Source organism: Gobio gobio (genome assembly GCF_949357685.1).
Source record: "Gobio gobio genome assembly, chromosome: 20".
Taxonomy (NCBI): Eukaryota; Metazoa; Chordata; class Actinopteri; order Cypriniformes; family Gobionidae; genus Gobio; species Gobio gobio.
In genome coordinates, this window is record NC_137113.1 from 32722632 (window position 1) to 32982587 (window position 259956).

General features: G+C 40.0%; 5 protein-coding genes across 16 annotated transcripts; 2 read left to right on the forward strand and 3 right to left on the reverse strand.

Moving 5' to 3' along the window:
• Nucleotides 1-26838: 26838 nt before the first annotated feature.
• Nucleotides 26839-90538, reverse strand: LOC307144178 (alanine aminotransferase 2-like). Of its 7 annotated transcripts, none has more exons than XM_079846265.1 (13): nt 90383-90538; nt 75607-75786; nt 65066-65155; nt 47404-47493; nt 47210-47318; nt 42202-42335; nt 38025-38268; nt 36578-36657; nt 34615-34751; nt 33770-33944; nt 33519-33674; nt 32432-32544; nt 26839-27678 (listed from the first exon to the last, which is right to left on the reverse strand). In XM_079846265.1, the coding sequence occupies exons 2-13, from the start codon at nt 75742-75744 to the stop codon at nt 27588-27590; spliced, it is 1557 nt and encodes a 518-aa protein (XP_079702391.1). In that variant the 5' UTR covers nt 75745-75786; nt 90383-90538; the 3' UTR covers nt 26839-27587. The 7 variants fall into 7 exon arrangements, with proteins under 7 accessions (XP_079702391.1, XP_079702392.1, XP_079702394.1 ...); XM_079846263.1 differs by lacking the exon at nt 26839-27678 and adding an exon at nt 29390-31201; XM_079846266.1 differs by lacking the exon at nt 65066-65155.
• A 9875-nt stretch (nt 90539-100413) lies between these two features.
• Nucleotides 100414-190631, forward strand: aclyb (ATP citrate lyase b). 6 transcript variants are annotated; one of them, XM_079845672.1, is made up of 29 exons: nt 100414-100523; nt 105751-105927; nt 106005-106127; nt 106689-106751; nt 117233-117423; nt 120153-120232; nt 123610-123740; nt 123835-123953; nt 127280-127416; nt 128012-128073; nt 128170-128287; nt 132205-132359; nt 136460-136553; nt 156992-157048; nt 158870-159011; nt 159169-159337; nt 164669-164773; nt 174086-174282; nt 174907-174988; nt 175617-175727; nt 176205-176332; nt 178846-178939; nt 180980-181134; nt 181261-181411; nt 182580-182723; nt 185486-185599; nt 187084-187166; nt 189130-189206; nt 189832-190631. In XM_079845672.1, exons 2-29 carry the CDS (start codon nt 105769-105771, stop codon nt 189924-189926), a joined length of 3336 nt encoding a protein of 1111 aa, XP_079701798.1. In that variant the 5' UTR covers nt 100414-100523; nt 105751-105768; the 3' UTR covers nt 189927-190631. The 6 variants fall into 6 exon arrangements, with proteins under 6 accessions (XP_079701798.1, XP_079701800.1, XP_079701797.1 ...); XM_079845674.1 differs by lacking the exon at nt 156992-157048; XM_079845671.1 differs by lacking the exon at nt 189832-190631 and having other exon boundaries at nt 189130-189557.
• LOC307144014 (uncharacterized protein) lies at nt 166152-167966 on the reverse strand. The gene is made up of 2 exons (XM_079845935.1): nt 166822-167966; nt 166152-166271 (listed from the first exon to the last, which is right to left on the reverse strand). The coding sequence occupies exon 1, from the start codon at nt 167889-167891 to the stop codon at nt 167088-167090; it is 804 nt and encodes a 267-aa protein (XP_079702061.1). The 5' UTR covers nt 167892-167966; the 3' UTR covers nt 166152-166271; nt 166822-167087.
• Nucleotides 190632-194245: 3614 nt separating the features above from the next.
• On the forward strand, nt 194246-205045 carry klhl11 (kelch-like family member 11). The gene is made up of 2 exons (XM_079801069.1): nt 194246-194822; nt 201697-205045. Exons 1-2 carry the CDS (start codon nt 194290-194292, stop codon nt 203282-203284), a joined length of 2121 nt encoding a protein of 706 aa, XP_079657195.1. The 5' UTR covers nt 194246-194289; the 3' UTR covers nt 203285-205045.
• A 1539-nt stretch (nt 205046-206584) lies between these two features.
• Nucleotides 206585-237135, reverse strand: fkbp10b (FKBP prolyl isomerase 10b). The gene is made up of 10 exons (XM_079845684.1): nt 236808-237135; nt 236022-236167; nt 234643-234832; nt 233838-233983; nt 230342-230531; nt 230100-230245; nt 227216-227405; nt 226841-226983; nt 223875-224038; nt 206585-208776 (listed from the first exon to the last, which is right to left on the reverse strand). Exons 1-10 carry the CDS (start codon nt 236999-237001, stop codon nt 208588-208590), a joined length of 1698 nt encoding a protein of 565 aa, XP_079701810.1. The 5' UTR covers nt 237002-237135; the 3' UTR covers nt 206585-208587.
• Between the last annotated feature and the right edge of the window lie 22821 nt (nt 237136-259956).

Genomic DNA, 259956 nt, shown 5'->3' on the forward strand with positions numbered 1-259956 from the left:
GTTATCATGTATTGTGTAAGATATAAAGAGGATAGAGAAAAAATATTTGAAGAGAATATGTGGAAAGAGGAGATTGATATAACATTGAGAAACATAAAAACCAGAACAGGGAAATTATAATAGAGAAGCTTTATTTAAATATTTGGAAGACGCAGGTTTAATTAATAGGATTTGAAAGATTTTTATTTTATTTTTAAGCCAGAGGAGCCGAACACGCAGCGCTGGCTGTAGTATAAGGTTTTAATATAGTGGGTAAGGATGGGGGTAGTGGTTAGAGTCTCTGGATCAGTAGGTAGTGGCGGTAATGTTCGAAATCAATACATTTTCTAATCAGAAGATTGAAAAAAACATTGCCAATTAAAAGTTTAAATTAAAATTTATATTTCAGATAAATGCTGTTTTTAACATTGATAATAATAATAAATGTTTCTTAAGCATCAAGTTGGCATTTCAGAATGATTTCTGAAGGATCATGTGACTCTAAAGACTGGAGTAATGATGCTGAAAATTCAGCTTTGAAGCACAGAAATAAATTGCATTTTAAAATATATTAAGATAGAAAAAAGTTCATTGTAAAAAAACAAAAAAAAACAATAATAGGTTTTTGCTGTATTTTTGCTCAAATAAATGCAGCCTTGGTAAGCAGAAGAGACTTCTATCAAAACCATTAAAAATCTTAATGATTCAAAACTTTTTACTGGTAGTTTATATTAAAACATCGAAAACACCTGGATATTTATGTGTATATATTAAGCATTTATAATATAATATAGGGCCTATGTAATATATTTGCCTCATCTCACTATTCTGAAAGATTTTGTTCCTTAAAAAACATGTTTAATTTTGTAAAACATACATTTTCAACATCATATTTTATTGCTGGGACTGAATGGGAATGGGAAGTCAAAACGGTTCTTTTTTCCTGTTTTGCCTCATGTCTTTTCTCGTGCAGCTTGGCGTCTTGCGGGCTGCAATGGGAGACGCTTCCATCCCTCCTCTCGCCTTTGCGCCTTGGCTTGAGGGAGCAGTATTTGTGTGCGGCGTTACTGATCCCGGAGGGAATTGTACATACCTCTTTTGGTTGTCCCTTTTTGTTTTTCTCATCATGGCCCCTCCATTCCTGAGGTTCCTGCCACAGCTGTCCAAATGCCAGAGTTGTCTGTCTCCACATCCACAATGTCAGAGCTCCCTTCTCAACCACCTTGATGCTACAGCTGGAGGTTTCTGCTATGGCTGTTCCAGTCCAGTCTGTCTCTTCCTCCGCAATGCCAGTGCTCCCAGTAAATCCGGCCACAGGCACCACAATGGTGTCGTTTCCTCCACAGATGTTCCTGCAAAGAGCAAGCACCAAAGGCCATCTCAGCCTCTCTGGTTTCCAAGTTCCCAGTCATCTCTGACCAGGCCCAGAGGTTTCTTTCCTGTCTCAGAGGTTCCTGTAATTGTCTCAGTGGTCAGCTATCGAAGCTGTCTTAGCTCAAAATCTCCAAGCTCCCAGTCATCGGTCATGGCCTCCTGGGTCAGTTAGTGCCACCTCAGAGGTTCTGTGGCCATTCGAAAGCCAGAACCAGTCTGTTACGGCTGCCACAGAAGGTGCCTTCATGGGCACCCCCATCTCCAAGCTCTGCAATGTCTTGGTTCCAGAGCTCCCTGCTATGTCTGTCCAACCTCAGAGATCCCTGATATGGCTACTCAAAAGGTTTCTGCGATGACCACCTCATGTCTGCTCAGTCCAGTCACTCTGAAGTTACTGCCACTGCCAGCCCAGGTTCCTTGTCATGGCTGCTTCAGAGCCGATGCCAATACTGCAAGTTTTGGCTGCCCCAGTTATTCCTGCCACTGGCACTCCAAAGGATCCCGTTTGTGGCGAACAGCGAGGCAGAGGGACCGTGAGGGCGGGACGAGGCGGCGCTCATCAGGGAATTGAATGTCCGCCGGTTCCCGCCTCTTTCTTCCCGTACAAACAACCTTTACTACAGTGGTGCCGAAGCCCGGGAGGAAGGAGGGACACGCTGTCGAAGAGCCCTCGCAGCTGAGGGGGATCGCGGTGCCGCGGAGTTCGGGCAGCGCGGAGGAGAGAAGTCTGCGAGCGGCTGCCCGAAGCGTGGTGCTGGAGCGGATGAAGGTCGGTGGGACGGAGAGCTCGCTGCCGTGCCCCTGGGTCGAGGTGGGGTGGCTGCCGTCCGCGAGGGGGCGAAGGAGTCCCCAGCGCTTGCCCGGAGCCGAAGCCTGCTGCCGTCCGCCATATTGGGGAGGAGCCGGAGCGCTGCCGTCCGCCTGGTTGGGGAGGAGCAGGGAGCGCGGGACGGGGACTCGCTTCCGGCCGCCCTCAGAAGGAGGAGCCACCGCCGGCCGCCAGGGGGCGGAGGAGTGTCGAGCCGTCCACCGGCCGTCCAGTACCACCGCATGGCACCGCGAGGAAGAGCCTCTCGGCTGGCTGAGGACCGAGCGGCAGTGTGTCTGGGAACCGGATCAGAATTTTTTTTTTTTTTTTTTTCTCCTCTCTCCACTCTCTCGTCTCTGTCGCTCCTCATGTTCCTCGCTCCGTTCTCTCACCTCGCTGTTCTTACCCCCAGGTCCCGCGGCCGCCTGCGAAGGGCGTTGGGGGTATGTGGCGAACAGCGAGGCCGAGGGACCGTGAGGGCGGGACGAGGCGGCGCTCATCAGGGAGGATGAGCGCCAGCTGCGCGCCGCAGCGATCTCGGCCCTCGCGGAGGAGTGAGGGACTATAAAGGAGGAGCGACGACAGTGAGGGACGAGAGAGGACCAGGCCTGGATTTTATGTTGTATTTTATTTATGTTTTGTTATGTGTTGCTGCAGTCGACCGTGAGGGGCTGCAGCTTATTATTTTCATTTTGTGTTTATTTGTATGTAGGCGACAGTCGTCAGCGAGGGGCTGTCGCCGCCATTTTAGTTTGTGTTTGTTTAATTAAAAGTTATTTTGAATGTCCGCCGGTTCCCGCCTCCTTCCCGTACAAACAACGTTTACTACACAGTTGTTGTCTCAATCCCAGATATCTTCATTTCAGCCACCCTGGTCTCCAAACTTCCCGTTATGGTTACTGTGATGACTGCCTGGTCATCGTCTGCCCCAGTGCCCTAGATGTTCCTGCTACAGCTTCCGGGTATCAGAGCTCCCCATTTCATCCACCCTGCCTCAAAGAACCAGAGGTTTTCTGTAAAATAACACCGGGATATTGCATTTATACCACTGTATATTGGTATGGGGGGGGGGGGGGGGGGATCCTCCATTCAGATTCATTTACATGCATACAGTACATGCATACTGTACATGATCCAGACAAAAATCTTTTTTCCAGTATTTTCTGGAATCTAGTGGAAACAGACAAAACTGTCTTCATGGTGCTAGAGCACACAGGGCCTGAGTTACACACTTTCAAAAATGAATTTATAACCAAAAAAGAAGGGTGGGGGGTTACAGCTCAGACAACATATACTTACATGTTTATCACTTTTAGTAGTGTTTTATGTAACTTTAAAGGGTTTCCTTTAAAATGATACCAACATTTTGTATTTAGACCACTGTATGTGGGTACAGGAAGATTTTCAATTTAGGTAGGCCGAATCCAAGCGGAAATTGTTCGGATCTTTTTAAATTCTCAGCCATCCGAATGGGCTAGTGACAGGAAACACACGTGGCACGACTCGTGTTTGTCATTAGTCTTGTATTTTTGTTTTATTTATACGTACTGACCACAGGTCATAAACCTGAAATAAGAAATAAACCGTTACAAATATATCCATTGAATATATAATGCAAAATAAACAAACATGAAGTTGTTACAATAAAATAACTAATCTATTTGTGTTGTAAATAAGAATACACTATCATATAATCCCCTATACAGTCTTACACAGCTGCGTTAGAACACCACAGAAACTACATTTCCCATCATGCATAGCAGCGCTCCTGCGCAGAGTATAACTGTCACACAAGTCGGCAGGTAAGGTGCATTAATCATTATAACACTACAGTTCAATGTTTTACTAAATGAATGCAACTCCGTCGCCTACCACACAACCGTCTGCTACATTAGTTTACTTGGTAATTTGTTAATTATCCAGTGTTCGAACATATCGCAAACCGAAAGAACTGAACAGTACACGCGCTAACTAAACTACAAATTAAGTCTCTCAGCACGGACTAAACACAGCCAATGTCAACAATTACACAAGTATGAAGCTTTAAACATTCCTAAATTAAAGTACAGCAGACCATAGCTTTGATAAACTTTTCAAAAGGTTCTAAATTCGCTACATACCAACGGGCTGTGTGCTCCTGATGATGGGTTGTGAATAGGGTTGGGTACCGAAACCCGGTGCCAATATGGCACCGGTACCTTTATGACCGGTATGTACCAGACCGAATCAGAACGCAGATTTCGGTGCCTCATTTCGGTGCCACTTAAAATCAAACGTGCTTTCGCGCTTTGGCCGGCGCTGAGCCAGAGACGCTCAGCGCTCGTCACATATCACAACTATTCAGTGTTTTCATCCACATCATGTTTATTTTAGGTTTCAGACATTTAAATGCTCATAAGTACTAGCAAAAAATACACAATGATGTCTTTGGAAGTGGCAAAAACAATCCTTTCAGACAGTTAAGATAACTTGACTAAGTGTTTTATTCACATCAGATACACATTATATAGTGACTATACAGTTTACTCTATTCTTCTCCCAGTTCAGCACGTCACTTACTTTCATGTATTTCGTGAGATGAAGATACATGTATGTGATGTAAATCCGACAGATCCGATTCTCTGAGGCGCAAACTAACGTGGCGCCGCCCATCGCGCAGTATAGATCAACTAACACACATTTACTCACACACATATTTGAAAATCAGAATATCAGATAGTTCATGACATAGTTAGAAAGTTTGTGAATATTTTGATTAAAAAAGAAAAAGCGAAATAAACCCGATACAGCTGAGTGAGCTGTCATACAGCGCTATTGTAGCAGCTGTGTGTCATGTGAGAAGCATGACGCGTCTCCATGGAAACAATAAGGTGATGCGCTCTAAAATATTTAGCCAGAGAATATGGTCATATTTCTGCAAAATAAAGCTAAAGCTTGAAGCTGGTTTGTAGCATACCAAGAATACAGACTACTGCTGTTATTACTGTATTTAGAGTTAAATTAGGCCTATTGTAGTTGGGTTAGGTGGCTTTAGTTTTACTGTGAATTTGTTATGTAAATTATGTTTTGTATTTATTTATATTTACATATTTAAGTATACTTTAAACTTGTAATAAATTGTTCAATTTAAATAATAATTAAAAAAAATCAATAAAAAGCCATTCTTTAATCTCATCCACCTCGTTTTGTGGCTCTTTTTTTAAAGTATCGGTTCAGGCACCGATTAGGCACCGGTACCGTTTTAAAAGTATCGGTTTGGCACCGGTATCGGAAAAAACCCAAACGATACCCAACCCTAGTTGTGAATAACAATAAACACAACTCTGTGTTTTTTATGAAGCTTCCAACACAACTGCGCATGCTGATACCCAAATGACCATCACGCAACGAAATAATCATCATGACGTAAATCTAATTTGCTTAAATAAATCCTACTGTTCTCAATATTTTAAGCAGACTTTTTTCATAACCATTTTACCAATATATTTTTCTAGTGACCCAAAGAACCGAACACCTCCCACTTGGCCGACTGATGCTAATTCAAGGAGACCACTACAAAGTAACTTGAGTCTTTCAGTAGAAACAACAACTTAAAGTCAAGTTTTGCAACATACACAGAATTAACAAAATGCTTTTCAATGTTATCATTTGCTCAAAAGACTCTCTAAGGAGGTAGGCACCACCACCTTACCTCCTACTGAGTGTAGGTTTGCCCTTGAACCACTCAGCCGCCTCCCAGGGTTACCCACTAACTAAAAAAAATAAACGTCTCTTGGGTACCCAATGGTAAGGACTTTATACTTTGTGCTGGTCTTCAACAGGAATCAATACGACCAATCTCCGCACATCCCTGCGAAGAACGATAGTAGAAAGTAAGGTTGAATCTTTTGCCTGGGTCCTGGCAACAAGGGAGGCAGGAAGGCCTATACAGGTCGACACATCAGCATCTCAGACCACTCCAGACTTGTCCGGATAGGTGACAACGATTCAATCAAGCCGGAACTGTCCTCTCAGGGCATTCTGGTCTGGGATCCAAACCAGATCTCCAACCAGGACACTTCTTTCCACTCTGTGCCACTTATGCCGGATAAACAAGTTCGGTCCTGCTAGTTCACTCCACTTTGACCAGAATTTGTCAACTCCCGCTTGAACAGCCCTCAGCCTACGCCTACGCCAAGAGTGAGTTTCCGAGTCAACACTGTGCATATCTGCTCTTTGTCCGGTGCATCCCAGGATGAGGGAGTTAGGAGTCAAGTACTCTACTGTATCTTCTTGCTCTTGCGCCTTGGCGTCGATGGGTCGCTCGTTAGTTAGGTTGGCTCCTGAGTAGAGAAGAGTTTGGAACTCCCCAGGTGTAGCTACCGGTTGTTCCGCCGAGACTATTGAGAGCTCTTTTGATAAGTTTGACAGCTGCCTCGGCCGCTCCATTTCTGTGGGGCGAGTCCGCAGGATGGAAATCCCACTGCCATTCAGTTCCATTTTTTGCTGCTATGTCCTCGACAGCCACCTTCTGTAAGCATGCTAAGTGCTTGTGTAGATCTCTCAGAGCAGACTTGGCACCCATGAAATTTGTGCCTCTGTCAGACCAAAACTTCCGACGGTGCCCCCTCAGGGCAGTGAATCTGGAGTAGGCTTGAAGAAAGCTCTTGGCAGACAAGTCATCAACGAGGTCCGCGTGGATGGCTCTGGAAGCCATACAACAATATACAACTCCCCAAACCTTTTTCTTGGTCCGTTTCTTTACTGCTTCTCTGACCTCATAGGGACCGAAAAGGTCCAATGTGGTATACTCAAAAGGGTTTGCTCTGCTAGTACGCTCATGCGGAAGGTCGCTCATTACTTGTTGGCATAGCTTTGCTCTTTGCTTCTTGCAAGTAACGCACTCGTTCATAACCTTCTTGACTATCCTTCGGCCTTCTATGACCCAAGCTTTTCTTCTCGTATGTAGCAGTGTAGCAGCAACACCCTCATGATTGGCCTTGTGAGCTTCTCTAGCCAGCAAAGTCCCCAACCATGACTGGAAAGGAATCAACGGTATTGCTCTACCATCTTCACTCCAAGATTGTACTCTAACGCCACAAAGCAAGAGTCCTGTGTTTTCATCTTTAGTTACAACTAGGTGGTTCAAAGCTTTAGTCTTAAAGTTCAAGCCGTCCTGGGCAGAAAGGGCTAAGTCTTGAAAAGCAACTGTTCTCTCTTCTACAGAGGGCTTATAACTATTTGCCTCCCACTTTGCTGAATTCAAGGCTCGGTTCTTCACACTTAGCCAAGATTCTGCAGCTCGTCGAACCCAAGCGACAGTTCCACATAGTTTTGATAAACTACTGAACCATTTGGGCTCCACCAGGCGCACAAGAGCCACGCCCCAAAGTTTCCTCCTCTGCCGTTCTACTGCTTGAGTTGGACCTTGGTCTTTTGGCAGTGGTTGTAGTATATTAACTCTCACGTTAGCGCCATTATCAGTGCTGCAGGGTAGGGGTGTAACGATTCGTTTTAACAACGATTCGATTCGTATCACGATTTGAGGTTGTCGATACGATTCAAGGACGATATTGGTTCATTTAGAACGATACGATCCGAAACGATTCAGTGACTTGAAATCGATTCAGTAACTTTTTAGCCAAAAATTGTGTGACTGAAATAAATATCTGGATACTGGTCAGTGCAGGTGAAGTTTCCTAGATTCCTGTTGTTTCTTGTAAGGGAATCAGGTATCAATTAATTATGGATATAAACAAACAAGTAAACAACAATTAATGGCAAATGCATTACAATTTTATTTGAATAAAGTGCAACCAACAGTTTAGGTTGAATTAACAGGAAGTTAACCTTTTCTGCTCTCATTTTCAATATTCAATACATTTTCAATAAAAGCACAGTAAGTGCAACCAACATTTCAACAGTAGGTCAACCTGCTACTTCTGCTTTTGTTATCCAACATAATAATATTACAATATTAATATCAAAAATAAAGTGCAACTAACTTCTCTTCAGGTTTAATTAATAGTAGGTGTACCTGTTACTTTTGCTGTTGTTTTTCAACATTAAAATAATACAAATACAATATTAATATCAAAAATAAAGTGCAACCAACATTTCTTCAGTTTGAATAAACTGGCTGAACCTGCTACTACTCTCAGTTTAATAAACAAACAATATTTAACAAAAGATAAAATGTAACCAACTACTCTTCAATGACTCTACAGATTTCTTTTTCCAAAATATCAACATGATCTGAGCGCAGAACACTTCTCTGTGCGTTCACTATGTCGCCAGCAGTACTAAAACTCGCTCTGCTGGCACACTGGTCCCAGGAATGCACAGGTAACATTTAGCAAGGGTTGAAAGTACAGGTAACACGTTACTAACTTAGCTCTTTCTCCTGGTGACTTGATAATTTCTCGCTGGTTGGCTTCTCCTCTGTCATCCGCCATGCTATGTTTTGTTTTTTTAGCGCTGCTGCTGGTGCGTGCGTTGCGATGATGTCACAGATAGGCAGACTGAATCGAGTAACGTTTAACGGCTTTATCATTAAAAGTGCTAAGAAAAAACATCCATTTAAAGTCTGACGTGCTTAAATCCAATGCGTTATTTCCTATGATCGATACAATCGATTGATTACCTTTTAAAACGATGTTAGATCGATATATGTCGTCCGGAAGGCCAACTTGCCGAGCACAGATCGATGTAGTTAGATCGTAGGAAAATAAATCGATACATCGATGTAGTAGATGAATCGTTACACCCCTACTGCAGGGTTTTGCAATCTTTTGCGATTGAGCTCTGGTGGTTACAGCTGAGAATGCTTTTCTTTGTAACCTTTTTACCATATCAGCAACTTTGGTGACAATTTCGCTGGCATCTTCACAGGCCATTCAGCTTCAGGTCTTTTTAGGAATTCGGGGCCTTGTTGCCATTCTGACTCTTCATCGAGCACTTCAGGAATTGCTCCTCTAGTGACGATGTCAGAAATGTTGAGATTGCCGTCAACCCACCTCCAGTCATCCACTGGCCCAGCCATCTGTATTTCACCAATTTGGTTGGAGAAGAATGTTTGGTAGCCATAACTATCCTTCTGGATAGCCCCTAAGATAGTTAGGCTATCTATACGAGCGTATGGGACGCTCAAAGGGTTTGGTTAAGTACTAGTAGAAACGGTGATGGGAGTTTCCTATTAGAGAAACTGGAGCGAGAGACAGTGTACCAGCTGAAGGGTTTTATTCAGATTATTTCTGCATGTATGAGGTATGCGCGTGGTCTACAATGAACAGAGAAAACAAAATACACTGTAAGTTTTCTAATATGAACAGTATTACAGATAACATAAAACAAATAGACTATACAAAATAGGAGTAACAGTAAATCAGGTAATTAAAGTGTTAAATATGTATTATCTGTAAACCATAGGTATGCATTACTTTGGTAAAGGGTATTCAAGTATTCAAACATAAATATATAGCAATGCAAATCTACCCTACATGTCTAAAGCATACTGCAGAATATATACAACTAAACAGTATTAAACTAGCTTCAACATTTTACTTGACATGGACTATAATAGCATAATGTAAAGCAGATAACTTACTTTTTAAATCAATCACTCACGGAATCACAAAACATGCAGCAGTCCATTTTGTGCAAGCAAAAACAAGTCAGTCTCTTCACCTCTGTATAGATACTGCTAGGGAGAGATTTTGTGATAGCAGTGATTTTGTGATATAAGTGAAATTTATAGTACGCTTTGGTTAGTTAGGCTATATTTAGGCTATATTTAAATGAGATATATTGACTGATAGGTACAGACAGTGACAGATAGGATAGATATAGTGACACATTCATATAGGCTAAGTTATATAGTGACAGATAGCACAGCATAAGTGAGAGATATAGAATTATATAGATTCATAGGTGATATATAGATAGATATATTAATAGAATAGATAAAAATGGAGGTTCCACATAAGAGATGCCATACATTTTTTTATTGCTGAACAAATAATCATTTACAAACAGCATGGCAATAACAGAACATTTTTGTATTACAGAATACAGATCAGGTGCTTGAAAGTACAGTAGAAAAATATATCAGGCAAATCATAATAAAAGCAACAAAAAACATTGAAGGGGCTAGGGTTTTGTTTGAAGATCATTTTCTTCTATAATGGAAAAAAGACTGATTGCATTTTCATAACTTTGAGGGCTTTTGTATAAGAGTTAAACTCAATATGAAATTAATAAAATCGTGGTTTCACCTTTAAGAACTTAAGCATTTGTGTCTGTAAAAATTTCCCAGCATGAGGATGTTGATAATCAGGAAGTTATCTTTGTTATTGTCCATTACAAGAGATGCCGTACATCTGTGGTGGGACCATTTCCATTTGGAAACACCAAATAAAGTGAGATGTGTGTATTTTGATAGGCAGCTAGCCTTGATGCACCATTTGAAGAGCACTCATCCTGGCATTTAGGAGGGTGCAGAGGACAACAAGTGTCCCATGTGAGAGGATTTTTTTAAAGGCTGGAGAAATTATATGTAAAAAAAGAAGTCAGCTAACTCCTTATTATATATTAACAGCAGAGCAAATAATATTTTTGAATAAAAATGTTATGTAACAAATGTGACACATTGTGGCTTTATTTATTTTATTAATGTTCATTCTTCATGACCACAAAAGGTCATGAGGAGGCTACAGGTTACAAATCCAAGATCAAGTAGTTGTCAGACAGATGTTAATATTTTTTATTTTACATGGATTATTGTCAATGTTAATTCAGATCAACACATGCAAGTGACCACTAGATGTCGCCGTAGAGATGGGTGTCGGCGAAGCTTCGAAACAATATGGCACATTTGCTTCAATTGTTTGAGTGCTTCACGGAGCCTCGGTCTGCCCATCACTAGTTTGCAGTTGTGCATAAATAGGCTGACTGAACTAACACCAAACAGCTTTTCTGGAACCAACAGCCTTTCTAATCAAGTCAGCTGGACTGCCTAATGAGCTCCTGCTTCATCCTAATCATTCTAATTAATAGGTCTAATTATTTGGGTGTGGTTTACTCTTGGTTCACAACACACTATTGATTTAAACTTGTGGAAAACTGAGAATTAACTTATATTGTAATTATTTCTGGTCTGAGAAAACTTCAGTGTAGAAAACTTCAAGGTAAGCCCAATGAAAAATATAAATAAAGCTGCATACTTTGGTTAACTAGAACTTTAATAGTTTAAACAAACCATTCAGTTGCTATCAAACATTTGATCACTGTTTGTCATAAAATGCTAGAAAAGCCTCCATACATATAAAAAAAAGTCATAAAGTGTGGATGGATAAGTAAAAGCTAAAAAAATGGTAACATTTTACAATGGCGTTTCATTAGTTAACATCAGTTCTACAGCATTAATATAGTCTTTGTTAATGTAATTTCAACATGTATTAATACATTGCTAAAATCACAAGTTGTATTTGTTAACATTAGTTAATTTGCTGTGAACTAACATGAACAGCTGGATTTATATTAACTACATTAACAAATACAGGAACAAATGCTCATAGTTAGTTCATGTCAGTTCATACATTAACTAATGTTACCAAATGAAACCTTATTGTAAAGTGTTACCAACATTTTTATATATATAGCTTTCTTATAGCTCAAACAGTAGAGCATGGCGCTAGCAACGCCAAGGTCATGGGTTCAATTCCCAGGGAAAGCAAGAATTGACAAAATGTAAAATGTGTACCTTGAATGCAATGTAAGTCGCTTTGGATAAAAGCGTCTGCCAAATGCATAAATGTGTATATATATATATATATATATATATATATATATATATATATATATATATATATATATATATATATATATATATATATATATATATATATATATATATATATATATATATATATATATATATATATATATATATATATATATATATATATATATATATATATAATTTTTTTTTTAGCGTTAAATCTTGCTTTTGAAAGAACTAATGTAATAAGAGAGGTCAAGCAGGCTAAAAATCATTCTAAACAAACATGTTTCAGTTTGAAAACCAATGTCTGACTGTAGTTTAAAGACTATTCTGGCCAAATGACTAAAACCCTCTCTGGAAATGTTCTGCTCCAGGTATGGCTGCTATAGTTACCCAAGAGTCCACTGGTGCTATGGCAGGTGTACTGAGTGGACCACTACATGCACAGGCCCCTCCGCTTCCTGTTCCTATGACCTCCAGAGTGTTACACCCAGATGAGCAGCTCCATCGAAACCAGCCCTTTTACGGTCACGCTGTCCAGCCTCTCTTCCCATATCAGTGGTCCATGTCAACTCCATATGTTCCCTACAGTGGAATTCATGGGTTAGGTATCTTCTAAAGCATGCATGTTTCTTTTCTTATTTTACTGAATATTATTAGGGTTGCTACTTATTATTTTCTTCAGCAATGGATTTCAATTTAATTATACTGTTAAGCAACTTTTCAGGATTTTAATTTATTTGCTGTGTCTTTATTTAATTTGACCCTTTGAACATGACGTTTCTAAAAAGTTTCCCGATGGCTTATTTTTGGGATTTTCTCGAGTACATCAAATGAGTGAAATTGAGGAACCTGCATGCTTTTCATAATATGAAGTGTGATAATTAATTTACATGATTTAAGTGTGTGATTTGAGGAACCTTGATTTAGAATACTAGGATCCAGTTTTTCATGCTACCAGGCAGTTTGGTAAAGCGTATAAATGGAAACCCACATATAGGTTATATAACTACTTTGTTTTCAAGGTTATGGCATGATGCCACTACTACCTCCATGTTTGGAAGTTCCTGGATACATGATTCCTCAGGCTCAACTGCCCTTATTGGACTACAGACGTATGACTCCCCATGTGGCTCCAACCATTGCCCACCAGACTCGCCGCTCCCATTTCCAAAACAGTGTGTCCATTGGTCGTGTGATGGTCAGCTCAGAGGTGCAAACTGAACCCCTTTGTCATAGCGTAGACTCACATGGACATGCAGCAAGGTCTCAAACTAGTTCTGAATCAGGTAGGGGTACTGGCTGTGGTAGTCCAGTGTCAACATCACCCTGCTCCTCAGATAACAAATCAGTAGCTTGCCCTGAAGGTACATCGGTGCTGACTCAAAATCGCAATGCCACCCATTCTGTTCACCAGAGAGAAATCATCCAAGCCGAACGCGTGCAAATCAAATGCAGTGAAATGCCTTCTGGGCTTAAGATCTTTCAGAACATGGAGCTTGCTAGTCATAACGAAACTGACCTTTTGCAGTGCAGCTTGGCATCTTTACAATCTTCAGAGGACGTGGTCTTGTGCTCTTATCAGTCATTAGCATTAAGGAAGGATAAACAGAAGGTTGAAGCTGGGATGTTAAGGTACTCCAGTAGGCATTGTCTCCCTACTTGTACAGAAGTTACTGTGGTGAGAACTCCTCCATCTTGTAGAACTTTTAAAACGTATCCTAAGACAAGTAGATCAGTCATTACCCAAAGCATTAAAGCAAAGAAAAAATCAGAGATGCCATTTCTGGCAAAGGTAAAGGAAGATGGAAACCCTTCCAGTGTTCAATTTAAGATTCTGCGGCTGCCATTTGACGTACAGAACCATAACAAGCCTTGTCAACTCGAGGCTTCTATCTGGTCTGTAGAGTCTTTGAGACCATATGTGCCTTCCAGTGAGTGGATGACAAAGAATGGTCTTCTAAGCACTCAGAAACATTTGAACCCACTGATTAAACCCAGAGACATTTTCTCAAAGCCAAATTGTGTTCCTGTAGAGAAGAATCTCCAAACTGGCACATCAACTAAATATCATGGTCTTCCACATCAACTAGAGGCCTCTATCTGGTCTGTAGAGTCTTTGAGACCATATGTGCCTTCCAATGAGTGGATGGTTGAGAATGGGTTTTTAACTCCTCAGAAACCTCTGAGCCCACAGATTAATTCCAGCAACTTTCTGTCAGAGCCGAATCAGTCTTCCACTAATGGTATTCCAGTAGGGAAAAATCTACAAACTGGTGCATCAACTAAATACGATGGTCTTCCACACCAACTGGAGGCCTCTATCTGGTCTGTAGAGTCTTTGAGACCATATGTGCCTTCCAATGAGTGGTTGGTTGAGAATGGGTTTTTAACTCCTTATAAATCTCTGAGCCCACAGATTAATTCCAGCGACATTCTGTCAGGGCCGAATCAGTCTTCCACTAATGGTATTCCAGTACGGAAAAATCTAAAAACTGGTGCATCAACTAAATACGATGGTCTTCCACATCAACTGGAGGCCTCTATCTGGTCTGTAGAGTCTTTGAGACCATATGTGCCTTCCAATGAGTGGATGGTTGAGAATGGGCTTTTAACTCCTCATAAATCTCTGAGCCCAAAGATAAAATCCAGCGACGTTCTGTCAGAGCTGAATCAGTATTTCACTAAAGGGATTCCAGTAGGGGAGAATCTACAAACTGGGGCCTCAACTAAATGTGAAGACTCGCTTGGCTCCCTTAAGGCCCACTCACCATACCGTCCCTCAACAAGCTGGCTGGCTGACTTTGGTAATGTATACTACTACAGTAAGTTACCCATTGTTCAACAACAGCCTAACATCCCAGAGAGGGGGCTACCAAAGATGTCCCTTGCCATTAGTCTTGAATCCTCTCCTCTCAAAAATGGGAAAGAGACCAGGAAGCAAAGAGCAGCAATTGATGTCTCCGAACAGAAGCACAGTGCAAAGCATACTTGCAAGTGCAAAGCAAAAAGCAGTCCGGGGCTTGCTGGATCTGCCATGATGCGTGGTTCGGTTTCTCATTCCACATTGGAGAAAAAACGTCCCTTCTGCCCATCATGTAGATATGACACGAAAGGAAAGGTTTTAGATGGTCTTGGTTGGAAAGGAGAAGAGATTGCTGAAGTGAAAACCTATGACAAGAAGAGGGCTACTGAGGGAGTCCGTAATACCCCAAAAAATATTTTGGGAAGTCATTTGGCAAAATGCCGTGCTGCTTATCAGCCTAAAATAAGAGATCGAACTGGACTGTGTGAAAATTGCCAATGCCTTTATGCCAGCCCTGCTCAAGATGCATGTGTTGACCCTGAATGGAGAATTTGGGAAACGAGTGTGGAAGACTGGAATATCAACCCAAAGAAGAGATCATTACCGAGACTGCAGAAAGGTAGGACTGCCAAGAGACTTGTATCCAAATTCTCTACATTTTGTGTGTGTGTGTGTGTGTGTGTATATATGTGTGTATATATATATTATATATATTTTTTATACATACATACATGCATACATACATACATACATATACTCTATATTGTTACTGTCTATCTTCTGATAGACAATGCATGCACAGGAAGTATGCAGGCATCTAAAACTGAAAGGATCCAGAAAAAAGAAAGAAAAGAGTACTCCCAAGGTAAGAACGTTCATTTGTAATCTTGAAAGAACTGTATCCCTATTATACCCTAACTGTTTATGTATTTAACGCACATTTAAAATCCATCTTATGTAATCACTTAATCTTTTGCTGTTGTTTTTTGTTAATCCCCCTTCCTTTCTTTCTCTCCAGAGCTCACACAACAGAGAGACACAATGCACACCCCATGGAGAGCGTGAAGGCACATTAATGTCACAATGTTCAAACCCTTTCATCACTCATACTCACATGTCATTTTTATGCAGTGATTTAATAAAGTATATATGACTGCAAACATACAACATATTGCCTTTATCATCGAATCTTCAGAAGTTGAGAAGATTTCAAATGATCTGTCACAATCATATTTTAATGTTGTGGTAATAACTATGTATGTAATAGGCTACACAGACCTGTGCAAATGCAAAAAGCACATTAGATGCTTTACAAAAAAACCTTTCATGTTGCCATATTCAAATGACATTTTTAAAATCAGGATGCTGCCATTTTCAAGTGTCGCTAATTAAACTCGAGAGCTTGCAGAATTCAAGAAAAAATTGTTTTCTAAACAAAGTTTGTGAGGCGCATGTTCAAATGGTTTTTCTAATCCGCTCGAGAGGAGGTATACATACACAGCCAAGAACCGACTCCCAGTTACCTTGACAGTTTTCTACATCCCTCAGCCATGGCTGAGGGATGTGGCTGAGGGATGTAGACAACTGTCAAGGTAACTTGCGTTCTCCAATGCAGGGCAGAACTCTGGGTTTGGGCTAAATTCCAAGCTCGAAGACCTCGATCCCCTCGGACAGCATGCCAAATACACTTATTCTTTTAATCTATTTGATCATTTGTAAGTGTGAACTCGTGAAAACAACTGCCACAGGTAACTGGACATTATTTATTAAAGATTTATTTTTGCTGTTTTATCGTATTAAAATCTATAAATCAAAATATTTATTGCATTTATGATGAAAACGGTTTGGCACCCAAGGCTCTATTGCCTAGGCCTACTTCCTCAATGGTATACAGGGGGCAGGTTGCTGAGGCCATTAGGATTGTTTGTGATTTGGTCTTAGTGACTACCGTTTCACAGATTTAGGAGCTAAAATGCTTTGTGAAATACTCTTAGAGCAAAAATTTAGGAGGCCTAAAATTAATTTTTAAGAGTTTCTCCTAAATCGGCACGTTAGGAGCTACTTTTAGCCTTAAGATATTTTGTGAATACGGCCCCTGATCTTACCAACAAGCCAGTCTGACATAAGAGGTGCTGTCTGGAGTGAGCTGTTTAACAGGAGACGGTTGAAACCAAAAATGTGAGTCCTGAGGAATGACTTAAAACCTTTGAATGTGTTAAAATTACTAATAGATTAAGGATGACAAGATATATACATGCCTGATATTTGATTAATTGATTGGTAATGTGATTTTCCTGATACAAAAGCAAAGATGACAAGTACCAAAGCTGATCATATTAAAGTACTCAAGTACTTAAATCATATCAAGTACTTAAATCATATTAAAGGGGTCATGAACTGGCTTTTTTATTTTTATATACTGTTGTCTGAGGTCAACTTATGACGTTTGTGTGGTTTTTACATTCAAAAACATCATAATGAATAAGTAACAGACTATTTTCTGCCTTGGTTTTGAGGCTCTCTGAGAAACACTCGGATTTGATGGGCGTGCCGAACTGAAGAGTTTGAAGTAAACGCCCCCGGCTAGGATTGGATAATATTTGCATATTTAATGAGCTTCAGCTAACGTCTGTCCCAGGAATCGTCTGGGGGAAATACTCAGAGGACTCGCAAAATATCAAACAAACGCTAAATCACACACACACACACACACACACTCACACACACACACACACACACACACACTCACTCGCTCGCGCGGACACACACACACACACACACACACACACACACACACACACACACACACACACACACACACACACACACTCAAGGCCAATTTATAATTCTGCGTCGAGTGTACGCCATGGGCTGTGATATGCGCGTACCCTACGGCGTACCCTGACACGCACCTCTCCAAAAATGTAACAACACATATAAAAAAACATGTTTTATAACACGAGCACAGTGATTTAGCATTAAGCTTTGTATCAGTAGAAACCCAGTAGTATATTCGAATTATGGTACTTTCCCCCCTCATATCCCCCTGAGATGAGAGAATTATGCATTTTATTTCTGGAAAAAATCCTACGATGACCAAATATCATTTTGCGTCATCGGAGGATTTTTTAGCCAGAGCCTAAAGACTACAGCCAGTAGAGGGAGCTGTTCCGCATGTTTTCAACCCGCTCATTGGGGAGGGATCTCATCTCACTCACAGAATTTAAATGCACACGGCTCGGCCTCTGGCATTCATAACGGAGCCGTGCAGAGAAAGTGAGTGTTTCAACTTTTCAATGAATTCCTATGAAAGTTTAGCTTCCATATGCGATCTGAGAACGCGCCAGACTGGACACACGCTGTAAAAGACTGCCACGCTTACCTCAGCTCTGTGCTCTCGTGATGAATGAAATCTGACTCCTGCTCCTGCTGCGTTTGTCTCATGACTTTCGTTCGGACTCACTCACGTTATTGAAAAGACAAAAGATTCTAAGAGTCCTCTCAGAAAACTCCTAATTTAGCTCAAAAACTTTTACGTAGGAGTCTTAGCTTAAGAGCTATTCGGGACCGATCTGAGAGCAACTCTGAGCAAGGAAAATACAAAAACTTTTATCTTAGTGAAGAGGCGGGGCTCACCCCGTTGCTACTTATGACAGTCTTTTGAAGGCTGTGATTTGTTGGTTGTCCAAAAAGGGGAAAAAAGGAGCACTTTTAGATTAGATTAGATTAGATTCAACTTTATTGTCATTACACAAGTACAAGTACAAGGCAACGAAATGCAGTTTAGGTCTAACCAGAAGTGCAATAGCAGCAAGTGCAGGATATACAATGGATGCGTAAGTGCAGGACATGGATATGTACTGAATATGTATAAATATGTATAAATAGAGAGATGGTTATTACTATAAACAGAACTGAATTTACAGGTGAGTATGTACAGTGAATTAATATACAGATGGCTATTACTATAAACAGAATTTACAGGTGAATATGTACTATGAATATAATATACAGATGGCTAGTACTTTAAACAGAATTTTTACAGTTAGAGGTATACAATAATATGTTAGGCAAGATGAGGAATATAGCAGTGGATTAAGATAGTGCAATAAATTATGGACAGAGCTATCAGAAAAAAAAGTGTAAAAGTGCAGTGGAAAGTGGTTGCATATTACAGTTAGAAGTACGGTGCAAAATGCAAATGTAAACATTGGTACTATAAAAACAGTCGGCAGTGCAAATGAGCATAATCCAGTTAAGATATGGTAGTGCAGAATGCATAAGTAAACAGTTGTTACTGTAATAAAGAGTCGGTAGTGCAAATAACAAAGTGAAGGCAGATGTGAGGTAGGAGAGTTAGCAGTTTATGAGGGAAGTGGATCAACGGGGGTTTGAGTTCAGTAAAGAGACAGCTCTGGGGAAAAAACTGTTCTTTAGTCTGCTGGTTCTGGTCCGGAGAATCCTGAAACGCCTGCCGGAGGGCAGGAGAGAAAACAGTCTGTGGGCTGGGTGAGAGGAGTCCTTGAGGATGCTGCGAGCTCGATGCAGGCAGCGTTTTCTCTGGATGTGCTCGATGGCAGGCAGTGGAGTTCCTGTGATGCGCTGGGCAGTTTTCACCACCCGCTGCAGAGCCTTGCGCTCTGCAACAGAGCAGCTCCCATACCACACTGCCACACAGTTGGTCAGGATGCTTTCTATTGCGCAGCGGTAGAAGTTCACCAGGATAGCCGAGGAGAGCTGATTGTTCCTCAGTGCCCTCGGGAAGAAGAGGCGCTGGTGAGCCTTCTTGACCAGGCTGGAGGTGTTGGTCGTCCACGACATGTCCGCCGAGATGTGGATCCCCAGGAACTTGAAACTGGAGACACGCTCAACAGCCATTCCATTGATGTGGATGGTGTCGTGTGTGCCTCTTGACTCCTTCCTGAAGTCCACGATGAGCTCCTTCGTTTTGGTGGTGTTGAGGAGCAGGTTATTATCAGCGCACCATGTGGCCAGGTGCTGGATCTCCTCCCTGTAGGCCGTCTCATCGTTGTTGCTGATGAGCCCAATCACCGTAGTGTCGTCCGCAAACTTGACGATGGAATTAGATCCATACACAGGCTTGCAGTCGGAGGTAAAGAGGGAGTAGAGAAACGGACTTAGCACACAGCCCTGTGGTACGCCAGTGTTGAGTGTGATGGATGTGGAGCAGGTGGATCCTGATCGAACATTCTGGGGTCTGTCAGTTAGGAAGTCCAAAATCCAGTTACACATTGAAGTGTTGATGCCCAGGTCTCCAAGTTTGGCTATTAACTTGGTTGGGATGACCGTGTTGAATGCGGAGCTGAAGTCAACAAACAGCATGCGTGCTATGGTCCAGATGGGTGAGCACAGAGTGCAGTGCCATGGAAACTGCATCCTCTGTGCTCCTATTGCTGCGGTAGGCAAACTGGTGTGAGTCCAATGTGGATGGTAGAGAGTCTTTTAGGTGTTCCAGGACCAGCCGCTCAAAGCACTTCATAACGATGGGTGTGAGTGCTACAGGGCGGTAGTCATTAGGGCACCTCGGGCTAGAGTGTTTCGGCACTGGCACAATGGAAGTGCGTTTGAAGCATGTTGGTACAGCTGCTTGGGCAAGAGACAGGTTGAAAATGTCCGTAAAAACCCCAGCGAGCTGCTCCGCACATGCCCTGAGAACACGACCAGGGATGTTGTCTGGTCCAGCAGCCTTGTGTGCGCTGATCCGGCTCAGTGCCTTGCAGACATCTGTGGAGGAGAGTGTGATTGGTGGGTGGTCAGCTGAGGGTTTGAGCTTGGTGGCAGTTTCTCTGTTGTCTCTTTCAAAACGAGCATAAAAGTAATTTAGCTCGTTCAGGAAGTTGACATCAGTGGCTGCGGGGGTGGAGTGGGTGGGTTTGTAATCACTGATGGCCTGAATGCCCTGCCACATGCGTCGAGGGTCAGAGTTGGAAAAGTGTCCCTCTATCTTTAGCTTGTAGCAGTGCTTGGCCTTTTTGATGCCCCTCTTCAGGTTAGCTCTGGATGTACTGTAGGCTTGTGCATCTCCTGATCTGAAGGCAGTATTGCTTGACTTCAGCAGGAGTCGAACTTCCCTGTTCATCCAAGGCTTCTGATTTGGGTATGTGGTGATCTGTTTCTGGGTTGTAACACTGTCAATGGTGGTATTGATATGATCCAATACAGAAGAAGTGTATGAGTCAATGTCCGTGTGAGCGCCACTGGTGGCTTGAGAAGCAAACATACTCCAGTCAGTGTTTAGAAACCTTTCCTGGAGTGTGGAATCTGCCCCGCAGGCCACACCTTGATGGTCTTCACTGATGGCTTCACACGGTTGATGAGGGGTGAATATTTGGGGCTGAGGAACAAAGAGAGGTGGTCTGACTGTCCCAGGTGGGGGAGGGGTGTTGCAACGTAAGCTCCAGCAATGTTTGTGTAAACATGATCTAAGGTTTTGTTTCCTCTGGTGTGGCAGGAAACATGCTGGTGAAACTTGGGTAGCACTGACTTTAAGTTTGTTTGATTAAAGTCACCTGCAACAATAAACGCAGCTTCCGGGTGATCAGTCTGTTGTTTACTGATGGCTGCGTGAAGTTCTTTCATAGCAAGCTTGGCATCAGCATCCGGAGGAATATAGGCTGCAGTGATAATGGTGGAAGTGAACTCCCGCGGTAGATAAAACGGTCTACATTTAACCATGAGAAACTCAAGGTTAGCTGAACAATGACTCCCAACAATAGCAGAGTTTGTGCACCAAGCTTTGTTAATGTAAATGCACAATCCACCGCCTCTGGTTTTACCGGAGCCATCTAGTGTTCTATCCGCCCGGAGTGTGTGGCGTCCCGCTAGCTCAATAGCGGTGTCCGGTATTCCGCTGTTTAACCAGGTTTCCGTGAAGATTAGGACGTTACAGTTCAAAAGTTTCTTACTGTGTGTGATGCTGAGTCGAATCTCCTCCATTTTGTTCACTAGCGATCGTACATTGGCAAGGAAAATGCTGGGTAAAGAGAGCCGGTAAGGAGTTAGCCTTAGCTTAGCTCTTAGTCCTCCACGCTTACCCCGCCTTTGTTTACGATCACAGCGCCGCCTTCTAGCACTTCCGCCCGGCCGGGCAGAGCGCATCGCCTCGGGTGTCCTAGCGATCTCAGGGAGGAGTCGAAGATTGTCCATAAAACTGTCGGAAATTCGCAAACCAATATCCAAAAGCTCACAGCGGGTGTACGTTGTAAAGGCACAACTGTTCTGTACGAACAGACCCGAGATGAACAAGAAAAATACCGCAAAATTGCAGAATCTGGAGAGAACCTGAGCCTCGCGATCTACTCGCGCCGCCATCTTGGTTTCTTATTGTAGTAAAGGTTATTTGTACGGGAAGAAGGAGGCGGGAACCGGCGGACATTAAACAAACTTTTAATCAAAAATAAAATGGCGGCGACAGCCCCTCACGGTCGACTGCCGCCTACATACAAACAAACACAATGAAAATAAAAAGCTGCAGCCCCTCACGGTCGACTGCAGCAACACATAACAAAACATAAATAAAACTCAACATAAAATCCAGGCCTGGTCCTCTCTCGTCCCTCACTGTTGTCGCTCCTCCTTTATAGTCCCTCACTCCTCCGCAAGGGCCGAGATCGCTGCGGCGCGCAGCTGGCGCTCATCCTCCCTGATGAGCGCCGCCTCGTCCCGCCCTCACGGTCCCTCGGCCTCGCTGCCCGCCACATACCCCCAACGCCCTTCGCAGGCCGGGGGGTACTCCCGAGTCTGCGCTCTACTCCCCCCCCCCCCTCCCCGGGGGGGCCGATCACGGCGGCCGCGGGACCTGGGGGTAAGAACAGCGAGGTGAGAGAACGGAGCGAGGAACCTGAGGAGCGACAGGGACGAGAGAGTGGAGAGAGGAGAAAAGAGAGAAAGAAAAAAAAAAGAAAAAAAATTCTGGTCCGGTTCCCAGACACACTGCCGCTCGGTCCTCAGCCAGCCAAGAGGTTCTTCTTCGCGGTGCCATGCGGTGGTACTGGACGGCCGGTGGACGGCTCGACGCTCCTCCGCCCCCTGGCGGCCGGCGGTGGCTCCTCCTGTCGAGGGCAGCCGGCAGCGAGTCCCGCGCGCTCCCTGCCCCTCCCCTACACGGCGGAGGGATACAGGCTCCGGCCCACGGCGAACGCCGGTGACTCCTCCGCGCTCCCTCTAGGACGGCAGCCACCCCACCTCGACCCAGGGGCACGGCAGCGAGCTCTCCGTCCCACCGACCTTCATCCGCTCCAGCACCACCGCTTCGGGCAGCCGCTCGCGGACTTCTCTCCTCCGCGCTGCCCGAACTCCGCGGCACCGCGATCCCCCTCAGCTGCGAGGGCTCTTCGACAGCGCGTCCCTCCTTCCTCCCTGGCTTCGGCACCACTGTAGTAAAGGTTGTTTGTACGGGAAGAAGGAGGCGGGAACCGGCGGACATTAAACAAACTTTTAATCAAAAATAAAATGGCGGCGACAGCCCCTCACGGTCGACTGCCGCCTACATACAAACAAACACAATGAAAATAAAAAGCTGCAGCCCCTCACGGTCGACTGCAGCAACACATAACAAAACATAAATAAAACTCAACATAAAATCCAGGCCTGGTCCTCTCTCGTCCCTCACTGTTGTCGCTCCTCCTTTATAGTCCCTCACTCCTCCGCAAGGGCCGAGATCGCTGCGGCGCGCAGCTGGCGCTCATCCTCCCTGATGAGCGCCGCCTCGTCCCGCCCTCACGGTCCCTCGGCCTCGCTGCCCGCCACAATCGATAAAGTCTGTTAGTTGACTTGAACTTGGTTTTGAATGCTTCATCTCGGTTTTAAGGATTTAATATACATTTACATTTACATTTATGCATTTGGCAGACGCTTTTATCCAAAGCGACTTATATTGCATTCAAGGTACACATTTTACATTTTGTCAATTCTTGCTTTCCCTGGGAATCGAACCCATGACCTTGGCGTTGCTAGCGCCATGCTCTACTGTTTGAGCTATTGGAAAGCCTTATAAAGAAATATAAAGTATAAGAAAGTATAAAGAAAATATACGCCAAAGATCCACCACCCCGGTATCATTAATCCAAGAACGTAAAGCCACAGAAGCATATTTAAAAAAAATTTTTTTGAGTGTCCCGACCTATCAAATGAATAGTCAACAACAGCATTAAAATCAGCACCAATAATTAATTTAAAGTCAGAAAGCTCCAGAAGTACTTTAGTGATCTGTTTGTAAATTGAAACCAAGGCAACATCTCTAATTTCTATATGAACTTTTGCAACTGTTATTCTACCTTTGCTATCTGCCCAAGTATCCAACAGCTTAAAGCACAAATTACGCTGACATATAATTGCCACCCATCTAGATTTATTTGAAGCTGAGGAGCAAGCAACAACACGGAAAACGATTAGACATGCAATTTGTGTCTGCTTTGGTCAGATGAGTCTCTTGTAAGAAGGCTATATTTATTCTTTGTTTCCGCAAAAAGTCCAAAGTAGCAACTCGTTTCACTAGATTATTCAGGCCCCTTAGATTGAGGCTGAGAACGTTCAACTTGACACCCTCAGCCATTTTAAAGTAATAAAAAAAGTAAACAATGTTGTAAACAGGACAAGCAAACTATAGATAGGAGAAAATGACGGGGAGGAGAGGGGAATTTTGAACTCTGCTCCAGGCTTGGATGAACTTGTAGAACTATACAAAAGCAAAAACAGAACAAGGAGAAGATTGGGAGCACCCATGTCTATAACTCCTGTGGTACAAAAATGAAAAACTAGGATGTGTTAATCATACAAAAGCTCAGAGAAAAGAAAAAGAAAATACATGCCTGCTCAATAACCTAGCTTAAATCAAAAACCAAAAGCTTTATATATAGTTTATACATAAGAAAATTCTCCCATATCTTTTTGCCAACCACCCATCATTAGTTTGAACATACACGGGTCATACTTAAAAAAAGAGAGAGAGAGCGCGATGTCTTTTGTAAAGACAACAAACATTCTTCGAAAAACTTAACTAAAGAGTTCACATATTACCGTCCATATAAGCTTTGGCATCTTCCTGGTCTCTGAAAGTTTTCTGCATGCCGTTCAGCTTGAAGACCACACGGCTGGGAAGTTCATTTGGAAGCGGATGCCTTTCTTAACAAGTTTAGCACAGATCGTGTTGAAGGCTCTCCTCGCAGCACGAACTGTAGGTGAAATGTCAGGAGCGATACAGAGAAGTTGATCCTCTTAAAGGTCCCGTTTTTCGTGTTTTTTTGAAGCTTTGATTGTGTTTACAGTGTGCAATATAACATGTGTTCATGTTTTGCGTGTAAAAAAACACAGTATTTTTCACACAATTTACTTATCTGTATACCGCTGTTTTCACTGTCCTCAAAACGGCTTGAAAGATTTCCCTGTTCTATGAAGTCCCTCTTTCAGAAACACGTAACGAGTTCTGATTGTGCCAGCGGTTCCCGTGTTGTGATTCGACAGCAGCTTAGCGCACGCAGAGCGCACGTTACCGGAAAGGTCACGCCTCTCACCATAACGGGGATGCATGCGCTCAATGATCTCTAAGTACAGCGTCCCTGGGAAAGCTAAACAAAGGTGACTTGACTCCGGGATGAAAATAACAGCGTCTCGACGACATGGCGACAAACAAACTATACAAACGCAACCGAACGCAACACTTCCTCTTATCCACGCGGAAGCAACAAGACCACGCCCCCTTTTTCGCGTACTGTTGTGGGCGGAGGTTAGTCGACAAACTGCTCTACTGACGTCATTAAAGCAGGATGTACCAGGATGTAGTCCCAACCGGCCGTTCGCTGTAGGCTTTGAAAGGGAACTTCTGTTAAATAAAATATCTCGCTTGGCATTGAACTTTGAGCTTTATAATTTTACAGGTATTATATATGCTCTAACAGCAACATTACACACTAACTAAAGTTTGAAAAATGGGATCACGAAGAACAGGACCTTTAATGAAGCTGGCCTTTGAGTCTAGCTGCGGTCAGAATTGTGGTGATGTCTCTGGAGCGATGAATCTTGATGATAACAGGGTGAAGGGGCGGCTATCTGTAGGCGTACCAAGCCCTTGGTGTGTGCGGTCAATTGCAATAGAAGGGACTGGCAATTGAAGCAGTTTTGGGTTGAAAGATTACAAAAATTAATTAGGGGATCACTTTCTGCAACGAACTCCTTGAGGTTTAGAATTCTGATATTGTCCCACCTGGATAGACCCTCCATATCTGTAACCTTCTCCGTAAGTGCTGTGTTATGTTTCTCGAGTGCAGCAATTTTCACTTTTAGCAGAGCGATGTCCATCTTCCAAGGAGGAGATACGAGTTTCTGTTTCAGCCTGGCGAGTCGCAAGGGAGTCGTGAACGCAGCGACCTCATCGATGTGTTTGATGATACTATCAACTTTCGCATTCAGCCCAGACTCCAGCTTAGCGAGAGTCATTCAGCATCTTTTGCTTGCACCAACTTTCTTCTGCAACGACTTCAGCAATGTGTTTAAGCAAAGCTCCATGTGAGAAAGCAGGTAACGGACTCTCATGGCTAACCTCATGATCGCTGCTAGCACTAGCCTCGCTAGAATCAGTACAATCTTCCATAAAGCCTCGGGAATGGTCTGGCTTGTTCTGTTTTGACGGCTTGGGCATGATAAGCTAACAATGAAGCTAAATAATATGACTAAATAATAAATTTGAGAAAGATGGGTGAAGTAATATAATGAACAACAGAAACATGGATTGGGAGAGGTGAAAAACATGACTGATCACTCCGCTGCCATTACCGGAAGCTTAAGACATGCTTTTTTGGGGCGGTAAATTATGGCGCAAATACCAGTAAATTGATGAGCGCAAACCTTGCATGATTCATATGATTCCTCCCATACATTTTGCGTCTGAAAGGGAATCTCCTACAAATGCATATGCAATAAGGTCAGCTGCAAAAATAATTTTGCCCATCATCTGCCATGTTTGTTTACTCTACGTTTGTCCGCAAGAGATTTTGCGAGATTTCCCGTGTTCACACTCAGAAATCTGGTTGTTTGTGAATGTAATCTGTTAGTGTGTGGTGTGCTCGTGTCTCTCCACACAGGAACAAAACTGTTAAATCTATGATTTTTTTTATTGTCATGTTTGTGGTCTCTCACATTTTGAAAATCTGATCATATTTTAAAAATCTTACTCAAATACTTTACACCAATGGCGATGACAGACAGTTAAACATGAAAGTACTATGCAATCATTTAATACATTTCTCCTTATAGACCCTTTTTGGCCCAAAAAGAAAAAGTGTGGCAATGGCAATGGCAATGTGTGGTGTGACCACTGATCAGAAGCTCAAAAATATTATTTGAAAATTATTTTATTTATTTCTCATATTTAATTTAATTTTAACATCTTTACTCATATATAAACCAACTGCACAATCACATTTTGTATACAAATGATGCTAACAGACTGTCTTTTCCAAGTTCACAAAGTTACATTTCTTAACACTGCAAGAATGAACTACAGTATACAGTAAACAAACAAACATTAGTTAAACAATAGAACCAATCTTAATAGAAATGAATAATTCTGTTTTAAAATGTTACTAGAAAAATAGCATTAATATTTTAATTGTTCTCTGCCAATGTAAGTTAGTTGTTTGTCCCCAAAAGCCTTTGACACTGCCATTTATGGAAGAGCCGGGGTGGGAACTATACTGTTCTCTCAAAATGGCTTGTGTTCACCTCACATTTTTTCATGCTGTGAGATAATTTGCATAGCAGGTATTTACACATCTCAAAAGTCCTGTAGCTTTATGTGAAATTGAGGATTTGGTTAAGTCTGTCAGAAAATAAGACAGCCAGGGTTAAGAGTATCGGTCTGTAAAATGTTGGTGAAACTCCTTAATCTTGGCCAACACTATCTTCAGTTTCTCTTTTGGAGGAAGGATGGTCATTCTGTAGGAGAAGAATGCAAAAAAAACAGGTACAGTTAATCAGGAACAGTTAAAAGGAATGAAAGTCTGCCAAGAAAGTTTAATAATTTACAGTGTTAGCTATTGTGTACAGTGTCCTCCACAAAAATTTGCAAAAATTTGGCAACCATTGTAAATATGAGCAAAGAAGGCTGTGAAAATAAATCTGTTTATCCTTTTGAATTTACAAAATTCTAACTTTCATTGAAGTAAAACAATTAAAAGTGGGGTGAAAACTTACATGATTAAATACATATTTTTTCTCCAATGCATGTTGGCCATAAATTGTTGGCACCTCTAGTAAAATATAAGTACACAAATCAGGCATAACATTATGACCAGGTGAAGTGAATAACACTGATTATCTCTACTTCACGGCACCTGTTAGTGGGTGGGATATACTAGGCTGCAAGTTAACATTTTGTCCTCAAAGTTGATGTGTTAGAAGCATGAAAAATAGGCAAGCGTAAGGATTTGAGCGAGTTTGACAAGGGCCAAATTGCAATGGCTAGGGGCCAGGGGTTTTCAAACTTTATAATGCCAAGGACCCCCTTCCTAAAATCCATCTATTTTTATGTATGAAAAAACGTTTAAACTGTTAGATAAATAGTGTGACATTATAAATACAACATATTGTTTCCTAAATTAAATTGGCTATACTTAATATTGGATGTATCAACCTGAAGAAGAACATTTTCAAATTAAAATTATTTGTATAAGCAACTTTCACAATAAATGTATGTAAGCAAATCTCGTACTGCGTTAAGAATACTGCCTTACAACCTCAACGAGCAAGATAAAGGGGACTATAGGGAGACAAACTCACTAGAAAGAAGCAAACATATACAATTCTGGAAAGTGTATACGGCAAGAAAGGAGAGAAACATTTAGAAATGAAACAGAGTAGACTTTATCCATTTTTGCTTTGTCTTTTTATTCTCAGAAATTTTCTGGGGAGCCCCGGAAAGGACATTATGGAGGACCCCTGGGGGTCCCCGGACTCCAGTTTGAAAACCCCTGGGCTAGACTGGGTCAGAGCATCTCCAAAACTGCAGCTCTTGTGGGGTGTTCCTGGTCTGCAGTGGTCAGTATCTATCAAAAGTGGTCCTAGGAAGGAACAGTGGTGAACCAGCGACCAAGGCTCATTGATGCACGTGGGGAGTGAAGGCTGACCCGTGTGGTTCAATCAGACAGACGAGCTACTGTAGCAAATTGCTCAAGAAGTTAATGCTGGTTCTGATAGAAAAGTGTCCGAATACACAGTGCATCAGTTTGTTTCATATGGGGCTGCATTGCCGCAGACTAGTCAGGGTGCCCATGCTGACCCCTGTCCACCGCCGAAAGCGCCAACAGTGTGCATCTGAGCATCAGAACTGGACCACGGCGCAATGGAAGAAGGTGGCCTGGTCTGATGAATCACGTTTTCTTTTACATCACGTGGATGGCTGGGTGCGTGTGGTTCGCTTACCTGGGGAACACATGGCACCAGGATGCACTATGGGCAATGTCCTGCTGGGAAACCTTGGGTCCTGCCATCCATGTGGATGTTACTTTGACACCTTCAGGGGTCTAGTCGAGTCCATGCCTCAATGGGTCAGGGCTGTTTTGGCAGCAAAAGGGGGACCAAACCAATATTAGGAAGGTGGTCATAATGCCTGATCGGTGTATATTCCCATTCATTTTTTTTTTTTTTTACATTCCAGGATGACTAGGAGCATGAAATTGTCCAGCTATGACTTTGTTTCACAGGAGTATAAATATGAGGAAGCACAAAACAGCCAAATTCCCTCAATCCCTCATCACAATGAGTAAAACCAATGAATATAGTTCTGATGTGCAGCAAAAGATTGTGAGCTTCACAAAATAGAAAGTGCCTGTAAGATCCACTTATCAGCCATTTCCACCATCAGGGCAATAATTAAGAAGTTCCAATCAACTAAAGATGTTACAAAGATTGCAGAGATTATTTGAGTCTTGGGGTCAGAAAGCCTGAAAATAATTTATGGAACAACACCTACATCACCACAGGTTGTTTGGGAGGGTTTCAAGAAAAATTCTCCTTGCTCATCCAAAAACAAACTCCAGCATATTCAGTTGTCAGACACGACTGGAACTTCAAAAGGGACCTGGTTCTGTGGTCAGATGAAACAAAAACAAAAAAAGGAGCTTTTTGGCAGCAAACCCACCAGATGGGTTTGGTCCAAACAGGGATAAAAATTACCCATGCCAACGTTTAAATATACTGCTGGATTATGTTGTGGCCCCCTTTTTTTTTGCTGGAGGTCCTGGACATCGTGTTCAGATACATGGTATCATGGATTGTAGCAAATACCAACCTGACCACTTCTGCTAGAAATCTTATAATTGGATTGTGGTTGGGTCTTCCATCAGGACAATGATCCAAAACAAACATCAAAATCAACACAAAAATGTGTCTCTGAGCACAAAATTAAGCTTCTGCCATGGCCGTCCCATTTCCCTGACCTTAACCCTATAGAAAATGAGTGGGGTAAACTGAAGACGAGATGCACCAACATGGAGCTGGGAATCTGAAGGGATCCTGTATGAAGAAATCGTCTCTTGTCAGGTGTTCTCCAAAGTCATTAGGCATTATAGACACATGTCCTCCCTCATTACCTGCCTTGTTTGCTCCCTATTTATTCTCTTTGTTTTGGCAGTTCTCTGTCAGCTTGTCATCTAATGTTTTCTGTCATATGTGCTCCTTGTGTCCTGCCTTGCCAGTCCTGTCTGTTTTATTTTATGAATTTAATAAGGCCCATCTCTCTGCATCTCTCTGTCCTTGCCTCTTCTCTCAATCCCAACTCTGACAGTAGAACTGGCCAAAAGAGGACTGGGCATACAGAAGGTGGTCCGCCGGAAGCTAGATATTTGACTTTATAACATGTTAAATATGGATATTTTTCTTACAAAACCCCATCGTTTCGCTTCAGAGGGCCTTCATTAACCTCCCGGAGCCGTGTGGATTAATGGATGGATGCACTCTTTTGGGCTTCAAATTTTGGTCTGCCATTCACTGCCATTATAATGCTTGGAAGAGCCAGGACATTTTTTAAAATACAACTCTGATTGTATTCGTCTGAAAGATGAATGTCATATACACTTAGGATGGCTTGAGGGTGAGTAAATCATTTGGTAGTTTTCATTTTTGGGTGAACTATCCCTTTTAATGAGCCCAGTCTAGGAGATGGGAATGCTGGGGATACTGGGGATCTTTCTGGCAGTTTGTGGGGTATGTATACATAAGTAGAGGAAGAAGGCTTCCTCCATCTCAGCAAAGCGGTGGTCCCAGAGATCCTAACTTCGGTGTTCCTGAATCAGGGGATCCTGGAAGACCCGAATCAAGTGGTCCCGGAGGATCACCCTGACTCCGGTGGTCACAGAGCTCCCAAGTGTGGAGGTCCCAGAGCTCCCAAGTGTGTTGGTTCCAGAGCTCCCTATTACAATCATGGAGGCTGTCCTTGAGCAGCCCGCTGTTCCTGCTTGTCCTGTTGGGGTCGAAGAGGATGCCCTCATTTTTGTAACATAAGTCAAAAATTAACTTTCCTGTCCTGTCAATTGTGCGCGCAAATGAAATCTTGTCGTGAAATTACCAAAAAAGTACCAATAACTGATTACTTTGAAAATTATAATTTATATATAAATTATTACTTATCCTTCTTTCCCAGGGTGATACATCCATTAAGGACCACTCCTGGGAATTTCTCCATTTTATAAACAAAGTGTACTTCTGACCATTTATTCTAGGGGTGCTTCTCAATATTCCTCCAAGTTTCCTCGCTCCTCTGTCCTCCATCATATGACCCGGAAAATGATCAAGCTCAGCCATCTTATAGAACATCTCAACTCTCTAAGTGCACCGCAAGGAACGAGGAGTGAGAAGGCTTCCTGAGGAGTCATGAGCAAGGATACACAGGTGTATCCTTTGCGGAAGTGTTTTATCGACTAAACGTGACACACATATAAATTCTCCTCCCCCTTCACATCTTGCCACAGTTTATTAATTATTATAATTATCATTTATCAATTATCAAATACTCATGTACAAGACAAAAGTCAAATTACAACAACTGTCGTAGGACAGTTGCAGAATTATATTAAAGCACAAGAAAATTAAAGGAATTTAAACAAACTATACAACAAATAAAAAGCAGATAATAACTGAAAATAATGCATCGTTAATAATAACTGGTAATATAAAAATATGGACACGTGGTATTTTGTGGAGGTTGAAACCATTAAAATATAAATAGTTATCTCTAATGTTCAAAAATCCAGATGTGCAAGCTAAATCCAGCTTTGAAGTGATGCTAAGGGGAGCGAGGGTATATCATTTCACTTAATTGAATTCCTCTGTCCTTGTGCCTTTTCTGAAGGGGTGGAGCTAAGACACGAGGAAAGGAAACAAGGATGCATAAATAAGAATGGAGAAGCACCCTAGCATTTTTTATAATAACCTTAAAGAACCATTGAAGTCAGTTTCATGTGGCAATGTTTGTGTTTTGCTTGAGTACATGGCTTTGTCTTTGTTTGTGTTGGACATGTGCTCCGCTTGCCTTTCCTATATATTGTGCTTCCTTTCCTCTTGTGTTGCTGGACATTGTAACTTTGTATGGCCTTTCATTTCAGATGTTAATTCACTGTTAATCTATCATAACCAAAGACAAACACATCAATGGCTGATTTTATTAATCTGGATTGTATAAAGGGAGAGTAACCTGAAATGGTAAGTGCCTTCTCGCTGTCCAAAGCCGCTGCCGGGAATCAAACAGATGCCAGTTTCTTCCAGAAGTGTCATACAGTAGAACATATCTGGAGATTGTCCCTTCTCCTAAAATTTGAGGGGATGGGGGATTTCAGTTAACATTTTCAATGAAACCAAGTAATTAATAAATAAATAATTAATTAAAAGAATGGTTTAACAAAGAAAATATTTATATAATATATAATTATATAAATGATATAATTTACTTGAACTCATTGGCATCAATCTTTCTATAACTTGTCATGTGTAGGTCTTAATGCAAACCATCTTCTCAAATACTCAGTAGTGCTCACTTTTAGAACCCGATTCTGACATTCTACTTGAGTAGAATATTTTGCATGCATCATACTGATGCAAAACAAGAAAGAACCAACAACCAACAAAATATTACCAATTACATCAATATGTATTTTACATTCATTTATGTCCCTTTTGATTTCAGGGGTAGTTTATTGTTAAGGCCTATTGACACTGCACCGACAGACGCAGACCAACGCTGACAGTCACCAGATTAAAGAACATCACATCTTAGACATTCTAACAATCTCCGACAGATGCCAACAGACTCCGACAGGGATAACACACTGAACCGACAAAACCCCAATAAGTTTCTGTTGCCATCTGTTGGTGCGTTGTGAATTGGTCTTTAGGGATAGAGTTGGGTTAATGAGCCATGTAAACTTAAAGTGAGCTATGGTAACTTAAAGTAAAATGTGCCCCATGAATCCCAATCAAGTCACTTCAAAGTGTAGTTATGGTGCAGTCACATTAGCACTTTAGCAAAAAAAAAAAAGTCCATTGTCAATGGTGTAGTGATGTATAAAGCACAGCTCACACAATCACTTTCAAACCAGGCAACTGTTTGTTAGTCAACATGGCAAATTCACATGACTCAATGCAAAATCTGCCTGGGGAATTCTTTTGAAATAATTGGATTTTGCCCATGAAAATTTGCAGAACAGCAGTAAATGTACAAAACCTTGGTTATGCCTATAAAAAAGAACAGTTTTTAGATTTTACGGAGCACAGGCCGATTCTACCTTGGCCTCCAGGATGGCTTTTGGTGGGAGGTGGATACGTGGGAAAGTGTACATTGCACCCTGCACTGGGTTACATTTTATTCCTGGGACTTGATTCAAGATCTCTTGCGTCATGTTGGCTTTCTCTGCCAGTGTGGCCAAAGTTTCTGTGCGTTCCTGAAGACAATGGAGAAAAGGTTTGATTACTTTCTTCTTGGCTAAAGAAGTTTCTTAACTGGTACAGAGAAAACAATCAACAGGATGTCATAGACCTGGATGAATGTGTCATATGAGGGTTCATCTGGTTGAGGTGGATTGACCACCACATCTAGAAGAGCCTGACCAGGTACTGGAGGACAAAGCCGCACAGACACCAGCTTAGTGAGTTGAACTTTCACCTCAGGGTCTAGATTTACCACCTCCATATAACCACCACGAAAACCACACCTTCAAGAAGCAAGAAAGACAAGTTTAGTGCTGGACTATTTACTTGATCTATTTTAGGGCAGTACTATTTGGTCAAACCACAATATTTGTGTATGCTCCTTCCACATCATCTCATAACCTACATTTCAAATTATGGAGGAACAACACATGATTTTTTTTTTTGGTTATATATATTGATGAATGTAATATAATGTGAATATGTTTTATGTGCTTGTGTGTGCAAGAACAAACCTCACTGATTCTGGCTCGACAAATAAGTGTTTTTAAGCTTACATTTACCATATTTGATGAGCTTTTTGTATGTGTGTTGATCAATGTTTAAATGTGAATAAAAGTCTAAATTCATCAGTTCAACATATAAAGTGATTATGTCTCTTCAGATGTCTTAAACCTTTTGAAGTGTCAACTTTTGGTGTAAGGCTTTAGCTTTCAATGGATAGACAGAAATCTCTCAGGTTTCAAAATATCTTCATTTGTGTATCAAAGATAAACAAAAGTCTTATAGAGCAGGAATGACATGACAGAATTGTCATTTTTAGGTGAACTAACCCTTTAAGAACAAATGTTATTAGGAGGAGTCAGATTCATTCAATTCTATAATATTATCAACAGAATACTTCTTCCAAATAACCTGAAGATCATTTGCACTTCTCTTGTTTTGGACACTCACTCTCCCATGTAGCACTTTGATGTTGAGTGAAACGAAGCTAGTTCCACTTTCTCAGAGTATTCTGGACCCATTTCAAACAGCACCTTCTTAAAAGAGTTAAACTTACACCCGTCTGCATAAACATTGTCCTGATAGACCTGGATAAAGCAGGTATATTGAAAACATTAACATTGTTTGTTTTGTGTATTTAAAAACCATATACCGTGAGGAAAATAGGTATTTGAACACCCTGCTATTTTGCAAGTTCTCCCACTTAGAAATCATGGAGGGGTCTGAAATTGTCATCGTAGGTGCATGTCCACTGTGAGAGACATAATCTAAAAAAAAATCCAGAAATCACAATGTATGATTTTTTTAACTATTTATTTGTATGATACAGCTGCAAATAAGTATTTGAACACCTGTCTATCATCTAGAATTCTGACCCTCAAAGACCTGTTAGTCTGCCTTTAAAATGTCCACCTCCACTCCATTTATTATCCTAAATTAGATGCACCTGTTTGAGGTCGTTAGCTGCATAAAGACACCTGTCCACCCCATACAATCAGTAAGAATCCAACTTCTAACATGGCCAAGACCAAAGAGCTGTCCAAAGACACTAGAGACAAAAATTGTACACCTCCACAAGGCTGGAAAGGGCTACGGGGAAATTGCCAAGCAGCTTGGTGAAAAAAGGTCCACTGTTGGAGCAATCATTACAAAATGGAAGCTAAACATGACTGTCAATCTCCCTCGGACTGGGGCTCCATGCAAGATCTCACCTCGTGGGGTCTCAATGATCCTAAGAAAGGTGAGAAATCAGCCCAGAACTACACGGGAGGAGCTGGTCAATGACCTGAAAAGAGCTGGGACCATCGTTTCCAAGGTTACTGTTGGTAATACACTAAGACGTCATGGTTTGAAATCATGCATGGCACGGAAGGTTCCCCTGCTTAAACCAGCACATGTCCAGGCCCGTCTTAAGTTTGCCAATGACCATTTGGATGATCCAGAGGAGTCATGGGAGAAAGTCATGTGGTCAGATGAGACCAAAATATAACTTTTTGGTCATAATTCCACTTAACGTGTTTGGAGGAAGAAGAATGATGAGTACCATCCCAAGAACACCATCCCTACTGTGAAGCATGGGGGTGGTAGCATCATGTGGGGGTGTTTTTCTGCACATGGGACAGGGCGACTGCACTGTATTAAGGAGAGGATGACCGGGGCCATGTATTGCGAGATTTTGGGGAACAACCTCCTTCCCTCAGTTAGAGCATTGAAGATGGGTCGAGGCTGGGTCTTCCAACATGACAATGACCCGAAGCACACAGCCAGGATAACCAAGGAGTGGCTCTGTAAGAAGCATATCAAGGTTCTGGCGTGGCCTAGCGAGTCTCCAGACCTAAACCCAATAGAGAATCTTTGGAGGGAGCTCAAACTCCGTGTTTCTTAGCAACAGGCCAGAAACCTGACTGATCTAGAGAAGATCTGTGTGGTGGAGTGGGCCGGGATTTTGGCCCACTCCACCACACAGATCTTCTCTAGATCAGTCAGGTTTCTGGTCTCCTGCAGTGTGTGCAAACCTGGTGAAAAACTACAGGAAACGTTTGACCTCTGTAATTGCATTAAAAGGCTATTGTACCAAATATTAACATTGATTTTCTCAGGTGTTCAAATACTTATTTGCAGCTGTATCATACAAATAAATAGTTAAAAAATCATATATTGTGATATCTGGAATTTTTTTTTTTTAGATTATGTCTCTCACAGTGGACATGCACCTACGATGACAATTTCATTCAGACCCCTCCATGATTTCTAAGTGAGAGAACTTGCAAAATAGCAGGGTGTTCAAATACTTATTTTCCTCACTGTATCTATATATCTATATCTATATATATCTCTATATATATATATATATATATATATATATATATATATATATATATATATATATATATAGGCCTATCATACAAATCACCTCGTCAGACATGAGGAAAAGGTTCTCTGTCGCAGCAAATCGGATCACGTCTTCAATGCACTGCCGACTTTGTACTTGACCTGTCGAGTAAAGGCAAGCAGCAATGCCAGATTATTTTAATGTTTTCCAGCCCAGATATTGTACATAGCCTTCACCACTGAAACAATTTTAATGAAATAAGCCACACTTATTCTCTCTCTCTTACGTATCTGACAAAATTATTTGGCAAAAAAAAAGGCAAGCCACGGCAACAGGTTTTGTTTTACTATGCAAAAAAAAAACATACCTTATTTACATACAAAACCAGGGTGCTTCTCATTTATGAAATTGTGCATCATTTTCAGAGGAATATGAATGGCTCGACATTAAATTAAGAGTAAAAATCTGCATATCTGTGATATGTTTACCTTTTATAAAGGGCATTTTTTCCCTAATCTTTTAAATATAGGCTATACTTCAGCTTTCATTTTATATTCTTAAATTTGATCAATACATTTAATTAGAATAAGACACTATAGGGCTGTTACCAATCAAATTATATAATCTACACTGAAAAATTACAACTGCATTAAATAATGTTATGAGATTGTTTTAAATAGTTTTTGAATATACAAATAAGAAATGTTGGAAAGAATGTTTACTAAACTGCCAGTAGGTGGCGGCAGGTGACTGTCTTAATGAGTGAGTCATTGAGTCGATGAGTTGAAACGGCTGATTCATTAATTCCTCATTTACAAATAGGTTTCAAAACGCTGAGGCATTCAGTAACACACTGTTGCTGTGGTTCTGCTGTGATCTTTGTTTGGAAACAAAAACAGTCAATATTGCATCTAAAATATAAGTGACTTAATGTTAATTAATTGTGGAACTGCCATAGAAAATCAGTGTCACATTTTCCGTGACTACCGTGATGGTAATCGGGAAAATAGAACTCTTGCTTAACAGTATCATATGTTATAAATATAAAAACTCCACATAAAAACTGAGCGCACGGATTCCCTAGTTATTTTTTGTTATTGGAGTTCTAATCAAGCTACTTGTCAGGTCTGGCAAGTAAAATTTCACTTACGTATCTGACAAAATTATTTGGCAAAAAAAAAGGCAAGCCACGGCAACAGGTTTTGTTTTACCGTGCAAAAAAACAAATTTTTAATAATATTTGAATAAAGAGTGAAGTTTTCCTAGGCTGGACTTCACTTTAGGCCACTACTGTATGTTGTTCTGGAATATCAAGAAGCCACACAATTATGTCACAACATACTGTAACAAAGTTATGCTTTTCCATACAATATCACATGAATGCCGTTGGATTCCATATCAGCACAGCTATAATTGGGCTTTATAGGCACAAGTTCTATAAAAAAAAAGTGATAAATATCAAGTAACTTATATTTAACTTATACCCAAACTGGCCACCATAATAAAAGCTGATAGTTTGATGTCACACCTGTGGGGTTGCCAGGATTGATAATGCACAGTGCTCGAGGGCTGCAGTGCTTCTTTGCTTCCTGCAGTGCACGCTGTAACTCATTGATGTCCAAACTCCAGCACTTGTCTTCATCCAAATAGTAACTGATTTGCACAGCACCCAGCTCAGCCAGAGCAGCGGAATACAGTGGGTACTGAGGGATGGATATCATCACTCCTGTACGAGACATTCCTTCCCCTGACACTAGTAACTTAAGCATAGTCTGACACAGAAAAACACAGATATTTAAAACTAATTCTGATGTTGCATTCTCTAAACAATCAAAAATATATGGTGAATCCATATGAATAAAACAATGTAGATTTCAAGATAATTATTTTTTTTTTTAAACACAAAAGTTTACACAACGCCATTTTTACACCAGAATTTATGCAAGTTCACTTTATAAATCACTGTTAAGGGAAATGCATCCACTCATGAGCCTTATGCCCCACACTGTCTCTCGTTCACGAAATAACCACATACAGAGTTGACAATGCCTTTTTTAATATCCATGGCCTAATTTGCATATAACTACCATATGTATATTGCCATGCAGATATATAAACAAGATACACTTTACTGCCAAATGTTTTGGGACGCTTGCCTTTATATGCACATGAACTTTAATGACATCCCATTCTTAATATGTAGGGTTTAATATGGAGTTGGCCCTCCCTTTGCAGCAATAACATCTTCAACTCTTCTGGGAAGGCTTTCCACAAAGTTTAGGAGTGTGTTTAATGGGAATTTGTGACCATTCGTCTAGAAGCGCATTTGTGAGGTCAGGCACTGATGTTGGATGAGAAGGCCTGGCTCGCAGTCTTCACTTTAATTCATTCCAAAGGTGTTCTATCGGGATGAGGTCAGGACTCTGTGCAGGCTAGTCAAGTTCCTCCACACCAAACTCACTCATCCATTTCTTTATGGACCTTGTTTTGTGCACTGGCGCACAGTCATGTTGGAACAGGAAGGGGCCATCCCCAAACTGTTCCCACAAAGTTGGGAGCATGAACTTTTCCAAAATGTCTTGGTATGCTGAATCATTAAGAGTTCCTTTCACTGGAACTAAGGGGCCAAACCACCAAACCCAGACTCATCCATCGGATTGCCTGACAGAGAAGTGTGATTCATCACTCCAGAGAACACGTCTCCACTGCTCTAGAGTCCAGTGGCAGTGTGCTTTACACCACTGCATCCCACGCTTTGCATTGCACTTGGTGATGTAAGGCTTGGATGCAGCTGCTCGGCCATGGAAACCCATCCCATAAAGCTTTCTACACACTGTTCTTGATCTGAAGGCCACATGAAGTTTGGAGGTCTGTAGCTATTGACTCTGCAGAAAATTGGCGACTTCTGTGCTGATTTTACATGGCCTACCACTTCATGGCTGATTTTCTGTTGTTCCCAATTGGTTCCACTTGGTTTTAATACAACTAACAGTTGACGTGAAATATTTAGTAGTGAGGAAATTTCACGAATGGACTGATTGCACCGGTGGCAACCTATCACGGTGCCACGCTTGAATTCACTGAGCTCCTGAGAGCAACCCATTCTGTCACAAATATTTGTAGAAGCAGTCTGCATGCCTGCTTGATTTTATACAAATGTGGCCATGGAGGTGATTGGAACACCTGAATTCAATTATTTGGAGGGGTGTCCCAATACTTTTGGCAATATAGTGCATGTTGTCAATATGATTTTGCGCCTAAATCTATAATTTTATTTAAAGGGGTGGTTGCATGCGATTTCACTTTTTAAACTTTAGTTAGTGTGTAATGTTGCTGCTTGAGCATAAACAGTATCTGCAAAGTTACAGCGCTGAAAGTTCAATGCAAACGGAGATATTGTCTTTTAAAGTTATGGCAGTTTATTGCCTACAAAAACGGCCGGTTTGGACTACAACAAGCTTCTTCCCGGGCTGGTGACATCATAAACCCTTCCTATTAACATAAACACTGCCCCCGCGAACATGCAACAAAGTGGGCGAGGCCACGTCGCAGTCATTACGAAAGAGAGAGAGATGTTGCAGAACTACAAACTACATTTGGCCATCTAACCAATCCAAGACCATTGCGTTTTTCGGAGTGATGGGCTTCATAGAAACAGGAAGCAAACGAGCCATTCAAAGGACAGTGGAGACAGTGGTGTGGAATAAAGGTAAAATATAAGAAAAATACGGCGTTTTTAAAAAAAAGAAGTATTAAGACATACTGCGCCCCATAAACACTACCAAGCTTAGAAAAAAAACACGGAACCACCCCTTTAAAAAAAATACTTGTATATTTTTATTGGCCCTTTTGGGCATCAAAAAGTGTGTACTCTTAGTAGACACATAATATAATATGAAAATAAACTTCCACACATAGAAAGAATGACTGTTTGGGAGTCTAGATTTGTAATATGATGGTGCATGGTCTAGCATGGCTGCCAGAAAATGCTGGGAATCATAGGAAATCACAGGTTTGAAGAGGGTGAACCTCTCAAAACCCTATGGTGTTGGGTTTTTTAAGCGTAGCAAATTCAATAAAAGCATTGATCCGAATCATTCTTTCAGTATGTTACTTCATCAAATAAAGTAATTCACAGTCCTAAGCAAAGGTGTCAAATGTTGCTCCTGTAGGGCCTAGGGCTGTCAAAATTGCTCAAAAATGACGTTCGAATATTCCCTCTAAAAAAAGCACCAATATTCGAACTATTCGAACATCTGGTTGCGCATTTTATCAATGACGCGCATTACGTCAATAACAGGACAAATGAATACAAAGAGACATGACTACTTATATAGGTAGTCTATTTAAGTTTAAACATATTTGACAACGTATTTCCTACACAAAAACAAGTAAATCAACGAATGGCTAAGACCGCAGACCTCACTCTCTCTCGCCCTCACCCTCTCTGCGCATAACGGTTTAAATGAACAAACACATTTTGAGGCTGATCAAGAGTTTTGTGCAAGCAATTTAAGGTCGTGACTCTTGTCCCAAATATAGCAGGCTTCATTCAGTGATTGAAACAAATATTAATATAAGTTTTACAGCATATTATTGAACGCTCCGAGCGAGCTGTGCTGTGGTGAACATGGAACTTTTCCTTGACATGAAACGGTAAATAATCAAACCAGTGGAAGCAGTGCATTTATCCTTTATTCATGCAATATCTATTCAGTCAGTACCTCAGTTCCATTGCTTGACAGAACTCCAGCCTGCCCCATCCACGACACTGATCGCTCTCATGTCCTTACAAATGAACAAAATTAATTTCTCCGTTATGGCCTCTTGTCGTGTTGCAGACAGAGAGCTTGTGGCGGGCGATGCAGAGTAAGGGTGGTCCAGTTTGCACATACAAATTAGTTGCTTATATTTACAAAACGAGCCTACAAAAGCATAAAAAAGCCCGTTTAATAAAGAAAAGTTCACGAAACTAAGTGAAAACTCACTAAAGTGTTTAGTGAAATTAGGAAACATTTAGATATCATAAATTGAGTTGTATAAGTTAACGTTACATTTCTACATACATTTTGTTCTCATGTCAAAAGTAACATCAAGGTTTATTTTGATCTGTTTTACATGATTCTTTTGTAGTGTGGTTTTCGGTGAAGTGTACTAAAATAAATATCGTCACCTGTGTACATTAGCCCACTTCTTCTCGGCGCTTTTCCTGATAGTTTATAGAACAATTACTCCGAGTCGCCATCTGTCGTTTCACGCGTCAAATATAAACACCTCGTCCGTTTGGGGAGGAGCGCGCGCAGTCAGCGGGGGCTCGCGCTGCGGAGACAGGCAAAAGTACACAGGGCTTCAGGCCAGGCGCGTTAGCGCGCCCACTCGCAAAGCAGACAGCCACGCCTCTACTACCGCGGGCGTTTTTTTCCCCACATTTTTTTTTTATTCGAATATTAATTTTCACCTTCGAAATTCGTTTTTTAAAAACTATTCGAATATATATTCGAATTTAGAATATTCGTTGACAGCCCTAGTAGGGCCACAGTACTGCAAAAGTAAGCTGCACCCACTGATTATACACATCTGAACCACCTGATCAAGGTACTTAGAACTATTTAAAAATACAGACTGGAGTTACATTTACATAGGTGTTAGATTTAGCTTTGTTTCGTCTTTTCCTTTCTTGTTGTCTGTTTTTAGTGTCTGCTTACCACGATTGCATCACTGGCTCCTGTTGAGAGGTAAATGTTGTAAGGGTCACATGCGATTCCTCCATCTCGCCGTTCAATGTAGCGAGCGACATCCTGCCGAATCATTTCAATTCCCTGACTAGTACTGTAGGCACCTGAAAGATCCAAAAAGCCAAATTACAAACACTTGATCATTGCATCAAACACAGTGTCTATTAAAGTATTCGGTTGGTAACCAAATATTTAACTTTAGTTCATGCATTTACAATGAGGAAAATAAGTATTTGAACACCCTGCTATTATGCAAGTTCTCCCACTTAGAAAACATGGAGGGGTCTGAAATTGTCATCGTAGGTGCATGTCCACTGTGAGAGACATAATCTAAAAAAAAAAATCCAGAAATCACAATGTATGATTTTTTAACTATTTATTTGTATGATACAGCTGCAAATAAGTATTTGAACACCTGTCTATCAGCTAGAATTCTGACCCTCAAAGACCTGTTAGTCTGCCTTTAAAATGTCCACCTCCACTCCATTTATTATCCTAAATTAGATGCACCTGTTTGAGGTCGTTAGCTGCATAAAGACACCTGTCCACCCCATACAATCAGTAAGAATCCAACTACTAACATTGCCAAGACCAAAGAGCTGTCCAAAGACACTAGAGACAAAAATTGTACACCTCCACAAGGGCTACGGGGAAATTGCCAAGCAGCTTGGTGAAAAAAGGTCCACTGTTGGAGCAATCATTAGAAAATGGAAGAAGTTAAACATGACTGTCAATCTCCCTCAGACTGGGGCTCCATGCAAGATCTCACCTCGTGGGGTCTCAATGATCCTAAGAAAGGTGAGAAATCAGCCCAGAACTATACAGGAGGAGCTGGTCAATGACCTGAAAAGAGCTGGGACCATCGTTTCCAAGGTTACTGTTGGTAATACACTAAGACGTCATGGTTTGAAATCATGCATGTCACGGAAGGTTCCCCAGCTTAAACCAGCACATGTCCAGGCCCGTCTTAAGTTTGCCAATGACCATTTGGATGATCCAGAGGAGTAATGGGAGAAAGTCATGTGGTCAGATGAGACCAAAATAGAACCTTTTGGTCATAATTCCACTTAACGATGAGTACCATCCCAAGAACACCATCCCTACTGTGAAGCATGGGGGTGGTAGCATCATGCTTTGGGGGTGTTTTTCTGCACATGGGACAGGGCGACTGCACTGTATTAAGGAGAGGATGACCGGGGCCATGTATTGCAAGATTTTGGGGAACAACCTCCTTCTCTCAGTTAGAGCATTGAAGATAGGTTGAGGCTGGGTCTTCCAACATGACAATGACCCGAAGCACACAGCCAGGATAACCAAGGAGTGGCTCTGTAAGAAGAATATCAAGGTTCTGGCGTGGCCTGGCCAGTCTCCAGACCTAAACCCAATAGAGAATCTTTGGAGGGAGCTCAAACTCTGTGTTTCTCAGCGACAGGTCAGAAACCTGACTGATCTAGAGAAGATCTGTGTGGAGGAGTGGGCCAAAATCCCTCCTGCAGTGTGTGCAAACCTGGTGAAAAACTACAGGAAACGTTTGACCTCTGTAATTGCAAACAAAGGCTACTGTACCAAATATTAACATTGATTTTCTCAGGTGTTCAAATACTTATTTGCAGCTGTATGATACAAATAAATAGTTAAAAAATCATACATTGTGATTTCTGGATTTTTTTTTTTTAGATTATGTCTCTCACAATGGACATGCACCTCCATTGGCACAATGCACGGTACACTCTCAAGACCCTTAAAAGGTATTAAAGACGTCGTTACAAAGTCCATCTCACTACAGTGGTTCTACAATAACTTTATGGAGTGACGAGAATAGTTTTTGTGCGCAAAAAAACCCTAAATAACGACTTATATAGTGATGACGATTTCAAAACACGGCACCATGAAGCTTCGAAGCGTTATGACTCAGTGAGTCGAATCATGATTCGGATCGCGTGTCAAACCGCCAAACTGCTGAAATTTGGCAATCCAAACTGCTGAATCGACTCATAAGTGATTCATAACGCTTCGAAGCTTCATGATGCCGTGTTTTGAAATCGTCATCACTATATAAGTAGTTATTTAGGGTTTTTTTGCGCACAAAAACTATTCTCGTCACTCCATAAAGTTATTGTAGAACCACTGTAGTGAGATGGACTTTGTAACGACGTCTTTAGTACCTTTTAAGGGTCTTGAGAGTGTACCGTGCATTGTGCCAATGGAGGCCTTTCAGAGCCATCAGATTTCAACTAAAATATCTTCATTTGTGTTCCGAAGGTGAACGGGGGTCTTACGGGTGTCGAACGACATGAGGGTAAGTAATTAATGACAGAATTTTCATTTTTGGGTGAACTAACCCTTTAATGTTGTATTTTTTTTACCGGTGTTTTACACTACTTCTGAATGTAGGCTAATAATAAAATGAAGTTTTTACAACAATGTAACATTCGCGTGTTTCTCTCTCATAATAATAATAATAATAATATTTTGCTACATTTATATAGCGCTTTTCTAGGCCCTCAAAGGGCTTTACATAGAAGGGGGGAATCTCCTCAACCACCACCAATGTGCAGCATCCAACTGGATGATGCGACGGCAGCCATATTGCGCCAGTATGCCCACCACACACCAGCTGATTGGTGGAGAGGAGACAGTGTGATGATACCAATCGTATATATATGGGGATGATTGGGAGGCCATGATGGACAGGGGCCAATGGGCAAATTTGGCCAGGATGCCGGGGTTACACGCCTACTCTTTATCGATGGGCATCCTGGGATTTTTAATGACCACAGAGAGTCAGGACCTCGGTTTAACGTCTCATCCGAAGGACGGTGCTTGTTACAGTATAGTGTCCCCATCACTACACTGGGGGGTTAGGACCCACGCAGTGCACAGGGTGAGCACCCCCTGCTGGCCTCACTAACACCTCATGACCCGGTGTCGTGTGAATTACACTCGGTGAGACTTGTCTGGCAAATACGGTCAATTATAAAATATGCTGTATTATTACAAAATGCATAGAGTAGGCTATAAGCTATATATTGTGATCATTACCACCACCCACATTAACTTTGGGCTTAATCATATTATTATTAAGGTTATAGCCTAATTATAAGGGGGTCATTGGACATTTATTTTTGGTATAGACAAATTCACAAATACTCAATATGAAATAAACTCAACGTAATAACTGCTGTGTGTTTCCTGAACACTACTGGTCTGCGCCTGACTGGTGTGTTTATCTGCTTTTTTTCGTTTAGCCTATTCAATTTACTTAACCCTTCACAATTTATTGGAACTGTGAACTATAACTACCTTGATATTATTATGCTTATTACCTTCTTTTTTCGGAACACACACACACACACACACACACACAAATGTTTTTTGTTGTTGTTTTTTTAAGCGGATGCAAATATGTTGTAACATAATTCATATATGCAACTCGTGCCATATCATTACACACATTTCTGCATCACACACACACAGAAACATTCAGGAGCACAGAAACGTGTTGTAAAGGATGCCCCGTGATGTTTAGTAATAAAATAGTTTTACTAATCACTACATTATATTTCTCAGCAACAAGGTTGTAATATTGCTTTTTTTAAAGTAATTAAAATCACAGCCTCATGGTTAGTAGAGAGACACTGCATGCACAGACGCAGGTAATTTACACAAGCACACACATATCTCTCTCTCTCTCGTTTTATTTAGATTTTTTTAAATGTATTGCTAAAGTACTCTATAGACCCTTTACACCAAACAAATATTCACCACGAATGTCCTGCAGCAGAAAGAGTTTGAATAGAAGCAATAAATTCCTATGGTGGAGCTTCACAAGTTATACAGAATATGCGTTTTTTCATACACGGTGCTGGTTCATGTTTAGAGCACTAGAGCATATGATATACAGTACATTGTACATGAAAGCAGATGAACACAGAATTTCCCATCGAAACCCATTATAAAGAAAACGTGCTGCGTTCATATTCTTGACTCATCTACTCTACTGTATATAGTATGCATCATTAAAAAAGTGTAACCTGAATGTGATCTTTTAATATCACTATTTTAGTACATTGCGGCACTTTAAGGGTGGGTTGCACAAATAAGGATTCTTCGTCAGTTCACCCTCAGTCTGCTGCTTGATCACCTCTTCTAGCAGTTTTACTGCGTAATTAATCTGCTTTTTTAAGGGGTCGCAACAACTCGATTTAAAATTAAACACATATCAACAAATCCTAGATTAGTGTTAAACTTTGCTTAATTGAATCCTTATTTGTGCAACTCACCCTATAGTGTTTTTTACGTTAAGCGTTTTAAAAACGTCCCGCTGTTTTTAGTGATTGAAATACTGCAGCAGGTGCTGTATATGGATCACAAGTGCCCAAAACGTGCATCTTGTTCACATATTTTTGTTTAAGATGGAAATTTGACAGGCTGGTGCTGCAGTTCTATGGAGTTCTATAGAGTCCTATGGCGGTTTTGCCCTCCAAGGCTCTGCGACAGTCACGTGACAGAAAACTATGAATGAATGCAGAGAAGAACTCAGAAACGGTTGACGTTGGCTCGTTCGTCCAGCCCCTATTGGAGCCCTGCAGCCAATCACCACTCCGGATCTTGCCAGTATTACGTATTGATGTCAGAATCTGTGACGTTGCTCTAACTTTGCTTTTCAAACCGGAAGACAGAAATTGCTCTAAAAAATTTAAAAATAACAAATTTCCACTTATGGTTAAACTTAATGAGTACCTTTAGTGTTTTCAATGATGTGCAGTCTGTACATATCTGTTCACATGTCACAAAAATGTGTTTTGGGGTTTCATGAACCTTTAAGGGTAAACCAAAATTGTCCATGTGATGTCAGTCAAAAAGTAAAATCAGAGGCTTTTACTCATATGTCTTGGCAATAGGTAAATAGTTTGTTAAATTTGGTTTCATGTTTATTTAAAGTATGTAACATGTAATTGAATGGATTTTCCAGTACCGAGACTTCCTCCACCACAAGCTTGGAGAATGCGGCGTGCTCTACTTTTGGCATCTTCTGGAAATTTGCAGTCGTCAAGAAGATCTGGATAAGAGCACAATGCCAAGACCTGACAAATAAATGGAGCATAAGTACAGTATGTACAAAAACTACTCAGAATACAGCATGACATGCACAAAATCTTGTAAACACACCTGTCTGAAGAAGGTGATGGGTTTCTGGCCCATAGCGTGGCAGTCGCCGATGTTGGCTTTAATGACCTCTGTAAATGGCTTATTTACCCCCTACATTGATGGAGCAGTTTATGGAAAAGGTAGGAAAACAAAGAGAATGAAAGAGCGAGAAACAGGAAAAAGTACAGAAGATTTACAACAAGGCTTCTTAAAGGGTTAGTTCACCTAAAAATGGAAATTCTGTCATTAATTGCTCACCCTCATGTCGTTCTAAACTAGTAAGACCTTCGTTCATTTTAAGAACACAAATTAAGATATTTTTCATGAAATCCGAGAGCTCTCTGACCCATTCATAGACTGCAACTTTTAAGGTCCAGAAAGGTAAGATATCATTAAAATAGTCCATGTAAATGGTTCAACCTTAATGTTATGAAGCGACGAGAATACTTTTTGTTTACAAAAACAAACAAAAATAATGACTTTATTCAACAATCTCTTCTCCTCCGTGCCAGTCTCCTACGCGATTTACACAACCACCACAACGCATGCATGTGATCATGTGAAGGATCTAGGTATTAGGAGTGAAGGAGCTAGGAAGCACTGCAATTTGTGAATAGCCCAACAATGTGAATAGCGTAAGAAAATTACAGGGAAGAGAAAAGATTGTTGAAGTCATTATTTTTGTTTGTTTTTGAGCACAAAAAGTATTCTAGTTGCTTCATAACATTAAGGTTGAATCACTTTATTCACATGGACTATTTCAAAAATGTCTTTACTACCTTGAAAGTTGCAGTAACGTTGCAGTCTATGGATGGGTCAGAAAACATATCATGTTTCATCAAAAATATCTTAATTTGTGTTCCGAAGATGAACGAAGGTCTTACAGGTTTGGAACGACATGAGGGTAAATTATGACAGAATTTTCATTTTTGGGTGAACTAACCCTTTAAATAATTAGACAATTTTGATCCAACTATTCCTTAAAAGCTTTCATAATCTTAAAAACAAAGCTTTGTGGTATACTATGGTATACTGCATTATCTATATACTTGTATTTCATTGCAGACAATATGAACACAAAATATTTCATGTTTTGTCTGGTCAACTTCATGTCATTTGTAAATATGCATTCTTTCCTGTCATTCAGACCTGCAACACATTTAAAAAAAAGTTGGGACAGTAAAGCATTTACCACTTTGTAATGTTGCCATTCTTTTTCACAACACTTAAAAGACGTTTAGGGACTGAAGACACCAAGTGATGAAGTGTTTCAGGTGTAATTTTGTCCCACTCTTCCTGCAAACAAGTCTTAAGGTGGGCAACAGTATGGGGTCTTCGTTGTCGCATTTTGCGCTTCAAAATGCGCCACACATTCTCTATTGGAGACAGGTCGGGACTGCAGGCAGGCCAGTCAAGTACCCGTACCCTCTTCCTCCGCAGCCAGGACTTTGTAATGTGTGCAGAATGTGGTTTTGCATTGTCTTGTTGAAATATGCATGGACGTCCCTGGAAAAGATGTCTTCTTGAAGGCAGCATATTATGCTCCAAAATCTCTATGTACTTTTCAGCATTAATGGTGCCTTCACAGAAGTGCAAGTTATCTTTGCCAAGGGCACTGACACAACCCCATACCATGACAGACCCTGGCTTTTGGACTTGTTGCTGGTAACAGTCTGGATGATCCTTTTCTTCTTTGGTCCGGAGCACACTGCGTCCATTCCTCCCAAAAAATACCTCAAATACTGATTCATCTGACCACAGTACACGTTTCCACTGTGTGATGGTCCATCCCAGATGCCTCCGAGCCCAGAGAAGTCGACGGCGCTTCTGGACACTGTTAACATAGGGCTTCCTTTTGGCACAGTACAGTTTTAACTGGCATTTGTGGATGTAACTACGTATTGTGGTACTTAACAAAGGTTTGCCAAAGTAGTCCTGAGCCCATGTGGTGATATCGCTTATAGATGAATGATGATTCTTGATGCAGTGCCGCCTGAGGGATCGGAGATCACGGTTGTTCAGCTTAGGCTTGCGCCCTTGTCCTTTACGCACTGAAATTCCTCCAGATTCCTTGAATCTTTTAATTATGTTATGAACTGTTGAATGTGAAATATCCAAATCTCTTCCTATCTTTCTTTGAAGAACATTGTTTTTAAACATTTCAATAATTTTCTCACGTATTTGTTGGCAAACTGGCGATCTTCGGCCCATCTTTGCTCCTAAAGGATTAGACCTTTCTTGGATGCTGCTTTACATAAAGAAATTAAGTAAAGAAATTCATGATGTCATTTCTGCTGTGCTGCTGAGAAATGTATGAAACTGTTGTTTCTTGTTAATTTAGCTACTCTATCAAATATCTAGGGTTCTGTTGATTTTCTAAGAAAGTCGAAAAGTAAGCTGATCTATCATTTTTTAAGGCCTATATATATATATATATATATATATATGCCTTAAAAAATGATATAAATTTAAATTAAAATTATTTCACATGGTGTGGAAGGATGGTGTATATATATATATATATATATATATATATATATATATATATATATATATATATATATATATATATATATATATATATATATATATATATATAAACACCATCCTTCCACACCATGTGAAATAATTTTAATTTTAATTTCTTCCAGCTGTGCTGCATATTCCAGACTGTTCTCTTGAAGGTGTAAGTGTGCTCATTATACTACGGTCTCAGACTGTTCTCTTTAATCTTTTTTAAGTGCAGGGAGAGAGTCCATTTCTGTTGCAACATTGAGTTCTTCTAAAGCTGAGTGCACACTGTGCGATTTACAATTGTCCTTTACGAATGTTCCTTGTCAGACTGTACAAACATGATCCCCGCTCTAAGCCATGTCACACTGTAAGATCTCAGTTGTCATTAATGTCAGACTGTACGATAGTCAAGGCACGTTAAAAAACGGACGAGCAGCCAACGCGTCTCACAGCGCACGAATATTCACACAAAATGATGTAAAAAATGCCTGCCTTGTCGAGTATCATCGTAAACATAGTCGGTTATGTCTTAAGTGAACATAAACATTAAATTTGCCAGTCACCGCCAGCGTTTTTGGTCATTTTTTCATTTTTCAAGTTTCATGGTCCACAGAATATCTTGTATGAATATCTAAACATGCAATATATCATAAGAAAGAGCAGAGCCTCTTCTAGATTCATAAAATGTTTTAATCATTGATAAAGCAAAATTTTGAGTAGGCTATAAATCTGAGAAAATCACGTTTTTGTAAAAGACTAACGTTACGTCCGGATGTGATTCAGATCAAGAGACAGATAGATAGATTGAGTCCATTAACACCCTCAAAGCTTCACAGTCTTACAGCTCGTCCTGGGTCGACATTTAATTCAGTAACATTTGGCAGTTTTGATTTATATGCTGTTTATTGTTGATGACCGCAATTATTTTAAATATGCATCTGCTTAGAGGAACGGAAAAGGTGACAGTCCTAAAAAGGCAAAAATTGGGGTTTTTTTTATCTTAAAAGCAACTAAATCCATTGAAACAACTCAAGCAAAGCCAGACTGTTGTGTTGTAAATAGTTGTGTGATGTCTAAATAAATGTTGTTTATATTTATTTACCAAATTTATGTGCACTCTTGTCCTTTCAGCTCACTCTAGAAATGCACTGATGCAAACAACTGCCTACTTAAGTTATCTTATAAGCTAATTTGAGACAATTCAGGAAGATTGTTAACAAAGCAATCTGTAGTGGTAGTAGTGATAGTTCTACCATATTTGCAAGGAGTTGATTTTGCAGCCTTGGCTAAATGGAGTATACAGCTGTAGCCAAAAGTATTGGCAGTGACATAAAATGTTGTGTTTTGCAAAGTTTGCTTCAGTTGTGGTTAGTGCTGGGCGGTATGACCAAAAATTTATATCACAGTATTTTTCTAAATTATATCGGTTTCACGGTATATGACAGTATTTTTTCCACTATGCATGACTGGGTGTTAATCACATTTTCTACTGATTAAGAGAGGAAATACTGCAGGAGATTGACTAGAATGTCCTGTTTTACTGTCATGACGAGTGAACAATTGTAGAAACAGTCCACACTTAATAGGACTACAGGTTTACAAAGCCTCACAAAATGATGCTGTAGAGACAACAACCAATTAAACAGACCTGCAACACGCTCAGAGTCATACTTACAGACACCTGAATATTAAAAGTTGAGTTGAGGGCACCTTAAAACATGATGTCTTTGTGTTTCACGTTGCCTCTCGTATTAAGCTATTTGGTCTGCAAATATGACAGTATTCTTAAGGCCTGTACACACCGGGACGAATATCGCACGCGCTTATCGCCAGCGTGTTTCGTGACGTTTTTCAGTGCGTCTTGAGTGTTCACACCCAAGCGATTTTCACTGGCGATGCACCGAGTGAACGTGCACTAGCTGTGTCCCAAAGTGAAGGGTGCGCACTTCGAAGTCCGTGCACTTCGAAGGCCAGACCAGGCCACGCCTTAGAAGTGCACGAAGTGCATGAAGGGCGAACCGAGGGACAGGGTTGCCAAGTCTGCACAACAAAACCCCTCCAATTGCTAATCAAAAGTAGTGGAATCACGGCCAAAATGGGCCAGCATATGCCGAAACGCGAGGGGCGCCCAGTACAAATATTGCTAAAGTAAAGACAACTTACACCTGAGGCCCGTTGCACAAAAGTAGAATTAAGACATCCAGGATAAATGACTGAGCTGAGCTCAATGAAGCCAAAACAAGTGCATCCAGGCTTAATTGGTTGCACAAAGACCAAGCCAGGATGAGCAGACACGGATTCATCAAGCCAGGTTAAACCAATCTTGGATAGGTGCGCGCTCACGGCTCACTCAAATAGACCCGCCACCGATCACAGATTCACTGATTCACCATGGCAACTAGAGCGGCGTACTTTTCCCCGTTGGAGGCATAAATCCTCATGGAGGCATACGAGGAGGTAAAAGACATAATTAAGAAGAAAGGCAACACCGCCACAGTGATAAAGCAAAGAGAAAAAGTATTGCAGACCTCCTGAATGCGTAAGTAGTGCACAATTACACACTCACCGCTCTGCTGAAACATCACAATTACAATCCAAATAGTTAATTCACATCTCCAAAAATGCAGTTGTACACTGATTATGAAACAGTTTAACTTTTAATTGAAATGGACAACAGATATGAGTGAAATTGTGTAAAGTAACCCCATCACACTGTATAAGGCTTTGATAAATTATTATCAAAGGCTTACATAATTACTACGCTCAGTAGTACAGTTTAATCTTAGCCGTTGTACTCTGCTTCTTATGCTGTCCACCGATTTTTTTTTTTTTTTTGGCCTCTTATGATGTTTGTGCTGTATACTGTGTGTAATACAAGCTTGCAGGGAGGCTACTGCTTCCATTCATTTGTCTGTTCAGTTGATGTGTATGGATTTGTCCTGCATTTACCGCAGTGTGCAGACAAGCGGGGTGTGTTTTATATATTTATATATATATATATATATATATATATATATATATATATATATATATATATATATATATATATATATATATATATATATATATATATATATACTGTATATATAATCTCTATCTTTGAATGTGTATTTATCCTTTTGTTGTATTGTTGAGTCACTGTGTGACTTCAGTTTCGAAAGGAGCTGATGGTTTACCTGCTTTGTTTTATCCTTATTCAATAAAGGAACCTAATGTTACACTTTGTGTTTTTATATTTATATGGAATGTGTATTTTATACGACCGAGTATTAGGGCCACACTGAGGAAGAAGGAAAAAGTCATACATTTATGAGGCTGGTTCTTTCTGCGGAAAAGATGCATATTCTTTTTACAGTCCTGATACTTATGACAATGTGACGCTGATGTGCCAAAAGATTAAGTATGTCCTTGTTTGTGAAACCATACTGAAGAACAATTCCACGAAATGCTCCACAGCTGTCATTGGTAACTCTTTATTGTGATGGTCCTCCAACAGACATTCTACTGACTATAAGTAACTTTGCAAGTACATGTCAACTTATTCTAACCCTAACCCTACCAGTCTACTAATACTCTACTAACACTCTACTGAGAATTAGTAGACATGTAGGTGCAATGTTATTTATAGTCAACAGAATGTGTTAAAGGGACCATCAAAATAAAGTGAAACCCTGTCATTTTAACAACCGTCTTCCTCTAAAACAACGGGTTACAATATTATGACTTAATTTTTCGAAGTCTGTGACTTTTCTTTTTTTTCCTCTGTGGCCCTAATATTCTATCATTTTTATATATAGCCTTATAGTCTATGGGAAACAGTAAATTATCTAATGATAGCAACATCATCTAAAAATCATAATTTATCCAAAATTATTGAAATTATGATCACAAACGTTTAAATAATGACAGTGGGTCTAGTTATATGTGATAACAATATGTAGTGGGCAGTGGAATAACTATTGGTTTCCGTTTGTGGTGACTGCTGACTGACATAAGGGATGAGATTAAATAGATCCTGGAATTTAGCCTGGTCTGGAGCAGGCTAGCTCCACAGAATAAATCTCCATGGTAATTTATACCATAACTTCCAACTGCCACCCTATCCAGCTTTAGTGCAACCGGATCACGGATAAATTGAGCCAGGATCACCAAGATATCCCGGCTTAATCCCTTATCCTAGTTTTGTGCAATAGGCCTCTGTGGACTATAGGCTACAAACAAAACAAACCACATCAACAGTAAATGCCTCCCAATTCCAGACTTGGCAACACTGAAACGAGCGTCGTTGAATGGGCTGTAGCAGGTGTGTGACTGACAGCGACGTTCGTGAGGAGATTTTAAAAAGAGAAATGGAGCAGAATTTTTTTTTTTTTTTTTTGCTTTTTAATAAGTTTTATTGGATTTTGACATGCTTCAAAGCCTGCGATGATGGGGGACCGGACCATAAGCACGTAAATCTGTATATGGTTAAATATTTAATCGTTAAGTTGCAACTATTGTTTATTTATTATGTTAAATGTAACGGTTACAATATATTTTAAACATTTATATATTTACGTCCAAGTCTTTATTGAAGTACTTATTTTATTTTTTATTTTTATTCTACTCACATAATCTCAGATGCAATTGTAGCTATACTTTTTATGACATGCCAGCCGTCGACCGATTCAGCCCCGCAAACCTGCGGACAGTGGAAATATGCGCTCATCCCAGATGAAGATGATGTCCCGCTGGCACAGGCCTTACCAGGGTCTCTATTGTGCATTACCATCCCGGTCCAGCTCCACCAGCGTCTCCCGCTCAGCTCAATGAAAGTGTAGAAATGTGTCCTTCTGTTTCAGCTGTTCATTTAAATTTCTGTTGTTTCTGATGTTTATTGTAGGCCTATGAATAGTTAAAAAAAACTATTAGATAAAAATAGGCAAAAAGTACTTTAAGTAGCCTAATGTATAGACCAATTTATTTTCATTTCCACATTTTAATTTACATGACAAGAAAATATATGCATGAACATATGAATTTCTACAAATTATAACTTGCATTACAAAAATAAACAGAATGTACAAAACAACCTCTCTTTTATTTAGCCTACACATTTCAAGTTAACGAAAATTAACAATAGACAGCAATTACTTGGTTTAATTTACAAATAACTTGCATAAAATAAAATAATAATAATATAGAGAAATTGTTTTGTGCATCCCGGCCACGACTTTACATTCAGCCTTTGGAGGAGACTTTCGGTATAATGGACCGTCGTCAGTGAGCGACATTCATTTATTCATTCATTCATTCATATAAAATACTTTATTTTGCAGTAAAGTCAGCAGTTTTCGTTTATGCATTTTGACTTATAATTTTGAGTGACAGATGTCGTATTTGATTTAGCCTATTTTTGTCTATGACATATTTTAGCTACGGTGTTGACAGTATGCCTATAAGAAAAAATAAATAAATGATTGCTTGGCCAACATAGCCTTTTACTTCTGTTATCCCCAGTCTCTCTCTCTTTCTGTAGAGGACATTTAAAAGAGAGATTCTGGAAACGAAATCTAAATTTAGCTGGATCGGTCGGGAATAAAATAATTTATAGCGCGTGAGCACGGAGTGAATTTGAAGCGCGAGCGGGAGGGTGCGGTGCGTAATAGATCTTATTGCGGGAGCGGGACGAAAAAAAAGCCCCGCGCAGATCTAATTTGTATTTAAAGAAAGTGCAGAAATAAAGATAAAAGAAAAAAAAAGAGCAAAAAAAGGAGAATGGACTGATTCCTCTTCTTGAGAGAATGGTTGAGAAACAAATAACACTTATGCAAGTTAAAATTGGGAAATTATCTTGCCAGGTTGCTCTACCACGAATGCACTAAATTGTTTACTTCAAGGTCAAGCGGTTGCGCCAGGCTACACTTGAGTTACCGACCGCTACCGTCTTTCACTGGGAAATTTAAACCTGCGCCGCAAGAAATCTGATCGAGTGCCGCGGGAATGCGGAGCAGTCAAATCCTGTAATCACCAGTGTGCTATGAATTCTGGGATAGGGTAGGCTGCGAAGTTGTGGTAAGGTTCCATCTGCTGTACCCTTCCTTTACCTGAGAAACGGAGGGCGCATTCGAGTCGCTTTCGACTTGCGGCAGCCTTCGTCGCGCTGCTGTGACGCAATCGCACTTCAAATGCGGCCTTCAGAGGTGCAGCTTTCACATTGGGACACCCTTCGTAGTGCCGCAATCGCACTTCAAATGCGGCCTTCAGAGGGTGCAGCCTTCACATTGGGACAGCCTTCGTAGTGCCGCTATGACGCAATCGCACTTCAAATGCGGCCTTCGAAGTGCGCGCCCTTCACTTTGGGACACAGCTAATTCAGTAGATGAGCTCGAGGTACACAAGGTGGTGCTGCAGCACTTTAAGCTTCTGACACTCGCTTGTCACACAGAAGAAGAAGAGAGACAGTATTTACGTGCTTGCCAAAACCACAGATATATTATGTCTATGGCAAAACCATTCACACACTTTTTGCTAACTGGCAAGCAGCATTAGCAGCTCATATTCTTCTTTGTCTACTTACTACTTCTTCGTCGTATCAATGTGTGCTCGGCAAGACCGTTTTGTGCTTGAGCGCCACCAAGTCGTGTTTTACTGTAACTTCAGCAGCTCCAGGCACGTGAACAAAAGCGCTGATCTCATTGGTCGGCCAGTTTTTAACGCGCCGCGTCAAAATAAAAAAAACGAACCCGAGGCCGTTTACGCCTGCCGTTTTACGCGTCGGTGTGCACACTCACATTGACGCCCATTGTTTAGTCAAGAGGCGTTAAACGTCGGCGATAAACGCGCGCGAAAATCGTCCCGGTGTGAACAGGGCTGTGTTCGAAATCGCCCCCTATACTCTTAAATAGGGCACTATTTGAGTGAACATCCATTTTTAGTGGTGTCCGAAACAATAGTGGACGTTTTTGAGTGCACTCATTCAATCCCACCATGCACCACAATAACGAGTGTACATTAGATGTACGCGCTGGAGAATATGCTTGTTCGATGCCCGATCGGCGTATGACAGCAAAGTCCCGCGAGAGCATTTCGAGAGCAAACGAGAAACAACTCCTTATGCTCTTGAAACGTTCTCTCACTCAACCAGACGGTGTACTCTCAACGCACTGAGAGTCGCGCCCTGAATGAATGAACTTACCGCTGTCCGATTCGCCCTATGTACCCTCAATTCTCCATTACTTCACTACTCCAAAAACGAGCCAACAAGCTTAAAGTTAACCCTATAACTCTTTACTTGTGTGGCACTGAACTTACTTGGAAAGGGGAATAATAAAGTAACTAATAAGCATTTAATTAAAAAAATAACAATAATATTTGTATATACCGTAGTAGGCCTATATATTTCATACTTTATAGTAGGCTACTATTTATATTATGGGCGTCAGAAGCAAAAAAAATGTCGGTGGGTCCTTTAACAGAAACATTTTACTGGAGTAGATGCAATTTACAAAAAATATATTTAAATATATCGGCTTGTTTAAACGTCTGGTTGAGGAACACACACCTACGGAATACAAATTCTTCATCAGCAGCAATAGTGTAGGGGTAAGACTCTTGCTGTTAAGATTTGACGCAAATTGATCAGAGGTTCGAATCCGCCTTTTACCAAACTCGCACTGATCCTTTTTTCCATCATATATCAGATCGGAAAGGAATTTATTTTCTATGAATATGAAGAAAATATTAGAAAAGTGAAAATAAAGCTACTAACGCGTTTAATCAGTGTTTATCAGGGTATGTAAACAGACATGCTCAATTAGAGACGATACAAGTGAGTGGGCCCAATATCATTGGTCTTAAAAAGTGTGTGAGTCGATGCCATCTCTCCTGGCGAAACGCGGGAATTCATTCAATGCACGGCGCGACTCTCACAGTGCATTATGGGTATTCTCTATCTCTAGCCGTCGAGCATACATCGGTTGCAAACTCGTTATTGTGGTGCATTGTGGGATTGTTTGAGTGCACTTAATAACGTCCACTATGGTTTCGGACACCACTAAATGGCTGTTCCCTCAAATAGTGCCCACAGCTGAATCAATCATCCATCCATCTTCCGAACCGCACTGGTCCAGCCCAATATCATGCATACAGGTATAAATTATCCTTTTTAAGATGATTATTATATTGTTTGATTAAGATTACATGCTAGTTTCCGTAGCAGAGTTCAGGATAAATCTTTTCTTTATTACTGGAGCTGCCAAACAGCAAGCACAAACTGCAAAAACGGCAGCCTTTCCGGCGCACTTAGTGTCCGAAATCACTCACTCGTTTTCGAAGTGGACTATATCAGTGGACTAATGTAGGGAATAGTGAATGAGGGTATAGGGGGCGATTTCGGAAACAGCCCAGGCCTTTACACGCGCTCACATAATTCTCTTTCTATGAAACCTGTAAACCGCATTCACTGGTTCAAACTCTATAGTGACACTAGCGGTTGAACAGAGCAAAGCAATTATTTATCATTTAACTACAATCAAATGGATTTCCCCACCTATTCCGTGTTTGTCCTCTGCGCTGCATTTTAATTCAGAAGTGCACGGTTGTGCATGCACCTTGTCACAAGGCAAGAGTGAAAATAAAGAAGCTCCTCTGAGATCATTACATTTAATTTTTTGTCAATGTAATAATACCATGTAATGTAATACCATAGAGTACCTGTGATTAATCCTCAAAAGGAGAGTGGGCAAGCAGAAGTTCACAAATTGTGATCAACTTCGAGCACTAAGGAAATAATGGATTGCCATCAGTATAGAGTATACTGATAGTTTACTAGTCAAATATTAGCACATTTTTTTAAAGATAGACATACACATAGATATAGTAGATTGAGTCCATCAACACCCCCAGAGCTTCACAGTCTATGGCAGGGAAAGAGTAAGTAGATTTGTAAGCAAGTAATGGACACTACCAGTGGACTAGCCTACACAAAACATACTCAGAAGAATTAGGAATATATCTGTTTTCTTTATAAATCCATATTTTGTAAGTTTTATATGACAGTATGTAAAACTTTGTGAGAAAAGTATTTAATAGGCTACTCAATCAAAAAAGTTAATACAACTACAAACCAAGTATACTTAGAATACTTAATAATTTCTTAAGTATATCTTGATCAAAAGATTGAGTACAAGTAACGTTAGGCCTTTTCTGTCAGTATATGTCAACTTAAAGCTGCAGTCTGTAACTTTTTTGTGTTCAAGATTTACAAAAATTATATAATGAAAATGTACAACATGAATTAATTTCCCAAACCGTGTTTACGTCTTTCCCTGAATCATTAAGCTGCGTTCACACCAAACGCGAATTGAGCGTCAAAATCGCGTCTACCGCGTTTCACGCGCGAACATTTTGAATGCATTCGCGCGTCCGCAGAGAATTGGACGCGCGTAGAAATCGAGCGTTTGAAGCGAAATTGACGCGCGTTCAAAGCACTCCAGGAGAAATATGTCATAAAACACCACTCTGCCTCTTTTCATTTTCCTTAAACATATATATTAAGCATTAATAGCCACACAAATGTGGTCCAGGCAACTCCTACATTATCTTCACTACATGTATATTTAAATATCCTTAAAATATAAAGTTATGAAACTTCTCTTTGCCCTCAGTCAAAACGATTTGGCAGACAACAAATTATAGATTCATGAGAGCAAAGCTTGGCCGTTAGATCTACACAAAACGAACCACTACAGGACATCAGAGCCAGCGGCAGACGCCAGAAGGACTGGCCGAGGAAAGGCTGCCTTCGCCGGGGTTATGAGCAGTGATTGCCCGGTGATCGCCTGGATCTCACAACTCCAAAAACACAAGATTATTTTTTTAAATAGGCGCTCTCTTTATAAATAAACCACCGATTTGAGTTTTAAACAACTACATTCCCACCTGAAAAAGTCTTAAAACTACATTTTGTGACACAATATTACTATTTTTAATTTATGCAGGGTTTCTCATACACGTCACTTTACCACGTGACAGCAGCAAGCAGGCTCCTGATTGGTTAACGCGGCGCGAATTGACGCCAAAGTTCAAATTTTTCAACTCGGGCGTCAGACGCGAATTCGCTTGAATGCACAAAAGCACCATTCGCGTGTAACGTGCGTATCGCGCAAGACGCTCAATTCGCGTCCAATTCGCGCCATTCGCGCGAATGAGGCGGATTAGCGTACTTCGCGCCGCGCGAAACGCGCCTTCCGCGCCGCGGGACCTCCAGACGCGCGTCAACGCGCCTTTCCATTGACTTAACATTGAAATCACTCGCGCCAGACGCTCAATTCGCGTTTGGTGTGAACGCAGCATGAGGGCTCGTGGAGTGAAGTCGGAGAGAGTTGACCCAGATGTGCTGACTACAGAGACAAGTTTACAGTTTCTGAGTACATGGTTGCAAAGAGAGAGCACGTGACGCCAGTTTGTATTGTTTTGAGTGGAATAAAATATCCACAAGTCCCAGTCCACAGCCGATCCTGCCTTCTTCCTTCTACCCTCATACAAACTTTGTTACAGTATTTTTTTCCCCATGCATGACCGGGCATTAACCACATTTTCTACTGATTGAGAGAGGAAATACTGCAGAAGATTGACTAGAATGCCCTATTTTACTGTCATGATGAATGAATATTGTAGAAAAATTCCACACTACAATTAATACAGGTTTGCAAAGCCCCACAAAATGATGCTGAGGGGAGACAACAATCAATAAAACACAGACCTGCAACACACTCATTTCAGACACATTAATATTAAAATATGACCACGGAGAGAAAAAAAACTTAAGGAGTTGAGGGCACCTTAAGCATTTTAACAACAAACGGCTAAAACGAGGGAGAAACGCGGAAGAACATTTCAAAGGTCTAGGATATTTTCAATAGTTTTAAGAGCACTTCAGTCTCTGAACAAATGAAACGCGTTACTTTTTGTCCATTCTTCTTTGAATTGTCAGTCTATTAACTTACATTATTGTCCTTGGTGTAGCAGAATAACCCATCGTGTCATTGCGGTCATGATCAGGCTGTATCAGTGTCCTTGTTTGCATACATTTCATTTGAAGACATGATGAAATATGTGTGCATACACGCTGCTGGTTCATGTTTAGAGCACTAGAGTATATTAAATATTTATTTTATTTATGATTTAATGCCATATCAGCAACAATGGCTATATTCATGGCAATCAGCAGTATCACTTCAATACATTGTTTACAATAATTTAACAATTTGTCTTAAAAACAATCACTATACAAAATCAGGCATATATACCAATAACAACAACAGTATTAATAACACCAATTACATAGAATCTTTCAATTTAAAGCTACACTGTGTGATATTTTCCCCCATCTAGTGGTGAACTTGTATATGACCATCCAGTGAATTTTAGTTTCTGTTCCTCTCAATTCCGATTTCGTTTCAACTCCTACGGTGGCCGATTTAGTCCAAGATTAACATGGCTTCCAGTTCGACCTCGTCCACATTCGACACGGTGCCTGTGGGATATTCTGTGCGCAGTGGGATGGTTGGAACTCAACTGGCCTAATTATTCGGCTAGAAAGAACTGCAGCTAATTCAGAGTAAACTTTGATGATAGTAATGTTTATTCAGTCATCCAATTGCAAGGCATAAACAGGTTTGCGTGGATGTACATAAATGTGGTTTCTGTGAGAGAACAAATAAGGATGGTAAATATACATACACAGTTAAGAACTGTATAACTATACTTATAAGTTACATTTGTATAATGTAATCGTAAACCAGAGCTTATTGTACCATATATAGGCGCTAAATGCAGCTGCATTAAAAGGAGCGGAGCTGCCGCTGCTGCTGACAAGCGGTGTCCGGTTACAAAAGTGTGTGCCCCGCTTTAACGTTAGCACTGCAGTGCGCTCTGTATAACAATTGTTAATATGCCGATCAGACCTTATACATATTTCCATCAACATACATTACAAGCAAATATTTCTAAAAACGAATAAACATTGTTGATAACAAAATAACTGAATGATTATTCAAATAGGTGAGCATTACGCTATTGTATGTTGACACAAAAATACTTCTGAGGTGACATCAACTGAATTACGCGATGACACACTCTGAAACACATCTACAATGACAATAACTATTATTACTTACGGAGTTATTAACGCACAGAAATACCACACAAGGAATAACAGACTTTTGAGGAATAAACAAGCCAGGAAAACTCCGTATAACTCAGTTACTGGACGCTGCTGAGATGAAAACTCTCTGCACATGGACCAGACAAGTCTGAACAAGTTGACGCGCACATGCGCGAGGCAGAGAATTTTGTACAGTTCCATCGAGTATTAAAACTGGTTAAAACGCGAAAGGCGAAGCTTGAATTTACGGGTATGTCCCTCTTTGGCTAATGTACTTTCAAGATGGAGGGGCAACATGGCGACCACCGTTAGATCCCATTACCTTATGTATTTTCAATGGCATATTATAAACTTACGAGAATACTTTATTACTTGAAAGAAGTAAATATACATTAATGAGCACATATATTTTTGAAAGAACTAAGTGTTTTTAGCTAAGAATAGACTAAAAAAGTTACACAGTGTAGCTTTAATATTTGACAGAAATTCTAAAATTACTCCAGGAGAAACCTTTTTAAAAGTGTCCATTAATGTGTTTTCTGAATAAAACCGTTCTCTAATATTATTTTAAAAAGGACATTCTATTAAAATATGTTTTACACTCGTGAAATTCTTACACAGATCACAAACAAGGCTTCTCTTCCCCGTTCAATAAATATAAATGAGTGAGTCTTGAAAGTCCAATTCGGCATCTCGTATACAACCTGGTCATATCTATTTTCAAAATAATAACTAATAACTCCCTGATTTAAAACTGGATTTACCTCATATAATTTGTTATTTACACATTCGTTCCATTCCATTTGCCATTTCTTGTAAATGTACAGGTTCAATATGGGTTTAACGTCAGATGCTGGTATTTTAGATTCTGTCATTTCCAACTGAAGTGCTTCCTTTGCTGCTTTATCTGCTTGTTCATTACCAGTCAAACCCATATGGCCTGGTATCCAACAAAAAACAATATTAACATCTTGTTTCTTTAAAGAGTCCACTTTTCCTATTATACTGGTAATTATAGGATGCTCAGTTTTCAAAGAATCAAGTGCTTGTAGGCAGGATTTAGAAAGAGTATATGAAATATGTCTATAAAAAACGTAAACGTGTTCGCCACGCAGAAACCTCTCTTGCGCGCGCGCCGCGTGCTGTTTGAATTCTCCGCTGTAATCATAGGCTGAATCCGAAATCGCCCCCTAAACCCTCAAATAGGGCATTATTAGGGCAGCCATTTGTAGTGTTTTCTTATAGTGTTGTGTAGGGTTGGCTATATAACATCCAGGTGAACCAACCACTTCCTCTTGCCTGGAATGCCCCAGCTCGTCCCGAGTGACAAGGGATGATGACGGTCATCATTCGGTCTCATAGATCCATAGTTATGGACATAACTTACTATCTATTGTGACCTCACTCAGACCGTCACCACGGTCTTACCTTGGATGACTTATACCACAAGGGTCACGAGGGACTAGCATCTATCTCCTCCCCTGTCAATTTAGCCACAAATAAAACAGTGGACCCAAAAGAGTTCGGGTTTGTTACATTAATCCTATAAAATCTTGTGAATGTGCATGAAGAGCTCCAAGAAGCTGCAGCACAGATGTCTGAGAGTGCTACCCCCTGAGTGCCACCCAGAAAGTAGCCATGCTCCTGGTAGAACGAGCAACCAAATCAACAGGGATAGGTCGATTTTTGTTGGAATACGCTTGTGAAATTGTATCCACTATCCAATGAGACAATTGTTGCTTAGACACAGGTTTGCCTGCACACTTCTTGTCAAAGCATAAGAATAATTGTGTGTGACTGACGCAATGGATGAGTGCGCTCAATGTTTGTGTGCAATGCTCTAATAGGACATAGAGAAAAATGATCCAACCCTGTACCTGAACAAAGGGGATCTGGACAGAAAGCATCAAGCTCAATTACCTGATTTATTGTACTAGGCTTAAGGACCTTGGGCAGGAATGACGGGTTTGGTCAGAGAAAAAACCCAGTTTTCTCTGTCTTCCATCTCAAGCAGTCTTCGCTGACTGATAAAGAATGTAATTCACTAACTCACTTGGCTGAACATATCGCCAGGAGGAAGACTGTCTTCCATGTCAAGAACTTGAGATCGGCCTGTTCCAAAGGTTCAAAAGGTACTTCGGCCAGTGAGTGCAAGACAATGGTAAGGTCCCAAGAAGGTGACCCCCTAAGGAATTGAGCCACAAAAGGGTGTTTGCCAATACATACACCGTCAACTAAAACGTGAAAGTAGGATATGGCCACAATGTAGACCTTTATGGTAGTAACAGATTTCTCCAAATCCAACAATGATTGAAGAAACCGAAGAACCAGACTGGTGTCGCAATTGGCAGAGTCTAGTTGTTGGTCTTGACACCATGTTGAGAATATTCAGCACTTACAAGAGTAGTTACCCATGTAGAGGGTGCCTTAGAACTATTTATAGTCCTCAAAACAGCTTCATCTAAGTCTTTAGAGAGGGACTGAGCAAAGGCCATATCCACAGTTGTAGCTTCTCTGGTCTCAGGTGCAAGATTTGGCCCTCCGCTTGGGAGAGGAGATCGACTCTCTTCGGTAACGGTAATGGGTGATCTTGGACCAAATGTACCAGGGCCGGAAACCAAGGTTTCTTCGGCTATCTCGGAGCCACAAGTAACACTTTGTGACGGCCCACTGCTACCCTGCTGAGCACTAGTGGAATTAGAGGTATGGGAGGAAAAGCATACAACAACTCTTCCGGCCATTATTGAGAAGGTCATAGAGTGCATCTATCCCCAAAGGACCTCCCTGCCTGTTCAGGGAATACCATAGATCGCAATGTGTTGTCTCGGTAGTCGCAAACAGGTCAATCTTTGCCACACCAAACGGACCCCATATGAATCTCACGACTTCTTGGTGGAGACGCCACTCTCCCGGGGGAGGTCCAGTTCGAGACAGCAGGTCTGGGTTTGCAACCCCCGGTGTGTATGCTGCTCTGAGTGGTGAGAGTTTTTGAAATGCTCAAAAAAGTAGCTCTTTTGTCACCTGGAGACATCGTGCTGATCTGGTGCCCCCTTGATGATTGATGTGGTACACTGCAGACATGTTGTTCGTTCTCACCAAAACATGTTTGTTCTGCAACAACAGGAGAAAAGCCCTCAGAGAAAGATACACTGCTCTGAGTTCCAGCAAATTGATGTGCTTTAAGGTTCAGGGAGATTCCCAGAGACCCATGATAGACCTGCCTTCCCAAACTGCTCCCCACCCCGTTAGAGAGGCATATGTCGTTATCACAGACCGCCTTGCTGGGATGTTGCCAAACGGAACCCCTTGTGATAGTAAAGATCTTGTTCCAAGGGTGCAACATTTGGACACACCTTCGTGTAACCCTTATATTTACCTGTCTGTGTATTTTGGGATGTAATTGGAAGCTGTTCAACCAGCTTTGCAGAGGACGGTCTCTGAGAAGCCCTAATAGGATCACAGCTGCTGCCGCTGCAATCATACCCAACAATCGCTGAAATTGAATTAACTTCATTGTCTTGTTCATCCGGAATGACTGAGTTAGGTTGATCAACTGAACCACCCTCTGGGGTGATAGGGATGCAGTCATCAGTTGAGAATCGAGTGAAATTCCCACAAACACTCTGTTGTCTGGGATTTAGATTGATCTTTTCCCAATTCACTTTGAGACCGAGACACTGGACATGTTGAAGTACTATTTCGTGTCCCTCATGACTTGACTGCGAGACGGAGCACAAATTAGCCAGGTATAATAGAAATTTCAACCCTGTTCACTGAAGAGGATGGAGGGCTGCTGAGACAGGCCAAATGGTAGGACCCTGAACTGATAAACTCGGTTTTGAAAGACAAAGTGAAGAAACAGCAGATGATCCTGACATATGGGTATGTGGAAATCTCCCAGGTCTATGGACCCCAGAATTTGTGCTTTAGTCAGCATTTTGAAGGGCAATATTTTTAGGAATCTGTTCAGTTTGGTCCATAAGTCCAAAATGGGCCGAAGTCCGCCATCTTTTTTTGGTACCAGGAAATACTTTGAATAGAACCCAGTGAGCTGTTTGCTGGTGTTTATCTGTACAATCGCTTTTTTTTGTAATAAAAACCGTGATCTCTTTGGCCAAATTTGTGCCTGGATTGGGTCTCTGACTGTGGTCATATGAACCCTTGAAAAAGGAGGGTGCCGCCGAAACTGTATCCTGTATCCTGTCCTGATGGTATCTAGAACCCAAGGATCTGATGTTACCTTCTCCCAACTAGTTGGGAGCATGCTTCGGCGACTCCAAGAACGCTATGCATAACCTCCCTGGGATTTGAAACCCCTGGAAGTACGCCTCTTAAAAGATCCTCCCCTGCCTGGAGTGTGCGACTGGTCAGTTTGGGGAGTTTGGTGAAACTGTCTGTTGCCTCTATCATGGGATTGATACCCCTAGTTCGTCCTTGGTCATACCCCCAAGGTTCCGAACGAGGAAAGTGTGAGGGCTGAAAGGATTGAGCAGCTCTATGGCCATATCTGGAAGGTCCACCGAATGTCTGCTGAACTGATTCTCTTCTGCGTCTTGCCTGATCAGCTGTATCCAGTACAGACTGGGAATCAATATGAAATACCTGGCCTGGAACAACTGGCATATTAATCAGTTCCTTCCTCATAGTCTCGGGCAAAGATGTTTGAGTTAACCATATCTGTCATCGGGTGAAGACATATATGCTCCAATATCCCTGGTAAGCTGTGAGTGTGTAATGAGTGCTGTGTCAATCAGATTTATAACATCACGGTGCTCTGTATTGACAACTTTCCTTAAAGCAGCCAAAACTATTGCCAAAGCATTTGTAGTGTTGTCCTATAGTGTTGTGTTGTGGCTGCCCGGGTAGCTGCGTTATACGCTTGGCACATTAAACAATCTCTCTTCTGACATTCTTTACCAGGACAACGAGGGTTGTCCATAACCTTATCAGATCCAAAAGTAGTTAGGCATGCAATTGCTCACTCCACTGAAGGCATGTTCCCCATACCACTCTCAGGGGCGTAATTTAACTTAACAAACCTCCTACAGCTTTTGGGTTATTCCAAGCTTTCCTCAGCATCTGGGAATAATCCTCAGCCACTGGAATAGACGCAGGACGCTGCATACAGGAAATGCTCGCCCAAGATCCTTGCCGCACTTAAAATGTGTGAAAAGATATCAGAATGCAGGCCCCCTTCTGAAGAGTCAGACATGGATTCATCTTCCTCGTCTCCTTCTAAATCCCCCTCACTACCACAAAGTGAATTATTTGCATGTAGTGATACAACATCCATAGAGTCATCCCTCTTTTCCTGACATGATGTTGACTCATCTCCAGGTCAGGATGCAGCAAGCAGTGCAGATGGTTGTACACTTACAGTAGAACTATGTGTTCCAAGTCTACCAGCTAAGTCATGTAAGGCTGCTCAAATTTGTAATTGAGTATCATCCTTGGGCTCTTCAGGACGTTTTGTTTGTAATTAGTTTCTTCGTTCTTATTTTATTGATGCCTGTTTACTTGTCTTCTGGGGTTGTTTTGATGACTGCATTAATTAACCTAGTATTAGTTTTTGCCCAGTTTTTTATTTTATTTTTGCCCAACCCCCACCCTCTGTGCGCACATCAACCAGAGCGAGAACAAGTGTACACCCATCAACAAGCTTTGGCCAATTGGTTACGGAAGCTGTCACCAGCGCTGTCATTTTGTTTTATTATAGAAATCTTATATTGACAGTAATTTCTTTATTTTTGTGTGGTCTTTACTGTTTATCTTTCTTCCAGTTGGCACATATGAATATAAACTGTAACGGCAGGTGAACAAATATACCAACTAAATTTCCCGGAGCATGGAGGCGAGTATTAGTGGGTTACTGTACATACTCTTTAAAGGTAGTGAGGTCTAATCACTTTTCTTCCAGATTTTGTAATATAAAAAACAGGACTGTCTACTTTTGGTTTTGAGCCTGTCACACTGTCTCTGTTCAGGATCTAGATCTTTTGCATGTTTTTTATAATATGCAGCCTGACAGTTCTTGTTTTCAAACTGTCCTTGTCGAGTGTGAATTACCTTTGGTTTCAGCAGGTTGTCATGCATGGGTATCAGAGTTCTGGTTCTCCTACTGAACAATCACTGTGCTGGGCTTGCTTTGCTCCCTTGCGATGGTGTGTTTCTCTGATCAAGCATGGCAAGGTATGGATCCTTCCCATCAGCTTTTGCTTTTTTCAACAGCCGTTTTGCAGTCTTTACTGCTGATTCTGCCATCCCGTTGCTTTGTGGGTAGGCCGGTGAGGATGTCCTGTGTTTAAATTCCCACTGTCTGCTGAACCTTTTGAAATCTTCTGATGCGTATTGTGGGCCGTTATCCGAGATAACAACATCTGGAATACCGTGTCTTGCGAAATGGGATTTCAGCTTATGGATGACAGTGGTGGATCGTGTGTCAGGTAAGTAGTCCAGCTCCCAGAAATTAGAGAGGTAATCAACGGTGATCAGATAGTTTCTGTTGTCTAAAGTGAATATATCTGTCCCCACCTTAGACCATGGGTTACTTGGTAGTTCATGAGACCACAGGGTCTCCTTCTGCTGTTACACATCCATAGATCTGCAGATGTCACATTTCTCTATGAATGTCTTTATCTGATCATTCATCCCCAACCAATAAACACATTCTCTTGCCCTTCTTAGGCATCCCTCTATGCCCAAATGTGAGGAGTGAATGCGCTGAACAATGTCACATCTGAGTGCATCTGGGATTACAACTCTCTCCCCCCTGAAGACAATTCCATTCTGCGCAGTCAGTTCCTCCTGAAAAGAGTGGTAATGTGCAATGGGCATTCATGAAACACGAGCAGAACGAATTTGTGTGTAAATCGTTCGTAAAGCAGCTCTGACATAAATTTTCGGATTCACGAAAATGTTTGTATTTTCAAAATGTTAGTTGGTACGAAAGAAATGTAGACCTGCTCCCTACCACGTGTAAATGGTGCGTAAAACATTTGAACGTTCTGTGTTCTAATTTAGGCAAACTGACGACATTGCATTTTGATGCACTATGTACCATAATAATATTTCAAGAGTTGATTTGCCCCGTCTTTTTCTTTTTTTTTTTCCCTATTCAACGTTGGGTAATAGGCAGCGCTCATCACTGTCACTTTTTACCCAGCCGTCCAATCACAGTGGAGGAGGGGCGGGACAAAAACTACACCGACCAATCATCCCACTTGTACACCGATTGAACAACAATAATGGAGAAGTTAATACTGCTTTTTATTGAATTTTTTATTTTCAGTAATATTCTTCAAAATGAGATACAGAATATCCATGGTAGTAATGTGTTACTAGTATCATATTCATAGCAATCAAAGTATCTCAGATGGAAAAACGCTGCCCTTGCAAAGCACTTTCAGCGCCACCAGCTGGCCTTTTTCAGAAGAGCACCAGTAATTTTTAGCTGGCTAAAATGTTGTGATGGACATAGGATAATTTAATATTTATTGCTAGGCATATGGCCAATTAGTCTCTTTAGCATTTATGCAAAATACTGGAGCCAAACCTGAGAAAGAAGTCCAGAAGATTCCACAGCGTTCCTGCACACGTCATTTGCAGTTGTAACTCATGGGCGGGGATTATGCAAATGATGAATGAGCGTGTACGCGCGTCCTATTTACGAATTTTTGGAATTCATTAATATACACACGTTGTACTACCGAATCCATAGTATAAGAAGCGTTTGTGAATCTGGAGGAGAGTTTTCGTAAATGTCCATTTTACGCGCAAATTACTCAGAATTTGCTCATATGTTTACGAAGGTTTCTTGAATGAGGCCCAGTGTCATGTGGCAAGTCTTTTTTGATCATTGGCCAACCTTCTTGGATGAATCTGATAAGTGTCTGCAATTTTCTGTCTTTACTTGTTTCCTCTCTGATGCCTTGGAGTCTTTCTTCCGCTATATGTGCATGCTGGACCATGTTTATGCTTTCAATCTCCATTTCTCCTGAACTCTCTGATGCATGTTCAGGTAAGTATAAGCGGCTTAGTGTGTCAGCTAGCAACATGTCCTTCCCTGGGATATAAATGACTTCAAAGTCGTATCCCTGAAGTCGAAGTAACATTCTTTGCAGGCGTTTTGGGGTGTTCAGCAGGGGTTTTCTTACTATGTTTTCCAGTGGCTTATGGTCAGAGTGTACAGTTACTTTGCACCCGTATGTATACCGATGGAATTTTTCCATACCGAAGACGATGGCCAAACATTCTTTCTCAATCTGGGCATAACCCCTCTCTGTCTGAGTCAATGCCCGACTTCCATAAGCGACTGTGCCCCCTCTTGAAGTAAAGCGGCCCCTAATCCAGTCTCCGACGTGTCACACTGGAGTGTCAGTGGTTCATCTGGGTTGTAATATTTGAGAATTGGGGCTTTGATGATGGTGTCTTTGAGCCGTGTGAATGCTTGCTCATGCGCATCTGACCATTCCCAGATACTGTCTTTATGAGTAGCCTGCCTCAGTATCTCACAGCCATCTGACAGGTGGTCACAGAATTTCCAGAGATAGTTTACCATTCCCAGGAGCCTTTGGACACCCTTGACATCTGTTGGACGTGGCATGTCTCTGACCGCTCGTGCCTTTTCAGGATCCATTCTGAGCCCATCTGCGGTAAGTAAATGTCCGATGTATGGAACCTCGCTTTTCCTCAGTTGAAATTTCTCTGCATTCAGTTTGATGTTCTTTTCTCTACATCTAGTCAACAGTGCTCTCAGTTTGTCGTCATGGTCTTGGTTTGCTAATTCTATGTCTCACCCTCTCCTGTGATGAGGATGTCATCAGCTATGGCATATATACCTCGCAATCCTTCCAGAGCTCGGCTTAGTTTTCTTTGAAACACCTCTGGTGCAGGGCTGATGCCCATTGGCATCCTCAGCCATGTATATTTGCCATACGGTGTGGCAAATGTGGTCATGTAACGCGATTCCTCATCCAGGGTCACTCAGGTTAGAGCTCTGCTTTCAGTGGTGACATCATCGCCACAGGGACCCTTCTCTTTGGCAGTTTCACTGGAGTTACTGTGGGGTCTGCTTATATCTTATATGCACCCTCCAGACATCCGTCTCCCTGGAACAAATCAGTATAGTCTTCTCTGATATTATCCATGTTCCACATTTCATCTTTCCCAGTCTCTTTGGTGACAATGCTATCCACAGCCATGATGTTTTCATACTGGACTTTCACTAGATTCATGGCTTGTACTGCCCTGCTGCCCAGTACTGGCACTGCGGACCCCTCATCTACAACCATGAATTCTAATCGGTACAGTTTCTTGTTTCTAGTATATCTTAAGTCCGTCACATATTTGCCAATGTTCTCATCAGAGCCCTGATTTCTGACAAAAAAAACGGTATCTTTCAACTTTCGGTCTCATTCACTTTATGATTTCGAATTTTATGATTTCGCCAGATTACTTGAGTCTAGGCAAAGGGCTTGTGGCGGTCTCAGTCCCAGTGCATTCTCCATCCGCGCTGCACGTGAGCTCTCTGCTCTCTCTACCATACTCAGCCAGTGTCTTCCGTTGTGTCTGCTAATCTATGTGTTTTTACTTTCCACAAAGCACCGCTGTCACTATGTTTCATTCTATCCTCTATTGTCAATAGAATGGACAGTTAATGCCAATATAGTTGCGTACACTTAACTTTATTGAACACAACAAACCCGGTCTGTACTATCAGATGCAAGACAACACAAGATGATTGGTGTCACACTGATTACAGTCCGTGCTGCAACAACAACTATCCCAACACTGTACACAGTATACATATTTTGACATCTACAACTACAACAAAAATACCATGTTTTTAGACTATGCTAGTACCATGATATTCAGGCACTGTTGTTATAAGGTCATTTTTCTGTGGCTCTATAGTGATTAGTACATTTAGGTTCATTAGGCACAACTATGGGTGCTTTCACACTTGGTTCGATTGCCTGGACCGAACCCGAGTTCGATTACCCCCCCCCCCCCCCTTCCTCCCCCCCTCCCTCCCCCTGCCCCCGCTGGACTGTTCATATTATATTATTTGGATCCGAACCGGGGTGCGTTTGCGTCATTAAAGCAGCAGCTGTTTACCCGGTTGCTTAGTAACGACAGCGAGCTTGAAGGCGGCAAAATGCATAGCGTTGCTCACCTCACTTTTATAATTTTGTTTTTTAACCATTGGTTTTGTTTCTAAAGCTTCAGTACGTAATGGCACTTGCGTCTATATGCCGCAAATGTACTGCAATGCTCTAAAGAATGCTGAAGACGAGCAGAAATGAGGTTTACAGCTCTCTGCTTGCAGTATATGTCAGTCACGATCGTCAGGAAAATGAGTGAAACGCACACAAACACACATTTTTATCAAATCATACGTCATTAATAGCGGTTCACTTCCGCGATTTAGTACGATTGCGTTCACATCAGCAGCGAACCGTACCGGAGTTCACATGAACCGTACCCCAGACCACCCTTTTTATATGGCGTTCCGATGGGTTCTTTAATATGACTTTGCAACATGCACTCGTCTCAACGAACGTCTCACTCAACGTCTTAACTTTTTTTTTTATTCTGCTATTTATTCCATTCAATTTAAGACGCAGACGAGGCGTAGACGTGACGTAGACGTCACGCAGACGTCACGCAAATCACGTGTGGCAGTGAAGTGTCCACTCAGACGTTACGCGTCATTCACGTGTAGCAGTGAAGTTATAATTAAATTTTTTCGCTAACACGTAGTATAACACGCTACTCAACACGGCTCAGTGCAGTGTGTCAGCGAATGTACAATTTACTTTCACTTCACTCATTCCTCTCAATGAACGTGACATTTGCGTCTGTCTTATACCGTGACGTCTGCGTCTGTGATTTTATTTGAGTGTGTAAATGCGTGTGTGAATTCTTGTTTAATCCCACAAAGATAATACGTGGAGAAACGTTTTTGATAGCCTTTATAGGCCTATATATATATATATATATTTGGGGTTGTTATTGTGTTTTTATCATGTATAATTTTAATGTAGCCTACTACAACACTAGTTGGACAACAGTGATCGCCAACTCGATCAGGATCGCATTTACTGGTAAATAAAGAATAGAATAGAATAGAATAGAATAGAATAGAATAGAATAGAATAGAATGTCTGATTTCCGAGATAATAGCCTGCAATAACTATTATTAACACAAAACAGTTTATGTCCTATATGCCTCGCTATTTTACTGTAGTTCGTCGATTATTTCTTTAGGCCTATTTCTTTATTTCATTTGATTTATTTAAACAGCAGCATAATTCATAATCATAATGCAGTGTTTCGTTTCTAGAATGCTATATTGTTTAGTTATCAGCATATTTTTATTCCTAATGTTCAGCTTTACATAGGCCTATTAGTTATTGAACAGTTCATTTATTTAGCTTATTGTTCAATTGCAGTTACGAAGGTTTTACTATTATAATCAGACTTTTTATCATGCAAACAGTCCTGGCTCCCATGGCCCTGACCAATTTGCTGCCCTAGCCAAAATTTGACTTGGTGCCCCGTGTATCAAGGTTGAGCACTACATGTTATCAGTCTAAGTTGTATAAGTTGTATAAACTATAAAGTTGCATTAGTATTAATATAAAGTTAAGTCCTTTTTTACAGTCATTTTATGGTTTAGAATGTTTCCATAAACACTGATATCACCCTGTGCAGGTCTTAAATGCCTTAAAATAGATTTTTAGTATAGGTGATTAATAAATCATTTAGCATATTTTTAATGCCTAAAAATTAACGTTTCTATATCTTTTCATTTAATTGTTTATTCATGTATAGTAATGATTTATAAAAAGAAAACTAAAACCAGTGTGAAATAAATGTTAAAAGCAGGAATAAGAAATGAATTGTACAATTGTAATTTTCCTGCAGGTACTAAACATCTGCAATGTTTAGTGTCCACAAATGACAACGGACCTTTCGCAAAAACAGTAGTATGAAACAGAGCTTACAATTTTTTTTTTTTTTTTTTTTTTTTACATTTTAAGAAACCCAATCAATAAATAGACTCACTGTTTTGTGACTTTACTGTGTAGCCTATAGTCTCAGTTCAAGCAGTAGCTATACGTGCACTGATCGATTTTCTCTTCTAGCACATGAATAGCCTATGTTAAGTGTGATAAAAACCAAGGCAGAATTGAAAGAGTATCCCTGGCTATAAAATGTTAATTCTCTGCTAAATTATATGCTAAATAATAATAATGAACTGTCTTTCTCTTTTACATTTACATGTATTCAATTTGCAGACTCTTTTCTCCAAAGTTTGAGGAATAAGGCATAGGGAGGGATTTGGAGGTGCAACTGTTTTTAAAATTTGGTATTTGGAATAAAAAAGCTATAGCTACACAAGCAAGGTAAAATCACTTAATTGCTAATAAAACATAATTGAAGATCAGCGGGGAAAAAATAATAAAGAATGAATTGTGTGGAATATACTGGAAACCCGGCAAACGCAGACGTCACGTTCGGCAGACGCTGGCGAAACGCTCGGCAGACGCAGACGTCACGTTCGGCAGACGCAGACGAGACGTTCATTGAGACGAGTGCATGTTGCAAAGTCATATTAAAGAACCCATCGGAACGCCATATTTTTAAGCGGACTCTGGTACGGTTCGCGGGTGCGCACCCGAGTTCGGAAGACCGTGTTCACATCATCCAAACGTACCGAACTCTGACGTCAATCGAACCCGGGTGCGCACCAAAACTGCTAGTGTGAAAGCACCCTAAGTGCCCCAAGCCAAGATGGCAGATTTCAAATTGTATATTGTACTATGGTGGGGTCCTGCAACAGTAAATCATGTGCCATTGAGATGAACGCAAATGCCAATGGATAGCTTTCTCCAAATCTCTTTGGAATATAAATGAGCTACTACATTTGCTAAAATATACAGAGATGCAATATACAACAGAGCATATAGTGTGGAATAATAAAGAAAATTAATTGGCAGCACTCAACCTTCTATTTCCAGTGCGAAGAATGAACCAGAAGAAGATAATGCCTCTGCCTTGTCATTCAACAACTTCACACACTTTTAAGGCACCATAATGTCTAACAATCTAAAAATAATTAGGCTAGAGTTTCATTTAGTGACTATAAATCTTATTTCTCAATAGTCATCAGTAGGAAATTTATTTATTTCTTTCAAATGTCCAGGCTGCATTTTATTCTTTCGGGATGTTATCGGACATGATTAGTGTTAACAGTAATCCAAAGTTGATTTAGATAATTCATATTTTTGTTATGATAACTACAATCTCTGAACTAAACCTGCAATAATGAGGTCAATGCTACTGAATCGCTTGTGGCTATATGCCATTAGTTCAATACCATTTGAAAAATAAACAGTAGGCTGTATGGTGTGCATTGCGTAGTATTTTTTAAACATACATTTATGATCTGATTGTTGCATGGCTGTTTCTGACCGTAAGAAAGTATGCTTGTTTGTGATCAGGTATAACATTATAACATTTCAATAATTTTTAAGAGTAGATTAACTGACACTCACCATCTTGAGTTCTCTTTCGATCTGAAGTGCTCTCTGGACTATGGGACCCCGAACAGCATATTCCACGCGTTTAATGTTCGGGTTCATCGTGTCCATCGTCAGCACCCTCTCACGGTTCTCACAGCCGTTTTCACTCATAATATCTCAGTGTAGTCTGCTTCAAATTATTTCTGGTGTGACCTGCAGATAACAGAACAGACATGTTGCACTTTGTTGTTGTTTTTTTAAAAGGAGAAACCTGTGACAGCTGAGACACATGCAGGGCCGGCCCTGACCAATTTGCTGCCCTAGGCAAGATTTTACTTGGTGCCCCTTGTATCAAGGTTTAGCACTACACGTTTTCAGTCTAAGTTGTGGAAACACTCGCACTGTTTTATTTTTGTAATGAATTGATGTTTTATTTTTATTGTTGTTGTTTTATATGATGTCCAGTCCATTCTACCCCGTCATTATGTTCATGATATTATTATTATTTTTTATTTTTTAAAGGCTGATGATAGTAAAACTGTACAAAAATTGCACCTATGCCACATTACAGCCTAAAAACAAAGAGCAAGAGTGCATCTAACATTCATGCACAAACTATTCATTGAGAACTAGCAAAAGTGTTTGTTTTCCAGTAAATGGCAGCAATCTTCCACTAAACTATGAGCATTCATGTTTTCACCAGGAATTAAACTGAGAAATTTTGATATTTAATGTGAATTTTACATAAAATGCTGCTATTTTAAATACAGGGAGTGCAGAATTATTAGGCATGTTGATTTTCTAATCATATTTTTTTTCCAGGCACATTTGACCAATTCCAAACCACAGTAATCCTAATAACTACTATTGATTTAGTATTTAATAATGTATAAGTGATGTATAATTGTTCATGAAGGCTGGAAATGAAAATCACCTTATATTCAGGTGTGCAGAATTATTAGGCATGTTTTCTTTTACAGATAAATTGAGCCAAAAAAGAGATTTAACTCAGACTGAAAAGTCAAAAAGTATTAAATGCCCATGAGAAGGATGCAATACTAATGCAATACTAGACATTGCAGTTAAGGCATGACCATTGGACAGTGAAATGCTTGTTGGGTCAGCAGGATCTGACAAAAACAGGTGGTGAAGAAAAGACACCTGTTAACTGCAAAAGAATTAAGAATTAAGGTGAAGAATTAAGGGTGAAACCATCAGGAACCCTTTAGTCTCCAGCGCCACCATTTTCCAGAGCTGCAACCTACCTGGAGTCTCCAGAAGTGCAAGGTGTCAGGATCTCAGAGACTTCAGTTAGGTAAAGAATCCTAAAAAATGACCCCCACTAGATAAGAATCACAAGCTGAAGTGTTGTAAAATACACAAAGAAGGTTTTTTTATAGGCTTTATGGACAGATAGGTTGAGAGTGACTCTTGAAGGACCAGCACCACATCCTCTAGTACCACTGTTTGAAGAATTCATCTTCCAGAATCTGGCAGTACGTTTTGGGAGTTCATTTTTAGTCCATCTCTGCAAAACGGACTTCAGGATGGACTAAAATGAACTCCCAAAACGTACTGCCAGATTCTGGAAGATGAATTCTTCAAACAGTGGTACTAGAGGATGTGGTGCTGGTCCTTCAAGAGTCACTCTCAACCTATCTGTCCATAAAGCCTATAAAAAAACCTTCTTCATGTATTTTACAACACTTCAGCTTATGATTCTTATTTAGTGGGGGTCATTTTTTAGGATTCTTTACCTAACTGAAGTCTCTGAGATCCTGACACCTTGCACTTCTGGAGACTCCAGGTAGGTTGCAGCTCTGGAAAATGGTGGCGCTGGAGACTAAAGGGTTCCTGATGGTTTCACCCTTAATTCTTCACCTTAATTCTTAATTATTTTGCAGTTAACAGGTGTCTTTTCTTCACCACATGTTTTTGTCTGACCCTGCTGACCCAACGAGCATTTCACTGTCCAATGGTCATGCCTTAACTGCAATGTCTAGTATTGCATTAGTATTGCATCCTTCTCATGGGCATTTAATACTTTTTGACTTTTCAGTCTGAGTTAAATCTCTTTTTTGGCTCAATTTATCTGTAAAAGAAAACATGCCTAATAATTCTGCACACCTGAATATAAGGTGTTTTTCATTTCCAGCCTTCATGAACAATTATATATCACTTATACATTATTAAATACTAAATCAATAGTAGTTATTAGGATTACTGTGGTTTGGAATTGGTCAAATGTGAAAAAAAAATATGATCAGAAAATCAACGTACCTAATAATTCTGCACTCCCTGTAAACCTGTATATAAATATCATTACTAATTTCGGCAAATACATTTTAAAATTTCTATACACCCCCTTAAAACTGCACAACTGCAGAGTAAAAACATTAGGCTATTCAAAAAAGTGATATTACATGCGTTTAATATTTTTATATTATTTATTTTTTACAAAATCACACTGGCTGTGGCCTCTGGAGAACCCAGAACAGCTGCTTGCATAAAGTTTAAAAATAACTGGAATTAATTAGCAAACATTAGTATTTTACTACTATGCAATTAAATAAACTGTTCATTAATTTGCCTACATCACTTTACTTCTGTCTTTACACTGCAAAAAATGCTCTTCTTATTTAGAATCTTTTTCTTGTTTCTAGTCTAAATATCTAAAAATTCTTAAATCAAGGTGCATTTACTAGATGAGTAAAATGACAGAAGATATTTTTCTTGTTTTCTTGAAAATAAAATCAAAATTAAGTGAGTTTTTGCTTAAAACAAGCAAAATTATCTGCCAATGGAGTGAGAAAAATAATCTTATTTCTGTTTGGGACAGAAACAAGATTTCAATCAGAAACAAGATTATTTTTCTCACTCCATTGGCAGATAATTTTGCTTGTTTTAAGCAAAAACTCACTTCATTTTGATTTTATTTTCAAGAAAACAAGAAAAATATCTTCTGTCATTTTACTTATCTAGTAAATGCACCTTGATTTAAGAATTTTTAGATATTTAGACTAGAAACAAGACACAAATACTAAGTAAGAAGAGCAGTGTATCCCTTATCTTCCGTGCATCAGAGGGCTTCTGTCTTTTTTGACACTTCAATTCGGCCATCCGTCATAAATATTCAGGCAACTTTAACTGTGTCAACACCTGGCGCGAGCGGCCAAGCACCCTAAAAAATGAAAGCAATCCTGTCTGCGTTGGATGCGGCGAGAGGCGACGCAACACAACAAATTGATCGCACGTTATATTTCTGACGCACTTCAAGTAGCTCGGCGGGGGGAGATTGATGAGGCGGACCGGGAAGAGGCGGGGACTTATTTGCGTTTTTTTTGTTGCGCTTTAATTGGTAATATTTCAAATTAATAGTAATAAAATAGTATCGGTAATACATTTTGGCGCCCCTATGGATGAGTGGCGCCCCTAGCATTTGCCTATTCCGCCTATGCCACGGGCCGGCCCTGGACACATGCTGTGTTCGAAATCGCCCCGTATACTCTTCATTCACTACTCCCTACATTACTCCATATAGTCCACTTGAAGGAGTGAGTGAATTCGGACACTGAGACTGAATCCGAAATCACTCCCTGAACCCTCAATCACTATTCCCTACTTTAGTCCACTAATATACTGTTAACTTAAAGGAGTGAATGAAAACAAGTGAGCTAATTCTTAGACTGTCTGTCTATTATAATGTAATTTACTTGTTATATATTTTGTTTTCTCAGAAATAATCTAGGCTACTGTAGAGGAAACTTATTCTGGCTGCGTTTACACTCGGCATTAACATGCGATCGTGACCCGATCAAGCGGATCGGCTCATCAGTCAATCAGAACACAGCGCAATTACATTTGTTCACATCAAGTGGTCGCCATTTGGATAACTGATCAGATTTATGTTTCCCGCAAAATATTTAAATTAGGTATGTAATAGGCCTTATCATGGAGTGTAAAACTTTCGCTTTATCCATAATGGCGGTGCCCATATAGCACGGGATTTGATGCAACTGTCACCGTCCCACAGGTGGGACGCCTGGTGCTCTTTTTTTGTATCATATATTTAAGTAATTATCATAAATTAGGTATCATTTGAAAGCTTACAAAATTCATCCTGTGAAAACCGTTTTGAAATCGGACATTGTGTTACCATGGAAACGGTACTCTAAATTATTCTAGCGGGCTCCTCCCCTAGTGGGCGGTGTTATGTTTCATATTGCAACAATTATTTTAACGGAAAGGTCTGAGTCTCAAGGTTCCATATTTGGTGACTGTTTTGTGATGGAAGTGATATTTGGACAGAAATTTACAGGAAAATGCATAAAAAAAACAATCAATGGAATTTGAATGACACCCGGTGGCTATTTTTGGTATAGCGCCTAAACAAAATCTAATGGGGACTTCAATTTTTGTGATATTCAAATTTGGAACACAACTTGGTTAGACATATGGCTTTGATTTTATAGTACTTTTAGAGTAAAACATTTTTTGTAAAATATATATTTTATATGAAATAAAAAATATTAAAGGTCCCATGGCATGAAATTTTCATTTTATGAGGTATTTCAACATTAATACGAGTTCCCCTAGCCTGAATATTGTCCCCAACTGGATAGAAATGTTGATCCGTGTAAAACCGAGTTCTGGCTGTCTTTCTCTGCCTTTGAGAAAATGACAGGCCAGACTAGCCAATCCCGAAGTCTCCTGGTTTGACGTCCAAGCAGGAACGGTTACCTCCCTTTCCTCCGCCCAGAGAATCTGGCACGCCCATGCAAGCGCTCGAGAGATCATGGGTTGTGAACGAGTGAATGCTGGCAGTTTCTCAGTGTTTGGATGTACAAATGAAAGTCTTTTTTCAGTTCCTTCTGATCTGTGATCAGTGATTTCTTATGTGTAGCTAATTATTTATTATTCGTGCACACACTGCGGCTTCTCTCTCTCCCGACAGAGCGGTGTTTTCGTGTTTTCTATCTTGTGAGTCAGTGTTTTTGTACGTCCTCGTCGCGTCTATCTGTTCTTAAATGTGCATACAGTCGGGAGTTTCTGCTTAACATCGGCAGAGCCACATCTTTAGAGATAAACCTCACGCACGCCGAAGCTCGGCCTTTAACATCCCCGACCCCCAGTACTGCATCTGGCCCACAGCGGAGGCACCAAACGCGGCGTGAGATTAAGCAGAAGGGGGGTAAGCGTGAGCATATCCGGCTAGGCTAGCCAGCTTTCCCCACAATAAACTGGATTACATTTGATTACTGCTGTTGTGTCTTTGTTTGCGCTGTGTAAGTTACTCAATGCGCGTCACTGACGCTTTTCATATGATTGGAACATATCTAGAAATAATGCTTTAATCAAACTTACTAACTCGTTCATCTCGCTGTAATGGTACATTGCATGTGTTACAAAGTTGATAGAATAATGATGAAGACGGACTCGGCGTGACTGGGACTTGTGTTTATTCAGAACTCTCAGATACAAACACAATAAACTCGCGCTGACAGACAGCGCTCTCATAACTCAGTAGTTACTATAAATAACTTTGTTAGCAATCGCTCCGTCTCCGTGATGTCCGGTTCGCGAACGAATCATTCGTTTGAATCGGTTCTTTTTAGTGAACCGAACCAGTTCACCAAATCGGACTGAATCGTTCTAAACGGTTTGCGTCTCGAGTCAGCGCTGATCCATAATTTACTAAAGTTACTAACTTTCTGACATGAGTGACAGCCCCTCCGACTAGAAATAAACTAATAACCTGAAGTATATTCTAGTAACTACAACAGTTCACCCTGAACTGAGACATGCTGAGAGAACTGATGAGAAGTGAACTCAGGTCCATCCGTCTCTCTGGCAGCAGCTCGTGCGTCGTAGACCTCGTTAAACCACGCCCCCTCCGCTCATTTCAAATGCAAAGATGTCAGCCAATCACAACAGTGGGCGTTTTTACTGAAGTCTCACAGCAGACACGCCTCTTGAAACAGGGCATTCAGCCACAGGGCAAACAGCAGTATAGACAAAATGCCTTTTCTAAATTATGACATTTTATGATGTAAAAATCATACTAACAATATAAGTACACCTCAGGAAACACTATAAAATAATAGAAAAATGCCATGCCATGGGACCTTTAAGTACAGTATTTTTCATTTACAGCAGATTTAAACTTCCATAACTTTTTCATACTTTCATATTTTGAATTGCTTACACTTCAGCAATAATCTGCAGAGTGTCTTAGACTTTGGTCTATATTCCAAAGCATTCTTGAATTACAGCCCTTTAAGTTTGGATAGTGCATTTTTATGTGTATTCTCAAAAAGGGGGATGACAGTTAAAGGAACACTCCACCGTTTTTAGAAATAGGGCTTATTCAACTTCTTTCCTACATTTAGATATGTGGGCAAATGCCTTTTTTGTCTCAGTGCATGCATTGTTTTAGTTTGGCAGGGTCGCCGTTAGCTTAGCTTAGCATAATGAATGGAATCTATGTTGCCAGCTAGCATGTCCCGAGCAAGCCTGCAGCGCTCCTGTCAGAAACTGAAGCTTCCGCGCCTCGATCGCCCCCCGGTGGCCGGTCCCAGTATAGCTCCTAAACCCCACCCCTCCATGTATTTGAATGGACACGAGACACACTAAACAATTAAATTACACTTCAAATAATTGTTTCCTAAAGATGGTTTCTGTCATTTTTGGCAGTTTTTATTACGATGATTTCATTTCAATTGTTCGTTTTTAAATAAGTTTAGTTTTAGTGAGTTATTTGATGCTATAAAAACGGGGGGTGCGACGTCATGATTGACGGCTGAGATTGACGGCTTCTCTGTGTGAAGTTTTCACTGAGGCACTAACGGACTTTTTCTGGATTTTTGGGAGGAGATTGGAGCTTTAGCTTTAATTTCTTCATTTCTATAACTGTTTATTTCACACCAACATAATGAATTGTTATGCGTCTGTGAGAGTGCGGGCGGGCTCTTGATAATCGCGCCTCTACTTCCTGCTCTCTACTGCGCAACTCCGGTCCCGAGATCGCTACTGCGCAGACTCGGTCCCAAGATGTCAGCGCCTTGTGCGGGACTACGAAAGCTTAAACTATGGTCAGCAGAAGTCAATGAAGTCGCGGCGTCCATATTTTTTTTTACGGTCTATGGTCCCGAGTAAAAGTGATAAAAAAAATTAAAAAAAACACCTAATTACTTCTTGTGGCCTGCGTATTCACAACGAGTACAAATAGCAGATAACTTGATATGCAGATTAAGACTAGGCAATTTCCAAGGCAGATATTGACTTGGGACTATATTAGGGTGAAGCACAGGCGAAGCACTGCTACTTGGGCGCAGAGATATCACGCAACACATGAAATCCCCAAACTTCCGTCAACATACCGGCGTGCAACGCAACAAAAAATGGGAAAAAAGTATAACATACCGGCGTGACCTGCACCAAGTGTCTTGGAGTGCAGGATGGATCAACGCCGTGAAATCCTCGGTAGCTGTGACACAACTACGGGCACGCTCATCTTGATCTGACGCGTTGAGCCTGGTCATCGATGGCAGTAACTTCCTTGTCCCACTCGCCACAGCACAGACACTCTATTTCAGTCGGCATAGAGTGACATTTTTCCCCACACTCACACCACCAGTTCGTGTTGGCTCTCATCCTCATGACCTCCGACTGTTGAGCGATCGCAACCTCCTCCTCCAGTTGTTCTATTTCCAAAACACGCAGGCGTAGCTCCTCTTCTGAAAACTCTGGTTCATAGAGGTATGGTTCTGGACTAAGAAGTAACCCTCTTCGTCTCTCTCAAAATCAGCCATGTTCATCGCCATTCATGTACTGTATGAAAAATAGCCAGCTACTATTCACGCCGGTATGTTGACGGAAGTTGTGGGATTTCATGTGTTGCGTGATATCTCTGCGCCCAAGTAGCAGTGCTTCGCCTGTGCTTCCCCATAATATAGTCCCAAGTCAATATCTGCCTAGGAAATCGCCTAGTCTTGATCTGCATCGCTATTTGTACTCGTTGTGAATACGCAGGCCACAAGAAGTAATTAGGTAGGGGGTTTTTTGGATCACTTTTACTAGGGACATGCTAGCTGGCAACATAGGATTCCATTCATTATGCTAAGCTAAGCTAAGCTAGCAGGGACCCTGCCAAACTAAAACAATGCATGCACTGAGACAAAAATGCATTTGCCCCACATATCTAAATGTGGGAAAGAACTTGAATAAGCCCCATTTCTAAAAACGGTGGAGTGTTCCTTTAAGGGATCCAATCAATCTCAAATGGGGTTTCCCAAAAATTAATCTTATATTATAAAACAAAGAAACATGTTATTCCGGCGCATTGCATGAAAGGCGAGCGCGAAAGCATTTAAATAGGCTAGGCCATATAGACCGTAAGCTAGGCCTACTGTACAGAAAACGGCATTACATGGCCAAAGGGTTTCATACCATTCTGATGAAGTAAGAAAAATCAAAAAGCTTTTTCCAAAAATCCTTACCTCAACTCTCACCTTCCATGCCATGACCAACACGTGACAATCAAATGTGTTGTGTTTACAAAGTGTGCTTTAATGGCTCATGTTTGACCCACAGCTGTTGAAAAAGATTTGTAACAGGGTGTATGGTACAATATGTTTTACACAGCCATTAGGGTTGGGTACCGAACTCTGTAACTTACTTAGGGCACCGACCGAATTACGTCGGTCGGTACTACCTAGTACCGATTCACATTAAATCAATCGGTACCAAATTTCGGTTCCTGAGAACGCATCTGGTGATATAGACTAGTGTCTGTGAATATTAAACCTCAAAAAGACCATTTAAATACGAATCCCGCGTGTCTCTGTGCGAATGAATGCCTTAAGGCCCATTTATACTTCTGCGTCGAGTGTACGCCGTAGGCTACGCGCGTAGCCGACGCCGTCGTGAGCATTTATACTTCTGCGCTGTTGTCTGCGTCAATGTGCAATTACACATGCAGACGCTAGTAGGCAGTGTCCTCGGGCATGTTGGTGTAATCAAGACAACAGCCGAAGAAGAAGCAGTTTGTTGTGTAGAATGTGTGCATTCATGTCGGATTATCAGCAGCAGTGAGAGAGCGGCTTTTCTTGCAGCTTGAGTTGTTGTATCTAATACAAATTAAGCATCTCTAGTTGATTAGTAAAGTTAAATAAGGCGATCTGGCGCTGGAATGCGTTTGTGAAATCATGCAGTGCTCGTGGCCGCTGTTTTCAGTAGCGGTGGCTCGAGCAATCGATTGCTGTTACGGAGACTTCATTCACGAAATGTACCCTAATGTGTCCCTTTTCTTGATATGCAATCACTGATTAACATCTTTGGTTTTAATGCGAAAATAAATAAACTATACTCAGCGGATCTATGTATTTATTTACTACCATAAAGAATCGCTGGACTGCAAAATATTGTGTTATAGCAGACGTAAGGAACTATCATCCCATTTCTGAACACACACACACACACACTCACACTCCTATCGCAGATTTTTTATTTATTTATTGACCTGAGGGAGGGGTTCTGGCAGACCAATCACAGCGCTTGCGGTCCGCGTAGAATTGACGCGTTGTTACATTTTTGGAGAGGTGCGCGTCAGGGTACGGCGTAGGGTACGCCGTATCCAACGCGTCTATGCGTAGGGTACGCCGTACCCTCTGCGTGCACTCGACGCAGAAGTATAAATTGGCCTTTAGAAGCGCGGTTTACCACACACACACACACACACTCACTCACTCACTCACTCACTATCGCGCTCACTATCACTATGACGGTCGCATGTTTCCATCTCTGCCGTCTCATATGAGGACATGAACGCACGAACGTCATCTCCAGAGCCACTGTGAGTCACTTTATGAGCATTTTACCGTTTCATTTGAGAAAAACTACCGTCATTTCATAAACACAGAAACTCAAAGGACCGGCAACCCGTCAAAATAAAAGTCCGGTTTATCTTGACAAATACATCACTGTTGTACAGTAGAATTTAGATACGTCTCAATGTAATAATAATACTGACACTAATGTAATAATAATAATCAAAACTTTATTTTTTAAGTAATAAATTAATTTTTTTCTGTTTTAATGTTTTAATTTTAACCATATAAACCTCAGTTGTGCAGCACTTTGTTTGACAAAAAGGTTTAATTAAGTTAAAAGATAAATTAAATTAATGTCTTGTGTCTTCATTTGATTACCAGAAAATACACAGCACATAATTTGTGGGAAATCTTTTCATAGAAATGAAATTTAAAAAATTTAAATAATATGGTTGTTTTTATTAATTCAATTTAAGTACCTAGTAGCCTACTATCTAGTAAATATTACAGTATACAACCATCACAGACAATGGCAGACAGAGACCAGGGCAGCTCTGGCATAATGTCAATAACACACTTCTATAAATGACTTGCAGGTTATTTATAGTTATTGATGTAAATCCCTAAAGTACCGGAAAAAAGGTATCGTTGGGTACCGGTACCGGTACCGGTTAAAACGTGAACGGTACCCAACCCTAGTCATTACTCACCCTCATGTCGTTCCAAACCCGTAAGACCTTCGTTCATCTTTGGAACACAAATTAAGACATTTCTTTTATTCTCTTAGGCAGGGGTTTTCAAACTTTATGATGCCAAGGACCCCCAAATATGATGAACCTTTTTGGGACCCCCTTCCTAAAATCCATCTATTTTTATGTACGAAAAAACATTTAAACTGTTAGATAAATAGTAAGTGTGACATTATTAATACAACATATTGTTTCCCAACTTAAATTGGCTATTAATGTTGAATGTATAAACCCGAAGAAGAACATTTTCAATTCAAAATTATTTGTATAAGCACCTTTCACAATAAATGTAAGCAGCACTGTGTTAAGAAAACTGTCTTACACTCCCAGTGAGCGAGATAAAGGGGACTATGGTTAGAAAAACTCACTAGAAAGATACAAAGCAAACATATACAATTCTAAGAAAGGAGAGAACAATTTAGAAATGAAACCGTTAGAATATTCGGTAGACTTTATCCATTTTTGCTTTGTCTTTTTATTCTCTGAAATTTTCTGGGGACCCCTTAGATCCTTCTGGAGGACCCCTGGGGGTCCCCGGGCCCCAGTTTGAAAATCCCTGCTCTAAGGTCTTACAGGTTTGGATCGACATGTGGGTGAGTAATGACAGAATTTTCAGTTTTGGATGAACTAAGGGGGGCGTTTCCCCCACTCTACATGCAGACAGCAATTTATTTATAATAAACATGCTGAAACAATAAAAACATAAATTAAGATAATGTTGCACAATTAAAATGAAAGATGATAACGTATAAGAAAGATAACGCAGCCTCTGTTGTTATCGATACTTTGTGGACATCTACTGGAAGTTAAGTTTGGGCCACATAGGCGCGCAGTAACGTTTGTTTATGATGTTGCCGTTGAAACCCTCTATGGCCCTGTCCCAAATGGCACCCTAAACCCTCACGGTCTTCCGCTGAGTCCGCACTTTCACAACGTAATGCCGCTTTGACTGCCGGGAATTAAGTCCGCTGCGTAATTCGCACCAGTACGGGTTCGGCAGAAGTACGTATCGAGGGCGCATATCGACCTCAAAGGGGGTGCTCGCGAGCACCCTTCTGAGACCTAAAATGACAAATGGGACACCCTGCGGTCTCGTGGACTTAACGGACATGCGCACGCAGCAATGAAGTGTGCAATGAAGTGTGCCATTTGGGACAGGGCCTATATGCTGTAGCCACATTGGAAAAGCAGTTTGGAAAAGCTGCGGGAGCCATCTTGTTGTCAGACACCGGAATTAATTCGATGCGCGACTCTCACAGTGCATTATGGGTATTCTCTAGCTTTTGAGCGTACATCAGTTAGTACCAAGCGGCAACCTCCCCCAGTTTCTCTTGAAGCCAATACGGAAGTGACTTAAACTGCAATTCATCGACTGGCCGCTAGGGAGCAGAATCTCATTGAGCCCCATATTAAAATGCCCAACTTTACAGCACAAAAAAACATGTTTACAGCCTGGCACAAATTGTGGTTTTGGTCTATATATCTAATTCTGCCCTTTATGACAACTGTGAGGGGGGTGAATTTTTTTGTATAACTCATTCGTTTACATTATATAAAGCCTTAAAGTTCTGCATAATTAAGGGCATGGCCACTTTGAGTGACAGGTGGATAGCCGTTTGTCTGCTGTCTGTTAGTCATCACGTCACCTCAGCTCCACCCATGTCCCGCCTTTTTTCCCATTTTCTGTTATTCGGGAGTGACGCTCGATGATGTGCTGCCAAGATGGCAACGGCCAGCTCGACCCTACTTTACGCTTCAAAACTGCTCTTCGGAATCCTATGGGTGACATCACGGACACTACTTTCATATGGTTAGTACACTCGTTATTGAAGTGAATTGTGGGATTGAATGAGTGCACTCGATAACGTCCACTATGGTTTCGGACACCACTATAAATGGCTGTCCCCTCAAATAGTGCCCTATTTAAGGGTATTTTGGACACAGCCACAGTCTAATAGCCTGTCATTTATTATGCAGGACGACTTGAGTTAAAATCCTGGATCGAATGCAATGATTGGACAGACATTTTTTGGTCATTCATATACATTTTATAATATTTAAACCACTTCTATTATTAATTGCTATCAGGATGTGTAGATAGGATGTGCCTTAGCACTTATATTTCAATGTATATATCTCATACAATTTTAAACCTCTTTAGTTGTCTTGAATTTACAATTTATAAGTAGTTTTGTGTTTGAAATTTAAAAAAGTAACAAATCCTTCCCTCGCGGGTCGGTTTGACCCCCATTGGAATAAATGGAATGCGAGGAATGCTTTAGTTTAATACACATAGAAAAACCTAAAAATGCTCAAAATTCTAATTAGTTTAATGCTAAAATTACCAAAAAAATATTTTATAATGTCTACATGAGTATCTGAATGCATAATGAAGAAAAACTGACTTTAGGGACCTGAACAGCTCATTTGCGCCATATTATCTATAGTTATATTATCTTTTTTCCACAAGAGGTCAGCAAAGACACCCAATGTAAGATATTTTGAGCTGAATTTAAAATGGTTATGCATGAAATTGTCATTTTGTCATTTTGAATGTGAAGAATGTGCTTAAATTACTATTTATTTATTATTTACTGATCAAAATTAAAAAATTTAAAAAATATATATATTATCAAAATGAAATAAAATTATCTTTCTGGACAAAGAAAAAAAAACAAGTATAATTTTAGGACTTCGGTCATTTTGGCCCCGCAAGGAAGGATTTGTTACAAAGTGCAAGGGAAGGATGAGGTGAAATATAAAAACACCAATGTAATGTTATAGTAATCATTGCCATAATTTAATAATATTATTGTTATTATTGCTTATTAAATTATTACTTGTGTTATCACACAAATTGCAGAAATTACCTTATTTTTATGATTTTTATCCAAAGTGACTCATTGCATTTAAGGTGCACATTTTATCAGTCCATGTTTAGCTAGGAACACAAACAAACAAATTGGTGAATTCAGGTTAAATGGGACAGTTTTTACCATTGAGATGACTGGGGAAAATGTCCCAATCAACCTGAATTCACTTCCAAATTTACTAAAATGACTATAAGCGTTATGGAAATCACAGCCTTTTTGTGTTAACTATTTTGTGTAAAAATCTGCCAGATCATCATACTCTCACAAAACAGGTAAGTGGTTCTGAATTGGTGGATCAAAACCCAAAAATGGGTCTGTTATCTTTTTTCAAATATTCCTACAAATGTGTTAAAGATTTTGGGTTACACTTTATTTCGATAGTTCACTTGAAACATTCTACTAACTATAAGTAACTTTGCAACTACATGTCAACTAACTGTCATTAGAGTATTAGTTGACTGTCAGTAGACTGGTAGGTTATGGTTAGGTGTTAGGGTTCGGGTTAGTAGAATAAGTTGAATTGTAGTTGCCAAGTTACTTATAGTCAGTAGAATGTCTGTTGGGGGACCAACAAAATAAAGTTTTAGAAAATATTAATCAGACAGTCTACAAATACTCTAATGACAGTAAGTTGACATGTAGTAGTTGCAAAGTTACTTATAGTTAGTAGAATGTCTGAAGTGGACTATCAAAATAAAGTGTTACCGTTTTGGTAACACTTTTTTTAATGGTTCCCTTTAGACATTCTGTTGACTATAAGTAACATACCTACATGTCAACTCACTCTCATTAAAGTATTAGTAGAGTATTAGTAGACTGTCTTCTTAATATCTGATAACACTTAAAATGATGGTTCGCCAACAGACGTTATACTTTGTCAACTTATTCTACTAACCCTAACCCCTTATTTTACAAACCCTACCCCTAACAGTCTACTAATACTGAACTAATCCTCTAATGAGAGTTAGTTGACATATAAATGCAGTGTTACTTTTAGTCAACAGACTGTCTAAAGGGGACCATCAAAATGAAGTGTAACCTTTGTTTTTCAAGGCATTTGTTTTTGCATGGTAAAATAAAACCGGCAGCTGTGGTTTGCCTTTCATGCTAAATCATTTTGACAGGTAAATACCATAACCAAGTTTAATGTTTTGTTCTTCCCCCACATTTTAAAAATTAAAAAAAAAATACAAATGTTCCTCATATTTTGATGGTTTAATCAAACTTGTAGGGTCATTAAAATAAAAGCAGTATATCCCATCAGACATTACTTTTGGCCACTATAATGGCATTAGCCTTAAAAACCGAGGTGAAAACAACTCATGGTTGAAGTACATAATAAAAAAAAGCACAGTACCTTATTTGATATCCTTAAGTCTTCAATCTCTGTCTTCCAGTTATTTAATCCACTCTTGTTCCCTCTCTTCTGTGAGAAGACCATCAATGTGAAGACCTTGTGTTCATATATGACATCAGATCTTTTTTTGCCCACCTCTCTCATTCCGTTCTATTCAAAGAAAGTTTCCAAGACATTTCCAAGTGGACACTGGCCTCTTTGGACTGTACCTTCTCAGGGGTTGGTGACATTCGATCTTTGTTGACATGTGGTGATGACCCAGAGGACATTTGGTTGAAAAGAACGTGCTGCACTCGTACAAAATGTACAAATGCTGCAGTCCATCAACATAAACATATTGTACCATACACCCTATTACAAATCTTTTTCAACAGCTGTGGGTCTAACATTGTACAATCAAACAACAAACAACAAGGAAGAGGCTAATCTCTAAAACATTATTTTTCATCATCCATTTCATAAAATTGTATTACAGATTAATAAACTGTATATAGAAGTATTTAATTTGAAACAGTGTCATGTTTGTGATTTGACATCATTTCTGCTTTATTTATTCAGAAAAAAAAGTAACTTCAATTTATTTGTGTAGTCTACTTTTCATTTTATTACTGTAACAACAGCGCCCCCATATATAACATTTAGAGGGCGGGCACTAGGACCTGGAGGAGGCTTCTGCTGCTGTGGAGGCTGCTGCGCGCGCTAGAGCGGGGAGACGCGATTGTTTTTGGCTAGTTTTGTTGTGAAAACCCAGCAACCCTATGTTGTCGGTTACGTCCTTCTGTACATTCACAAATTCAAGGCAGTAATTAAAAACGGTCAATATAAATAACCATACATGCAATGTATGTGCTTGTTTTTGCCTCAAGAATGACCACACGGCTGACATGATCTTATCACTATAGCAGTCCTTGCACGTGAGTTATTGCAGGCTCGTATCAACACGTTTATCATATAGGCAAGGCATATCGGCATAATTTTTTCATATCAGCCGATGCCGATTTTTATATTTTATGCATTTATCGGCCGATTCCGATGTCGTGCCGATAATATCGTGCATCCCTAGTTCAATTAATGTCAGAGTTGGATAAAGTAGAAGGAGCAAGGACTCAAATGCAGGAAGAATATGAAGTTTATTTAAAACCAAACTAAAACTTACAAAACACACGGATCTGGGAACAAGAAGCCAATGGGAAGCACATGACGGGCAACAGTAGACAACGATCCAGCACAGGGGGGCAAACACAAGGAGACTATTAACGTCCAGAATGGAGCCCATCAAAGAACCTTCCACATACCACAACACCACCACAACTATCCTTGCCCCTTGATGGCTACCGTCTGGGTCTCTCAGCAGCTGCACATGACTTCTCTAGCAACAACAGAAGTCATGGCACGCCAAACTGAGATAGGCACAAGGCAACCAAGCATGTGTTTTAGGATTCAGGCAATTATAGTCACTGGTATTATTGGAATAAATAATCATTAGTTGAATTATGTTGGTTTACACTGTAGCTAGTGTTTGAACCTTCCTTGGGCTTCAGTGTCAAATGTTGGCAAGCTAACTAACTCCACTCACTGGAAATCGTAATAGGCCTATATAGTAATACATTTGTAATAAATGACTGTGTAAATACTTGTTAGAAAACACAGAGTGCAGTTGGTACAGTGGACCAGTGTTCTACTGTCCTGTAACAGTATAGGCTCTAAAGTGTCCAAAACAGTGGCCTATTACAATCACTATCTGTATTTAAAAAACAAATAACATTTAAAGGACAACTCTGGTGAAAAATGAACCTAGGGGTAATTAACACATGATTACCGGGGAGATTGTTCTCTGGGATGCGTTTTCATGAAAATCGAATGTAAAGTGTTTTATCTCTAAAAACAGATTAGCTTATAACGCTAGTATATGGGGCACAGAATTGGTACAATTAAATCTCTAGTTAATACCACTAACAAGGATCAAAATAGCCTCACACTAACACGGTAGCATAATGAGGGTCCCTACATGCAAACCGAAGCATTGAGAACTTTGTATGTGTACAAACAGTTTAATAAGAAGATACTCTATAAAGACAGTACATTACGCATATACAGACAGGAGCCATCTTGGAAAACAGTCTCGACAAGTCGAGCCACGAACGCTGTGCTAAGTGAGCTGGTCGATAGGAATTAAGTTCAGCTTAGCACAGCGTTTATGGCTCGTTCTCAGTTCTCAATGCTTCGGTTTGCATGTAGGGACCCTCATTATGCTACCGTGTTAGTGTGAGGCTATTTTGAGCCTAGTTAGTGGTATTAACTAGCGATTTAATTGTACTTATTCTGTGCCCCATAGACTAGCGTTATAAACTAATCTGTTTTTAGAGATAAAACTCTTTACATTCGATTGTCATGAAAACGCATCCCAGAGAACGATCTACTCTGTAACCATGTGTTAATTACCCCTAGGTTCATTTTTCACTGGAGTTGTCCTTTAATTCCCAGAGAGCAGACACTTTAAACCTTATTACATTGAACCTAATCTCATTCCCCTACACTCAAGTTGTGTGGTCTCTCATTTTTCCTCATTGACCTGAAGCATCTTGCCACAGAAACCTCTCCTGCCTCATTCTTGTCAGAAACTGAGAAACAAAATAGTTGCAACACATGGAATAGTGTTCTCAGCTTTAAGTAAGTAATGATAATATCATTTTATACACTATATTGCCAAAAGTTTTGGAACACCTGTCTTTACATGCTCATGAAGTTTAAAGACCCATCCTATTCTTAATCCGTAGGGTTTAATATGGAGTTGGCCCACCCTTTGCAGCTATAACAGCTTCAACTCTTCTGGGAAGGCTTTCCACAAGGTTTAGGAGAGTGTTTATGGGAATTTCTGACCATTCTTCAAGAAGCGCATTTGTGGGATCAGGCACTAATGTTTGACGAGAAGGCCTGGCTTGCAGTCTCCACTCTAATTCATCCCAAAGGTGCTCTATCGGTTGAGGTCAGGACTCTGTGCAGGCCAGTCATGTTCCTCCACACCAAACTCGCTCATCCATTTCTTTATGGACCTTGTTTGCCAACTGGTGCACAGTCATTTTGGAACAGGAAGGGGACATCCCCAAACTGTTCCCACAAAGTTGGGAGTTTGAAATGTCTTGGTATGCTGAAGCATTAAGAGTTCCTTTTACTAGAACTAAGGGGCCAAAAATAACCCAATAACCCCCTATAACCCCAGACCATAATCATAACCAAACTTTACACTTGGCATAATGCAGTCAGGCAAGTACTGTTCTCCTGGCAACCGCCAAACCCAGACTCGTCCATCCGATTGCCAGACAGAGAAGTGTTACTCCAAAGAACATGTCTCCACTCCAGTGGCGGCGTGCTTTACACCACTGCATCCAACGCTTTGTATTGCACTTGGTGATGTAAGGCTTGGATGTAGCTGCTCGGCCATGGAAACCCTTTTCATGACTCTCTCTAAGCACTGTTCTTGAGCTAATTTGAAGGCCACACAAAGTTTGGAGGTCTGTAGCTATTGAAGTTGGCGACTTCTGCGCACTGTGCACCTTGGCATCCGTTGAACGGTATCATAATGGTATTCTTGATAATTGATAACTTACCTTCACAGTCATGAGTATATCTAGATATGTACAACTTAAATCCTTTTCATATATAAATACTCTTGGCAAGTTTTGACTAAACATAACTATTGTCCAGTGTCAGGATGGTAAAAAAGGAGGAACCATTTGCAGGGATAACTGTTTATTAAATGACAAGAGCAAAAAAAAATCAGGAACACAGAGGAAAAAAATAAAAGGTCCACAGTCAGAAGAGGAAACAGGGATGATGCCAGCCAGGTACGAAGGAGTACAACGTCAGCCCAACAGGGGCATTGGAGAAAGGATTCTCAGAGCGAATGGCAGAGCAGGTCCAAGCTGCAACACTGGAGAGTGGAAGTTGGGTTCTGGCAGTGGAGGCTGAAATCCTTTGTGGCAGGCAGGGAAGATCCAAAATGGAATATCAGGAAGGCCTGGATCTGGCAGCCAAAGCAGACAGGGGAGCTGGAAGCAAAAAGAAAAGGTGAGGGGAAAAACTAAAATTAAACTAGCCAGACGGGAGCTCAAAAACACTAGTTTAGGAAAACAGGGAAAAATAAACAAAATAAAGAAATAACCAAAACTGCAGAAAGTAGGCAGGAACACAAGACTAGACTAAGGCCCCGATCAGACAGAACGCATTTTTCAGGTTCGAAAACACGAGGCGCACTGCACTACCTTTTATTTGTTGACGTTTTTCAATTGAGAAAATAGCAGTGCGCTGCAGGGTTTTTTGTTGCTAGGAAACCCCCGAATCAGCTGTCCTGTCAGTCTCATCAAGGTAACGGTCACCACAACAAAAGGCCCACCTCTCCATTAATTTGATTGGACAATAGAAAAAAAACGCAATGACGTCAGGTGCTTTTCCGCTCAGAGTTGATTTTTTCTCAACGCTCAGAGCACTCCTTCCAAAACGCGAGGCGCAGTAGGCGGTTAAAATAAGCAGCGTGCATAACGCTCTCTGCCAACAGAAATCTATTTTAAAAAGGCGTCTCTCGCTGCAAAAATGCGTCCTGTCTGATCAGGGCCTAAGACTATAACTGTAGCAGACGCAAGATCAAAGTCTCAGTAACTACAGACAAGAGCCAGGTAACTTAGCTGTCACAATTCACCAGTGTGAGTGCCCGTGATCACCACCAGAGGGCACTCCAACCCGGGCTGTCATTCTATCATAGACTACTTTACCCATAATCATTTGCCCGGACTCATTAGCACTCACTGTTTACACCTGTGTCTCATTACCTCATTACCTCTGCCTATTTATACCATGTTCACTCTGTCATTCACTGCGAAGTCTTGTTAGCTGTATCACTCCATTTCTGAGCGTTTCCCTGGTTTCTTGTCTGTCGGTTTTTGGATTATTTGCCTGTTCCGTGGATTACCCATTTGCCTGTCTCTCCTGCCTTGCCTGTTTGGACTGCTTGCATGTGTATGACCTTTTGCCAGTCTTTTGACTACGATTGTGGATTATCCTTTAAGAAAGCTGCGTTTCGATCCTCAACCATTTAAGTCTTGGAGCAGTTTTTACATAAGCAGAGCAGCAATTCAATCTGGCACAGGACAGAAGACAAGAGGGGAATATAAGGGTGACAAACAAACTAAAACAGGTGTGAGCCATAATGAGATAACAAGGTAACAAGAGGGGCGGAGTCAGGGGCGTAGCTAAGGGGGGGAAAGTTAGGACGATTCTAAGGGCCCACACACTTTTGGGGCCCCCAGAGATGGGTTTTATTAGTAGTAACAGTACTAGTAGTAATGTATTATAAATGTATAATCTACCAAAGAGTTAAGGCCTTTGCACACTGAGTCCGAAATTTTCGCATGCGTTTTTTCGTATATTCGTGATCCGAATAATTTGTCACACACAGAGACCTTGCACACTGAGTCCGATGCGTATTAATGAATGCGTTACGAAAAAAACGCAAAACAACACAAAATGCCGTCTTCAAGTAGTGAGGATGATTTTTTTTGTCCTCTCTTCTTAAAAAATGAAAAAGAGGAAATATTGGGTCCATCCACTTCTGCGATCGTGTAGAGAGGAAGGAGAGTTCCTCTTATCAAGGAGCGTTGTGGGATTATCCAGACCGATTCAAAGTTTACTTTAGACTGTCAGTGGCTCCGTTTAATGCTTTGCTAGCGACACTGGAGCCACATATTAAAAAGAAGACCACAAATTTCCGTGAATCAATTTATCCTGAACAGAGACTGACAGCCTATGTCTAAAGGTATGGATCCGCACGCGCGCGCGCGTGCACACACACACGCGCGGTTTACAGGGACTTGGTGTGCTATAATTATAGCTGTGATATAATAATATTTGTAGTATTTTTGATACAATAATATTTGTATATGTATCTGAACACTGGCGATTCATTCACCAGCATTGCCAGCAGTTTTAGGTTGGGCATCAGCTGTAGATGGAAAAACGGATGCGAAAAACGCAGAAAATAGAACCTGTTCCGATTTTTTTTTGACGGACGAAAGTTTCGGAGGCAGTGTGCAAGCTTAATTGACATAACGTGAGGTCAAATTTATTATTTGACGTGCGAAAATTTCGCATGCGAATTTCGGACTCAGTGTGCAAAGGCCTTTACAAATATAAAAAAATGATGGCGCATTTCCGGCAAAATCCAGCAAAACGCTCCACTCATGAACCGCTCACACTCACCGGTAAAACTACGTTCACTCATATCCCACTCCGACATGACATGCTATAATTGTTGCAGCCATTAAGGTATTTATTTTTATATTTATGTTTAAATATTATAATGTGGGTTTTTTATGTCTATGTTGTCGATCTGTCTATCTATGTCGATTATGAAAAGTGAACAGCATGAGATAGGACACATCATAAGATGAATGGAGTTGATCAGACATGATTCATTGACCACTTCATTAAGTTTTGTTTTGGATAAATTGTATCTTAATTTTAATCAATGTTTCATCAGCCAATTGGGGCATTCTGGGTTGAGCGAGCGGAGCTTAATTGGTCAGTATTATTAAATTGCAGACAAAGATTTTGGATAGCTAGGTTGGTGCGGTAGAGGGCCCAACATCATTTTCTTTCATAGGGCCCAAAATTGCTAGCGGCGCCCCTGGGCGGAGTAACAATAGACAACAGAGTACATGGCATGGCAACACAAATCACCATGTGGTCCAGACAAACAAAGTAAACAACACAAACAAGCCTAAAGCAGATCAGACCGGCATCCTGACAACCAGGGCCTGTATGTATAAAACTTCTCAGAAATGCTCTTGAGAATAGTCTTAAGCTTTAACTTTATTAGTAAAGTTATTAGCTCTAAAATTATTAGTAAAAAGTAGGACTTGCCTATGAGTAGGAGACTTTCAGGTAACACTTTACATTAAGGTTCCCTTTGTAAAGGGTTTATAAAGGCGTTTGTTAATGACTAATAAGTAATTTACAAATGCATTATAAATCATTGATAAGCAGTTATAACTGCATTAATAAAAAGGGCGACTTTAACGCAATTCCTGCCAAATAGTGAGCCAATTTTAACTTGCATGTTATAAATGCTTAATAAATGTATTTATTCACACTTATTTAACTCAAAACCAGATTCCTGATTTATTTCCTGATGTAGCAAAAATTTACTATCATCGAGACACTGAATGATGTTGTATTTCTCATTAATATCGCATGACTTATGTCACTTTTGTTACAATGTTGCTTACCAGAAGTTACTCAGTCTTATCCATGATACTCAGCAAAAAGGTCATGATGCCTATCCACAGAAATGTATAAAACTGATTTTTTTTCTTGTTTATCAAGATTATTAAAATTCATTTTGAAAATTACAACAACAAAAAAACAAGAGCGCAGCCATAACTTGATGGGATATTAATAATTATAACAACAATACAAAATATTCCAGTATTAGTTACCTGTAAACCTTAATGTAGGGTGGACACCTGTGAATTTTTTTTTTCATGTCTTACAAACATTAATAACCTGTAAAACTGAACCTTAATGTAAAGGGATCCATTTAAAAATGTCACAATTTTTGCTACATCAGGAAATAAATCAGGAATCTGGTTTTGAGTTAAATTAGTGTGAATAAATATTAAGCATTTCGCCTATAACATGTGAGTTAAAGATGGTTCACTATTTGTCAGGCATTGCGTTCAAGTCGCCCTTTTTGATTCATGCAGTTATAACTGCTTATCAATTATTTATAATGCATTTGTAAATTACGTATTAGTCATTAACAAACGCCTTTATAAACCCTTTACAAAGGGAACCTTAGTGATACCGACTTTCATAAAGAAGCTAAACGTAACTTTCAGCAAAGTCTAAGACTGATTCTTAAGTGCTGACTGAGGTGGTACTTAAAGGAATAGTTCACCCAAAAATGAAAATTTTCATCATTTACTCACCCTCAAGTTGTTTCAAACCTGAATGAGTTTCTTTGTTCTGCTGAACACAAAATAATATATTTTGAAGAATGTTTGTAACAAAGCAAATAGAGCAACCATTGACTACGATTTCCCTACTATGGTTGCTCTATCTGCTTGGTTACCAGCATTCTTCAAAATATCTTATTTTGTGTTCAGCAGAACAAAGCAACTCATACAGGTTTGGAACAACTTGAGGGTGAGTAAATGATGAAAATTTTCATTTTTGGGTGAACTATCCCTTTAAGTGTTGGAAACTAAGGACTACAATAATGTCAACCGAAAATTGCCGCCCTCAACCACTGATTCAGCCAGTAGTGAGCCTGCAAGTTTGAGGTCACAGTAGCAAGACTCCAATCATGTAATTATAATAAAATCATTTGAATGAGACACTGAAACTTTAATATTTAAATTTATTTAAAAAAATTGCTTTGCATTGGGCAAAATTGTCACAGATTAGTATTGATGTGGACTGTGGAATCCTTTTCTATTGATATACGTCTCCTCATTAACAGTTGGAGCAATGATGAACATGGAACATGAGTTCCATCAAAGGCTCTAACAAAATCCTCATAAAAGTGTCTTGATTTTGCTGCATGATTTGAAGATCAGTTGGAAAGTCAATGAACTGCCATACAGTAGTGGCCAAAAGTGGTCTGCCATAGGAAAATATATGACACCCTTTATTAAAATAATGCTTAAAATGTATTAAAGATTTTGTAAGCATATTGCGTTGTTGTTCTTGGAGTCAATTGTTTTATTTATAACATACCAAACTGTGTGGACATAATTTTTGGCCATGCGGTCACAAAGAAATTATGAATGAACACATGAAAAGAGGACCAAATTAAATATTAATAACTGATTATCTTGCAGTCAATGTCAATATTTTCTGTGAGCATTTTTTTTTGTCTTTCTAGCTTCTTGCCTTTTTTGCCAAATAATTTTGTCAGATAAATACCTTCACTAAGTTTAGTGATTTTTTTCTTCCCTCATATTTTAAAATAATATAAAATATATATAAATATTTTACTCATATTTTGATTGAAATATTTTTTAAAATAGGTTTAAGTACACTTGTTGGGTCATTAAAAAATAAAAAACAAATAAACAAACAAAAAAACTCTGCACATACCTTTTGTCCACTACTGTATGTTTGGTGTAGTCAGTGCCACAATAGTGCTATACTGTGCAATGATGGACCCAAGTCATCACCCGTGCTGTGAGCTTTTTTGTTTTTCTAAAACCTGTAGCTATAGTTTGACTTTTTTGCCAAATAATTGTGTCAGATATACCTTCACTAAGTTTAGTGTTTTGTTCTTCCCTCATCAAAAATAAATAAATAAATTTATATATATCAGATTGTCGAAAATGTAAAATGTAAAGTTTCTTATAGTGCCATCTTTTGGACGATTTTTTAAACAAAAATTCACCCACAAATTTGTTTTGGACTCAAGGTGCGATTATTAGTGTACAGGCTAATGAAAATATAGAGAATTTAAATATTTGGGAGTGGCAAAAAACATATAGCCTAGGCTAGAACATATTGAAACAAATTGTAAAAATGTATTAAATCTAATGTATCCCTGAATGGGGAACGGAAAGAGAAGCTGAGAAGATAATTAAAAAAGAAATTCTCCCAGGAATTGAAGATTTTAATGTATTTATACGTATACGTTTTCAGCTTAATATGTTTATACGGTTACCAGGACTGGAGTAGCATAGATATGTGATATATTTTGCATAGCCTACAAGTGGTTTAATTCAACTTAATGGCAAAACAGAGATTCCCCTATAGGGAAAATTTAAGGTTAATCATTAATTAAAAGCAACATAGAAAAACAAATGGCTTGGGGAAACAGATAAGGTAGAGAATACTACAATAACCTATTCTAAAATAAATTTTAATGTTAGAACACGTTTGCATTTGTTGCTTAGTAAGATAGTAGTAGCAACGAAGCCACGATTTTACACACTCCAATGTAGCCTAGGTGGCAGTATGCATCTTTCACGATGGTCTGTAACCTGCCAGGAAACTAACGAAGAAGAGGAACACCATCCAGCCATCGAGTCACACAACAGCAGCAGATCGCGTTTGACAGTTGTGAACTTCAAGAGCGTCAGACGTTGTGTTTTGCCCGGTAAGGATTGGCTTTATTTGGCCGGGCTTATGTTGTTCCTGGACCCGCGACAAACTCTATATCTCCACAGTGGAGATCGCGTCATTGAATATAATGGGAGTGTTTGTCCCGTCGCTCGCAGTTAGGTTTCCTAATTGTTAATGTGTGACGGGCCATTCTGTGTCCATTACGAGATCTTAATATCATCACTGTATCACCTTATAAATGTTAATATATATATATATATATATATATATATGTATACATACTAGTATAACTATATATGTATTATTTTATTCCAGAATACAGCAGAAATTGTTAGCGTTTTGCCCTAATTCTGACTCATGAGTTTAAGTGTCATCACAGACAAACAACAAGCCCTTTGGTAGGGCTGAGAATAAAAAATTATCAGATTCAGGAAGTATCTTGAACAGGGTTATTTACTTTACGTGGAATGGAGCTGCGTTTATCAAACATTTTCCAATAAGTGCATGTGATGTATGTAAGTGTAATGGCTATATTTGTAAAGGCTAACTGTTATATTACAGACATCAATCACTTTGTAATTATTTAGCACTTGTTGTTTAACTGATTGCCTGTCATGTTAATGTGTTATTCAGTACCTCAAAGCAGGAGCTTAGAGCGATAGTTAACCCAAAATTGAAAATTACCCCATGATTTACTCACCCTCAAGTCATCCTAGGTGTACATGACATACAATCTGAGTTATAGTAAAAATGTCCTGGCTCTTCCAAGCTTTGTAATGGCAGTGAATGGCTGTTTCTGTTTTTGAAGTCCATAAAAGTGCATCTATCCATCATAAAACTAATCCACACATCTCCAGGGGGTTAATTAATAAAGGCCTTCTGAAGCAAAATGATGAAAAATAACCATATTTAAAACTTTACAAACTGTAATCTCTAACATTACAAGAGACTGGCGTTCCAGTATATGGATATTTTTCTTACACAAACGCATCGCTTCGCTTCGCTTCAGATTAACCACCCGGAGCCGTGTGGAGTACTTTTATAATGGATAGATGCACTTTTATGGAAAACAGAAACAGCCATTCACTGCCATTATAAAGCTTAAAGAGCCAGGACATTTTTTTATATAACTCCGATTGTATTTGTCTGAATTCTGAAAGAAAAAAGTCATATACACTAGGATGACTTGAGGGTGAGTAAATCATGGGTTAATTATCATTTTTATGTTTATGACTAACTAACCCTTTAACTACCACAGACATTGAGGGGCAATACGTGATCGTATTGATGTTACTCTGTTTGTTGCTAGAATAAAATCAAAATGGAAAATTAATTTAATTTTAGAAGGCATTTTTATTTTAAAAAATAAATAAGCATGACTTTTATAATGTTTAAGAATTTCACAAGATGATGCATACATTTAAAAAGATGTCCCTGGAAATCAGTTTAAGGCAGCAAGTGTTGCCCCGTAATGGGAAAGTGAATGGCTGTCATTAATCAGAATGTGGTCCTAAATTTTTCACTGTGCTCCCAATTTGTTTTAATCAGGAGCACAAGTGCTCCTAAAATAAAACGTAACTGTAAAGCCTTGCTCCAAAATACCTGTGCACCCACTCTGTTTAATTACTTATTAGTGTACAGTTTTAATTAGTGGTCGACAGATATATAACCAAGACCTTTGGCATTTTATCATTTTTGGCATTGGCATATAAGCTACAAAAGTGACTTTTATTTTTACAGTGTTGAGAACATTGCGCCTGAGTGCAGATGCACAGCATCTCCCTTTCTCCATCTTCATTAGTTTGCTTTCTTTGTGTAACAGTTCTGTCTAATAATTGAAAGTAAAACTGTAATACTTTCCCATATACTATCAGCATTTAGCAAATACAAATTTTTAACAAGTCTTTAAATATCTATTAAATATTTCATGACAAACCTCACAGCGTGGTGAATCCAACTAATAGATCTTCTTTGCGTGTACTCTGTGTGTGAGGGTCTGTCCATGCGAAGGATTATTTTATTAAATATGTAAAATAAATATAAATCTTTACATAAATTGAGTCTGACAGAAGAGTCAACATCTTTCACGGTTTCAAAAATCAAAAGTCTTGCATCAGTAAAACATTTAGATGTTTGTTTGTTTTTTGTGGGTGGTGACCCACCAGTTGAGGATAGTATTGCCGGAGAGAGGACAGGAAGCTGAGTGGGAGCAGAGAGAGGGAGGCAGGTTTGGGAAAGGAACTCGGGTTGCCCAAAGCGCAAGCCTGCTACATGTCAGAAAACTGCCCACAAGGCCATCAGATCCAAGTCCGACATAGTAGCTTTATTTAAGTTAGTGTATTATGATTCCAAGATAAAGAGTGTGTCTGAGTGCTAGTGTTGTAGTACTCAAGACCGGTCTTGGTCTCGAGACCGGTTTTAAGACCCTTTTTTGAAGGTCTTGTCTCGGTCTGAAGTCTCGACTGCATTTCTCCTCGGTCTTGTCTTGGTCTCGGACTTAGAGAATTTAGGATTTTATCTCAAGACCAGTCAAGACCACAACTGTAAGGATATCACTAAATTGCCGGTGCATTGTCTGATTCAACATCATTAATGTGATTTGATGTAAAACTTACTACTAAAAATGCAATCAATAACTTCTTTGTAATGTGATTTCTTTTGTTACTGTGCTGCCGGGTTCAAAATCAATGCAGCATTGTCTCAAAAAGGCCCAAAATTAATATAAATGCCCACAAAATTCTGAGATTTAGTTTTTTTATATATAGAATATAATTAAGCAATATCACAAGAGCAAGAGAGCTGTTTTCATGAATATTACCATGATTGCAAATGATATTGATTTATACGAACATTCAATAAACAAGAAGTTAATATTAAGTTACAAATTTTAAACCGTGTCTTTGCTAATTCGGCAACGTTTCGTTATTAAATGAATCAGCTGCTTTGAATAAATCGGTTGAATAAATGATTCCGTGACTGTTAAATAATGTTAATGTTAAATTAATCTGATCATTATTTATGCAGGTGTAATTGTACCAATTCAGATGCAACTTCTGTGCCATGAATTTTATTGTTAGTAATTTTATTGGTAACAGCGCTAAAGTGTCTTACTATTCTAATTGTATTTATTCATTAAATAGAAGTAATTTCTCAGACAGTAGATATGGATCTTTTAGATGAATTTAAGGATTTAATTTTCATTTTTCGGTGACCTATCCCTTTATAGAACCTATTTGGTAAATTATGCAGCTATAATTGTGTGGGTGTGATGGTATGGATGTCAGAGTGTGGTTTGTATATGTGTAATAAAAAAGTGTGTGTGTGTGTGTGTGTGTGTGCTTGTAATATTTGAGAGAGAAAAACTCTACTGTAAATCACAAATCCAACCGCTGTGTGAGTTTTGCTGACATCTAATGGGGAAAATTTGGCACTGCGCCCAAACAAACTCTTACTGAAAGCTCATTTTTTGAGATATCAACCTCAAATTTGGAACACAACTTTCAACTTTTCAAGATTTTTAGATTTTTAGCAGTTTTAGAGTTCAACATATTTCATAAAATATGTATTTAATATAAAATAATGTTCATAAACAATTTTCATAAACTCTATAACCTTTTTTTGGTTTCACTTTTTAAACTTGTTTTACTTCAATAATCTGCCACGGGTCTTCTTTAAAATGACCAAACTTAAGCCTGTTCTCCCAAGATAATTTTTTATTGAAGTTTTTTTGACATGGACATTTTTGTCCTCTATGGACCTATTTGTAACTTTTTTTTCATTGATACACAAGGGTTAAGACAAATGGCTCACCCAACATTTTCGCAGACTTCACAAACATGTTTTGTTAACAAAACCACATCAAATGTGCCATATGTCAGTCCCTCCAGAAAAACGCGATTATGCGATCGCGTGATTTAACGCATAATCAGCCAAAGTCCGCATATTCATGCGGGGGCCGCATTTTTTCAAATACGCCGCACTTTCGCCGCATAAATTGCCTATTTCCGCGTGCAAAATATGCGGGGCTATCATGATTTCATAATCCCCGCATTTGTTGAAAATTTTTCGTTTACTTCACACAAGAGCCGCCATTTCCGCCTATTGCCATGGGAACGTTTTGAAGTGACGTGATTACCCGACGCGAACGTCATCGAAAAGCTTCAAACCCCGTGGAGAAACCATAGATACCGGTGAAACCATGATGAAGCACAAACTCCCATTGGCCAACAAAAATAACAGCAAAAGAGCAAAGCAGTTTCCCTGTGTGCTGACTGATTTCAAAACACAGCATCATGAAGCTTTGAAGCGTTATGAATCAATGAGTCGATTCAGCGGTTTGAAGCGTTATGAATCAATGAGTTGATTCAGCGGTTTGAAGCGTTTTGAATCAATGAGTCGATTCAGCGGGTTGGATCGCCAAAGTCACGTATTTCAGCAGTTTGACACGCGATCCGAATCATGAATCGACTCGATGATTCATAGCATCATGATGCTGTGTTTTGAAATCAGTCATCACTATATAAGTCGTTATTTAGTTTTTTTTGCACACAATAACTATTATCGTCGCTTCATAAAGTTATTGTAGAACCACTGTAGTGAGATGGACTTTGTAACGACGTCTTTAGTAGGCTACCTTTTATGGGTCTTGAGAGTGTACATCGTGCCAATGGAGGCCTTTCTGAGCCATCGGAATTCAACTAAAATATCTTAATTTGTGTCCAACAACATAAAGGGAAGTCATTAATGACAGAATTTTCATTTTTAGGTGAACTAACCCTTTAAGAGATTGCACTTTGTGCATTGGAAGCACTCAAATGTCTGTTTTGTATAGCGACATCTGTAAAACAGGAAGTTATTTATTAATTTTTTCAGAAGTTGTAGCATATTCCTTTTGTAAAGCTACAGAACTTGATTGACTAAATGTTTTGTAAATTTGAGCCATTATTAAGGTCTTCAATAAAACAAGATGAGAACTTAAATATTCCAGCACTTTCTGTGATGTAGTGCTTTTTTTCTCTCTCATCAAACCGCAGTTTTTGCAAGTTCCCGCAATTTTATCGCATAAAATTGCATAAATATCCCGCATTTTTCATCGCATTTTTTAAGAAAACGTGCCGCATAATCAAGGATTTTTGCCCGCAACAATCACAAAAAAAAGCCGCATTTTTCTGGAAGGACTGATATGTGGCAGCGCAATCCTAATTAAAATGAGTTTAAACTTGAGTTTGTAAAAGCCCTTATTTGTTTCTGTCTTTCTGTAGTCAGTGTTCTTGGCCGTGATGTCTGCTAAGGCCATTTCTGAGCAGTCGGGAAAAGAGTTCCTGTATAAATACATCTGCACCACGGCAGCCGTGCAAAACCGTTTCCTCTGCGCCACCGTCACAGCAGACACCGTCTGGGACCACCTTACACAGGACCACCCATGGCTGCTAACAGAAGTGAGTATATGTCTTGGTTTTCATAATATTGTATTGTTTTCAGTGTAATATACTTATTTGTCTCTCCCTCTGTGCAGAGGCTGGTTGTGAAGCCAGATCAGCTGATCAAACGCAGGGGGAAGCTGGGATTGGTGGCTGTTGACCTGAACCTTGAGGGTGTCCAGGAATGGCTAAAATCACATATGATGACAGAAATCACAGTAGGCCTTTTAAAAAGTTTGTATTTGTATCCAACTGGAGTAACTGCTTTTCATTCAAATGTATTAATGTTGTAATTTTACTATAACTATTTATACTTACCCTAAACTTTATCTACAAAATACAGAATACTTTTTCTGGCAGACATTTTTAAATAGATTTAATCCATGCAGCAGCGCTGCTTAGCCGGTAAAATTAAATTAATTGCTCCTTACATAACTTTTGACATTGAAAAAAAGCCTGATAAAAAAATTGAGATCATTAAATAATAAATAAAAAAATAGCAATCATGCAACAACCTTGTTGCTTATAGTACCTTTTTGATAATAGCATTACGTCATGCAGCCAGCCATGATGATTATGGGTTCAAACGTCTGTCCTTTCCAATGAACACAATAATGCACAGCATTGGGTGTTGCTGGACAAGTTGACCTGTATAGCTAGCTACCTGTAACACACACACACACACACATAAATGCAATAATCATGAAGTTTAAAGAGTACATTAAGAAATATTTTGACATTTGATCGAAAGTGTTTTTTTTTTTCTTCCTGTTCCTCAGGTTGCGAAGGCGAAAGGGATTTTGAAGAACTTCCTCATTGAGCCATTTGTGCCTCACCATCAGGTATTATAAATTCAGTTTAATTTTATCTTCATCCATATCTTTATAAGGTCATTCCACATTGACCTCAGAGTTTCTCTCATTAAAATGTCTATTTTATTTTTTTTAAATATAAATGATGATGATAAAGTCAAATATTTCAGCTCATTCATCTACATTTACTTTGGGGGTTTTTTCTAGCTAACTAACAAGCAGTTAGCTGTCAGGAAACATGTCTTTCCTGGGGTAAATGTGATGTCAGGTGACATGTTGCTATTAATGCATTTCCATGGTTAAAATACTGATTGGGTGATTACATGGGAGATTATGCATTTCATTAAGGTTTACTGAATCTTTCAACATGCACTATATTGCCAGAAGTATTGGGACACCCCTCCAAATCATTGAATTCAGGTGTTCCAATCACTTCCATGGCCACGTGTGTATAAAATCAAGCACCTAGAGGCATGCAGACTGCTTCTACAAACATTTGTTAAAGAATGGGTCACTCTCAGGAGCTCAGTGAATTCAAGTGTTGTACCATGATAGGTTGCCACCTCTGTCCATTCGTGAAATTTCCACACTACTAAATATTCCACTGTCAACTGTTAGTGGTATTATAACAAAGTGTAAGCAATTGGGAACAACAGCTACTCAGCCACGAAGTGGTAGACCACGTAAAATCACAGAGCGGGGTCAGCGAATGTCGAGGCGCACAGTGTGCAGAAGTCATCATCTTTTTGCAGAGTCAATAGCTACAGAGTCAGACCTCCAAACTTTGTGTGGCCTTCAGATTAGCTCAGAAACAGTACGTAGAGAGCTTCATGGAATGGCTTTCCATGGCTGAGCAGCTGCATCCAAGCCTTACTTCACCAAGTGCAATGCAAAGCGTCAGATGCAGTGGTGTAAAATGCACCACCACTGGACTCTACAGCAGTGGAGACTTGTGCTCTGGAGTGATGAATCACGCTTCTCTGTCTGGCAATCCGATGTACGAGTCTGGGTTTGGTGGTTGCCAGGAGAACGGTACTTGCCTGACTGCATTGTGCAAAGTGTAAGGTTTGGTGGAGGGGGGGATTATGGTGTAGGGTTGTTTTTCAGGGGTTGGGCTTGACCCCTTCAACCCTCTACAATGCGAGTAAAACACTCGCATTTGCGAGTAAATCTTCACTCTGGGCGACTAAACAATATCTATAATTAGCCATTGGCTAATAAATGCTTCGATTTTACTCGCCAGTGCGTGTCTAAGAGGCTAAGAATAAGTTTAGCATAGATATATTTTCACTCACTGAACACTCAGAGAAACAGTTTCGCTCTCCGTCAAGTGATCTGTCTATTTCAGTTCAGCTCAATGGATCTGTATCTGACGTACCGTAGCAAAGAGAGGGAGTCTTACATACCACGCAGAATCGACACGCTACATGTAAACAATATTCTTTGTTGTATTTTCCTGTCAAAACAACGGAGTTAATTTGGAATTATTCAGCTTTTAATAAGAAGCAGAAGACATGCGGTAGTGGGCGGGACTAATGCGCAAACGGCAATCTCATTGGCTGGCGCTCATCTATTACTTTCACTGTTTTGATTTCAGCAAATCAGAGCAACGCTGACAATGTGATTAATATTCATGAACCCAGCAGCTCATCAGTCTTTAGTGCATTGTATATTGTTATTAATAGTAGAACTAGTAGTAGTATTATCTTATTAATAATTAATATGATCTATTACTATTATATTTTTCTTAAAGAAACACTCAATGACCAACAATATCTTAAGCACCACCACCAGTATGTGTGTGTACTTTATAATTATGTATATATAAATACACACACATTAATGTATATATTTAAGAAATATTTGCATGTATATACTGCATATATATATTTATATAATTTATATTATATATAAATATAAATATTTTATATATAAATATAAAAAACATTTCTTAAATATATATATGTGTGTGTATTTATATACACATAATAATGATACACAATACACACACATATATCATGTAAACACAAACTTTTATTTTGGATGCGGTTAATTGCGATTAATCGATTTGACAGCACTAATATAAATAAAACAGTATATCAGTCTGGCAAGTTAACTAAAAAATGTACTAGCCAATGGCGATTATATTGCCATGTTGTGTGTAGAGGGTTGCCCTTAGTTCCAGTGAAAGGAACTCTTAATGCTTCAGCATACCAAGACATTTTGGACAATTTCATGCTTCAACCTTAGTGGGAACAGTTTGGGTATGGCCCCTTCCTATTCCAACATGACTGCGCACCAGTGCACAAAGCAAGGTCCATAAAGACATGGATGAGCGAGTTTGGTGTGGAGGAACTTGACTGGCCTCAAGCCGATAGACCTTTGGAATGAATTAGAGCGGAGACTGCGAGCCAGGCCTTCTCGTCCAACATCAGTACCTGACCTCACAAATGTACTTCTAGAAGAATGGTCAAAAATTCCCATAAACACACTCCTAAACCTTGTGGAAAGCCTTCCCGGAAGAGTTGGGCTGTTATAGCTACAAAGAGTGGGCCAAATCCATATTAAACCTTACGGATTAAGAATGGGATGTCATTAAAGTTCATGTTCATGTAAAGACAGGCCTCCCCAAAATGTTGGCAATATAGTGTATCTTTTGATGTTAATTTATGTGCTGTAACTAGTAGGCTAGTAAAGAAGACGAGATGACCAGTTCACACGCACAATGCTGCCACTTGAACTGAGGGACTGCAGTGATCTGTCTCACCACATTAAAGAGTGTCAAAATTACATTTATTATTTGAATTTTTAATAATAAAATGAACTATTTCAAAGTTGAGAAAGTCTGACAAGGCTGGACTAGAACTACTATTGTGGAAATGCTGAATTAAAGGGATAGTTCACCCAAAAATGAAAATCAGCCCATGATTTACTCACACTCAAGTCATCCTAGGTGTATATGACATTCTTCTTACACCTAGGATGACTTGAGGGTGAGTAAATCATGGGCTAATTTTCAACAACCCAGTTGTTAGAACAATGCCAAAATGTTAGATCGGATGGATCTCCACTCCAGACACCGAATCGCTGCCAGAAGAAATACGTTTTCTATCAGCCTGAGAGTTTGACTGAGAAAGGTCTGATTCGGATGTAATTGAACAGGATGTCTGGGACATAAAGAACATTACGTCTCACACCAGGGTGTACTTGTATATGATTAAGCACATCTACACATTAGCACATCTACACATCCTCTCTCCATAACATCTTGTTTTCCATCACTTTGGAAAGTTTTGTAACAGTCCAAATCATGAACAGCGGCGGGGCAGTTTGGAAGACTCCATTTCCTAACTGTGCGTTCACACCGCCGCCGGCGAGAGCGTCAAACTTCGCTCTGGCCGCCCTGCCATCGACGCTGTAGAAAATTTGTGGACGAGCTGCCGCTCTGACGTAGATCGAATGCTTGGTCTTTTTTGAAACAGCATTTAAAGGGGCTGCAAAGCAAACAATCATGTTGATCGGCGTTTGTGCTGACTGACCACAAGTAGGGTATAACCGTATAATATAACCTCATGAAATCATTTAAATGTGAAAGTTAAAAAAAAGCAGATCGATGGAAAGAACTTAACAATTATAGTTACATGTTTGCTAACGAAATAAACCAATTAAAAGCCATTTGTGTGGTGTATAAATAATGTTGCGCATCTTCTTATCAAACCCGCCGCACCAGCAGTGATCAACCTCTCTCTATTTTGCTTGGGAACTAATGTGGTAGGAACCGAAGTTTACAGCGCTGCGTTCTCTAGAATCATCTCAAGCGGAGCACTTCTACATTCCCATTGGTTGCCGCCGGCTGCCGCCGAAGCGCGTCGTAGCTCATTACCATAAAGTTGACCTGATCCCAACTCTCCTCGACGCCCAAATCGTCCAAGACGCGCCGCGCCGCTCTCGCTGGAGCTTGCCGCCGGGCTCCCATTGAGAATGAATGACTTCCGGCCACTTTGACGCTCTCGCCGGCGGCGGTGTGAACGCACAGTAAGGGTGGCCTTTTGTACAGCCGCCCCCAAATTCACAGTGTGAATTTGTACAATAAAAAAAGGCCTTACTAAGTGGTGAGTTATTGGTGTGCTACTCAGACAGAGGACGTAGGCTGATGATTTTGATCACTGGCCTTAGATAAGTTTTGTCCTTCACGTTGATCTCAGCTGATCGGACCCTGTTCGATCTTTTCCCGTGTAAACCTGAACAATCCTTCCAACAGGCAAAAGTGCACACGGTTGCTGCTGGTCCACAATCATAACTGTTTTACTTATTCATAGATTGTCCTTCTCTGACACCCATTTATGTCTGGTTTGGAGTTTAGGTAGGTAGTACCGTTTACAGTATGTCTTGTTTGGAGTTTAGGTAGGTAGGATGAATTGTCTCCAATAGTGAGCAGCTAGCAGCTGACTATGCCTCCATCTCCGTCAGCTCAGAATTTCGGGATCCTGGTATGTCACTTGTGGAAGTGAGGCATCTCGCCGCCCATCAACAGGATGTTGGGTGTAACTGGATCTGGGTCAATGTGTAAGATGTATAGCCAATGGGCTTGGATTTAAAGGGTTAGTTCACCCAAAAATGAAAATAATGTAATTTATTACTCACCCTCATGCCGTTCCACACCCGTAAGACCTCTGTCCATCTTTGGAACACACATATTAAGATATTTTTGTTGAAATCTGATGGCTCAGTGAGGCCTACATAGCCAGCAATGAAATGTCCTCTCTCAAGATCCATTAATGTACTAAAAACATTTAAATGTGAGTACAGTGGTTCATTATTAATAGTACAAAGTGACGAGAATATTTTTGGTGCGCCAAAAAAAACGAAATAACGACTTGTATAGTGATGGCTGATTTCGAAACACTGCTTCATTAAGCTTCGGAGCGTTATTAATCAGCGTGTTGAATCATGATTCGAATTGTGTGTCAAACTGCTGAAATCACGTGACTTAGGCGCTCCGAACTACTGATTTCGATGCGCTGATTCATAACGCTCCGAAGCTTCATCTTGAGAGAGGAAATTTCATTGCTGGCTATGCAGGCCTCACTGAGCCATCGGATTTCAACAAAAAATATCTTAATTTGTGTTCTGAAGATGAATGATGGTCTTACTGGTGTGGAACGGCATGAGGGTGAGTAATAAATTACATTATTTTTATTTTTTGGTAAACTAACCCTTTAAGTATTCAATAAGAACAGTTCATAATATTTCTTCAGTGAGTGTCTGTGCTCCCAGGGTCCCTTGCAAGGATGTTTTCAAAGGCAGAATTTGCCGTTCCCAGCATTCACCAAAATGTGGTGCATTGGGTCAGAGTCCTGCACAGGTCCGATTTTGTAAATCCGCACCCGCCCGTACCCGCAGTGCTTAAAACCGCATCCGACACGTTTTCCGACAACAGCACTAAATAAAATCCGCACCCGACCCGACCCGCTTAAAATAGAACCGACAACCGACCCGCATCCGCAATAAAATCAGTTTAGCATATCACATTATAGACACACTTACAAAAATGTTTATTGCCAGCATACAGAAGTTATTACACGACCATTAACACAAGGACAACTTCAGCCGAAGCTGTCAAACATGGTTATTTGTCCTTATCATCTCTACGAGGCACATTCAGTTCTGTCCCCTTTTGAAAAATTCTGTTCGATAGAACTGCTTGTGCTTGGTTTGTTGCCACAGTTATCTGCGTGCTTCCTCAGCAATGAAGTTCCACATAGAAATTTGTAGTGTAGAAAATTGACTGGTGAATTCTCAACCTAGCAGGTGGGAGGTCTGCCATTCCTGGGGGATGGGGTTTGGCCCGCCATTTTTGGCATTCAGTGCATTTCCTCCTGAGCTCCGCAAACACCCTCTCTGGTTGAGTGTGATACAAACAATCAACATAGTCTTTGATGATCAGCTTGGTGAGTGGGTGATGTGGGTCAAGGACAATGGGATGAATGGTATCTTCTAGTTCACTGACAGCACATATGAAATTTGTACTGGTATCTAGTTCAGGGGCTATGCACAGCAGTCAACTGTTGCTTGGCAGAGGTTTACCATATTTTAAGTGGGACGCCTCTTCTGGAAATGACTTGGCTTAGATCCGACAGAGGGCAGTGAGCTTGGTTTCTTTATAAATCTCCACAGTTGAAATGGAGGGAGAGCTCTCATTGGATGGTTATATAAGGGCCTTTAGGTAGTCTGTGAATTTCTGAGGATCTGGCAGTGACAACGCAGAGGCAGGCCCGTCGCGACAAGGCAGGCAAACCAAGCAATTGCTTGGGGCCCCGAGCTGGCCTGGGGCCCCAAGACAACGACAGGTTAAGAATAAAATGAAACGACAAACTGTGTGAGCGCCCCATTGATAGTCAATGCAGTAAGTGCAATGACACTGTTATCGGGATCCCCCTTAAGGGGCCCCCTCTCAGTAGTCGCTGACAGCAGCCAGCCAACCACGCGATCTCTGCAGCCGGCAAAATACAAAACCTCCTCGGATTTGAAGCGGAATTTTATGCTTCAGGAAGCCAGAAAAGCATCTTATAATCAGGTAAGTAACATTGCTACAAAAGTTATAGGATGTAATGAGGTTACAGTGATGAGGGATTGACATTTCAGCACTTCAGTAGTATTTCCTACAAATTTGGCAAATTTTTTGCCTGGATCTTTAAATAAAGCAACAATTTTTCATCAAACATTTATCTGAAATTACTTATCCTGCTGTGTACCGTTATTTTGTAAACGCTGAGTGCATCAAACCAAAAGGCTATGAAAGCATATTATAGTTTTAGATCGGGGTGTGCAACTCTGCTCAAGGTCAAGTCACTTGAGTCACTTTATTTATATAGTGCTTTATGCAATACAGATTGTTTCAAAGCAGCTTCACAGTAGCCACGTTTACATGCGCACTCTTTTGTCATTTCGATTAAAATCCTTCCGATTAAAAGATTCGGTGGACTGTTTACATGAGATGTTATCTAAACCGATTTGGTGTTTACATGCGCTGACTTTCAATTGGAATTATTTTGTGACATGTGCACACAGTTTGTCTGCCACATCCATGGCTGCATCAGATTCGTAACGTTGCCAATTACTGCGACGTTCGTGGATCAATAGTTCTGTGTTGGTAATCTTTATATTTATTTATTTTTCTGTGGGTGGACATGCAGTAGTTTAACCTAATTTATGTCCTATACAATGGCTATTTCAACAGCTGTGAATGATGAATGCGGACTCAAAATTAATTCAATTCATTTATATTGAAAAAACACAAAATTAACAATACAATGCACCCAAATTATTAATAAAAACAGGATATACGGTGAAACATGAATGAAAGCATTCAAGTCGTGCTCCGCATCATTACTAGTAATGTTTTATATAAATACTAAACCCATATATATATTTCAGATGATTAAGGAAAGATACCATAATCACAGAGGTATAAATATTGACAAAAGTAATTAAAGTAGACTGTGGGTAACGTTAATATTACTTAACCAATTTGAAGTAGTTGTTGAATTTTTTTATATCTTACGAGAAACGGAAAGAAATGTCGATACGTGCTCTCCAGCAGCTTGAATGTTCCCCGTAGCTATGGCAACTCAACGGCCAACAGGACTAAAAACTATTTATTATTTGTTGTAAAGTCGTGTAAGTATCACCACTAATATCAGATACCAGATACATTCTTCTGTCAGGCGCCGTTGAAGCCTATAGGACAAACGCTGTCAAGATGAGATGGTGTAGCCAGGCTCTGTCTGTCATTATTCCAACATTATGTTCATAACTTGTTAAGAAATAAAACGTTTAACACCTCAGAAAAATGAACTTTCCTCTCTTGTCAACATTAAGGCCAATTTATACTTCTGCGTCGAGTGTACGCCGTAGCTACTCCGTAGGCTGTGTGATGCGCGTACCCTACGACGTACCCTGACGCGCACCTCTCCAAAGATGTAACAACGTGTCAATTCTACGCGGACAGCAAGCGCCGTGATTGGTCTGCCAGAACCCCTCCCTCGGGTCAATAAATAAATAAATCTGCGATAGGAGAGGATGATAGTTTAATCCTTACATCTGCTATATAACACAATAGTTTTGTAGTGCTGAGATTCTTTGTGTTAGTGAATATATACATAGATCCGCGGTGTATATTTATTAATTTTCTCATTAAAACCAAAGATGTTAATCAGTGCTTGTATATCAAGAACAGGGTGCATTTCGTTTTGTGATTTCAATGGATCGAATAGTCACAGCAATCGATTGAAGCGCTCGTCTGCACGAGCCACCGATACTGAAAACAGTGGCACGATGTTCTTATGTAACTCTACTAGTCAACTAGTGATGCTTAATTTGTATTACATACAACAACTCAAGCTGCAAGAAAAGCCGCTATCTGCCGCCATCACTGCTGCTGATACTTCGGGTGCGTCTCAATCAGCTCCCTTGTTCAGTAGTTAGGGCACTGATCAGGGAGTCAGCCCATTGCCTTATGTCCTGATCAATGCCCTGACTATTGAACTAGGGAGCTGATTGAGACGCATGCAATGACAATGTAAACAAGCCGCTTCTTCTTCAGCTTTTGCCTTGATACTGTGGGTTACCATTAACATGCGCGTGGACACTGCCTCCTAGCGGTCTGTGTGTGTAATTGCACATTGACGCGGACAACAACGCTGAAGTATAAATGAAAACCAACGCGTAACTTGTGGCCTAGAGCAGTGGTTCCCAACCACGTTCCTGGAGGACCCCCAACAGTGCACATTTTGGATGTGTCCTTTGTCTGACACACCCACATCAGGTCTTGGAGTAGCTACTAATGAGCTGATGACCTGAATCAGGTGTGTTTGATTGAGGAGACATGCAAAATGTGCACTGTTGGGGGTCCTCCAGGAACGTGGTTGGGAACCACTGGCCTAGAGGATACGGCGTAGGTCCGACGCAGAAGTATAAATCAGCCTTCAAGCCTGGTGTGAGCACGGCGCTCGCTCTTCAGTGGTGGAGGCGCGTGCGCTGTATATCACGACACAGAAGGACGTGCACTCACAGAAATCGGATCAGGTCGTTTAAATTGTGGAATTTTTCATTTGATCGGTTCATGAAAAGGTTTATCCCACCCCTCTCAAACCGATTACAATTTCATTCGGTTTGGGCATTTTTATTCCGATTGAGGTGTTAATATGGAGCATTCTCATTCGGATTGGACTTTTAAACCGATTACAGTGCTCCATGTAAATGCACCAACTGATAAACAGGAAAATAATGATTCAGTGATGCAAACAGACTTCAGTTCTGCAGCTCTAAAAAGACAATAAACCATCATTATTCAGGTGAAATCAGTTCAGTGTTGATTTATTTTGGTTCAATAGTTAAATTCAACTATAAAGCAGCTCTGGAGAAAACTGGAGAAGTGATGTCATCATCCAGCTCAGTTCTGTTCTTATCCAATAGTGTCAGTACAGTCAAGAACATTGCCGAATATTAAGTGTCCCCAACTAAGCAAGCCATAAGGCGATTCATCTGTGACAGAACAGAGAAAAAACCTTGGGAGAAACCAGGCTCAGTCAGGGGTCCATTTCCGCTGCACTCCAGTGGTCCACTGCAGGATTTAGCTCCAACCCTGATCACACTCACTTTTTTTTCACAACCCTGATTGCTCACTTGATTGTGCTCATTTTATTAGAGACGTTAGGAATATTTATTCACTCCCTTATCCCTCACGCTCTTATAATTAATGGTTGATATAATTAATTGGTTGTAAAAACTGCAAGTGGGCAACATTTGCAGCTTCATTTATTATAAATGCTTTTAGAGCCTGCAAAATGAAATATGACTTAACTAGCCAACAAGACTACATTATCAAACTAACAACTACTTGGTAAAACTCTGTTCCCTTACCAGGGATAAAATGTGTGCTACATATCCTACAGTTGTCAGTACTGTACATATTCAGGTGTCTCTCTTCTCTGCTGCAGTGTACGAGACCATTTGTAATTTTTTGATTTTTAAACATTTTAAATGTTGTTCGTTTGTATCTATGAGCATCCAGACACTAACATTTGAATGATGACATTTGAGGACAGTCATATTAATGTTACTGCTTCGTGTCACTGTAAATGAAGCGCTTCCCTCTGCTTTGAATGAAATGGTCCAGGAACAAAAGCGCCACTTCCCATAAAAACATTAAATAGCATTATGAAATGGCCTATACATATCTCTGTGTAAAATAATGATGCTGTGACTTCTCTATAGGACTTTAACACCAAGTCCTCTGTGATTTTTTTTTTCTTCTTTACAAAATAATGTATTACTTAGTAAATGTTAATGAAGGGCATTAAATATTTTGGCTTTGATCATCATTTATGTATATCTTCCTTTAGAAAACATATTAACAAAATCATACATTTCAACCTGGGAATTTTCCAAAATTTGGTTGATTTCATGTTTCTTTCTTTATTTGATTGTTTAATTGTTCTCTCTCACAGGAAGAGGAGTTTTATGTGTGTATATGCGCAAGCCGGGAAGGCAGTCAAGTGCTGTTCCATCATGAGGGTGGGGTGGATGTTGGAGACGTGGACACAAGAGCCCAAAAACTGTCAGTGAGAATAGATGATAAGCTCACAGAGGAAATGGTTACCCAGCAGTTACTTGTAAATGTTACAGATGAGAAGAAAGAGTAAGTATGCTGATCAATTTGAAATGTTGCATGTATCAGTTTCTGAATATTCATGAATGATGAATGGCTTTTATTTCAATTTTACGTATTTTTCTTTCTGGAAAACTGAAAAAATATTGATGAAGAAATTCCTTTGAGCTTGGAGGTTAAGCAAATATATACAGTTGTGCTTGAAAGTTTGTAGAATCCCTTGCAGAATCTGAAAATGGGAATAATTCTAACAAAATATTTTTTTTATTTAGTACTGTCCTGAATAAGATATTTTACATAAAATATGTTTACATATTGTCTTGTGGACAAAAAAACCCAGCTGAATTTATAAAAATGACCCCGTTCAAAAGTTTATATACCCTTTATTCCTAATACTGTGTGTCGTCAACTGCCCAATGTTCTTCAGAAAAATCCTTCAGGTCCAGCAAATTCTTCTCGTTTTCCAGCATGTTTTGCATATTTTAACCTCATTTTGGGATCCCTCTTTTCACACCGAGGACAATTGAGGGACTCAAACTGTTGAATTAATAGGATATCATCTGATTTCAGTGAATCTGACTTCATTCTTACAATGCAAACATCCAAAAAGCATGTACATGGTTAATTTTTTATGTCAGGATAGTGAGAGCGAGAAACGTTCAGCTTCATTACAGTAGTGAACATCAGATAGTGTATGAACAATACATCCCAACATATATACTGTAAATGTCGAATTTCTGAAATCTGCATACAGATTTAGGCTTTTTTTTAAAGGTCACCTATTATACAAAATCCACTTTTACAAGGTGTTTGGATATAAATGTGTGTTGACAGTGTGTGAACACAACCACCCTACAATGATAAAAGTCCACCCACTCCTTATTTTTTAATCCCCATTAAACAAAAGCAGTCTCATTAGACAAGCCATTTTGAGTCTCTGAGGAATGTGACGTCACATTCCTCATGCCCTGCTCACAGCCGCTGACTGACAGCCCTGCATTACCATAGTTTCCGAAAACAACAGGCCAATCAGAAGAGAGGCTCATGAATATTAATTAGACAGGCCAAAATCGACCTGTTCTTATCAGAGCTCCTGAGAAAGGAGCTGTAAAAATATATTGCGATGGTTTTTGACTTATACCACAAATATATATTCTTAAGGACATCAACACCTAACACCTAAAATGAAACTCCAGAAAGGTGTAGAATGTGGGACCTTTAAGTTGTGCCCATACAACTTAACCATCAGTCATGAGCAAAAACATGGTAAACGAAAGTGCAAACAGGCTTGTTTGACTGCAAGAACAAATGAGGTTTGTTCTTGCATGTTAAACGTAGGGCTGAGCTTCCATTTACATTACATTTATACATTTGGCAGACGCTTTTATCCAAAGCGACATGGCATTACATGGCACTCAAAGTATACATTTTATCAGTCCATATGGCTAGTAATCTAGTCATATATAGTGATGATCAGTGCTGTAGAAATTAAAGGACTCATGCTCCAGTCAGAGACCAGTTTTTAGGTTGATTTAAATGCTTTACTGTGCAGTTACGTCATTTTTCATTCATTTCATTTATTTATTTATATAGCACATTTATTGCAACAGCTGTTGCCCAAAGTGCTTCACAAACACTAAAAACACTGAAAGCAAAGAGAAAATACAGAGAAAGCACACAGAACATAGACAAGGTAATGATCATACACCCATCATGAAGATGCCCAGGAGGTCTTTAAAAGATGTGCTTTTAACATAACCTTAAATTTCAATAGGGACTTTACTGACCTTACAGAGAGAGGAAGATCATTCCAAAGTTTGGGACCGACATGAGAAAAAGCTTGGTCGCCCTTATGTTTGTATTTTGTTTTGACAACACAGAGAAGATTTAGATTTTCAGATCTCAAAGATCTAGATGGATTATAAAATCCCAGCATACTAGAAAGAAAAGGAGGGGCAAAACTGTGTAACGCCTTAAAGACAAGTATTAAAATCTTATAGCTAATTCTTTCCCGAACCGGTAACCTTTTCAGCATTTTTAAAATTGGAGTAATTGACTCAAATTTCTTGCCTGACTTAAGCATTCCTGCCGCAGCATTCTGTATCGCACCAATGCTTTGTTATCAATTTCAGAGTAAAGAGAGTTGCAATAGTCCATTCGTGAGAAAACAACCGCAGTGATTGCCCTCTCAAACACGGGTGCCACATTTCCAGGTCAAATACAAATTAAATGCATAAATTAATATCTGTACGCTGTTTTTAATGATCCTATTATTACTCCTTAATTGATCTTATTATATAACACCAATAATTACATCAATAATGAATCACACTGTATTCTGGGACTAACATGGCGTGCTTTTCTAAATGAACATTCAAAGTAACGGCAGCATAAATGTAATCTGGCATCTGCAAAGAAAATGAAGACAATTATTGTTTGATTTACAGGTGTTTTATTGTAATGTTTATTGTGCATGTTATTTAAGAGAGTGACCTTTAGAGAAGACTGGTAATAATAAGATTCACATTAATCAGTAGTATTGTATACTAACAATTTTCTTTTGCATGAATAAATACAGAAAAAGATTTAATTAAACATGGCTTTTGAGAATCAATATCAAAACAACTTAGTTTTGATAACATGTATACTATCCAGCCCTATTCAGTAGAAAACATGTTGACACAGGAAAAAATGCTTATATTTAACATAAATTACTTGTTTGATGCAGTAGTGTAAAATGGAGTTTTGTTTTTTCCCAGAGTGCTGGCCAGCTTCATAATTGGTCTCTTCAATTTTTATGAGGATCTTTACTTCACATATCTGGAGATCAATCCACTTGGTATGTTCTTTCTTTTTGTCTCAGTTTCCTGTTATTTGTGTTAATGATGTTTAATGCAAGCATGACTATTAATATTTACTCATACTTAAAGTTCTAATTTATATGTGGTGTGTGATTTTGAGTCTACTCACTGACCATGTGATGCATATTACACAATCACTTTTTTTTTCATAGTAACCCATCTCTTGTAAATGTAAGATGACAAATGTGGTTGGTCACTTTACGAGTCAGACAGCCTCTTCCTGGTGGTTCTTGTCCACAATAAGCTGTCATGTGGACCAGACCTCTTACCTTTGGTCAAAGTGTGAGAGTACTCAGCACCATTTGTGCTATGGGCAAAAGTCTGTTTTGACTTGGTCCAGTAACACCATCCAGAACACCTTACAAGGGCACAAGGGCTGCAGAGTTTAGCTCCAGGCCTCCAGCCCTAATTAAACACATTTAAACAAGCTCAGCGATATTTGGGTGTGTTTGATTAGGGTGCCCTTCAAGTGGAGTTGGAAATATTGGGTGTGTCTCAATCAGCTCCCTAGTTCAGTAGTCAGGGCACTGATCAGGGAGTCGGCCAGTTTAACAGCCTGTCTCGTGCAGAATCCTTCCAGGGCATGGAAACGTTCGGTCCCTAAAAAGTCCCACAATGCACCTTGAAAACCAGGGAGCATCGATGCTTGCTATGTTCGCTTAAATGGAAGTTTTGAAGTGCGAAACTTAAATCACGTGAGCCAACTCACTACATATACAATGACACGTGATAGATGTTTTTAAAAATACAAACCGTTATTTTATTATATTTCAGCATAAACATATATCGCTAGACAGGCAATGAACATAATCATGCTAACATTTATAATTTATTTACATCTGAAATGTTGCAAGTATATGTAACAAGCAAAATATTTATCATAATGTACTTTAAATATCATTACAAGTAATGTCAGAATACTGTTGTATATAAATACCAGTTGTGGTGTACAATGAGGACATTGTCACGTCACCGAAAAAAGTCATCAGTGTCCCTATGTGTAGTACTTTACTGTCCATACCAGTGCCTGAATTTGTGAACACAATATACAGATTCACAAGCGCAGGAGCTAGGGAGCTAGGGAGCTGATTGAGATGCACCCATCGTATTTAAGTGTTCAGAGCACATAAATCACCAAATTAAGTCAAATTTACAAGTGGGAAACTCTAGAATTCTAAATTATGCACAAGTTGTTGAGTTGTGTATTGGAAGGGGTGTATGGGAAACGCTGGTCTATGTAGTATAGACCAGAGATGTCCAAACAAGGGCCTGCGGGCCAAGGTTGGCCCATGATGACCTTTGATTTGGCCCGCCATGCTGTGAGAAGAAAGATATGGGCTAGGAAAAAAACTGTGGTATCTGCCACCAAGATGTTAGCAGCAGATCCTTTAAGTCCTGTAAGTTGCGAGGTGGGGCCTCCATGGTTTGGACTTTTTTGTTCAGCACATCCCACAGATGCTCAATTTAATTGAGATATGGGGATTTGGAGGCCAAGTCAACACCTCAAACTCGTTATGCTCCTCAAACCATTCTTGAACCATTTTTGCTTTGTGGCAGGGCACATTATCCTGTTGAAAGAGGCCACAGCCACCAGGGAATACAGTTTCCATTTAAAGGGTGTACATGGTCTGCAATAATGCTTAGGTAGGTGGTATGTGTCAAAGTAACATCCACATGGATGGCAGGACCCAAGGTTTCCAAGCAGAACATTGCCCAAAGCATCACACTACCTCAGCCAGCTTGCCTTCTTCCCATAGTGTATCCTGGTGCCATGTGTTCCCTACGTAAGCAATGCACACGCACCCGGCCATCCAAGTGATGTAAAAGAAAACATGATTCATCAGACCAGGCCACCTTCTTCCAGTGCTCTGTGGTCCAGTTCTGATGCTCACATGCCCACTGTTGGCGGTGGACAGGGGTCAGCATGGGCACCCTGACTGGTCTGCGGCTATGCAGCCCCATACGCAACAAACGGCAGTGCACTGTGTATTCTGACTCCTTTCTATCAGAACCAGCATTAACTTCTTGAGCAATTTGAGCTACAGTAGCCCACGTGCATCAATGAGCCTTCGCCGCCCATGACCCTGTCGCCGGTTCACCACTGCCTTCCTTGGTCCACTTTTGATAGATACTGACTAGGAATGTGGTGGTGAGGAAATGTTCCCACCTGTTAATCGACATGTGACAACACCGGTAATACCGGTATCACCGGCGGGGGTACTTTTACCGAAAGTAAAATGCACACGGCCGCACAGGCATTCATACCAGTGCAGAGTAGAGCGAGTGTTTATAAATAATTCTGGCTTCCATAGAAATGAACTGAAAATGCTTACTCTCATCTGCTCGCTCCGTGCCAGTGGACGTGCACCGTTATGAATGCTAGTGCGGCCGTGCACATTATACTTTCGCTTCAGAATTAGCGGCAATTCTGGGCGAATTGCTTGAATAGGGTGTTCAATATTCTTCTTAATGTAAAACACAACAACAAAACAGTACAATGACAAGCTCGCTTAAATAGGCGCTTTTACATTTCGCTAACGCAAATCTTGCGCCGTCATCTTGTCAGTCAGCTCCTCACTCCTCACTGCTGCAACTCTCGTTCAGCTCAGGCTATATTAAGCAGAAACGTTCAGTTTTTAATTGTAGTGTCTGTTCTCTAACTGAACTAAATTATTTGTATTACTATAATCAAAATGACTGTGGGGGCGGTGACACGGTGGGAAAGTGTTGTAATCAGTTTTGTGGCTGAACACCGGTAACACCAGCAACACAGACTATTGACCACTGCAGACTGGAAACACCCCACAAGAGCTGCAGTTTTGGAAAAGCTCTGACCCAGTCATCTAGCCATCACAATTGGGCCCTTTCATACTCGCTCAAATCCTTACGCTTGCCCATTATTCCTGCTTCTAACACATCAACTTTGAGGACAAAATGTTCACTTGCTGCCTGATATATCACACCCACTAACAGTTGCTGTGATGAAGAGATAATCAGTGTTATTCACTTCACCTGTCATGCCAGCATATGATCGGTGTATTATGCATATGTGGAAATATTTGGAGAATACAAACTGTGCTGTATCTTGACTTTTGTTCATTATGCGTTATGTAAGCGATAATGTGCATCAGCAACAAGATAAACCCTGACAGGGTGCAACAATATTACGGTAATATAAATTTGTTTATCCCATCCAGTGTTTAGGTTGTGTTAGTCTTCACCTTCCTTAAAAGGACTAAATCTTATAAACTGGTACTGAATCAAAAAGAAAACCTGAGAGAAGCTGGTACTAAAATACATGGATGGTAATGCCGGAATGTCAATCATATGTCATTTTCTGTGTCCGTATATGCAGTGGTCACTAAGGAAGGAGTGTACATCTTGGATATGGCTGCTAAAATTGATGCGGCTGCCGACTACATTTGCAAGCCCAAGTGGGGTGATCTGGAGTTTCCTCCGCCATTTGGCAGAGAAGCTTATCCTGAGGTACAAGGGAACAAAGGTCATGCCATTACACACAACTGTCAGAGAGCTCATCTTCTGTGCCTCATAATGTCTGTGTGTGTTTATGTGTGTACAGGAAGCGTACATAGCAGATCTCGATGCTAAGAGTGGAGCCAGTCTGAAACTCACCCTGCTGAACCCGAGAGGACGCATTTGGACCATGGTGGCTGGTGGCGGTGCATCAGTGGTTTACAGGTGGTTCTGCCAACATCCTATGCCTGGTTGCATAAAGCACCTTAAGTGTAATTTTCCCTTAAAGGGATAGTTCACCCAAAAATGAAAATTCTGTTATTGTTTACTCACCCTCAAGTTGTTCCAAACCTTTCTTCCATTTCTTTCTTCTACTGAACACAAAAGATGATATTTTGAAGAATATGCGTAACTAAACAGTTGATGGACCCCATTGATTTCCATAGAATGAAAAAAAAACAAAAAAAAAAACATGGAAGTCAATGGGGTCCCATCAACTGTTTGGTTACTGACATTCTTCAAAATATCTTATTTTGTGTTCAGCAGAAAATAGAAATTCATACAGGTTTGGAACAACTTGAGGGTGAGTAAACAATGACAGAATGTTCACTTTTGGGTGAACGATCTCTTTGAAAACACCCTTACGTTTCCCTTAAACTTAAGGGTGTTACAGAAAAGTTACTTAAGTGTTGCTTAAGAGTTTTTTTGGTTAAACATCATAAACCCTTAGAATTTCCTATTTTTCGCCATTTGATTTTAATTTTAGAAATTTATAAATCCCTTAAAATCGATACGTGTCGCATAAAGCTTATTAACTGTCATTTTCCTAAGTATAACATAAGGTTTGGAAAACTTAAGAGCACACCTTAAAGGGTTAGTTCACCCAAAAATTAAAATTCTGTCATTAATTACTTACCCTCATGTCGTTCGACATCCGTCAGACCTCCGTTCATCTTCGGAACACAAATGAAGATATTTTAGTTGAAATCTGATGGCTCTGAAAGGCCTCCATTGGCACAATGCACGGTACACTTTCAAGACCCTTAAAAGGTACTAAAGACGTCGTTACAAAGTCCATCTCACTACAGTGGTTCTATAATAACTTTATGGAGTGACGAGAATATTTTTTGTGCGCAAAAAAACCCTAAATAACGACTTATATAGTGATGACTATTTCAAAACACGGCATCATGAAGCTTCGAAGCATTATGAATCAGTGAGTCGATTCAGCAGTTTGGATCGCCAGATTTCAGCAGTTTGGCGGTTTGACACGCGATTCCAAATCATGATTCGACTCACAGTACAAAAAAAAAAAAAGTTTTCTGGGGGGAAAATCTAAATAATTTTTACTTAAAGTTTTTACTTAAAGCAAGCTAAATTATCTGCCAAAAAAGAAACAAGATTTCAATCAGAAATGTTTTTGAAAGAAGAGCTAAAAAAACAGTAATATTGTGACAATTGGTAATGATGAATGTTATAAGTAAAATATTTGGGATTATGCAATGCAATTATGATTTCAAATAGTATCTGATGACTTTAGGTTGATTGGGACACTTTTTCCCAGTCATTTCAATAACAAATATTTTCTGAATCATTTGTAAACGATCAAATACACAAAATACTCAAATATCATTTCGAGCTTCGGTCAGAAACACGTGAAATGCATGAGTCAGCGCTAAGGCTATTGTCTGCTATATTGGTATCAAATATACCAATTATACCAGTCTGTTATTATATCAAATATATTAAAAACATTGATTAAAATTAAGATACAATTCATACAAAACAAAATTCAGTTTAAAGAAAACCATTAACTTTCTAAAAAACAAACAAAAAAACAACAACATAGGGTATAATATTTAAACATCAATATGAAGCAAAATTCGTTTTAAAAACATTGATTAAAATTAAGATACAATTTATACAAAACGAAATTCACTGTAAAAAAGGCAATTAATACTCAAATATCATTTCCATCTTAAGTTAATTTATGAGACGCGTGCGCTAAGGCTATTGTCTGTTATATTGACTTCTAATAAAATTAGAAGCAACTATTAAAAACATTGATTCAAATTAAAATACAATTTATACAAAACGAAAACAGGCCAAATAAATCTTGTCTAAACAGTCTTGCGTCATGTTGCTTCAGGATTTATATTTAAACAGTCTTTTTGCATTTAATATTCACAGATGCTAACTGAGCCTTTTAAACTTAGCCTACCTTACAATGAACTCTCAATCATCTTTCCATGAGGAGAATTATTCCAGGATTATTACTCAAAGCGATGTATCTGACCCATAGCTTCACTAGTTGTCTGCATGAGTTGATGTGTGTGTGGGCGTCGACGCATGGATCGCCTGTATTTGAATCTGAATGAGCGCGCGGTCGGTGGGCGTGGCCGCATTAGCGGGTAATGAGGCAGTAATGAGTTGACTGATATCTCCCACTTTTCACACAGATTACATAAACACAGAATATTTGTTTTCGTTTTGATTTACATGATTTAAAACCTGACATTTCAACGTTTCTTTAGACATTTGTCTCATGTTTGTGTATCAAGTTCTCACTAAGCTACAGGTCATTTTCTGAAGAGAAAAGACATCATTGAGAGAGAGGCTGAAGATCGCGAATCATATTTGTTTCCCTTATTTTGCAAAAAACACAACAATTTGTTTTTATTGTGACTGTACACAAAAAAAAATAGAAACTTAACAGATTTTAATGATGTATAACACTTGCCTGAATGATAAAAAACGACAGTTATTTGAGTCTCTTTGGCACTGATAAGAGAAAACAACCTAGAATCTGCCCCACCTAAATTTAGATGGTGGGAGGGACATGTCTTTGCCATATTTCAGACACTACTGAATAATCTCTTGGCAATATTTTGCGATCGCATTTGTTACAGACTGGAGCCTGTATTGACTACAGTATAAATATGTATGCCTTTCGCTATCATTCATGATACACCATGCAACAATATATGTCATCCGATAGGAATTTTGTTAGTGCACAGTACATACTGTATATGTGAAATATCATTTTAATATCATAAAATGTAATTTCACTCCTTACTGTATGTGTTCAATTGATGTAGATACAAATTACTTCTTCAGGTTCCTGCTATTAAATAAATTAGTCCATGTTTCTTTTCTTCCTGGTGCAGTACAACATTTGTTCTTTGTGTGCTTTGTTTCAGAATATTTGATCACACATTATTTTACATATTTTAAATATGGGCTGCATTTGTGATTATTGTGGGTAACACTTCACAATAAGTTTATATTTGTTACAGACAGTTTAATTTGTTACAATAACATACTTTAGCATTTAGTTAATGGTCATTTCGACATTTAATAATCATTTTTTGTAATCAAATGTTGAATCTTTTAACCTAACTGAATGCACAGGGAATATGAAAAAAACAATGAACAACTGTATTTTTATGAACTAAAATTAACAAACATTGCATACTATTAGTTTATGCTAGCCAATGCATTAGTGTTAACAAATCATACCTTGTTGTAAATTCTTACGCTTGTTTGTTCAGTGACACAATCTGTGATCTGGGTGGAGTAGATGAGCTAGCCAACTATGGGGAGTACTCTGGAGCTCCCAGTGAGCAGCAGACATACGACTACGCCAAGACTATCCTCTCTCTAATGACCCGTGAGAAACACCCAGATGGTGAGCTTGTGTGTGTGACAGAATATCATGTTTTTTAGGTCATTAATTACTAGCATGTAAATATATAGAAATAATAGAAATATAAAAAAAAATATAATAATAATGTTTTACCTTATACTGTAGTGGCCAAAAGTGAAAATTTACATCTTCACCCTTTATCCAAATATTATATTAAATATTTTGTAAGCATGTTGCGTAGTTGAACTTGGAGTCAAATGTTTTTATTTGTGATAATGCAATGAAACAGCCAAAAATTGACTGCACAATTTGGCATGAGCTGTCATGCAAAGAAATTATGAACCGATGACAAATCAAGAGAGAACCAACAAAATATTAATAACTGATGTTGTAGTCAGTGTATGCTTTTTCCTATGAGCTTTTTGCATGTTTTGCATCGTAAAACAACCTGCAGCTGCCAAACATCATGTAGCATTTGGTGAGACGGACACTTTAAACAGAACATCTAAGAAGTTTTCTGTTGATGCACATTCCGTTGTTCTGTTAAATTGATGTTGTTTCTGAATTCAGGAAGAGGAATTTGCTGATTCAGAAATTCTTAAATTGAGAATTTTTCCCTCCCAATCTTACCTTACAGGAAAGGTGTTTATCATTGGTGGCAGTATTGCTAACTTCACTAATGTAGCAGCTACGTTTAAGGTACGACAACTCCTCTGTCTTGGTATTTCATCATTGTTAGATCATGTCACGTTGTTCTTTTTATCATGTTTCATCACGTTTCATAACACTCATCAGGGCATTGTGAGGGCTATCAAAGACTACCAGGGGCCTTTAAAAGAACATGAGGTTACCATCTTTGTGCGACGTGGCGGTCCAAACTACCAGGAAGGTCTGAGAGTGATGGAGGAAGTAGGTAAGTGTATTTTTATTTTATTTTAAGGATGGTGCTAAAAACAGGTGTAAATGGGGTCCAAAATGAGATTTGTTTAGCACAAACACATTTAGGGCAAGATTTACTAACAGCTTGCGCCAGCGCAAACCCTCTTTTGGTGTTAAAATTTACTGTCAGGATTTGCTAAAGACACGCAGTGAAAATTTTGCGCTGAAAAGGCGTGACCCGCGTGGTAGGGCTGCTCGATTATGGAAAAAATCATAACCACGATTATTTTGGTAAATATTGAAATCACGATTATTTCACATGACTTTGGGAAAGTGTTGCATTTATTAAAAAGACACCTTTCAACAATTCTTAAATTGAAATTGTAACATTTGTTGTACTTTTTGAACTATTAAAATAAATAATATAACATATATTCAAATCAAAGTATAAAAGTATTGAAGTAAAAATGATAACCACAAATAAATAAGATCAACAACAAAGTGCACTTCCACAATCTCTTGAAAACAAGTAGGCAACATTTTGGCAAAATATAGTCAACAAATTCCAGCTAATAACTCGATCAGAATATTATAGGCTGGCTCACCATCAGCCCCCAGAATTAACAGCAAATAAGTTAAAGCAGCACTAGGTAACTTTTCAACCTTTATAATATATTTTCAAGACTCTTGTGATGATACATCGACTTACAATAGGTTGAATGACACGTCTGCCATAGCCTGATGGGGTCTGTATCGTTTTTAATCGTACTTTTAAACTTCGGGTTTCGGGTAGTAAGAACTACAAAATTCGACTGCTTTACGGCATATACGTCACTTTCACCACCACCCCCACTTCCTTAAATTCGGACGTGCAAACCCAACTATCGTTTGTTTGCCGAATGTTATTGTCATGGCCGAAGCAACACAGAAAAATAAGAAAGCAAAGGTTTTGTCGGAGGAAAGCAAAAAGAGGAAACAAGAAAGTGATTGGATTAAAGGCAGGACGAGGATCAACATTGAGCCAGCGTTTGCTCATTGGCGTGAGCTGAAGGAGGAGGGGCTACATTCTTTCAAGTAAATACATAAGACGTACAAAATCATATTTTAGGATACCTAACATGTCTGTGATATTTGTTTATTTGTCTTGCCTCAAGCTATAATGCAAATCGATTTTTTAAATTTGCAGATTCATCTATGGTAGCTTGATATTATAATATTGACGATATATGGTTATTACAAACCACTCAAACATTGAATGGAAGTATCATAGATTCTGTAAAACGGTAACCAATAGACTAGGCTACTATAATGACGCTGGCTTGTAAACGTGAGCATTGCGATCATTTGGTGTTTGAAAAAAATAAAACCCATGAAATTATATTCATATGACATGCTGAAACATATGCCACTGTACCTGGGATGAAGACATTTCACACGCGACGCAAGCAGAACACCTGCATGTGAACTCCTGCTGCAGTGTTCAGGGCTATCATGGTTGTCATTTCAACAAATGCACGTGCGCATCCCCCGATATAGAATGACAGTTTACGACAGTAGTAGAGGACAATACTGTTTCCCAACTGTAGGGGGACCCCGAGAGCAAAACCTACCTAGTGCTGCTTTAACTAATATGTAAGACAAAATAAAAATGATTCAAGTCAACATGCTGGTAGGGCTGCTAATATAAACGGAATCAGTTATTTTTTTGTGCCTTTCCGAATTCAACGGATAGGGAGTTGTGTTGTAGAGTGTGTCTGTTATGGATGCCTGGGTTACGGAGGATGTTGAGGGGGTTGTGGATTGCTGTTTTTGTTTCTTTATTAGATTGTCATAGGTCACTCTGTGTTTAATTTTCACGTGGTTAAACAAATTTGTGGTGTTCCCTTGCGTTGCAGCCACTACCATGTAGCAAATCTTGCACGTAGCATAAGTGCTGGCTCATGCATTTCACGTGTTTCTGACTGAATCTCGAAATGAGATTTGAGTATTTTGTGTATTTGATCGTTTACAAATGATTCAGAAAATATTTGTTATTGAAATGACTGGGAAAAAGTGTCCCAATCAACCTAAAGTCATCAGATACTATTTGAAATCATAATTGCATTGCATAATCCCAAATATTTGACTTATAACATTCATCATTACCAATTGTCACAATATTACTGTTTTTTTTTAGCTCTTCTTTCAAAAACATTTCTGATTGAAATCTTGTTTCTTTTTTGGCAGATAATTTAGCTTGCTTTAAGTAAAAACTTTAAGTAAAAAACATTTAGATTTTCCCCCCAGAAAACTTTTTTTTTTTTTTTTACTGTTACTGTACTTATCTAGTAAACCTAAAATCTAGGAGGCCTACCTAAAGCTAATTTATTATGATCTGATGTTATATACAATGTAAGGGAATGTAAAAAAGAGGTATGGTGTGCTAAATAAATAAGTATAAATAGTGTTATGTATTGCACCAGTTTATGGCCCAGTGGGGGCATTTAACTGTTCATGAGATAGATGGCCTGAGCAAAGAAACTTGTATTGTCCCTGGCTGTTCTGGTGCTCAGTGCTCTGTAGCGCCGACCAGATGGCACAGTTCAAAGTGGAAGTGGCCTGGATGTGATGGGTCCATAGAGATTTTGCCAACCTTTTTTCTCACTCTGGATGAGTAAAGTTCTTGGAGAGTGGTTAGGGGTGAAGTGATGATTCTCTCAGCAGTTTGGACTATCCACTGTAGTCTTCTTAGGTCTGAGGCTAGGTTCCCAGCCTCACTAGCTGCTGCCTGTCTGTCAGGAAGTTGGTGATCTACTGACAGATACTGACAGAGGGCATAGGGAGCTGGGTTAATTTGGACAGGTTTGAAATGATGGTATTGGGCCGAGCTGAAGTCCACAAAAAGGATCCATGTGTTGCAGGATGTAATGCTACAACACAGGTCTTAATTATCTGGGGAAATCTTAAATTTGGGTATGGAAAAACAGGAGTCATGATACAGTCTAATGTGATTATTAAACTTCAAAAGGCTGTGATTTGAATTAAATAAACGTGAGCGCTTCGTAGGGCTGGATGGTATGATGATATAAGCCTATGTCTTAGCGATGATATAAAGTGTCTATGGTTAGAGATTTTGCTATATTATTTAAATTGAGGTATGTACATATATCCATGTCGCATAGTACAATAGTAAAGTTTTTTAGAGCTATTGAGACGTGCATTATGCTAAATGGAGTTATTAAGCACAATAAACCGTGATAAAGGAATTCAATGTGGTACTTGCACACAAAACTCAAAGTGCACACTGAAAGCCGCCTCTCTCAGACAGAATGCAATCCCACATTCAGTTCTCAGTGACAAAAATGCCTTCCTCGAAACTTTTGGCCTAGCTACTGACTCTTAGAAGCTTAGGGCTGGAGCTTAGAGCTTTGTTAGTAAATTTTAGTTTAGTAAGTTTCAGTCAATTTGTACAAGACTGATGTGAAGGTCCTGTCAATCATGCATTAAAACATTTTTATTTGTGGCTTTAAAAGAGGATAGATATCTGATGGACATGCATCTTTATGCATGGAACATTTTTAGCATGTCTAATATCAACATGCAGTGATACAGATCATGTGAAGTTTAGTTCAGGTACTCCACTGAAATAACTGAGAATATGATGGAAAGTGATGAGGTCTGAGTGGAAATTATTCTGTAATTAGTCAGTTTGACCCACTTCTGCAGATTTAGGGACAGATTGTGATCATGATAGGCAGCAGTAGACACCATTGCATTGTTCTGAATCAAGAAAAGAGAAAAACCCAAGAGGTCAATCTGTGACCTTTAAATCCTCATTTGCTTGGTCAAATTGGATCTTGACCAAATGTCCACGTGTTCATGTGTGTGAATGGTAGTCAATATACATCATACATGAGCAATCTCATATTTCTGCATCTTTTCATTGTTCTGATTCTCTTTTTCTTTCAACAGGAAAGACTACTGGAATTCCTATCCATGTTTTCGGCACAGAGACTCACATGACTGCTATTGTTGGCATGGCGCTGGGTCATCGGCCAGTTCCCAATCAGCCTCCAGCGGCAGCTCACACCGCCAATTTCCTGTTGAACACCAGTGCTAATGCAACTGTAAGTGTGTTTTTGTAGTTTATCCCGACTGGCTGATATAAGAAATTAAAATTTTGTAAATGTTTTTTTTTCAGCATCAAAGTAGTTTATTTATTATTATAGAGTTGGCCATTTGTGGTGACATGAGCGAAAGCAGCCATAAGTGAACTTACAAATGAGCAGCAACATGATGCATTGACTTCCAAAAGGAGTTAAGACGTTGGAGCACGTGATCCATCTTTTGTGAGACACATGTCAGAAATTGTTCCCTTTCTGAATGAGTGTGATTAATGAGTGATTAATGTGTTCATTTCATTCATGTGTGTGAACACATTGTAATTAGTGCTGGGAATTTATGATCTAATTAATCGCATCGTAATATTTTTGGAGTTTTTAATATTTTGATATTGTAATCCTTTCAGTTACTCTCCAAATTAATGTAGAAACAATTTAAAGAGTCACTGATACTAATGTCTCTATGAAACATTAATGACATTACATTACAGTATAAATGAAAGCTACCAATTTCAACATTTATTAGGCTTAAAAAAAACAACTTTTAATAGTGAACTTTGGGAACTTAAAACAATCGTTAAATAAAACCATTATAATAAATGTTATATTTTAGTGATGCACCGAAATGAAAATTCTGGGCCGAAACCAAAAATTTAAGATGCACTTGGCCGAAAACCGAAACTGAAGCCGAAAATGGCTTCTTTTAAAAAAGTATTCTAAAATATTATATATATAATATATAATATTAAATATTAAATATATATATATATATATATATATATATATATATATATATATATATATATATATATATATATATATATATATATATATATATATATATATATATATATATATATATATATATATATATATATATATATATTGCTTGAATTTAATGGATCTGAAATGAAAAGAAAAAAAATTACAAACCAATAAAATAATCAAACTTTTATTAAGTTACATAACAAAACCTAAAATATCTATATTTTTTTACAATAAATATAAATAATAATACCAAATAAAATTATTCTTCAAGTTTTATGTTCCATCAAATAAAATAGTTTTTTAACAGTTGTGCAAAAAAAGATCCACAATTATCTGAATAACTGCACAGAAAATCACAGAATGGTTCTCATTAAGAACATGTGATGCTGCACTGAATAGTCTGTCTGTGCACTGTTTGTGCTGGTGCTTGGGGCAGATAAATAACCTGTGTGCAATCCGCGCAAGCAATGGAAAGCGGCCTTTGTTCGCGCGCCAGTAGTCAAGGGGATTGTCGCTTCTGTCAATGGGTAGTTCAGCTGGATACGTCTCTATTTGTTCTCATACCGCTGACATGCTTAATCTTTGATAGGCAGACGCGTCGCGTGATAACAGCTCGACCGTGAGTGAAAGGAGGGGGCATGTGACAATCATTTTCGGTTTACGTTTTCGGCTGTTTTTTTTTATTTCGGCCCGAAATCGATACTCCCATTTTCGACATTTTCGGCGGCCGAAATTTCTGTGCACCCTTATTATATTTACTTGTGACCTTCCCTGTTAGACATATACAGACATGTAATAGTTATCAAACATCTTTCTTAACCCCTAGGAGTCTGAGCTGTTTTGGGGCCCTTTAGAAGTTTTGACATGTGATATCTAATGAATAATGATGAGATAACACCTGAGATAACAAAAGAACACACATGAGCTGCATAATGAATGAGCAGCAGGACAAAGGATATTATATTGCACTTATTTATTAAATGCATCTTGATTTAAGAATGTTTAAATATTTAGACTAGGAAAAAGACAAAAATTATTAAGAGCATTTTTTCTACATTTTTTGTACCATTTTTTGTTTTGTTTTTGAAAGTAGTCTCATGCTAAAAAATTAAATAATTAAAATTAAGATAAAATGTATACAAAACAAAATTCACAGTAAAGAAAGCAATTCACTTTCTACAAAACTCCAAAAAAATAACTTTCTACAAAACAAATCTCCAGAATTATTTATTTAGAATGTAGTCAACAAAGGCCTATTAAATTTTAAATGATCAAAAGATTTGACTACACTGCAAAAAATGCTCTTCTTATTTAGTTGAAAATTGTACTTATCTAGTAAATGCATCTTGAATGTTTCAATATTTAGATTTAAATGACAGGAAAAACTGACAAAACACAAATCTCCAAGCGTGCAGCGGGAGGGTGAAGCTAAAGAGTCATAAGCACACACACACCTATGACATACACAATACATCATGGCATTATCCCTGGATAACTTTCGATTCTCGATACGTTTGTGTTGTTTACATTATCTGCACTTGCACGCCGATTGCCAACAAAACACAGACATTAGATGCAGTTTCACTCACCGCCTGTAGTTCCGACTCATGACCGGGAACAAACACACTTGCAGAACTCTGTTGCTGCTGTGGAAAAACAAACTGCATCCCCTGTTTCCTAAAAGGGTAACTTCAATGATTTAGCATTAAGCTTTGTATCAGTAGAAACCCGGTAGTATATTCGAATTATGGTACTTTTCCCCCTCATGTCCCCCTGAGACGAGATAATTATGCATTTTATATCTGGAAAAAAATCCTCCGATGACGCAAATATCGTCATTTTATGTCATCGGAGGATTTTTGGCCAGAGGCTAGAGACTACAGGAGCTAGTTCTGCATGTTTTCAACCCGCCCACAGGGGACTCTCAGAATGTAAATGCGTACGGCCGCTGCCGCTCGGCTCGAGCATTCATAACGGAGCGGTACGGAGCAAAGTGAGTGTTTCAACTTTTTCAATCAATTCCTATGAAAATTTAGCTTCCATATGCGATCTGATAACGCGCCAGACTGGACACGCGGCGAGAATGACAGCCGCGCTTACCTCAGCTCTGCTCAGCTCTTCTCTCTTGATGAATGAAATCTGACTCCTGCTGCGTCTGTGTTTTGACTTTCGTTCGGCTCACTCACACTTTATTGAAAAGACACGTTCAGTTTTTAATTGTAGTGTCTATTCTCTAACTGAACGAAATGATTTTATTACTATGAATATCAATACATTTTCTGCCTTTTCTCAGTCTATAAGGCACCAAATTCAAAAATAATTTCACATTTCTACCACATAAATGAGTTTAAATACACATTAATCTTCCCAGCGCTGAAATGCCCCTTTAACACTGGGCTATTTGAGAAGCTGAACAAGGTTATCTTTCCCTCACAACCAAAAACACACTTCTTAAGTGACATTATTGATTTTGTGGTCTAAAAACAAAATGACAGCCAATGGCTTTTTTAACCCGAACAAAGCTTGTTGATGGGCGTGCTCTTGCTCTCACTCTGCTTGATGTCAGCACGCGCTCATCCAGGAGAAGTGCCCATACTATGAATTCCACCCTTTATGACGTCATACAGGGGAAAAAAAACGTTCCGAAACTTGTTCAAGGTGCAGCCCTGAAGGAGTGTATTTGGCACAGAAATACTGTGTCATACATCCCATCTAATTTTTAATTTTTTTTGGCCATGTTTAGCGAACTCTGGAACTCTGAGAATCCAACTCTGGAAAGAAGTCAGAATGCATGAAATAGCTTTAGATCACAACCCCCCTTTAATTATTAAAAAAATACTCTACATTATTTATCTAACACTACACTAACCTGCCATTGTTGCTGGTTTCAAAACACATGCAATGCTGGATATTACCTGCCATTCATTTTCAATTAAATGCAATGCTTTAATGGTTGACTTTGCCATTGCAACTTGCCTATGATGACTTGACAACTAAGCACGGACATGTCCTTTCACTCAAATTGGATGTGTCATTTTCACATTTGCATAGGCCGTACTATTTGAATTCATGATTGGTTGACTGCCAAATCAAAATATTAAACAGAACGATAAAATAACGTTATTAACCAGTTAAAGGTAATTTCAAATAAGCATTTCTGTTCAGAAGGATTAAACTTGATTTTATTGTTGTTTATGTTCCTGTCAATTTTATTTGTTTCCAGTTTTTGTTTTCGTTCCTTGAACCAGTTCAGAGCCCTGATCATGGTAATAAATTCTATATGGCAGTGGCCCACAAACCCTTCCAGAAGTAAGTTCTTCCTTTGTTATTTATTTCAGACGCCAGCAAGAACCAGAAATACTTCATTCTCTGAACACAAATTGACCAATAGTGTCACAGATGTCATGACGCCCACAGCAGGTGTTCCACCAGGTATTTGGAGCTCAGTTGATCAATTTTTATTAACAACTTTTGTAGAACCTTAACGAGCTACTTTGCATTGATTCTGAATTTTGCATTAATTCTTTAACTGTAGCTCAATTAAAGGTGCGCTAAGTTTAACTGAACTATATACGGATGCAGCATCACACAAAATTTAAGATTTACCAGCATCTTGTAATTTGTCATATCTCTAACAGGGCCGGCCCAAGCCCTTATGGGGCACTAAGCAGAATTTTATTTGGGGGCCCCTCGGTGCCACCAATACGATTGACTATTGTCAATTCTTGATCATTCGCACACCCAGTATCAATGTTAGTATTTGTAGCTGTGTTGCTTACATCATGTCTGCCTGTCATGTTTTTACCCTTACACAGTTTTTAATTGTAACAGTAGCAAACCCACAAGAGTGGTCAGATGTTAATATTCAAAGCCTTATATACTACAGTTCAGACTGGGATATGTGGCGACTTTTTTTTTATTTAAGTAGCCTCTTCTCTTATGCTGAATATGCTCACTTTTCCCCAGGATTCTTTTATGAATAGAAAGTTCAAAAGGAAAGCATTTCTCTAAAATAGAAAGCTTTCAAAGAATCCTAAAAATATTGTAATCTAAAAACTGATAATCATAAATGTGTCTTGAGCATCAAATCCTCATAAGAGAATTATTTGTGAAGGATCATGTGACACTGAAGACTGGAGTAATGATGATAAATTCAGCTTTGATCACAGGAATACATTACACTTTACTATATATTCACAAAGAAAACAGCTGTTTTACATTATAATAATATTTCACAATATTACTGTTTTTTGATCAAATAAATGCAGACTTGATGAGCAGAAGAGACTTCTTTTAAAAACAAGAAATGTTGATTTCTTTCAAACATTAAACAGCTTTTATTTTGGTGAAAATAAAATTGTATTTTTTTGCATTCCATTCGACTGTGTAGAAAGATCCTTTTTATTTTCTAAATAAAAACGTCCGAAATGTAGGCTACACAACTTATAATTCCAAGGGGACGATATAGCAGAAAAACATTTACTGAGAAACTGGAAGCTATGCTTTAGCCTACTCCAAGACATTCAGCACATCAGACAAGATATTCGCACTAGGGGTGTAACGATTCGATATGTATCTCGATACTGAACTCATGATACGATATGTATCCCAATATGTAGCCAAAATAAAGAGTGTTTTTTTAAATGTTGTACTTTTTTATTATTATTAAAATAATATTATTATTAGTGTATTGTTATCAGGACCCAACAAATATTTCCCATTGCTTTATTATACATTATATTCAACATTATATATAGTTGTTTAATGTAATAATGTCACAGAAAACTTTTCATTTTTTACCCTCATGCATTAGGCTACTCTCCCCACGCTAGCTATGTCCCACCTCTCCCGCTTCCAATGCACTATACATATAGAATAAACCATCTAAAATGCTTTGAATAATCATGCTAGTAAAACTGTGTAGTAGTGACAACAATGAGGAGAAAATCTGTATATTAATATCTGGTTCAGACAATATGATTATCACTGTGATAACATTAAATTACATGAAACACAACCCAGTCTCTTTTTGGTAAATGCAAGTTTATGTATGATCAATAATACAAAAGTATAAGTAAAAGGTATAATAAGCTATACATGAAATAAAGCAAACAATTCAGTCAAACATTCAAAGTCAGTGCTAGTAGGCTAACGTTACAACTGTAACGTACAGTTATAGCCTAAAAATAAAAAAAATCATGAAACTTCACTTTGCCCTCAGCCTAAACGATTTGCCAGGGAACAAATTATTGATCCATGAGACCAAAGATCGCCCGTTACAAGACGAATTATAGCTCGAGACACACCACAGAGACATCAGAGCCAGCGGCAGACGTCAGAAGGACTGGCCGAGGAAAGGTTGCCCTCGCCGGCGTTGACAAGCGCTGACCGCCGCTGATCCGCTGGAGCTCACAACTCCGAAAACGCCAGATAAAATGTTCAAATAGGCACTCTTTATTAGCCTGGCGTGGCCATACTCAATTCTAGTCAGAATATGAGTCTGGTACCGCTCCATTGAGCTTTGATTATGGGGCGTGTTTCAACCGAGCCAGGAAAGACCTCAATTGGATAGACCCACAACCAATCAGAGCAACGGAGCGACGCGTAACGTTAGTTGTCAAATGTCAACAGAACTCAACTGCACTGTGTTGCCAAGTCCGTGTTTTTCTCCATGTCCGCGGGTTGAAGCGACCCAAAATTATGTGATTATATAAACCCAGGAATGCGAATTTTAGCAGGCAACCTTGCCAAAATAACATATTTTGCCAACCAAACGCCATTTTTTTCCGGAGAACCCCCTGGTAAGTTATTGTTTTGGGCTATAGTTTTGAGTAGCAATTGTGCGCGACATTGCAAAAACACTTGGAAACCCTGTATGCACGCACGCTGGATTAAGTAACGTTACAAGAAAAAGATGAGTGTAAACGATCTTTGCCAGTAATTAAATAATTTAAGGATACACAGAGTACTTACCAACACGATCATCGTTTCTGAGAGAAATAGTGAAGGTGAATGCATATACGAACAAGTTCTCCGTTTAGGATAAGAGCAAATTCAACCCAAGAGCCTTCGATGACGTGGATGATTACGTTACTGTTTATCATCTGTCCATCATCGTCTAAAGCCCGCCCTGACAATTTCATTGGTCCGAACAGTTTCTGTTCGGGCATAATTACTCCTCTATGGAGCGAGTCCAGACCGAATTGCCCGAGCAAAAAAATTTGTGGGCGGGGCTTAATTCGGCTGGCATCCAGGCTAACTCTTTATATAAATAAACCACAGATTTGAGCTTTAAACAACTACATTATCGACTGAAAAACTCTTAAAACTACATTTTGTGACACATTAACAGTAGATTTTAACAAAAAAAGACGTGTAAACACAGCCCATGTCAGCCATTTCTCAATGAGACGAGCCGGCTGGCAGAAACCCCGCCCATGGCGTGAATGAAGCGAGTAAACTCAAAATGTTCAAGCGTCCACCTTCGCGCGATTCATTTTTTTATTTAAATTTAAAAATACTTCCCTTAATCTGAGCAGTACAAGACTTGGCTACTTTTTCTAAGTTTGCCCCCTGAACACACAAATAAATAAATTGACTCGATTTTATAATGTTAAGTGGTTGAAAAAAAAAAACTCCTTAATTGGGCCTTCGTGGACAAAAATGGGCACCCATAGGAATGAATGGGAATTTAATAGATTTCAGAGCTTTTTTTTTTATTTGTCCAAAAATTTTTTGAATGAAAGCATTTTTATTTGAATGTGCCAATAAGCCACTGCGAACACACACACACACACACACACACACACACACACACACACAGTTGCAGTTGCTTTTTCAGTTAATTCTGAAGCAGCACAATGGCAAAGAGATTTAGTGCAGCACAATAAAAAAAACAGCATTGTCTGCAAAAAATGCAAATAATTTTTTTCTTACAATTACCTGCTGCCACAAGTGCATGTAAGCATATTTGTCAGGTTTACATTGTTTACACTTACCAGAAAGTTAACACTTACTTTTTTGTTGTTATTGTTAGGTTTATTGTTATTCTTTCCTGTTTGGTACCATTAACCTTTTTGAGTTATTTAAATTTAATGATTTTGTTAAAAATCTAATTATACATGATCTCCTACTTTGTCTTTTTCTTATTGCACGGTCAGATTTGTCTAAGCATGTTTTGGCATGTTTGTATAGTCTAAAACAACAAAGATGTTTTTTTATTTTTTTTATTTACAATTTTAACTTGTGATAAAATGTAAAACTTAAGAGGTTAAATTCGTTAAAACATTGGTTTATAAAGTTCAGCCTTTATGCAGCTATGCTTAATGTTGCCATTGGGTACTATTATTGCCATCTAGTGGCTACTGAAAAAAAATAATTTTATACCAATATAGGTCATCAGATGTCACCAAAGTCTTCACATTTTTAGGTTTTGGCTCTCTGAACATACTCAAATTGATTTTTTTACCCAAGTTAAATTAATATTAAATATATAAAAAAATTATATATAAAATAGATATATTTTACATAAAAATATGGTACTTTTAGTGGTAAAAAAAAAAAAAACCTGCATAAATTGATAGTTTTTATATTATTGAAGAAATTGATATAAAATTTATTTTTAAAAAAATTGAGGTCACACCTCAGACCCCCGTGCCCAAAAGTGTCCACGAAGGACCAATTAAGGGCTGTAATATGAAGGTCTTTTGAGGGTTAAATAATGTTTGCACTCTCACGTTGAAGAGTGCCGTTCCGGCAGCGCGTGCACTTCAGATGATAAATGCAATCAGTCACAGTTCTCATCACAAGAAAGCGTGTCAAAATGACCACTCAAACTGTAAATGTTTAGCTCATCCAAGAATTTTAATTCTGCATTTACTCCCTCTCATGTTGTTTTTCGCACGATAAGCAATCATTTCAACGTCCGTGTTTACTACAGTGTTTACTACAGTCCGTGTTTACTAAATCCATCCATTCCATTCATAAAAAGGTTACCGGGTAAGTTAACTGACGAGTAGTATGTTTTAGCGCTGATTTTCTCGCACTATGGACTTTGAACCCTGGCTAACAAGCGAATAGTGTCCGGCCGATGGCGCCGCAAGCTTGTGCAGTGCTGTCAGAATCAGTCCGTGCATATATTAGAAAACTTAACATTTTGCAGTTTATTTAGTAATTGTTTAAGGCCATTTAGCGATTTCAATAATCATAAAAATAACATACAGCAAAAAGTCGTTTCATGTGCTCTTGGGGGCCCCTGGTGGCCAAGGGGGCCCTAAGCAGCCGCTTAGTTCGCTTATGCCTTGGGCCGGCTCTGATCTCTAATTAACATGAACAATTCCAAATGCTTAAGAAAACCTATACGTTTTTGATTTTTTTTTTTCTGAATGCATAGTAAATTATTTCTGTCAACACGCAAAAAAAAACTTCAACTTGAATGTTATAAACCAGGTCATCTACCAGTTTTTTGGCAGCAGGTTCTCCACAAACGTAGAGTGCATGTCACAGTGCAAAAAAACCCCTCCACAAACCAGTTATCCATGTGGTAACTTTTCTGAAAATCAAGATTAAGTGTGAAAATTACCCTTTAGAGGTTTCTGTTTTCTCCCTGAGCTCAACATTTTTGCACTTGCTTAAGACATAGGCCTGAGCATTTGAGCATAATACAAATTTTTGTTTATTAATTTAAATGTTCAGTTATTTTCTTACATGATCAAGGTGCTTCAAAAATACTTAATACTGATGCTTCTTTTAAAAATTACACTGTAAATAATTAACTATAAAATTTACAGTAACTTGCTGGCAATTTTAGTTGCCAGAAAGATTGTAAATATACAAGAGTACCATAAATCATTAACTACAATTGTACTGTAAAAACAGTGTACTGCTGTATACATATACTGTAAATTAAGCCATATTTTTTACAGCTGTCACTGCTAAATTACAGTAGAAATAATATGTTTACTATAAATGACTAAAATTAAAATGTTCAATTAATGCCAAATACAATAACAGCAATTTAAAACTAACAAAAACAAACTCGTATTGTAATATGTACAATACCTTATTTTACTGTAAATTTTATAGCAATTATTTATCATACTCCCACAAATCATAGCATAAAATAAAGCAATACTGTTAATTATAAAAAACAGTAACTAATACAATGTACAGCAATTATTTACAGTGTACTGTGATTAGTTTAAAAGGCCAATTTAGTGTTTAAAACAGTAACTAAAACTTGTCATTAAAGGAATATTCTGGGTTCAGTAGACAGCCGACTACATTTATGGCATTATTTCAATTACAAAAAAATTATAATTTATTCTTACCTACAATCAAGGTTACGGTGAGACATTTACAATGGACGTGAGATGGGCGAACTTTTGGAGGATGTAAAAGCAGAAATGTGAAGCTTATCATTTATAAACAGAATACTATTAATTTAAAAACGTAAAATTTTAAAACTTAATTTTTACAGTTTTAGGATTATTGTTTAGGCATTTCGTTGTAAAATTAGATCTTTATAAAGGTAATTTTTTTTTTTTTTTACACAAATCATGCATCTTGTTTACATCCTGTGTCACGCTATCATTCATTCAAGTGCTATTAAACCATTCAAGCACAAAAAGATGCTTAAATCTGTACTGGCATGCTGTCAGTGAATTTCCTCTTTGTGTGACACACAGAGAACACATGCGCACAGAAGGCCGCTTCAGACAGCACATGGCCGCAATGAGTTATCTTTCACGCTTAAACTGACAAAAACACACAAAAGTATGCCAAAATGTCCACTTTGTCGAGTATACTCGTAAGCAAAGTCTTAAATTAGTTAAATTAAGTAACTCAAATAAATGCAAAGAGTTATGAGGACATCGGATGCGTATCAGATCCGGATCTGCATCATTGTGCTTAAGATTTTAAAGTGACTGCAGCCTAATAATCCTACTGCTGTGATGTCTGTCATTAAAGGGTTAGTTCACCCAAAAATGAAAATTATGTCATTAATTACTCACCCTCATGTCGTTCGACACCCGTAAGACCTCCGTTCATCTTCGGAACACAAATGAAGATATTTTTGTTGAAAGCTGATGGCTGAGAAAATAGATAGGCCTCAGATAGGCCTCCATTGGCATTCAGTACATTTACACTCCCAAGACCCATAAAAGGCACTTAAAACGTCGTTACAAAGTCCATCTCACCACAGTGACTCTACAATAATTTTACGATGCGACGACAATAGTTTTTGTGCGCAAAAAAAAATCAAAATAACACCTTTATCCAACTTGTTCTTGTCTTCCGTGTGTGCCTCCACGACGCATGCGCGAGAATATGACGCAGATCCGGCATTCGGACACATGACCCAGAAGCGATTTGTTTACAAGCAGAGGAAGACGCGCGTATCTAAGCTGTTGAATTCTACATTGATCGTGCTTTAGGTCTCGGCTTAGTTCTCAAAATGGGGTTAAAGTGTGCATTTCATGGATTCCCGAACCCCGGCGCTACGTCATATTCTCGCGCATGCGTCGTGGAGGCACACACGGAAGACAAGAAGAGGTTAAATAAAGTTGTTATTTAAATTTTTTTTTGCGCACAAAAACTAATGTCGTCGCATCGTAAAATTATTGTAGAGTCACTGTGGTGAGATGTACTTTGTAACGACGTTTTAAGTGCCTTTTATGGGTCTTGGGAGTGTAAATGTACTGAATGCCAATGGAGGCCTATCTGAAGCCTTTCTCAGCCATCAGCTTTCAACAAAAATATCTTAATTTGTGTTCCAAAGATGAACAGAGGTCTTACAGGTGTCGAACGACATGAGGGTGAGTAATTAATGACATAATTTTCATTTTTGGGTGAACTAACCCTTTAATGTAAATCAAAAAACAAAAGAGAAAATCACTCACCGCTCTAGACAGTGCACCGTATATATAGTTATTTTCTTTCAAAAGTAAGAGTCGACTCTGAGTCATTTTTAAGAATCGTTAGAAGACCGAAGCTTTTTCTCTGACTAGATGACGTCAACTTGTCAAGTTATTTGAATACGATACGCCCACTTATTGCGCTCCAAGACGCCAGTGAAAACTAGAAAACATCATGGCGACGAGACGCTGTGTTCTGAAGTGCGACTCAAAAGCAAACTTTTTTAATCTGCCCAAGGATGAGCATTTGAAGACTAAGTGGCTTGAAGACTAACCATACATCGTCGCGATTGAGTGTTTATTAGTCTTCAAATGTCTCTATTTGCATTAGCTTTTATTATGGACTTCTATTATGGCACATGGTATCTTCTTCGTCTGTCTGTACCATATATGGACTACATGTGCACAGAGCGCCCTCCGGCTGCCAGTATGAATTGAAAACAACACATAAGAGACTCAATCGCTAATGATTAGGCTATATCTGCGCATTTTGAGGAAGTATTGAATAAAAAATACTCCTCTGTTTAGAAATTTGACACAGACATATGAGAATCTATCAATATGTCTCCTCATCTGCACACTTTTGAACTAAAAGCCCTGAGGGATGTTGATTTGTCACGAGTCTTCGTGAGGAGAATAGAGGAGTTTTTTTATGAATGAGATCAGCTGAGGCTCATATTACAATCAAACGGTACTGACGCGGTTTTCATATTCATGACTCCTGACACATATTAACAAATTACTGTCACTATAAGACTTTGATGGGCGTTCCGATTCCGAAAATATCTGCACAGACTATACCAATCACAACTGACTGGGTCATCGGACCAATCACCGCAGATTAGCGTCACGTAAAGGCGGGGTTTTGAAAAGTGAATCACTAAAAGAATCATTTGAGAATCGCTGTCAAAACAGGTAAAAATAAATGCATATTATAAGAAAACTAAAGTCTTTTTTGTCATTGCATGCATGCAAAACTGTTGTTGGGGACTTTGTTGTTGGGGAAACAATATTTGGAACATTTTAAATGCCATAATAGGTGCTCTTTAATATTTTATGCGGTGAATAATGTGAAGTGTTTGATAACTTTATTAAATTTCTGTATATTTCCTGCCTGTTAGAGCAAATATGGTAAAACACATCCTTTAGAATGCTTGATTGTGTTTGTGGGGTGCACTGTAACATGTGTTCAGGCTTCGTTTTTAAATGTTTTTATTATTTTTCATATATTTTACCTTTATTCTACACTGCTCTGTCCCTCCTTGTAAAAACAGTCTGATGGTTTCCGGGTTGTATAAAGCCGGTCCCTCAAAAATACGCAATGGGCTCAGATTGGTTAGCTGGCCCAGTGTGTTGTGATTCGCTAATCGCCTAGTGCACGTTGGTCGGAAACGTCACGCCCCTTACCTTTACCGGTAGACTTTTTTTTTGTACTAGTACTAGAAACAATGGCGTCAAAAAAACCATACCTATCTGAGCCCGAATCAGACCCAGACAATTTTAGTGAAGATGATCGAGCAGAACCTGTTCAACCTGTTCAACCTGTTCAGTCCTCAAGAGTAAAGACTGTGGATCTATAGTGATCGCTACTGAATGGCACTGTTACTTTTGTATTTTTAGAACGATTATAGCCAAATATCTGTCGCAAGAACTATTAACCCAAAACGAACATTAAACATTGGCTTAACTAGTAGCCAAATAAAACACAGAACCATGTTTAGCATGCCTGTAGATAAACAATACATAAAAGCTCTAATCAAAGAATAATTTACACTAATGCCAAGTTCGCTGTTGAGATTTAAAAAAAAGTTTGTAACATTAGGTGTTTGTCGGATAACGTTAAGTATGAATGAGCATTTAACAAACTGGTTTGCAGAGCCAAACAGCGTTGTCATCTCTGTACTTCCTTGCTACAACGTACAATTAACAATACAAACTATTACAGGAAAACACATCGCCAAATCCTTCATTGAACTCGTGAAGATTGTGGAAGCTTTCCTCCATGAAATGTGCAGCGTGTATTGCAAAACAGACGAATATTGTCCGTTATGTCACATTTTCCAGTCTTCTCCTCCGACCCCTGTCTGTCTCGTGCTTTGATTTATGATGGGCAGCATATATCTGCTGCAAATGCGACCTGTTCCCCTCTGTCTCATACACACATGCATATAACATGTTGTATGTTAAACGCACTGCAACACACCCCCGTCCCTAGGAAGGCTGAACAAAGTGGACCTGCATTCCGGATGAAAATAACAGCATTTCATCGGCATTGCAGCAACAACACTCTAACGCTTCCCCGCAGCGATACAAAATGGCCTTGCCTCCCCCCTTAATTAATATTCTCGGAGGAGGGGTTTATGTAAATATTGGGGCTGGTGATGTCAGAGACCCTGGAGGAATGTCTTTAGCCCCTACCGGCCATTTGCTGTAGTCCTTAGAAATTGATTTCTTTAAAAGCAAATATTGTCTCAGGTTACTTGCGTAATCTATGTTCTCTGAGTAGGGAGCGAGACGCTGCGTCACTTTATGACGTAATGGGAACGCCCTCTGGGTGTGCCGATTGTCTGAAGCCCTTATAGAATCACGCCAATTCAATGGCTGATGGACCAATGGCACCATCTGCTCCTCAGATTTCTCTGCCGAAAAGGAAGGCCTGTCAGCAGTGCGAGGAGCTTGGCAGCGAACGCAGCGTCTCGTTCCCTACTCAGAGAACATAGGTTACGCAAATAACCTGAGACGTTCTCTTTCATAGGTTCACTCGACGCTGCGTCACTTTATGACGTAATGGGATTTTTATGACGATATACCTATATATATGATATATATGAAGATAACCTGCATGGCCAGGTTAAGCAGATAGGACATGCGAACCCGGAGCCATGTCGAGATCCAAGCTATAGAATCTCACAAAAGTGTGCGGGGAGGACCAACCTACCGCTACACAAATATCCTCCAGAAGAGCCCCTCTAAAAAGCGCTTGAGAGGAAGCCACACTTCTGGTAGAATGTGCCCTAATGCTAAGAGGTGAAGGTATACCACGCACCTCATAAGCCAGCGAAATAGCCTCCATCACCCAATGGGAAATCCTTTGCTTCAATGCGGCAAGCCCACGTCGGCCAGCACCGAAGCAGACCAAGAGCTGGTTAGATTTCCTCCAACCGCCAGACCGGTCTACATAGCACTCCAATGCTCGAACAGGGCAGAGCAGATTAAGTTTCTCGTCCTCCTCCGAGTCAAAAGGAGGGGGGTAAAAGGAGTGAAGAGTGATAACCTGAGAGCGGAACGAAGTGGTCAAAACCTTGGGCACATAACCTGGCCTAGGTCTTAAGGTAACCTTGACTAGGCCAGGAGCAAAATCCATACAGGTTAAGGAGGATAATGCCTGTAGGTCGCCCACTCGCTTCAAGGAGGATAATGCTAACAAAAGAGCAACCTTGAGAGTCAGAATCCGCTCAGGAGCTGACTCCAAGGGCTCAAATGGAGCCTTTGTTAGCCCCTCAAGGACAACTGAGAGGTCCCAAGAGGGAATATCAGGGGAGCGTGCTGGCCTCTAACCCCTCGCATGAAAGACAAAACCAATCTATGCTTGCCTAGAGAAACTTCGTCCAACTCCCTATAAGCAGCGATCGCGGCAACATAAACCCTAAGGGTGGTAGCCGCTGCTCCAGCAGCAAACTTTTCTTGCAGGAACTCCAGAACTGGACTGACCGGGCAGTTAACTGGATCTACCGCATGGGACGAGCACCATGACTCAAACACCCTCCACTTGGAGGAATAGAGCCTCCTAGTGAAGGGAGCTCTCGCACTCGCAATGGTCTCCTGAACATCGGCAGGAAGACCAGTATCCAGCGCTACTGGCCCTTGATGGGCCATACCCACAACTTCCAAATTTCCGGGTGAGGATGCCAAATCCACCTCCGCTTTGCCGAACACTTCCCAAATCTGAGATACAGTTTGAGGGTTCAGCATCCATTCTCCCGACCTGAGCTTCTGCCTCGACAGGTAATCTGCTGCGAGGTTCAAGACTCCGGGTACATGGACTGCTCTCAGGGACAGAAGTTTATCCTGAGACCACAAGAGGAGACGGCGCGCAGGCCTGTCCAGGGTGCGTGACCGTGATCCCCCTTGGCGATTCACATGAGACGCCACCGCCATGTTGTCTGTCCTGACAATGACATGATGTCCCATGAGGGAGGGGAGAAAGTGCTGAAGAGCCAGGGACACAGCTCTCAGCTCTAGGCAATTTATGTGCCAAGAGAGAACTTCCCCTTCCCAGACCCCGCATCCTGGTCTGCCCTCGAATACCGCAACCCAGCCAGTTAGAGAGGTGTCCGTCGTGACCATTTGGCGACGGACCATATTGACCCCCTTCTGAAGAAAAAGACCATACTGATAGGGCGCGGAAGCAGCCGCACGACACCTTCAATAGGCGAAGGGCCGATCCTGTTGACCAAGCCCCTGAGCGTTTGAGAACCTGAGAAACTTCCTGTGTCGTCTGATGACCTGAATATGGAAGTAAGCATCTCTCAGGTCTATCGTGACGAACCAGTCCTGGGAGATAGAAACGCTTGCGTGGTCTAACCCAGCCTCGGAAGTGAGCTGCAGCTCTCCTTTTTCTCAGGAGCGACTCGAAGTGGCCGGAGCAGAAGGTTTGCTGGGCCGCTTTGGGTCGATGCGCCTCTGAGGACGTTGGCGGGGAAACGGGCGACCACGAGCTCCCCAGACCGTGGTGGTTGGGGGATGGCTTTGGTCGCTCCTCCTACTGGTAAACTCCCTTCTATAAGAAGGGTGTTCTCTGGACTGAGAGGGGGAGGGGCTAGGAGAATCCTTCGCTCTCCTAGGCATGAACTGCTTAAAAGCGGGAGACTGAGATTTAGCAGCTCTAAACTTCTCAACCACCGTGTTGAACGCCTCCCCAAACAACCCAGACTGTGAAACCGGAGCGTCCAGTAGGAAAACCTTTTCCTTATCACGGATTTCCGTGAGGTTGAGCCACAGGTGGCGCTCCGCCGCCACCGCGCCCGCCATTGAACGTCCTATGGCGCAAGCTGTGTGCTTCGTGGCTTGTAAAGCCAAATCCGTGGCTTTGCGCAGCTCCTTAACTGCTTCCTGTGTCAAACCATCGCCCTCGTCCATCTCCTTTAACACGTCCGCCTGATAGGCTTGGAGGATGGTCATGGTATGAAGGGCCATGCCAGCCTGACCAGCCGCCGTGTAGGATTTTCCGATAAGGGCGGAAGTGGTCCTACATGGTTTAGTGGGAAGAAGGGGGCGGAACTTCCACGAGGGAGCTGAAGATGGAGCGAGATGAGTGGCCAGTGTATCCTCCACCGCAGGAATGGCGGAATAGCCCTGCTCCACGAGGTTGGTGAAGTCAGCGGCTGCTGCGTTAGTCAGGCGGGCTGAGAACGACTGCTTTCAGGATCTGGATATCTCTCTGTGCAGATCGCTGAAAAAAGGCAGCTTCCTCCGCTTTGTCCTGGAATTAGGGCCACTCAAAAACCTCTCGTCGAGCCGCGAGGATTGAGCTTCACGGGGTTCGTCCAGCCACTCGATAGCAAGCTTCTCCGTAGCGTGCGATAGCACGTTGACGAGCTCCGCGTATGCTGCTGAAGGCCACGCTTCCTGGCCGCTAGGCGGGAGAGCGTCGACATTAAAGGCAGGCCCGAAATCCTCAGAGTCGGACGCTGCGGTAAACACGCCATCATCCAGTCCAAAGGAAACCGCGTTTCGTGCCTCCGGGCTGGGACACAAGTAGTCATGTGAAAACTCGACGGGCGGAGTCCCTGCGCGGCCTCGGGAGCACGACGGGGAAAAACGGATGACTCCCTCTCAAAAACCGCGAGCCTCGAGCGGAGGGTTTTGAGCATAGACCGTAATATGGACGATGCGACTTCTTTGACTTCCGCTGACCAGAGTTGAAGCTTTCGTAGGCTCGCACACGGAGCTGACATCTTGGGACCGAGTCTGCGCAGTAGCGATCTCGGGACCGGAGTTGCGCAGTAGAGAGCAGGAAGTAGAGGCGCGATTATCAAAAGCCCGCCCACACTCTCACAGATGCAGAACAATGGTTGTGTTGGTGTGAAATAAATATAGAAATGTTATAGTTATAGAAATGTAGAAATGAAAGCTAAAGCTCCAATCTCCTCCCCAAAATCCTGAAAAAAGTCTGTTAGTGCCTCAGTGACAACTTCACTCAGAGAAGCCGTCAATCTCAGCTGTCAATCATGACGTCACACCCTCCGTTTTTATAGCATCAAATAACTCACTAAAACTAAACTTATTTAAAAAACGAACACTTGAAATGAAATCATCGTAATAAAAACTGCCTAAAATGACAGAAAACATCTTTAGGAAACAATTATTTGAAGTGTAATTGAATTGTTTAGTGTGTCTCGCGTCCATTCTAATACATGGAGGGGTGGGGTTTAGGCGCGGAAGCTTCAGTTTCTGACAGGAGTGCTGCAGGCTTGGTTTTGAGGAGATTATCACAAAATGTGCATTTTGAAAACCCCTGAACCGCCTCGCACGCGTGTGAAAACCCCAAACATTTAACACACTTACTGTGGGGGTCGTCGTTCACGATGAAGCAAGTGCACGGCGGCGGGCAACAACAAAAATCCATGGCACTTCACCGCAAGGAGAACAATGTTCCACTATCCGCAGTCGCTGAAGTGCTGGTGATAAAAGACGAATGAAATCCAAGATATTTGGGCCAGAAAAACCGAAACCGAAGGGCATGAAATGGCCGCTTCGCGAAGGCAGAGAAATCTGAGGAGCAGATGGCGCGCACGCCAGTATAATGTGGCGACGTCGTGGCGTCCCCGCCATCAGCCAATGAATTGGCGTGATTCTATAAGGGCTTCAGACAATCGGCACACCCAGAGGGCGTTCCCATTACGTCATAAAGTGACGCAGCATCGAGTGAACCTATGAAAGAGAACTCCCTTTGCTTTAAACTTTGTAACTTTGCAGTTGTTGTTTATGCTCAAACAGCAACATTACACACTAGCTAAAGTGCTAAAGCACACTAGCTTTTTTTATGTTGTTTCTACATTCATTTGGAGATTTATGACCCTATCATACACCCGGCGCAATGCCAGGCCAGGCGCAATGCAAATGTTATTCGCTAGTTTCAGCCGACGCAGTTATCAATTTAAAAAAAAATTGATTTTCATGTCCTTCGCCAGTTGTTTACATAGCAAATCCACTTGCGCCCATCTGTCTGTGCTGGTCTGAAAACTAGGTTTGTTCAGGCACATTGTTGGCGTGTTGCTATTTTGAGGCAACTTAAAAAGACAGTGCCATTGACCAACAAAAATCTGGTCTAAAGTCAATAGAGCAATATTTATTGTGTTATTTAAAGAGCGCATTAGTAATATGCGCCTATAGGCAGGTGCACAACGTGCATACACTCTACTTATTACACACACAGCAGCACACAAACATTTTTAAATATTAAAAATAAAAGGATTCCTTTCTGGAGATGCATTCAGTCTTTCCGCTTGCAAATTGCGCGAATCCGCCATGGTTCAAGCGCCAACTGGCTTCTAAAGGGAATGGGATGAAACCAGCGCCTGAAATTAACTTTTTTTGACCACCAGCCACAGTGAATTTTTACCAGCCACTTTTTTTTTTCTCCTCGACATTAAGCCTGTTAACGTGCTTGTCCGGATTTTTTCGTGTGTGTGTTGTAAATATAATTTATTCTGAAGAAATATTCTCAACACTGTTCAGTCAGCTTTGACATATTTAAATCTCATATCTTTGATATTTTTACCTTTTATAAAGGGCATTTTTTACCCATAATCTTATTAAATATAGGCTATGCTTCAGCTTTCAGTTTATAGTCTTAAATTTTATCTATAAATTAAATTAGAATAATAAGACACTGTAGGGCTGTTACCAATCATATTAAATAATTTACAATGAAAAAGTACAACTGCATTAAAAAATGTTATGAGATTGTTTTAAATATTTTTGAATATACAAATAAGAAAAGTTGGAAAGAATGTTTAAACATGAAACTAAACCGCCAGTAGGTGGCAACAGGTGACCGTTTAAATGAGTGAGTCATTGAGTCGATTCGTTCAAACGGCTGATTCATTTAAGAATGAGGCAGTCGTTTATGAATAGGTCATTGAATGTTTGATACAAACAATTCATTCAAAGCGCTGAATCATTCAGTAACATTGATTTCTCCTCGAGGGGCTGCGCGAGCGTCAACAGCGCAACATTGTTACCGTCAGTTTAATATACATTACATTAGGGCTGGGCGATATGGCCCAAAAAAATTATCAGGATATAATTTTCCATATCAGTTGATATCGATAATTATCACGATAAATGTCAAATCTTTATTTTTTTTTAAGTTTAAATGCATATTTTTGCTCCTGAGTGAAAGATGTAGAAAACTTAATTGTGGTTTTAAATTATCCTTTATTGTCAAAACATGACAAACACTTCCCAAACAGGCGAACAATTTAACAAAACTGAGGTAGATTTATTTATTACTAATAAAATCAATATTAATAGAGTAGAAAATTAGAATATAAATAGAATATATAAAATAAATATCAATAGTAAAATCTAGGACTGTAATGTTAACATTTAGCTCTGCTGACTGCAAATGCAAAGTTAAAGTGCTTTAAAGATAAAGTTTGTGAATAAACTAAAAAATCTTTCTGGTCAAAATATTTTATTTTACTCTACACTCTATAAATCAATAATATAATTATATATACTTAATTAAAATAATTGTGTAAGTAGTAAAACAATAAACACGCAAACGGGCAAAAAATTTGTTTTACGTTTAGAAACATTTTGAGTCCCCCCTCTCTTGCCTTACAGTGGATTGGTCCACCACACACACACACACACACACACACAAGATCTTCACTCTTGCAACACCCAACATAGCTGCAATCTAAGATGCGATAGGTTGATAGTGGGTGACTTTTTCTACAGCCGCCTTCTGTAGAGTACCCATAGCCATCTCATACCTTATGGTAACATCAAGGACAAGAGTCATATCTTCCTTTGTGCATAACAGGTCAGGTATCCTTAGGCCACTCCCTGAACTCCCTGGCAGCCTTCCAGCCGACACGCTCTGCCTCGATGGCCAAGAGGTCACATTTCTTTTGGTGCCGGCGTACCCGGCTTCCCTTTACATAGGGACATTGCCCCAAGATGTGCAAGCAGGATTCCAATCTTGCCAGGCAGTGCCTACAGCTGCTCCCTCCTTATTCCGTCCTCGGGATAGTAACTCCCTGGTTGGGTATGTGTCCTCAGCGCCAGACCGGCAATGAAAACCTCTGCCTGAAATCCACTTTTGTTGGTTTGGACAGCCACGAGTTGCTGATCTTGCCCACTCCTTGGACCTGCAGGGCCAACCATGCTTCGTTTTCCTCCTGTCTCTAGTCTTTCAGAACCAGAGAGCTCTCATCAGCGTTAAGATCTCTTGCCACCCCCAGCTGTGGGACACCGTCAGGGTCCCTGCTTATCATTTGCCACTTTCGTTGCCATTCAGATTATGCTACTGTTTTGACCGTTTTTTTTCCATTGGTCTGTAGACCTAGACAGTTGGTATATTTGCTGCACTTGTAAGGACGGGATGAGTCCTTTCAGCCTTACAATGCCCAATCCACCATCTCTGTTTCGTGAGTAGAGTAGCCTATTGCACGTTAACAGTGCAAGATGGAGCCAACTCTTTACTCCTTTCCAGACCATCCCATCCAGGGTGGCCAGAGTCGTTGCCGGTATGTTGCAGTGATCAGCCTGATAGATTAGTCTTGGGAGAGCAAATGAGTTCAAAACCCTCACACGCTGTGATGGCTTAAGAGAAGCCTTCTTTATCCTCGCAATCCATTCCCGGAGTTGCGGGGTCAGATCCAGACCCACAATGCCACACCTTGGGCCTACCTCAACTCCCAGATACCATACTGTTTCTCCCGGATCCACTAGGTGTAGAGGCGTTCCACCAATCATCCAAGGCTGGCAGTCATTCACTACGCCCGTGTTGAGGAAGAACCCGTGACACTTCCTGGGCTGAATTTTCAGTCTAGTTAGCTGACAGAATGACTCCAGTATCCCCAGGTTCCCTCCACCCCACTCCACGAACCGCTCAACAGGACTAGATAATCTGCAAACGCCAGCATTGTTTTTGACCGCCCTTCGCAACTCAGGCCACCCAGTCCACCCTCCAGGGCCTGGATAAGGGGGTCCATGGCCAGGTTGAACAGTGAGGGTAACATTGGGTCTCCTTGTTTAATGCCAACCTTCATGTTGATAGGCGAGGTTTTCGCTCAACCCTCGTCACGCAGTCCACATATGAGTTCTTTATTAACTCAATGACATGTTGGTCCAATTGTCTTTGTTCCATAACACACAGGATATGCTCATCGGAGATGGAGTCAAATGCCTTGACGTCTTTTAGCTCGTCTGCATTCCCCGATTTCGGCAGTAGCTTTATACGACACTCCTTCAAGGACTTGGGGATGACTCCTTGGACCAACCATGCCGTGTACAACCATGCGAGTTGTTCACCCTTGGATTCCCAGTTCAGCAGCGCCTTATTGCTGATCCCGTCTGTGCCAGGGGCTGAACCATTTTTCACCTTGGTTAGGTTTTCCCTCACCTCAGCTGCTAGGATTGGGTCAAAGAATTCTCCATTGTCCGCTTCTTTAGCCGACCAGAAGTCAGCAAGCCCTTGGAAGCCCCCACCTATCTCCCCTCTCTGTTGAAATTCGGCATCAATTTGGTCAATAGGCAGTGTGCATTCCACACTGTCCATGCTATCCTGTACCAGTGCTGCGAGTTCAGTTTGATCCCACTTGTGCAATCTCTGATGTACCCTAAACTCACGGTTTTTCTGGGAGAGCCGCCTCTCCAAGCCCTTCATAGCCCTTTGTAGCCCGACTTGCTGCCCGGCCACTCGTCACGTTATTGGAAGTTTCCCCTTTTCCTAGCCTTTGGATAAGGTCCAACACCGAAGACTCAATCAGTCCAGGGTTCTGATCTACGTCCCTAACCAGATCCACAATGGTGAATGATCTCATTTTCACCTTCTTTGCCTCCCACCCTTTCGAGTGCTTTCCTTAACCTTGATCCGGCAAGGTTTGGTGGGGACTGTGGAATGATCGGGTTTCTTGGTTTACCACATTCATTATTTCTTTTCATAACTGCAGTTAATGATAAATTGTTAGGGGTAACAGTCCCAGGACCAGTGGTGAAAAATGAAGACCAAGAGTCAGGGGTGCAATTAATTAAAGAGAAATTCACTGAAGAATAGTTTGCAGTTTCATCAGCAGAAGCCAGCTTCAAGTCTCACAAGTTCGTAGGCCGCACTCCCTCTCAACCAGTCAGTCTATCGTACATACAATTTCTCAACAGTCTTGTCACGTCATTACTGCAAGGTGGATGATTTTGATTGGCTCAGAGAAAATGGACAGTCATGGTAAATTTCCACACATTGTCAGTTAATCAGATTCACGTGTCCACCCTGGAATTATGCACGTAGTGCGCCAGCTTGTCCAGAACAACAACTCCACCCATCTCTTAGGATGCCCGTAATCCACCTCCAATACTGATCTGTAACACAGAACACTGCGCGCACACACTGATACACAGTCTCTCCAAGGTTGAAGTTGGTTGAGCTCTGGTCCTAACCTGAAGAAGTTTCCCAAAACATACTGATAACATGTGCTTTCTCTCAGTGAGAGGTACAGACAACAGCACAGGCAATATTCATACCATTTTTTAGGGTTTCAGTAAAAGGAAATATAAAATGAATAAAATATAATATAAAAATGAAAAACCGATCAATTTTTCATCTCTGGGCCAGGCTAATTGAGCAAGTACTGTCACTGCACAAAATCCAAAAACATGAAATCAAGTGTTTAGTGACACATCACACATCCCTTGTCACGATTAGATATAAATCACGATACTGAACTCACGATACGATATGTCATAAGTGTATCAAAATGACCACTCTTAAACTGTAAATGTTTAGCTTATCCAAAAAATTGAATTCTGCATTTGCTCACTCTCATGTTGTTTTCGTGTGTCACGCAGTCATTTGAACGACCGTGTTTACTACAGTATGTGCGTCGTTATAAATCTGCTCATCATATAAAGCCATATTGTCTCTTCAGAAGACTTGGATTTGGATTAGACACTTGGATTAGTTATTTTTACGATGCCTTTATACATTTTTTTGGGATCTTTTAAGTTTGAGAGGAATGGACTTTAAAGGGAGGGACAGAAATCTTTCAAGATTTATTAAGAATATCTTCACTTGTGTTAGGAAGTTAAACGAAACGACCTGAGGGTGAGTACATGATGACAGAATTTACATTTTTGGGTGAATTATACCTTATAAATACAGCAAGTTGAGCCTTGGATAAAACAACTGTATATCGCTAATAATATCGTTTACATCAACAATACATATCGTCGCGTTTTTATATCGCGATATATTGATTAACGATATATTGTTACACCCCTATACATTTTAGTAGAGTTTGGTGATAAATTGATTTACAGTGCTGGTGTCTTTTATTTTCTGCTGAGTGCTACTCAGTGCCATGCTGCTCTCACGCGTGTGAATGCTGGGAGATTTTAAATCAGATGCTAAAAATAAATACACACTCCTCACAAGTGCTGTGTAAAACTGATAATAAAACAGCTTTTTTAGGATTGATTGGAGTTTACATCTAATTTTTAACAGATTTAATAATAGTACTAAAGGTTTATACTGTGAAGTTGCTTACTGCACCTTTAATTGTTTTCCCTTTTCTTTGTACACTTCTCTTCTCTTCTTGTCTTGTTTTTTTTTTTCACTGTTTTTGTCCTGTTAGTAATTTTTTTACATTTAATTTCACTTTCATTCCATCTTTTTTCTCTCCTTATGCTGTCATGTTTTCTTTCTCTGTTCATCATAATAACTAGTTTCCACTCTTTGCCATTCGTGGTCTGTGATGCCCATGTTTAATGCAGCGGTTAAAGGTAAGATCTCAGGGGTGGTCGAATGTTTAGTGTGTTTCTTATTAGTGAATTAAATAAAAGCTAGTTCTGGTTCTCTGATTTGATTGTTAAAGATTGCTGATGTTCAGAATGAGATGACAGGGACATTTACCGTTTGTCACTATACTCTTGACTGTGTTTGTGTTTTTTTTTTTTTAAACCAACATCTGTGAGCAAAGAAATGCAATGAAAAATAGTATGTAAAAATAGTATGACAGCTTTCACATTATCAATTTTTCTGTTTGAACAAAGTTGCCAGTGTGAATCTTTGAAAGACAACTTACTCTTTGTGTGGAACACCTCAATTTGTTGGTGACCTTATAAAGACCTGACTGGTCAAAACTATTTTAGCACTATTCAAGCACTATTTTATTAAACTTTCTAGAGCCGTAGTAATAATAAGTACTTTTGCCAACTGGTTTATGAATACTGTCTCTTATTCAGTCTCTTGAATGAATGTATCAATTACATCGTTACACCAGTAGTTTTTGAATTTGCCATTGAATCAATCATTATCTGAAGCGTCAAGATACTTTCAAAACGTGATTTGCTCTATTTTTATCACTACCATAGACATATGTCCGAACTGTAAACTTTTTCAAGATTCAAGAGATTTATTTGTCACATACACAATTATATAGAGCATATATAACCAGCAGTGAAATGAAAGTCAGGTCCACTTCATGGACAGTGTAATATTAAAGAAAAAAAAAATATAAAAAATAAAAATACAACACAGATGAAAATATACATAGAAATACAATATACACAGATAAAAAATATTCATAAATATAGCTATGAGAAAATGAATTAAGGTTAATAATGTACAAGAGGCAATGGGCATATGTGCATTATACTGTAGTTTTAAATATTAAGATACACAGGAATGTATAAGAGGTAAAAGTGCAAACGGGTCGACACTGACAGTATGTCACATTGAGGTAGTGAATGATGAAGATCTTACTGATAAAGTGAATATTAAGTAGAGACATCAAGATGTTAAGAGGCTGGTTTTGAATTTAAGAGCCTGATGGCCTGGGGGAAGAAACTCCTCCTGAGTCTCTCAGTTTTTGCCATCAGACTACGGAAGCGCTTACCAGATGGCAGCAAAGTAAAAAGATGGTTACTGGGGTGGATGGAGTCTTTGATAATTTTAACAGCTCTGCTTTTGCAGCGTTTGAGGTAGATGTCCTGTAGAGAGGGGAGAGCAGACCCTGAGATGCGCTCAGCTAAGCGCACAATTCTCTGAAGGGCTTTGCAGTCTTGATTAGAGCTGTTCCCATACCACACTGAGATACACTGAGTCAGTACACTTTCTATGGTCCCTGAATAGAAAGTTTTCAGGATTGCTGGTGAGACCCTGAATTTCCTCAGCTATCGCAGATGGTATAGTCTTTGCCTGGCTTTATTTACCTGTGTTTGAATGTGGATAGTCCAAGTCAGGTCCTCAGAGATGTTTACACCAAGGTACTTGAGGCTTCTCACCCTCTCCACAGGGGTCCCGCTGATCATAAGAGGAGTGTAGGGCTGCTGCTGTCTCTTCCTGAAGTCCACAATCAGTTCTTTAGTTTTGCTCACATTCAGAGAGAGACAGTTGTCCTGGCACCATGATGTTAATCTCTCTACCTCACCCAGGTATGCGGTCTCATTGTTGTTGTGAATGAGGCCCAGAACCACAGTATCATCAGCAAATTTGATAATAGATGTGGTACCCAGTACTTCTGTGATAGTTTGAAGCTGTTTCAGTTGAATCTAATGTAGTGTTTTGTAATGAGTGTAATGTGTGTCTCTCTACCCCTTTAGCTAAAGCCACGACTCTCTTCTGCAAGCAGACCAAGGCAATCGTGTGGGGCATGCAGACGCGGGCAGTTCAAGGCATGCTGGACTTTGATTACGTGTGTTCACGTGATGAACCCTCTGTTGTCGCAATGGTCTACCCCTTCACGTAAATACATGTTTTTTTTTAAAACTCTTATGCTGAGTGTTTACGATCAAGCTCTCCAATGTAATACAACTTGTACCATGTCTATTACTTGGTTCATTCAGTGACACTGAAGATGTCAAATGTGATTGGGATTTGAGGGCATATTTTTGTGTTTCAGTGGTGACCACAAGCAGAAGTTTTACTGGGGTCATAAGGAGATCTTACTGCCAGTCTACAAGAATATGGCTGATGCTATGAAGAAACATCCAGACGTTGATGTGCTCATAAATTTTGCCTCCCTTCGTTCGGCTTTCGACAGCACCATGGAAACTTTGCAGTATCCTCAGGTAAAATCCCATATTGACAGCCCTGGGTGTCTAATAAAGTGAGCAATTATAAATTACCATTAGTTTAGATTAATACATGTAAAAATATTTTGTTCATTAACTAATCAACAGTTAAAAAAATTAAAAAAAAATTTATTTGTCTTGTTCTCTGTCTGTAAGGCATATAAACCTTCAAACTTAAAGCTACACTGTGTAACTTTTTTAGTTTATTCTTAGCTAAAAACACTTAGTTCTTTCAAAAATATATGTGCTCATTAATGTATATTTACTTCTTTCAAGTAATAAAGTATTCTCGTAAGTTTATAATATGCCATTGAAAATACATACGGGTAAGGGGTTCGAATGCGGGTCGCCATGTTGCCCCTCCATCTTGAAAGTACATTAGCCAAAGAGGGACATACCCGTAAATTCAAGCTTCGCCTTTCGCGTTTTAACACTCGATGGCACCGTGTCGAATGTGGACGAGGTCGAACTGGAAGCCATGTTAATCTTGGACTAAATCAGCCACCGTTGGAGTTAAAACGAAATCGGAATTGAGAGAAACAGAAACTAAAATTCACTGGATGGTCATATACATTTTCACCACTAGATGGGGGAAAATATCACACAGTGTAGCTTTAAAGGGATAGTTCACCCAAAAATTAAAATTTTGTCATCATTTACTCAAGTTGTTCCAAACCTGTATACATTTCTTTGTTCTGCTGTACACAAATGAGGATATTTGGAAGAATGTTTGTGACCAAGCAGATCTCGGCCCCCATTGACTTGAGGAAAAATATACTATGGTAGTCAAGGGGGGCTGAGATCTTAAAACGCATGAACCTTTGTAATTGTTCGCAGCTAGCCTATATTGACATTTTATTATTACATTCATAAATAATTATAATATAAAATAATGGTAAATAAAACAAAATGTTTACAAACTGTGTATATATATATATATATATATATATATATATATATATATATATATATATATATATAGAGCGTCAGACTTGTTCAGACTTCTCATCTGTGACAAGCAGTGATATTTTCATTAATAATTTGAGAATCAATTACTCTCTCTTAGAATAAAATAACATATAAATCTCTTAATAGACCGTAGTCATGTTATACGCCATATTGAATTTAACAGATGAAAACGAGGCTGTGAGGGAATGGGGATAGATGTACAGTCATTACAATGGCACGCTATGTATAAAGCTCTTAAATCATGTAATTTTCACAACTCATACTTTTAAAACTGTTTATGGCGTATTTGTCTACTGTTATATATATATATTTTTTTTTTTTATGTTATATGAGCTGAACAATCAGATTATTAAACAACTGTACAATCCATTGAACACACTGTATTCTATCCCTCACAGCAACGTTTTCATTCTTGTCAAAAAATTATATATGGCGTTACCCAGAATAAGGTCTATAGAACAAACCGCCACAACCCTGTACTGTACAACAGACCATTTAAATTGAGCTTTTCAAATTTTTGTTTGATTGACCGAAATTTCATTTGATGATAAATAGGCTCCAATGTCAAGTTAGCAATGCTAGAATTGATATGTTGCATGTACTTTGCATGCTTGACAATAATTTAATTAAATAAGTCACTTTGGAATATAAATCGCAGAACGTTTCAAATTATATAAAAATGTGGAAAATACGTTATCTAAACTAGAGTAATATCTATGTCGTCTAGACTCGTGGTGGTGTAAATATGATCAGTTATCTGGCCATCTTCAAGCAAAGGATGTTAAGTCAAGTCAACTTTATTTATATAGCGCTTTTTACAATGCAGATTGTTTCAAAAGCCCTATTTGCACGGGATTAGTATTATCTGGGGACCTCTGGTGATTTGTAATAATTGCAGAGAATGTCTGTGATCTTAATCCCGTGCGAATCGGCCATGTCTGTAATTTGTAAAGTAAAATTTCTCCCGCCAATTACCTACCATATTTCGCCAAACACCGAGGTCCTGTAATAATATTAGTCCCGTGCGAATCGGCATCTCTGTGATTTGGCCGGGATTAGGCGGATTGTATATCATTTTTGCAAGGTTTTTGTGTCCTGTGCGCATTTTTATCTTTATCTTTCACGAAGAATGTAGCTAGGCTGTATATAATGCGCACCGTTATGAATTTCCGTGCGGCCGCGTGGATTATACTTTCACTTAAGAATGAGCAATTTGGGAGTAAATTGCTTGAACGGTGTGTTTAATATTATTCTTAATGAAAAACACAAAAACAGAACAGTACAATGACAAACTCGCTTAAATGGGCGCTTTTACATTTAGCTTTGAAACTGAATCTTCCGCCGTAAATTGTTATATTGCTCAGTAAAGTTTTTTAATTGTAGCGTCTGTTCTCTAACTGAACTAAATTATTTTTATTACTATAAGACAATCAAAATGACATCGATACGACTGTTTATAATTTCATACAGCTATATCTATAACGAAAAAAACATTTACAAGTCTTGACATCATATCCGGGAGATAGTCAGTAAATTCGAGTACAATCACAGGCTTGCTTATCCCGTGCGAATGCGCCACGCAAAATTCAGATGTGGGGGAGTCATTTCTAAATCACACGAGGTCCCCAGATAATACTAATCCCGTGCGAATAGGGCTAAAAAAGCTTCACAGTGTTAAACATGAAAATAATGCAACAGAATTTGATTCAGCTGTACAGCCGCTCTGGAGAAAACGGTGATGTCATCAATATGTTCAATTATCATATAGTGACAATGTGGGCAGATCAGTAATTTAGTTGATACAGTTAATTTAGTTTAGTAATTAAATTTATTTGGATATTTAGTAGAAAATTTAGTGTCCCAAACTGAGAAAGCCAAGCCAAAGGCAACAGTGGCAAGGAATCAAAACTCCATCAGGTGATGGAGGTGATGTAATTCTCTCTGATGACGACGCAGTAACTAACGTTACAGCGGGGGGAAATCTACAGTTTGTCCAATGATAACAGTCACTGTGTCCGTCAGAATGGAGAAATGTTCAATTATTGAAAATATTTAAGACCCATCGAATCTGAATTTAAGACTTTTTAAGGCCTTTTTTAAGGAAAACCTTATTGAAGACATTTTTAAGACTTTTTAAGGACCCGTGGACACCCTGTAAATGGTATATGTAATGTATATACACTCACCTAAAGGATTATTAGGAACACCTGTTCAATTTCTCATTAATGCAATTATCTAATCAACCAATCACATGGCAGTTGCTTCAATGCATTTAGGGGTGTGGTCCTGGTCAAGACAATCTCCTGAACTCCAAACTGAATGTCAGAATGGGAAAGAAAGGTGATTTAAGCAATTTTGAGCGTGGCATGGTTGTTGGTGCCAGACGGGCCGGTCTGAGTATTTCACAATCTGCTCAGTTACTGGGATTTTCATGCACAACCATTTTTAGGGTTTACAAAGAATGGTGTGAAAAGGGAAAAACATCCAGTATGCAGCAGTCCTGTGGGCGAAAATGCCTTGTTGATGCTAGAGGTCAGAGGAGAAAGGGCCGACTGATTCAAGCTGATAGAAGAGCAACTTTGACTGAAATAACCACTCGTTACAACCGAGGTATGCAGCAAAGCATTTGTGAAGCCACAACACGCACAACCTTGAGGCGGATGGGCTACAACAGCAGAAGACCCCACCGGGTACCACTCATCTCCACTACAAATAGGAAAAAGAGGCTACAATTTGCACGAGCTCACCAAAATTGGACAGTTGAAGACTGGAAAAATGTTGCCTGGTCTGATGAGTCTCGATTTCTGTTGAGACATTCAGATGGTAGAGTATTCAATGATTTGGCGTAAACAGAATGAGAACATGGATCCATCATGCCTTGTTACCACTGTGCAGGCTGGTGGTGGTGGTGTAATGGTGTGGGGGATGTTTTCTTGGCACACTTTAGGCCCCTTAGTGCCAATTGGGCATCTTTTAAATGCCACGGCCTACCTGAGCTTTGTTTCTGACCATGTCCATCCCTTTATGACCACCATGTACCCATCCTCTGATGGCTACTTCCAGCAGGATAATGCACCATGTCACAAAGCTCGAATCATTTCAAATTGGTTTCTTGAACATGACAATGAGTTCACTGTACTAAAATGGCCCCCACAGTCACCAGATCTCAACCCAATAGAGCATCTTTGGGATGTGGTGGAACGGGAGCTTCGTGCCCTGGATGTGCATCCCACAAATCTCCATCAACTGCAAGATGCTATCCTATCAATATGGGCAAACATTTCTAAAGAATGCTTTCAGCACCTTGTTGAATCAATGCCACGTAGAATTAAGGCAGTTCTGAAGGCAAAAGGGGGTCAAACACAGTATTAGTATGGTGTTCCTAATAATCCTTTAGGTGAGTGTGTGTGTATATATATATATATATATATAAAATATATATTGTGTATATATATGAAAATATTTATATGTATGATATATATTGTTTCTAAAAGGAAAATTCTATATAATATGCTAATGAGTGCAAAAACAGTAAAATCTTTTTTAGGTAAAATAGTCTCCCTTTTTTCATAAAACAGCATTTTTTAATACTCAATGGTGTCAGTGATTGCAGTTCTAATCAATAATTCATACGTCAATTATTTTCATTACCGATTATATGATTAGTTTTTGCAGTTCTAATCTACAGAACAGTAAAATTTAGATATCTCTATTCCTTTCACTTTTCAGGCCATTTGGCATGATGGTATTCTGTATATAGCTTTAGCTGTGGGTATAACCCTGGTTTCATTAATAAGAGATTAGGATGCTATTCTACTCTTCTGTATTGTCTTGCTGCCAAGTGACGGAAAGTCGATACAAAATGACACTACTCCAGTTACATATTCATTAAGGCGCATGCCTGAGTGCTGCTCTGTGCTATCCGTTGTCTGGAAAACACTGGTGTGCACTGCAGAGGTTTGCACTCATAGTAACTTAAACTGTCTGAAATCACTACCTATAATATATGTAACATGGATGGATAACAAGTTACTTTTAAAAGGTAACATTCCCCAAATCCAACATAAATAAATCTGAAACTGTAAACTGTCAACTTTACCTTTCTGAATGTAATTAAATCCCAGCATTTATTAGAATTTTGCTTAATGTAATTTATTAACACGAAAAGATATTCTTTGTCTGATAGAATGTTTGAAATCTTACACGAGTTTACTGTGAGATTTCAAACATTTAAATAATTTTTCAAAATGTAAACAGCACCTTTTAATGTTGAACATCATAAGAGGACATTGTGTAAATGTGCAATTGAGCCTGAGTTGTTGAATGTTTGCACTGATTTGAGTGATCTTGTGTTATCAGATACACACTATAGCTATCATAGCTGAAGGCATTCCTGAAGCTCTGACCCGCAAACTCATCAAATCAGCCGATGAAAAGGGCGTCACTATCATTGGACCTGCAACTGTGAGTGTTTTAAAATGTTTGAGTGTTTCTATAGATATATGTTTAATATACATGTTTTTATAGCTGAATATCAACATTACCATAAATTAGCATAAAAACATGTCTGTCATATTTCATTCCAAAATCAAATAAAAATGAGTGCTAATAAAAGGCCTAAAGAAAATAATGTCATTTGTGTTTTACTCACGAACGTTCTGATTGGGTCTAAACATGACAAAGCCTATTTAGGTATACACTGTAACGGACTGCTCCAAGGCTTGAATGGTTGAGGATCCAAAGGCAGATTTATTGAAGGGTAATCCACAATTGTAGTCATATACAGGCAAGTTGTCCAAACAGGCAAACAAGGCAGGAGAGAGAGGCAAAAGGGTAATCCACGGAATAGGCAAGTAATCCAAGAGACAAGAAACCAGGGAGAATGCTCAGAAATGCAGTATTACACTTAACAAGACTTCGCAGTGAATGACAGGGTGAACAGGCTAGAACAGGGGTGTCCAATCCTGCTCCTGGAGGGCCTCTGTCCTGCAGAGTTTAGCTCAAACCCCAATTAAACACACCTGAACCAGCTAATCAAGGTCTGATTAGGCATACTAGAAACTTCCAGACAGGTGTTGAGGCAAGTAAGAGCTAAACTCTGTAGGACAGTGGCCCACCAGGACCGACTTTGGACAACCCTGGGCTAGATTTCGGCCCTGTCCCAAATGGCACACATTATGTGCACTTTCGGTCTTGTGGACTTACAATGGCCGCTGCGTGTCCGTTAAGTCCACGAGACCGCAGGGTGTCCCATTTGTCATTTTAGGTCTAATAAGGGTGCTTGCGAGCGCCCCCTTTGAGGTCGATATGCGCTCTTGATGTGCACTTCTGCCGAGCCCGCACTGGTGCGGGTTACGCAGCAGACTTCTTCCCGGCAGTCAAAGCAGCATTACGTCGTGAAAGTGCGGACTCAGAGGAAGACCGTGAGGGTTTAGGGTGCCATTTGGGACAGGGCCATATGCAGAGGTAATGAGGAAAATGTGAGACAGGTGTAAACAATCAGTGATGATGAGGCCGTGCAAAGTATTATGGGTAATGTAGTCTTTGATGGAATAACAGTCCGGGGTGGAGTGCCCTCTGCTGGTACTCAGGGGCACTCTCATTGGTGAATCGTGACATAAACCCAACTAGTTGATCAGACAATACTCAGAATAGTTGATTTTGTGAAAACTGGTCGCATTGCACATCTTCACCTGCATTTTGCAGTAACAGACAGATCACCAATGATAATAATGAGAATAACAAACAAACTCAAAAGTCCATACAAACATCCATGGAAGTGTAGTTGTAAAAGAGGTAATCTAGTAGGGCTAGTTCATCTAGGGTTTCAGGCAATAAACAGGATGGTGTATCGGTCAGAATACAGGAATAAAGACGAGGAGATATTCTTTCTTCTTTAGATTGTATTGGACTTCAGCAGTGCTCATCAGAACATTCCAATATCCAGTATTGTCATTATAGTCTGATAATAAAACAATAAATCACCATTAGGTACTGCCATCTAAACAGTTACAGTACATACATTTCTATGCAACGTAAAGAATATATCCACACATATAATACAAATCAGGTTCATCTAACATAAATATCTCAATAAACATTAATATGCCCCTTAGAACATAATCTACAATTACATAAACATGAATATTACTGCTTGGAGAAATATAAAGCGCTTCACCTATTTCACTGACCAGTTCACATTAAACTGTATTAGAAAAGGTTTACAAAAGGAGCAATGGCGACATCTTCTGGCCAGACAAGGCTACTACTCAAACAGCGTCTGCACATGGTCTCGTGAGCACGATATTAATTCCCTTAACTCAATATTATAAACGTAACGATGAAACTTATATATCAGAAGGCTCACACTAGTTAACTTATTATTTCCTACAGTGTTTTACAACATAAACATTGTTCTATCACTATAAATCTCACTCATCACGCTGGCACATGATAATGCATAATAATTTCTACAATAGAAACATTAACACAGCAAAGTAGCAGTCACTTACTTTCCGTCATTAACTCAACGCATGAACATTGGAAGCTGGATTGTTCAGTAGGGACTAAGGAAGCTGCACAGCACAGATACGTAGGCTAAATGATGTCGTTAAACTTGAACTCGTTTCCATACCCGCTATATCTGACGCTAACCACACATTTCTCTTCCGTCACCACAGAATAAGAGTCTTAAAGGGGAAGGCACCCTGAAATGTCAGAGCCTTTTATACAGCCGCCCCCAAATGTGCAAGCACATTTGCTCCCTTTAAAAGGCTTATCAGTCAGGCTGTGAGGGGCTCACAGAGGCATCGTCCATCCCCGACGGGAGAGCTGGCAACATCACCAACCGAGCTACCGGTCGGGTGTACACATGTCCTTTGATGTCCACATCGGCAGATCTAATGCGTCCATCGTCGCTGCGGTGACTCTTGATTACATGCCCAATGGGCCACAAGGCTCGAGGTAGCTGCGGGTCCACCAGCATGACAACAGCCTTTTCCAGTAGTTCAGGGGAAGAGGAGTGCCATTTCTGTCTAGTTTGCAGCCCAGGGAGATATTCCCTGATGAATCTGGACCAGAACTGATCAGCGAGAACCTGTGAATGCCTCCAGCGTCTACGGCTCAGGAGCTCCGTCTCAGGATAAACCACTTGGGGAAGAGATCCATCAGGCCGCCCCATAAGCAGACTATTGGGTGTCACGGGGTCGATATCCGCGATGTCGGCAGATACGTAACCCAATGGTTTGGAATTGAGAATTGCCTCAACTTCCAGGAGAACGGTGAGCAGGACGTCCTCATGAACAGGTTGGGCCCCCACACAGGTGTAAAGTGCAGACTTGACAGAGCGGACCTCTCTTTCCCACACTCCACCGAAGTGTGGAGCTGCGGGAGGGTTGAACTGGAACTTAATCCTCTGTCGCGCGAGTTGTTTCTGCAAGGTTGGCTCCATACTGGCAAAAGCCTCTCTTATTTCCCGTTCTCCTCCTTTAAAATTGGTTCCCTGATCTGACAACAACTCTGCAGGTGTCCCCCTTCTGGCGATGAACCGTCTCAGGGCCATCAAATAAGCATCCGCATCCATATTTCTGAGGAGATCCAAGTGTACCGCCCTGGTTGTTAAACACTTAAATATTATCCCCCAGCGTTTCTCCTGACGTCTGCCTATCTTCACTAACATGGGCCCAAAACAATCCACGCCAGTGGAGTGGAAGGCTGGTTTGTGTAATCGGAGACGAGCAACGGGAAGGTCCGCCATTCGGGGAATGGAGGGTTGAGCTCTCCAACGCTGACAATCGGCACAAGAATGCTGGTGTCTGCGAATTGCCTCCCTCCCACGGATTATCCAGAATGACCGCCGCATCTCCGCAAAGACTCGCTCTGGACCAGGATGATGCAGGTCGCTATCATACTTTTGGATAAGCAAGCGTGTAAAGGGGTGTGAGGCATCCAAAACCACAGGGTGCAATGTCAAGTCGTCTTGACCTTCCAAACGTCGCAGCCGACCTCCTACTCTTATAAGGTCCGTGGATTTGTCCAACTCTGGAGCCAAGGTGAGTAACCGACTCCCATGTGCGACAGGCTTCCCTACTGCAAGGAGTTTGTAGTCCTCTGGGAAAGACTGTTGTTGGGCTCGCTGGAGAACTATCATCTCCGCCTTTTGGTACTCTTCAGCACTCGGTGGGAAACTAGAAGGGGTTTGTCCTAGGATTTCTTGAGCAGTGGCATCTATGAGCTCCTGCCAGTTTCGGTACAGCTTGTCATCCCTGCTGATTGACATTGGTGAGGTAATCGTTACTCCACAGAAGGTGGTCTTCCGGAGTTCCGCTTTATCCTCAAATGGTTCGGTGCTGGGTCTTTCTGGCCAAATAGCTGGGTTCTGGAGAAGGAAGGGAGGTCCTTGAGACCATCGGTTGGGATCTATTAAGGCCTCCAGGGTCTTCCCTCTCGTCAGATCGTCAGCAGGATTATTTGCAGAGTCCACGTAGCGCCAAGTGCACTTCTCCGTTAACTCCTGGATCTCAGCTATTCTGGCGCCCACGAAGACCTTGTATCGACAAGACTGAGAGTGTAGCCAGGTCAGTACAGTAGTGGAGTCGGACCACATCACAGTTCGAGCCACTGTCAAAGTAAGTTCCCTCTCGAGAACGCGAGCCAGCTGTGCTGCAACCAGAGCTCCGCAAAGCTCCAGGCGTGGGATAGAATGCAGACGTCTTGGAGCTACTCGTGAACGAGCAAGGATAAAAGACAGGTGGACCTGTCCTTCCTTGTCTTCGGTTCTCATGTAGGCTACGGCTCCATATGCTTGCTCAGAGGCGTCTGCAAAGATGTGCACCTCACGTGTGGCACCCGCAAGGTTAACGTCCGCCGGAACATATGCACGTGGGAATGTAAGTAGAGGTAAGGACTCAAGTTCAGCCTCCCAGCTGAACCAGGCCTGCAGGAGGTCGGCGGGTAAGTTTGAGTCATCCCATCCTCGCTTCTTATCCCACAGCTGCCTGATGATGAGCTTTGCTCGGGTGGAGAAAGGTAACATATAACCCAGGGGATCATATTGTGTAGCTAGAACTCTGTAGATGTTCCTCAAGGTTGGTTCCTCGTAGGACACAGGCCTATGTTTGTAGCCCAAGGAGTCGGTTGCCCAATTCCAGCTGAGACCAAGTGTTGACTCGAGAGGGTTGGACTTATCCTGTGCCAGCCACAGGTCCAGGCTTTCCGATCTGGCCTCTTGAGGCAAGTGACGCAGGACGCTTGGATCGTTGCAAGCCCATTGGCGCAACTCAAAACCTGCAGATATCAGAAGATCCCTGAGTCGATCAACAAGTCGTTTGGCCTCACCCGATGTACCCATGCTCTGCAGGCAATTATCCATATAAAAGCAGTTCTCAACCGAGAATTTCAGGTCATCGTCAGGCCCGCAGTGGTCAACAACATGGCGCTGTAAGGCATATGTCGCACAGCACGGGCTACAGGTTGCGCCGAAAGGCAAAACTTGCCACTCAAATGTTCTTGGGGGCTCTTCCACCTTCAGGTCCCGCCACAGGAACCTTAGAAGGCGGCAATCTTCAGGGATGAGGCGGACTTGATGGAACATCCCCTTGATGTCTCCACTAACCGCGATGGGGTGTTCACGAAATCTCAGTAAAACTCCCAGCAAAGGGGCACCAAGAGTAGGGCCCGGTAACAGGTACTGGTTCAGGGTCTGCCCAAGGTACTGGTGAGAGCAGTTAAAGACCAGGCGGGGTTTCCCGTTGTGGCTGACGAGATGATGTGAGATATACCATCCTTCTTTGGTTGAGGTATCCTCAGTGATTTCCCTCACAGCACCTGCTTCAATGAGCTTCTGCATTTCCTTCCTGTATGCATCCGCCAGCCTGGGGTCCTTTAAGAGTCGCTTCTCAGTACTACGTAACATGGGCATAACTGCCTCCTTTGGCGAGTGCAATGGTGGCATGCTTGCCTGTCGCAGCAATGGTGTGGCGTACCTAAGAATTCCATCCACATTAGTACGGACAGTCTTAGATTCAAGCAATGCTACAGCCTGTTGATCCTGCTTTGACCGAGTCACCTCTCTTTCTGGTCGGTAAGGTACAGTGTCTACTTGCCAGAGCCTCTCAACATGCTTGTAAAGCTCATCCATTGATGGCGCATATGAAGTATACAGGCACTGTGCAGGTTGGATAGGCCGCCCCATGAATGGGGTGGGGCCCTGAAGAGTCCACCCAAGCCGGGTGCGGACTGCGGCTGGGCCACCTGATGGACCAAGTCTGACTGGCTCAACAGGTGTTATCAGCTGAGGGTTATCAGATCCTACAAGGAGTGTTGGCTGAGCATCTCTTAAGGCAGGTAGGGGAATACCACTTAGGTATTTGTATTTTCTCTTCAGGCGGTCAATGGGGTAAGTATGCTGTGCTAGGCTGAGGCGGCCAGCTGTGAAGGCCCCCTTGATCTTATAGCTTATGTGAGGGTTCGCCACTGGTGAGACGCTGAAAGACACTGTGTGGCCATGGAGGATCTGGATGTCCTGTCGGACTGTACGCAAAGGAAGCGCTTCGGGTTTGCCCTTTAGGCCAAGAAACTTAGCTGCTGCTGGCAACAACATGGTCCTCTCTGACCCATCATCGAGGATCGCAAAGGTGTCCAGCGTCCGATCTCCATAATGTACAAGCACCGGGACGACCTTCAACATGACTCGATTCCCGGCTCCAGGTCTGTCCAGGTAGAGCGAATCAGCCGCAGAGCTAGTTAAGCAGCTCTCTTCTTTAGCAGCTACATCTTTATTGCCCCTCTCTGCTCTTGTATTTATCTCGTGAAGAGCCAGTAGGTGCTTTCCCTGACAGATGTTGCAAGGTTTCTTCAATGTGCACTGAGCAGCTTGATGAGTTCGTGCGCAGCGCCAGCACCGTTTGTTAACCCGGATCCATTCCCTAAGCTGGTCTCTAGAGAGTTTGGTGACAGCACTGCATTGACTAAGATAATGTTCAGTACTCTCACAGTAGGCACAGTAGGCTTTACTCTTGGCTCCTCGGTTAGTTGAACTCTCTTTAAGATACGAAGAAGCTGTCTCTGCCGACTCACCAGCTCCATGAAGGACAGTCACCGTCTGTCTACCAGGACGACCATCAGTCTTCATGTTCTGCCTTTCCTTTATGCTGCGTCCAGTAGCCTGACTGTCGAAGCCCTGACACCATGATTCATAGCGGAGCCATTCTGACAAATCATGTAAAGTGTGGGTCGCCCCTAACTGCTTGAACTGATGTCGACGGAAATCAGCTCGCTGCTCCGGAGGGAGCTTACTCAGCAGACGAGCAACATGTGATCCGCAGTTGAGTTCGATTTCCCCTTCAGGTCCCAGAGTCTGCAATAAACCCACTAAAGATTGTATCTGGAGAGAGAATTTCTGGAATGCCATAGTATCACCTCGCCTCACCTCGGGAGTCTCCAGGACGTTCGCTATCTTCTTTAAGGCAAGTTGATGAGGCTGCCCGAATTTGTCATGGAGGGCTGACATAGTGTCACTATAAGGGGTGGGTGAGTTTAGATAAGCATCAGCTATCAGCTTGGCTTCCTCCAGCTTTAAATGATCTACAAGTATCTGATACTTGAAGAGTTCTGTAGCCGTGGATGGGAGTAGGTTTTCTAAAGCTATGCGAAGCCGTGCGAACTCACTGGGATCCGGGTGAATGAACCTTGGGATTGTGGGTTGAGGCCCTCGATACACTTGTTCATTCCCCAGCGGCTGCATAAACGGGTTAGATGGCGGCATACCATGTACCGCTCCGTATCTGGCCTCTAAGGGATGGTAGGCACGGGCAGGTGCCGATTTCATTACAGGTGCATGAGCTGGGGCAGGGTGTGTGAGCAACTGAGAGGGCCGTTTAGAGTGGTATGATGATATCCCTCTATCAGAAGCAGGAGCGGGGTACTGAGGATGCAGTGGAGGCTTACAAGGCATACATACTCTACCTCCGGGGGAAAGGTCGAGCTGGTTACGGTCTAGCCCTTGTTCTTCGACCCTGAGATTGCACATGCCTCCCGTCAGGTTCTCATCAGGTTCAGGCCAGGGTGGAGGATCAGGCCAGTCCTCATCCTCCATTTTCTTCGAGTGTGCTGCATCAGTGAAACTTCTTGAGGCCACAGCACCGGCCTGTGGAGATGTGGGGTTGCTGTAGTTTGCGGCTGGACTATTAACTTGGGCCAGGTTTTCCCTCAGCGAGCGGGCTACTTCCAACAGCTCTTTCATCTCATGCCGTGCTTCATTGAGTTCCTTTATGCCAGTCTGGAAGGCCTGTTGTGTTTGGAGCAGCTTAATATTCTCCTCCCGAATAGCTCTAATTTCCTCCGAGAAACGAGAATCCAGATATGGGCTCTGATGGGATGAGGGTGTTCGCGCAGGCTGAATAAACCCATCCAAATCTCTCCTCTGGCCGTGGTCTGAGACTAACTGATAAATCTCAGGGTGAGCAGCATTCCCAGGGAAACCCCCAGAGTGAGAGTGGGCTGTCTGGAAAGGGGTCATCTGGTCTGGACCCTCCCGAGTGGGGAACACCCTCCTATCCAATGCAGGGGATGACAGATCCCATTTTAACTGATCTCTTTGACTATATCCCATATAGTCCACTTCGAAGTCCTGAAGTCTGACAGGTCGACGTATTTGACGTTTAGGTCTCACATCAGGATACATCTCTTCATCTGCCTCCATCCTGAATACTGTATCCGGCTCGAAGGACCAATGTAAAAGAGGTAATCTAGTAGGGCTAGTTCATCTAGGGTTTCAGGCAATAAACAGGATGGTGTATCGGTCAGAATACAGGAATAAAGACGAGGAGATATTCTTTCTTCTTTAGATTGTATTGGACTTCAGCAGTGCTCATCAGAACATTCCAATATCCAGTATTGTCATTATAGTCTGATAATAAAACAAATAAATCACCATTAGGTACTGCCATCTAAACAGTTACAGTACATACATTTCTATGCAACGTAAAGAATATATCCACACATATAATACAAATCAGGTTCATCTAACATAAATATCTCAATAAACATTAATATGCCCCTTAGAACATAATCTACAATTACATAAACATGAATATTACTGCTTGGAGAAATATAAAGCGCTTCACCTATTTCACTGACCAGTTCACATTAAACTGTATTAGAAAAGGTTTACAAAAGGAGCAATGGCGACATCTTCTGGCCAGACAAGGCTACTACTCAAACAGCGTCTGCACATGGTCTCGTGAGCACGATATTAATTCCCTTAACTCAATATTATAAACGTAACGATGAAACTTATATATCAGAAGGCTCACACTAGTTAACTTATTATTTCCTACAGTGTTTTACAACATAAACATTGTTCTATCACTATAAATCTCACTCATCACACTGGCACATGATAATGCATAATAATTTCTACAATAGAAACATTAACACAGCAAAGTAGCAGTCACTTACTTTCCGTCATTAACTCAACGCATGAACATTGGAAGCTGGATTGTTCAGTAGGGACTAAGGAAGCTGCACAGCACAGATACGTAGGCTAAATGATGTCGTTAAACTTGAACTCGTTTCCATACCCGCTATATCTGACGCTAACCACACATTTCTCTTCCGTCACCACAGAATAAGAGTCTTAAAGGGGAAGGCACCCTGAAATGTCAGAGCCTTTTATACAGTAGTCATGTCTTTCATGGTCCTAAAATGCTCATTCATTTTTTTAAATGCAAAATATAATTTTTTTCATGAGTGTTTTTTCAACGTGTGTGGTTTAAGGTTGGCGGTATAAAGCCAGGCTGCTTTAAGATTGGGAACACAGGCGGAATGCTTGACAATATCTTGGCATCAAAGCTGTACAGACCGGGCAGCGTGGCGTATGTGTCCCGCTCAGGAGGGATGTCCAATGAACTCAACAACATCATCTCACACACTACAGACGGGGTTTATGAGGGAGTCGCTATTGGAGGAGACAGGTGACAAACAGAACATGTCCTGTCCTTGTGAATTGACAGCCCAATTAGCCAAATCTGATAAATCAGATAAACTGCATTTAAAGTAATTTATGTCAAAATCATCAGGTACACCAGCAAACAAGCTGACATGCATCATTTTGTTTGACGGACATACAGTAGATAGGGAGCCCACCTTTGAAAAGGTGATAAACTCAATTAAAGGGATAGTTCACCCAAAAATGAAAATTCTGTAATCATTTAGACACACATGAAGTTGTTCCAAACCTGTATACATTTCTTTGTTCTGCTGAACACAAAGGAAGATATTTGGAAGAATGTTTGTAATCAAGGAGATCTCGGCAGCCTGTGACTACCATGGTGGGGGTAAAAATACTATGGTAGTCAATGGCTGCTGAGATCTGCTTGGTTACAAACATTCTTCCAAATATCTTCCTTTGTGTTCAGCAGAACAAAGAAATTTAGGTTTGGAACAACTTCAAGCGTGACTAAATGATGACAGAATTTTCATTTTTGGTGGGTGAACATTTTTGGGAGCAGGATTCAGAAAGTACTAATAATTTTTTAATTGAGCTAATAGAAACAGATCAGCAACTAAGATGTCTACTGTTTTGCTGTCATCTTCAGATTTCCAGGCTCTACATTCATGGACCATGTGCTCAGATATCAGGACACTCCAGGTGTCAAGATGATTGTCATTCTGGGAGAGGTGAGATCATGAGAGAGATTTGAACACCTCTAATCATGATTAGGTCATATATTCTTATAATATATATATATATATTTGTGTTCATTAAATGCTAAAACTCCTCAGTGGTTTTGGATGGAGTGAGCAACGTGTGAACCCAGTTCTAAGAACTAAATATCTATGGAATTGAAGAGACTCATAACACTGGTCCGGAACAAATATATTTTCCATAGTTCCCTAAATAATCCAGTCTCAGGGGCATGTACATCACGAAATGCAGTCACAGCATGTTCATATTTTGTCATTGGGGTTATATAAGAGTATTATTACACTCTCTGACAAATAATTTCTCAACTCATCTCAACATGTCATTACAATTTATTAAAGGGGTTGTGAAATGGAAAAATGTCCTTGATATTTATGCATATGAGATGTTTCTCTTCAATAAAAACATACTGTAAGTTTCAAGCTAATTCCACAGTTAAAAATACAAGTTTTTGTTTTCAGTTCGGCTGGCATCCAGGCTACTGGTGCTCTGTTCTTTGTCTACATATTTTTATCACAAATATTCTGTAACTTATGACAGTAATAGAAGAGTTGAATTATAAGGCACTCTAATTCTAATGATATTGTGTGTGTTGTCTTTTAGATCGGAGGCACAGAGGAGTATAACATCTGCCAGGGCATTGTAGACAGCAGAATCACTAAACCAGTCGTGTGTTGGTGTATTGGAACGTGTGCCACAATGTTCTCATCTGAGGTACAGCTTTTACATGGCTTTAAAGACACTTTTTGCATGTTGGCCCTGGCTCAATGGTTTCGTTTTCTACTGTGGTACTGCAATAACAGAGCTCTTTGCAATGTAATACAAACGAGTCAGTTGTTGCCTTGGTAATGCAAGAGTTTACAGACGATAAGTGATGTAAATAGCGACTGCTTGAAGGGCTATCTGGCCCTTCCTCTTACCCCTACCACTCCAGCCAAAAGAGAATCGAGACACCCCTACCTGAACATGCAAAACAAAGAGGTAGGGGAAATGGAAGGGGTAAGGGTTAGAAATGGGATTGGCCCTTAGTAGATTACAGTCTTGTGTGCTTCGTTGACTTGCATCAAAAAGGGCAACATATAGTGTTGCATTGCTGCAATGAGACATTAAATGTGTGATTACCTAACCAAGGTAGTACAGGTTAATCATATTAACTGTTAACACAGTATTGTATTAAATTAAATGTTTTAGGTGCAGTTTGGCCATGCAGGAGCATGTGCAAATCAAGTGTCAGAGACCGCTGTGGCCAAAAATCAAGCACTGCGAGAAGCAGGTGCATTTGTGCCCAACAGCTTTGATGAATTGGGGGATATCATCAAGTGAGTAACAGAAGGAAGCATTTGCAAAAATATTCACATTCCATTCAATTCACATTTATTTGTATAGCGTTTTTCACAATATATATAGTTTCAAAGCAGCTTTACAGAAAATGCATGTCTACATTACAATTCAGAGGGATCTGTTATCAGAGGTGACTGTGTCCAAGTACATATACAAATCACGCAGTTAGCTAACCAGGGGCAGTTTCTTCATTCGGGCGATAGAGCAACGCACCACCAAAGTGCGAAAGGGATGGATTTTTCAATCACATTTAACACAGAGTTACACTAGATGTCACTATTTTAAACGGTTCTGCCTCTGGATATATAGTCCAATCAGCGTCAAGTCACGTTCTGTGGAGTACCGCCCCTTCTTGGGCAATTTCACTCACTCAGACATTTTTTTTCTAAATGCAGGCACTGCAATGCAATCTCTATGGGTTCCGGGAGGGCTAGCACTAACATGCTTTTGTCATCATGCGTAACCTTAACTTGTGCAGCAATTGGGGGGAACAAACATAACTCTCATTAACAATTTTTAAGCTGAAGTGACATACAGTAATTTCCTCAGTGCATAACTTACATTTCACAGACTTATTCTCCATCTGTAAATGTTAGAAAGCCAAGCAAATATTTCCATTTTGCTGTCACGACTGGACGAGGCCCTCTCAAGCACAAACTTCCGTGAACGAGTGCCACCGCAAGCATGCACCAAAACAGACGGAGCACAATAGAATAGGAGCGCAATAATTCTGACTAAAATATACATTTTGCTCAAATATTTGTTGATGTTCTTGGTGGGCGGGCTTTATACGATAATGGACAGATGATCAACAGTAACGTAATCATCCAAGTCACCAAAGAGCGCTTGGGTTGAATTAGTTTGAATCTGAGTATGACGATGTCAGGCTAAAGTACTCCTGTGTATCCTTAAATTCTTTTTAAAACAAAAAATGTTCTTCCGTCATCTGAAGTCCTGTCAGGAGTTAGTCGTCTCTACACAAGTGTTGGGGCATCTAAAGTCTTCATAAGAGGTTTGATCCAAACTTGAGCTGACATACTCTAGTTACCTCTGGATGGTCATCCCGAGATAAAACAGAAAAGCAAATGAAAAATAATTAGCATAGATGCTATTCATAACATTAAGCAAAGATAATCATGTGCATTTGATCTGATATAACTGGAGTACAAGGTTATAAGATGCATTATGTGAATGCTTGGCTAAAGAGAAGTGTCTATAATCTAGATTTACACTGGGAGAGCGAGTCTGAGCCCTGGCTGCTGTCTAATATAGCACCCAGGATGAAGTTACAGTACATCAATCTAAATGCAAATAATGAAGGCTTGTTAGCGTAATGCATTGGTGTGCAGGTTTTCTACTTGTTTTTAATGCTTAAGCCACTATGAAATAAAGGCTTTCTATACTTTTCATAAACCCGAGTTGCATGGCTTGATATCTTTTGTGAGTCTGATTGTCCCTACCCAAAGAGCACAGAGACACGGATTTTACACCCTTGATTTTTGCATTTCTTGTTTTATAAATATAAATTGTATTCAGGTTTTTGGTCCAATAAGTAGATTGGTCAGTCTCAGTCTTATCTGAATTTAATCAAAGAAAATTACAGGTCATCCAATATTTTTTTACTTTAACGCTCCGTCAACCGAATAATTTAGAGATTTTATCTGGTCGTGATGAAATGTATAACTGAGTATCATTGACATAACAATGGAAACTAATTCCATGTTTTCTTATAATAGTATTATTAATATTATATTAAATAGCAGCATATATATTGAAAATAGAAGAGGGCTTAACACAGATCCTTGTGGTACTCCATAATTTACTGACATTATCTTAGATTTTTCCCTGTTTAAATTGACAAAATGGTAATGGTCTGATAGGTATGATCTGAACCATCTTAATCCCTGTCCCTGAATTATCACAGTGCCACAGCATAAGAACTCATAAATAGATGTGTTGGTAATGCAAGTTTACAGTCTGAATTGAATTGTGTTGTTCCTCCACCCACGCTAAATCAAAAACCCAGTGCAAAAAGATTCATGAACAAATTACTGATAAATCAGTCTAATGAATCCTTCACTGAATGAATTCACTGAATCTCAGAATGGTTATTGAACCAACATCTGCTAAAAAGAGAAACGCTTCAACAATGGCAAACAAAAATAATTAAAACAGTTTTTTTTTTTTCATTAAAATAGTTTCTTTACAATGTTCTGTTTTTTTTCTTTACCAAATTTGTAAGAAGTCTACTGTTATGTTGGAAGTTGTAAAAGGACCATTTTTTCAGTAGTTTTTTATATATCTTTATCTCACAAAATATCAGATTATCATAGTAAACATTTAAATTTCCCACCCCTAGTAAACAGTATGTGATTTATTGTCAGATAAATGTTAAATAGTGTTAAATATAGTCCAGCAACCTTAATTATTACCGTCATTAACCTTTTAATGCTTCAACTATTTTGTTAATTTTCTCTGTTTTGTTGGGAAGGTTTGTGTATGATGACCTTGTCACAAATGGAATCATTGTTCCAGCACAGGAAGTTCCTCCTCCTACCGTCCCGATGGATTACTCCTGGGCAAGAGTAAGACCTCTATTATTGCCTTATTTCTGTACATGAAGATTTTCTTTGACTGAAATCAGTCATTATTAATTCTCACCAGTTGTAAGATTTGCTTTTGTTTGTAGTATTATGTAGATAGTACCTGTTAAACATTTGGAAACATACTTTTTTTTGTTTTTTTTTTAAAAAAGTATTTTATTTACATTTTCATTTATGCATTAGGCAGACGCTTTTATCCAAAGCGACTTAGTGCACTTATTACAGGGACAATCCCCCTGGAGCAACATGGAGTAAAGCGCCTTGCTCAAGGACACACTGGTGACCGCTGGGATTGAACCAGCAACCTTCTACGTATGAGTTCCATGGTTTAACCCACTGGACCACCATCTTTTATGTTCACCAAGGCTGCGTTTATTTAATAAAAATACAGTAAAAAGAGTAATATTACAAATTAAAAGAACTGTTTTCTATTTGAATATATTTTAGAATGTCATTTATTTTTGTGATGGCAAAGCTGATTTTTCAGCATCATTACTCCAATCTTCAGTGTCACATGATCCCTCAGAAATCATTGTAGTATGCTAATTTGGTGCTCAGGTAACATTTCTTATTATTATCAATGTTGATAACAGTTGTTCTGCTTAATATTGTGGAAGTGTTGATACTTTGTTCAGTATTCTTTGTTGAATAGAAAGTTCAAAAAACAGCATTTATTACATTTATTAACTTTTGTCACATTATAAATGTCTTCACTGTCACTTTTGATCAATTTAATGCATCCTTGATGAATAAAAGTATTAATGTCTCTCTTTTTTAATCTTATCAATGTTTGAAATGTTTGAATGGTATAGTATTTGTTTCCATAAAAATGTCAATAAGCAAAAACATTTTTTAACATTAATGATAATAATAATAAATGTTTCTTGAGCAGCAAATCAGCATATTAGAATGATTTCTGATGGATCATGTGACACTGTGATCCAGAAAATTCATCTTTGCCATCAAAGAAAAAAAAACATCTTTTAAAAAAAGTTTTCAAGTAGAAAACAATTATTTAAAATGGTAACAATGTTTCACATTATTACTGTTTTACTGTGTTTTTTTATTAAATAAATGCAGCCTTGGTGAGCATAAAATACTTATTTCAAAAACAAAAAAACCTTTGACATGTACTGTATGATGTGCAATACCCTGTAGTGTTGCTGTTGTTGTGATAGGAATCAAGAACTGACTCTCATTCAGAATCCGTTCCATGCCAGATAAAAAAAAAATGTTGAAAATCATCTTATTGAATGGTTTTCATTGTTTAATTGTGTTAACAGTTTACAGATGAGGGATTACGGTACTAAAATACTCTCTGTTTCCAGCAACTCTATTCAGTTGCTTCTTAATTAATACAATTAAATCAGAATAATTCCTTACAGTTCCTTAAGATATCTAACTGTTGCTAGGGTATCTTTCCTTACCGGTAAGATACCATTCACAAATCAGTACCAAAATACTTGTATACTCTGTGATGTCAATCATTAGAAATGACCTTAAAATGCTGAGTGTTTTCTTCATCCACCTGGGTGGGTTGTTCACTTAGCATCATACCTGTTATTTACTGGTAATGTTACAAATTCTCATACCAGGAAAATGCCAGAAACGATTTACTGGTATTTTTTAAAAGGTCCTGTTCACACATGATCTCACAATGGTAATTTACCAGTAAAGAGTATATGTGTGAAAGGGGCTACTGTGTGAGCTATTTCACTCGTTCTTTATTTAATAACACCATAATTGTTCCAGAACAGCAACTCTCCCCTAAACAAGGAGGTCATACAGTTCTGTGACACAATAAAGGTGGACTTCCTCAAGATAATGTGCATAATTATTTCACATTGGTCGAATTTTTAGAAATGCGCTTTTAACAAATGTGGAAAATTTAGATAGAAACCTTGCATGTCTCTTGAATCATTATAATATTAAGGACACAAAAATAGCTGGCTGCTAAAGTGCATAGTAGATATTTAGTTCATTTTCAAGCTGTATCTGAGTTGGTCTATGTGTGTGTGTTAGGAGCTGGGGTTGATTCGAAAACCTGCATCGTTCATGACTAGTATCTGTGATGAAAGGGGCCAGGAGCTCATATATGCCGGTATGCCCATCACAGAGGTGTTCAAAGAGGAAATGGGCCTAGGAGGAGTGCTGGGCCTGCTGTGGTTCCAGAGGAGGTTTGTTACGTAAAAATCCTTGATGATGTAAATATATATATTTATATTGAAATATATTAATTGAGTATTTGTCTACTTGCATAAAGTGTTGACCTAGAAACATAAATGTACATGTGTTTTTGACAGATTGCCACGTTACGCATGTCAGTTCATTGAGATGTGTTTGATGGTGACTGCGGATCATGGGCCAGCTGTATCTGGTGCTCATAACACCATTGTGTGTGCTCGTGCCGGTAAAGACCTGGTGTCTAGTCTGACCTCTGGACTTCTGACAATAGTAAGATCAGTCACTGTACACACAAATCAAGTCAAGTCAAGTCAACTTTATTTATATAGCACTTTTAACAATGTAGATTGTTTCAAAGCAGCTTTACAGTGTTAAACAGGAAAATAATGCAGCATAATTTTATTCAGCTATATAGCCATTCTGGAAAAAACGCTGATGTCATCAGTTCATTTCAATTATCATACAGTGACAGTGTGGGCTTTAGATCAATAATTCGATCAGTAATTTAGTTTAAATGGTTAATTTATTTTATTAATTAGATTTATTTCGATGTTTAGTTGAAAAATTTTAATGTCCCCAACTGAGCACGCCAAGCCAGAGGCAAAATCAAGCATTCTGCATTAGTTCAGGCAGGCCACGTAGTCAAGCTCCACTATCAGCTGTTTGGCAAAATTCCAACCCCGCCCATATCAACTGATCCGATTCCTATGCACTCAATTGGCAACTCTCATACAGGGCGCCTTACTTAAAGGAACACTCCACTTTTTTGGGACTTTAGCTTATTCACTGTATATGTGTTCCGAATATTAACGAAGGTCTTACGGGTGTGGAACGGCATTAAGGTGAGTAATAAATGACATTATTTTCATTTTTGGGTGAACTAACCCTTTAACTTAATCAATGTCACTCTGTTGTCATAGATGCATTTTCTGTTCTCAATGGGGGATTTACGCTGCCCTCTCAGTTTAAAAAAAATGGGTGGTTGTCCCCAGAAGCTGCTGCTGTTCCCTGTCTTGGCTTTTTTTTATGGAGCTCATTAAAAGGATGGGGAATTTAGAACAGAGCCATATAGCCAAATGTAAATTTTGCAAAATATGCCTATAAAAAGTTGACTAAAAGTTTGTCTATGGTGTTTTTGACTTAAGTGGACCTGATTGAACTACTGCTTTACTAACTAAAATGGTTCTGCTACAGTCTGGCAAGAACAAGAGTTCAGTAACCTCATATGAAATATAAGCAAAGAGAACCTGGCCATATTTGATTTGCTGATATCGGTTGTTGATTTATAAGTAATATTAAAATCATTAAATATTAAGAAAGCATTTAGTTATATATTTTTAATTATTATCTTATATGATAACAGTTGAGAAATATAATAATTAAAAAAAAAATATGTTGTATATAAGCTGAGACTGAATTGTTTGTTCCTGTTTTGCAGGGAGATAGATTCGGTGGCGCTCTGGACGCAGCTGCTAAACAGTTCAGTAAAGCATTTGACAGCGGCCTGCTACCAATGGAGTTTGTCAACAAGATGAAGAAAGATGGCATGCTTATTATGGGCATCGGGCATCGAGTCAAATCAGTAAATACACACAAATACGGAGAGAAACACACTGCATGAGACCAGATTACTTTTGTCAAACAAAAATCTTAACAAAACATTCTTAATCTTAATTTATTATTTCATGTAACATAATGTTCAGTTCACTTTTGAAGTAGAACTCAACACTGCGTCTTGGATTGACGCCATGAGGAACGGCATTGGTGAGGCCGGTGTCTGAAGCATGTGTAAACACGCCAATAAACCATTAGCAGACGCGTGCCTGAGAATAAAGGGGGCACCTGAATATACGTTCTGTAACTCTTTTTGTGTTTTTCTGTAATTCTTGGTTTGCCTTCTGCTATCTTTAAGTAGGGATATAATTTCCCTTGGAATGGCCCTGGTTTGACAATGCTAATACGTAGAGGAAGTTCACCTGTGGGGTGTCCCTCTTTGTTATCTGTCATCCCCTCTATTTAGTTTGCTTCCCCTCCCCAACTGCTATCGGGTCTTTAAGTAGGGACATTCATTCCCTTAGAGGAGTGGGTCTTAAGACACCTCTAGCTGGCCTTATTTTTCCAATACAAATTTTTATGGATGCCAGGGTTGACATTTCTGTTGAAACAATGTATGCAATGCCCACTATGCTTGTGCACATTCGCACCTAGTGAGGCAGCAACATGGCGGAGTGGGCATTTGTTCCCCATAGCCTCAATCCAAGATACAGGGTTGAGTTCAAAAGGGAACATCTCAGGTTATTACTGTTACCATGGTTCCCTGATAAGAGGAAAGAGACACTGTGACTTGTTTCCATGCTTTTGGGCCTGTCAGCATCTACAAAAAAGTGCACTTCAGAATATTGCCGAAAGTAGTAGGTAATTCGGGGACTTTTCACCTTCTGTTTTACGAATACTATGAATTCAGACATACTACTCTGTTGGTGTACTGTTTTTCACATACTATATAGTAGAGAAGTATTCGGTTTCAGACGCAGTGGCAGTGTCTCGTTTACCTTCTCAGGGAACCATAGTTACAGTCATAACCTGAGAAGATTTTTTGGGAACATTTTTAGTGCCAAATTTACTAAACAGGGCAAATAGGTGTGAAACTGTAATCCCATAAAAGCAGATGGGAGTTCTGTGATTGACCTAGTGACAATGCGCATATGTCAGCCACAAAAATAACTGTTCACTCCTTTTCAATGCTAATTGTTCACTGTGTCTATTTTGTAAATCCTGACAGTAGTTTTTCCCCCAAAAGAGGAATTGTGTTGATTCAGGCTCTGGCCCTTAGTGTATAAACCAAAATATGTATCATAAAAGTAGTTCCTACAGCTCAAATCAAACAATAGATTTGTGTAAGCAACACACCAAAATTTAAGTCAGAAGACTGTTGGTCAACCCGAAAAGGCATCACCAGGTATTCAAAATGTCTGTGAGAGTGAGGAACACTGTCTTCCATTCCATTTATGGAGGTACTTTGTGAAGATGGTGAGTCCCTTCAACAAATCCAAACAAGAGAAATAAGAGCCAATTAAGGGTCTGTTACCGTAATGTCAACTGAAGCCTAAGAAGAGGGTCAAATGAGGCCAGCTTGAGTAAAAAAAAATGTCAGAGCAATATCATAATGAAGGGGAAAATGTCATTAAAGGAATAAAGTTCCTTTAATGACACACAGCCAGCAGCCATATCACCCTGTAACCCAAGACTGGTTTCCCACTGAAGCTTAGCAGGGCTGAGCCTGTTCAGTACCTGGATGGGAGACCAACTGGGAAAACTAGGTTGCTGCTGGTAGAGGTGGTAGTGAGGCCAGCAGGGGGTGCTCACCCTGTGGTCTGTTTGGGTCCTAACACCCCAGTATAGTGATGGGGACATACTGATATACTGTCAGAGAGCACCGTCCTTCGAATGAGATGTTAAACCGAGGTCCTGACTCTCTGTGGTCATAAAAAATCCCAGGATGTCCTTCGATAAAGAGTAGGGATGTAACCCCGGCATCCTGGCCAAATTTTGCCCATTGGCCTCTGTCCATCATGGCCTCCTATTCATCCCCATAAGATTGGCTTCTTCACTTGTCTCCTCTCCACCAATAATCTGGTGTGTGGTGAGCGTTCTGGTGCAATATGGCTGCCGTTGCATCATCCAGGTGGATGCTGCACATTGGTGGTGGATGAGGAGATTCCCCCCTTCTATGTAAAGCGCTTTGAGTGCCTAGAAAAGCGCTATATAAATGTAACAAATTAAAGTTGTTGAAAAGAAATCAAACAATTTGTCATAATATTTTATTGTTACTTCTTAGAAAACAAAAACTGATTCACTGATCAGCTTCACTGATTTGAAAAACCTTTGTCCAAATAATATTCATAGTCAACAAATACTGTAAGTAAAACAAAACTAAACGGGAAATTGTCAGAGGGACCCCTTTCCTGGATTGGATCAAGATTTAAAATGTCTTGTGGTGTGACTCAACTTGATGGGTCTGTTCACCCAAAACTGAAAATCCTGTCATCATTTACTCACCCTTATGTAGTTCCAATCCAAACCAATGACTTCCATTCATCTTTTGAACACAAAGCTGTTTGTCATATTCTCTCATAATTTTTGTCCATCCATTGAAAGTCTAAGCAATCAACATTTTCAAGCTTCAGAAAGTACATAAAGACATAATAAAAGTTGAAATTAATTGAGCGTTTTTAATTATAAAAAATGTTTAATACTCGCAGCTCTTATTCTCATTTCCATACATGCAGCTGTTAATATGTTGTATGTGTTAATTTATGTTGTTTTTTTTTTTTTTGCTGACAGATCAATAACCCTGATATGAGGGTGCAAATCCTGAAGGACTATGTGAAGCAGCATTTCCCATCAACACAGTTACTGGACTACGCTCTTGATGTAGAGAAGATCACCACCTCAAAGGTGACATTATTACTGATGCCATTTTAATGCATGTACAGGTGCTGGTCATATAATTAGAATATCATCAAAACAATTATTTATTTCACTAATTGCATTCAAAAAGTGAAACTTTTATATTATATTCATTCATTACACACAGACTAATATATTTCAAATGTATTTCTTTTAATTTTGATGATTATAACTGACAACTAAGGAAAATCCCAAATTCAGTATCTCAGAAAATTAGAATATTACTTAAGACCAATGCAAAGAAAGGGTTTTTAGAAATCTTGGCCAACTGAAAAGTATGAACATGAAAAGTATGAGCATGTACAGCACTCAATACTTAGTTGGGGCTCCTTTTGCCTGAATTACTGCAGAAATGCGGCGTGGCATGGAGTCAATCAGTCTGTGGCACTGCTTAGGTGTTATGAGAGCCCAGGTTGCTCTGATATTGGCCTTCAGCTCTTCTGCATTGTTGGGTCTGGCATATCGCATCTTCCTCTTCACAAGACCTTGGACCTCAGAAAACACAGTGGACCAACACCAGCAGATGACATGGCACCCCAAACCATCACTGACTGTGGAAACTTAACACTGGACCTCAAAAAAGTGGATTGTGTGCCTCTCCTCTCTTCCTCCAGACTCTGGGACCCTGATTTCCAAAGGAAGTGCAAAATTTACTTTCATCAGAGAACATAACTTTGGACCACTTAGCAGCAGTCCAGTCCTTTTTGTCTTTAGCCCAGGCGAGACGCTTCTGACGCTGTCTGTTTTTCAAGAGTGGCTTGACACAAGGAATGCGACAGCTGAAACCCATGTCTTGCATACGTCTGTGCGTAGTGGTTCTTGAAGCACTGACTCCAGCTGCAGTCCACTCTTTGTGAATCTCCCCGACATTTTTGAATGGGTTTTGTTTCACAGTCCTCTACAGGTGTGGTTATCCCTATTGCTTGTAAACTTTTTTCTACCACATCATTTCCTTCCCTTCGCCTCTCTATTAATATGCTTGGACACAGAGCTCTGTGAACAGCCAGCCTCTTTTGCAATGACCTTTTGTGTCTTGCCCTCCTTGTGCAAGGTGTCAGTGGTCGTCTTTTGGACAACTGTCAAGTCAGCAGTCTTCCCCATGATTGTGTAGCCTACAGAACTAGACTAAGAGACCATTTAAAGGCCTTTGCAGGTGTTTTGAGTTAATTAGCTAATTAGAGTGTGGCACCAGGTGCCAATGTTGAACCTTTTCACAATATTCTAATTTTCTGAGATACTGTTTTGGGGATTTTCCTTAGTTGTCAGTTATAATCATCAAAATTAAAAGAAATAAACATTTGAAATATATCAGTCTGTGTGTAATGAATGAATATAATATACAAGTTTCACTTTTTGAATAAAATTAGTGAAATAAATCAACTTTTTGATGATATTCTAATTATATGACCAGCACCTGTATATTTTGTATACTATTTCTCCTCATGATGCTGATATTAAAATGTCTTTTGCAGAAACCCAACCTTATTCTAAACGTTGATGGCTTTATTGGTGTGGCTTTTGTCGACCTACTAAGAACATGTGGTGGATTCACGCGGTAAGTCAAGAAGAGTATTGTATTTAAATGTATTATGGATTGGACTCCATTCCCTAAAAAGGAAAGGGAACATCTAGACTTTCATCAGCCACAGGTGCAAAAGCAAACATCTGTCATTGTATGGGGGTGCATCAGTACAAATGGTATGGGTGACTTGCATATGTGTGAAGGTACCATTGATGTGGGGGTGTATATTGGGATTGTACAGAGACATTTAATGGCATCAAGATGACATCTTTCCTGGGAAGCAAGACAATGCCAGGCCTCTTTCTGCACATGCTAAAACAGAGTGGTTTCGTAGACACGCTACACCATAGAAGGGATGTGCTTGACTGGCCTGCCTGCAGTCCAGTGGCTGAATTCACGAAAATCTTCTTAAAGCTGTAGTCTGTAACTTTTTTTGGTTAAACATTATCCAAAATCAATTTTTGAGCAAGTACATAACCAGCCAGTGGTCAAAACTATCTCCTTACCTTAGCCCCATTCACAACGGTAAGCTTGTAATAATGTGTTATAATTTGAGTGGTACTGGTTGCTTTCCACAGGAAATTCTAACATTCATTCTTTGCATCATTAAGTCACGTCTATATACATAAAGGAGTCCGGCTAGTATTGTTAAGTTATTATTTTGGTCTTACTCCAAGACGTAGAATCTGTGATTCTGAAGTACAGTATTCACACCGGTGCAGTGACTGACAGACAGCACATACTCCGCAAAACATTAGATTCATCCACGCTGAGGAGCCGTGCCGATGCACAACCCACGTAAAGACGATAATTCTGCAAATAACTGCAATTGCATATTTTAACCTTTATCTAACTAAAAGTACAATGATTTTCAATGTTTTCACGGGCCAACTTAAATATAAACATTGGGATTTTGATTTTGATGACCACAGACTGTTGAGCAGCTTTCTTGAATTTGACTTGTAAAACTGCAACGATTAGCATTCTCAATTCTCAAACAATTTAAAGTGTAATTAACTTTTTCCCCGCCAAACATGGGATTGTCTGTTAATTGTGAGAAAACGCTTTCCTGCCAAACACAGAATTTTCTGTGTTTTCAATGAGATATGCTAGGGGGCGCTATTACGCATCTTCTAAATGAGTACACTAATCTCCTGATCAAAACACAGCCAAGGAAGACACAAAAAAAAAACAATCGATCGTATGTAAGCAGATGTAAAATAACGTGATCATCAACATTACACATCAAATCAAAACTGCTTAATGTTACTGAATGAAATGTCGACCCAGGACGAGCTATAGGACGGTGCAAGCATTAGGGGTGTTGATGGACTCTGTTGTTGGATCTACTCCATTTGTGTTGGATCTACTCCATCTGTGTTTGATCAGTTCTGAATCTGATTAGGATGTAGTGTTTGACAAAAACGTGATTTTTGTTCAAAATATTGCTTTTTTTTATTAAACTTACCCATATTTAAATGTTAATAAAAAGGATATGCATGATGCTAGAATTAAACTTTTTTTGTTTGTTTGTTTAAAAGCTCTTTCTTATTATATATTGCATGCTCAGATATTCATACAACAAAATATTCTATGGGCCATTACATTTTTGTGAAAATTATCAAAAACCCTGGCGGTAACTGGCAACTTTTAAAAAAGAAACGCTGGCAGGGAAAGAGTTAAAAGGAAAGGTGATGTGACTGGTAAACATGCCTCTGTCCTAACTATTTTGGAGTGTGTTGCAGCCATCAAAATCACAATGTTTATATTTAAGTTGGCCAGTGAAAACATTGAAAATCATTGTACTTTTGTACTTTTAGTTAGATAAAGGTTAAAAAGAATGAACAATTCACAGATTCTTGATTTTATTGTATTTTACAAAATGCCCCAACTTTATTGGAAATGGGGTTGTAGTTAATTGACATTTATTGAATTTCATTGTACAGATCATGTATTTAAATTGAGTATGTTTATGAGAGCTGATTATGTGTTGCAGGGATGAGGCAGATGAGTTCATTGAGATCGGTACTCTCAATGGAATCTTCGTTCTGGGACGCAGCATTGGTTTCATCGGTAAACCACTGAATCACCCTTCACTGTTCAGACACTTACATTCCCACCCAGATCTAAAATTTAAGAAGGTGCTTTCACACCATGTTGGAATTACCGTAATTATGAGATTCTGACACTCACGTCCTCGTAGAACAAGTAATTACAACTTGTAAACTGAATTTTCTGAGAGCTCTGACTTGTACCACTTGACCACTGCAACATCATGCAAAAACACTTATGTGGCTTCAGCTGTAAAAAGTAGTTAAGTAGTTATGTCATAAAATTTCTGTTCAATAATGTCTATAATTAACTGTTGTTCATGTATTAATAAAGCAAGAATAATCTAAACAATAAACGAATTACATACAATACAGTTGAATGTCGCTAGCACATGGTTGATTACATCTAATATCCCACTAAATACTATAAGTACTAAAAGTATGAGTCTGAGGACGTGAACAGCGGTGAGTTATTTTAATTTTGTTTTGGACACCAAAAGACAAACATATTTGTGTGAATATTGCAGCCTTGGGAGAGTGTATATCATTTGTGTGGGTCCGGGTATGTAAAACAAGTTTTGTTTATTGTTTTCGTTTGACATTTTTATGTTTTTTTTTCATATTTGTTTTCACTGTCAATCCCACAGGTCACTATCTGGACCAGAAACGTCTGAAGCAGGGTCTCTACCGCCACCCGTGGGATGATATCTCCTATGTACTTCCCGAGCACATGTCAATGTAAACCTGGAACCAATTAGTATTTTGGATATTGTGGAAACATGTCTATTTTATTACCTTACCAAAGTGGAAAAGGGAGGGGGTAAATTATTCATTCAAAACCAAAGAGATAGACTAGCAAAATACTGAGTGTAGGTCACTTTTTTTGCAAAGCATGAGAATTCTTAATTTAATTTATAAAATAGCTGCTTCTAAAGCAAACCTCTTAAATTTTTATGGCACAATGTCATTGGCCATCTGACATTATTAACACTACCATGAACCTTCCTTTGCTCTGGTTAAAATTAACAAATGTTGTGTCATTTATGGGTCTTGAGGCCGTGAGTTCTAATAGTTTGAATAAAGACACCACACCTCAGCGAAAATTCTACTGCATACTCTCTGTTAGCATATATATATATATAAATATATATAAGGTTTTATAGTCTCAACAGGGTTTGTAATAAGATCTTAAAACACTTTGGAATTAGATTAGAGAAATGGCACATTTGTGTTTTTATTTGTCTAAAATATTGGGGAAGCATGTTTATGCATGACTTCCCACTGATCTAAAGAAAATTTAAGTCTTTTCACACTGAACCTTCAGTAAGCAAACTGCTAAGGGCACATATATCACTATTTGGGAAAAGTAAAACTAAATCAGCTTCTATGGTGTTGTTGTTACTTGCAAAATTATGGTATTTTTGAGAATAAAGTTCTTTATTGGTTATTTGTGTTGTATAATGTTCATATTTTGTGCAGCATTTAACCCTGGTCACGGGTTTATTGCAAAACATAATGACATGAAGTCAACACAAACATGGCAGAATTTTCTAAAATGGCATTAATTAACTGATTTTAATAGAGCCAATGCATCTTCACTAACAAATTGATGCCTTTCAAGGAATTGGACGAGTCGACTTTCTGTATTTACAGAGGATTTGTTGATGAATGTGAGTGGATACAGCTAAAATATTATGGATTGCTAAAAAATATATATTGCTAGCACTCAAGTGTTGTTTTTAAATGGCATATGTTGTATACATTTTGGATTTTTATTAAATAGGAAAACTTAAAAAAAGAAAATTATAAATCTATATTTTGAAAGACAAATGGATAGCTGACCAAAATTGTTAAGATTAACAGTTTAACCCTCATTTATTGTTCATTTGGAAGTCACACTTGTTCGCAGTCAAATGTGACAGAATACCTGAAATTGAACTTTATTTCCAGTTAAATCATGTAATACATTTTTGTTCAAGAATATTTTGTATTTTGAGGCCATTTTATGTTACTAAGTATTTATGCAATAATTATGATCAATCAAAAACCTCTATTGTCTCTGAAAGTAAATGCAATGCAAGAAAGATTTTATTCATAGTTGTAAACAAGGTAGAGCAACTTTAATTTAATCTTGAGAAGCTGTAGAAGTGTTTATTCATATTTATATTACATTACAAATATATTATATATTTTAGTGTTTCCCACAGGATTTTGTGAGACTGTGGTGTTTAGACATTGGTCCCTCTAAGGGGGTTCCGGAGTGTACTCCTCGGAAGAACATTTTGTTCATTCTAAATTGAAATGCATAAACCTGGTGCATTTTGAGACCAAAATTAAGTGACTAGATACATGATGACATTTTTATTTATTTTTTGTAAACAATTTTGTACTCTAGTAATTATTTATTGGTTGCATATATGAATGGTGATGATATAGGGCACATACATGATAGTTCATAAATGGTAAAACATGTAGAGTATATGCATTCAAACCATCAAATATATGTAGCAAAAGAGGTTAGCCTACCTTTGTTGAATTATTCGTTCTAGAAATATTTCTGGAATAATTAGTGGGTGCCTGTAATATATGTATTATGTAGCCTACATATTTACTAGGGGTGTAACTGTTCAAATTACTCATGGTTCAGTTTGTATGTGCTATATTCAGGGGAAAAAACTACTGTCAAATAAAATTAAAGAAATAAGAACAAAATCGAATACGCAACAGCACAAATAAATATAATAGAGCAAAATACAGAGCTTTTCAGTTTTTTCTGGTAGATCTAACATTAGTATTGAACAGGGCCGTGCAGAGAGTTCTTCAGGGGCAGGGGCTCAAATGTAAAAAAGGGGCAATATATATATATATCCTTATGCTCATCAAGCCTAAATTTATTTAATCAAAAATACAGAAAAAACAGTAGCCTATTATTGTGAAATATTATTACATTATGTTCTTTTTAACTTTTTATTAATCCAACAATCTTGAAAAAAGTATCACAGTTTCCATCATTGACATTAAATCCTCATATTAGAATGATTTCTGAATGATCATGTGACACTATGCAGAAAATCCAGCTGTGATCAAAAAAATAAATTATATTTTAAATTATTTTAAAATAGAAAACCATTATTTTAATATATTTCACAATATTGCTGTTTTTTTATCAAATAAATGCAGGCTTGAAGAACATAAGAGACTTCATAATGCAGCATAATATTCAAAAATGTTAACGTTAATATAATAAAGTCCTTTCACGTAACCATTTCGCCAGCCTACACTTCACATAAAGGCCTGTAGGTGCCGGTGGCACTTGGTTTTTTTAACTTTGATAGTTTCATGAAATAGTAAACGGTGTATCAATATAGGCTACATAAATACAAGTGAATTTAACACTACTTACCATTAATGCGACTTTTGCTGCTGCATGGTTTTGTGCAGGGATTTGTTTGTTGTCAGTTAAAATCCATTTTGTCAGTGATTATTAAAATTAATAAAATGAGACAAACCGCAGGAAATCGTTCCACAAACGTTAGTTCGTCTGTCCATGTCATTTTTAACCGATTTATGAATAAGATCAGAAAATTACCGCTTCACATCGCCTGCCAGATCACGATTGGTTGGTGTATATACACTAACAAACGGGCATTGGTGATTGTGTAATACTTTAAAATATATAATATATAGATGTGTAATTAAATCAACACATTAGCTCTGATTATGGATGAAAAAAAAAATATTGGTTTACTTTTTCCCCGTAAGGCCACACACTCTCTGAAAGGACCATATTTGGCTCGAGAGCCGTTTCCGAACAGTGGAAAATCAGCTGTCAATCAAAACGCACGCAACCCATAGCAACGCGTTATAGCAACGCCTGAACAGAAATTGTCCGACTTTTGAGCCGTCCATTACTATTGTATACATTGTCATGTTATAATAATCACATTTATTTCCTTTTATTGACCACGATATTATCATTGATATTTGTCTGAGAGGGGCACTTTTGATTCATTTTGAAAAAGGGCAGGGGCTCGAGCACCCAAAGCCCCCCCCCTCTGCACGTGCCTGGTATTGAATATCAGTAATCAAATGTAAAATAACGTTGCATATTTGACTGTATAAATTAAAGATTGTTCCTTATTAAAGTTACAAAAGTCATTCAATCAAGAGCAGTGATTTCCTCTTGTGTTGTTTGAAAAAAACACAGACAGCAGGAATATTATGTTTGCTAGGATAGTCAAGACGGTCATGTTGACAATGTTTGTTGTGAATTTGTCCGTTTAAGCGCAAGACTTGAAAGAGAACTCAATATTTGCGCGCTTTCTGAGATCCGGGTTTGCGCGCTTCGGATGAGCGCATCTTACGGCGCGTGCAACTTATCATTCGCGTCTTCTGGCTCATATATAAAACACTGTGGTATCAAATGTTCTAATTTGTTACACTGTTTATTTAAGTTAAAGTTATGTTATAATATTTTCCTCTATTATTTTGATGTTTATTATTATCATGTATATTATTATTTATGTTCATATATGTATTATTATTTATGTTCATATATTCCTAGCTTTGGCCATATTGTATGATTTACATTCATGCCAATAAAGCAATTTTGAATTTGACAAGTGACGTCCAGCTCCTCACCCCTCTCTGAACGTCATGGGTGGAGCTTGACCTATATGACAGGACATGTTGACTGAAAATTTGTAAACATCCTGATGCAATTGAACAGAAATACTATTATTTATGTCATTTTGTAATGTTATATTACAAAATGATAAATATAACCATTATAAATGGATAGCAATAGGCCTAAATATTTTAAATGTATTTGGTATAACCGTGGATTGAGCCCTTCTTGACTTTTTTTGCGATAAGGACGAACTGAAATAAATGTACATAATAATGTATGTGTATACAGACATATGTCAATGCTATTTTCTGAACAATATACCGTTTATTCATGCTTTGCATCTTTGATGCTATTTCTTTATTTATCTGTTCCATGGCCGATGAGACATGAGGTCTAGCGTCAGTTCCTGTAACGTCAACAGAAACTCCAGCGCTGTATGGTGTGTGTGTGCGCATGTGCATGTTGAGCGCTGTTTATGTTTGAGTGTGTGTGTTTGAGTGTGCTCCACCACCTCAAAATACTGCGCACTTTACGAACCGACAGCGCGGACACCGAGATGGCCGCAGCCGCCCCGAACCCTGAGGACGCTAGCCGAAACACCGGCAGTCCGAGCACGACAAGTTCTCTATCGGGAGACGGAGAGTCCGAGGAGGCCGAGGAGTTCGCCTCCGCGACCCACTGCTCAGAGCTCTCCCGACGGCAGAACGAGCAGCGGAAGCTCGGGCTCTTCTGCGACGTGACGCTGGCGTTCAGCAGCTCTCCGGGAGCCGCCAACAGCTTCGAGTTCACCGCCCACCGCTCAGTCCTGGCCGCGGCCACGGATTACTTCACACCGCTGCTCAGTGGTCAGTTTTCGGAGTCGGTGACGCGCCGGGTGGAGATGAAGGAGTGGAGCAGCGAGGCAGGCCTCGACCAGGAGACGGTGGAGAGCGTAATCCAGTTTATGTACACGGGCGAGATCAGAGTGAGCACCGCCAATGTGCACGAGGTGCTGGAGCTGGCTGACAGGTGAGAGAGAGAGATACATAGGCTGTTTGTCAAAACCCTGCTGCCTACCTTGACAGCGTTGTTAGCATGTCTGATCACTCACATGCACATTGACATGGGCATCATAGACGCAGTCCATGTCCGACACATTTGGGCATTACAGGCGCTTTCAGAATCAGAACAAGTGGCTTTTTTGGAATCGTAGCTGCTTGCAGGAAGGGGAGGGTGGGGTAGTAACTTATATGAACTTGCGGGGTTCATATATGTCCTTTCAGACAAAAAAAAAGAGACCTGAATTGGGTGACCTAACACAGCATTAACAAAATGCACACAATGGGTGTGTATAGTCCGGTTTGTGCTGACCATAAGGATGGACGATGTGACAAATCAACAAAACAACTAAAATAATGACATAATGCATGATATATGACATTTTATGTTTATTATTAAAAAGAACACAATAAAACAAATATAAGAATAATACCTTTGAAAATAAACAGTGCTTTATAATTTTCATTTTTAAAGTAGCTTATTCAATTAAAAAATTTCAATGTAAAAAAAATGTCTGAATTAAAAATACACTGAGTCTTACACTCTAAAAAAAAGGTTCTTTATGGCACTAAAATTGGTTATTCGCTCGCAATCATAGGGGAACCTTTTTAATTGCCAATTTTGGTTCTTCAGCGGTTCTTCACCGGTTCTTTTGCTAAGGTGCTATATAGAACATGTTAAGATATGGTGCTATATAGCACCAAAAGTGGTGCCATATAGAACCTTTTTTTGTGTATTAAACACAAAATGTATTTTTGCTATCCGCTAGCTGCCTGTCCCCTGAACACACTGGGGAAACACGGTCTCTGAAGTAGGGCTGTACGATTAATCGAAAAATAATCGAAACCGAAATTCAGAACCTCTAACCGACGTATTTTTCCCATGTCGGTTATTTCGGTTTCAGTCACGTGACTCCGCCCCGTCAGTCACATCAAGTGCAGTTTGCAGGCACACAGAGAGATGCAGGAGCATAGATGCCCAGAATCACTATAGTAACTGCATGTTTTACACAGTTTATATAGGTCAGTTAATTGCCGTTCTTCTTATAGCCTAGGCTACGCGCTGCGACACACACACACACAGACGGCGTGCGCAAGCCCCGAAGCCAGATCGCTTTCACTTTCGTCCTCATAAAGTTTGTCAAGTAAATGTGTTTAAAGGATGAACATTTAAAGCGATTGTGCACTATTCAAAAACAACAATACGGAAAACTTCTCCGTTCAGTGCTCAGCTTTTTTCTGTTACACAGAGAGCCGAGCCGTGTCGCGTCTCTGACAATGCGCGGGCGCTCTGAAGGAAGACCTCTTTCACCTGTGTCCTCACAAAGCTTTGTCATTTGTATGTGTTTTAAGGCCTGCCAGTCTGAACACCATCAGATGTGTATGTTGAACTAATGCCTAGGGATGGGCATTTCAAGCAAAAATTATATTCGAAGATCGCTGGGAATTATTCGATTTTTATTTGAAAATCGCAACTCCTCCCCCGCATGCACGTGTGTAAAGGCTACACACATAAACAGAGAGAGGGAGGGAGAGAGACCATTCACACTCTCAATCGGTAGGATAACAAACTGTTTAATTCATTAGGGAATAGGCTATATCAACTCAAGCCATATATTTATTGTAACATGCTGAAACATATTACTGTAATGTGACATCGCCCCAAGTTACCTGATAAATGCCACAAGTCTACAGCGTGCGCTTGAGACTGTGTTATTCTTCTGTTGTCTCAGGGCATTTTTACTCTGGCATTTTAGTTCGGAATGGGGCACGGTTAGCATGAAAAATTGCTAATGTGAAAGCTTACCTACAGAGCTTGGTGTGCACTGAGGTACCGAACCCGAGAACACACAATCGTTCGGTTGCTCTCGGAGCTGTGCCACGATTCACGTGAATGTGCAAACAACACTCGGGTGTGCACTTGTTCTGGAGGAAAGTAACCAGCGCATGCGTTTTAGCCGATTACAATGTCATTAGGGACAGGCAGCTAGCGGATAGCGAGGAGATGTTTGCTGTATGTGACAAAATGTTTTGGCCTAAAAAACGTGTGACAACGCTTAGAGCACCTTTCAGTTCACAACACAACGAAATAAAGCCACAACACAACGAAATCAAGCCACAACATAGAGGAATCAAGCCACAACACAACGAAATAAAGCCACAACAAAAACGAAAAATCACAACACAACGGAAATGCTCCCGACCACTAGGGGGCTCTCGGAGTGTGGTAAAGTTAGTTTTCCTTGCATTGTTCTATAGATTCGCCAGTCTTACAAATATTTAAACACTGAACACTGAAATATAAATTCAAAATCACCTACGTGCATTATAGCTGCATATTTATACTCGAGAATGCTTTTACCCGCTTCCACAGCGCTAAGAGAACATCTGCCAATTCCACAAAGTAGTTGAAACATTTTTTTTTAATGTTCAAATTCCAATGTTGTGTTGTGCATTACTAAATCAGTTTTACCAATACAATCAAGCTGTGGAATTTTAATATGTCTGTTTTTAAATGTTAAATATAATTTTAATTAATACAAATTATACGTTTCAACCATTTGGTGGAATTGGCAGACGTTCCCTTAGTTTTTCATGACCCGTGGTAGCGGGTCAAAGCATTCTTGAGTATAAATATGCAGCTATAATGTATGTAGGTGATTTTGAATTAATATTTCATGTTGATAAACAATGGTTAGCCTACATACTGTTAAAACTAATTGTGGTATTGATATCTTTGTAAGATTGCAGACTCTATAGAACAGTGGCAACTTTACTGCGCTCCGAGTGCCCCCGAGTGGTTGGGAGCATTTTCGTTGTGTTGTGGCTTGATTCCATTGTGTTGTGGCTTGTTTTCGTTGTGTTGTGAACTTATGTTTGCTTTTTATATTGCGTTGTGTTTTGCCCTACTGGGCCACCGTAGATCCGTGGTTTTATACACAACATTTATTCATAATTTGTGTTTCAAATCCAAAAGTTGTTACTGAACATGGCTTGTCAGCATTGCAATTCTCTTTGTATACACTCTTTCATAGATGTCACATTTAAACGTACTACATTTAAACAACGTTTTATTCAATTCATTACTTTATATTTATATAGCACTTAAGATTTAGCTATAGGCCTGTATTACGTTGTTCACACAAGTGCAAAAACATTTAAACTGAGTTTATAGCCTAAAATCACAAACATTTTAAATTAAAACTTGCAATAGGGCAAAAACAGCCAACTCTCGTTTTTTACAAGAAATCCTGCAAGTCATAAACTTTTTTTCCACCTCCAAGAAAGGACGAGTGCTATCATGTCTCCTTATTTACCTAAATGCTAGGTAAGGTGACGTTTTCCTTGCTTTACCCGAGGCAAAAAAGCCATGTGTTGACTTTGAAACAGTAGACTTTACATTATATGCATTTGTGGTGAAATTACTAGATTTTCGCGTCAATACATGTTTATTTTAATGCGAACAATGCGCTGTCACTTTAATTCAGCGCGTCCAGCACAGCAAAACATAGACTCGGTGTGGAAACAATCGTCGCACTGCTGCAGACGCACTGTCCTGGCTGGAACGCAATTCCGGACCGCATCTGCGTGCAGTGTGAAAGCTCTAACCGGTTAACATGGGTACGGATAAAAATACGCACCGCATACGCACTTCAAGTATGTGTGAAACAGGAGTAAGTTGGTAAATTTACAGACTGACCAGTAATCCTGCAAAATAACTTTTTATTCAACTAAAGCTTATAACAGTGGCAGCGGCGGCGGCCAGAATAAAATCTGTCATGTAACCTAATAGATTTTAAATAACTTATCCAAACAGCAAACAATTCCAGCAGTAAAGCTTTAGCTTCTTGATTGATTGCTGTCATTCAGGGCAGGGGCATCGCTTAATTAATATGGTTCAAATGCTTTAAAAAGTTTTTTTTACTTCTGCACTAAATTAAGCTCTGGTGTACACTATATTGACAAAAGTTTTGGGATGTCTGCCTTTACATGCACATGAACTCTTAATCGGTAGGGTTTAATATGGAGTTGACCCACCCTTAGCAGCTATAACAACTTCAACTCTTCTGTGAAGACTTTCCACAAGGTATAGGAGTGTGTTTATGGGAATTTTTTACCATTCTTCTAGAAGCGCATTTGTGAGGTCAGGCACTGATGTCGGACGAGAAGGCCTGGCTTGCTGTCTCCACTCTAATTCATCCATCCCAAAGGTGTTCTATCGGCTTGAGGTCAGGACTCAGTGCAAGCCAATCAAGTTCCTCCACACCAAACTCGCTCATCTATGTCTTTATGGACCTTGCTTTGAGCACTGGTCACGTTGGAACAGGAAGGGGCTATCCCCAAACTGTTCCCACAAAGTTGGGAGCATGAAATTGTCCAAAATGTCTTGGTATGCTGAAGCCTTAAGAGTTCCTTTCACTGGAACTAAGGGGCCAAGCCCAACCCCTAAAACACAACCCCACACCATAATCCCCCCACACCAAACTTTACACTTGGCACAATGCAGTCAGGTTCTCCTGGCACCCGGCAAAACCCAGACTCATCCATCGGATTGCCAGAAAGAGAAGTGTGATTTGTCACTCCAGAGAACACGTCTCCACTGCTCTAGAGTCCAGTGGCAGCGTGCTTTACACCACTGCTTCCGACGCTTTGCACATGATGTAAGGCTTGGATGCAGCTGTTCGGCCATGGAAACCCATTCCATTAAGCTGTCTACACACTGTTCTTGAGCTAATCTGAAGGCCACACAAAGTGTGAAGACAATAAAGGCAATCACTCATGACCGTGAAGATAATAGTACCCTAGATGGTATCAACAGTAGCTGGCCACGAGAACTAAGACTATGTAAACATTCACACATAGTTTGACTCTCAGTAGGGAGACCAAAGACTGACAAAACCCCCTCACTGTAAGCTATAATGTATCTAACCAGTAAATTGATGCCATCATATTCATCTTGAATGCCCAATACAGTGGAGTTCACCTTAGTTTTTCATGTGCAGATCACATCAGCAGATCTTAAACAGATTCTTAAATTTGCAATCCCACACAACCTATTATGGTACCACGCTTGAATTCACTGAGCTCCTGAGAGAAACCCATTCTTTCACAAATGTTTGTAGGAGCAGTCTGCATGCCTAGGTGCTTGATTTTATACACCTGTGGCCATAGAAGTGATTGGAACACCTGAATTCAATGATTTGGAGGGGTGTCCTACTTTTGCCAATATAGTGTAGGTCTTCCTCCAGCTTTTCTTTAAAAGTCATCTTGAAAACGGAGTGGTTAATAATATTAATAATATTTTTTCCTTGTCTCTCATTGACTTGCTATGGCTTGGCCCTCTGTAACTTCACAGCTGGACCACCATGTCGCCTTTTATTTATAGCTCTTTTTACAATACCAATTGTTTCAAAGCAGCTTTATAGTGATAACAGGAGGAAAATAATGCAACAAAGTTTGTTTCGGCTGTACAGCAGCTCTAGAAGAAAATAGTGTCATTGTCCAGCCTAAGTAAGTTCAGTGTTGATTTCATTTCTGTTGTAAAAAAGTTATTAATTTAGGTAATTTATCTATACAGCCGCTCTGGAGAAAACAGTGATGTCTTGTCCAGCTCAGTTCAATTCTCATGCAATGGTGTCAATGCAGACAGATCAATAATATTGTCGAATACTAAGTGTCCCCAACTAAGCAAGCCAAAAGCTAAAGGTGACAGTGGCAAGGAACCAAAACTCCCATCGGGTGACAGAATGGAGGAAAAAAACCTTGGGAGAAACCAGGCTCATTTGGGGGGTCAGTTCACCTAAAACTCTAAGGTTTATTTCCTCAAAAAGATTTAAATGTTTATTGTCAAATTATAAGAGGGCCCCGATGGTTGCCTTCTGCTTAATTGTTTTCAAGCTGTTTTATTGATGCCTTTCTGCGGTTGAAACACTGATAGAGACATGATACAGATTTCTGTACGTTGCAACTTCTTCTGATGTTCATTCATGTTTTCTTTCGTGCTATAACTAGCAGTAAAGAGGAAAAGATGATCAGTCTACTGGGCTCTGCGCTGCCACTTAATTCACTTGAACTGAGGCGCTACAGACACTCCGCATTAAAGAGCATCAAAATTGTATTTTTATTGTTTGAATTTCTTAATAAAGTTGACTGAATTTTCTGAAACAAGCTGAGACTTGTATCAAAAGTAACAAAGCTAATTGTTTTAAAAAAAGCATATAATTTAGTCTAATTATTTATTGGATGGGAGTTTTGTTCATTCATCAACTGAAAACAGACTGAAAGATCGCTTCTTGGGATTTAAGAAACTATATGAGTTCATTCAAATGAGAATCGATTAAAATCGAGAAATCTATATTTTTATCACACTCCTAGTGCATTAGTGCCCTAGTGCAAGACAGCAGCATGGATCTAATATATTGAAACACAACCATTTTCATTCCCAACTCTTTATGTTCACTTTAGACACATACTCGTCTTGCAAATACTCGCTAAGACGATTTTAACATTGTTCTGTAATGTTGACCGTTCAAGCGCAACTGAGTTCAGGATTGCATGCTTCCTGAGAGAGTTGACTTTCTGTGTACACACTTAAAGTGTGTCAGTTCTTTTCACAGCTTATCGTATTTAATAACACTTTTTTTTGAAGTTATTATTTGCATACCATGATATAAACAGTATAGCACAATATCTATCAGTAGACACTTGATAGCATTGCGATATACTGTATGTCATCATAAAGCCCAGCCCTAGCTGACTACTGGAACAAATATCATATGTCTTGCCTGTAATGTTGTGGGATTTTTGAAAAACCTAAAAGAATGTATTTTCTTTTCCACTCTCAGGTTCTTGCTTGTTCAATTGAAGGATTTTTGTGGAGAATTTCTCAAGAGGAAGCTCAGCCTGGGCAACTGTGTGGCCGTCCATAGCCTTGCACACATGTACACTTTGGATCAGCTGGCCTTGCGTGCTGCTGACATGATTCGTCGCAACTTCCACAAAGTCATACAGGATGAGGAATTTTACACTCTTCCGTTCCACCTGGTCAGAGACTGGCTGTCTGACGCTGAGATAACAGTTGACTCTGAGGAGGTTCTGTTTGATGCTGTGGTCAAATGGGTTCAGAAGAACTCAGAAGAACGTGTGAAGTATTTTGAGGAGCTCTTTCGTCTCCTCAGGCTCCCACAGATAAAGCCGACCTATCTTACAAGAGTTGTGAAGAATGAGCCACTGGTCGCACAGAACGCAGCCTGCCTACAGCTTGTGTCAGAGGCTGTGGAGGGTCATGCGATCCGCTTCGAGAACCTCAAATCTGCAGATACAGAGTTCTGGGCCTCATACATGGCCACATTCCAACCAAGATTTGGCCAGAACATGGATGTTATCATGGTGGTCGGTGGAGTCTCTGAAGGAGGCGACTACCTAAGTGAGTGCGTAGGGTACTTTGTATACGAGGACCGTTGGGTTAATTTGCCACACATTCATAACCATCTGGATGGTCACGCTATTGCTGCCACTGATACACATGTATACGTGGCTGGGTCCATGGAACCAGGATTTGCCAAGACGGTGGAGCGCTACAATCCAAATCGCAACACCTGGGAACAAGTGAGCAACCTCACCACACGAAAGCATTCCTTTGGGCTCACCTGCATCAAAAATATTCTGTATAGTATTGGCGGTCATGGCAACTTCAGCCCCGGCTTCAAGGATGTGAGTGTCTATGAACCCGACCAAGACAAGTGGCATAACCTAGAATCTGCCCCTAAGATTTTGAGAGACGTCAAGGCCATTAGTGTTGAAGATCGATATGTTTATGTAACGGCACGAACACCCGTAGATACCGACAGCGATGATGGGCTGAAGACGGTCACTACTCGCTACGACACTGACAGTCGCCAGTGGCAGGAAGTTGACTCCTTACCGCTTATTGACAACTACTGCTTGTTCCAAATGGCTGTAGCGTCAACTAACTTCTACCACACAGCTTCCTGCTGTCCCAAGAGTTATACCAATGTACGTGATGATGCAGCTCGGCAGAAGATCACCGCAAGGATCTCTGATGATATTCTTGAGAGTCTTCCCCCAGAAGTAACCAGTATTGAGGGGGCAGCTATCTGCTATCTTGGTGATGATGTGTTTGTGATTGGTGGCTGGAAGAACAGTGACGATGTAGATAAGCAGTATCGAAAAGAGGCGTACCGTTATTGTGCCGAGCGCAAGCGCTGGATGCTTCTGCCGCCCATGCCTCAACCACGCTGTCGTGCCACAGCATGTCACGTGCGCATTCCCTACCGCTTTCTTTATGGGTGTCAGCGCTACCCAATGCCACAGAATTTGGCACGCCAGAGGGACCGTATGCAGCAAATGCAGCAGTTACATCGTCGCACGTTAACTCTACGCAGGCAGTTACAATCGCAGATTGAATGCTGAGAGCAGCAAAAATTTGATGATATAGTGTCTTCAGCATTCCCATGATCCCATTCTCATTGAAATGTGTGTTATTTGTTTACTTGTGACATTTCATCACTGAGAGAGTGAATGAAATGGCTGATGCTGATAAAGAAGAGTATTTTCAATGTGACTGTTTATATAATGGAATCCTATAAATATGTAAAAAAGATACGTTTGTAAATATCCGTGCACATGAAACATTGTTTCATGGCCTTGCATGAATTTGCCTTATTCCCGCTGTCGGCAAGTTGCAGAATGCTGCACTTAATTTATCTTGAGTCATGACGTTCCAAGTGGTGATGGTTGTCCTGCTACATTTGTGGGGTTTTCGATTCTTTTGCAGGGTGTGACAAGTGTTTAGCAATTTCTTAGTCCCGCTGTAATGAATCGGCAGTTCAAAATAGTTCACATTTTCTGAGCAAACCATGAGTTACTACAAGAACCACTTGCTTATTAGTTCCTGGTCTTAATTGTGTTGATTTAATTTGTTTTGCACTTGAATGCAATAGTTTCACAGTCTTTGGCTGTATTTGGCAATGCATTCTTTAAAACTACAAGCACTTAATTTCAGCATTAGTCCTTGTCTTAATCCTTATTCTTATTTTATTATTATATTTGTACTTTTTCAACTTTCATGCAAAGGAAATAAACACCGTTACGGCATCAGTTATTGACGTTTGAAGGCTACACAGCTAATACAGTTAGACATGTTCAGAATCAAGTCAAGGAACCATTACCTCAGTGTGTGCATGACCGTTACAACCTTCCAAAATAATTTTGTCATCAGTCTTGCAGTCTGTGCCAGTTCAGTTTTCATTCATATTTTTAGCCGCCTCAAAGACATTGGTTTGTGTTCTGTTTTTTCGTTTGATTTTAACAAATATCTCCCCAGTGAACTGTTGTACATTCCCAATTATGGTATGGCTCATTCAGATTCTACCATTACTGCGTCCTTGTCTTTATTACATAAGCTATTTATAATCATATTTTTTTATCGAAAATCAGTTTTCATCTTTCACTTGTTTCATCTTTGTACATTCCCTCTTTTTATCTTTTACAATGTGTGATGTTTAATGTCTTACTAGAAACCTCAGTGCACTTCACTGGGTGAAAACTTGTGAAGCAATCATTGGCACCATCAAGACCAGCTTAAACATTCATAATGTTCGCCTGAAGAACATTTTACTGTTATTGTAGTCCATACCATACCAAAGTCTTAAAGAATGTCATCTTAGCTGAACTAATGTTACGCTTCGATGTTAAAACCTTTACTAAATGCAAGATAGAAATGGCTTTTGACAATGTATCTATAGCTCTCGTCTTGACTTGTGCAGAGTTTCATAGTCGTATCATACGAGAAAAAAACAAAACAAAATACGATTGAAAAATACATTAAGCCTTTTTCAAACATTTTCCTGCATATTGGAGACTCTGTAGAATCTTAGATATTGTATTTACTAAATGGGAAATGTATGTTTTGTGTCTCTCATGTTGAGATGTGGTTTAATAGTGTTTAACTCTCTATCAGTTTTCTTTCCTTCATGCACCGAGGAAAGGGGTGTGTGCGTGTCGATGGAGAAAGTGTCTGACAATAAGAGTAGCAAGGCTGGGATGTTACCTTTGTCCCGCTCCCGTTGTTGTAAAGTCTTTCAAGGGCGAATATAGTTTTGTTGCATGTGTTATAAAGTATGCACATGTTGTGGATCTCAGTGATTTGCAATAAATATTTATTAAAATCTGATATCGTCCACGAGTTGTTCTTCTGCCCAGTTGGTTCTCACCCTTGAAGTGCTGTTACTTTTACGTTTACTAAAATGTTTTCTGATGCGGTATAACTTGTCGCTGCGAGCGATATAGTATCACGGTTTGAGCGTCAAACCTGTATGGGAAATAAAATGGTGCAATGACAATGAAAATAATAGTTAAGCTGAGTCTTTTCTACAGATGCTTAAAGAATCTTCTCTGTAACTGTTTGATGCAAAAAAATGTACAGAAAGGATTAGCAGTTGGAAAAACTTCAACCTAGATTACTATAAGATGCAACACGCTTCAGTTGGTTCAAAATGCAGCAGCATCTGAGCATGTCAGCCCTATTTTATCATTGTTACATTACATTGATACTTGTTAGGTTCCAAGTATAGAACAAATAGACAATAAGTCTGGAGTAACGTGCTGATGAATCAATCTACACTATAAAACCAGGAAATAAAATAGTCTGATTTGATTTTGAGATCATACTATAATCCATCACCCTCAATCAAGGTCGCAAAGTTTGCAATATAAAGTTGGTAACATTTTACAATAAGGTACATTAGTTAACTACTTTAGTTAACATGAACTAATAATGAACCACTTATAAAGCATTTATTTATCTTTGTTATTGTTAATTTCATCATTTACTAATACTTTTTAAAAATCTTGTTAACATTAGTTAATGCACAGTGAACTAACATGAACAGCTGTATTTTTATTAACTAACGTTAACAATAAACAAATACAGTAGCAAATGTACTGTGCATGGTTAGTTAATGTTAGTTAATACATTAATGTTAACTAATGAAACCTTATTGTAAAGTGTTACCAGTTAATTATTACGGTCAAAGGGTTTGACAGGGTTCCCACTCATCCTGGAAAACCTGGAAAATTGAAGAAAAATTTCCAGTCCTGGAAAACACATGGAAAATTTTAGAAAACATAAAATGTCCTGTAAAATCTTGTTGTTGTCCTGGAAAATAATTATGGAAATTATTTCTTTAGCCGAGTATAAAGAGTTTATCACTGGTCCAAACAATTACCACTAGTTGCAGAAAGTGCCATGTTCAGGGATGCGTTTGGACAAGTGAGAGAAGTATTTTGAATGATGATGTTTAGTCTTGTGTTGCCTATTGCAGCAGTTAACTAATGCTATTAACTGCTCAAATGTAAGCAGTGAATGTTAACTGGTAACCTAATCTCATAATTGTGTCAGAATTGCATGATATAAACTCGCAATTCTGAGGAAAAAAGACAATTTATGAGTTTATCCCCTGGATTCACAGACAAGGTTTAAGCTGGTCCTAAACTAAAGCTGTTTTAACTGAAAGCAACTTGCACTGGCATATCTAAAAATATATTACTGCCATTGTTTTGTCTCGAGATGCACACCAGTAATGTTTTTTCCTAAGGCACGTTTATAAAAGCTACTTAAATGTCCCAATTGAACTAAGGCCTAATCCTGGCTTAATCTAAGCCCTGTCTGTGAAACCATGCCTAAATCACAATTATGTAAACTCGCAATTTCGAGAAAGTCAGAATAGTGAGATAAAAAGTCACAATTACCTTTTTATTGATTTTTTTTATTCTGTGGCATAAACAAGCTTCCATAGTCATAATGTATAAGGGCTCATATTAAAGGGATAGTTCACCCAAAAATGAAAATTAGCCCATTATTTACTCACCCCCAAGTCATCCGAGGTGTATATGACATTCTTCTTTCAGACGAATAAAATCGGAGTTCACTTCAGAAGGCTTTTATTAACACCCCGGAGCCGCGTGGAGCACGTTATTTGATGGGCAGATGCAGTTTTAATGGACTTCAAAAACAGAGCAAATTGAATGAATCAAATTGTAATGCTTGGATTAGCCTGGACTTTTGTAATATTACTCAGATTTTATTCGTCTGAAAGAAGAATGTCATATACACCTAGGATGACTTGAGGTGTGATGTGAGTAAATGATGGGCTAATTTTCATTTTTGGGTGAACTATCCCTTTAAAAACTGTTTTTATAGTTAAGTCATGGCAATAAACTGTACACCTTTTAAAGACTTTGAGAGCAATCTTTAGCATGATCCTTGTCTTTTATTCCCATCGTAGTCAAATTTAAAATGTCCTGGAAAATGGTCGCTGAAAGATTGGGAACCCTGTTTGAGTTAGAGGACCACACGTTTGCCCAGTTTCACAGACAAGGCTTAAACCTAGTCCCAGACTAAAATACACGATTGAGGCATCTTAACTGAAAGACATATCTTATATGTCAGTGCCATTGTTTTGTCTCAAATGCACACCAGTTTTTTTCCTAAGGCACGTGTATCCTTTTCCCAGAAATGTCATATGTACATACTGAGCAGACCATTTGCCATTCAAGTGTATTATTAATTTAAATGTTTAATATTTGGTGAATAGTGGACAAAATCTATATACAGAAAGTGCAATAGAAACCAATGCAAATATAATAAGGCAGAATTGTACTAAACACACTATCCGGCAAGTTGTCAAAAACTCAAATGCAAAATCTTCATACATATTTATAGCTGGAAAATCATCCACACACAAGAGTATTATAATAGGAAGAATTAACAAATCCATGTACCCTTAGAAAAAAAATAAAAATAAATTTAAGTCCAATTATATTTACCAAGTATACTTCACGTAGCAAGTATTATACAAATCAATCTACTAGTATACATTTAATGGACTAAATTGGCCTACTTTTTAGTTTATAAAAGTTAAAGTGTACTTTAAAATTAGCAGTAATACATTTCCCCCCAGTTTCACGGACAATGCTTAAGCCTAGTTCCAGACTAAAGTGCATGTTTGAGCTGTTTTAACAGATAGCAACTTGAACTGACATATCTTAAAATATATCAGTGCCATTGTTTTGTCTCAAGATGCAGCCAATAATGTTTTTTTTTCCTAAGGCACATTTATAAAAGCTACTAAAATTGAACTAAGGCCTAATCTAAGCTCTGTCTGTGAAACCAGACCTTAGAGTACACAATTCTACCCACTTTTTAGTTCATGAAAGTACACTTACAGTATACTCTCAGTAAACTACTAGTTTAATAATAAGTTTGTATACTGCAAGTATACTTTCTTTAAGTGAACTTAACAACATACGTATACTTTCTAACATACTATTTTTGCACTTCCTATTTAGGTATTCATTCAGCAAAGTATAATTTTGTTAAGTCCAAAAAACAAGACAAAGTTTACTCACTGATTTTCAGTCCAAAAAAAAGTAAACTAAAATAGCTCACTTGAATAATCTTTTTTGCAAGTGTAGTCATGATGTTTCATTTCAAAATAAAATGTTTGTAAACACTTTAGTTTGGAACTTTTTATTCAATGGCACGGATGCATTTAGAGATCTGAAAATTGTAAAAGTATAAAAATATGTAACAATCAAATGCACACTTTTAATACTGGAAAGTCTGTTGGTCCGGTTTTCAGCCTCAGGATTATGAGTCTGTTGCTTTGTTCTCTGTCTGAATGCATGTCCATTCACATGTGTTTGTGTATGTTTCACAGTTCTTCGTGACGTGCTTTCTCTGCGTCTTCATCCGCTTTTAGCTTTAGTTCATCCAGAGTGATCAGACCATCAGAATTCCTGTCCTGGTTCTTAAACATGTCTATGATGACACTGTCTGGATCTTGAGCTGGTTTCAGACGACCTTTCCCTTCTGATACCTGCAGTTTGATGAACTGTGAAAACTGCGGAGAGACATGGTAGGAAAGCGAGGTTTGTCAGACTGTGACACTTTCTAAAACAATCAGAGCAAAGTAGTAATTATGTCACCAATATTAAAGATAATACTAATACAGTAGTGTAAGAGAGAAGTCCCACATCTAGCACAGTAACTAGTCAAGTCAGTGAGTTCAGTATTAGAATGTGAAAATTAAAGGTCTTCATGATAACCCGTCAAAATAAAAGTTAGTTTTAACTTAAATACATTACTACTGTACAGTAGAAAGGAATTCTCAAAGTAATAATAATAATAAATATAGCTGCAAGCAGCAATACCGGGGCCAAGCGCAAAGAAGAAGACAAGACATGCCAAAATGGCTGGCAGTGTCAGATCAACTGCAGCAATGAGAAATTAATCACGTTTTAAGATGATTTTAGGCAAAAGGCTGAAAATGCATTGTAGTCTGAGAGTGTCAGACCAACTGCAGCAATTAACAATTATACAGTTTAAGAAGATTAGGCAAAATGGCTGAAATATCATATATAGAGTCACTGATAATATAAGTTAATGGTTTATCACTTTTGACCAATAGGTGGCACAGTTACGAAATGTATGTGGTGTGGTCAGAATAAGGGAACAATGACACATGCAAAGTTTGATGCCAATATGTCAAAGCATTGCAGAGATACAGCCTCAAGAGTCATTTTGGCATCAAGGCTCAACTTCGTCACTGCGGTTTACAAAAACGGTTTCATCTATTGATGCAAAATTCCTAACTTTTTGTTGACACAGTCTGAAGATGATACGATTCGATTTTGGTGGAAATTGGACAAACAGTCTAGGATGAGTTTGAAAAAGTAGGTTTTGATCAAATAAGAACATTGGACAGGATGTTTGACCAAATATGGCAAAATTAGTATCTATGTTCTCGGCATGAGCCAATGACTGTATTATGACCAGTTTCATTAAACTAGGCTAATTTAATCAAAAGTTATTAGCATGTTTGTAAATTTGTTTATAACCTCTGACCACAAGGTGGCACTGCCCCAAAACTTTTTGAGTACCTTCAAAGCATGGTGCGGAAGACATGAATTTTGGACAAACAGTTCAAAAGTTATAAGCAAAAATAGCCATTTTTTGTATCTCCGGACCAGTAGGTGGCGCTGCGCCGAAACGCTGCATGTTGCCTCAGGTCATGCTTGTGATGACATATACCAAGATTGGTTTGAATACGATAAAGCGTTGTGGAGATATAGGCTTATGAGTGTTTTTGCAACTGCTACGCAAAATTTGTGTGCGCGTTTATCAAAAACGATTTGACAAATCAACTTGATTTGCAAGATTTTTTGTCAGCATGGTCTGAAGATGATATGGTTCAATTTCTGTGCAAATCGGACAAACCGTCTAGGACGAGTTCGCAAAAGTAGGTTTTTTGGAAAATTAAAAATGGCGGGGAAATTATCATGACCAAAAATGACATCATAGGGTGCAATTGAATCGGCATGAGCCAATGACTCTATTATGACCAGTTTCAATATACTAGGCTAATTTAATCAAAAGTTATTAGCATTTTTGTCAAGTTTGTTATATCTTTTGACCACAAGGTGGCACTGCCCTAAAACTTTTTGAGTACCTTCAGGGCATGGCATGGAAGTCACATACCGAGTTTAGTAACAATATACTAATGCATTTGTAAAATATAGCATTTTTTGTCAAAATTCAAAATGGCCGACAGCCAAAATGGCCGATATGGTACAATTGAATATCAGACGACTCGGCATGCCGTCCTGAATGTAACGAGACCACTTTTATGATTTTTGGACAAACGGTTCAGAAGTTATAAGCAAAAATAGTAATTTTTCGTATCTCCGGACCAGTAGGTGGCGCTGCGCCGAAACGCTGTATGTTGCCTCAAGTCATGCTTGTGATGACATGTACCAAGTTTGGTTTGAATACAATAAAGCGTTGCGGAGATATTGCCTTAAGTGTGTTTTTGCAACCGCTACGTAAAATTTGTTTGCGCGTTTATCGCAAATGATTTGACGAATCAACTTGATTTGCAAGATTTTTTTTCAGCATGGTCTGAAGATGATCTGGTTCAATTTTCGTGCAAATCGGATGAACCGTCTAGGACGAGTTCGTAAAAGTAGGTTTTTCGGAAAATTAAAAATGGCGGGAAAATTTTTATGACGGAAAATGACGTCATAGGGTGCAATCGAATCGTCTTGAGCCAAGGAATCAGAGGAAAAAAGAATTTAGTTTCTAGCCCTTATGGTTCAAAAGTTATTAGCATAAACATGAGTCAAATTTTGGACTGATGGTGGCGCTAGAGGGATTGAGTTTGAGACTCCAAATTTGCTACGGTGACATTTCAGACTGTCCTCTATTAGTGTGCCAAATTTCATAACTTTTTACCATACGGTTCTATGGGCTGCCATAGACTTCGTGGCGGAAGAAGAAGAAGATGAATAATAAATATAGCTGCAAGCAGCAATACCGGGGCCAAGCGCAAAGAAGAAGACAAGACATGCCAAAATGGCTGGCAGTGTCAGATCAACTGGAGCAATGAGCAATTAATCACGTTTTAAGATGATTTTAAGCAAAAGGCTGAAAATGCATTGTAGTCTGAGAGTGTCAGACCAACTGCAACAATTAACAATTATACAGTTTAAGAAGATTAGGCAAAATGGCTGAAATATCATATATTGAGTCACTGATAATGTAAGTTAATGGTTTATCACTTTTGACCAATAGGTGGCACAGATACGAAATTGATGTGGTGTGGTCAGAATAAGGGAACAATGACACATGCAAAGTTTGATGCCAATATGTCAAAGCATTGCAGAGATACAGCCTCAAGAGTAATTTTGGCATAATGGCTCAACTTCGTCGCTGCGGTTTACAAAAACGGTTTCATCTATTGATGCAAAATCCCTAACTTTTTGTTGACACAGTCTGAAGATGATACGATTCAATTTTGGTGGAAATTGGACAAACGGTCTAGGATGAGTTTGAAAAAGTAGGTTTTGATCAAATAAGAACATTGAGGACAGGATGTTTGACCAAATTTGGAAAAATTAGTATCTCTGTTCTCGGCATGAGCCAATGACTGTATTATGACCAGTTTCATTAAACTAGGCTAATTTAATCAAAAGTTATTAGCATGTTTGTAAATTTTGTTATAACCTCTGACCACAAGGTGGCACTGCCCCAAAACGTTTTGAGTACCTTCAAAGCATGGTGCGGAAGACATGATTTTTGGACAAAGAGTTCAAAAGTTATAAGCAAAAATAGCCATTTTTTGTATCTCCGGACCAGTAGGTGGCGCTGCGCCGAAACGCTGCATGTTGCTTCAGGTCATGCTTGTGATGACATATACCAAGATTGGTTTGAATACGATAAAGCGTTGTGGAGATATAGGCTTATGAGTGTTTTTGCAACCGCTACGCAAAATTTGTGTGCGCGTTTATCGAAAACGATTTGACAAATCAACTTGATTTGCAAGATTTTTTGTCAGCATGGTCTGAAGATGATCTGGTTCAATTTTCGTGCAAATCGGACAAACCGTCTAGGACGAGTTCGTAAAAGTAGGTTTTTTGGAAAATTAAAAATGGCGGGGAAATTATCATGACCGAAAATGACATCATAGGTTGCAATTGAATCGGCATGAGCCAATGACTCTATTATGACCAGTTTCAATATACTAGGCTAATTTAATCAAAAGTTATTAGCATTTTTGTCAAGTTTGTTATATCTTTTGACCACAAGGTGGCACTGCCCTAAAACTTTTTGAGTACCTTCAGGGCATAGCAAGGAAGTCACATACCGAGTTTAGTAACAATATACTAATGCATTTGTAAAATATAGCATTTTTTGACAAAATTCAAAATGGCCGACAGCCAAAATGGCCGATATGGTAAAATTGAATATCAGACGACTCGGCATGCCGTCCTGAATGTAACGAGACCACTTTTATGATTTTTGGACAAACAGTTCAGAAGTTATAAGCAAAAATAGCAATTTTTCGTATCTCCGGACCAGTAGGTGGTGCTGCACCGAAACGCTGTATGTTGCCTCAAGTCATGCTTGTGATGACATGTACCAAGTTTGGTTTAAATACGATAAAGCGTTGCGGAGATATTGCCTTAAGAGTGTTTTTGCAACCGCTACGTAAAATTTGTTTGCGCGTTTATCGCAAATGATTTGACGAATCAACTTGATTTGCAAGATTTTTTGTCAGCATGGTCTGAAGATGATCTGGTTCAATTTTCGTGCAAATCGGATGAACCGTCTAGGACGAGTTCGTAAAAGTAGGTTTTTCGGAAAATTCAAAATGGCGGGAAAATTTGTATGACGGAAAATGACGTCATATGGTGCAATCGAATCGCCTTGAGCCAAGGAATCAGAGGAAAAAAGAATTTTGTTTCTAGCCCTTATGGTTCAAAAGTTATTAGCATAAACATGAGTCAAATTTTGGACTGATGGTGGCGCTAGAGGGATTGAGTTTGAGACTCCAAATTTGCTACGGTGACATTTCAGACTGTCCTCTATTAGTGTGCCAAATTTCACAACTTTTTACCATACGGTTCTATGGGCTGCCATAGACTTCGTGGCGGAAGAAGAAGAAGAAGATGAATAATAATAATAAGAACGGGAACGGTTTCAATAGGTGCCTTCGCACCTTCGGTGCTTGGCCCCTAAATATAGCTGCAAGCAGCAATACCGGGGCCAAGCGCAAAGAAGAAGACAAGACATGCCAAAATGGCTGGCAGTGTCAGATCAACTGGAGCAATGAGCAATTAATCACGTTTTAAGATGATTTTAAGCAAAAGGCTGAAAATGCATTGTAGTCTGAGAGTGTCAGACCAACTGCAACAATTAACAATTATACAGTTTAAGAAGATTAGGCAAAATGGCTGAAATATCATATATAGAGTCACTGATAATGTAAGTTAATGGTTTATCACTTTTGACCAATAGCTGGCACAGATACGAAATTGATGTGGTGTGGTCAGAATAAGGGAACAATGACACATGCAAAGTTTGATGCCAATATGTCAAAGCATTGCAGAGATACAGCCTCAAGAGTCATTTTGGCATAATGGCTCAACTTCGTCGTTGCGGTTTACAAAAACGGTTTCATCTATTGATGCAAAATCCCTAACTTTTTGTTGACACAGTCTGAAGATGATACGATTCGATTTTGGTGGAAATTGGACAAACGGTCTAGGATGAGTTTGAAAAAGTAGGTTTTGATCAAATAAGAACATTGAGGACAGGATGTTTGACCAAATATGGCAAAATTAGTATCTATGTTCTCGGCATGAGCCAATGACTGTATTATGACCAGTTTCATTAAACTAGGCTAATTTAATCAAAAGTTATTAGCATGTTTGTAAATTTTGTTATAACCTCTGACCACAAGGTGGCACTGCCCCAAAACGTTTTGAGTACCTTCAAAGCATGGTGCGGAAGACATGATTTTTGGACAAACAGTTCAAAAGTTATAAGCAAAAATAGCCATTTTTTGTATCTCCGGACCAGTAGGTGGCGCTGCGCCGAAACGCTGCATGTTGCTTCAGGTCATGCTTGTGATGACATATACCAAGATTGGTTTGAATACGATAAAGCGTTGTGGAGATATAGGCTTATGAGTGTTTTTGCAACCGCTACGCAAAATTTGTGTGCGCGTTTATCGAAAACGATTTGACAAATCAACTTGATTTGCAAGATTTTTTGTCAGCATGGTCTGAAGATGATCTGGTTCAATTTTCGTGCAAATCGGACAAACCGTCTAGGACGAGTTCGTAAAAGTAGGTTTTTTGGAAAATTAAAAATGGCGGGGAAATTATCATGACCGAAAATGACATCATAGGTTGCAATTGAATCGGCATGAGCCAATGACTCTATTATGACCAGTTTCAATATACTAGGCTAATTTAATCAAAAGTTATTAGCATTTTTGTCAAGTTTGTTATATCTTTTGACCACAAGGTGGCACTGCCCTAAAACTTTTTGAGTACCTTCAGGGCATAGCAAGGAAGTCACATACCGAGTTTAGTAACAATATACTAATGCATTTGTAAAATATAGCATTTTTTGACAAAATTCAAAATGGCCGACAGCCAAAATGGCCGATATGGTAAAATTGAATATCAGACGACTCGGCATGCCGTCCTGAATGTAACGAGACCACTTTTATGATTTTTGGACAAACAGTTCAGAAGTTATAAGCAAAAATTGCAATTTTTCGTATCTCCGGACCAGTAGGTGGCACTGCGCCGAAACGCTGTATGTTGCCTCAAGTCATGCTTGTGATGACATGTACCAAGTTTGGTTTGAATACGATAAAGCGTTGCGGAGATATTGCCTTAAGAGTGTTTTTGCAACCGCTACGTAAAATTTGTTTGCGCGTTTATCGCAAATGATTTGACGAATCAACTTGATTTGCAAGATTTTTTGTCAGCATGGTCTGAAGATGATCTGGTTAAATTTTCGTGCAAATCGGATGAACCGTCTAGGACGAGTTCGTAAAAGTAGGTTTTTCGGTTAATTAAAAATGGCGGGAAAATTACCATGGCGGAAAATGACGTCATAGGTTGCAATCGAATCGTCTTGAGCCAAGGAATCAGAGGAAAAAAGAATTTTGTTTCTAGCCCTTATGGTTCAAAAGTTATTAGCATAAACATGAGTCAAATTTTGGACTGATGGTGGCGCTAGAGGGATTGAGTTTGAGACTCCAAATTTGCTACGGTGACATGCCAGACTGTCCTCTATTAGTGTGCCAAATTTCACAACTTTTTACCATACGGTTCTATGGGCTGCCATAGACTTCGTGGCGGAAGAAGAAGAAGAAGAAGAAGAAGAAGAAGAAGAAGATGAATAATAATAATAAGAACGGGAACGGTTTCAATAGGTGCCTTCGCACCTTCGGTGCTTGGCCCCTAAATATAGCTGCAAGCAGCAATACCGGGGCCAAGCGCAAAGAAGAAGACAAGACATGCCAAAATGGCTGGCAGTGTCAGATCAACTGGAGCAATGAGCAATTAATCACATTTTAAGATGATTTTAGGCAAAAGGCTGAAAAACGCATTGTAGTCTGAGAGTGTCAGACCAACTGCAACAATTAACAATTATACAGTTTAAGAAGATTAGGCAAAATGGCTGAAATATCATATATTGAGTCACTGATAATGTAAGTTAATGGTTTATCACTTTTGACCAATAGGTGGCACAGATACGAAATTGATGTGGTGTGGTCAGAATAAGGGAACAATGACACATGCAAAGTTTGATGCCAATATGTCAAAGCATTGCAGAGATACAGCCTCAAGAGTAATTTTGGCATAATGGCTCAACTTCGTCGCTGCGGTTTACAAAAACGGTTTCATCTATTGATGCAAAATCCCTAACTTTTTGTTGACACAGTCTGAAGATGATACGATTCGATTTTGGTGGAAATTGGACAAACGGTCTAGGATGAGTTTGAAAAAGTAGGTTTTGATCAAATAAGAACATTGAGGACAGGATGTTTGACCAAATATGGAAAAATTTGTATCTCTGTTCTCGGCATGAGCCAATGACTGTATTATGACCAGTTTCATTAAACTAGGCTAATTTAATCAAAAGTTATTAGCATGTTTGTAAATTTTGTTATAACCTCTGACCACAAGGTGGCACTGCCCCAAAACGTTTTGAGTACCTTCAAAGCATGGTGCGGAAGACATGATTTTTGGACAAACAGTTCAAAAGTTATAAGCAAAAATAGCAATTTTTCGTATCTCCGGACCAGTAGGTGGCGCTGCGCCGAAACGCTGTATGTTGCCTCAAGTCATGCTTGTGATGACATGTACCAAGTTTGGTTTAAATACGATAAAGCGTTGCGGAGATATTGCCTTAAGAGTGTTTTTGCAACCGCTACGTAAAATTTGTTTGCGCGTTTATCGCAAATGATTTGACGAATCAACTTGATTTGCAAGATTTTTTGTCAGCATGGTCTGAAGATGATCTGGATCAATTTTCGTGCAAATCGGATGAACCGTCTAGGACGAGTTCGTAAAAGTAGGTTTTTCGGAAAATTAAAAATGGCGGGAAAATTTTTATGACGGAAAATGACGTCATAGGGTGCAATCGAATCGCCTTGAGCCAAGGAATCAGAGGAAAAAAGAATTTTGTTTCTAGCCCTTATGGTTCAAAAGTTATTAGCATAAACATGAGTCAAATTTTGGACTGATGGTGGCGCTAGAGGGATTGAGTTTGAGACTCCAAATTTGCTACGGTGACATTTCAGACTGTCCTCTATTAGTGTGCCAAATTTCACAACTTTTTACCATACGGTTCTATGGGCTGCCATAGACTTCGTGGCGGAAGAAGAAGAAGAAGAAGATGAAATATAGCTGCAAGCAGCAATACCGGGGCCAAGCGCAAAGAAGAAGACAAGACATGCCAAAAATGCTGGCAATGTCAGATCAACGACAGCAATGAGCAATTAAAGACCTATTAAGGTGATTTTAGGCAAAATAGCTGTAAAATGATAAATACAGTCAATAATAATGATTTAATGATTTATCACTTTCAACCAATAGGTGGCACAGTTACGAAATTGATGTGGTGTGGTCAGAATAAGGGAACAATGACACATGCAAAGATTGGTGTCAATATATCAAAGCAGAGTGTCAATATAGTGTCAATATGTCATTGCAGAGATATAGCCTCAAGAGGCCTTTTCATTATAAGTATGGACCACATGGCGGTGCTGTTTTGAAACCGTTTAAGCAGCTTAAAGAAATGGTGCTGATGGCCAATTTCAAGTTTCGTAATGATACACCAATTCATTTGTGAAGCATAGCATTTTATATCATAAAACTGCATTGTAGTCAATGGGAATTTCATGTTTTGTTCTATTATAGCGCCACCAAGTGGCACAATCCTATCATTTTTTTAATGTGTCCTTGGAGTGAGCCCATACATGTCTGTGTCAATTTTGGTGAAAATATCTTGTTTAGTTTTGGAGTTATATACATTTATATGAAAAAACACATGAAAAATGACTGACACCTGACTTTGATTGGATTTTACACCCCCTTACTATCAATATATTGACATTTGGGCATTAATGTCTAGCTATCGACCTATGTTTCCGAACTTCTGATGCTGGTTTCGTCTCGATCGGACTAGCGGTTTCGAAGATATCAGCTAATGTTTTTAAAGTGCTAAATTACAACGCTGCACAAATAATACGCCGAAACCTGGCAAGTCTGGTATCGTTGGACTTGGCGAGGATTCAGGAGACAAAAAAAGTTACTCTCATGAAAATAAGTCAATCTCACCTAAAGTTATAAGCATTTGGAAAAAAAAATTCTCCACTAGGTGGCGCTACTTCGAAACTTCTTGGGCTCATTCAGGGCACCGTGTTGATGACCCAAACCGAGTTTCGTAACAATCCGTTCATGTGTTCATAAAATACAGCATTTTAGCACATAATTCAAAATGGCCGACAGCCAAAATGGCCTATATGGTAAAATTGAATATCAGACGACTCGGCATGCCGTCCTGAATGTAACGAGACCACTTTTATGATTTTTGGACAAACAGTTCAGAAGTTATAAGCAAAAAAAGCATTTTTTCGTATCTCCGGACCAGTAGGTGGCGCTGCGCCGAAACGCTGTATGTTGCCTCAAGTCATGCTTGTGATGACATGTACCAAGTTTGGTTTGAATATGATAAAGCGTTGCGGAGATATTGCCTTAAGTGTGTTTTTGCAACCGCTACGTAAAATTTGTTTACGCGTTTATCGCAAATGATTTGACGAATCAACTTGATTTGCAAGATTTTTTGTCAGCATGGTCTGAAGATGATCTGGTTCAATTTTCGTGCAAATCGGATGAACCGTCTAGGACGAGTTCGTAAAAGTAGGTTTTTCGGAAAATTCAAAATGGCGGGAAAATTTTTATGACGGAAAATGACGTCATAGGGTGCAATCGAATCGTCTTGAGCCAAGAAATCAGAGGAAAAAAGAATTTTGTTTCTAGCCCTTATGGTTCAAAAGTTATTAGCATAAACATGAGTCAAATTTTGGACTGATGGTGGCGCTAGAGGGATTGAGTTAGAGACTCCAAATTTGCTTTGGTGACTTTTCAGACTGTCCTCTATTAGTGTGACAAATTTCACAACTTTTTACAATACGGTTCTATGGGCTGCCATAGACTTCGTGGCGGAAGAAGAAGAAGATGAAATATAGCTGCAAGCAGCAATACCGGGGCCAAGCGCAAAGAAGAAGACAAGACATGCCAAAATGGCTGGCAGTGTCAGATCAACTGGAGCAATGAGCAATTAATCACATTTTAAGATGATTTTAGGCAAAAGGCTGAAAAACGCATTGTAGTCTGAGAGTGTCAGACCAACTGCAACAATTAACAATTATACAGTTTAAGAAGATTAGGCAAAATGGCTGAAATATCATATATTGAGTCACTGATAATGTAAGTTAATGGTTTATCACTTTTGACCAATAGGTGGCACAGATACGAAATTGATGTGGTGTGGTCAGAATAAGGGAACAATGACACATGCAAAGTTTGATGCCAATATGTCAAAGCATTGCAGAGATACAGCCTCAAGAGTAATTTTGGCATAATGGCTCAACTTCGTCGCTGCGGTTTACAAAAACGGTTTCATCTATTGATGCAAAATCCCTAACTTTTTGTTGACACAGTCTGAAGATGATACGATTCGATTTTGGTGGAAATTGGACAAACGGTCTAGGATGAGTTTGAAAAAGTAGGTTTTGATCAAATAAGAACATTGAGGACAGGATGTTTGACCAAATATGGAAAAATTTGTATCTCTGTTCTCGGCATGAGCCAATGACTGTATTATGACCAGTTTCATTAAACTAGGCTAATTTAATCAAAAGTTATTAGCATGTTTGTAAATTTTGTTATAACCTCTGACCACAAGGTGGCACTGCCCCAAAACGTTTTGAGTACCTTCAAAGCATGGTGCGGAAGACATGAATTTTGGACAAACAGTTCAAAAGTTATAAGCAAAAATAGCCATTTTTTGTATCTCCGGACCAGTAGGTGGCGCTGCGCCGAAACGCTGCATGTTGCTTCAGGTCATGCTTGTGATGACATATACCAAGATTGGTTTGAATACGATAAAGCGTTGTGGAGATATAGGCTTATGAGTGTTTTTGCAACCGCTACGCAAAATTTGTGTGCGCGTTTATCGAAAACGATTTGACAAATCAACTTGATTTGCAAGATTTTTTGTCAGCATGGTCTGAAGATGATCTGGTTCAATTTTCGTGCAAATCGGACAAACCGTCTAGGACGAGTTCGTAAAAGTAGGTTTTTTGGAAAATTAAAAATGGCGGGGAAATTATCATGACCGAAAATGACATCATAGGTTGCAATTGAATCGGCATGAGCCAATGACTCTATTATGACCAGTTTCAATATACTAGGCTAATTTAATTAAAAGTTATTAGCATTTTTGTCAAGTTTGTTATATCTTTTGACCACAAGGTGGCACTGCCCTAAAACTTTTTGAGTACCTTCAGGGCATAGCAAGGAAGTCACATACCGAGTTTAGTAACAATATACTAATGCATTTGTAAAATATCGCATTTTTTGACAAAATTCAAAATGGCCGATATGGTAAAATTGAATATCAGACGACTCGGCATGCCGTCCTGAATGTAACGAGACCACTTTTATGATTTTTGGACAAACAGTTCAGAAGTTATAAGCAAAAATAGCAATTTTTCGTATCTCCGGACCAGTAGGTGGCGCTGCGCCGAAACGCTGCATGTTGCCTCAAGTCATGCTTGTGATGAAATGTACCAAGTTTGGTTTAAATACGATAAAGCGTTGCGGAGATATTGCCTTAAGAGTGTTTTTGCAACCGCTACGTAAAATTTGTTTGCGCGTTTATCGCAAATGATTTGACGAATCAACTTGATTTGCAAGATTTTTTGTCAGCATGGTCTGAAGATGATCTGGATCAATTTTCGTGCAAATCGGATGAACCGTCTAGGACGAGTTCGTAAAAGTAGGTTTTTCGGAAAATTAAAAATGGCGGGAAAATTTTTATGACGGAAAATGACGTCATAGGGTGCAATCGAATCGCCTTGAGCCAAGGAATCAGAGGAAAAAAGAATTTTGTTTCTAGCCCTTATGGTTCAAAAGTTATTAGCATAAACATGAGTCAAATTTTGGACTGATGGTGGCGCTAGAGGGATTGAGTTTGAGACTCCAAATTTGCTACGGTGACATTTCAGACTGTCCTCTATTAGTGTGCCAAATTTCACAACTTTTTACCATACGGTTCTATGGGCTGCCATAGACTTCGTGGCGGAAGAAGAAGAAGAAGAAGATGAAATATAGCTGCAAGCAGCAATACCGGGGCCAAGCGCAAAGACAAGACCTGCCAAAATGGCTGGCAGTGTCAGACCAACTGCAGCAATGAACAATTATACAGTTTAAGAAGATTAGGCAAAATGGCTGAAATATCATATATAGAGTCACTGATAATATAAGTTAATGGTTTATCAGTTTTAACTAATAGGTGGCACAGTTACGAAATGTATGTGGTGTGGTCAGAATAAGAGAACAATGACACATGCAAAGTTTGATGCCAATATGTCAAAGCATTGCAGAGATACAGCCTCAAGAGTCATTTTGGTATCATGGCTCAACTTCGTCGCTGCGGTTTACAAAAACGGTTTCATCTATTGATGCAAAATCCCTAACTTTTTGTTGACACAGTCTGAAGATGATACGATTCGATTTTGGTGGAAATTGGACAAACGGTCTAGGATGAGTTTGAAAAAGTAGGTTTTGATCAAATAAGAACATTGAGGACATGATGTTTGACCAAATATGGCAAAATTAGTATCTATGTTCTCGGCATGAGCCAATGACTGTATTATGACCAGTTTCATTAAACTAGGCTAATTTAATCAAAAGTTATTAGCATGTTTGTAAATTTTGTTATAACCTCTGACCACAAGGTGGCACTGCCCCAAAACGTTTTGAGTACCTTCAAAGCATGGTGCGGAAGACATGAATTTTGGACAAACAGTTCATAAATTAAGCAAAAATAGCCATTTTTTGTATCTCCGGACCAGTAGGTGGCGCTGCGCCGAAACGCTGCATGTTGCCTCAGGTCATGCTTGTGATGACATGTACCAAGATTGGTTTGAATACGATAAAGCGTTGTGGAGATATAGGCTTATGAGTGTTTTTGCAACCGCTACGCAAAATTTGTGTGCGCGTTTTTCGAAAACGATTTGACAAATCAACTTGATTTGCAAGATTTTTTGTCAGCATGGTCTGAAGATGATATGGTTCAATTTCTGTGCAAATCGGACAAACCGTCTAGGACGAGTTCGCAAAAGTAGGTTTTTAGGAAAATTAAAAATGTCTGGGAAATTATCATGACCGAAAATGACATCATAGGTTGCAATTGAATCGGCATGAGCCAATGACTCTATTATGACCAGTTTCAATATACTAGGCTAATTTAATCAAAAGTTATTAGCATTTTTATCAAGTTTGTTTTATCTTTTGACCACAAGGTGGCACTGCCCTAAAACTTTTTGAGTACCTTCAGGGCATAGCATGGATGTCACATACCGAGTTTAGTAACAATATACTAATGCATTTGTAAAATATAGTATTTTAGCACATAATTCAAAATGGCCGACAGCCAAAATGGCCAATATGGTAAAATTGAATATCAGACGACTCGGCATGCCGTCCTGAATCTAACGAGACCACTTTTATGATTTTTGGACAAACGGTTCAAAAGTTATAAGCAAAAACAGCCATTTTTTGTATCTCCGGACCAGTAGGTGGCGCTGCGCCGAAACACTGCATGTTGCCTCAAGTCATGCTTGTGATGACATGTACCAAGTTTGGTTTGAATACGATAAAGCGTTGCGGAGATATTGCCTTAAGAGTGCTTTTGCAACCGCTACGTAAAATTTGTTTGCGCGTTTATCGCAAATGATTTGACGAATCAACTTGATTTGCAAGATTTTTTGTCAGCATGGTCTGAAGATGATCTGGTTCAATTTTCGTGCAAATCGGATGAACCGTCTAGGACGAGTTCGCAAAAGTAGGTTTTTCGGTTAATTAAAAATGGCGGGAAAATTATTATGACGGAAAATGACGTCATAGGGTGTAATCGAATTGTCTTGAGCCAAGGAATCAGAGGAAACAAGAATTTCGTTTCTAGCCCTTATGGTTCAAAAGTTATTAGCATAAACATGAGTCTAATTTTGGACTGATGGTGGCGCTAGAGGGATTGAGTTAGAGACTCAAAATTTGCTATGGTGACATTTCAGACTGTCCTCTATTAGTGTGCCAAATTTCATAACTTTTTACCATACGGTTCTATGGGCTGCCATAGACTTCGTGGCGGAAGAAGAAGAAGATGAATAATAATAATAATAGGAACGGGAACGGTTTCAATAGGTGCCTTCGCACCTTCGGTGCTTGGCCCCTAATAATAATAATAAGAACGGGAACGGTTTCAATAGGTGCCTTCGCACCTTCGGTGCTTGGCCCCTAATAATAATAATAATAGGAACGGGAACGGTTTCAATAGGTGCCTTCGCACCTTCGGTGCTTGGCCCCTAATAATAATAATAAGAACGGGAACGGTTTCAATAGGTGCCTTCGCACCTTCGGTGCTTGGCCCCTAATTAATAACAAATACAGACAACACAACATTTCTGACAAAAAATATGTTTCATGATTTCAGTTAGTTAGACATGCTTTATGATTACTAAAATTTAATTTAACCAATCCACCTTTTTTTCCTACTCCCCTTATGATGCTTTGACCGAATTATGGGAGTTAAATTGCTTATTACTGCGTTCATAGTGTGAACCTAGCGCCACCTTATGACTTGAAATTATTTGTTTGTCTTTTTGAGTGGAACTTCCCCAAACTGGAAGTGCCTCCCATAATCTAAAACGCAGTAGGTTCATTAGGGAAAAGGTGGCTTAGATTCCAGAAAAATGAACATAAAATAAAACACTTTTTTTTCTTTTTTTTTCTCAAAGTCTCTGTGAAAAAAATAAAATGGATTTCATAAGATCCATAAACTGACCTCGTCTAAAGGGACCTGTTGGTCCTGGTTGATGTCTAGAGCCTCAAAGAGCTGAACTGGACTATCTTCGAGCCAAACGAACAGGTAGCCTTCAGGAACCCCCTTCTGCAGAGACACTAGCTCCAGTTCAAACCGTAGCACTGCACTCCCTGGGACAATACCAGCTAGGAAAACAGAGAACACAGGACAATGAGGTTTCATTTCATCACAAGAAGTCATTAACTCTACATTACAGTGTTCCGTATTCTTTTGCAGTTTGAAGACTCCAAAAAATATAAAAAGCTGCAGCAAATCCTCAATGAAATGCATTTTTTACAAACAGCTGCCAGCCACCACCAGTGTTTTTGATAATTTTCACAAAAATGTCATGGCCCTCCGAATATTTAGTTTTGAAAACCTGTACCTTTTCGCAGCTTTCATTGGCCAAGGACCACCCAGAGGCCGTTTGACTGACATGTAAAGCAACCAATCACATTTTGTTTTGTTCCGCATCATGTTTAGGGGCGTGAAAAATGTAACGTCAATGTCCCTACAATAACAAATAATAATAATAAAACTCTCGGATGTATTTTAAGAGTCAACGCCGTAAACTTTACATACTTCACATACTTTTGAAAATCAAGCATTTAGTTGATTGGTCATTGTCACAGTTGTAAACACGATGGCATTCTTCTTCCACGAGGGGGTTTGGCTTCACGGCCTCTTTGTTTCCAGGCTAGCCATTAAAGAACGCTACACGTCTCACGGACATCCTGTAGAATTCAACCAATCAGATGACGACTTTGAAAATCCTGAAGTGTTTCCAGTTAAGTGTCATCAGATGTTCAGCCAGCAGTCTGTGGGTGTGACGTCTGAGGCTGAGAATAATGGCGGGGAAGCGTTGTCTCATAAATTATGAAAAATTCCATCAATGGCGGGAAAAATTTCACCATGAAATTAAAATCGGAAATTCTTGTTTTTTTTATTGAATATTGTCGTATTTATTATAAATGATTGAGCATTTTAGCTCGCTCTACCCTCAAATCTGATGACTTTTGGTTTCAGTTCACCTTCCTTCAGTCACATACAGTAGTAGACCTCTATTTCTAGTTCTCGTTTCCACAGTCTGCACCTTTTCCACGTTCTGCTTTTAATGTCCGTTTATAGAAATTTTCCTCTATCTACAAATTGTTGGGGATGATTCAGTTTTCCGTCAGATACATTCAGACTACTCCAGTCTCTTCTCCAAATTCTCAGTTCATCTTCTCAAAAATATTCCTTTCTCTTCTAGCTTTTTCCCTTTTTCTTAACCGTTCTAAAATTGATTAATTGGTCAACATGCACTTATGTAGGTGAGTGAGTGAGTGAGTGAGTGAGTGAGTGAGTGAGTGAGTGAGTGAGTGAGTGAGTGAGTGAGTGAGTGAGTGAGTGAGTGAGTGAGTGAGTGAAATTTGCCATTTGTGAACATGGAGCAGGATAAAGTACATGGGAGAGGAAACAGTCCAGAGATGCATCAGAAGGCAGACCTCAAATCCTCATGGCTGTCATACTTCATCACAATTTTTGATAACACACTATGTATATAGCGTTATTATATATATATATATATATATATATATAGCGTTATGAATCAGTGAGCCGAATGATGATTCGGATCGCGTGTCAAACTGCTGAAATTTGGTGATTCAAACCGCTGAATCGACTCGCTGATTCATAACGCTTCGAAGCTTCACGATGCCTTGTTTTGAAATCGTCATCACTATGCAAGTCGTTATTTAGGGTTTTTTTGCGCACAAAAACTATTGTCGCCGATTCATAAAGTTATTTTAGAACCACTGTAGTGAGATGGACTTTGTAACGACAGTCAATGGAGGCCTTTCAGAGCCATCAGATTTCAACTAAAATATCTTCATTTCAGTTCCGAAGATGAACGGAGGTCTGACGGGTATCGAACGACATGAGGGTAAGTAATTAATGACAGAATTTTCATTTTTGGGTGAACTAACCCTTTAAGCAATAAGGGTGATTTGAAACATGTATCTTGCATTGTTTGCTGTGGAATGAACTAATTGTTAAAAGTAAAAAACTGAAAGAAGATCATACTGTTGTGTTTTGGTGATTAAATCTAATGTTCTCATTACATATTACTATAATATTGTGTTTGAAACAATGGATTATGTGGGCTAAAAATATGTGCAACTGGATGAAAGCGTTACATCAGGATTTGAAATAATGACTAGCTGTGTTACAAGTGTGATTAGTTGGGATTTTTGAAAATGTACACCTTACTTATGAAAATAATACCAAAGCGAATAAAAAAAAAAAAACCTTGAATCATCATTAACAAAATACACACTCCTTTCTGTCCTTATCTGTCTTAGAGTCACTTAAAGTCTGAGATCAACATTTTTCTCACTCTCCCTGTGACTCACCACTGGTTCAGTCAACACCTCATTAAAGATCTGTGACATTTCTCCACATGTCTACACCGGGCACTCCTTCAGGATAGGCACAACTACATCCAAAACTTTAAGAAGATAGCAAAATAATGCTGGGCAGGTGGTCCTCTTGAGCTTACAAAAATAATGTTTGCCCTATCTATATAATGTGAAAGCTCACTTGCAACCAACAGTTTATCTCAACAGGGTTATTATCCTTCATCTCTGGTGGCGGTTCCTCATATTCACCCTTCTCAAGTTAAACTGTTATGTGTCATTTACTCATCAGCACCATGTTCCTACTATTACAGAGGTATGTGGTGCATTGTCATAGCCCGCTCCTGTTTTTAACCTTATTTCATACATATGTTTAGCCTCGTCACATACTCGATCAGTCAACACCGACATTTATAAAGTTTCAGTCTCATGGCACGTGGTGGCTTGAGCTAATGTTGAAGTGGCATTGTACCAGTTTGCAAGCATACTACTCGGTCAACACCGGCTTACATCCTTTTAGAGTACAACACAGACATACAAGATAAGACGCACCTCCTTTCTCTCCATGTCCAAGGTGTGGCGGCACTATGGCTGTCCGTCTCTCTCCTACACACATGTTCCTAAGAGCCTCGTCCAGGCCATCAATTATTTTCCCCCCTCCAAGCAGCACATCCTGTGGGTTCTCATAGTCGCTCCTACAATGATCGAAGATCAAAAAACGTGAGCCAAAAATCACAAAACCATTAGCACATTGTATTTTTATGAATTCACTTCAGTTTAAGTACATTAATAATTTAATATATATATATATATATATATATATATATATATATATAGAGAGAGAGAGAGAGAGAGAGAGAAAGATGATAGATTTCAGTGGTTCAGAGTAAAATCTGATGAAATGATTGGGGAAAATATGTAACTCACGATGTAAAGAGCAATGTGCCGTCCAGCAGTGAGCAGTTGTAGTGGTACTGAATGAAGTCATTCACCTCACTGGTTTCATTACACACCGCAGATTTATTCATGATCTCCACCTGCACAGGATCTTTGACGTTGTGGAAGTCTATCACATGGACGTCAAACACCAACACGGCCGAGCCTGGGATGTCCTTACCTGGCCAAAACAGAGCTACATTTACTGCATATTCACATTTTGAATGCAAATGGGAATTACCAGCATCTATCTTCACACTGTAACTCTCGCCTAGTCGCCTACAGAAGCGTCCTGGCGCACTATTGCTGCCGTTGCATAATTGAGGTGGAGACTGCACACTGGTGATGGTTGAGGAGATTTATTTACTCAAAGTTCACTCCAAAATTGAATGAAAATTATGTATATACTTACATACTAATAACATTTTAAAACACACAAGGGTACTAGCTCTTCTGGGGGGGGTTCTGTTTCTTCTGCCATACAGGTACTGATTGTCCTGTTGTCTCCACTGGTGAAGTAATAAATGTGAACAATAATAAATGTGTTCCATTGTCTAATTTTCACTCTTTGTACCACCAAACAATGCTATGCTACTAGTATATCTACAAAAGTTGCAGCCAATGAGCATGAGGATTTGAATTAAACGCAGTGGGCCACTTCATTACAACATGGCAAATACATTTATGGAGATAACCCACACCATACATAATTAAAACACTTTTATAGTTTATAATTATTATGAGTACAGTCTTCATCTCATGCGAGTGTATACAAGGGCCAGAAATGTATGGGATCTTGGGGGCAAAGACGCCACCAAAATGAACAAATCATCTCCAAATTCAAGATAATTGGGCAAGAAATGCCCCAGCACACTTATACTAAATCTATTACGGCTGACACATGTAAAGTGAAAAAATTAAAAGTGCTGATTGCAGCATTACATTTAGATATGCTCACGTTGCAGCATATTTCTTTCACACGTTGAGCATTATAACCAATCACACACATTTATGTTGAGCTTATAAATACAATAGCCAATCAGAGGCGTTCAGATTAGTCAACGATGAAAACATTATATTCAGTGACAGTGAACAAGATCATTGAGAGAATTCTGAATCTGCACTCTCGTGAATTCTCTCATTATAAACAAATAGCAGACACAATGTCAGCAACAGATTAATTTTGTAGTGTTGACAGCTTTTTTGATTATGGTTACAGTCTTGCGCTAGACTGAAGATATGGACCACTTCTAGGACGTTCTGTGGTGTAGGTGGGGTGTGCGATAGGCTATCACACGTTAGTGGTAGAGTTAAGCTCACGGGACACTATAGTTATTCGCAATCACGGAAGTTCATTATTTGCATGCGTTTTAAAGCCTTGCCGGTTTAAAAATTTCATTCGCATGCTTATGCATGGTTTTAACATGCGCTTTTCTGAGCGTGCGCACTAAAAGCCTGCCAAACAGGACGAGATTACTGGACTAAATAATCTTCCTGCGCTAATACTGTCAAATGCACACATGGTTAACATAAACACAGTTGGTTACGTCTAAAGTGAAAGTAAAATCGGTAGAGTGTCTGTACAGATGCGTGCAGGTCTTAAAAGTGATAGCAGTGCAGCCTAATAGTGAACATGCTCTCCTTAAAGGGACATTTAACCTCAAAATTAAAATTCTGTCATTATTTACTCACTCTAATGTTGTTCCAAACCTGTATTAATTTCTTCCGTTGAACACAGAAGATATTTTGAGGAATGTTGGTAACCATACAGTTGACGTTAGCCATTGACTTCCATAGTATTTTTCCTACAATGGAAGTCAATGGGGAAGTCTATGTAGCGTTTTATTTTTACATTTATTCATTAATTAGCATATTTGAATGCTGCTGTATAGCTCTGAACAGCCAGCGTTAATCTTTATATATTTCTATTTTATATTATACATAGGAAGATGTACAAGGGTTTCTTTCTATTAAGTAAAATAAAGCAAAGTATATTGCTATAAAAAAAAAATAGTTTTTTTTTTCTCCTTAACCTCTTGCTGTTCCTGTCGCCTAAGAATAGAATAACAAAAAACACTGATGTGACAAGCCATCAGAACCGAACCGAAAACCGTGGTTAAAAAAAATGAGGTATGTATTGAACCGTGGACTAACTGTGTTGTTGCATCCCTACTAATTCATAAACAGATCATAGCTTGTTTTGACTATATAGACAGAATATGAAATGCTGTTTCCCCAAAAGATGTATTCTTTTAATCAATTATTTTAGTAATAATTAAAATAATGTCAAGAGCAATAATCAACAATAATGATTTGTCATAATACTGTAGCCCTGACCAGAAATTAGTTTCTGTTTTTTTTAAATATATAGTTTATGTAAGGTATTTACATTTTGCAATTATGTGAATACCTGTAATGCACCTTTGAGCAGCATTAAACAGTCTGTGTACTATAAACATAACTGCCATGTCAGATGCTGTCTCTGTTCCACCTTTGCAGTTTAAAGATGGCTTTTGTTGATGTTGATTGATAAAATGTAATTGGTAACAGTAATATTCTGATTGATTGATTGATTGATTGATTGACAGTTAGAAGACTTGATATAAAAGACAACACAGACACATTTAATAAGGTAATTGTAAAAATTGCCCTCACAAAGGTAATAAATGCATCTGGAAATCAAATCCAGGGGGCAAATATTGGCCCTTAATGGAAAAGTACATTTCTAATACTGGAGTAAACCACTCACTCACACACACTTAATATTTAAAACGTTATAATTTAGCACCAAACTACTGAATGCACATTTAAGGCACACTTTCGTTCCAGTTTCATTGTCAATCTAGTCCTATAAAATACATTAAGTTCATCTAACCTGCCCCCTGCTGGCCATACGCAAGGTGAGGCGGCAAGATGATTCGTCTCCTTTCTCCTGTACACACACCCTGCAAGCCTTTATCTATGCCTGCGATCATGTAGCCAAGTCCAATGTATGTGTTGTACGTCTGGTTGTGCTGATAACTGTGATATTAGAGGTAATACATCAGAATCTACATCTACTGCAAAGCTAAAGTAACCAAACAACAAGCAAATATAAAAAAAAAAAAGGAAATAAACCTGGAGTCAAACGAGATGCCATTGAGGAAGGTGGCATTGTAGTGATAGCGAATGTAGTCGCCTGCAACAGACTTCCGTGTACATGGTTCAGGCGCTTCCTTGACCTCAACAATGATGTCATCTTTAGGGTTGTGGAGGTCTTCCAGGAGAATGTGATACACTACTGATGCGTGAGGAGGGACGTCTGTGCCTGGGGGAAAGAGAGACGCAAGGATTTAATAAAGGACAACAAAAGATTGAAAAGTCAGAAAGAAGTTGTGGGTCAATTTGACAGGCACAATTTTTTAACTGCTTGGAACACTGTTTAAAGGGGACATATTATGCTCCTTTTCACAAAATGTAATATAAATCTCTGGTGTCCCCAGAATGTGTGTGTGAAGTTTCAGCTCAAAATACCCCCCAGATCATTTATCATTTCAAATTTGCCCCTATTTGGGAGTGAGCAAAAACGCGCTGTGTCCCTTTAAATACAAATGTGCTGCTTTTAAATACAAAAGTTTCAGCCGACCGCCTTCCATATTTGGTCTGTGCCTCTCGCAGTTCAAAATGCTTACACTACGTCTGATGAGCGTAACTGGTAGTGTAAGCCTTTTGAACTGCAGAGGCACTTTCAACACTTTTTCCATAAATTGAATATGGAAGGTGGTCAGCCAAGACTTTATAAAGTTTTAAATAAGGATATTTTTCTTACACAAACGCATTGATTCGTTTCAGAAGGCCTTTATTAACCCCCCAGAGCCGCGTCGAGCACGTTATTTGACGGACTGATGCATTTTTATGGACTTCAAAAACAGAACAACAATCGCTGCCATTATAAAGCTTGGATTAGCCAGGACTTTTTTTTATATAACTCCAATTTTATTCGTCTGAAAGAAGAATGTCATATACACCTAAGATGACTTGAGGGTGAGTAAATCATGGGCTAATTTTCATTTTTGGGTGAACTAACCCTTTAATCTATACAATGCATAATAAATGTGCATTTATGTATTACGCAGAGGGTGAGCGTTTTCTTGTTAAAACTAAATGACATACAGTCAGAGACTATGGTAACTTTAGCCATTTTAGTCGTACAGCATTCTAGAAGGCTCTTTTAGAAAGGAAATTTTCAAACATTCATAAAATATGAAGTGCCATCCTTACTTGTTCTGGATATAAAAGGTAAGAGCATGAAGCGTTGGTATTGACCCACCCCTCAGAAACAACTTTTTAGCAAATCCAGCATTGTACAGACCCTCGTTGGTGAAGCAATCAAATATATAACATTTTACAGACATTCTTCAGTGTTCTCAGTGGCTCAGATGCCTAGAGTCTATGGAGACTCTGGCGTGCTCAGTTGGGGACACTACATTTTTCAACTAAACATCGAAATAAATCTAATTAATAAACTAAATTAACCATTTAAACTAAATTACTGATCGAATTATTGATCTAAAGCCCACACTGTCACTGTATGATAATTGAAATGAACTGATGACATCAGCGTTTTTTCCAGGATGGCTATACAGCTGAATAAAATTATGCTGCATTATTTTCCTGTTTATCACTGTAAAGCTGCTTTGAAACAATCTACATTGTTAAAAGCGCTATATAAATAAAGTTGACTTGACTTGAGACTCGTATGTTCGTTGTTACATCCAACAACAGAACATTTGTGATGTTTTTGGCGCAGACATTGGAATACTCTAGCTGATACAGTGAGTAAACAAAAATGGCGGTCTCTGTGCTTCTCACTCAGGGGTGTGTCTATGCTAAAAGGGCAGATCATCAACAGTCATCGGCGGGGTTTCCCTACTCTTACATAGGAGTAGGGGGAAATATGAATGTGCGTTATGAGAGATTGATAATAATTGATGGGGATTGTAAAAAAAGTATTGGGTGGATTTTTACCATTATAGGCTGGTTGTTTACACACATCTGTGTTTAAACACCTTATAAAAGTGGATTTTGCATAATAGGTCCCCTTTAAACAACAAACAAATGAATAAAAGGTGAAAACAAAACTTGTTCTAAATCAGTTCAAAATATAATTTGATATCCTCCAACTCGATGGAATCATAGTCTGAAGTCTTGTAGTGTATTCCAGCCATAAGCAGCTGCTAAAACAAATAAGAACCCAGGGTTTACGAATATGCAGTGTGAAATCTGGAAACCCCATTACCCAGGAATAACTAAAATAAGACATGAACAGTGTGAAACATGGATCAAGATAACCCAGAATTACATCGACACAATTATTATGTGTGAAAAGTCCAACATTAAAGAATGGAATCATTTCCACAATCTCAATTAAAGGTGCAGTGTGTAATATCTATGAGGATCTATTGACAGAAATGCAATATAATAATACATAACTAAGTTTTCAGTGGTGTATAAAGACCTTACATAATGAAACGTTATGTTTTTATTATCTTAGAATGAGCCATTTCTATCTACATACACAGGGCCGAGTCCCCTTACAGTGAAGTCTGCATTTTGCGCAGTCATATTTCTACAGTAGCCAAAAACGGACAAACTGCTCTTCAGAGCGCTAGTCACTCTCTGCTGTCTCAGACGATGACATCTTTGTCCTGTGTCTGCCACCGTATCTTCTCTTTTACCCCTTTTCCAGCAGCATGAACCGGCTGCTAGCTCAGAGCTAGTGCTAGTGCCAGTTCGGAGTTGGTTCGACTGACGAGCCTTCAAAGAACGGGTTTGCCTTTCCACGGCTAGAGAGCCACCAGAGCCAGGTCTTACTGTATAGACTTTCGCAGCAACGCTAGCGAGGCAGCGGGAAACACAAACAGACCAGGCTTGCTCGAGATGAATCGGCACTGCGCAGACTGATCAGCGTATAATATCAAAGTACCACAAGAGCGATTCAAAAGCATAAGGAGTCGTATGATCTTGCTGTAAGTTACTTTGATGTCATACGGCGATTGGTCTGCGCAGTGCCGATGCATCTCAAACAAGCCTTCCATCAACAATGGTGAACGTTGCGTTACTATTGATGCTTATGGCTTTGCTAACCTACATCGGCATCAAAACACAGCGAATCCAACGCATTCATGCAGCTCGCCGTGATTTGTATAGACAGAAATTACAATCGAGCAGCTATTAGCTTGATTAGCTGCTATTTCAAAAATGGCGGTCACAAGTTTGTGTTTGTCTTGTTGGTCACGGTAACCCCGCCCCCGGCGCAAACGGTTCTTACTTCTAGACCAGCAATGTTTTGGTGCTACTTAAGAACCACTTTTCCTGGTTCAGAGCTGGTGCTTTGGGTGTCGAAAGACAAAGAACCAATTTGAAACTAGGCTCTGGCTCTGAACCAGCACTCAAACTGCCTTGGTGAAAAATGTGCTTTGAAAGGGAGTGGTGATCGGTGGGCGGTTCCAAGTCGCAACTTCAATGCTAGATGCCGCTTAAATTTACACAGTGCACCTTTAAACTCTATAATTGATCAAGAATCGGATGTTCTTTATATATACACACACATGCAAATGATTTGCTTGCTTACCATATCCTTTTTCTCCAAATGCCAGAAATGGGGGGATGATGAAGTGTCGTATTTCTCCAACACACATGCCCAGTAACCCTTCATCCAAGCCTTTTATGAGCAAACCTTCTCCAACCACTGAATCCTGCGTCTGGGAACGCTTGTAGCTGCAAGATACTCATATAAGATTAGTCAACATACATCTGTGCAACAGCTCACACTGGGTACATCTGATATACTGTATGACGCATGCCCACTCAGATACTTTAGTTTTTAAATGCTAGCTATACTGCTAAGCCATATGTTAGATGATTTGCAAGAAAAGTGTAAACCCTGCAGCTAACAAAAAAATATGTTTTGCTCATGTTCCCATTCAATTATCAAAACATTATTTCTGAATGATCTCTGAACATGTTTAAACTTTTTTTTTTTTCTTGGTTATGCAAACGTTAAGGGAATGTTACATTTGAATGTTTTCTAAGCATTCTAAAACAAGTAGTAACATTTAAAAAATGTTAGGCGAACACCCAACTAAATGTTTCAGGTAAAACGTTCCATGAACAATGTAAAAATAATGTTTTTGTGCTAAGTTTTTGAGAGCATTATTAAAGACCAGATAACTTTGAACAAATGTTTTATTAAGTTACTAGAACCTTGCGTGAGTTCTGAGAACATTCCCTGTTAGCTGGGGTTGCACTAACAAAACATTGCTCAGTGAAGAGTGAGTTTGGGCAAAAGCATTCAGGAAACCTGTTTGAAAACAATCATTATTATTTTTTTCAGGTTTTGTCAAGGTGAGGCAACTGGGACAGAAAGTAGCACTAACCTGGAGTCGAACACGGTGCCATCCAGCAATGTCCCATTAAAGTGAAAACGCACAAAGTCAGTCCTCATGACTGAGCGCTTGCAGTCTATAGGTGTACTGATGACTTTGGTCTCAACCTGGTCGGCCCTGTTAAAGATGTCTAGTAGAACCAGATCAAACACTAATGTTGTGTCCGGCGGCACTGTATCACCTAAAATGGCACACAAGGAATACATATTACAGTGATCGCTAATGGTTCATAATGTTCTTACAGGACAGGCTTTCACAAAAGGTTTGCGAACCTCTGGGGGTTCGTGAGGGGACTGTAGGAGGTTCGAGAGTTGATAAAAACAAATAATTAAAATAAATATGTATGAAACTCTTGGGGTGCGTGAGGGAACTGTAAGAGGTTTGTGAGTTGATAAAAACTAATAATTAAAATGAATTTGTATGAACCTCTCGGTTTTTGTAAGTGAACTGTAGGAGGTTCGTGAGTTGATAAAACAAATAATTAAAACAAATAAATGGGGCGGCTTGAGAGTTTAGGGCAATAATCAAATAAAATGCTGCGATTCCAAAAAAAAAAAAACTGTATAGTCTGATGCATTATTAACATGCATTTGGGAATTTAATGTATGCTAGGTTCACTTTATTTATATATAGCCCAAGCATAATTTTCAACATTTTTCTGGACAGTTTACAGTATTTTAGCAGTATTCTACCTAAATAAAAAGAATGTTTAAAGCTCAAGGCTTTTATTGAAAATGAAGAAATTAAGACATGACTATCAGTATTGTAACATACAGTGTAAAATACAATTATTATTATAATGATCAAATATTCAAAAAAAAATATCGTTTACAGTACAATTGTAATTTACAACAGTAATATATTTCTGTATTCATTTGGTAATTAGAGTTAAAACATAACAATAATTGTTATTACATTTGATTGGGTTCCTAAAACACCAGTGCGAGTATAATATGAACTGAGACACTATAACTAAAAAAGAGGTTTCAAACTACCAGCTACAAAGTCCAAATAAAACAATAAAAGATTCAACATTTTATCCATTTATGTGCTTGTCACGAGACCATTAACCAACATCAGAGAACTGTGAACATGCAAATGTGTCGCTAAATTATTGAAATATTAACTTAAAATCTCAGGGGGTACTTCAAGCAAATGTCATTTATTTTATAAGCTTTTAACAAAAAGAAGAAAGAAGTGGAAAGACAGGAGATTTAGCATAATTTTTTTTTACACTCTTTATATTGATGTGTAGGCTAATGCCTAGTCCCAAACAATTTGAAGGGTGTGTGTAAGGCTGCTTTACAAGTTAGAGGAATGAACTAGTATGTACATTCTATCAATGTAAAAGGTGTGTTTGCTTATATTACCTGCTCCTTGGCTACTGTAGGCCAGGTGGGGGGGTACAGTGATCCTCCGTCGCTCATTCACACACATACCCAGAATTCCCTTGTCCACACCAGCAATCTGCCATTTATGGCCCACTTGTCCAAAGAATGCAGCCCCCCTATCATAGCTGCAGTTAAAACATAAAATTACCTTTCTTTATATGTATTCTCAAAGGGACATACAGCACATAAACACACACACATACACACTTAAATTTGCAAATCACGAAAATACCAATCAACGGAATTTTACACAACCAATTTTATTTAAATGGCTCTTTTCAAAGCAGCTAACAGTAAAATATTGCTGCAATATATAGCCTATTAAATCCTGAAATTCCTAAATTAGTATAAGTATTTAAGATTTTTTTTTAAATGCACGAGGCTGAGGAGGCCCAAAACCAAGTTGTCCACGTATGATATCATGAGGACCAAAAATTCTGTAGGCTATGAATGAAGCTCACCAGTGTCTGGGACACAAACATACTAATATGCAATATAGGCTACTATAGTTTTGCTAAACAGAGTAAACCATCTTGAACAAACCTAGTATTTGCATCATACATGATATCATGGAAGTAGCCTAATTTGTTCCATGTTACAAAAAATATTCAAATAGTGCATGTCCAGAAAATCACGGCACATTGAAAACCAAACCCAATTGTATCGCTTAGTTAAAAAACCAAAGCAAAGAGTAAAAGATCATTTTAATGTGCAAGATGCAAAGAATGAACATCACTGAGTAAACACTTTGCTGAATCATCTCACCTAGAGTCAAACCGTTTTCCGTCAGTAAAAGTGCCGTTATAGTGATACCGCACAAAATCTCCAGATTTCACTTCTCTGGCGCATCGCGTGGGAATGAAGTATCGATCAACTGCAATATCATCGATCGGCCCAGGATTACAGTCCACATAGAACCACGTCGCCAGCAATAAACTCAAAACAATCCTCTGTAGCATTTTAAGGAAAGTGTAGACTGTGAGTGAGGCTTGTGAGGGCTCGACCGTGAGTTGTGGGCTCTTGTAGGAGGAGTTCGGATGTGTAAACGTGGAAGATCCTAAACTGGGATGTTGCTTGAGGGCACTTTTTTCCTTTTCGCAACAAATTAAACGCCAGGCTCTGTATTATTTTATAGGAGTCAACAGTTGTTTCCTGCAATTATTGTTGCTGTTATTAAAACAAATGTTCGGGGAAAGTCGCATATTAAAGGAAAAATATTTAATGAGATCATATTTCGCGGAAGCGGATGGAGAGGAAGACGTTCATTAACCAGTGGATGACACACTTTAGCAGCTCATCTGGGACATGAGCCACTAATGAAGGCTATTATTTTGCTTTGTATTGATTCGTACTATGCTACATGTAGCAAATTGCTCAGTCATGTTTGTTTCATTAAATAAATCAGATCATTCTGACAAATATTGTGATGAATATAACTGTTCCTCAAAATCGTGGTTATGTTTGATTCTACAGCAAAATAATAATAATTCTCAGGAGGACCGTTGTAATGTTGCAGAGCCACTCCCTTAGGTGAGAGCCAATGGGTGGAGCTTGACGTCCAGCCCCCACACCCTAACCCTACCCATAACCCTATGGTTAAACCACAGGCCTAAACACAACAGAGAGTCCTTCACAATCTGCACGCAATAAAGATCTGATTCCATAGTAAGATTTTGTTTCCTACAATGGACTGTAGATAAGCCTGAATTAAGCCTAAATATCCACCTCACCCAGCGCTCATTTTGTTTTCTTGTATCCTATGAGGCTCCACGTAGGATTTAAATCAAACTTTGCTTATCAATACATACATAACACACGCGCATATACACCTATAAATTACTCGCATATACATGTATACTATTGGATGTTCAAAATACATATATGAAATACACATGCACACTAATATGAAATCCACACCAATACATTTGGGCCCGGTTTCACAGACAGGGCTTAGACTAAGCCAGGATTAGGCCTTAGTTCAATTAGGACATTTAAGTAAGAAAGAAAAATTTGGGCCCAAGAAAAAAACATTACTGGTGTGCATCTTTAGACAAAACAATGCCACTGACATATTTTAAGATTTGTCAGTGCAAGATTCTTTCAGTTAAAACAGCTCAAACATGCATTTTAGTCTAGGATTAGCTTAAGCATTGTCTGTGAAACCGGGGGATTATGTTAGTAATGAATGCATACACACTTGTGAATAACTTGCATATATAAACTTGATGCACGCATAGACCTATAAATACTCGCATATACATATAAACTTCCATTGCACCTATAAACACTCGCACATACATACACTCACTGCACGCAGACACACCTATACACACTCGCACATAGGCCTACATATAAACTTCCATGCATATACATACACCTATAAACACTCGCACATACATATAAACTCGATGCGCGCATACACATCCATAAAACACTCGCGCACACATACAAAATAAAACGTGGATGCATGCTTTAGTTGTGTATATATGTTAAAAAGGCCACCATTAAGGTTATAATCATGTATATTAGTTTACCTTTTCTATATGCCCGAAATCACATCATCTGTCGCAGCATCCGACCAGCGAGCCAATCAGCGCTCGGGGTAAAACGTGCAGATCAGCGCACCCGCCCACTAAGTTCAGTCAGATCAATTGGTAATGCAAAGGGATGCGAGCTGTACTGTAGCGATTTATCTTTGCTAAAGTTGTGTGCGTGCCTGCAAAAAAACCACACACACACATGCAAAGAAGATTTATTCAGTGTACTGAGGTTGTGGTGACAATAAATGGGTTATTCCCGTATACCTGATCTTCGTGTTAAACGTCTCTCACCGGACGCTCTGTAGTGGGTCTGTTATCAACCGGCAAATTCACATTGGGAAAGCTACTAGTAGCCATCCTTTTTACATGGTCCTTCGAGCCGGATACCCAGATTTACTACGGAAAAATGTAACAGTATGAAGAGGATGAGCCGGTCGTGCGCGTCAGGAGGAAGACAGCCCTCCCCGTGCGATATGAAGAGTATGACCTCAGCGGCTACACTCTCCCAAGACTGTTTCCCGAACCCATGTCACCACAATCTCAGTTTCATCCTACAGTGCCTCCTAGCCCAGAACCAGAGGAAGGTGCAGCTGGTATCACTCCAACATCGCTACTGCGCAAAGAGCTTGATAGTCCTCAACAGTGGTCTGACGATGAACCATGGGAAACCGGCATACTCCAGCGTAAGAATAAGGATTTACGCCTTGCCCATGACAATCTGCTACAGACAATGCAGCAAGAAAGGGACATGTTTCAGCAGACTAGAGACCAGTATTCACAAGAATTTTCTCAGTTGAAACGACAGATGCAGCAGCTACAGATCCAAATGGAGCAGCGACAACCTGCAGCACCGTCTTCTCCTCCTGTCACCCCTAAACGACCTAAACCTGCGCCACGCAGTTTACAGGGAACGCAACAGGGTGATAAGAGCTTTATACCAGTGCCAGCATCACGATTCAGGTCTATTGAGTCAGATCAGGCCAAGCACTGTGCCGAGTCTTTCCTAGCTCCAATAGCCGTACCCAGCGCAAAGCCACATTCTCCCCACCACATGTCACACTCTGAACATGCCAGGTGGGGTGCTACAAGGGAGGAAAGACCCTACTACGCCAGAGCTGAGGAGCCCTACAGAGAAAGTCGTTATGCATCATACGAGCCAGAGAATGCAGCACCTCCACTCTTTGAATCAGCCTAACGCTCATACATGCCAAGTAGAGCATCCAGCCCAGTTCATCCTGAGCTAGAGCAGATGTATCGAGGTCCGACTCCCACAATTCCAGACTTCGTACACCCGAACCCTAGGGAATTCTCGCGGCTCAAGATAGCCCTGGAGAACATTCTCCCTGCCACTGCCACGGAGAGGTTCAAATTCCAAATACTCACTGACCACCTCAAACTAGAGGAGGCCTTGCTTATTGCTGAATCTTACAGTCATTCACAACAACCATTCACGAAAACCATGGCAGCACTGGATCAGCAATACGGTCAGCCTCATCAGCTCGCACTGCAACGTATAGCAGAGCTAATGGATGGTCCAAACATAGCCAGTGGGGACATCAAAGCTTTCCGACTTTTCGCCCTCAGAGTTCGTTCCCTAGTTGGTATGCTAGAGCAACTAGGAAGGAAGGGCACCTTTGAGTTGCAATGTGGATCTCATGTCTCTAGGCTCCTAGGGAAGCTGCCACATGACCTCCGGTCAAGTTTTCGACGCTTTGCACATCCTCACTTAGTGCCAATTCCCACCCTTCTTGATCTGTCAGATTGGCTAGAGTATGAAATTCAAGTGCAGGAAGACACGTCAAGGTTTGTAGGCGTCAGTCGTCGTGGATATCCAGCACGTACACGAGACGTGATCAGAGACACTAAGCCATTCGCTAAAAATGCCACCATCCTGTTTGGCACAGAGAAAGCACCTCCACCGACAAAGATGGCACTTGCAGCCAACAAACCTACTTCAACTCCATACTGCCCTTACTGTGACCACCATAAACACTCCCTCAACAATTGCAACAACTTTAAGCAGCTTACCGTTGACCAGAAACGAAACTGGATAAAAGACTGCAACAGATGCTGGCGCTGTGGAAGGAATCATCAAGTTTCAGAGTGCAATCTGAAAATGCGCTGCAAACTGTGTAATGGCCGCCACCTACTGGTCCTTCATGGCATCAATCTCAATAGTGCCGACATCCCAAAGACTACCCCACATGAAGGTACTTCAGCTAATGCCTGCCTCCTGAACACGATGAACGAGATACTTCTCATTCGTAAGCCTCCTGCCAGCCGAAAGGTTCTTCTGAAGATCGTCAAGGTCATTCTCCGAAATGGGGCACACAAGATGAAAGCTTATGCCATCTTGGATGATGGATTGGAGAGGACCATCCTTCTTCACAATGCTGCCCAACAGCTGGGCCTAAAAGGTCAGCCAGAAGATCTTCCCCTTCGCACAATTAGGCAGGAACTACAAATGCTCACTGGTGCAGCAGTGTCATTTCACATCTCCCCCCTGTCTCAGCCCCGCAAACTTTATCACATAAAGGGTGCATTCACAGCCCAGCAGCTGAGTCTTGCTGAACATACACACCCAGTCAAGACTTTAAGGGAGAAATACCACCACCTCAGAGGGCTTCCTTTTAGCCATTTAGAGGCGGTTCGCCCTGTCCTGCTCATCGGATTCGACTACCCCCACCTCATTACAGCAGTGGAGCCAATCCGCCTAGGCCCCCCAGGGGGACCAGCGGCCATCAAGACTCGTCTCGGCTGGACTTTGCAGGGCCCTGTGCAGCATCTCCAACATGAGACCACTGAACAGCAGTGTCTTTTTACCTCAATGGCACATACAGAAACTGATCTTCTTAGACAAGTGGAGAGACTCTGGCAGATAGACGTGCTTCCCTGGCAAAGTGAAAAGATGAGCACAAGATCCAAACAAGACCAGGAAGCAGTGGAAATTCTGGAGAGCAAGACAGTGAGAGTGGAGGTGGATGGCGTTAAGCGCTATGCAACCCCACTGTTGCGTATTAAGAACATGCCAGACCTCAATGCCCCAAAAAATGCTGTTTTCCCTCATCTGCGAGCCATGGAGAGAAGGCTGGCCAAAGATCCCGAGCAAGCAGCCGCCTACACTGCTGAGATTCAGAAACTGGAGCGGGCAGGTTATGCAGTCAAGGTGGAACCAAGTGCAGAAACATCCTCAACCAACACCTGGTACATTCCCCATCACCTGGTCCAACACAACGGAAAGAACAGGGTTGTGTTTAATTGCTCGTTTCAATTTCAAGGTCAAAACCTTAACAAGCTCTTGCTTCCAGGGCCAGTGTTAGGTTCCTCTCTTCTTGCAGTGTTGCTCAGATTCAGAGAGCATTCCATTCCTATCAGCAGTGATATCCGGGGGATGTTCCACCAAATCAGATTGCTTCCAGAGGACAGGCCACTTCTGCGATTCCTCTGGAGGGATCTAAGGACACAGGATCCACCTAACATTTATGAATGGCAGGTTCTTCCCTTCGGCACAACATGCAGCCCCTGCTGTGCAGTCTTTGCATTACAAAAACATGTCCTGGATCATAGTCAACCTGGGGAAGACGTTCGCCATTCTGTCCTGAAGTCTTTCTATGTAGACAACTGTCTGCAGAGCTTCTCCTCAGTGGAAGAAGCCAAGAGTCTCGTTGACAGAATCAGGAGCTTATTGGCAGAAGGTGGCTTCGACCTGGGGTAGTGGTCCAGCAACCAGCTCTTAACAATCAGCCATTTACCTCCTGAAGCCAGATCAGATGGCACCGAACTTTGGATTTCACACGGGCAGAGCAACACTCAAGAATCAACACTTGGGCTTCTCTGGAATCACCAAACGGACACGCTTTCCTATAAGTATCGGCCTATAGCAATTACTGAGACAACCATGCGTACCATTTACAGAATTGTGGCAAGTCAGTATGACCCCCTGGGCTATCTCATTCCCTTCACTACTAGAGCCAAGCTCATAGTGCAGCACCTTTGGGATAAGAAAAGAGACTGGGATGACACACACTTACCTGCAGATCTTCTACAGAACTGGTCAGAGTGGGTAGAGGAGCTGCCTGTCCTACAAAACATCGTCCTTCAAAGGTGTTACACCAGCCCAATCAGAGACACAGACATGAGTCAGAGAGAAATACACATTTTCTGCGATGCCTCTGAGCATGCTTATGGTTCAGTCGCTTACCTCCGCACAGAGGATCAACGTGGGGAGGTAGAGGTGGCCTTCCTCACAGCCAGATCACGAGTGGCACCCAGAAAACAGCAATCGATCCCTCGTCTGGAACTCTGTGCTGCGCTGACTGGGGCACAGCTCGCGAAAGTAGTCAGAACAGAACTGAACCTTCCCATACACCAATTCACTCTGTGGACTGACTCCACCACCGTCCTCACTTGGCTGCATTCAGACTCTTGTCGATATAAAGTGTTTGTCGGAACCAGAGTCGCAGAGATCCAGGACCTTACCGAACAACACACATGGCGCTATGTACCATCAAATCATAACCCAGCAGATGATATAACACGGGGGAAAAGCCTAAGTAAGCTGGGACCAGACAGCCATTGGTACCAAGGGCCAACCTTTCTCAAAGATCCTCCAAATCTGTGGCCGGAAATCCCACATCCTGTGCCTGGGAATGAAGAGGAGCTCCGTAAGACAGTCCAGTGCCTCATTACCTGCTTCACAGCCAGCCAGTCATTCCCTGACATTAGCCAGTATAAGAATTTCCAAGAACTACTAGAGTCCCGGGCCTGTCATGGAGTGACAGGCAATAGTCTGACAGCTGATGACTACAAAACAGCAGAAATTCGCATTCTACAGCAAGCTCAAGAGGAGTGCTTCCCCTCTGAGCTGGAGCAGTTAACCGCGGGTAAAGCACTTCCCAGAAGCAGTCGGTTAAAGACACTTTCTCCTGAACTTGACCATGAGACTCAGCTGATTAGAGTAGGAGGTCGCCTACGTTGGAGCCCTTATCTAGATCCGGATACAGTGCACCCCATTGTCCTAGACCCGAAACACCCGTCTCTAAATTGCTCATACAGACTTATGACAATAAACTCCACCATCCAGGCCCTGAAAGAGTCTTTGCCGAGCTTCGGCGTAAATATTGGATTCTTCGAGGCAGAGAGGCCATCAAACGGTGTCAGAGTGCTTGTGTGGACTGTCAGAAGTGGAGAAGGAACCCTGAGGTACCAAGAATGGCAGAACTCCCTCCAGCCAGATTACGTTTATTCAAGCCCGCCTTCTACTCAACAGGAATGGATTGCTTCGGTCCATATACTGTTAAAGTTGGGCGCAGAAATGAGAAGAAGTGGGGCATTCTGTTCAAATGTCTAACTACCCGGGCAGTTTACATTGACGTCCTTCATAGCCTTGACTCTGATTCATTCCTCATGGCTCTCAGACGATTTATCGCTAGACGAGGCAAGCCATTCGAGCTGTTATCGGATCAAGGGACCAACTTCAAAGGAGGAGAGAGAGAACTGACAATAGCATATGCAGCCATTGTCCCAGAACTGCAAGAGCAGCTGGCAAGCCATCAAATACAATTCCACTTCAATCCCCCTAATTCTCCACATTTTGGTGGCAGCTGGGAAAGAGAGATTCGTTCCCTAAAACAGGCCTTGCGGACAACACTAGGTGCCCAGTCTGTCACCTTCGAAGTGCTGTACACTGTGTTTTGGAGGAGATCGAAGGGATCTTAAATTCCAAGCCACTAGGCTACACTTCATCTAACATTTCTGACTTAGACCCCCATCACACCAAACTCCCTTCTGATGGGGCGGCCAGATTCATCACTTCCTCCTGTGATATACCCGGAATCTGAACTGATCAGTCGACGCAGGTGGCGCCATAGTCAAGTGCTTGCCGACCAATTCTGGAAGCACTTCATCAGGTTCTACCTTCCCAGCCTACAGACCCGCCAGAAGTGGCAAGATGACAAACCTGACCTCCAGGTTGGCACCATCGTCCTGATCGTTGACCCCCAACTGCCCAGGGCACTCTGGCCAGTGGGCCAGGTGTCAAAGGTATTTCCTGGACTAGACAGCAGAGTAAGAACAGCTCAAGTTAAGGTGGGAGAGAGGTTGTACACACGCCCAGTCGCACGCCTCATCGAATTGCCTGCCATACCAGATTAAAGCTACTTTGAAAGTTGAAGGTTACAGGCCTTTTTATGATTATACATATTTCATTCCAGAAATCAGGGGGCGGCTGTTAAAAAGGCCACCATTAAGGTTATAATCATGTATATTAGTTTACCTTTTCTATATGCCCGAAATCACATCATCTGTCGCAGCATCCGACCAGCGAGCCAATCAGCGCTCGGGGTAAAACGTGCAGATCAGCGCACCCGCCCACTAAGTTCAGTCAGATCAATCGGTAATGCAAAGGGATGCGAGCTGTACTGTAGCGATTTATCTTTGCTAAAGTTGTGTGCGTGCCTGCAAAAAAACCACACACACACATGCAAAGAAGATTTATTCAGTGTACTGAGTTGTGGTGACAATAAATGGGTTATTCCCGTATACCTGATCTTCTGTGTTAAACGTCTCTCACCGGACGCTCTGTAGTGGGTCTGTTATCAACCGGCAAATTCACATTGGGAAAGCTACTAGTAGCCATCCTTTTTACAATATATGTATATGCGAGTGATTTCATATGTAGATGTGCGTGAACTTTTCAGTGCAAACGGAAGGCATTTCAGTGTAAAAGGAAGTCATTTCAGTGTAAAAGGAAGTCATTTGTGTGTACTCGGAAGTAACCTGCCTATTTACCGCATTTGCAACTTTGCAATCATGGAGAGGGATCGTGCTACAACTGAAGCAATTGAATCAGAAACTGAATTGCGCACTTTGTTTCGGCCATCGGCGCCTGCTGTACAAAGCATCAATAACAGGCCAACATCATCTGCCACATCAACCCACATCAACAACCCACATCAACAGTAAATGCCTCCCAATCCCAGACTTGGCAACACTCAGTGTTGTGCCAGTTCACAGCTTTTCTGAACTAGTTCAAGTTCAGTTCATACATGCTCAAAGTGAACAGTTCACGTTCAAAGTTCACAATTTTAATTCTGAACTAGTTCAAAGTTCAGTTCATTTTACTTTTTTCGTGAGATATTCAAATAAATACTTTTTTTCACACTACGAGCTAGAAATCACTATACGTTCCTTGAAGCTGCTCATTGTAGACATTTGCTCATGACACTGCAATTGTGGGTTTCTTACCAGGTGATGAAACTTGCAGCAGTACAGACAAGGTAGACCAGTTATATACTTAGTGCAATGAAATCTACCAGCATTTAATTAAAAAAAGAATATATAATATGAAATATGTATATATTATTTGATATATATGATATTATATATAGCCTACATATGTGTGTGTATGAAATGAGCAAAACTCTTGAATGAAGGTAATGAAGGCAAAACTCAAAGGCACAAAAAACTTCCACTAGCCATTTTTTTTTAAATCGCAGCGCTTTCTCTCACTCTCGTCTTTGGTCTGTCTCTCTCTCTCTCTCGCTCCTCTAGCCCTCCGCGCTCTCGTCGTTGCCTGCTACGCGGCGTTGCTATGCCTACCCCGCTCTGCTGCAATTCATCACGGGTAACGTTGTGCGGAAGCCAGTATGCTATTCAACTATTCTCAGCCGGACACTACGTTGCCCGCAATGCATTGCGCACACAATGTCAAAACCATTTCTGTCTGGTGATACATGATTTAAGCGGCACCAGCGAGAATACAGGAGGGAGGAACTTTCTCTCGTTGCGTTTCAAAAGAGAAAACAGATGTCACTCAGTTTTCAATGGAAAACAAATTCCAACGTTCATTTACAGTGATGTCTGCCGTTCATGACACATAATGTGAACTAATTCACGTTCAAGTTCTTTATTAAAAAATGTGTTGCGTTCAGTTCAACGTTCACGAAAAAATGAGCGTGTTCAATGAACGCGTTCTTTTGAACTCGTTCACGCACAACACTGGCAACACTGAACCGAGCGTCGTTGAATGGGCTGTAGCAGGTGTGTGACAACTGACAGCGGACGTTCGTGAGGAGATTTTAAATAGAGAAATGGAGCAGAATTTATTTATTTATTTTTTGCTTTTTATAAGTTTTATTGGATTTTGACATGCTTCAAAGTCTGCGATGATGGGGGACCGGACCATAAGCACGTAAATCTGTATATGGTTAAATATTTAATCGTTAAGTTGCAACTATTGTTTATTTATTATGTTAAAGGTAACTGTTACAATATATTTTAAACATTTATATATTTACGTCCAAGTCTTTATTTAAGTACTTATTTAATTTTTATTCAACTCACATCATCTCAGATGCAATTGTAGCTATACTTTTTATGACATGCCAGCCGTCGACCGATTCAGCCCCGCAAACCTGCAGACAGTGGAAATATGCGCTCATCCCAGAAGAAGATGATGTCCCGCTGGCACAGGCCTTACCAGGGTTTCTATTGTGCATTACCATCCCGGTCCAGCTCCACCAGCGTCTCCCGCTCAGCTCAATGAAAGTGTAGAAATGTGTTCTTCTGTTTCAGCTGTTAATTAAAATTTCTGTTGTTTCTGATGTTTATTGTAGGCCTATGAATAGTTCAAAAAACTATTAGATAACAATAGGTAAAAAGTACTTTAAGTAATGTAGGCTATAGACCAATTTATTTTCATTTCCACATTTTAATTTACATGACAAGAAAATATATGCATGAACATATGAATTTCTACAAATTATAACTTGCATTACAAAAATAAACAGAATGTACAAAACAACCTCTCTTTTATTTAGCCTACACATTTCAAGTTAACGAAAATTAACAATAGACAAAAATTACTTGGTTTAATTTACAAATAACTTGCATAAAATAAAATAATAATAATATAGAGAAATTGTTCTGTGCATCCCGGCCACGACTTTACATTCAGCCTTTGGAGGTATAATGGACGTCGTCAGTGAACGACATTCATTCATTTATTCATTCATTCCTATTAAATACTTTATTTTGCAGTAATGTCAGCAGTTTTCGTTTATTTGCATTTTGACTTATAGTTTTGAGTGACAGATGTCGTATTTGATTTAGCCTATTTTTGTCTGTGACATATTTTAGGTGTGACAGTATGCCTATAAGAAAAAATAAATAAATGATTGCTTGGCCAACATAGCCTTACTTCTGTTATCCCCAGTCTCTCTCTCTTTCTGTAGAGGACATTTAAAACAGAGATTCTGGAAACGAAATCTAAATTTAGCTGGATCGGTCGGGAATAAAATAATTTATAGCGTGTGAGCACGGAGTGAATTTGAAGCGCGAGCGGGAGGGTGCTAGCCTGGTTTTACCAGACTCTCGTACATTTCATTTGTACATAGAGTCTGGCCACTCTCCATTGACAAGCGTTTACTTCCTTGAAGGCGGGTTCTCTGTTGAAGTTTAAAACTATTGGTTCTCTTTCAAGCATACGTTTCGGTGTCTCACTATGGGATACGCCCCTTCCGCGTATTCCTCAGAAGCCCTATTACATTACGCCAGCCCCAATTGGCTGGCAGATGTGACGTTGTGTCTGGGAGTGGCCTCCCCTCCCTCAGTATAAAACGGGCAGCACAACGTCACAACGACATTCAAAAACCTCTTCTCGCTTCACACCAGAAGCCTTGAAGCCTACCTTTTCAAAGAACAAACTTCTGGACGAACCACTGGCCACCACGCCGTTTTTCGTCTGGCTCCTTCAATTTGCATTCCAGCCGATTGCAAGGATTGTTTGATACAACGATGGCCGCAGCAATGCAAACCATCCCGGCTAGTGAGGGAGATTCTGTGCGACTGTGTTCATGCGGGAACAAAATTTCATGCAAGGACACACACCAGGTCTGCTCTGCATGTCTCGGGCTGAAACATGCCCAATTGGCGATCGAGAACCCCGGCTCCTGTGAACACTGCGCACGCTTCACCATGAAGAGCCTTCGCCGCAGGCTAGCACGCCAAGCTAGCCTGTCAGGCCAAGATCCCCTCATGTCACCTAGCCCTGTTCCAGCTGCCACTCCGCAGGTAACCATTCCTGCAGTAGAGCTGCCCACCACGGCAGTTCTGTCCTGGAGTGAAGAGCTTGACGCGTGCGTCCCTCTGCCTGGTGTGCTCAGCACGGACGAGGATGAGGACGCGCTCGATTTCGAGGAAGAGGGACAATCCGATTATCTTCTCTCTGAGGAAGAGGAAGATTTCGAGGACTCCCCCTTCCTTCCCCCTGCGCACTCGGCACGACTCCTCGTCGCGGCGGGATCCACGGAAGAGGCGGGCGGGGCACCATCCTCTCCGCTTCTCAGTGTTGATCTGCAAGATGTGTGCAAACGCGCTGCAGATAAACTAAATATTCCGTGGCCGACCGTGGTAGCAGAGACTGCAAAGTCTCGCTATGAGGGCAAGAGGCTGCCGAGAGCGAAACGGGCAGCACGACAGCTCCTTCCAGTATTTCCAGAGCTGCTGGAGGAGGTTGCGGTGACATGGAAGGACAAACCATTCACAAGCAAGATGCCCGTGCAGGGAGGATCCGCTCTTGATGTGGAAGGGATGGAGAAGGATGGCCTTCTCCGAATGCCCCCCATGGAGCCACTAGTTGCCGCGCACTTACACCCAAAGCGTACGGCGGCTGCAAATCCGACTTTACCATCCAAAGCGGACAGATTCCAGTCGAGCATGACGGAGCGCGCTTACAAGGCAGTCGCTCTCTCCGTCAGGGCTCTGAACGCGATCTCTATGCTTACCGCATACCAAGCGGAGCTGCAGGACGAAGTGTCGACCATGCCAGGTCAGACACATTGGGAAGAGATCTGTGTCGTTACGGATCTCTCTCTACGTCTTCAGAGATGCGCGGTTCAAGCCGCGGGCAAGGCCATGGCCACGATGGTAATTCAGGAGAGAGGAAGATGGCTTAACCTGGCCAATCTCTCTGACAGGGAGAAAGAAGCCATCCTGGACGCACCGGTGGTCGCAGAGGGCATTTTTGGCTCAGCACTGTCACTGATGCAAAAAAAGATGCGAGGAGAAGAAGAGGGACGATGAGGCTCTGCAACTCTGCATGCCTAGAAAGTCGCAGACTGCACCCCCTCCGCCACCTCGGCAGACCTTCGCACAGGCCGCGGCCCGCCCACCCCCCAGCTTTCGTATTCCTAAACGGCAGAGACCGAACGTGAATGCAGCGGGTCAGGGCGGAGCACCGGAACAGAGAACTGCCTGGGCTAGAAAGAACTATCCGCCTGCAACAGCTCAGACGGTTCAGCCAGCTCCTCAACCTCATCCTCATGCCCATTATCAGGGAGCAAGGAGGAAGAAGAAGGCAGTTTGATGGGACCTTCCTCAGGGACGGGAGCCCGCAGCCCCCCTGTTCGCTGGCTCCCGACCCTCAAAAGTTCAGTGTTCGACAAGGAACGAGTTCCGAAGTTCCCACTTCCAGATGTTCTGTGTGGAAAACAGAGCCCGGCTGGGCCAGGGGAAGCAGAGCGGTGAAAAGAACGAGAGACGGTGCAGTGGTGCACACCCACCCACTAGTCACAAGCACTTTCCATGTTCAAAACTCAATAAAGTTTTCACTGTACCCCCAAAACATGTTGGAAAACATAACGCCACAAAAAATGTTGCAAAACATACTGACAGAACACAATATTACATCTCCTCAGGGGGTTATCGCCCCCTTAGAGGTGATGAGACACTTAAACTCTGTCCAAACGCGAAGTGCCCACGCATGCGCAGTACAGATCACAGACTCGTTCACGACTCAGCCACACGATGGCACCAGAACACTGCAAATAAACAAGTGGCGAGAATGCACACAGTCCCGCTGGGTATTGAGAACGATACAGTACGGGTACAGAATGCAATTTGTCACTTCTCCCCCGCAATTCAAAGGGATAGTTCATTCTCAGGTGCGGGGAGAATTAAAGCATGTTCTTCAGGAAGAAATTTCCTCTCTGTTGAACAAGAAGGCGATAAGAGTGGTCCCACCCGAGCAAAGCCACAGTGGGTTTTACTCGAGGTACTTTCTCGTTCCAAAGAAGGGAACTCGGGGTCTTCGTCCCATATTAGATCTGCGTGCACTGAACAAATACTTAAGAAGGTACAAGTTCAGAATGCTCACTCATTCTACACTCCTAAAAATAGTGCGCCAGGGCGATTGGTTTACGTCGATCGACCTGAAAGACGCGTACTTTCACATAAAGATATACCCACCCCACAGGAAATTCCTGAGATTTGCCTTCCTTGGCGTGGCATACGAGTATCTGGTTCTCCCGTTTGGCCTGTCTCTCAGCCCAAGAGTATTTGTAAAGTGCACAGAAGCGGCCCTGACTCCGCTCAGGGAACAGGGTATTCGTCTCGCTACTTACATAGACGACTGGCTGGTGACAGCTCAGTCAGAGCAGGATGCGAGAGAACATACAGCTATGCTTCTGGAACACATACAGAAGCTGGGTTTACAACTAAACACAGAAAAGAGTGTTTTAATTCCCACGCAGTCCATAACATATCTGGGGTTGTCACTGGACTCGGTGGCATTCAGAGCACGACTGTCGGAGGACAGGGTGGTAAAATTCACTCGGTGCCTGGCCGAATTTCAGAAGGGAAAAAGTGTCTCTTTCCGCACATGCCTCAGGCTATTGGGACTGATGGCCTCAGCCCTGATAGTCATTTCCTTAGGCAGACTGTTTATGAGAGAGTTTCAACGCTGGGTAGCGTCTCTGAGGCTGGATCCACTACGGCACTCCCGAAGGAGAGTGAGAGTGACGTCAGAGGCGGTGTTGGCACTGCGTCAATGGAGACTCCCGACCTTTCTGGTTCAGGGGGTACCCATGGGCGTGGTTCAAGCCAGGAAAGTCATAACAACGGACGCGTCGTTGTCAGGTTGGGGGGGCATCCACGAGGGCAGGATAGTGAATGGGAGATGGGGTCATCATCTGGCCGATCTTCATATAAACTATCTGGAAATGCTTGCCGTTTTTCTGACGTTGAAGCATTTCCTTCCCTTTCTGAAGGGACATCATGTCCTTGTGAGAACAGACAACACTACGGTTGTGGCTTACATAAATCGACAGGGGGGTCTCAGATCACTTCCCTTGCACATGTTAGCACGCAAACTGATCTTATGGGGCAATGTCAATCTTCTATCCCTGAGAGCGACGCACGTACAGGGTGTAATGAATCAGGGTGCGGATTTGCTGTCCAGGGGCAATCCTCTATACGGGGAGTGGAAATTGAACAAGGAAGTGGTCGAACAGATTTGGAGCATATACGGCAGAGCGACAGTGGATCTGTTCGCGTCTCACGACAATGCTCAGTGTCCTCTGTTCTTCTCACTGAAGGACCAGAGCGCGCCCCTGGGGATAGATGCGTTGGCGCACGAATTGCCTCGCACTCTCCTTTACGCGTTCCCACCGATAGCGTTAATATCCCCAACACTCTACAGAGTGAGGGCGGAAGGATTGAGGCTGATACTAATAGCTCCGAGGTGGCCAGGGAAACACTGGCTGGCGGAGATCATACATATGCTATACGACGATCCGTGGCCTCTCCCGTTGCGCAGAGATCTACTGTCTCAGGCAGAAGGGGAGATATTTCAACCTCATCCAGAACGCCTGGCACTATGGGCCTGGCCAGTGAGTGGTTTAATTTGAACACAACTGGTCTGTCTGACAGTGTTATCAGGACCATACAAAATGCTAGAGCCTCGTCTACTAGGTCTCTTTACGAGTGCAAATGGGGCGTGTTTGAACGTTGGTGCACGGCTAAACACGAAATTCCCTTTCAGTGTTCGGTGGCGGTCGTTCTATCATTTCTGCAGGATTTGATAGACCAAGGGAAAGCGTTTTCAACCATAAAAGTGTTTCTGGCCGCTATATCTGCCTGTCACATAGGTTTTGATAACAAAACTGTTGGGCAGCATCCTTTAGTATGCAGATTCATGAAGGGCGCACGCCGCGCGTTGCCAGTTTCAAAACCGCTTTCTCCTTCATGGGATTTGGCATTGGTGCTTGATGCTATTTCAATGTCCCCATTTGAACCGTTGGACAAGATTGATTTAAAAATATTGTCATTTAAGACAGCGCTGCTGTTAGCTTTGGCTTCAGCGAAGCGCGTAAGCGAGATCCATGCACTTTCGGTGCATTCAGCGTGTATGCAGTTCATGCATGCGGATGCAGGGGTAATTCTGAAACCTAATCCTGCATTCATGCCTAAAATAATTAATTCTATCATCCCTCTTGAGTTGAGAGCCTTCTCCCCACCGCCTTTTGCGTCATCAGAACAGCAAAAGTCGAATGCGCTGTGCCCAGTGCGCGCTTTACGCATTTACGTAGAAAGAACCAGAGGGTTCAGGGAGAATGACCAGCTGTTCGTTTCTTGGGCGAAACCACGTACGGGGAAACCGATTACTAAACAGCATTTATCGCACTGGTTAGTGGAGGCTATTTCATTGGCATATTCTAGCAAGGGTCTTGTGCCCCCGTCTGGTTTACGTGCACACTCAACGAGGGGAATGTCAACGTCGTGGGCTCTTTTTAAAGGAGTCACGATACAGGATATTTGTGAAGCGGCGAGTTGGTCCTCGCCGCATACATTTGCAAGATTCTACAAATTGGATGTTACAGCTCAAACGTTAGCACATGCAGTATTGAGCGTAGGAATGTGAGTCGTGAGTCATGACTTGTTCAGCCCTGAATATATATGGTGGTTGGCAGGAGACTTCGAGGCAGGCTATCTGGCAATACGGGAGTTAGGATATCCCATAGTGAGACACCGAAACGTATGCTTGAAAGAGAACAATAGGTTACTTGCGTAACCCCGGTTCTCTGATAGCATTAAGTGAGGTGTCTCACCAGATCACCCTCCTTGCTGTGTGAAGCGAGGAAGAGGTGTGCTTGTTTTGAATGTCGTTGTGACGTTGTGCTGCCCCTTTTATACTGAGGGAGGGGAGGCCACTCCCAGACACAACGTCACATCTGCCAGCCAATTGGGGCTGGCGTAATGTAATAGGGCTTCTGAGGAATACGCGGAAGGGGCGTATCCCATAGTGAGACACCTCACTTAATAGGCTTGTTTGAGATGCGCCTCGCCTCGCCTGAAATTCAGCCGAGACTAGGCGGCTGCAGTGAGGGGAGGAGTGAAAAAAGTGCAGGCAAGCCGGACAGTTCTCTCTTCTCGTAGTGGATCAGACACCTGCGAGATCAAAGGCGGATATCGCGGGATTCACACTCGTGCGCTTTGTTGCTGATAAACTGGATGTAATTTAAGTTCTGTTACTTTTATATGAAAATAAATATTATGAACAAGACACCCAAAGTTTTTGTTATTTATTTCCATTCGAAAGACGTGTTTATCAATCATTTTTACTTTAATTAGGCCTACATACATGTTTGTATATATATATATTTTTATAAATATGACAACAATCACATAACCCACAGAGAGATCGCCTTTGTTAGAGAGTTTGGGAATATTCACACATAAAAACATGATATCAGAGTTTTAAAATCAAACATTTTGAAAAAGAACCATACATCACGGTTGTTTAAACCAATAAGCATTAAGCTGTGTCGTCAGGAAGTCGTTTCCCATCATGCTTTTGCTCAGCGCAGTCTGTGGAGAGCAGCTGCGCTCGACTGCAAAATCCGACACATCCGCCTTTCGCTCGCGAGAGTTTTTTGACATATGTCGGCATGACATCAGAGCAAGGCGGACCGCCCTCGGACACTTTTCTAACCGGCATGCATCTCGCGCTGATCACCGGTGATCGGTTCTGCGCAGATTTCACTCATCTCAAACAAGCCTAATGCTATCAGAGAACCGGGGTTACGCAAGTAACCTATTGATCTGCCAAGAGTCACTCTGGATCTGCCTAACCAATCACTAACGTTTGGTCGTGACGAATGTCAGGCGCCGTTCGCCTTTGATTCTCACATTAACGGAGCACACCACCTCAGTGTCAGTGATAAAACCTCGTGCATTCGGATTGTTATTTATTCACGGTGGAGAGGAGAGTTTTGTGATCGGAACGCGCTGCTCTCGTGGTGCATATCTCGTGCAATCAATAACATGATTGTATGCTGTCAATAAAATGTCATATGCTTAGTATGATAAGAATAAATGCTGCCTTGAATAACAGCCCAATTCAAATGTTTACGTGCTTTTCTTCTTTTATTTTTTGAGCGGTGGTGAAATATTTTGCTCTTGTAAACACTTGCCAGAAATACAAGTCTAGAAATGCAAATTACAGCTCACGCAACCTAACAGTGAGTTTTGAAGTGATATATTCTTGAAAACTCAGATGTGGATTCGGACAGCAATTACATTACTACACGACCTTGGTGTTTGTCAAAAGTCGATAATTCAGCCTGGATAATTCAGCAACTCCTTCACCACTAACGTAGCGAGCTGGAAAAGACTTTTCCCGGACCACAACATCAGCAGTACAGCAGTTATTGTTCTTGCTCCGTGTACGGGAGTTCGTTTGTTCAGGAAAGAAGGAGGCGGGAACCGGCGAACGTTTAACAACTTTTAATCAAATAATAAACACAAAATGAAAGTAAAAGCGGCAGCCCCTCACGGAGGACTGCCGCGCACAAACATAACAAAACCCAACTTAAAATCCAGGCCTAGCCCTCTCTCGTCCTTCACCGGTGTCGCTCGTCCTTATGCCTCCGTGCTCCCTCATGAGAGGACTCGAGACCGGTGTGTCTCAATCACGCACACCGGTGTCCCTCGCTCGTCCACCTCGCCACACTTTTAACTTCTGGACATTCGTCAGTGCTGCCACACACTCGCATCTTTCACCGCCGCCATTACTGAACTACAACTCAAACTAGCGCATGACATCAACGTCATCGCTCTCAGCCACTCCCTCTGTTCGCTGATTGGACCGGTAAAAAATTGTTCGGGGGAAAACCTAAGCATACACCGCAGTCCCAGACGTAGTACTGAAGGAAAATGAAAATTGAGCGGAAGTACGTAGGAGGGCGGAGCCAGGCTAGGAGGGTGCTGTGCTTAATAGATCTTATTGCGGGAGAAACAGCCCCACGCAGATCTAATTTGTATTTAAAGAAAGTGCAGAAATAAGAAAGATAAAAGAAAAAAAAGAGCAAAAAAGGAGAGAATGGACTGATTCCTCTTCTTGAGAGAATGGTTGAGAAATAAATAACACTTATGCTAGTTAAAATTGGGAAATTATCTTGCCAGGCAGGTTGCTCTACCACGAATGCACTAAACGTTTTGTTTACTTCAAGTTCAATCGGTTGCGCCAGGCTACACTTGAGTTACCGACCGCTACCGTCTTTCACTGGGAAATTTAAACCCGCCGCGGGAATGCGGCGGACCAGTCAAATCCTGTAATCACCAGTGTGCTATGAATTCTGGGATAGGGTAGGCTGCGAAGTTGTGGTAAGGTTCCATCTGCTGTACCCTTCCTTTGCCTGAGAAACGGAGGGCGCATTTTGACGCAATCGCACTTCAAATGCGGCCTTCAGAGGTGCAGCTTTCACATTGGGACACCCTTCGTAGTGCCGCTGTGACGCAATCGCACTTCAAATGTGGCCTTCAGAGGGTGCAGCCTTCACATTGGGACACCCTTCGTAGTGCCGCAATGATGCATTCGCACTTCAAATGCGGCCTTCGAAGTACGCGCCCTTCACTTTGGGACACAGCTCTTGTATTTCTCACGCAGAGAAATTTCCAGGATAATGCCCACCAAATTGCGCTGCTATTAGAGAGGAATCAAGTGAGTTCCACATAGAGTTCAGAAGTCCCTGCCTCGCACCAGCCAATCAAATAAAAAATACAGCTACCGAACAGCCAATCAGAAAATAGCATTGCTGTATCCGGGTAAGATTTAGATATTCCCGCAACAACAACGTTTACATTCTGCCATCTACTGGTGGTTTAGTTTAGTGTTTTCTTTCCAACATTTCTTAATTGTATATTCAAAAATATTCTTAATTGTATATTCAAAAATATTTAAAACAATCTCATAACATTTTTCAGTGTAAATGATTTAATTTGATTGGCAACAGCCCTACAGTGTCTTATTTATAGATCAAATTTAAGAATATAATATGAAAGCTGAATCATAGCCTATATTTAATAAGATTATGGGAAAATGCACTTCATAAAAAGGTAAAAATATCAAAGATATGCAGATTTAAATATCTCAAAGCTGATTGAACACTGGTGAGACTATTGCTTCAGAATAAATATTTACAACACAGTAAATTCTGAAAAGAAATATTCCAAATTATTATGGATTATTAATTTGCCTCTTCCCTGACATATTTCTTGGAAATAGAGAAATGCAAGAATTAATACTATGCACACACACACACACACACACACACACACACACAGAAATGTTAAATTAAATAAAAATATATATCATTATTTATTTATGCAAATTAGTGTCATTTTTCAGATCAGAACCTTGTCCCCACCCATAGACTGTAAAAATACAAGGATAAATAGGAAACTGCGCTTTTAATTCTTTCAAATAAACAATATACAATTGCATGAAGTATTCTTTAACTGACCAAAGTGTGTAAAGGGAGAATGGTATACATTAAAAACATTTTAAAGGAACAGTCCACTTTTTTAAAAATCGGCTAATTTTCCAACTCCCCTAGAGTTAAACAGTTGAGTTTTACCGTTTTCGAATCCATTCAGCCGATCTCTGGGTCTGGTGGTAGCATAGATAATTGAACCTGATTAGACCATTAGCATCTCGCTCAAAAATGACCAAAGAGTTTCAATAATTTTACATTGTGTACTAAAGCCGACGAAAAAAAAAAAAAAGAAAAGTTTTCTAGGCCGATATGGCTAGGAACTATACTCTCATTCCTGCATAATAATCAAACTTTGCTGCCATACCATGGGTGCAGCAGGCACAATGATATTATCAGTGATCAGGCGCTGCGTAATATCATTGCACCTGCTGCACTCTTTGGTCATTTTTGAGCGAGATGCTAACGGTCTAATCAGATTCAATGATCTATGCTAAGCTATGCTAAAAGTGCTACCACCAGACCTGGAGATCGGCTGAATGGATTCGAAAACGGTAAAACTCAACTGTTTGACTCTAGGGCAGTTGGAAAATGAGCCTATTTAAAAAAAAGTGGACTGTTCCTTTAACATTATGTTGAATTTTGATGTTAAATCCACTATTGTTTTATATAGAATTGTTCTAGTCTATACAGAATTTAATGCAATTACATCAGAAGTAACTGTAATGAAATTACAGAAAGAGTAATGCCTTACTTTACTTTTCAGGGAAAAAGTAGGAGTTAGATTAATTAATTACACCCAACACTGACTGCACTCGACTGAAACCCGTCAGCTTATTATGAGATTAATGTTGTAAATCTAAAATTTTAATATAGCAAAACAAAATTATTTTAAAATGTAAAATTATGTTAAATATGAAAGTAAAACAGTGGCGACAATTTAAACAGCTGATTCATTCAGGAACGACTCAAGTGAATGTCTTTCTAAATGAGTCATTAAATCATTCACTCAACCCATTCATCACAAACTGCGGATTCATTCAGTATTGCAACATCGTTATGTTGCTAGGAGTCGCAACTGCTGTGCCTTTGTTTGGAAATATTTTCATTGGCGTAATAAAGCAAAAACAAACAATATTCACAATACTCTGTTTAAAACTCACTCAAAACTAACTTCTTGTTTATTGAACTGTTATATAAAATCACATTTGCAATCATGCTGATATTCAGGAAAATAGCACTCTTGCTCTTATAATATTGTGGTACTCGGAGAGAGCAGAGAGTGACTAGCGCTCTGTAGAGAAGTTTGTCCGTTTAGGGCTACTGTAGAAACATGACGGCGCAAAGCGGCGATTTCTCTGTAAAGGGGCACATGGTGTATAAAAATGGTTCATTCTAAGCTAATAAAAACATAACGGTACATTATGTAAGGTCTTAATACACCACTGAAAACATAGTTATGTATATTATATTGCATTTCTGTCAATAGATCCTCATAAATATTACACACTGCACCTTTAACCCTTGTGTTATGTTGCGGGTCAATTTGACCCGTTTTGATGTTTAAATTGTCAGAAATATCAGTTATTTTTCTTGAAATTTTGTGACCTTTTCTCATTTATGGTCATGAGCATGTATGCAAAGTTTCAACTCACTGATGTGTCTTGACATATACACACAAAATTACTGTTACGTTCGTGATGTCCGTGGGTCAATTTGACCTGCATATTTTAATGTTCTAAGGCAACTGTGTAGACACCCAAAATAATAACATTTCTTGGTTATATTTTGTTATGTTAGTTTTTTTACTAACCTATGAAGCTAAAAAATGAGCTTTTCCCCACTTTATTTTAATACAGAAATATTTTGTGTATGCTACAAATGGTAAAAATTAGCTATAATTTATTCTTTCAATCTATCGGAAATACAATCTAACCTACACTGTTAGGGCCCGAGCACCATCGGTGTGTAAATATTACACACTGCACTTTTAACCCTTGTGTTATGTTGCGGGTCAATTTGACCCGTTTTGATTTTTCAGTTGTCAGAAATATCAGTTAACCTATGTTTTTTTTTTCTTGAAATTTTGTGACTTTTTCACATTTAGGGTCATGAACATGCATGCCAAGTTTCAACATGCTGATGCGTTATGAAATGTGTATACAGAAACTGTATACACTGTTGCTGTTTGTGGGTCAAATTGACCCATATAGACAGCTATTCAAAAGCAACTGTGCAGACCCAAAATACAAAACACTTTGTTGTATGTCAGAGCTCTTCAGCTTAAGTCCTGAAGTGCCAGTGTCTTGCTGAGTTTAACAACTTTTTAGTTTCAAAGTTTGTGAAAATAAAAAGTTGTTTTACCTGTTAACTGTCTGTCCCACTTTTTGAGCTTGTGACTTTTCCAACTTAAATTGTTAAAAATCTTGAATAATTCAGAGAACAGAAAAATTAAAATATTTATTATTTGTAATGCGTGAAAAGTATTGATATTTAATTGTTAATTGAAGTTAATTGTTTGTACATGATTGTATGTTTTTTTTTTTCTTTCATAGTGTGATTTTTGGGGAATTGTATTGAATCCAATTAGGGTCAATTTGACCCTAATACACTAATACTGAGTGTAACCAGAAATTGAACAGTGCACGAGGGTTAAAAAATATTAGATATTTGGACTGGAAACCAGACAAAAATATAAAGAAAATATTTTTTTCCAGTGTGTTCATTATGGTGGCATTTTTTTTGCCCCAAACCCCATAATTTCAATCTCTTGTGTCGATAACCACAGTGTAACAAAATGTAGGCTAATAAATTTCACAAAAC

What these genes read in the sequence shown, in the direction of transcription:
- LOC307144178 (XM_079846263.1), bottom strand. Translation starts at nt 75,744, where the DNA reads ATGAGTGAAAACGGCTGTGAGAACCGTGAGAGGGTGCTGACGATGGAC. An exon ending in CATATGACACATTCATCCAG is followed by an intron (nt 33,675 to 33,769) that starts GTCTATGACATC and finishes CATTGTCTTCAG; the next exon opens with GAACGCACAGAAACTTTGGC. An exon ending in AAGCCATCCTGGAGGCCAAG is followed by an intron (nt 32,545 to 33,518) that starts GTAGAATCGGCC and finishes CTCAAATTTTAG; the next exon opens with GAGAAGGGACAATCTCCAGA.
- aclyb (XM_079845671.1), top strand. Translation starts at nt 105,769, where the DNA reads ATGTCTGCTAAGGCCATTTCTGAGCAGTCGGGAAAAGAGTTCCTGTAT. An exon ending in GCAGAGAAGCTTATCCTGAG is followed by an intron (nt 123,741 to 123,834) that starts GTACAAGGGAAC and finishes ATGTGTGTACAG; the next exon opens with GAAGCGTACATAGCAGATCT. An exon ending in TGATTGTCATTCTGGGAGAG is followed by an intron (nt 174,989 to 175,616) that starts GTGAGATCATGA and finishes GTTGTCTTTTAG; the next exon opens with ATCGGAGGCACAGAGGAGTA.
- LOC307144014 (XM_079845935.1), bottom strand. Translation starts at nt 167,891, where the DNA reads ATGGATGCGGATGCTTATTTGATGGCCCTGAGACGGTTCATCGCCAGA.
- klhl11 (XM_079801069.1), top strand. Translation starts at nt 194,290, where the DNA reads ATGTTTGAGTGTGTGTGTTTGAGTGTGCTCCACCACCTCAAAATACTG. An exon ending in GTGCTGGAGCTGGCTGACAG is followed by an intron (nt 194,823 to 201,696) that starts GTGAGAGAGAGA and finishes TTCCACTCTCAG; the next exon opens with GTTCTTGCTTGTTCAATTGA.
- fkbp10b (XM_079845684.1), bottom strand. Translation starts at nt 237,001, where the DNA reads ATGCTACAGAGGATTGTTTTGAGTTTATTGCTGGCGACGTGGTTCTAT. An exon ending in CTACAGTAGCCAAGGAGCAG is followed by an intron (nt 234,833 to 236,021) that starts GTAATATAAGCA and finishes GTGCCATTTTAG; the next exon opens with GTGATACAGTGCCGCCGGAC. An exon ending in GGCACCGTGTTCGACTCCAG is followed by an intron (nt 233,984 to 234,642) that starts GTTAGTGCTACT and finishes AGTATCTTGCAG; the next exon opens with CTACAAGCGTTCCCAGACGC.